Source organism: Eulemur rufifrons, chromosome 1 (assembly GCF_041146395.1).
Source record: "Eulemur rufifrons isolate Redbay chromosome 1, OSU_ERuf_1, whole genome shotgun sequence".
Classification (NCBI taxonomy): domain Eukaryota; kingdom Metazoa; phylum Chordata; class Mammalia; order Primates; family Lemuridae; genus Eulemur; species Eulemur rufifrons.
Window position 1 is genome coordinate 67,567,173 of NC_090983.1, and position 283,101 is coordinate 67,850,273.

Consider the following 283,101-nt stretch of genomic DNA (forward strand, 5'->3'; position numbering starts at 1 on the left):
GTCAAGAATGTGGTGCAACAGGAATTCATTCATGGGTCAGACAGCAAAATTTTACAGCCACTTTGGAAGACAGTTTGGCAGTTTTTTTAAAAAGCTAAATATAAACTTACCATATGAACGACCATTCATGCTTCTAGGTATTTACCTAAATGAGTTGAAAATTTATGTTCATACAAAAACCTGCATATGAGTATTTATAGCAAGCAAGGCTTTTTTGAATTTTGGCAATTCAAAATTTCCAAAAAGTGGAAGCAACTTATCCTTCAATAGGTGAATGGATAAACAAAATGTGATACTTTCATAAAATAGAATATTTTTTAGTGATTAAAAGAAATGAGTTATCAATCTGTAAAATGACATAGAGAACCCTTAAATGTATACTGTTAAGTGATAGAAGATAGTTTGAAAAGGCTACATAGGTATGATTCCATTATATGTCATTCTTGAAAAGGCAAAACTTTGGAAACAGTAAAAAGATCAGGGGTGGCTGGGATTAGAAGGTAAAGGAGAAGAAAGAATAAATAGATGGCACACATAGCATTTCTAAGGCTGTGAAACTATTCTATTCTTTATGATACTTTAATGGTGGCCACATGATATTATGCATTTGTCAAAATTCATAGAATTATACAACACAAAGAGTGAACCATAATGTAAACAATGGACTTTTGTTAATTATAAGGTATCAGTATTGAGTTATCAATTGTAACAAATGTACCACATTAATGTAAGATATCAATAATAGGGGAAGCTGTGTTGGCAAAGATGGGATATGTAGGAACTCTTGGTACTTTCTGTGCTATTTTTCTGTAAACTTAAATCTGCCCAGAAAAATCTCTTAAAAAGTGAAAAGGCAAGCACAACACAAGAGAAGATATTTGCATTTCATCTAGCTGACAAAAGATTAATATTCAAAATAATTAGAAAACCATAACAAATTAATAAGAAAAAGAAACATTTTTTAAAAGGAAAGGAGGAGCGATAAACAGGAAACTCACAGAAAAGAAACCAAAAAGGCCAATGTATGCATTGAATGCAGCTACAGTACTCAAAACAACAATAAAATTGATATGGATCTCTCATTGACCAAAATATAAAAGTTGGACAATTTCAAATGATAGTGAGACTGTAGAGCATGAGAAAGTCTCAGACATTGCTGTTAGGCATGTCGATTGAAGCATTTGCCTTGGCAAGATCTAGCTATTTAGAACTCGTGCATATCACTCAATACAGCAACAGCACTTGCTGGAATAAATCCAAGAGGAACACTCACATGTGCACAAAATGAGACACGTACAAAAATTGTCATAACAACATAGTTGATAATGTTGAAAATAATGGAAATAACTAAAGAAAAGAATAGATAATGAAATATATGTAGTGGAATATTACAAAGTATTTAAATGAGTATCCTTGAACTGTATGCATTAACAGGAATAAATCTCCAAAACAATATTGAATGAAAAAAGCAAAGTTATATGTAGATAATGATATTTGAAAACATGCAAAGTGATTATTGAGGATACATATATATGTACTAACAAAATAAAAACATGGATGGAAATAATAAAAAGCTTGTTCTGAGGAAGTGGTTACCTCTGAGGAGAAAGAGAAAAAGGATTGGAGAAGGTTACACAAGGAGCTTCCAGTACACCTGTAATGTTTTCCTTCTTTAAATAAATCTGAAGCAAATATTGGCAAAATGTCAAGATTTTATTTAAAGCTGGGTGGGGGTACATGACTGTTTGTTCTCTTTGTTGCTATCCTCTTCTGTATATTTGAAGTATTTAACTTTAATTAGTAAAAGAATGAGTAGATAATAAATCAGCTCCATAGTGTTTATCTTAAAGATGAGAAAGAAATAGTGAGTGAAAGATGTTGGTTGAAACAATGAGCTCTTAAGAACTATCCCCATGGTAATATATTGAGTTCGGTGGGCTCTGCTCAAGAGTCAGTGATGAGACTTACTGCTGTCATGAACATACAACAGGGAGAATGATGCCTAAAACCAGCGGCAGTGACAGGGTCAGAAGCCCTCATACTCTTAGCTATCCCAGCAAAGAAAGCTGTCCCAAATCAACAGTTGCAGTGATCTGATGGGAATGGGAGGGTTCTCTCCATTAGGACTCCCCTTGTTCTCAGAAAACACTATCAGCTGAGCTGTCATTACTAACAGAACCCAAACGGAGAGTGAAAGCTTTGTTTCTTTCTTTGCCCACGCCTCCAACACTGATGTAGCTAATTCAATTATTAAATAAATCTGTTGTATTGCACATCTGCACTGTGCTGATATGAAAGCTGATAATGCAGTCTGTAATTACAAGGAGGAGCGTGGATGTTGTGTGATATAAAGTTTATATGCATACAGATTGATTAGAGAAGCAAATAAACACTCAGCAGAATTTAGGATATAGAGATCAGGAATCTTCTTGAGATTTTGGGGTGGGTTTGGTTTTTCTCCAAAGAGGGAACCCATTGATCCCTAAAAGTAAAGGAAGAAATGAGAGAAAACAGAGGCATACATGATATGAGAATCTTCATTTTTTTAAGACTTTTCTTCCTTTCTTCAGTCCAGGGAAACCAAATTCAACCAGAAAGTAACAGCAAGAATAAAAATTAGCAGCAAGAACAGGTTTCTGAATTGGCCAATACAAGGATCATATATTAAAAGTAAGGCCTAGAAATGTAATAAAATGGGCATCTGGAAGACTGAGCTTGAAACTTTGTGCTGACATTAATTACCACTTCTTTGTAATTTAGTCATTTCATCTATAAAATGAAGGTTTGAGGCTAGATCAATGTTTCTCAAATGGGATTCTTAGGCAGTCTACATTGGAATCTTGTAGAGGTACTGATGACAAATACAGATTCCTGGACCACACCACAGACCTACAGGGTTAGTATGCATTGGCCAGGCTAATAAGATATTAAATATATTTTAATTACTTCTTCATGAATTTGTGTATACAGTTTAAGATCCATCAATGAGTACACCAGACCTTACATGCCTCTTCCTATGCCAATCTTTGATGATTAAACATGATTCCATTTGACTATGTCTCTAGATTCTATGACATTTCTCCACATTCTGTAAGAGAACTAACTTGGTTGTTTTCTTAAGTTTTTGAGGAATTTTCTAAAGAAGGCAATGCATGACCTACCCTTTGAATAAAATTGTCCATGTTTTCTAGTACAAAGAGCTTTCTCTAGAAATATCTGTTGATGATACTGATGAAAATAATAGCAAGTAGAATGGATACTGCTTACACTCTGAGCATGATCATTTAATTTCATGCAATAAAACAAAATGGGGATATTTATAAAAGTTATCTAGAAAGGAAGGTAAGATCTTTCATAGGAAATGCCCAGGATTAACTTCCTTAGTTTACTCCCTTCTATATTCATCTGCAATATTTCACTGTGTTGATTTTAGTTCAGTTTCTATAAATTTGCTTTCTCCTCCTTTTCTTTCATCAAATATTTGCTAAATCTTCTAAATGCCAGGAGTTTTTCTTCATACATGGGATACTAAGATTTTAAAAAGACACGGTTGTTTGCTTGGAGAACTCACAGGTTTGGGGGTGAATAGACAATAAACACTAACATAATATTGTGGGGGCTTTAAAACAGTTATGAATAAGGTGATTTAGCATCACAGAAAAGGAAGCAACTTTCCCTCTTTTGGGGACTTCAAGGAAGATTTCACCAAAGAGGCGACACTGGATCTGGGTCTTAGAGGCTGTGTTGCACCAGAGTGGGAAGGAGAGAAAAGAAGGCCAGGAGAAATGTGAAAAAAATTCCGGCAAGAGGGAAAGCCTAACCAAAGGCACAAAGGTTAATAGTAGCTATCATGTGCCTAGGAAATAATACATTATTCTTTGTTTTAGGAAAAAAAGATGGAATATTAGTTTAAAAAATAAATTTAGGCTGAAATTGGGAAGGTCTTGAAGAGCATGCTAAAACTTAAGATAATTTTTAATTCAGCATGATGGCATCAATGAGTAGTGTTAGAAACATGCTTTGATCTGTACTTTGAAAAAATTCTCTAGAACAAATATGAAAAGTAGAGAAAGAGGTAGAAACCAGAAGCTGATAGGCCAGGTAAGAGACTGGTGAAGCAGTATAAGTGGGCACCTGAATTAGTTAAGAAGCAGTAGCAATGGAAAGGGAGGAACAGATCAGAGAGTTCCTTCAGCAGCAGAATTTGAAGGGGTTGTCTGTGATCAGATGGGTGGGAAGGAGGGGAGGGGGCTAGAGGGAATGTCAAAGATGTTTCTGTGGCTTCCGGCTTTGGAGACCGAGCGGGTGGAAATACCATTAACAGAGACAGAGATCAACAAAGGAACAGGAGCTGAGTGTGGTGGATAAGCTTGATTTTTGACATGTGGAGTTTGAAGTGCTTGCACTAATCCAGGCATTTGGAGCTTGTGAGAATGTGGGCTTGGGTTTCTAGATTGGGAAAACATCAGCATAGAGTTAATAGCAAAAAATAACTCCCCATTGGGAAGTTAGAATGAGAGTGCAAGAGATATGAGGAGAGAAACGGGAGGACATGGACATTTAACTCCTATTGCATATGGCAAACATCATGTTAGGTAACCTATGGCATAATGAGACAGGAGAATGTATGCAACTAGTTACCATGATGAAAGAAAGTGCTAAAGTTCTATAAAGGCACAGCATTGCTTAAATTACCAATGCTAAAGATAGTAATTGATTACTTTACAACATTTCTTTCCTCAGACTGGACCATGGCAGATACATAACATGCAGATAAGAGAGGTTTTATAAACAGGCATGGTGATTCATTCCTGTAATTCTAGTACCTTGGGAGGCTGAGGCAGGAGGATCACCTGAAGTCATGAGTTCAAGACCAGCCTGAGCAACATAGAGAGACCCCATTTCTACAAAAAAAAAAAAAAGAAAAATTAGCCAGGCATGGTGGTTTGTGCTTATAGTCCCAGCTACTCAGGAAGCTGAGGAATGAGGGTCCCAGGTATATAAAGTGGATTAATGAAGGGCATCAATATTATTCAATTGACTATTAATAGTAAAAGAAAGAAACAGGTGACAGTTGGGTCATATCAAATATAAAAATAGGTGTGCCATTATTTTCTTGGACCACTGATTAAATCTTAGATAAGTTTTCCACAACCTGAAATTAAGACTTATTCATAAAAATATTGACAGGAAAAAATTACATAAAGAGGAAAATACCCAGAAATAAAAGGAAGTGAATGAGTTATGTTTTAATTTTCTTTTAAATCTCTGTTATTTCATGATTTTACTGCTAAAATTGATAGAGTGCTGAGGAGGGTAGAAAATGAACTTAAGCAATTCATAACAATATATACTTTTTCACCAGATAAAGAATTAACTTAGCAATTCAGAGAATAAGAATCTGCGCTCATTATTTTAATTCATTTGGCATTTTGTAAATGAGTTTTTATTGAGTGCTTACCATATACCAGTCGTTGTTTTAGGTGTGGAAGTACAGATATCAGTGAACAAGGCAGATGAAAATTTCTGCATTTGTAAAGCTTATTGAATAAATAAGTAACTGATTCGTAGCTGAAAATTGATGGGGTGGGGGGAATAACCCTGGGAAGAGGGGTAGGATGTGGTTGGGTGAACAGTGATTGAAACTGTAAAAAGCATGATCAGGAAAGACCTCACTGAGAATGTAAGATTTGAGCCATGACTTCCAGGAGGGTAGAGAGAAAGCCATGTAGACATTGGAAGGAGAAGTGGTTCCAGGAGGTGATTATAACAGATGCAAAGCCAGCATGAGGAACATGATTGCTGTACTAGGAGAACAGACAGGAGCCCTGAGGGTCTGGACAAGACTGTAGTATCCAGGGAGAAGAGAGACAGGGCAGTGGTGAGAGGCAGTGTTGGGACAGATCATGTAAGCTTTGCTGGCCATTATGAGGACTTTGCCTTTTCCCTGGCATCAGATGAAATACCAATAGAGATTTTCAAGCAGAGTTGAAAGAATTCCACACTCTTATGTTGCAATGGAATTATGCAACTGGCATAATTTCTGTGGTTGACTTTCTTATAGAAAATACATTTCTCATGCTAGGTGTGGTGGTGCTCACATGTGGTCGCAGCTATTTGGGAGGCTGAGGCAGGAGGATCACTTGAGACTAGTGTTAATAGTTTGAGGCCAGCCTGGGCAACACAATAAGACCCAGTCTCTAAAAAAAATTTTTTTAAAATATTTTTTTCATTTTTTTGTGTGTATATTTCGAGGTAGGCAGAATTCTTTTTTTTTTTTTTTTTTTTTTTTGAGACAGAGTCTGACTCTGTTGCCCAGGCTAGAGTGAGTGCCATGGCGTCAGCCTAGCTCACAGCAACCTCAAACTCCTGGGCTCAAGCGATCCTCCTGTCTCAGCCTCCCGAGTAGCTGGGACTACAGGCATGCACCACCATGCCCGGCTAGTTTTTTCTATATGTATTTTTAGCTGTCCATATAATTTCTTTCTATTTTTTTAGTAGAGATGGGGTCTCACTCTTGCTCAGGCTGGTCTTGAACTCCTGACCTCAAGCGATCCGCCCACCTCGGCCTCCCAGAGTGCTAGGATTACAGGCGTGAGCCACCGCGCCCGGCCGAGGTAGGCAGAATTCTAAAGATGTCCTCCAATTTTCTCATCCACTGTTTATTCAGTACTAATCCAGGTACTGCTATTAAAGGACTTTTCCGATGGAATTAAGGTCACTAATCAGCTGACTTTAAAGTAAGGAAATTTATAGCTAGGATTATCTGGGTAGGTCCCATGTAACCACATGAGCCCTTAAAAGTAGAATAGGAGGGCAGACACAGGGGGAGATTAGGGAGATTTAAAGCAAGAGAAAGACTTGAACTGCTGGCTTTGACAGTTAAGGAAGGGGGTTACAAAAAAGGAATGCAGGCAACCTCTAGAAGCTGAGAACAATCACAGGTCAGCAACCAGTAAAGAAACAGGGCTTCGGTCTGTGTCTACCAATACAACCACACGGAACTGAATTTTGTGACGCACCTGAATGAGTTTAGAAGCAGATTCATCCCCAGAGCGTTCAGAAAGGAAGGCAAGCTGCCACCATCTTGATTTCAGCCTGTAAAACCTGGGAAAAGAACCAACAGGACCATGCTTTGTCCAGATTGCTGAACTACAAATCTGTGAGATAACAAATGAGTGTTATTTTAAGTCACTAACTTTGTGGCTTAAATAGTAATAGAAAACGAAACATATATGGAACATAAAACATCTAAGTATTATATTTGCCTAACATTTCATTGAGAGCAAAGTCTGGATGTTGTTCTTCTGAGAGAATTCTCCTTATTCTCCTATATCTGACTCTCCTACTTCAGACATGACTCAGTATAAGATGATGAATTAATAAACCAAAGAAGGAATCATGTGTTAAGTGGATAGAGAAATAACAAATGGAAAAAGAAAAATAATTTACTATGGAAATTTTGCTCATTGTATTGTTTTCTAGATAATTTTCACTCAGAAGCCCATAACTCATTTGGAAAATTAAAGTATACCTTTTTTTCCCCATAACTATACATTGAAAAGAGAAAGAACAAAGAGGAAGGTCAAAGATTTGCAAGATTGTAGGTAGAGAAGAAAGACTCTATAGTTCCTCCCCAACATAAGGCCCCAGGTTTGGTCTTATGTATTTGCTGATGTCATATGCACCATAGAATTGAAAGCAGACTTTGTTTGCTGATGAGCTTTTTAGTAATTCCATGTCAACATAGGAGATAATTGGCCACAGGCTCCCAGCCTCCTTGAAATGTGAAATATTCTTATATACCTTAAGTCTGGCAGAGCTCACAGTGCTTGCTCCCGTCCGGATACCTTGAGCAGGATGCCTCTCTTGTTAGGAGATTTTTGTATCATTCATTGTGTGCACAAGTGTAAGCCCAAGTCATTGACGTCAGAACACAGACTCTGTTTTCCTGTAAAGACATCCATGTCATTTTTAAAGCTATCAAAAAAGATAGTGAAAGCTGCCCCCACAAGTTCTGGTCTTTAGTGGAGTTGATGAAACACACTCAGAAATAAATAGCTTCATTCAAACTGGAGCTTAAAAACACCAGATTGATCCACTGGTTTCAAACGGTTTTTCAGTAGCAGCTGACAGTGGCATCCCGCAGAGCTCAAAAGATGGTCTTGTCTTACTGGAAACTGGGCCTTTCAAACACAGCCATCATTCAGAACACTTCAGAAAGCCCCTCTCCTTCTCCCTAGATAGTAGACTCCGTCCCTTTCTCTTCCTCTTGAAAATTTGCCTTCATAATTGATCAACTCAGGAAGAAAGGAGGGGAAATTCAGAGTCCATATAAATTTCTATATATTCCAGACATTTGTTTCTTACATGATAAAGCATATGAAAAATATACATTGATCTCCTTCCTAGATTCCCAAGACTACCAAAGATTATAATCTTAAATCTTTTTAAATATATTTCTCTTTTGTATATTCTGAATTTAATTAGAACTACACTTTCTCAGATGCAGTAAGGGAGATTTTAGAGAATAAATGTCACATTTTGCTGTTCTAAAAGTACTTCAGTTGTCCATGTTTTCCCTCATTCCATTATAATTAATTTAATGAACTTCTGAACACCTACTAACATGTACCAAGCTCAGTACATGGCATTGGGAATATGCATATTAATAGGATGTAGTCTCTACTCATGAAAAGTTCATAATCTACTTAACAAATTTCACGCACACACCCATGCATACCCACCAACTAATGAACAAGATACCAGTTAAGAGTTATTTGTACAATTAAGACTATCCAAGCTCATCTCAGTGTAGGAATGGGGAACTTTCTCAATAAATTATGACCTGACCCTTTCACCCACTCTCAAATGAATTTTTATCATCTATTATTTATCAATTGATCTCTGAGTCTGAACTAAATCAATGTATTTGGTGCTGTCCTCTTAAAGGCAATCATATTTGTTGGAACTCAAATGTAATAAGGGGCTCACCATTGTTATCCTTAAACAATCTTTGTAAATAGTATAAAAATTAGTCACCATTTCTATCAGGGTTGAGACAAGAAATCTAAGCAGGGGAGATTAAAAAGTACTATGGTGTCCCTTAAAGACCAACAACATGTGCCAAAAACATGTTTTATAATGTGCATAAGAGCACCCTATTAAGAATATTTTTTTAAGTTGTAAATTGTTCTAAGGGTGATTCAGAGAAAACATCTTTAAATACAATGATTCTAAATACAATGATGTTAAACCAAACTTAAAACATGCTTGGTTACTTTTATTTGAGAATTTGAGGCCTTTCCTTTTAAAATAGGTGATGAATGAGTGGAAACAGCAGCAGAGATTCAGAGAAGAAAATGGGGATCCCCTCCTTTGACAACCTCACATTAAAAGCAGAGGAAATTCAAATTTTAGTTACCCCCTGAGAATGAGATATCTTCCTTTCCAGAAAATCTTGAAAACCATTAAAGTTCCTCTCTTCCTTGGTGCCAAACTTTCATAAGCATGGTGCTATGTGATTCAGGATTTCGCATAATTATACCTTGTTGTATTTTACCATCACCTAATAAAGTACTTTATTTCAATAAAACAGCAACTAGACCATACATGATTGTTAGGCTCCATATCAATTGTTCCTCATTAATGTTGCAGAAAAACGATTAGCATTTTGAGGCAAACAAGGTGTACTTAGTTAGTGGGACATGACCCTGCTGTCATTAAATTATATCTATGATTAATGATCTCCTCCAGTTTAAAGTTTGAATCATAACAAATAGACTATAAGCAAAAAATAGGGTAGGGATAGAGAAATGTGAGAAGGATGAACCTTAAGACTTGAATCATACATGCCATTGTTCAATATTGAATTCAGCTCATAATGCAATTGACCTCAAGGTTGATGCTCAAATTCCATTGCAGTGGTTTTCAACCCTGGCCACACATAAAACTCATCTGGGGAGCTTTTTAAAAAATCCCAGTGTTTGGGTCCCACCTCAGACTAATTAAATTCTCTGGAGGTGAGACCTGGGTGCTCTGAGGTTTTCAAAGAATAAATGCCCTAATATCCACATTTAAGAAATGAAATTAGAATCATTTAAAAAAAACAGAAAAAGAGGAAACCTATATTTAAACATGTTATAATAACAACTTTTGTTTGGATTTTCTATATTACATTGACACAATAAAAATTGTGTTTTTGTAACATTTTGGTTAGTTCTGAGCTAAATAGAGAATTTTTGTACATTAGTTTCTAGGTATTTATTTTATCACTGGAAGTATCATTTTATTCTTTGAAAGGCAATCCATTATAATGAGAATCACATCTGAGAAAGTCAAAATGTGCAAACCTATAGAGAATGATTTTAGAACTATATGCAAAAAGATTGTTTTGTGGACATGTATGTATATGTAAATTCACACACCTACTATACTGTAGATCTGTTTTAAATAAGTCTGATTTAGGAGCCATCCAACCAGATAACAATAGGTTTGTTATCAGAAACACTAGAAAGACTTAACTATTATAACCTAGTATTACCTAGAATGAGATACTTTGGGGTGCATCAGCAATAAAACATAAAATAGGATTACATTAAGACTTTCACAAGCACTAAGTATTGAAATTATTATGATAAACCCCCAAACCTACTTCAAAGAAAACAATTCTTATATCATTAAACAAAGATTTTCCATATTTGTTGATATAAAATAGCTTATTCTAAATTTTCTGCTCATAAAATTTTGGATAAGTTAATTGAGGTTGGACTTTTCTAAAATATTGGTATCTCTAATACATGTCAGCCAGCCAACTGGGTATTCTATCACTATATCTGTGACATGTTCATATATACAAAATAAATGAGTGTATTTTTTGAAGATTTCATATCTGACACACTTCATAGCTAGTTGGAAGGTGAGAAGGGAAAGGAAAATCTAAGAGGGAAGGAAGGAAGGGAGGGAGGGAGGAAGGGAGGGAAGGAAAGAGAGAGAACCAAATAGAATTTGTTATTCTCTTTTATCCCTAACTATCCAGTGTATTTCTGCTATTCATTCTTGCCGCCTTCTCTTTCATTTATCTCTCTATCCCTCCTCTAACAAATAACCCTAGCAACTCCTAAAGTTTGTGGATTGTCAATGCATTTACTGAACCAGGTTTCACAAAGATGGCAAACTATCATAAATAAATAATTTCTAGTCAAAGTACTGAGTAACCTTCTTAGACTTTGTATAGATCACCCAATTTGAAGACACTTCCTACAATTCTATTAAAGTCATGGGTTGATGTATAGTTATTGAATATATTTACTTCATTATTTGAGTCATTTCACCTTGATAGTTCTATCTGTTAAACTCAGTATGTTGAATCCTTTCAATCCAGACATTAGTATGTCATATGATACTAATTTTTGTGAATCTGGTGAGTTGTGAGATCTTTTTAGTGCTTATATTCAGCCAGTTAGTTCTTTATTTTTTTCTCTGCTAATATGCAGTTATTGTGGTTTTGAACTCTCTTATGAATAAATTACTGGCTTTAATTGAGTCATTTCAGATAAAGAGAAACTGGTACAGATAATTAGATGCTTCCACACATACAAAACATTTCAAATACTTTTAGTGTATCTTAGAAATAGCTAATAATCAGAAGAAAATAGAAAAACACCTTTATTTTCTAATGATAACTATTATTATTTGGGGTCATCATTCCAAAAAAGAAGTAAAGTCTTCATTTAATTTAGTGACACAAAAAAAGTAGTTGATTATATAATTAGTTAATTCATTGCTAACTAATTTTCGTACTGGTGAAGGCATTTAATTGCGAGTTCTCCACACCTTTGGAATATATTAACATTGAAAATCATGGATTAAATTCTTGGGCATATTGAAAAGGTAAATATAATGGTGATATGTGTTATATAAATATGTGCATAAATATGTAGGTAGAAATCAGATTTGGAAATGGCTGGATTGGTATATTATCTTATCAGTTATAAATTTTTTTTTTAGATTCTAAACTTGCTGCCAAATTTTGTGCTTAGTTGGAGAGGGTTTCATATGATTTTTTGTATGTTTATTTATGGTATTTTTTCACTAAAAATGCATCATTACCTTAGCAGCTGCTGCACCACATGGAGCAGCATGTGTGCTTTTTAAAAGAGATCCAGAGCACCTTCCCCCAGAAACCCGGAGCCAATATGCTTCGGGAAGTCTGCAGTACGACTCAGATTTCACCAGCAAGATAATGTACAATTTAGATATTTTCACAGGATTTTATTTCCAATAATAATTTTCTATACCATTTATTCTTTTCTAAGTTTTCTATTTAAGAATATGGTTTCAAAAAAGGAAAAATATATAAAGTTAATGCAGAGTGAAATAATGCTTAAAATACATTCTCTCCTTTGCTTGGGGCCATTTTAGAAGGAGTTTGGGACTGTCTCTAGTTAACAAAAATATGAGAGAGAAAAAATACAAACGAGTAATGGTGTATGTTTCATGAATGAGCTTTTCCCTGGTTTACATATTTGAGAGAGTCTGCATTTTGGTTCTTATTGCATATGTGTGTGTGTGTGGACAGGGGAAGGAGAGGGGAGGAGAGAGAGGGACATGAGTCACTGCAAGTCTACTTAGTCTTCCTCTGCTTAGGCACTTAGCTTCCTGTCCCCATTGACATGCATGTCTTGAAAATCTAACTTCAGTCTCCAGCCTCAACTGTATACATTGAATTTTATGATTCTTCTCTTTGGGCATTTTTCAGATTATCTTTGGATAACACATTTTCAAGGCTATTACTCAGATCTGGCATAGGCAAATAGACAATTGAGCAATGCTAGCAAAGTGATCCATAAATGTAATGCATTGTATATTTTGTGTAAATTATGTTAAGCAATTAGTTTCCTGGATTTTTATGAAATTAAATGTTTTGAATGAAAAGTCTAATTTAAGTTATACAGACTTTATAGGTAAATAAGACTTTATCTCATCAAAACACATTAAGTTCAAGATGTGTAGTGGATTGTTATAAATCCCCCTGCCAAAATAACACTCCAAGTGTTATAATGTGGGAGTATATTTATATGTCTATGGAAAAAAGTAAAGATACAGTTTTGAAGAATGTCATAAGAAAATGACATACACGCCAAGATTCCTGAAACTGTTTTCATGTGATCAAGTATCTATGAAGAAAATCAAATATTTGAATGCATGTAGGTCATTAAATATGAAATGTCTGATTTCAAATCAAAAGTGTAGTTTATTATGTCTCAAATAAGAATCGTACAATTAGTCAAAGTATGTGCCTAAACTATCAACAAGGTTTTGTCATCTTAACAGTAGCTTGCTTATGCCAGCAGCGAAGAAGCCTGGAGAGTAAATGGCGATGATGAAATTGTGAAAGGTATTTCCCACAGCTTGTTGGGAAATGAATATTTTTTCTTGCAAGAAGTGGTACAAAGCCTGAAAGAAGTGTTAGTCAGTTGGTGCAAGGTCTGGTGAATACAGTGGATGACAAAGAGTTTCCAAGTCCAGCCTCTGTAGTTTAAGCAGCATTGTTTATGCAACATATGGTCTCTAGCATTGTCTTGCAAAGGGATTGGCCTATCTCTATTGACCAATCTTGGCTGCTTAATCACAAGCATCCTCATCATTTTGTCCAATTGGTTGCAGTAGACATCCACTGTAATCAATTGACCAGGTTTTATGAAGCTCTAGTGGATAATACCAGCGCTGGACCACCAAACAGACACCATTAGCTTTTTTTGATGAATATTTGCTTTTGGACTGTGTCTCGGCACTTCATCTTTTTTTAATATTTATTTCAAAATATCACAGGGGTACACACATTTTGATTACATAATTTGTTTTTGTACAGTTTGATTCAAAAGACATTTCATTAAAAAAATACTTGCACTTGAATGTTTATAGAAGCACAATTCACAATTGCAAAGATGTGGAAACAACCCAAGTGCCCATTAATACATGAGTGGATTAATAAAATATGGTATATGTATACCATGGAGTACTACTCAGTCGGCACTTTCTCTTTACTGAAACATTGTGCTGAACACTTGCAATTGTCAAAAAGGATCCATTTTTCATCACATGTAACAATATGGTTTGTCTTTATGTCATGACAGCAAAAAAGACAAACTTTGAGACGACTTCTCTACTGATGCTCTTTAATTCATATGGTACCCATCCATCCAGCTTCTTTACCTTGCCCATTTGTTTCAAATGATCCAATATTGTTGGAATAGCAACGTCAAATCTTGCTGCTAATTCACAGATAGGTTGAGATGAATTCACTTCCACTACAGCTTTCAGCTCATCATTATCCACCTTAGTCTCAGGTCGCCCATGTGGCTCATTTTCAAGATTAAAGTCACCAGAACAGAACTTCTCAAACCATCAATGTACTGTGCATTCATTAGCCACATCCTTCCCCAACACTTCATTAATAGTTCAAGCTGTGGGTGTTGCGTTGGTTCCACGACGGAACTCGTATTAGAAAATAACACAAATTTTTGAGTTATCCATGGTTTCACAAAAATTGCTCTAAAAAAATTTGAAAGAAAATCACAAAACAAAACATTGATTTGAAAGACTGAGAATGTACCTTCACAATAAAAATAAAATAAGAAGTGTCAAAGAGAAATGTCAGAAATATCAGCTATCAAACTTAGTACTTAAAATCATACATTTCATACTTAATAACCTAATTATTTGATTTGATGTAACAGGTAAATATTTAATATATGGTGTTCAATATCATATTCATTGATTATAAAACATAAATCTACAGAGATGTGGAAAGTAAGATACATCAGAAAAGGAAGAAATATTTCTAAACTTATAGCCAGACCAGTGGGATCTAATCCTGACTCATAGGATTAGGACAACTTCTATGGGCTAAATCCCACAGTGGTAAAATGTGCATAACGGATGACTTCAGGCTTCTCATGCTCAAGAGTTTTAGGAGCTGAGCAGATGACACAAGTGAATGAAGGGCGGAGTGATAAGCAGTATGACAAATGGCAACTGACACTTGGATCTGGCTATGGACTGAATGTTTGTAGGCCTCCCAAATTCATATTTTGAAGCCCTAATTCCCAATGTGATAGTATTTGAAGATAGGACATTTGGGAGGTATTAATAACTAGGTTTAGATGAGGCCATGAGGGTGGGGCCTCCATAATGGGATTAGTGTCCTTATAGAAAGCTTCCTCTCTCTCTCTTTCTCTCCACCCCCCACCCCATGTGAGAACACAGTGAGAAGGCTGCCCTTCGTTACCTAGAAAGGGAGCCCCCACCAGAACTCAACCATGCTGCTACCCTGATCTCAGACTTTGAGCCTCCAGAACCAAAAAAAAAAACAAAAAAAACAAAAAAAACGAAATTTCTGTTACCTAAGGCACCCAGTCTATGGTACTTTGTCGTAGCAGCCCGAGCTGACTAAAACAGACTCCGTGTCAGGAAGACAGTGTGGATAGGGAATTAGAGAGTGCATGGCTGGTCTGAAGTGGGCCAAAGCTACTCAGCTTCAGCTATTTGTGGCATATGGCAAAGTGAGTTCGAATGTGGCACATTTGATTTTAAAGAAAACCTAGAAAGCCAGATTTAAACTTGAAGCCTTCTAAATTTTATAAGTTGGTCATTGTAAGGGAAATTGCACTTGTATAGGCAACAGACTTCTTAGGCCAAACTGAGATGACTGTCACAGTGTTTTTTCGTGCCCGGCCCCCTGGTTAGCTGGCCTTCCAGGGAGGCGTGAGTCAGCACACTCATGTAGCCAAGGTGTTATCTCCTGTGTGAACCCACGTGATCGCGCTTTCCTGTGACATGCTGCCACTGTTGTTCAGAGCCATATATAAGCGCTCGCCATGTTCTCAGCCATGCTTTTCCCCGCTGCTGTATTCCCCCCCGACAATAAAGAGCATGTCTCACCTGCCCGCTGCCACTCACTCGCCTTTTCTTCCAATTTCTGAAGCCTGCACTGGAGCACATGCTAGCCACAGAGCATCCTCCTCACAGTCATGAATTCCAATTTTGGTTTGTCTTGTTTGTTTGTTTGTTTTTAAATACACATACCTGTGGGACCAATATGACTCCCAGGCTACCTGTACATGTTATTAGTCTTTAGACTGGAGTATCACTAAAACACTCTAAAATTCTATGAATTTATGTCAGTGTGAATTTCAAAGGGCAAAAAACTAATAATTGGGCTGGCTTGGTTTAGTTAAAAAGAACTCTGAGCTCTGGGCTCTGGGCATGGATTTGAGAGCTGCATCAGCCATGTACAAACAAAGTGAGCCAGCCCTGCCACCACCATCTGCACCCCAGCAAGGCCTAGACTCTCTCCCCAAAAGATGGCCTTCTCACCTTTTGTGACAGCACCTCAGTACTAATTAACCCTTTTGTTTCTAAAGCTTACAGCAGTGGCCAGTACGATATGCCAGATCACCACCAGGCCTGACTTTTGTCCCACATGACCCTTCACAAAGCTTGGCAAGTTTGGAACCAGCCAAGCTCAAGTGAGAGTGGGCACTGGAGAAGCTGGAATTGGCCCTTGGTTCCGATGGTGAAGGACAGCAAGGGCCAAATGCTGGATAGGCTGTGCAGGAGGGGTGCCAGAGTGACAGCCAAGTGAGAGCCAAGGACTGGGGACTTGGAAAGACGTTGCAGGCACTGGAGTGGTGGCTGCAGGCCACAGGGTAAGCTGGCTTAACGCTGCTGGATAACCTCTCTGCTCAGCTGTCATCGGGCCAGGATTTGTGTCCTGGCTCTTTACTGCATCTTAGTGGTGCCTCTCAGCTCTCAACAGTTAGAGAGCAAAACCCCCACATCTGCCTCCAGCTCGTCTGAGACACATGAACTTGGGGGAAGATTGTCTTAAGGACATCCCAGCCTACACTGCTCTGGGTGGGCACTTGAACTCTGTCCTTGGACTAAAAAAGATCAGCAGGTTTTTGGATCATGTAGATCACTCAGCTTAGGCCCTCATAGATTGCTTGGACTGAGTTGCACTTTACTATTAAGCCCACTGACTTTATTAAAGTTAACCAGGAGAGTCAGGGACATGACTGAATCCCTGAAAAATCCTTTTGAATGTCATTTTCATTAGATCATTGGGAGTTTCCTTTGTAAATCTCTGGAAAAAATATCTTTTAAAGTTCAGTGAGCTTGTCACTTTTTGCCCAGGCTGTAAGGAAGCTCAAAGCAAAAAAGATGAACTCTGTTATAAAGCTAGGTTACTCCTTGAGTCTGCATATTTGTGTTCTATATTTTCCATTGGCCTTATTTATCTACTCAAATCCCATCTGGAAAGAGGGAGGGAATAAGTAAATCCAATGAATAAGCTAAAATTTTAGCAGAGAGCTCATTTTTCCCCCCAAATGCAAGGAAATTAGGAACTAACCACAATGAAGATACATAGAATCTAAACAAAAATTCATTTGTCAACTTCTATACAGGTATACACAAGACTCCAACTCAGTACAGTAGTCCCCCCTTAGCCACAGGAAATATGTTCCAAGAGCCCGAATGGATGCTTGAAAACACGATATTATTGAATCCTGTATGTACTATATTTTTTCCTTTATATAAATACCAATGGTAAAGTTTAATTTAAAAATTAAGTACAGTAAGAGATTAACAACAACAATAAAATAGAACAATATAAGGTACTATAATAAAAGCTATGTGAAGGCGCTGTCTCTCCCCACCCCCTCGTCTCTCTCTCCACACCTCCTCTTCTCTCTCTCTCTCTCTCTTTCTTTCAAACTATTTGTGGACCACAGTTGACCATGGGTAATTGAAACCACAGAAAGCAAAACCATGGATAATAAGGACTACATGTAGTCCAAGGAGAAAAGAACCCCCTTCCCCCTCTCCACTGCAGTCTTCAAACACAAGTCATCAAGTCACATGTAACTTTCATTGCAGCATTAATATTACCTACATTCACCTATTGTACCTTCTCAGTAGTATTTTGATGTTGTTACAATATCAGTTTCCCATATCCCTCTATCCAAGTCCTGTGCCAAACTCTAGTTTCAATTATATTATCTTTTTAGCAAATTTAAGTTTACCTTCTTTTTAATCTCCTTATTAGACAAACTAAATGGCTTGACCAGAATTTGACTTTTATCCCCAGGTGTCTTGGACTAACACCCAAGAATTGTTAAGTATCTTGTTACAGGAGGAAAAGAAGATAAAGCAGTCTTCTTTGAAAGCATCTATCATGCTACATTGTTTCAAAAGCGAGGAATCAGAAAATTATCCTTAACATTTGCCTGTCACCACTTTCCAAGCCAGTATACCTGGCAGGTTAATTCCTGAGTCTGTGTTTCTTTGTCTGTAAAATGGAGATAATACTACTCTCACTGAGTAGCTGTGAGTTTTAAATGAAATGTTATGTATGAAGTTAATTGTAAAGGCATTATTCAAAGGTGAATTTTCATTTGTTCATTTTCAGGGGATGGAGCTGAGACTGGAGAGAATTGCTGAAGTCTTGGATGTGTGTCCTGACTCTGACTCACTCTGTGTATGACCTTGGTCACTTAACTTCCCTGAACCACAGGCTTCTCACTGGAAAATTAAACTTCCTATCTGCCTTGGCAGATTGTTGGGTATGTATATTAATTGAAAGCACTCTTCAAATGAAAATCATTATTAAATCTTTGGAAGATTTCTATTCAAGAAATCATAATTATTTTTGTTCAAATGATCCATTTTTATCCATTTTCAATGTACAAAGGTGAGTTATAGAATGCTATATTTAAATTAGACGTAAAGATGTATTTTTTATGCACCATGTAAAATACCAGTGTTTTAATTTGTAAAGGATTGGTGTTGGTTCTTCTTTAATTGTTTGGCAGAAGTCAGAAGTGAGGCCATAAGGTTCTGGGCTTTTCTTTAATGACGGAATTTTTATTACTGATTGAATCTTGTCACTTGTTATTATTCTATTCAGACTTTCTATTTCTTCATGATTCAATTTTGGTAGGTTGTGTGTGTCCAGAAGTTTCTCCATTTCTTCTAGGTTTTTCAGTTTGTTGGTGTACAGTTGTTGAAAATAGTCTCTTATGATTCTGTATTTTTCTGTGGTCTCAGTTGTAATGTTTCCTTTTTCATCTCTGATTTTATTTATTTGAGTCTTCTCTCTCTTTTCATAGTCTAGCCAAAGGTTTGTTGATTTTATCTTTTAAAAAAAACAACTCTTTGTTTTATTGATCTTTTGTATTTTTTTAGTCTTCATTTTGTTTATTTTGCCTCTGATCTTTATTATTTCTTTTCTCCTACTAATTTTGGGTTTAGTTTTTGTTTTTCTAATACCTTGAAATGTATTATGATGGTATTTATTTGAGATCTTTCTAATGTTTTGATGTAGGCATTTATTGCTACAAACTTCCCTCTTAGAACTACTTTTGCTGTATCCCATAGATTTTGGTATGTTGTGTTTCCATTTTCCTTTGTCTCAGGAAATATTCTAATTTTCTTTCTAATTACTTCATTGATCAATTCATTGTTCAGAAGTGTATTGTTTAGTTTTCCTATGTCTTTACAGTTTTCAAAGTTTCCTTTGTGTATTTCTAGTTTTATGCCATCTGTCAAAAAAGATAATATAATTTCAATATTTAAAATTTGTTGACACTTATTTCGTGGCCTAACGTATGACCATTTTGACTTTTAATCTTCATACGAGAGATTTTAAAGATTACATCCCACCATTATAATAAAATATTCTTAATTTGACTATAAATTTACCTTTACCAGTTTTATACTTTCATAGGATTTCCTGGTAATAATTAACATCCTTCGGCTTCCAGTTGAAGCATTCTCTTAAGCATTTCTTGTAAAGCTGATGTAGTGGTGATGAATTCCTTCAGCTTTTGCTTGTCTGGAGAAGACTATCCAAGCCAGCCACAGAAAGACTAATATTGCATGTTCTCATTCATAAGTGGATGCTAAAAAATGTGTTCACATGAATGTACAGAATGAAACGATTGATAATGGAGACTCAGAATAGGGAAAGCACGGAAGTGGGGAGGATGACAAAAAAATTCATTAATGGATACAATGTATGCCATTTGGATGATGGACACCCTAAAAGCCCTGACTTAACCAATGTTAACTATACATGTAACAAAATTGCACATGTGCCTCATAATTGTATACAAATATAAAGGAAAGCATTAAAAAAAATACTTTATTTCTCCTTCATTTCTGAAGGATAGCAAGATAGCTTTATTGGGTATGGTTTCCTTGGCTGGCAGTTCTTTTCTTTCAGCACTTTGAATATGTGATCCCATTCTCTCCTGACCTGCAAGGTTTTTGTTGAAAAATCTGCTGATAGTCTAATGGTGATTCACTTATAAGTGACTTGACACTTTTCTCTTGCTGCTTTTATTAATAGAATTCTCTCTTTGTCTTTGACTTTTGACAATTTATTATAATGTGCCTCAAAGAGGACTTCTTTAGACTGAATTTAATTGGGGTCCTTTTCTCTTCATGGATCTGAATCTCTCTGAAGAATTGGAAAACTTTTAACTATTATGTTGTTAAATAAGCTTTCTGTGAAGTCTTCAGCTCCAAGATTTGTTTTGTTTTTATGATATCTACCTCTTTGTTAAATTTCTCATTCAGATCATTAATCGTTTTCCTAATTTTGTTGAATTATCTATCTGTATTCATTTGTACCTCACTGAGTTTCCTTAAGATCATTATTTTGAATTCCTTTTCAGGCAATTTGTGAATTTCCATTGGGAGTGGGGTCAGTCACTGCAGAGTTATTGTGTTTCTTCGTGGGTGTCATATTTTGTCACTTTTTCCTGTTTCTTGTGTCACTGAATTGGTATCTGTGCACCTAGTGGAATGGTCACATCATCCAATTTTATATAGCAGCTTTATACAGAAAGGTTTTCACCTGATGATGTGTCCTATGGTGTTGGTTAGGTAGGCTTGATTGGTTTTGGTTCCAAGTGGGTGCAGTAGCATAGTCTCTGTGCAGTTTCTGTAGCTGTAATCAACGTCAGCTTAGTGACCCAGGTTGCCGGAGTTTGTGCAGCTGCTCAGGCACGGCCTCACTGCTGGGAGCAGAGGTGCCGGGCTGTTCTGTGAGCCTAGGGTACAGTGGGGCTGCTCTTCCACTAGGTTGGGTGCTGCCTTCCTGCTGCACAAGATCACCTACCTGTTCCTTGGGGGGCAGGGTGGCTCATAGGCTCAAACACCTAAATTATGGCTGTTCCACTGGGCCTAGGCTCTGAGTAGCTGGGGTTGGAGCACTGCAGCCACTGCGATAGAGAAATGGAGCAGCTTATAGGCAGTTTTTTCCTAAGTGGTAAAGAGTTGTGGCTGCTTGGCTGGAGAATGGTATATTACTGTGTGGGCACAGTGCAATGGTGGTGGGGCCTTAGGGATAGAGACATGTGGTGGTACCGGCCCCTGGAGCAGGACACACTCTAGCAGTCACTCCAGTCTCAAAATGGCACCCTACAGCAGCAGCTTGGGGTGGGGAGCAAGATGTGGGCTCCTTCTTTAGAGTAATGCAGCCATATGAATTCCTGGCAACTCCCGAGACTGGGCTTAGGACCTGTGAGGACTACAGAGTTCTCCAACAGCAAAGACTGTAGTTTTCTGCAACTTTTTTAATGGGGGTTATTGGGGGTCTCTTGCTTACCTTTTTCCCATAGGGAGAGTCCCTGCTGGTTCCAAGCTGGTTCTGACTGGGGAGACCAGTAGCAAAGGCAGGGTGTTTTGTTTCCTTTTCTACATGCCCTTTCCAAGTCTCCATGAGGATCTCAGCCACTCCCCTGCTATATTCCAGCACTGTCCTGCAAATACTCTAACTGAATGTGGTTGATCATTTGTGGTTTTGGCCCCTTTTTTGTGGGTGGGGGTCCACAGTGTTTGTGTGGGCAAGCATTAGGCACCTCACGCTAGCCATCTTGCTGACATCCTGTTAAAGATATGCTCTTCATAGTTATTAGCCAAATCTGCTCTCCTTAGAATGACATAAGCCCAGTATCACAATGATTTCTGTAGAATACACACATAAATATAATTATTAAAATAATTAATAGTAGCCCTGTCTCTAGAGTTACCACTGAAGTGATAATGATTTAGAATTATAAAGTCCTCATTTTTTCTAAGTCTCTGACAAACCTGTGAATTTTGTGATACTAAGTTGTATAAAAGGTTAATAGTTGCTAACCACTAGCCATCAATCCATCATTCAACCACGTGTCCATGCTCCCCCCAGTTTTGCTCACACAAACACACATTATTCTCTAACCTTTACAGTCAGCATTACCACTATTTTTCACCTTCTTAATAAAAGACTATGGGAAATTACAGGGAAATTCAGAGTATTGGAACACATATATTCAGACCATCTTTAATTGCACCAAATTTTCCCCAAACTCAATGACTTACATATGATTAAACATTTGAACTATGCTTCAAAGCCCTAAGAATTTGTCCCTAAATATTCAAATCCCTTGCACAAACATCAATAATTCAAGTTTATGTGTACATACATATATACACATATGTGCATGTACATATGTGTGTATGCACACACATATACATGTATACGTATATGTATGTATATACACACACATGTGTACATGCATATAAACACACACACTCTCTGTTAAACTCTGAATAGATTACATTTTTGTTTTCTATGTATGATAACTGCCAAAAATTGTTTTTAAAAACAGCAGGAGGGCAAGAAATAGCACACTTGGAGCAATAATTTATCAGGTGGAACTGAGGCCAGAATCTTGGTGTCCAGTCCCTTGATCTTGTTATTTATCACACAGCTTGACCAAAAAAATAGGGACAGAGGAGGGAGGAAATAAAAGGCCCTCCTGTGAGGACAGACAAAACCAGCCATTGATTGAATTGTATCTGATTGTTCACTGTCCAGTGCACCTGTGCCGTTTCCCACCCCTTTCAAAATCTCCTTGGTCCTGAGAATGGAACAGTGCTCATCTTGCAAACAATATCCAAACTGAGATCGGAAGAAAGACAAAAGCTAAATTTATCCTGACGCTTTCTTCATTCCAAGCTCCCACTTTCCTGTGACGCACAATTGTCATTTTCAACGAAGGAGGAGAAAGCTATTTTCAATAATAAAAAATGGATTCCCTTTCCTACCAATATCAGTACAACTGCAACCCACAGAAGTATCACTTATGGAACCACAAGCAGGAAGGCAGATGTCATTGTGTCCTCTCATCTGTGCTTATTTTTCACAGAGCTTTCACAGCAAAGGCAGGAAATAGGAGTGGGGGGAAGAAGGCTCCAGCCTGCTTCGGAATGATTGTATAAAGTATCTCCCAAGAAAGTGTTTTATTTTCATTGAAAAAGAAAAATGATTTTCAACGGATCAGCTCTGATGATTCTTAGATTGAATCAGATTCTTATCAGACAAGATCCAAAAAAATCTCCCAGTTTGGCAAAATCATGTTCAAAAAGTCGTGCCAAAATGCTGCCCTTCCTTTGTTGAAGTGACTTCCGTGGCATTACTGTCATCAAGTTACAATCCTGCATCTAACCAAAGCAAACTAACAAAATCATCAGCCATCTATAAATGGGTTTCTGAAATCATATTAGGAAAAAAATTATATCTGGATATGAGACTACTTGACCCAAATTTGGAGGCCTTGAAACCAGGTAGACAAATAAATGATCATTTTTTAAAGAAATAATTGCTAGGACATCTTAATATCAGCCTCATGTAAAGAAATCAGAAAGTTAAAATTTATAGCTGGACTATCATCGACTGTGTGTAGTAGGAAGAATGTGACTTTTGGTGTCAAATATACTTGTGCAAACTGAGATATTGACATAACTTTCTAAAACTGAGTTTGTTTACCACAATATACTAATATCTATGAGGATTTGGAGGAATATCAAAAGAAATAATAAATATGTTAAAAGCCAGGCATATTATAGGTTTTAAGGAAATGGTTTTCATAATGTGATTACTATTACCAGTGGTCACAATATTACTAATAATATTAGTATATTATTGATTATGTGTAATTACTAATATTATTATTATCATTACTACCATTTTAAGGATTTAATTTAACTGTTTTCAATACAGAACTCCTGCTACAATAGATCTGAATTTTGAGAAAAATAATTTAAGGAATAAAACTAAATATGATGAATAAGAAAGAAGTTTTAAATTGCTGTGCATTGAAGAAGACTAGATTATCCTAACAGACATAATAATTAAAGTGCCAAAGCTTGTAATTTCTCCATGAAAAGGCAAAGTGGGGAGAGAAGAAAATAGTCAATGATGTGTAAAAAGAAAATCTCCACTCTTGGTTACCCCTTATTCAGTCTATTTCATGCAGCCATGCTTGAAGACACAAAAGGCGACCTGGAAGCTGGTGGTAAAATATATTTTTGCTCCTCTGAGAAGCCGTTAACTCAACAGGCTGTGAACATCTTCCCAAGTCCTCAAAGAACAACTGGACACTTCTGATTGTGTTCCTGACATGGGCAAGTGAGAGGACATGCACCTAGGGACCAAGAGTAAAGACAAGCCCAAAGGAAAAAGAGGTCCTTCTGTCTGTCCTGGGAATTCTTCCTGCACCAGTCCTTATTCTCATTTCATTAATCTCACAAAAACAGGCTTTGCGTTTTACTCAATTCAGTTTAAACTGATAATGTAATGGAGTGGGCTTTACCATATTGCTTCTATTTTGCAGATGAAGGATCTTAGATACAGAAATGTTAAGTAACCTGCCTAGGGCGACATACCTAGACTACTAAAGATTTAGGGTTGGAGCCCACGTACACTATGCAGGCATGGGATCACATAGCTGAATTCTTAACCTCAGCCACCTGCCTCGTTTGGGCACAGGTAGTTTTAAGCAGATTTTGAATGTGAGAGGCAGAGCTGCAAACAAGGGCCTATAAACAGATACATTCACAAATGCTTTGCACAAACTGAATGTGAAATGAACACGTGACCCAGAGTGTGAATGAGAGTGCCCACATTGTAGAAGCAACTTCACACTTAAGATCACAAAGCTGTACTATAAATCACAAAGATCAGGTCAAACCATCAGGCCATAATCTTAAAAACAGATAATAGAATCAACTTCAAGGTAAGAATTTCTCACTTTCAGGGTAAGAATTTGTGAAGCTAAACACACACACACATGCACACAAAACCTTGGTTAAACAAAATACCAAGTTATAAGCTTCTTGAGGCCAAAGATCCCAGTAAAACATGTTTTAAGTCTCGGTGTCAGAGAGCTTAAAAGGTATTTTTTAATGAATTAAAAAGCTATAGATGGCTTTGAAGAAAAAAGATTTATTGAAAATATAATTTACACAATTTTTTATATTTCTATGATTCTATGGGAAACTTCCCAACATTTGTCCTAGTTTTACTTAAATGTTGTTTTGTGCTCTTATTAAAATAGAGAGAACTAGCTGGAGTCTCTTGAGGGTAGCTCTTTTACAATTTAAATGATTCTTATTAAACAAACCTGGAGGAGAAAGTCTATTTTATTTTATTATTTTTTAAAAAATAACTGAATTATAGTATTTAATCAGTGACCCATTTTGTCAAGCAAATATTTAAAAGTGTCAAGTGACTCGATAGAACACTATCAATTTATGACAACATTATTTAGGATTTTAGAATAATGTGCCAAATGAAGGCATCGTTTCAAAGATCTTTCTTCATCATATAAAGAATGACAATGATGAGGAAAAAGAATTAATATTGTTTTGGAGTTTGAAATGATTCCTTTTTAAAATGCATTCCTTTGACAAGAACCATGATACGTATCATATGAGCCAGAGACCAAGGTCAAAACAACAGGCTATTGCAAACCACCTGTCAGGAGGATGTCTACAGATGCAGGCATTTCCCTCCACAGTATCCAGTGGCTGGTTGAAAAGGTTAACATCCTTTTAAACAAACTAGTTAACTATCCACCAGAGGGGGGAAAAACCCAGAACTTACTGACAAAATCAATCTAAGGTTCAAAAACCATTGAATGCTGTGTATTAGGAGGAAACTGTATTCGTTATTTTTAAATATTTAGCTGACAGATTGTTTATCTTCAATCACAGATCTGTATCTGCTGTTTAGTGCATGGAACTAAAAATATTCATTTATTTGGCATATTCTTCTGTTGAGATTATTGGCAGAAATTTCAAATTAGGTGGAAATCTTATGTTTGAGGATGCAAAAGTGGGTTGGGTTTTTTGGGGGTTTTGTTTTTTTGTTGTTTTTAAGGGGAATTTTTTTGTTGCTGTTATTTGTTTCTTCATTACAGAAAGTTTATAAAGACACCAGCAAAAGGTAACATAATAATTGAGAAATAGAGGAAACCTAATAATTATCAGATTAATGAATTATTTGGCCTAATGAACCTGTATGTGTGTGTGTGTGTGTATATTTTTTTGTTTGTTTGTTTGTTTTGTTTCCATTTTAAGGAGCAGGTCTAACCCAAGAGCTTTCTTGTCCTTTTCACTACTACTTTTTTTTAACTAGTCCTTTAACTACCTGGCACTTATATGAATTAAGAAAATGAAAATTACAAAAAGGCATTTTTTTAGTGGCTTTCTTATCTTCATAGCAAATTGGAGCCCACATATAAATAATCTGAGAGCTAGTTTTCAAGCCTACTTTCTTCAAGAGAATGACAAATTCTAGCTGTCACTTAAGCAACCATCTAGTTCATAGCAACCAGCTACAGGTAGCTAGCAACCCTGATGGTGAAGGATAGAAATAACACTCTGGTCTATGGCCATACCACCCTGAATGTGCCTGATCTCGGAAACTAAGCAGGGTTGGGCCTGGTTAGTACTTGGATGGGAGAAATAGCACTCTGATAGAGGATACCTTCCCTACCAGGATTTCTTCACACCTCTGAGTTCCAGAGTAATGGCTTCACAGAGCCAAAGACAACTTTTGGGTGGTTCGGCTGCCTGTAGGTTATCTCTAGCAAACCTGGAAGATGTATTTGATATTTTGCTGTCACCTAACATAACCAACTCCCTATATTTCAATCCTTCCCTTGTATCAATCTTGGCACTGATTAGTGTAGTCTTCAAAAGACATAATCCTTAGATATGTGTTAGGTTAAGTGTTTCTCCAACGGCATGGCACTACTCTGTTTACAAAGCACTGGCCCATAAAAATTGCAACTGTCCTCTTCTTGCTCTTCCTTGGGAATTCCTTGTCCCTAACATGGGGGCTATTTATTATGGAAAATCTTGGCTTTCTTAGAAAATATGTATATTGATAATTAGAAAAAGAGAAGACATTGTGAAAAATAGAAATAGTAGTAAGGACCTGACCTAACCATAGTTAAATTGGTTTCCTCACTACAGAACTTCTCAGAGCTTTTAATAACTAATGTGCAAATTTTTTATATGAGGGCGTCTCCAGGGAGGACCTGTTAATAGTGAGTTGATATGCTCACTTACAGTTCTCTGCTTAAAAATTATATCACCCTATTGTGGAATAAAAATAAAATCCTAAGCCCCCTGACCAAATGAATGGGCCCCTCTTGTCCAAGGACACCCCAGAGAAACTTTTAAAAACTAAGTTGCCCACCATGACAACATGAGAGGTCAGTCACACATCAGTACACCCTCTTCCTCACTAACCATCACCAGACTTTTTTCCTAAAGGTTAAACAGAAACCAGCCCTGGAAAACAAAGAACGGAAGACTCCTCGACTGACTTCAACCAACTGCCTGACATGCAGCCAGACCGTCCTCCCCTTTTGCAATTTCGACATGACAGCTGGCTGGTTTACAAAGCATTCCTTCCTGATAAATGACCACTGACCATGGACTAGTTTTGACCAGTTTACAGATGCTGTAGATAAAATATCTCTATGTCCTTTGTTTCAACTTTTGATGAATAGAGCATAATTTTACTGCATTTTAATGTTAAGTCTCTACCCCAAAGTGAACATAGGATGTATGTAACATATATGCTTGCTTATCACACACATGTGTGACCTCTTTCATGAATATTCATAGCTCCTTCTGTAACCTTTTGGGCATAAAACTCCTGCTCCACCCTTCCTCCCTCAAAGTGCCTGCTTTTGTCTCAGCCAGAGGCTCCACTTCCCAGCCTGCAGGTTGTGACCAATCATAAAAAATAAAGTTCTCCTTTCCAGATTTATACATTTTATGATTTTAAGTCATCATCATATACACTTTATATTGTCACAATGATGAAGATGTATACCTTATCCCCTCCCTCCATTGTAATTTTATTTAGGGAACAAGTATTTTCTTTTTAAAATTCAAATACTTTGAGAGGGTAAGGAGATTGATTGGTCACATTTTATACCTTACTGTGATTTAGTTGAAGAAGTTCTAGTTGTGTGAACTTATACTGGTGTGCTACACCAAGCCTGTATTGATTTAGAAGGGAAGGAGAAATGTGGGTTTAGAGTATTGTGCAGTTGGATGGGTGCATTTCTGGGTAGGAGAAACAGCAAGAGGGACTGAGTGCCTGGGGATGTGAGAACTGTGTGTGTGTGGTTTGTTTTTGTTGAGTTGGATTAGGTTGGATTAGAGTCTGTGGGGGAAGTGATAGGAAAGTAAGTATAAACCCTAACTCTGCTTATTTCACAAATAGGTACATTTTCCAAAAATACATCCATCTTTCCCTTGTGCAATAAATATTCCTGCTCTCAAAATTTTAGTTAGTTGAATTCTAGGATCCCTGAATTGAAAGTTTAGATTTGGTTAAATGTGTTAAAGGTGGCTAAGTGGGACCCTACCTTCCATTTTTGGAAGAATTGCTAAGACAAAGGTTTTTCCAAGTTTCAAAACATGAACTTACAGGTAGGTATGCTTTTCCAATATAACTTATTGTAATATGGAGTTTATTTAGGTTTTTTTCCATTCAAAGAGTTGTTTTTCCTAAACTAAATTAAAAAAATCCATCCTCCTAAATGTGGGGATATAATTACTAACCATAGAAACATGTATATTTTGAAGTTTTATATTAGTATTTTTCATCTGGAAAGCTCAAGCTATTGCCAAAGTTCAAAAGACATGCAGCTCCAGAAATATTTAGTACCTTGTCTATAAGAACTTTGAGACAAGATTACATGATAGTACTTAGGATTAAGTATTACAAAAATAAACTGAAAACTTCTTCATAGACAGTTATAATGTTGATAATTGGAACTGGTTCTATTAAGGGGCAGCCTTATTTCCAATCAGAATAAAATATGTGTTTCTTGAAAGGAAACTATGTTAACTAGATTTTCTTATTTTCTGTATTCTTGATGCTCTGGTATCTGGGGCTTCACTGACCAGGGAGAGAATGTCCCCCATTTCCCGACTCCCCCAACCCCCCAACCCCATCCAACCATTCTTAGAGATAGCAGATGATTAGCCTTGGAGCACATCTTTCATTTGCAAACTGACCAATCTAGAGGCCACAAACCCCCACACAGCTTCTATCAGGCTCTTACACTCCAGGCCAGTATTCCTCTACCCTAATTACAACAGGACCAGATACCAGACAGCTCAGGACTTCCCCTACTCCCTGGAACCCATGGAAATTATCCAAATTAGCCAATCCTAAACCTGCTTACCCTGCCTCATCCATTCTTTCCTGCAGAAACCACAATAAACAAAATCTTGCCCATGCTTTTCTCCCACTCCCCGTGCCTCCTGACTGCCCCACGTGGCCCTGCGTGGAGTGCTGCGCCCATTCCCTTTGGGAACTGTGAGTAACAACTATCTTTTCAATAGCAATAGGCTCCTGATTTGCTGGATAACAGTAAAATCTACATTTTAAAATGAAGACTTTTAAATTCATGCCAATGGGTAAACAATGAGGTTGTTTACAATTCAAAATACCTAAAAATAACAGAGGGTGAGGTACATATCTACTGGTGGAGGTCGAATTAGCTCCTTTATTCAAGTACCTCTTGTTGTAATAAAATATTAGGAGGCATGAAAATTTCAATCCTTTGCCAGTTCAGCTATCCACTGTCTGTGAGGTCTGAGCTTTAATGCCCTCATTGGTAAGATAAGAGATTTGAACTAGATAATCTCTAGAAATCCTTCTAGATTTTTGATACAATCTCTTAGCGTTTCTGCTAATGTATTTTTATCAATAAAATCCCTTTAGTTAGTATAACTCCACCAATCTAAAGCATAATGGGAATATTACATTTTCTATTGCCAGCTTTGCCACTAGACTTGAATTCCCTGATGGCAGTTACTGGATTTTTGCTAATTTTTCTGTTCCTGACCTCTGTCATGGTCCAACAGTAGAATCTCAACAATAAGAAACACAATGATTGACTTGAGTCAAAATATAGTGAGCTTCACATTGAGTAGAAATAAATGGACAAGAGAATAAGATTATGAAAAACAAACCTTTTAACTATAGGCTGGAATAAGAAAACTCTCCACTGAGACACTTAATCCAAGCCTTTCCTCCTAATAAATGGTTGAATATTTGTAAAATGAAATATCAGTCATCTGTCACTAGACATATTCTCAACTAGGAGAAGTCAAATGAAAAGCTTTTTAGGAGTTTTTATTTCTGGTTACTTTCAGTTTCTTTTTTTTACAACATGACTGCTTATTGGTTTGCAGTATTATTTTAGAGACGGATTTAAAAATTTTTTCATCCACTAAAAAGAAACAATGGGCATTTTTAATTTTATAGAAAAATGAAAAAAAATATTAATCTGCAGCCATGCCAAAAAGGCAAACAAAAAGAGCAGTTTTTAATTAAATCTAAGGGCTAGAAGTCTTAGTACATTTTTTTTTTTTTTTCATTTCTCTCTTTATTCCTCTCCCAGCCACTGGCTACATGTTGCATTGTAACTGTTCTCCTGATTTACATTTTCTGTCTTCAGAAAGAAGTATATTAAAAGTCACAATAGTATACATTTTAGAAGAAAATTTTAATTACTAATTCATGAGAAGTAATATTCATGCACCAAGTATGTTACATGATCTAAATTAAAATACTAAGTTGAATTTGCTCTGGGCAATTTTAATACCAGGCAATATAGGCAAAGGGAATTATGTGGATGTTTTTGATGTCCTGCCTATAAGAGAGAATTCTGAGTTCCAACAGGTGAGTCCATTTCAGGATCTGAGTTAAGGGGCCCTCTGTAATCCTTATTTTGGGGAGGCCTGTATTCTTGAAATAAGTTCTAAGTAACTGAAGTCAATCTCAGATTGTTCCTAATCCTGGCCACCAAAGATCTGGAGGGTACTTTGAATCTCTGTTTCTTGGAGAAACACTTCCCCAGATTTGTCATCGGGAATTTAGGCACATAAGTTAAAAAGAGACTAGAAAATAAGTTGGTGAATATTGAGCCTGGATTGTGCTACGATTCTTGTTGTGTAATTGCTTCAATATCTGAGTGTTCTGGTGACTAGACTCTATTTTGCAATTTGAATAAGGATGGCAGTTACAGAAATAAGAAGAGATCACTGGCAAGCCCAGCTTTAGAAACACACCATGGGAAAGATGGGGAGGAGGGGGTGGGTGAAATCATACCTAACAGGTACAAGGTACACCATCTGGGTGATGGACACACTTATAACTCTGACTCCAGCAGTACAAAAGCAATCCATGTAACCAAAATATTTGTACCCCTGTAATATTCTGAAATAAAAAAAAAGAAAAGCACCATGAAAATTGGAAATCCTCCGATGAGTATTCCTAATAAGTACAGCTCAAGCAACTTGAACAGAATCAAAACCCAAAGAAAATCTTTAACGATACCATAACTGTTTCTGTATAGGCAAAGGGGATAATTAAGAATTTTATTCAAATGAGTTATATTTAAATAACTGTAAAGTACATACAACAAAAATAAGTGAGAGATCATGTGACAAGAATATCTCTTTAAAAATGAAAGGAAGCAATCTCCCTAATTGCAATCTTGTCATCAATATGATCATTTTCAATTATATCAGATAGTACAAATGCATTATTTTTTACTATTCCCTAACCCACCTAATGCCTTACACAGAATAAGTTCTCAATAAATATGTTTAAATTGATGTGTCCATGATTCTAATTCAATGTAAGAAAATCTGTGTAATGTGATATAACAATAGGCTAAACAAAAAAAAAAAATCATGAAATCTTTTAAAATACAGGCTGTAAAATCCCTCGGAAAATACGATTCCTTATTTTGTTTATATGTAAAAATTGGAGATGGAATGATTTTCTTATAATTCAAAATATCTATCTTGAAGCAAAAATTGTCATCATGTTCAATGGAAAATTCCTAGAAGTATTTCTTTAATCTATATTCTCTTAAACAGAACTGGCCTGGTATAATAAACAAAAATGGGGCCAATTTGTAGTAATAAACATATGTTTCTGGTTCATGCCTTCCTGTAATGCTTTGCCTCACTCCGCATCAGAAGTTCCCATATTTGTCCCATCTGTGAGTGTGGTCTGTTAGCTTTTGGCTTCAGTGCCTACCAAGGTCTCCCTGGCCATTTGGTTACACCTGTGGACCAGCCTCCCCCACTGCTGGGTCTCCTGCAGTTGCACCTGGAAGTCATTGTGAGTAGGCACCAACATTGCCTCTGTGTCTCCATGCTCAATGCTAGTGGCACCATTGCTTTTGGCAGCTTGTAATGATGCCAAACCCACCACCACTCATCAGCACCGGCATCACCATTTCCAAAGCAGGCACTGCTACTACAGCCTTGGGTCACAGAACACTAGTACCATGCTGCACACGAAGTTGCAAGAACCCCTCCCTGCAACTTTTTCAACGCACCATTAAATGATTTATAGCACCCCAACTTGTACAACTGATAGAGCTTTCTATGAGAAAACAATTTTTACCAGTGATAATTCCCCATAGGTTTAATGGGAAATGCAGATAAAAACAAAAATGAAATGCTTTCTTTACCTAATAAAGTAATACTCAATGGAATTGTAAATTGATGTCATTTCTTCTGGAGCTCAAATGTGTTTCAGGAATCACAGCATACGTACCTTTTAAACAAGTAATTTTACTTTTAGGAATTGTTCCTGAAGAAATAATGCAATATGTAGGAAAGGTTGTATAATGAAGATGTTCATCAGACCATTATTTATAACTGGGAAGTGTAAAAGCAAATTAAATGCTCAAAAAATAGGAGAATGATTACATTAATTCTGAGTGAATGGTTACGTCAATACGGCATAACCACTCAATAGAAAGATAAATATAGAAAATGCATATAATAAGCAACTGAAGCAAATAAATAATAGCACATCTCTATTAATGTCCACATGAATATGTAAAAGGCATAGAAAGGAATATATAAAAATTGTATTTGTTATTGTGACAGGATTGTAGGAATACTACAAGTATTTCCCTAGTTTCAGCTTTGTGGAATTGCTGTTTTACTTTCTAAATTATGACTTCAAAATAAGGTGAAGGATAATTTAATAGTGACTTATGATTTTTTTAATTTAAAAAATTATATATCTCACACACTAAGAGTTAGCCTTGGTAGCGTGAAGCTAGTAGATTATGAACAACTGGCAAATTACCAACTGTTATAAAAAGTTTTAATTGCTCCTAACCTAATATCATTAAAGTTCATCTGAGTGTCTTTCAAGCCCCCTGCTAAATTTCTTGGTGTGTCAACCAATCGCATTTCATCCAACAAGATTGGTCAGAGCCCTTGTTCAAGAAGGAGACACACAGATCCTCCTCCATGGCCTTTGTTGGATACCTCTGAATCTCAGCTGGAAGGGAACAGCCCCTATAACTATGAATCACCTTCTAAATTTCTGATGAAAAGTCAGCTTGAAATAATACTGTTGTAAACCATATCACAGAGCTGTTGGAGATATTTAAATCACCCTACTCCTAGGGAAAGAAGGATCACAGAAGAGGGGAGCTATAATATAATGTTTCAAATAACATCAGGACCACGTGAAGAGGTGATTTGTGGCTTCTGCTTCAGAGCAGCTTTAGCAGAGCCCCAGGAACTGGCAACTGAGAGACAGACTGCAGGTTCGTGGGCAGCCTGCAGGTCCATCAGCCACAGCAGTCAGGAGAGATGAATAAGAAAAGCAGTGTCAAGGCCTCAGATCACATTCCTGGGGTACTATGCGATATTCAAACATGCACAGGCCCCAGGGGGCCTACTTGGACAGGGAATCGTTCCCAAGAGCTGACATCTTGTGACAAGGTGAAGATCAGCACGCTGCAGAGTGTGGATAGCTGGGATTAACAATTATTCTGAAGATTAAGGTCATGGGTCACTTCTCTGTTATCTAAGTTTTACTCCTTTCTACAAGGTCCGGCTATTATTTCAGCTTTGTGATTTGAAAAGACCAAGTCACTTGGTCTTTCTGGGAGTCAATTTCCTCACTCTCTAACAGAGGTCTAGGACTAGAAAATTTCTAACATCATGTCCAACTTCAAAATTCTCTGAGTCTCTGATTCAAAAACATCACAAGTGTTCCAGGCCACACTCTTGTGGTCTTCTTCTTCGGCTTTCAAAGCACTTACTACCAGCAACTTGCAAATTACCATGAGGCTGCCTTTTACTGCCATTTGAATGTTTTTATGGGGTCCTTTCTTTCAATTTGATCAGAAACTTGCCCTCAGGGTCACTTCTTCTATTTGTCCTGAGGACATAAAAGTACACGTTAAATACACTCATTTGAGAAAAGAATGAATGGATTATGACATGCTCTTGCTTCTACATGTACTAAATACTTAAAGATGAAGAAAAGAGAAAAAAATCACATAAGAAAAGCTGGCTCTTCCTTTGTCTGACTGGAAAATGTTTCCGGGGTCTCTGAGAGGCAGGTCCTGAAATAGAGATTAGAGGAAAGAAAGCATATTATGTCATACTCTTTGGATTAATACCCTTGGGTGAAAGGAAAGAAATGGGATGGGGAGAGGGAGAAAGATGGGCTGGTGTGCAGTCACTTCAGAGGACTCAGCCCATCTCACAGGAAGACCTAAAACTGGGATGACCCCTTGGAATTTTTCCAAGTGAGGGCGAGGAGCATTTATACCCACCACTCCACTTTCCCATGTAGACCAGTTATTGGATGTGGGCTGCCAGCACCAATGGGGCATGACCTTGGGCAAGGATCTCCAAGGGAAATTCCCAGAGGCTGACTGCTGAGAGACTTCAGTGGGTGGAACTCCCAGCCGTTGGAGGAAGGAGCAAGCTGGTGCTGTGGGAGCAGGAGAGATGAAGGAAGGGCAGTCCAGCATCCCCTGTTCAAAGAGATAGCCTCATCTGTACCTCACTAATGCTTTCTTTGTACAGAACCTAACTATTTACTAAATGCTTTCACACAACCTAACTCTTCAATTCAGACGACAATCCTATGACATGTAAATATTGTTGCCTCTAAATCATTAGCTGATGGACAGTTTTGCCAGCATATGTCAAATGTCCCTGGGAAAGCCCAGAAGTAGTTGAAAGAATTTGAAAGTCCAGGGATGTAGAGGAAGATCTGGAGTCTCACAGTTATCGGCTGGGTGAGCTCATAAGATAAACTCTTGATCCATTATTGTGATCGTTATTACTCTCAGCCTGTTGAGACCTGGAAAAACTGGAGTACAGTAATATTGTGTTCACTGTTTTTAACAGCCAACTCACTTTAGATTGTGATCATATAATGCCATGCACTTTTACATATGAATAGCCATGAAGTTATGTGTTTGTATAACTCCTATTTTTCTGTAATTTAACAGCAGAACTTTTATATTTATCCATTATTATGTACTGAATGTTTGTGTTACCCCAAAATTCATATGTTGAAGTCCTAATTCCCAATGTGGTGATATCTGAAGATATTACTATTAGAGATAATTATGTTTAGATGAGTTTATGAGGGTGGGGCCCCCATGATGGGATTACTGTCCTTAAAAGAAGAGGACGAGACACCAGAGCTCCCTCTCTCTGCCTTGGGAAAATGCAACAAGAAGGTGGCCATCTGCTAGCATGTCGACCCTGGACTTCCCAGCCTCCAGAATTGTGACAAATGTCTGTTGTTTACTCACCCCAACCATGTTATTTTGTCATAGCAGCCCAAGCAGACTAATACATCCCTAAAAAACTATCATTTCTTGGTTTGGGTCTATCATTCTCATCTGATAAGATTATTTTCTTCTTGATTCTGATATCTAAACAATTTCCAACTGTTCCTAGCTGCATTCTAAGCACACCTTTATATGCCCACTTTCAATGTTCTCATCAGAGTTTTTAACGAAAGTTATCAGATTATGAAGATTCCTCTTAGTTTTGCAACAAGCCAGGGTCATATCTGTTTAAGGACTGAATATTAATTCATAACATGTGACTTCAGTGTCTGTATCTTGTCATCTAAAATAGAAGTTTCCAAATTGTTTTTAGCAATAAAACTGTATTGAAATAAAATCTGTTTCAAAATAATGAAATAAAAATAGATGGAAGCAGGGTCACTCTGGATCAAGGTAGGGAGTGTGGTGAGGGTCCCAGGTCCTGCCAGCTTTGACTTCCCTGTAGCAAAAGGAAAGCAAGGAGGGAAGGGAAGGCTCTTGAGAGACCCCTGAGTTGTGAGTAGTCTAAAATGAACATTCATAGCTCTTCAGATTGCACCAAGAAAACCACTGCACAAAAATCTTATAAGACACTTTGTCAAATGTGTTGCTAAAATCAAGGCACTGATTTTCCCAATTTACCCATAAAACACACATATACACACATGCACACACACACACACACACACACACAGTGTGTTTATCATGATTTATCCTTGGTAAGCCCATGTTGATTCAAAATAATTATTGCTGTCTTTTATAAATACTCACAGGACATTTTTTTCCAGATTATATTAAGGAAGAGTGTCAGGTTTGCTGTTCTATAGTTTCCAGAGTCTACATTTTCTGTATTTAAAAAAAAAATAACATCTCCAGTCTCTGACACCTCTTTTCTTCTCCACCTGTAACACCTGTGAGTTCTTTGTGAATTCTGGTGTATAATTAATTTATCCAGGGCAATGGTTCTCAAAAATGACTGCATATTAGAATCCCCACGGGAGATTTTAAAAAATGCCCCTGCCTCGGTCCTCACCTTAGACCAATTAAATCAGAATCTCTGCAAGTATTTTTAAAAGCTTCTCTTGTGATTCTAATATGCAGCCAGGGTTGAGAACCAGTGATCTAGTCCTGGTTTAAATTACTTTTAAATACTTACATGTTCCTTTACCATCCATTCCCTTTCTATAAGCTTCAATTTCTGTTCTTTATTTTCTCATTGAAGATTTTTCTCTATAATTCAGAAGTTAAAAGTAAAACCCGAGTTAAGCAGTTTTACTTCCTTGTTGTTATTTGTTAATCTAACCCTAGCCTAACCCTAAGTTATAGCCTATGCTTTCTGGCTGCTTTGGTTGCAAATATAGTTTCAAACTCTCTTTAAGTTAGTAGAATCTTTCTCAAATCTCTGCTAAGTAAAACAATTCCAACAGATTTTTTTTTAAATCATATGACTTTTATTTATTTATTTGTCTTTTTTTCTTTTTTTTTTAACCTTACCCAGTTGCTTTTGTCATGCTTTTACCTCTGGTTTTGTTGATTCCATACTTAACAAGAGCCTTCTTTTGCTATATTCCAGCAATCATTCAAACAAGTTTCAATGACATCTATGACATTACTTTTCCTTCTTGTGCTACAAATCTAAGTTCACTTTGTGTCTATTCTCTAGCATTGTCATATCAACATCCTACTCCACAAATAAATTATTTTTAAATCTATTTACTTCACTTTGTCTTTAAGAATTGCTGGGTACCACTCACACTATTGGAAGATGCTATAGGATAGTTTGGAATTTATAAAGTGCATTCATGTGTGATTGATTCCCTTTGCGTTTTGTTTTGCAGTAACATCTGCACAATGTTCTCTGCTTTCCCCTAGAACTTCATTTGCAATCCTTTTTTACTTAAGTATACACACCATTCTGAGAAATGCACTATTTTCTCAGGTGCCCATCGGTCTGCAAATTTAAGCTATAGTTCATATAACTTGATAGTTCTTCTTTTTAAAACTATGACCCCCAAATGGAAGAACAAAAGACCAAAAATCTTTTCATGTCCAGCAGTGTAAAAGATTATAAAACCCTTAGAAATCCATCCCTCCCCCATGCTCATTTTGGCTTTCTTATTGACTTCTCTGTGAAGGAGTAGAAGTGAGGTGTGGTTTCTTCCAGAAACATATTTTTAAAAAGCAATGCATTTCCTGCTGAATGCTGCTAAGACACCCACACTATGAAGTTGAATTACCAACCAACACAATGGGCTGCTGGCACTAGCGAGGAGATTTCTCCCGTTAGGAGTTATTGTCTACCATTCTGACTATTGATAGCTTTGGTTTACTGCTTCTTTCTTCAGAAAATCTTTTTTCCCAGAAAGATTTTCTAACTTGGTGCTTAAAATGGTGCCCGAATTTTCTTTTCCTTTGTCACATTTCTACTTATAAACTTTGAAACCCCAGTTTTGAGCCACATTGACATCTTCAAAATTGTTTTTGTGTTGATTTTTTTCCCCTTTTTGTCCCCAAATTCTTCTTCTTCTTGAAAAACCAGAAAGCACAGAATAATTCCCTTGGTGTACATAGCCCTTGGGGCTCCAGAAGCACTTTTGTGGTTTCTCTAGCAAACTGCACCCCACCTCTCTCCTCACCATATGCACACTGTGGCTTAATCTGTTTTCTGCTGCTGTAACACAATACCGCAGACTAGGTAATTTATAAAGAACATAAGTTTATTTAGATCACTGTTCTGGAGGCTGGAAAGTCCAAGAGCATGGTGCTGGCATCTGGTTGGCCCTCTGGTTAGGGCTTTCTAGTTCCAACATCCCACAGCAGAAAGCAGAAAGAAGTGAACTCCAGACAGAAAAATTGAGCCAATTTATCCTTTTATGGGAGCCTACTCTCACAATAACTAACCCACTTCTGTGATAGCAGCACTAATCCATTCATGAGGACAGAACCCCCATGGCCTAATCACCTCTTAAAGTCCCCACTTTTCAACCCTGCTGCATTGAGTATTAAGTTTCAACACATGAACATTTGGGGGACACATTCAAACCACAGCACACTGACTGCCTGCAATCTTTTAGCTGCTGTTTACATTCAACCTTTTTGGGAATTTGCTAACTATACCTGTACACATTCTGTGTCTTAATTTTTAAGAGCTTCTATTCTGAGAGTTAGCAGTTAGCACTAATTAGTGCCTCCAGTATGGAGACAGGAAAACAGCCCAAAGTTCAGGAAGCCACTGGTTCCAGTCTCCACCATTCCCGTTAAACTGAATTACCTTGAGAAAACCATTCCAATATCTATGAGCCTTTGTCTCCAAATCTGCAAAATGGGTAGAGGGGGGATTTGACTTGGCTTCAAGTTTTTTTTTTTTTTTTTTTTTTTTAAATCTGCATTATCCTTCACATGAAATTTCACTGAAAACCTTGGAGTATAAAAGAGAAAATCAGAGGGACTGAAGTTGAAGCAGGGGTGAGACTCATCTGTAGGGTGCTAACCACCTCCTCTCCCCACCATCCCGTTCCACCTACGGTTGCTCAGTGCCATCAAGGAACCTCTTAGGCAGCACACAGAACAGTGTGAAAACAGTCACAGTTCTCAAAATTTAGTGTGTACAGGAGTCACCTAGGAACTTGCTAGAAGAGCAGATAACTATACAATCCCTCTCAAAAAAAAAAAAAATAATAAAAAGCCTAGAAATGTGTCACTTGTCATTTTTAGATTAGGATGAGAGATACAGAATGGTATCATATAATGATCACATCACGAGAAATACTAAACTGTAGGAATTTCGAAGTCTCTTCAACTCCCTTCGGTCATAAATCAGTAAGAAGTCAAAAAAATACAGTGCATATCCTGATTCTGCAGCTTTGTCCCTGTCCCGTGTGATTCTGAACAACTTACTTAACTTTTTCTGTCCTCACTTGTAAAATGAAAATATTTATGATAATGCCCACCTCAAAGGATTATTACCAGGACTGAATGATTTAATTTATGTCAAATACTTAAAACAACGAGTAGAATGTGTTTGAAACTCAACAAATATTAATATTAGTTCTTATTATTCATTAAGCAAAGCAGAATACAAAGTGCACAAACACACTTAAATCCAATATGCCAATGTGTCCCGCACACCTCTTGGCTACTTCCTTTTCTGCTACATGTTCTGCGACCTGCCTCTGCACCACTGGGCACCAGGTTGCATTTTTTTGAGACTTAATTTTCCCGTCTATAAAATGGGACTAATACTATTTGATTCAATCGATCCAAGAGGACTCTTAATAGAGGGGGAAAAAAATGTCTGAATGTTGCTTGCAGACCTTTAGAAGAAAGATGCTTTGCTACACACCAAGGAGAATTATTTTGATATTTAGCATGTTAATATAATTTTCATCAGCATCTCAGAAGGCTAGTTTATTTATGTACACAATTAGTGAAACAGAATGTGGAAAATGGTGGGCAGTGGTAGAACCCAGGCCATTTTCCAGAGTGAAAAAAGGCCCATAACTCACAGGAGATGGACTGAGACGTGAAGGTCACTCACTTATTCACAGGAATAAATTATATTATACCATCAAGTAAGTTTCTTCAGCCAGTCATAAAGAAGAATACGGCTAAGTAATTTACTCGCAAATGATGGTTATAAACCACTCACATGCTAACAAATCAAATTATATCATACAAACCACCTAGTCGTACTCACAGGGCTACCGAACTGAAAGTGGGGGGCAGTCACAGCTACTCTTGTCGGCTTCTCAATTCATACAAACGACCACGCCTGTTCACGACTGAAGATCAACACAGGATGTTTAAATTGCTTTTCGGGCTGAAACCATCCCACTTGGGCTCCCTTCTCAAATATCAAGAATCACACCTCTAAAGCCCAGTGCACAGACGAGGTGTCTGCAAGACCCGTGCAGAGGCCTTGCATATTGGCACTGGGCCTCTGAAGCCCTGCTTAACATGGTCTGTCTGGGAGAGTCAGATTTCAGCAGATGTGAGCATCTTCGGTTTGGGGAGCTGAGGGGAGGGAGCTCCTAACAGGGCATACAACAACAACAACAAAATTAAATAACAATCTTCGTCTGTTTGTGCTGCTCTAACAAAGTACCTGAGACTCTCACATTACTCTTTCAAATGTTTTTAATGAAGTAAAAATACCCGAGTAAGTTATTACTATGAAGAACAGAATTTCATTTCTCACAGTGCTGAGGCTGGGAAGTTTAAGATCAAGGTGCCGGCATTTGGTCTGGTGAGAACCTTCTTGCTGGGTCCTCACACACAGAAGGCAGAGGAGCAAACTAGCCAAATGCTGCCTGAAGCCTCTTTTATCAGCTTAAAATAGGGCTTTAATCCCATCACAAGGAAGGAGACCCCATGGTCTCATCACTTCTTCAAGGCCCCACCTCTCACTATCACCTTGGCGACACCTGAATTTTGAAAGGCACACATTCAAACCACAGCAAGTCATTTGTAAATTAGGGTAAAGTTTCTATGTATCTATTCTCAGATTAAAACCATACAATTCTGGAGCCATAAAAGCCTTAGGGGAAATAATAGCTAAGAATGACTGCAGGCTAACAGCGGACCCGCTACTTGTCTGTCATTTTTATACAGCATCTGTGAGGCAGGAAGTATTGTCCCCATTGCACAGATGAAGGAACTGAAGCTCAAAGAGATTGATTCATTTGTCTGAGATTACACAGCTCAGTAAATGGCAGTGAAGCATTTAACCCAGGTTTATCTGTCTGCAAGGCCTATGCCCATGCTCTTTCTAATAGCCTACTATGCCTCTCCAGGGGATCTGTGATGATAAACACCTTTCTGCTTGTATGCCAAGTCCGACCGGCAGGAGCTCTGGTCTCAGCAGAAAGAGAGCCATGATGGGTTAGAAATACCTACCAAGAGTGGGGGTTTGGAGAATAGGGACCACATGCTAATCGCTTGCCACCCCTGATTTAGCCTGACCTTCTAATGTGATGGTTAAGGAAGCTGAGAACCTGAGGGATGAATTAACTGGCCCAGAGTCCTGTAATATCAAGCAGCACAGTAAAAGTTAGAATCCATGTCTCCTGCCTGAATATAGACCTTCTCCCACCACCCCGGGTCGCTGGTAACAAGGAATGCTGTGATCGTTTGCACACCTCCAACCTTATCAATGTGCCTGGTGCTTACTTCCTTTCTACCAGTTGTCCAAGACATTTAGCAGATTGTCTTTCACCAAAAATAATATGGTAACTTTACAACCCTATTTTTGTTCTAATGTGTTTTATCTTAACTATAGATATATGTTTCCATTGTTAAAAACCCAAATACAGAGGTATAAATGGTAAAAAGTTAGTCCCCTCAGCAATTCCCATTCCTTCCTCCTGCCCAATATAACCACTCTTAACAGTTTGGAGTCTCCTATAAGAACTTTTCTATGCATATGGATGTCCATATATAAATATAGAGTTTTAGGGCTTAATTTAAATGTGGTCATACTACAGAAACTGCATTACAACTTGCATTTTTTAACTTCACAATTATAGCACCTTTCTACTTCATTATGTAGTGTCTTTTAGAGCTCAAAACTGTAACCACCTATTGAGAGAACGTGACATACTTTGCAAAAATTTAAATGCATGTCCTCTGAAGTTGTCTTTATTCAAAAAGAATACACCTGGCGATTTACTCGTGTTTACAAGAATGTTTAGCCTATCTGAGGAAAAAAACATTTGTTTAAGCATCCTTTGTTACTTTAGAGATTCTCAAGCCAAAATCCTAAGAGTAACTTCTGATGTGACCCTCCTGCTCACACCCCTTTCTCTATTCATCATCAACTTCCTTCCATTTTGTCTCTCAAACCAGCTCTTGAATCTTCCTACTCTTCTCCTTCTTCACTGCCACACCCTAGACCAACCTAACGTCACCCCTTGCCTGGACTACCACAGTTCCTTCCAAAAGTCTTCTTGTTTCTTCTGTGGCTGCTTCTAGTATATTCTTCATCCTGAAGCAAATATAGTCTTTTTTAGTAGGATCAACTTACCGTGTTCTTTCAACAATAAGAGATCTTCGTTTCTTTTGAAGTATTTAACAATTTGCAATTTAATTTTCAATCTGATCTTGCCCCTGCCTTTTCCAAACTGAATGTTTTAATTTCTAGAGAAATCAAGACTCAGAAAAACCACACTATATTGTTGCAGGTTCTAAATTCTTCTCTTTTCAGCATTATTTCTGGGTGTTCCATTTTATGGAGAACACTAACTCATGCAACTGACTCTGTAAAATTCGTGATAAGACAGAATTTTTTTGCCTTGAACTTTAAAGAGTATTGTTAATCCTCAAGGATTATCTATTTTATAACGTTTTGCCTAACAGTATGAATTTTAATTCTTCTTATGCATTATAATTGCACCCATTTTCCAAGATGGCTGACAGGGAAGTATATGTATATATATATATAAACATATATAAACACCAATTACTGTTTACACATGTCATTTATTGTTGGTTTTGCTTCTCCAGCATCCATAATCTTTCATTTATTTCTACAAATTGACATGACAAGATGTCGAGCAGCAGGTTGATAATGGCTTTTTTCCAATGGAAAGATTCTGAAAGTTACATTTTCTAGTTTACAACCTGACTCCAGTAACACCTGCTCTCAGACTTGTCCACAGTGTGGCTATTTGACCTCAAAAGGGGCATTGTAGTGATCAATAAATTGAGCTAAGTTGTCACTAAACTAAAAGCAGCAACAGGAAACTAACAACTAGCAACCCATAACTAGCAAGAAACAGTGAGACAACCCTGCATTTAGAGAAAGCAGTTTATTACATCCTGTTGAAATGACTAAAAGTAGAAAACAAATCCATATCCTCCAAACTCATTCATGATGCCTGTATTAATATTAATTTAGATCAGCCTGGAACCCCTTGCAAGTTCCATGATAGGGGCTTTCTTTTGTTTGATCATAAGGTTACTGAAAAGTATTACTAGAGCCAGATATTTTTTACCTCAACAGAAATGACTTAACTACCAAGCAAAAACTATCCTTTAGAACAGAGGTTTTCAATATTTTGCTCTAATATCAGCAAAGGAATTTTGTTTAATTATGCACACCCTAGAATGCTCATAATGTGTATATTCATGATTAATTGACTATGAAAGATACCATTTTTGGCATAAAATAAATATAGATATTTAAAAAATAAAATGTCACATCACTCTTTCAAATGTTTTTAATGAAGTAAAAATACTATAAGAATTTGGGACCCATAGTTATTTGTTTAAAAAATTAACAGTTAGAAATTGTATATAATAACTTTTTGCCCTTGAAATAGTATTTTCATTCCACTTCACCTATAGAATGTTATACTAAAGTATTATGATTTTATGCTAGAAAATCTTACTATCATTCTATCATAATTCTCTGCAATAATATGCATACAATTTTACTTTAAAAAATGTCCTATGATCATAATATTCAGGTTGAAATAATGTTATTTTAGTGCAAATGATAAATATATAAGTTAAAATATTTCTTCTGGTTTCAGTTGTCATTACTTTTATTAATAGTAAACAATTGATCAAAACTTCAAAATATATTATAAATGTTAATAAACATTAATCTAGGAAATAAGATTTTACTGTAAATCTTTCTCTTAATAAATTATTGCTTGCGATGTAAAGGAATTGTCTGTTTGCCCCTCATTTGGTGTCAGTGGGGTTGTACTTACGGCAGTTCACCATTGTAAAATTCCAGCTGGGTGGTAAGCCTTTCTTTTGGAAACTATGAGAGGGGAAAGAGGGAGATGGGCAAAGGCAAAGCAGACCATGGGTAACTGCTCAGGTGGTTTGGGGAGAGAGCATGTTGAATATTAATAACTGAAAATTGATTTCCTTTAAATTATTTATATTTATGTACTCTTTGGAAAGTCTTTGCGTACCCTGGTTTGACGACCACTGCTTTAAAACATTGATAGTCCCTCTCCTCCACAAAGCCTCCTCAGCCAGGCAAAGATGACCAGAATGTGGTGCAAACAGAGTTCATGTTCTTGACTACCTATATCTACTTGAATTAGATTGAACATGCTCTCCAAGAAACATATCTTCTCTTCGTTGCTATGATCCTTCCACATTATTAATACAAGGCCATGTGCCTTGTGGATTTGAAATACTGATTCATTAATAATAATTTCTGAGATATTCTTATTACTTAAAAATTTAGCTTTATAGAAATCTGTACAGTAAAAAAGAAAACCAACAACAAAAACAAAAACAAAAACAAAACAGAATAAGAAAAAATCATTTGGATTTTGACAAGGTAAAAGGAAAAAGAGGTTGATACTTAATATTTTTAAAATTACTTGTCTGCTCTAACTATTGTATGCACATCATATATTCACACACATATGCTGGTTATATCCCAAGTACAGCTCAGCGCTAAGCAAAGTGAAAAAGTCAGAAAATAACAGGGCAGAGATTACAGCAAGGTTACAGCTGGGGGAGGGGGAAAGTAGCTCCTACAGCATAATCGGTTTTAAATTGGAGGTCTTTACTTAAAACCCTCAGGAAATAAAAAGGGTCAAAAAAAAAAAAAAGATAAAATTGCACAGGGGTTATATTACTTAAAAAGACAATCTCATTTCTCTTTCAAAAATTGCTGTATTTTTTGGAAGATGCCTTTGACAATCAATGTCATCACTTAAGGACCATTGCTCAATAAAAGGGTAGTCAAGAACTCTGAGTTTTATGGCATTTAAATGGTTCAGCCAGGTTTGTAGAAAATGGTGCAGTTTTGATCATTTTGATTTAAAGAACTGGAAACTCAGAAATGTAAATTAAGAAATTAAACTAATTCTTAGGTTGGTTTTTTCAATCAGATATACATTTTTTAAAACATTAGTCTGAAGAAACAGATTAAAATTTTATTGATTGCAGCATCCTGAATGAAGTCATGTGATGTGTTAAAAAAAAAAAAAAGACAGTCTACTGTCTACAGTGGTAGGGAACACTTACAACCGTGTAATTGGAGCAAATCTCTCCATATCATTTCATTTTTGCACATTTACTAACAAGAGTCCTCTTAATATTGATAGCATGAGCTGAAAGCATATCTGAACTACAGTTTTCTAATGTCAATCAGAAACTGATGTGTTTTAATATCCTATTATATATGAATTAAGTAGGTATTACCTTAATAGACAAGAACTCTATCTCAGTCAATATGTACCATTCATAGTATTTGTAGTAAAGGCATAGGATTTACAAAAGCTTAGGGATTGCTTCCTTAATAGATATATAAATGGAAATTTGTTTCATAAATATGTTATTTCATGAACCACATGCCTGGTATGTAGTAGCCTCTCAATTTTTTAAATTAATACATTTTTTTCTATAGTCACTAGCTATTTAAGCTATAGCCATCGTGTGTGTGCATTAAAAAGAGTTTATAAAATTCAGTAGACACTAAAGGTAAAGTTTCTTGTGAATTCATACTTAAGGATTTTATAAAATAAAAACAAAAGATTGGCATAAAGGCAGTGAAGTCAGAACAACAACAGCAAAACTATGACTGATGTTGCCCACGCTTTACCCAGTTGCATATGATACTTTGCTCCCCTGGATAGGCAAAATTAAATTGGATGAAAGAGAAATACAAGACCAGAAGAGGAAAAGAGGCTGAGACCAAGTAAAAAGCATAGGAGATGCAGGAAAAATTAGGCAAAAACCACAGATGAAGCACAAAGAGAATGAAAGACCCTGACAGTTATTTTTAGTGAGTATTCAAAGTAGGAAAGGAGTTAAACACATTCAAACTGTTTTCTTCTGTTTCTATGTTACTAAAAGTTTATTGAGAAGGCCTATGAATTATATTGAAATTTTGGTGGTTGCTTATTCTAGGTTGAAATAATAGTTGCCATTCTTAGGGAGCTTACTATGAACCAGGCACTAGAATGGTTATTTTACACACATCATCTCATTTAATCCTCACTACAATCCTAGGAGGTATGTAGCTAGTTGAAATGTCTAAGGCAAGAAAGATTTCAGACTCAGATGTCTTTAAATTCAAAGCTTGTAAACTTCTAAGTTACTAAAACTGCAAGATTAGTGAAATTCAAATACATCTTTGAAATTGAGTTGCAGTTTTCATTTACTAATAATCACCAATTGATTGAATTCAGGTAAAAACTTCTAATTAAACAAATAGTTAAATGTAAATGTAATGAAGGATATTTTGTGACTTTTTCCCCATTCGTTTTTCCTGATGAAGACATTTAGTGAGGATTTTAGCCTTGACAAATGTCATATGAGCATATAAATATCTAAACATATGTCTACATATGTCTTCAAATAAATGTATATTAATATCTTCACATACATTTAGACAAATACATGTAGATAAATGTATGTGGGGATAAACTTACATATAAATATGTATATTTATATATTAAAAAAAGCTTTTTACATCTTTTATATCTGTCTCCAAATCAATAAATAGATTTAATGCAAACCAAATTTTAAAAACAACATAATTTTGAGAGGAAAAAGTCAGAATGATTTAGAATTTTATCTGAATGAATAAACAATGAAAAAGATCATTGCTTTGTTAGACGTTGAAAGGTTATAAAGCTTAAACAATTAAAACACTATGATGAGAGCAATCAATGGAAGAAAATAGTAAGGCAGCAGTCACTGGTATGTATGTAATATATGATAAAGAAGATGCCATAGAGCAATGGAAAGACCTAAGTTATTTGTTAAGCAACACAGGGAAAATAGAATATTTGTGGGAAAAATAAAGTCAATTTAAATGTTGCATTAGTGAAGATATAAAGAAGCTAGAAAATTCAGAAAGTGCCAATGCAACAACTCTGAAATATGCTCAAAAATAAAACCCACCACTTTTTAACTAATCATAAAGTTGATTAAATTTTTTTAATATTTTAGCTGTTCTTGATTATCATATTAATAAGATGATGTACAAGCTTTTGCAGGGGAGTCATAATCCAAAGCAGAGCTATAAAAAATACTTTATAATGTTTTTAAAGCAAATTTTAATCAAACATTATAATTTCTTTTTTCTTTTGTCACTAAATTTCCACTAGTGCACCTAATCTAGTATTCTGTGTAAATCTTGGACTCATTAAACAATGTTGACTGTTACTATAAGAGTTAAGGAATATTATTTTTTAAATGTTATAATTTTTTCACTTGTAGTGTTTAAATATATACATACTTATTTTTTAAATATATATCTCCTGTTGTCCTCATTCCCTCTAATACTTTATTAGAGGGGGAGGCTACATTTCTGTTTTCTTAGAAGTGAGGCTATCCAAGTTTAAAATAGGGATGTTAGTAAACAATGTTGAATGTATAGCTGCCTTTGGCTAAACACTTTACAAGGCACTAGACTTCCGGCTGTGTCCATCATCCCTGCTACAGATACAGACAAAGCAGAAGATAAGAAATGCAAGCCCTGAGTTTGGTCTCATAGTCTTAGCAGATAGGTACAAGCCTTCACAATATCATTAAGAAAAATTTTTTATTACAGTGGGTTCTGTGGAATTTGTTATCCTGTAGAAAAATTGCCATAGAGATATATTTGTCCTTCCCTACTGAAACACAGTTGTTTGAAGTGATTGTAATTGGGAATAGATGTTACCTGGATTTGCTATTTATAGATTAGAGGAAGAGATTGTTTTGCCTAAACCTCCATGCCTCTTCTCTCCCCTGCAGAAACTTTCCTTAATAAGGCTGGTTACTTTAACTGTAGTTTCTGATTATGGAAGACATATATTATAAAAGTTTGTCTCTTTAACTCAAGTTACCATCTTTATAATTTTCCTTTTGCTTATTGGCATGATGGCAATATTTTTAATTATGAAAAATTTCAAACATATGGAAAAGATTATTGCATAATGAACACCCATGTATCCATAATCTAATATATTCTAGATTTAAAAATTATTAATAGTCTGTTTTTCTTGCTGTTGTCATATTCTATACCATTCCTTCTAAACTTGTTAGTGCATTTCCTCACAACTGGGCCTACGTGGCTACCCTGAAAGAGGGTTTCTATTAGAAAGGCAAGATAAGTGCTTGAGTCTTTCCCTTAAATTATCACATTTCAAGAGTAACAAACTCGTGTCAAAAGACATCTCAAACAGTAGCAATAAGGGGATTTTTTTATTGTTTGCTTTTTTAAAGCATCGTTATAGACTTATAGATATTTATATATTAAATTGCAAAAATCAATTACAGTTATTATTCTTTCTGATGCTCGAATTGTTCAACTTTAACCAGTAGTAGCCCACCAATCTCCCTCTGGCTTATCTGTCTATTTCTTATGGGGTAGAAGGCATGATTTGCTGGGAAGAGCTGCAGTCACAAGGAATAGGAAATCGGGCAAGAAGTGAAGGCTTAGAGGTGGAATGATATCAAACATACTCACATTTACCAAACAGATGGCAAGGAGAGAAAGCTGAGATTAAACCAGAAGGGAAATATGCAGCTTTATTTTGACATGCTACTTTCTTTTCTAGATCCTCAGTATGATTTTTAATGGATACCTGTAGTCATTTTGTTCTATTACCCATTAAGGTAAGCTGCCTCGAGCTCACCTTTTTTATTCACATTTCTACCTGGATGAAGGGAGAACTATAAGCACTTTCAAGAGCTTTTTGGTTTCTCAAAGTAAGATGCTTTGCAATGGAAAAAATATTTCAAAATAACGTTAACTATTTCCCAATAAATACTGAAGTATTTTCTGAATTTATTGCCAAGTAAATGCTAATAAAAAATACTAAAATTTTTTGTTTCTCACTAATAATTTTATTTATGTTGGGTTTCAAACCATCTACAAGAATGATTAGCTTTCGATACTTAGGCAGGAGGAAATCAAATTACTTGGGTCAGTTGACCTATCAATTTTAGAAGAGTGGATATTTTCAGTGCAGAGAAATGTAAACCATCTGCACAATCCAATTAAATTATAAGACTAAAAATGAAAACTAAATTCCAGTCATCTGAAAACAAAGTATCAAAATATTCTAAACCTGCAGGGAAATATGAAGTTAAAAATAATATGTAATACTTTTTAAATTTCCTTTGATTATTTGTATATCTTCTTCTATCAAGCATAGGAGATGCTGTTGCTCTAATGATAACCTGTTACAGCAAATAGTAGCAAGTTTCCAATTCATCTGTATGAGACTGGGATAAACTAAATGAGGAAGAAACACTGGCACAGGTGTAAATGAAGGTAGAAGAATTTGGCCCCTTACAGCATGCACCATTGACAGATTATTATTTCCCCAGTGAAGTTTCCAGAGATGTGAATTTGAGCCTTAGAAGAGAAGGCTTGAATTCATTATTAACAGCAATAGTAATTTAAAAAAAAAAGTGTCAACACATTGTATCACCACATTCTGTTCCTAACATTTATAAACAGTCTCTAAACTACAAATAATTTACCCTACATCAAATGAAACTAAACCAAACAAAAACAAAAAATTTATTTATATTTTATTTCTTGCCTTTTAAAATCCTTCCTACTTTTAAATAAGTGTAGGTAAAAGGATTGATTGAACAAGATGTATTAAGATGGATTTATGTATTTAATATGCCCCTTTTGACAAAACAGGATGCAGGAGAATGAGAAAAAGATAAAGGAAAAAAGGGGAGAACCACCTGCCAAAGGTCAAGGAGGGGGGCTGCACTGTATCACTTAATTCAATAAGGCCTCAATCAAGTTCACCACTACTTTTTTATTATAGTATATTGGTGCTTTTCAGAACACTAACAGTGAGAAATAAATGAATATGGCTTCAGATACTTCAGATGAAAGTGGGAGGCCAGGTTTAATTTACTCTTATGAAGTCTTCTTGAATTGTGTCACTTGTAGAATTTGTACTTGACTTTTGGAAACATCAAATGTTCTTGCCACTGAGAACTAATTAAGAAATCTGGCCCTCTGTGACTGAGCTCATTTTGTTCAGGTTGACTGCATGTTCAAGTTTGACTCAAGATGCTCACCTAATGTATACTGTGACCAACTATTTTAGTTGAATTAAGATAATTGCCTAGCTCAATACTATCTTGATACATTCCTCAGCAATGGCATTCAGAGCCCTTAAACGAGACTGCTACCAAATCATCACGCCAGGCTTTTATGAAGCTTGAAGTACAAACGTTAAAGTTTTGCTTAGGAATGAAACCTAAGTAATCCCAGGGTACCACTGGCAAATATAGAGAAGGATGTACCTCTTAACAATTAACAACACGGATGAATCTCACAGACATTAGGTTAAATGAAAGAAGCCAGCCACAAACAGTAGGTACTTATGATTCTACTTTTATGAGGCTCAGGAACAGGCAAATTTAATCTGTAGTGACAGAAGTCAGGACAGTGCCTACCTCTGGGAAGTGGGTATCGACAGAAAAGGGCCATGAGGCAATCTTCCAAGATGAGGGAAATTTTCTGTATCTTGATCTGGAGCAGCTACATGGAGTATTACATGTCTATACAAATACATTGAACAGTAGTACGCTTTGTGATTTCACTGTACGGAAGTTATATCCCAATGAAAACAACCCAAAGAATTCTGGGAAAGTACTCAATTATGCTTAAACTGATTAAAAACCAAAAAACTTCCAGATTTTTCAGCCAAGGGCCCCAAATAGTTTCACTTCAGCACTGCTATTATTTGACTATTTTAAGTGGGTATAAGATCTAGATTCTATATCTAATTTGCCTTTTCTGCTATGCAAGTTCCGCAAGGAATTTAAGCCTAGGGTATCTGAGCAAAGTTAGTGCACTCAAACTCCATTGTCTCATTGTCAGTGTGTTTAGAGTGGAGAAGTAGGGAAGTTGGGTTTTCCATGAGGGCCGTGACCACAAGCTTGGGCCTCAGGAAATTACTCATTAAAAAAATATTTATTGGGTGCTTTCTGAGCACCAGATGCTATTACAGGCCCAGAAGATACACGAGTAGACAAGGAAGAAAAAGGTCTGTGGTATCATAGCTCTTACATTCCAGGATTGGGAAAGAGAAGGAGGTAAGCAATGTAAACATAAATGCACAAAATACTGTCAGCTAGCGGTAAGTGCTGTATGGAGAGGGCCCATCTTAGATGAAGTAATCAGAGAAAGCCTCTGAAGATGTGACATTTGATCTGTGTCCTGGACAATGCAGCAGAGTCAGCCACGCAGAAAGCCAGGTAGACAGAACAGCAAGCCAAAGCCCTGGAGGAGGGAAAAAGCCTGACCTCTCTGGTAAGTACAGAGAAGGTCAGCATGTCTCAACCATAGAGAACTAGCAGAGAAATTGTAGGAGAAAAAATAATAGACGGGCTTGGAGGCCATTTTAAAGAGTATGAATTTGGTTCTAAATACAATGGGAAGTCATTGGAGGATTTTAACAAAAGGGATAGTATACAGATGGAGAGAAGTTGGACTTGACACATATTTGGAAGGAGATTTGATCAGACATCTTTGGATTAAATGGTAGGGAAGAGGGAGAAGGGGACATTAAAACTAACTGCTTGGTTTTAGACTGAAGCAATTGATAGTGGGAGTGTGGTGATGCCATTCACCAAGATTAAGGAGATTTGAGGCATTATTAACAATAAAACATGAATTGATTTTGGACAGGTGAAGTTTGAGCTACCTTTAAAAGCTATTTCACAAATGAACACATTTGACTTCCACAGAGGAAAATGTATAACTTGATGAAGCTCAAAATCATCATGTAGATTGAAAAACAATTTCAGATTTATGCTTGAAAATGATGAGCTAATTGTATTTTCTTTGAATAATGAAGACAGAATTTTGAGAATCAACGCATATATTTCCAACACCATCCTGCTGATTTCTTAAGACAGAAATCACTAAGAGTTTTTGAAAAGAGAATGTACTCATCCATGCCATTGTTCTATCATCTATGGTAAAATATTCCCAACTATTTAGAAGATTGCTAAGGGCAAAGTTCTGGAGTTTTCAAACCCTGAAACTAATGCTGGTGCTATAAAACAGGCATTCTAGGACACTGTTGGTAGAGCTATCTGCCAACTGGCACCATATTTTTAAAGGCCAATTTGATAATATCAATTAGAATGTTAAATATTTAGGCCCTTTGTCAAAGTATTATCATTGGTATTAATTTATTTAAAATATTTTCATTGATATTTATTTTAGCATTGATTTGGAGACAATTCTAATATACACAACTAGAAGATTGGTTAAATAAGTTATGGCTTCTTATACATAATGGAAGAGTCATTAAAAAGAAGAAAGATCTATATGTACTGACATAAAAGTATATATAAAATATGTAAGTAAGTGAAAATTCAAGTTATAGCAAATACAGTATAATCTCATTTTGAATAAAAAATATCTAGAAGAAAAGATCAAACTGTGGTTAGTTTTTTTCCATGATTCAAATATTTCCATGATGTTTAGATTTTTGCAACAATCATATATTACTTTTGTAATAGAAAAAAACATAAAAATATTTTTCAGAGCCATCTGGTACAGAATTCATATAAAGCAGAATATATAAAACTTAGCCTTTCAGTGTTAGGAATGCTGAAAACAAAAAGACACAAGACCCAATAAAATTTTGAGAGAACTGTGGCTTTTGCTAAAAAAAAAAAAAAAAAAAAAAAAAAAAAAAAAGAAGAAGATTTTTGAGCATAAGCTTGAAACTAGATTTAGAAGAGATGTAGACAAAATCTATGCTTAACATTTGAGTGTCTTTCCTTTCTTCTCTTTCTGATATAATTTCCTCTGACCAGACTGTTGTCCTAGTTGAGATATCACAGGAATTATAGTTTTTCTCAAACATTCAATGGGTTTGGAAAAGAGGCTGCTCGGTTTTCTGGTTCTAATTATTTTATACAAGATTTATAAAGATACACCAGGAAAAAGGTTATGCAACTTCACATGAAGGGCTTGCATCATCAAAATTATTTTGAAGAGAAAATGAATCATGGAAATGTCAATTCTCCCAAAGTTAATATATACATTTAGTGCAGTTCCAGTTAGAATCTCAAAAGAGCTTCTTTTAACTAAATTTCTTTTGGAAGGGTAGATGTCCGAGAATATTAGAGTTAAATACGAATAAGTAGAATAGTGGATGAGGACTAGCTTTTCTCAATAATAAAACATACTATAAAGCCATTATATTCAAAAGATTATTTTATTGACTTGAAAATAGAAAAATAGATCACTGGAATTATACAAACTGCAGATAGATTAAAGACTTAAATGGAGGGAGGGGTGGGCGAACACCTACCTAACGGGTACAATGAACACTGTCTGGGTGATGGGCACATTTATAATCCCAACTCAAGCATAACAAAATTGATACATGTAACCACAAACATTTGTACTCCCAAAATATTTTGAAACTTAAAAAAGACTGTAACGTAAAACAACAAAACCTTGAATAAAGTTAGTCGATATGTATTAACTAAGGGTTGGAGAGCTTTGTAACCAAGACAAGAGACCCACAAACTATAGAAGACATATTTGACGACTTCATAAAATTAAATATACTTGCGTTGCAAAAATACCACTAGTAAAGCCAAAAGAATATTTAAATGCATATAAGAGATAATCTATTACAAATTAATTTTTTTAAACTACATAATCCCAATAAAAAATGGGCAAAGGATGTAAATGGGCAATTCAAACTGAAGTAAATCCAAATGGCTAATAAGTATGTGAAAGATGCTTAACTTTCAAGCTGAAGAACCAATAAGCTACCACTTGGCTAATATTAAAAAGTGATAACAAGCACTAATTGGGAAACATATTGTGATAGGCAGCCTCATACATTGTACTAGATATGTCAGGGGTGGATTTAGCAAAAAATAATAAAACAACTGTGCCCATGATAAGAACAGAGTGCATGTTATATCATAAATGCACATGTATATGTGAAAAAGTGATGTGTTAAAAGGATGGTCACCAAAATATTAATTGTGGTTATCTCCAAATAGTGGGATTTCAGGTGAGTTTAGCATTCTTCTTGTATGTTTTGAATTATTTTTTTGTTTTCATGTACATTGCTATATCATCGATTAAAATTTGTGACAAAATAAATTATTATGAAACTCAAAAACTATCCAAATATACTCTTTATTCAACCTTTCTTTTCCTACTTTCATTTCTAATTCAAGTTTGGTCCATTTGGTTTTATTTTATTGGGAATGGGGTGGGGGTAAGGTTAGGGTAGTAGAAATCAGAAAAAGTGCTTGCCAAGGAACAAAGCGTATTGGATACCTCTGAATGAGACTTAGAGAGAATGATATAATACAGTGTTTCTAAAAGTTTCCATTTCATCTCTTCTCATTCCTATTTTAGTAACCTTTGACATTTGGAGAAACAAAAGCCTACAGTCATTTTTGCACTTCTTTCTCCCCAGGGCTTTACACAACAATTGTCAGAGAATATTTTGTACCACTGATAGCAATAATAGCCTCTAACCTGCCTTCCTTTCTACCACTTTGAGTCCAAGACAAGACAACAGAATGCAGGGACAAGTGAGTCTCTTCTTGGCCTTTGTATATTTAAGATTCATCCTCCTTGTTGTATTTTAGATTTATAGCTCCACTCCTCACCCCAGTGTCGTCTGCGGCCTGAAATCTGAACTGACACCGTCTACCCTGCTTAGTTGCTTATAAAGACTAGTTGTCATTAGGCACAACGTGGGCTACAATGTAAGCCTGTGTTACTAATAACAAGTAGGATGTACAGCATTGAGAGACAAGAAATGCCCTTTATTCTCATTTATGTTACCGGAAAAATAGACATACATAGAACCAGTGCCATGTTAAGTATTTTAAGGCAATAAAAGTGTTTTGAATTCCTAGACATCCTACGACTTTCAGCTTTATAAAATGTGCCATCTATTTTCTTTCTTTTCCCTCAAGTCTTTTTGCATCACACATTTAGCCTGGCTCTTTCCCTTGTCTAGAGGCCAGGGAGGGTTCCCAGCATATGCTTATGCAAGAAGAGGGATGTTTGCCTTCTTTCCAACCTTGCCCCCGCACTCTCCTCGTCATGCAAAGCTGAGAAACAGAAAAACTATACAGATCCTCCAGAACCTCCTGTGTACAAATTCCAAAGGAGTTTAGAGCTCTGGAGGGTGTTGGAAGTACACGGAGAACCAAAAAGTGTGCCCCTTCCCTAGAGAAGTGTTCCCAGGGGCAAATCCCCCTGGTCTCCATGGGTTCCCTTCACTGTGTTCAGAATGTGACCCACTGGCCTCTCTCCATTGCTGTATAGAAAAGAAGCCCAGGCATTCAACAGCCACGACTGTGCCCGGAATACTGTTAAACAAGCACCTGGTGATCCAGGAGACAGCTGGAATTTGTCTTAGTTTAGTATACATTTATTTGAGTGCCCACTGCATGCAAGGCTCTTGACTGGGGATAAACAGATGAACAAGCCCAAGTCCGTGACCAGAAAGGGATGGTTTTCTATCAGGATAGTCAGGTAAATGATAAAATAATAGGACATTATAATTACTATAATAGAAGTATAATCAGGGCCAGGTGTGGTGGCTCACACCTATCATCCTAGCACACTGGGAGGGTGAGGCAGGAGTTCAAGACTAGCCCGAGCAACACAGTGAGACCTCATCTCTATAAATTTTTTTTTTTAAATGGAAGTATAATCAAAGTTTGATGAAGTTTAGGGAAGGGGTGACTTAGTTATTCTTCCTGGGACAGGAAGTTAGGGAAAAAGAAGGGGAAAAGAACTTTAGAGACATAGTTTACATTGAGCGTGGGTCTTAAAATAAGGGAATTTAACATAGGAGAGAAACAGAGCTACAAAGGGGCTGCAAAAAACATCACATGCAAAGACAAGAGGCATGAAAGGGCATGGCGTGGCTCCACACTGAGTAGTTCTGTGTCCCTAGGTATAGGGCAAACGTGGGCAGTGCCTGGAATTGTAGACAGGTACCAGGTTGTGAGCAATCTCCTCACCTTATTAAAGAGCTGTCACAGGCTTTTTAAGAAGGAACAGACAGGAGCAGAATTTTAGAAATAAAAGCATGACCTCAGTGGGGGAGACCAAATCAGCATGACAATGGTGGCGGAATGCTGAATTACTGGCAGATGTTGGGGTCAGAGAAAATGGTTTAGGAGACAGCATATTTCCATCAGGTGGAAATGCTGGCAGCCCAAATCAACCCTAGATGAAGATGCTGGAACAAGTGAGGAAAATATTTGTAGGTAGAATTGCTTTAACTTGGCAACCGACTAATTACACAGGGGTAAAAAAAGGGTGGAGTGAGAAAGCAGCTTTTTTCCCTCTATTAGATTGCCAATGTTTGAAAAATGCTATGATGATGTCTTCAGCTTATAAGTTTTTGTTGTATATATTTGGAGACCTGAGGAATTACTATACTGAGTTAGATTGATTTTGATAATTCAATCATTCACTTTTAAATTGATGTAGACAATATTTATGACTTTGGGCATTTTGCATTATAATTGATGGGAATATTTTTGGAAAATCGTACCCGGGTTTGAAAATGGCAAGTCCAATTTCCAAAACTGTAGAATTCCCCAGTAAGATATCACCAAGCAGCAGCATCCATTTCCAGGGCTGCTTGAGATACTGTGTCAAGACTGAGATACCCTATCCAGAAATAAGGCATAACCTTCACCGTGACATGTTAGGGTAAATGCAACAGGGACAGGAACACAACAACAAGAATACTAAAATAAATGTAGAGCTCTAACAAATAAAATTCTTCATGTAAAACAACATATTGAAAGGGGAAAGAACCTATTAACCAAATAAAAACCATGCCTCATCTCTTGATTTCTTTGTACCTTCATAGTCCAAAAGGCATCTAAGTGAGACTATATTTGATATTAAACAATGGCTCTAGAGATTCCTAACAGAAGGACAGCATTAGGTCACAGCCATTATATTTCTGGTAGATTAAGTATGTTTTTTTAGGAAGATGTTTAAATTTTTTATATGGAAGATCACAATAGTCTGCCCCCCTCTTTCATTCTCATCTGATGCCTTTTTACTGTCTATCATTTTCACTGTTGGAGGTTTTTCTTGGATAAATTGGTGTGAGTTGTAATGGGTAATGTGCTAGATAAGTGAAGAATACTTGAGACTAGAATTGTCATGCCTGGGATCAGGCAGGCTCTGGGCCCACTAGCTCGTATTCTCATCTCTCTACAACTGGAAGAACAAAAGAGACAATTCAAACTCCAGACCCCACAGGAACCCAACTGTGCCACTTATCACATTTGCAACCTTGAACTAGTCCCTTAGTCTTTTTGTATCTCGGTCTCTTTACCTTCAAAAAGGGATAGTAATAGTACTCCATTGTAGAGTACTATGTTATGAAGACTAAATGAATTAATTTATGCAATCTGACACATTTGAAGCCACATATAACAGTTGTTGCTGCTGTGACTGTTATTGGCATTGCTGTTTGTTCTGAACTTTCCTCTCTAAAATGCACAATAAGATACATTGCATTTAAACACACGATGGGACTTTATTGAGTTGGAATAATTGAAGAATAATTATTGGCAATTTTTTAAAAATATATCCTCCCCCCACTTTTTAATTCCATCCATTGATGACTGATTTTTGCCTACATACACCTTGGCTTTGCCCTCCTAGGAGACAAAAACTCAACAGACAGAAAAACACTTTAAAAGTGCCCCCAGCCCTTACGCTTTTTTAGTTTCTCTCATTTTCCCTTAACTTCATTATGCAACACTGTAATTATTCCAAATGTTTATACAGAGGAAATATCTTTAAAACACATAAAAGGATATGAGATTTTGGTTTCCGTAACTGAGGGAAAAGTATCCTGCCCCACCTGTTTAAAAAGAATCATCTTTCTATGCTAAAATGAAAATTCTGGCACAAGGGAGAATTGTGCCAGCTATGTTGACACATCACAATGACAGTAGGGAATCCTTTCCTTTGGGTGTAAATTTCACCTTTTTGTTTTACAGTTCTAAAAATCTATGCATCAGCAAAGTACAGTAACAGAAACTTTTTGTAAGTCAAACTTACATTGCTATTGTTTGATATTGCACATGGTATATTTCTTTCACTCGGAGATCCCTGCAGTTTTATGCCAAGGAAATGAAGATGTTTGGAGCCTGCTGAAGAAAATTACAAATACTTGAAATGAAACGGCGGGAGCAAGGCCCTGAGGTCTTGCCAGAGACACAGGCATTCAGAGTTCCAATCCCTGCTTTAGCAACCGCTTGCTGAGTGCCCTTGGGCAAGTCACTTCCCCTCCCTTTGCTGCTCTCCGGGCTGCTAAGGTGAGGCTATTAATGCTCAGCTCTCTCACGGGGGTCCAGCCCATTAAGTAATTAGGAAACAAGAGTCTCTCCCCATGTAATCCTTTAGGAAATGAGAATTTAACCAAATGATTCTTAAATGTGCTGGAAAACAAACAAACAAAAAAAAAAAACCCAAAAATTAGACTGAGAGCTACACAGAGCAAAATTTAGTTGTCAGTATATAAGACTGGTAGAGACTACTTCTTCATTTTACCTAAGTAGGAAAAAAAAAAATTTAAGGACACACATTATTTTCAAATTATTCCACTCTTCTTTCTCTCTGTCTCTCTCACACACACACAGACACACACACACACACACACACACACACACACAAACACACGATACCCTCCTTCATTCATTTTTATTTTAAAGTACTTCACTTCCATGGTCTCAAAATAGGAACCTTCCAAATAAAATCATCAGCCTTAAAACAATGTTTGAAATAATTAGGTTACAAATTCTGGAGCCCTTTAATGTGGTTGCAATTCTATAACTATCTGTGCATTCCATGTATGGCCCTATTAAATGTAGCAGGCGCCAATGTTGCCGGCTGTCAAGAAGCAAAATGAAAAATAGTTTTAATAGCTGCTCTTTGACCTGTTTTATATTTTATGTCAATTATAACAGCACACAACCATGCATAATTATGAAGCATAGATGCATTAAAATGTACACATAATTTGTGTTCTTATGGCAACCATTGCATTAGGCTCTAGAAAACAAACCTATTGTTATAAGTCATTTGCACATTAATATATTAGTATTAAATATCGAAGACAGATTTGTCTATCCGTTTTGAGTCATTGTAAGTAAATATATCTTTTTGGAGGGGTGGACAAAATCTCTACATAAATGCACTGTAGGTGCCATCTGCACCCTATATTATAATACAGAGTTTAGCACCATCGTGCATAGCAACTCCAGCAAAGACAGTGCCATGTGATTGTCATTTGAATGTCATTTTTAAAAAATGATCTGGTATATGGACAGAAGGAGGAATTTTTTTTTTCTGGCACTGCCATGAAAATTCCATCATTTGACTATCCTGTGGTTTTTGGATTTCTTTCTTACAAGCTTACATTTTTCCAAGGATAAAAGGAAAATGATGATTTTAATGCTGGGTAAATGAACAAAAAAGTATGTTTTTTTCATAGCAAAGTTACTAAAATTACCAGGGAAAAATTACTTTAAAATATCCGATAATCATAGCAGTGACTGTGAGAAGCAAGTAACAAACCCAGAAAACGACCTTTCCATGCTACAGACGAAGAAACTAAGGATTTTTCTACTAGATGACAAAACAGAATTACCAATGACAATCAGATAACTCCAATGGTAACTTTCCAGCATTCTCGTGATTTCATGGAAAGTGAGGCTACTGGCGTGGAGGGCACAGAAATGTAATGCCAAGCAAGACACAGAAATCAGATTTCCTAGCTCTGAATTTTTTCATTTAATACCTTGATAGTCATAAATTTGGCAGAAACAAGACTCTGCTGTCCTGTCAACTTTGACCCTGTTTCTCAACCTCCGAGCAATTGTTTTAGCGATCTATCCAATCTTACTTCCCCTCAAAGTTTATGTGTGGAATTTAAAACAATCGAACTCATAGGAGCAGAGAGTAGATGGTGGTTACCAGAGGCTGGTGGGTAGGGGAGATGTTGGTCAAGGGGTGCAAAGTTGCAGTTAGAAGGAATAAATATTTAATGTGATAGATATGTTCATGAGCTTGGTTCAATCATTCCACACTGTATATCATAACATCACTATGTATTCCATAACCATGTGTGATTATAATTTGTCAACAAATTTAAGAATGGGCAAAATAATTGAATAAACATTTCAGCAAAGAAAAAAAATCAAAGTATGAGGTTAAGGGATAGAAGGTGGAGCTGGTAATGAACTGTTTCCATTCACTTTAAGTGATCACATTGTTTTTATTTGAGTGACTGTGAAAAACTAGAAGAATATTAAAAAACATTTCTGAAATTTCATCTAAGGTGTTTCACTTCTCTGTGCTTTGTTTCTTTTGTTAGATGTCAGAAAGTGTAGATGTTAAGAATTTTTATTCCATTTCCACACAACTGGACTTTGAATTCAGGGGCATTTCTAGGATGATTTCAATCTATAGTGACTACTTAATTCATCCATATATTTAGCAGTTTATAGGTGTTACATCCATTGCTAAAGTATCACCCAGATTTTTTTTTAAACTTTAATGTGTTTCAATTCTGAAAAGTTTCTCTAGGATCTTTAAAATACTTTCCTCTAAATGCAGTATTTCTGCCTTCAAATAATCATGTAAAATCTAAAGTGTTTGGAAGAGGACTGGAAATATCTGGCTTTGATGTACTTTTTTTTTTTTTTTTTTAACTTGTGGCCCTATAGAAAGAAAAATTGCTCTGTACTAATATAGCTGGTTCCTATTACCCAGGATTAGCCAGATAAAGAGAATAATCTTCTGAAGAGAAAGGAGTACTCGATAGAGGAAAATAGAAACAAGGGAATAAGTAGACTGATGAAGAAGGAAGAAAATACCTGAGCAATTGAAGAGAAAGACAGAATGAAAAAGATTTCAGTGAATCCCAATATCAAATTTCCAGAAAGAGGTGTCAACCTTTAGACAGTGGGTGTACAAACACATTGGAATCCATGCCTCTGACTCTCAGCACTGGAAAACGTCAGATAGTTCTGGAGTGGTCATGGGGTGCACATGAGACTACCTGGCTGGCTTCACGCCCCACTGTAAGTGTTTTGTGGGACAGAAGTGTGAGTCCTTTAGGCATTGAGAATGGACCGGGGATGAAGGGCTGACCAAGATCACAAACCCAGACCAGACAGCAAGAGGTGCTCCCTCTTGAAAGTGTTGAGGCACACCTAATTTAAAATCACATGCTTTTCAAATGGCAAATGGTAAAAGATCACCCATTTAAAGAAAATGGCAAATGGTTCATTCTTTACAGGGCAAATTACTGAATAATGTCTATAGAATGAAAATAATATATATAGTTAATCCTAGATTATTTATGCATTATTTTTAGCACTATTTCCACAAATCCATTTTTATACATATTTGTTTAACCTGCAAACATTTGACAACTGGATCTTTGATTTACTCACTCTCATCTACTAAGATGGAATTTTCAAGCTTTTTAAAAATTATTATTGATTCATTTTACCCATTTTAATTCTTAACGGAATGGTTTTTCTTTGCCTTTTATTATGTCCGTATGTGTCCTGTGCTGATTTGACAACACAATCCACTGACTTCTAAGGCTGCTTCATTTCTCTACACTTAATTATCCAACCCAACTAAAATTAACTTTTCAAAATAGCATTCTTTCACATGTCAGTTGAAAAACTGACTACAAAGAAACTTCTATACATTTTGGTGGATAATACCTTGGGCCAAACTGTTTAAATTGATGGAAACTCTTTATCACTATATTTAAAAGTCTTAGATTTTTCTCCAATTTGTCTTCTTAACATAACTTCTTTTTCCTTAGTGAAGCATGCAAGTTTTATTCCTATGTCATTATCTCTCTCCTCATTTCCCAAGAAATGAGACAAAGCAACTTGAGTTGAAATACAAAATCCTTGCTTGTCACAAATGCCAATCCAAATATTGCTTTGTTAGTCTCTGCTTGGTTCCCTTTGTAGTCTGAGGAACTTCTTTAATGAGGAAATTTGATCTCAACAATTTATTAATTGATGTACCTATTAAGAAATCACCAACTAGACTTATCCATTCAACACTGACTTATCCATTCATCCATTTAATATTTGCAGGGCTAATAGGCAACATTTACACGTTTGGCGGAAGTTATTATCTCAGGAGCCTGGCTTCCTCTGCATGTTATAAGTCATTCAACATTAATGGCAATGATTTTTAGTTCTATACATGGGGGACCACAGCTGACAATCTGTGTAGAATTAAATTTTGGATTGGGACTGGGACCCCTATCAAATAGCCAGGACTCATCATCAAGGATGCAGCACACAATAGTAATTCTCAGTATTTCAAGCTTGGGGATAGGAGACTGGTGTGGTATTATAATGGGTATCCTAATTTAATTTAAAAAAATAATTGTTTTACAGCACCAGATTAGAGTGAACATAACAATAAGTAAGATTTAGGAAAAAGATAATATTTCATACTTATTAAATATTTTTCAAAAATTACATGAAGCTTCCAGATAATTTTTTTATTTGAAGTAAAAACTTTTGTAAAACTATATGTAATTTGGCCTCCCAATGATTTTAATCTTCATCAAAGAAACAATACATGCATTAGTATATAGATTTTAAGTGTTATAAGCAGTTCTGTATGGATTTTAAGTCTACCTAATGGAAGTCTGGATGTCCATGTAAAGTCTGCAGTTGGATCTGATGGTGTGTTTTTAATGGAATTGCCTTCTTGTCCTAAAGATCTAAAGATTGAAGTTATTCTTTCAGGGAAATCTATCTGGTCCCCAAGTAGAAACATCCTGGAGGTTGCAGAAGTTTTCGTTTTCAAAGATACCACAACCAAAAAGACTTGAGTACCACTAGGTGTCAAAGCTGTTTAGAATCAAAATATTAACACCCTAAAAAGTTATTGAGCTTTATATTAACAAGGCCTTCCATTTAGTTGCCTATCTTGAAGGAAAAAAATAGAGGCGCAAATTGATTTGAGAAACAGCTCTCTGGTTAAGAGCTTCTGTGATTTTCTAAAGATTGAACTTCCCAGGGTTGGTCAAAGAGTAATATGGCCCTGATTAAACAGTCATATGCAGAAAAGGCAAAGAAACCTACACCAAATCTCTCTATTTCTGAACCACAAATGGGTAAAGAAAACAGGGCAGGCCTTGTCGTACACACATGCCAAAAATGAGGTTACTCAAACTATACACAGTGATAAGGACCACTGAATCTAGTATAAGTAAATATTTGTTGTGGGGCCTATTTGGTTCGAATGAAAAGAAGTTATTCATTTCACTTTGGACCCTCTCTTGGATTTGAACAGAAAATCAGACTGATGAAAGCTCAACACTTGGTCCTAGACCAGCAGACTGCTCAGGGAAAAAGCACTAGGTGTTGGAAGGTCAGACCAGATTTGGGCCAATCAGTAGCAGAGAGGTTGATCTTCAAAGGCAACCGGCATTTAGGAGTTGCTGTGACAGGCTATAGGAAGAGATTTCATTCTTCTTTAACTTGGTGGCTGGCCTGCAAGCAACTATGGGAGTCCTTTCCCCCTAATCCATACTGTTCAATTGTCACGAAAGCTTGTAAACAGGAGCCTCCATCAGTTACCTCAGAGTGGTTTGAACAAACTAACATCATAACAAGAGTGTTTATGGAAAAATGCTTAAGCACTGAAGCAGAAAGGGCTTAGCACTGATCAGACCTCTCTTCCACCTTTATTCTTCACTGTTCACATTGAAATGCAAATATCAGCGCAGGGTTTCCACTGGCGTGCCACTCACAAATTGAAAAGCAGTTTTTATCTATGCAAATGTAAGCATGGTAATTGAAGTTAATCAATCAATGCTAGCTTTCACTAAAACCTTGAACATGATTGAATAAAGTAATTATCATTCAGCAGAAAATGATGAAGTTGTAGACAGCATGAACCTTATTAAAGGAGGATTTTGAGTCACAATGGCTTAATTTAGCTAACAGCCCAGCCTTAGCCCAAGCAACATACTACTCTTGCTGCCTAGAATTGTTTTACGATTAAAAAACAACAACAACAATAATAACGGAGAGTGGCGGAAGGAGGAGGTAAGAGTAAAGTAGGGGCTTTTTATTGTTATTTTTATTGTGCTTAGATTAATAAAAAGTACTTTGTCATGCCACAAAAAAAATACCCTAATCAGTAAACAAAGATTGCTATGACATTTTTGATATGCCCAACAGCAACAACAGGCTCTTCAAATTATTCTATTTTTAATACAAATAGATAAAATAAAGTGAGCATCTCAGAAGTCTTAGTAAAATAAACACAAAATTAGAAAAATATTTCCATGTGCAAGAGTAACCTATTGATATTTTGCAAATCAAATGCTAAACTCTTAAAACATGGTGTCAAACATAATTTGTCTTATTTTTTTATTGGTTTACAGGAGTTTCAACAACAAAACATATGCTGCATTGTGAACAGCCTTTCAAATATTTCATTTTTTTCCAGAGTGCCACATATTCAATTACTTGCTTTGATTTATAAAAAACACAGTCCACGAGAAGGCGTTTTAATATTAATTCTAGGCTACTTTTTTCCAGTTACTCTATATTCTTATCTATTTTTACTTATGATTTAAATGTTTTTGACGCTTCAAAAACAAAATTATTTTATTTAAGCCAGAATGTAGTACTATTGAAAAAAAATCATTTCAGGTAGCATAAGGGAAATAATCCATCTCTGGAAAATGTAATCAACAGTTAGTGTGCAACATAATGTAAACTGATTATGGAAGGAGGCTCCATTTAGCTTTTTCCAATGTATTTTTGAAAAACAAGGTTAACTAGCAATATTTAGATTAGAGTAGCCCAGCAGGTTATAGTGACTCTTAAGAACCTACAGTAATTCTATTGGATTCAATTAGATTGAAAAAATTAAAGGTCTGTAATCCTGCTAATATTATTGTACACCCTTAGGGAAGTCACTCCTTCCCCCAACTCCATTTTGGTTGATGCATTTTGCTTTTGGTGTATTTTGAATAACAATTTGTTGGATTAACACTGCATTCCCAACTGGATAGAAAAAGTATCTTTTTTAAAAAAAATATATAGTGCTAGGTATTTTTCTCAAACATACAATGTCTCCATGTATCCAAATTCCTAAAGCTGCAGTAAGTTTATACACCATCATCTATATCATTAATAAATAAGTAGGTGACAAAAAGAAATCCCTAAGTTCAAATAGTATTGATTGGATTATATTAAATAAAAACAGTTTATGGGGGTTTTCTAGTACATGTTTTCTCTGAATATAATTGTCCTGCCTCCTACTATTTAAGTAAAAGCCATGTCCATATTTATTATCTTCTATTCCATTCACAATGCATGCAAGCATCAGGGCTATTGTGGCAAAGTGACATTAGAATGCTATATAAAAATAGTTAAATAGAATCAAAATGTCATTTTTACTTGGACAATAATATACATTAAAAGTACAATATTGACTGTTTACTTTAAATGCCCTAACAGCAGCAAATGAGTCATTTCTGATCTTTTATGCTTATTTCTCACTGCAGAACCAACCTGGGACATAAGTTAATACATCTCACTTTCTTATTTGTACTTAGGTGTGAAACTAGCAGCAGCAGCAAGGAAGACCATTGGATAGGAGTGATACTGACTTTATTTCTGACTCTCCCTTTTCCACAAAAGTCAGGAGTTCACATATTTTGGATTAAAAAGAAAAAAAAAACTCGAAAACAATCATGCAAATCAATTGCTAGTATATTCACAAAAGATCCAAAGTATACAGAATATTTGTTTTATTATCCCTAGGATTCGTATAGAGTATTAAGAGGATCTATATAGCAACAGTAAATAATGTTCCATCATACCACATATACACTTCAGGGAAGCCTGCTTTATGATAAAATGATTTTCAAACTTCTGGGGAAAGAGGATTAAGTGGGAACATTCTAAATAAACAGTTGTGTTTGTGTATGTGTGTGTGCATGTGTGTTTATATATTTTTTTCTAACTAACTTAATTCTATGTTTTGGTCCTCATTTGTCTCAATGCACTGTTTGCAAAACTGTACATACAAGACCTAATAACTGGATAGCTAAGACGCTAAGAAGCTGTGAATTACTACAGCTACTGTTTTCCTAACTGCTGAAAGCACGGAAAGAATACAAAGTTTTGTTAAGGAACAGTTTTTCCCTTGCTACCTTGCAAATCAAAGGAAGCTCTGAAAGCCCAAATGCTTGCAAATTAGGATCTATTTGAAACAAGTCAACACTTTGTATTTTTGTTCCAAGATATGCTGCACTCCCCAGCTTTCCCTGCTGAAGCTTTTCTATTAATTGAGCTCTCAGTCCAATAGTGGGCTCTCTGACTCTAGCCTTCACTTGTCTACCATAGCTGTGATGGTTAAAAGCTTCTCCGGTTTGTCACAGAGTTTAATATGCACCCTACATAATTATGCAGGATTCACTGTGCTATCAAACTGCAATTCAAATTAGTTCAGGATTAAAGGCACAGAACAGTACTGCTTCCTTAATTGCATTGTACTGTGCTGATCACATTCAAATACCCATTACTCATTCCCTCTGTGGAGCAATAAGTCAGGGGGATTAATATTCAGGCAGGTGACAGGGCCAAGCCATTAAAAGGCAGTTATGCAGAAAGCATGGCTGGTTTTATTCACGTTAATGAAATCAGTGAAATGAAACTGTAATAGATTTATCAAAGCTCAGATGGATTTGCTGTAAATCAGTTTGATTCAAGCAATCAAACTGGACAATAGAGATAGTTTTCAGCTCTAGCAATGGATGTCAGAAAGCAGCATGTGAAAAGTGCTGATATTCTTCATGTATGGATTTGATACCCACCTCGTGCACAGGCCTATTCCCAAACCACTGCTGCTAATTTTTTTGTCTTTTGAACTAGGTGCCAGTGGCTGATAAAACATACAGCATATCATCTTAATACAGCACTTACACTGTTTTTATTCCTCATTTTTAAGCCCCCAGAACATCAATTCTTTCCACTTGCTGGCAGAGGAAAAAAGGAAAGTTCGATAGAGCACAAATTAGCATCGCTGTTCCTCTACTGCTCGGAACAGGAATGCAACTTTGGCCAGGGTGACTCTGCACAATTAGCACGAATGTCTCCTACCCCAACACGAGTGCAAAGGGAAAAATGGTCAGATCACAATTTCCAGCAGTGATGTGTGGTGCAGAAGCCCCGAGAAACTGAAGATTTACTTTTGTTCTGGGTCTAATGAAATAATTTGGTATCCATTAGAGGGCAGCATAAGAACAAAAACTAAGCACAGCAAGGGCGGTATCCCCTGCAGATAAGACAAGCACCTTTGCTGAGGTAAACTTTTTCAATGTAGCAATATTTTCCAAGTGCAAAGCAATGAATGGGGAAAGCTAAGTAAAGGAGAAGATGGGAGCAAATCCTGCTGTTAAAGAAAAATGACACCAGGAACAGCATATGCCAATTTGGCTTTAGGGAGTTTTCAGTCCATACGTTAACTCCCTCCACACCTCACCCTTCTTTTTAGAATTAAAGTAGAAATGCTTCTTCTGTGTTGAGCTTAATGATCTCATGAGTATTTTGCAGATGGTGTTTCTGATAGAACTGCAATGAATTGTGAAATAGTGATCAAGTTTTTGTTTTCATAAAAAAGTGCATCATTGTATTGTAGGTTATGCTAAAACTACTCTAATTGGTCTAATTTTTATTTATTAGAAACAAATTGTTCAAGAACTAAAGCCAGTTTTTAATGATCCAAAACAGAAATAAATGTTCTAGTCTATTAGCATCCTATATGGAATAAATCAATATTAAAGCTAATTAACCCTTTTCAAAGGCATTTTGTCCCAGGTTTTTATTTAATGGTTCAGTGCTGCTTCAAGCATAGATCAAGCTGGATAAGCTCCATTTAAAAAATGGCTCGTTTTGAAAACAGTTTAGCAGCTCACTATGACGAATATATTTATCAGGATAAACTTGACTTTTTCATCTGTGTAAATAACTGACCACAGTTCCTTAAAGGATCTGACAATAAAATGGAGATTAAGGGCAATAGCCAAATCTGTCCATTTAGTAACATTATAGTAGCTTATTTCATTCATTCCTTGCTTTTAAAAAATATTTATTTTTAGAAATGTTTTAGATTTTTTAGTTTTGGGTATATTCCTAATGAAGGTCGGGGGAGGGTCCCTGTATAAGTTGTTTCATTCTAGGTCATATGTGAAATGCAAACCTGTGACTTGTCCTTTTTGGAAGAAACCATGATTTTTTAATAGTGTTCAAACACATAGTGCAAAGCACACACCTTTCAGGACATAAATGACTACTTTGACATATGAAACCCAATGAAAATTATATACATTATTTAAGGAATTCGACACTCTCCCCCTTTGCTATACTAGCAAATCACAGAGTGTACTTTAATACCAAGCTATTTTTGACTTATAAAATAGATGATATATTTTGTACATGAATTAATTCTTCACAGTACCAGAGGAATTAATTTGTAATGTTATGAAATTTTGATTAGCCTGCTGTAAAATCAGAATTGTTTACCACAAGTGTCTGGATTCTGACTCTAACAGTCTTTCCAAACAGATAATGAAATGAACTGGGGGGGGGGGGGGCGCAGAGTAATTTATGAAAACATGGTACACCATAATTTTGCCATTTTTCTGCAATAAGGATGGCAAGTGATTCATGGGATAAAATGAAATATTTCTCGCTGTCATTTCAATGGATCTAAGATTTACAGCTTCTTAACTTGGATAGGAGAAGCTCCATACGCATAAAAATGAAATGTAATTCAATTAATGATGGGGATGAACAACAACAACAACAAAATTGAAGCAAAGGTAAGGAAATCTAACAAACAACCAATTAACAGGGAAGGAGTGAGTACTTACTCCAAACCTTTGGAAAAAGGTGGTAGCAGAGCGGGAACCCCTTGCTTAAAAGTGGGCATTATGTTCAGGTTAAAGAACAGTGATATGTTGGCTGAGCTCACTACACTTAAATCACTTAGACAAACAATAAGCCATCTTTTAAAGCAAAATCAGATACACCTAAGTTGGATTTAAAAATAAATAAAAATTTAGACCCAGTTTTATAGTATAAGGCTAAAACAAAAAAAGAAATTCTGTGATTATAAAAACCAGCTTCCAGTTCAAGATTCTCCTTAACCAAAACTATTCTTTTATAAGTTCCAGGGCCAAAAGAAAATATACATATATTATTTTTTTTAATACCTCCCAACTCTTGACACAGTGAAGGAAAGCTAGAAGCAGCCAATGAAAAGAAAAGCGAACCTGGGTTCTACAAGAGCCACTGTACCTGGAAAAAGAGCACAGGGATGTCGTGAGTAAGGCACAGAAGGGTGTACTTGAATGGCTCAGAAGCTAGTGGAACCAGCTGTATGAAGAGCCATGCGCTAATGTCTAAGACGGGTTCTATGAGATTCAATCCTCCTATCTGTTCCAGTAAAACATGATGTATTACCCACGACTATAGGATACATACCTTAACCTCCCTAGTTTCAAGCAACTCTAAGCTGAATACATGAACCGATGGTAGATTCTGCTGAGCAATGCAATTTAATGCCAAACGTAGAGAACAAAGTTGGTCCTGATAATTCTGCTCAAACAGTATTTTGCTTAGATCACATGAATCTGATTATCCTGGACCAGGTCTTTAACAAAATATAAAGATATCTATTGATTTTTGTAAAGGGCCAGAGTACCTTCTGTGCAGGACTCTCTCTGGTAGCACCAAGGCTCACATACACCATATTCTGTGCCTGTATTTCCCAAGTTAGGTAGCTAATTAGACACCTAAAATACTAAGTACATGCAACAAAAGCCTCATCATTTCTGCCTCCTATACAAAATTTTTCATTATGAGTGTGCCACATCAATTTAAAATTTTTGTTGTTTTCTTCTTTCATAAGTCAAATGTCATCAGGTGAAATCTGACAGCAGTGATAATGCAATGCTGACAAAGATGGCAAAATATTGATGTGCTAGTATCATATTTCCCTTTTTTGTTGATGATCATAAATTTTGTACATTTAAAAAACTGGAGGCAGTATTTTGACAAATCTTAAAGTGCTATCAAATTTGATAAGCTAGCTTGATTAAAGACGTTTTAAGCTGCTATGTATTTTTTCCAGGCACTGAACAAACAGTTCATTGTTCCAAATGTAAATGGAAGCCATTGCTTTGGGGTGTTCTATACAATTTCAAAGAACCTTCAGAAGCTCACACATGCCTTTGAGCATGCAGAGCCAGGAGGCAGCACATCTAAACCACAAATGGAGAATATACTCCACATACACGTGTAAATTAAAACCTATAAAATAACATGGGCATTATAAAATTTGTGTTAAAACTGATAACAGCTTTAGTGATTTACTGACAATGAAAATATATAGCATTTTTTTCTGTCAGAGCATTTATCAACACTTGGCAACCCCGCACTAACTTGACATGTAAGATGATCAAAATGGATTATGTAATCTTTCCCATTCATTTCTATTGATTTTAGTTATGATAAAATTCATCAGTGTGCCTGGGAACGCTTAAGCTGAAAGGCTCTGGTTGATAAAAAAATAAAATTAAAAAAAAAGGAAAGGAAAAAAGGAATGCAACTGAGTTGTAATAGGATGAATGTAATTTTAGACTAGGATTGCACAAATACAGAAGTCATGCTCTAAAGGCTGCAGCAACAAATTAACACAAATAACTCCAGCAGTCTCATAAAATTACATCTGTCTATGTAGATATTTCACTTTTGTGTCATTAAAAACATAGTTTGTGAAAATATTTTCAAACTTTTTTTAAACTTCAACAGTAATCAAAGTTATTTGTCTGACTGCGAGTAACATCAAAATGCCAGCAAATGGACCATTTTAATCAGTTTTATTGATTCATGCTTCCAGTTCTTATTCAGTTAAAAACAAGGCACATTAAATACATCCTCTTATTGCTCTATAAATGCATGCAGCTCATTCTGTATATCAAAAGTAATAAATAATGGCGATAAAACACCAAGACAGTTATAAAAATGACAACCCAGCCTCAAACACAGTATTTAACAGTCCAATCTAGAACAATAACCCAACACAAAACATAAAAGTGTCACATATGAAAACATGCAGTGTGTATATCCACTCCAGCACTGGGCTTATATTTGATATTCTTTAAAAACATAGTAGGGCTTTTTTACTCCCTAAAAAAGGTGGACATAATGCAAAACAGTGCAAGTTATGGCATCATTGACTTCAATATTACATTCATATGCCAAAAATCATTACAGATACATAAAGAAGAAAAAAAAAACAAAATCAATGATGACTCTTACAACATATCTGGTAAAAGTCAGAATGAAATTTTTGTTGTACTAAAGACAAAGCTACATATTTTGAAACAGACAAAACAAAGCCAGAAACCAAAGCAGAATAGGGAGCATGCATTTAATAGCAGAAATCCTAAAGCTACACTCAGTATAAATTGATTGAAAGCAAGAATATTGCCAACAGCATGATGGATAGGAGACAGACAACCTTGGCTTAACAAATAATCCAGCATCATCACTATTATGACCATGGTGGGGGCTATTTAAGGTAGCATTCAACTCTCCAGCACAGACGGGGGTTCCTTCACCTGAATCCCCTTAAAGGTTCTTGAAATAAATCACTTGATGATAAAAGGCAATCTCTGCACCACCCACTTCCACCCAATAGAAACAACTAATATCAAGTTTTTATAAAAAGGAAAAAAATTCTTCTGTGCTTGGAATGAGTTTTGAAGTGGCTTATTCCCCTATTTCTCTCCTCCCGCCCCTTTCTTAAATCAAGTAAAGTAGCTGTACAGGTTTAATTAAGAACTTACAAAAAAATTGCTGGGGTGCTTCATTCACAGTAATGCCTTGAAACCAGTTTATTTCCAAATGAGTCTCCGGGATTGGTGAAGGACTGTGTGTTTTAGAATTTAGCAGATTTTAAGCAAAAGCAGATATGCTCAAAAGAAGGAAAGTGTGCTTTTCTTTGTCCTTAAAGGAACTTCACTCATAGCAAAGCGTGCACAAACAAGGCCTGTTTAACAAACACAGATCTGCCCGGGCCAGTCACATTCTAAGCCCGTTCCCTACTGTAACTGAACCAGGGAGGATACAAGTCATCGTTATCTTGATCTAACTAGAAAGAGAGAAAGAGAGAGAGAGCACAAATGTACAATATTGTGGTATATCATCTAGGATGTCTTAAAAGACAGTTCATTTACCTATTGAGTGTCGCCAGGTTCTAAACAGTGAAATTTTTTGTCTTGATAGAAAAACACTAAATTGCAAAGCCACATTTATGTAAAAAAAAAAAAAAAAGCCAGTGTAAAACTTCACACTTTGAAGGAAAAACGTTCACAGTGACACCTGGGAGCATCACTTGCTCTTTTTAGGTTTTCCTTTAGGAAGTGGCAAGTATCTAAACTTCATTTAAAAATAAAATGAGTTAAGATGCAGTCTTTCCCTGTGGTTTCTGTCTGTCTCAGAGGTGGTGGGTGGGGGCCTAGGTGAGTGAACCTCCAGTGTTTATATTGTGACATACAGACCCATAAATCACTTGAATAAGGCATAAAGATATTCTACAATGTTGACATAAATAGAGATAACAGCACAAAAGTGTTTTATGTACCAGTTTAAAAAACTAAGACTTCAAGTCTGTGCAATAAAAACCTGCCGTGAAATAAAGTGTTACATTTCCTATTATGTTTCAGAACCTGATCTTAAAAAACAAAAAAAGTAAGTAGTCAGCTTCATAAGAGGAAGCACAACTAATAAATATTCAGATGACTAGTTAAAATGCCACCTAAATATGGCAAAAGCATCCCAAACTGGCTTTTTAAATTCCACACATTACTTGTTAAATTCAATGCACACTGATTTTTGCTTTTGGGGTGTGGGGGTGGGGCGGAGGGAGTAATTTTTTCATTTTTATTTCTGGTTGACTGAGAATATTTCCATTGAGTACAGGAGGGGAAAGGCTTTAAGCAGCCACAATGACCTTGGATACTGAACTGTCTTATTTTACATATAATTAAAGTTAACTGAAGTCTATTCTATCCTCTTTTACTACATTTGCAAATACCCCCCAAAAAGTGATAGGCCAGGTTTGACAATGCCACAAGCTCTAAAACTTAGGATTTGGCGATTGAAACTTGTGTTGTCCTATATGGATATATAAACACATGTTCTTAACCCTTAAATGTATTATTACTGTAAAGACGGGAGAAATTTGGTCTCATCGCATTACATCCAACTTGCTACTTCAATGCTGGTTTTAAAGTAAGAAAAGCAGGGCTCTTCCTGGCAACAATGACAGTCAAAGAAAACCAGCAGTGACTGAGGAAAAAAATGAACTGCTGAGCTGAAACTATCACTGTAACTTCCAGCAAATGTCAATGCTATCCTTATCTTATACCTGTGATTCTGGAAGCCTTCAGAGTTTCTTTTTGAGACTTGCTCCTGTAACCAGATCTAAACTTTTTCTTCTCTCTCCAGCTTGCCAGTCATGCTCCAGATATAAAATTGTGCAATATTGTTTGGATGAGGAAGACAGACAAGCTGGAGGAAGAAGGGGCTGAGAATTCTCCAGAAACACTGTATCATTTCAATAGGTCATTCTCTTTAAAAAATGCCATCTGTAAGCTTAACGTCCAGAGCTTTGTGCATGTCACAAAATTTCTGTAGCTTCTTTTCTCAATCATTGCCAAAATGTTCTGCCTTTAGAACTGATTTAGAATAAATGAATAATTAAAAAAAAAAAAAGAGCATGTCAAGTCTAACAGGTCACAAAATGGATGTAAAATGTTAAATCAATGTGCACTGAAAATGAGAAAAAAGGATAAAATACACTTTTTAGAAGCTAGATTGAATGACAATACAAATAAAATATCAGCATATAAAGTTGGCAAATATACCAACATCCTAAAGTTTTGGAATGTTTTCCAGTGTTAAAAAAGGCAGCTATTCATATTCACTATCTTAGAGTGGTTTAAGTCATCTCTGGTTGTTACATGGTGATTTGCTGTTCCTACGTTTGTTGGCTGTGGATTTACTGTTCAGACTCACAATCCTCCACAACTACGGTCCACTGGAATCGGAACTCTTCTGTCAAGGTTCTCTTCTGCAGTTTTCATTAGTATAGCAAGCCGGCTTCCAGACACTCTTCCTTTTTGAATAGCACTCATCAGCTTAAAGCGAAAATACACAACAGATTCAGAGGACAGGCCAGCTTATTTCCTTCTTCACAGCATCTTAATGGTTACCATTACAGCAGGCAGAGGTAATTAAATGCTTCAACAAAAACCATCCCGAGTACTACAACTCAAATAAGAAGAGTACAATTTTTAAACATTTCAAAAAGAGGGGAAAGAGCAGGTATTTCACCACTGCTGCAAAAGCCACATCTATCTAGCAAATCAGCCTGCCGCCTTTAAAAGCAAAATCTTAATGCATCATTTTTTGTCCCTTAATGTACTCAGGGCATTTTTTTTTTTTTTTGCAACTTCAAATATTGGCTCTTTAATTCCATGTAAAAATCTTAAAAAGAAATCTCAGGGATTGAACAAAGACAAACCATGACCTATATTTATCCACCCTTTTTTAGTGTTACTGTACTTGACAACTTCAAGTCCCCTAAATCCAAATTCCTTAAAGACTTTTTAAAGTAATTTACATTTAAGTCCTTGAAAACGGACCCAGAGATCTACCTTAAGAATTAAAAGCACTCCACAGCCCAGATTTTAGCTAATTCATTTTTATCCAATGGATAAAATCAGAATTAGTCTTGAAATTACATGCAGTCAGCGGGCAAAGGCCTTTAATCTGGAAGGCACTTTGCAATTATGAGCATGGGGATTTTTTTTCCATTTCAAGTTAATGTGATTTTATCTATTTGCTTTTCTTGATCTCACTTCCTCAATGTTTTTTATTTATTTACTTTAAAAGAACAGATTTAGTCATTCATCAGAAAAAATATATAGGGAAATTCTTAAAATATTTTTAGGATCATAGTTTTTAGGCTGTCGAGATGTATGTCTTAAAAACAGCTCTGAATAAGAGTCAGAGGTATCTGCTAAGGGGCTGGGTCAGAATTTCTTGACCTTATTAAAAGCTGTTTCACAAGCTATCACTTATTAGAGATGGAATCCTACATATAGAAGCCCAAACCTAGAAATAAAGTCATGTAACCAAGCAATATCTATAGTGATCCTTCTATAAATATTATTGAAAACCCATACCTATATTCAAAAAAGATGTTTAATGGGATAAATGTGGGTTCTTAATCTTCAGGAGAAGAAAATATTTTATTAAAAAAACAAAAAAACCAAAACATACACATTACATCTGAGAGATGGTATAACAAAAGGAATGCTGACATCTAAAGACAGAACAATTTGTTTATTGTTTTGTCTCTGATTCAGGAAGACCTTCAAAGTTTATCAGAGCTAACAAAACTCACAAAGCCAGAAATTTTTTTAGCCATAAACGGAATATGATGCACAAACCTCTAAAAATTCAACGTTTTCTTTAAATACTACATGTATCTAGAAACCATATTACAAGAAAAAAATAACATTTGGGTGTGAATATATTTCATGAGAAATACGGTCAGCATTTCTTAAGTTGAAAATTACACTCTGTGTACCTAGTAGAAGCATGAATGGTCTCTTTCATTTTGAATTGGACAAAAATAATCAATTATTTTAAAAATCTACAAGAAAACCTATAGATGGTTTAAATTATTTTCTATGTTTTTAACTCTACTGCATTCAAGAAAATTACTTAAAACCCAAACCACATAACCTATCCAGAAAATTAGATTCTTATTGTTTCTAAAACCCCAGGTCTTTCAACCCTAAATTCTGCTGCTTATTTACAACACATATGAAACGAAACATAAGCCATTTCTTTGAAGAAGTTTTCTAAAATTCTGAGACAAACAATAAAATATTCTCTAGAAAAACTACACACAAAAATGCATTCAATGGTGTTCAATTCCCAAGCATAAATTTTAAATTCAATTTAAAATGTGCATTTAGTTAAACAGTAAGCTAAAGAACTAAACATTCTTTTTTGTAATGCTGGACACAACCTGTGAAAATTTTCTGCATTTAGATTCAACAATGCTCTTATCTGCAGCTCATCTCCAGAGAGACAATTACCATTTCCTTTGCCTTGATCTTGTTTGTTTAACTTGACACAGTGAAGAAAGGGCTGACATTGACCAAAATCCCTAGCATTAATTTATTTCATGTTCAGCATTCATCATTGCCATGGTGCAAGCAAGACCTGGCATTCATTTAAAATACCTGCCCAAGAAGCGCTACAGAAAAAAAACCTGGCTGCTTGGAAACCAATACATTCTTCATATGATCAGAGTCATATGGACAGCTACAAATAATATAGGGATTTATTGAATTTCTTTCTTTTAAGAAACTTTTAAGGAATTATGTGTAGCATCTAGCTTGAAGTTAAAGTAACAAAATTTATTTCCTTCATGGCTACAAAGATTAAAAATTGAATCTTGACTAAGTTGGAATTGAAAATGGAAATATTTAAATTATATGGTCTTGATCCCAGAGTATAGGTTTCCTTCCTTTTGATTTTCTGGTGCTTTATAAAATAAGAATCTAATAATTATATTCTCAAATGAATATGTTCTTAAATGAATACAACTATGATTTTTTAAACTTACTCCATAAAAAAATTACTTTCCATATTAGAAATACTGTGTTGCCTCTTGTGAAGTAGGCACAGAAAAGTCCAGCAGTGTTATTTCATGGCATACTTCTTTAAAAAGCATGCTTCATATTCAACCCTTTAAGCCATAAATAACTTGGCTTTAATGTCAATTAACCAATGTAACAGAACACTTCTTATAAAAAGAAAGAAAAAACCATGCACCAACATATCAACTTTTGCTGGCTTCAAGCTTTCTCTTTTTTCAGAACAAAGTGACAACTGTGTGGACTTAAAAATCCATTCCTGAACATCCATTTATGATCATGACAACCAAAAGATAAAAGCAAATACATTGTTTCCTTTCACTACCACTCACCTGCAAAAATTCATTGAGTTCAACCTGTCCATTTTTGTTCAAATCTACTTCATTCAGAATTTCATGTAGTGTATTTTCATCCATTTGGACATTGATACTCTAAGTAAAAGCACAGAGCAATGAGGTTTGCTTAAAAATTATGCATATCCTTTTACTAATGTTACTAAATTTTCAAAAATGACAACAAAAATATTACTTGTAGAAAGCATTAGATGAGAAAAATATCCAATATCATCTTTATATTAGTCTACTATCAGAGACTGATATTGAACCAAAGAAAATTACCTCTAATACACGCTGAACATCAACAATGGTAATAAAGCCTTTTTGGTCTGCATCAAACTTATGAAATCTCTTCTTGTACCTGGAACACAACATTGAATAATAGAAAAATATACTTACATAGGTGAAGAGAACAAAAAAAGAAAGAAACTTGTAAGAAGTACCTGTCAATGTCTGAAGGCAGTAGGCTAATTTCAGAGCGATCTGTTAACTGTTCTGATCGAGATTTATAGCCCATTTCATAATATAGAAACTTCTTGGCTGTTTCAAGTTCTTCCTAAAACAGAGATACACACAAAGTTCAATGACTTATGGAAAGAATTACTGATTTGTTGTCCTTTTTTTCCTTTTGGTCTTCAAAAGAAGCTGATCCTCACATGGCTGATCAGCACAATTCCCAGTTTACTGAAATACAATTTGCATTCAATAAAATGTACACTCTACCACAATCAAAATCTAGAACATGTCCATCCTGCTAAAACTTTCCTCATGTCTATTTGAAGTTGATCTTTTCTCCTGACCTCTAGCCCCAGGCAACCATTGATCTGCTTCCTGTCACCAGAGTTTTCCTTTCCTGGAATTTCATATAAAAGAATTCGTATAGTATGTAGTCTTGTGTTTGACTGCTTTCACATAGCATGATGATCCTGGGATTCATTCATTTTGCTGCATGTTTTGATATTTTATTTCTTTTTACTCCAAGTATTCCTATACAGACTTGGCCAGCAAAATCTACAGGACCAAATTCTTATAGTTTGGTGACAAAAAAGCAATTAAAGGTGAAGATATCTAGGACTTGAGCAACTACTGTAATGTGACATGAAGTGTGAAGGCAGATCTCATGAGATTAGCTATGTCGAAATTTTGCTACTGGGGTTCTGACAATTAGGAGAAAGTTACAGAGTCGTGGAAGAAATAAGCTATCCTCAATAGTTACTCTTCCTGTTTTCAATGTCACAGTCTCAACTGATGGGAACTATTGTTGCAAAAACTCTTAGTTTTCATCATGTCACTGTCCCATCTAATAACTTCCAAAATGACTCTATTGTAGTGTATATTGTTCACAAATCTCTCTTATCCACCCCCACGCCCCTCTACCACCACACACACTTCTCCCCCGTACATATACTTCTCAACCTTATTGATGTGAGCTGGCCATGTGACCTACTTTGGCCAATGGAATATGAATGGGTATGATACACGCCACCTTTGTGTAAATGTGTTAAAAGACACAAAAAGACAGCACATGTTCTCCCTTACATGTGGGAGCTAAAAAATTTGAACACATGGAGGTAGAAAGTGGAAAAATAGGTAAAAGAGCCTGGGAAGGGTGAGTGGGGAAGAGGGGGAGGAGGAAGAGAAGTGGGCTAAAGGGCGCAGACACACAGTAAGATAGAAGGAATAAATTCAGTGTCTGATAGCAGAGTAGGATGACTATATTTAACAAAAGTGTATTATACTCAGGTGATGAACACCTGAATACCCTAACTAGATCATCATGCATTATACATAGGTAACAAAATTTCTCATGTACCCTATAAATTTGTACAAATAAAAAAGCTTAAAAAAAATTTTTTTTAAGTAACTTTATTGTTTTGCTTAGCCTTTGCCATTCCTATGCCATAAGAAGGTCATGTCTCAGATGAGACCTGAAGCCAACCTGGAATACAAAGAACAGCCACAGCAGCTAACATGCAGGCTTCATGTAATATAAGTGAAAAATAAATGCTTGCTATGATAAACCACTGAGATTTTGAAATTTTGAATACTGTTATACAGTATAACCTAGCAAAAACTGACTAATACACGTCTTAAATTCCCCAGTGTCCCATCAAATGATTTTACTAACTCAACTGTTCCTAAATTCTGTTCTGAACAAGAGTGTCAATGTGAAGTAAAATAAAACAATGGCATGTACATTTGCATGCAATGTGTTTTTATGTGCTTGGTTATGTCAGCGATAAGACCTCTGACTCTATTTCCTGTGGATTATTCTGAGATTAACCTTTTCCTATTTTCCTTCCTCTTAGGAAACAGATAATAAAAATTCTTCCTTAATGTTCTTAAATAGCAAAATAGAAAGTTATCAACACTAACTAATTCTCTCAGCTTAAAAAATAAATTAAAAAGATATGCATGTATGTATATAAAATATATAATACACATAAAACTTGTCTGTGAAGTCTCCATCTCCAAGGGCATTCCTCGCTGACAGAATTCTCTCTTCACAAAAGAAAATCTACCAGTTGTCATAAATAAAATTATTTTCCTTTTCCACCAATTTTGTCCAACCATTTTCAACAAAACTGGTTCAAAATTCATCTCCTTGGAAATGCCATCTCTGCTGCTGCCCTCCAACAACAATCTCTTCCTCAACTTATGTCCCTTCGCTGCCTGTGTAATTTATCCATACTCCATCAAGAAAGGAACCATAGAATTTCAAAGCTGGAAGAGATTTCTCCCTAAATGTAACAATACACTTTCCTAACCCAACATTACTTTTGTAACACTCCAGAAATGGAAGCATGAAGACTCTTGTCTAAATAACTCTAGCAATAGAAAGGTAACTTAATACCAGTGAAGGTAGCCCATAAAGGGATGGCTCCCATTGTTAGAAAGTTTATGTTGAGATTAAATCCACCTCCTTACAATTCATCCAATTTGTTTGGGATGGGCAAAACTTTCCTACAGTAGAACACACATAATGTTTTTTCATTTTTCCGGTATCACAGCTTAACAAGTATTTAAAGATAGTATCATGCGCTTTCCTTTTTAGAGTTTTCTTTTAGTCTAGAACTACTCGTCTGCATAAGACATGATTTTGAATCCCTATACCATGCCAGATAATTTCCTCCAGACCACAACTGGTCTGTCATATAATACAATTATCAGAACAAAACACAATACTTGAACGGAGATCTGGCAAGTACCTAGAAAGGAGTAACTATCAGCTTCATCAATCTAGATATATAATTTCTATTAATGCAGTTTAAGATTGCAATTGGATTTCGGGGCAGCAATGAACCACTGTTAACAGCTATGCATTCACAGTTAACTAAAACCATATTTCTTTTTCACGTATGTTACTGTTAAGCCTTGTCAAATCTATCTTGAATGGATGGAGCTGTTTTTCTACCTAACATAAGGTTTGCCATTTATCTCTATTAAATTATACCTAATGAAATTTCACCCACTATTTCATTTCATCAAACATTCACTCTCCCTCCAGTTTCTTGTTACTGGTACACCAAAGACACATGCCGTCAACATTGCAATCTAATCACTTGAACTAAGGTAGACTAGGTCAAGACCAAGGACAGACTGCTTATGACCTGCTACCAGAGACCTCTTCTGAGCCCAACACTGGTTATTTAACTGGTCACAAATCTACCAATTTTAAAATGACATCACATGGGGCTTCATAAAATGCTTTATGGAATCTGGTACACTATGTCTATAACATTTCCCTGATCTAACAATCTCTTTGCTCTATATAAAAAGAAAATGAGGTATATAAAATGATTTTATGTGAGTGATTCCTTACTAGTGACCACTACTTCTTGCTAGATGCTGATAAAATAAACTTAAAATACTGTAGTCTAGAAAACCACCCAGGATCAATGCCAAACCCATTGGTATCTGGGTTGCAAACTCTATTTTTCTTTTCTCTTCTTTTTGAAATTTGGTACTACATTTGCCTAACGTCTGTCTTCTGGTCCCTTTCCTATTGGCTATATATTTTTAAAGATCAACAGTAGGTAAACAATCCCAGTTGCAAATTCTCTGAGTAGCCTGGGACATAATTTTTCTGGGCTAGCATAAAACTTATTTAGAGTAGCCTATTTGAGTATCTATGCCCTCTTACCAATATTTATATTTTATTATTTTCACACATAAAACCAGAGAGAGAGAGAGAGAGAGAAAGAGAAGGAATAACACATTGATATTAAACTGTAAACTGAATAATTCTCCCTTCACTCCAGCATTCAAGAATGTGATGCTTGTCACCTTAAGCAAAACTCTAGGTTAGGTCTTATTTTTTTAATTTTTAAAAGTTATTTTCAGTGCCCTTAGCATTTTTTCCTCAACACTCTAACAATACCTGATACTATTCACACATATCCATGTTATTCCTGATATATATCTCCTTTCATTGTTAAGCATATGTCTTCCAATTGTTTTAAATTTGGTGTTTATCGGCTTGCTTTGTCCAGAGTCACTCCATTTTTTTCATTTGCTCCCTTTCTTCCTCCCCATTGGAATCAATTTTGAAAAAAACTTTCTTTTTGTGAGATTCTCTAAATCTACTTAAGTGTCTTCTTTTTACAGTCTCTCAATGAAAAATGTATCTTTTGCCTGAACGTTATAAAATTTATCTTACCAAATCCTGCAGGGCAGCATTTCCCAAAATATGTCCTCAGTATTATAGTCCCCTTTGTACCCAGCCCTCCCAAAAAGTGAGAGTTGGGTCTGTCTCCAAATAAGTTCCTTTCTGGAAATTGAAAATACACATAACCATTTTAAAGGTTCCAAATTACCGGCACTAAAGAAAACAGTTTTATTTGTTTAACTCAGAACTCCTACACTCTTTTGACCATGTAGTTGCCTTTTCATGTACATTAATTTCTGCCCTGAAGAATACAATTTGGCAATGTCATTTTCTCTAAATACTCCTACCAACTCCTCTCTCAATCCCCAATCCCCCCCAGACATCGCCTTCCTCCTTCATCAGTTCTTCCAAGTTGGTGGGATTTTTATCTTGAATAAATACCAGTTTCTCTAAATTTTGGGAAATATACATACATTTCAGAGAGATATATATGTGCTGTGAGTCCCTGATTAAATTTCAAGATTCTTGAAACTATGAGCTATTTATTATTCCCCTAAAATATTTGGTACAATGTTCAGTATACAAGTCACTCATTAAGTATTGACCGGTAAAAACAACCACAATTCATCTACAGAGAGTTATTTATCATTTCGTTCCTCTTTCACTTTTGCAGGTTAAATAATCCCAATGCTTTTAACCTTTTCTCAGAAGTCCAACTTTCTAACCTTTTAATTCTTTTTTTTTCCCTCTTCTTTGTTCTCTCTAGACTGTCCACAGCTCTCATTAATACTCCTGTGTCTCAGATACTGAGTAATAACTTTAGGTCTTTTATTTATATTACTTTGTTAAAGAGGAGGGGAGAGTATTTCTGAGCACGTAAATCTGCTCATAAAATTTGAACTGAAGTTGAATCCAGCCTCCCGGGGAGGGCCAAACCCAACAAGTTTACAGAATTTTCATCCTTTTTCCTACCTCCTACAGCCTGAATTCCTAGCACAAAATATGTTCCTGCATATTCTAATCATTCCAACCATAATTTTTAGAAGAACACATTATCCCCGAAACTTCTATATGGTAAAAATGACTGGCAATAGTACAGGAATAAGATTCATTCTTGTGCTGCCTCTGTATAGAGCCTTAGCTGATCAAACTGAAACTCCAGCCTGGAAGAGCTATAAGCCAGTGTGGCCAACGCAGAGGCAGCAGGGCAGGGTGGGGAAGGCTCACGTGCCAGGATCAGAATACCTGGTTTTCAATCCCCGTTCCACAATTTACTGCTTGTATGAATTCTGACAGAGACTTACTCTGTGAGCCTGTTTCCTTTACTATAAGTAACTCTTTTTGAATGGTGACTTCTAATCAGTACACCACAGTACATTACATTACAATTAGTAGTGGAGAATTTTGTAAATATGGGGCCCTCAAAAACTCTCACTCAGACTAAAATCAAGCCTCAAAATCTGCCTTTTCCCCCCACATTTCCCAGGTGCCTCTTTGGGAGTCTACACCAGAATGAGAATGCTTTAAGGACAGGCCACGTGCCCAATTCTTCCCTGCACCTTCAGCACATGACACAGATGCTCAATAACGTTCATTTACTCATGCTACGTGAGAACACAGCAAGAAGACATCCTGTCTATGAACCAGGAAGCAGGCCTCCTCCAGATCCCAAATCTGCTGGCGTCTTGACCTTGGACTTCCCAGCCTCCAGAACTGAGAAATAAACGTTTGCTGTTTAAGCCACCCACTCTATGGTATTTCTGTTATGGCAGTCCAAATGGACTAAGACATACTTTCTTCCTTATCTCATGGGTCATAATTCCCTCTTGAGTCTTGTCACTCCTCCTTCAACTTCACTAGCTATTACTTTCTCTTTTTCCTGGATTCTTCCTTATCTCCTCAATTTCTAAATTTTGGTGTGCTACAGGGGTCAGTCTTGGAACCATTCTCATCACCTAACTACACTATCTACATGATCTCATCCAGTCTGATGGCTTAAATATCAACTCATATATATATTTCCAGCCTAGGCCTCCTCTCCAATTTGAGACTGACATATTTAACGATCTGGATCATGGTTTAATACACTGAAGCACTATTAAGAAAACTGTTAAAGAAAGGACACCAGTTTAGGGGAGGCAAACTATTACAATAATCCATGTGACAGATGTTAGTAGCCTGAATCATGGTGACAGCAGTTGAATGACTGAATTCAAACCATTATTTGAAGACAAATATGGTTAAGATGTGCTGGTGGATTTAGATAGGGTGTGAGAGAATGCATAAAGTATGATACTGATATTTTGGCTTGAGCAGCCAAAGGCTAGAATAGCTATTTATGACATGGGGAAGACTATAGGAGCAGTAGTTTGGGAGTGGTAAAAAAAGATCCAAGAGAGTGTTCCAGAAAGTAAAAAAAGTAGTTCAAGAAGGAACAGGCAATCAACTATGTCAAACATTGCTTGTTAGTCAAGTAAAATGAGGACTGAGCATTGACAAGTATATTGAGCAACATGGAGGTTACTGGCGAGAATGACTAGAGCTCATACAGCAAAGTGGTGGCAGAAGAGCCTAAATGGAATGGGTTCAAGATGGACTAAGGGGAAAGGAACTAATCCCAATGAGTACAAAAAGTATTTTATGAATAAATACACAAAAATGCTTCATATGCCTCTGTATATCACAACAGTTTGAGTTAATTAAAAAATTCTGCTTCTTATGACAAGCCGAAGCCAATGCAAAAATGTATGCGTGGGCATCTGAACATCATTGTCTTTCTTTTTAAAATTTGGATAAAAATATAAAATCTCAAATGACACAAATGATAAGCACTTGGTGGTCAGGCAGTGAAACCACTATGTCTTACCAAAGGCAAATTAGCAGGCGTGTGAATGTCACTGACTATGTTCTAAGAGTGTTTTCAATGAAAAACCGTAAAATGTCCTATCCCACAATCATTGATATCTTTCTTCTTCAGGAATTGTGACCACAAATTTAAGAGCATTTTCTTTAAGAGATTTTCCAAGAATAATTAAATTTTGGTACAAGAATATCTTTCTATTTTCCTAAGGCCTAACAATACTAAACACACACCACACACACACACACACACACACACACACACACGTGCAGACATTGTCAAGAAATCTGAGGTCACTGTTAAAAACTATGCTACCCTCTGCTGTTAATAGATCAAGCCATTCCACGTTTAGTAATGGGAACTGTGGTTTTAAAGACTTCTATACAATACCTGTTTCTTAAAGTCATCCCAATTCAGTTCTCTGCCCATCAGCTCAACAATCCTGGGTAGGGCTTCCTCGGCTGCCTGGACATTGAGAAAGGCCAGGCGCGTGCGGCGTGAAATCATATCCACTGCGGTGCAGGCATACTCCTTAATCCCATATTTCACCTGAGTTCGAATGAAAGAAACATTATTAGTTTAGACCTTTCTTCAAGAAGAGGAAATAAAGTTTCACTGAAAAAAATAAATTCATGCTTCGGAAAGGTGACATTTTTCTTTATCCTCTCTGGTTCTCCAGCAGGCACGAGACAAATAGTGGCATCACACGAGTCTTCCATCTGCCTGTCAAAGGAGGTTTGGCAAATAGGATAAATTGGACAAGAGTTAATGCCTTCTTCCTGAACAGAACCTGACATAAACATGCAAACTGCACCACTTCTCATTAACCATCCACCATAATCACTTACCTCTCTTTGCTTATACGTAACGTGGAGGGTAATTTACATAGCTGAGCAGGCACAGGACAAGTATAAAAAAGTTATGGTCTCATCTCTTAGAGTAATCAGATGACAGAAACCCCAAATTCATCAACAGGTAAATGCTTACTGAACACCAATATTTTAAGGCATTGTGAATTACAAATAAATACAAATCATGGCCTCTGGTTTCATAAAATTTGAAACCTTGACAAGAAATGAGACTTGAAGAAACTGTCACATCAAGGTATGTCATCTGGCAGGACATGGGTGGTACAAACTTAAAGACCTACAAATTCACAAAAGGGACAAACAACTGTGAAGTAACAAGACTTGAAATAGCTCCACGGAGGGGAAAAAATCCATATTTTATATTGTTATTATTACCATTATTAACAACACTTTGGAATTAAGATTAAAATTTTATAAGGGAAAGGAAAGGATCTGCATGGGAAAGACATTTTACTCAAGGTTTTAGCTGATACATGTGCATTAAAACTTAGTTACACAGAATTTTTAAAGAAGATGAAAAATGAACAGATGAAAACTACCCCATGGCAGACAAGAAATTCCCACGTGACCATTCACATACCTCTGCCTCGATATATGGAAATTCTGATACAAGCCGCACTCCAACAATGGGCCACCTCTTGCCCGTCACACTTGCCATTTTGGCCACCTCGAAAGCCTTATCACCATAGGTGGCGGCAAGATGCTGTGCCACCTAGAAAAACAAAACTACATTAGGCAGCTACTTGGAATATCAATACCTCCTAGGTACAAAGCAAAAAAGGTACATGTTTATCTTGCCAGTTTTCTTACAGCCTATAACTAATAGCTCTTGTAGCGTATCAGTAATTTTGATTTGGTGGGAGGAAACCACTTGGGCTTCGAATGCGTAGGCAAGCACTGACTCTACTACACATGTATCACTGTATCGATGACTGATGAAGCTTCAGCTTCATTTTGCTCCAGATATCACTTCTGAAGAACAGCATTCCGTATGCTTAAGATGGAAAGAACTGTGGACGCCTTGTATACTAGGAACAAACCAAATAAACTCCAGGTTTTAACAGAAACCATTCAATAAAATGCACATTGCTTTGGGAGAACTAAAGCAAAGTAAGATCATCCTTTTCTCCTAATTTACTTTCCAGACAGAGACATACCCAGCAAAAAGAAACTCTGAATCACAGAGGCCACATCATGGGGGTCAATTCTGTTATTGGCAACAGCAAGAGATTAAGAGGAAGGTGACGTGGCAACACACACCCACCTCACTTTCAAGTCCATAATCCTGGACAAGCCTAATATAGAGTGTGGGGCTCCAGTCTTTACCCCCTTGAAGGAAAAGCCCAACTGTTCTACTTGGTCCTGCTTTCAAATTGTGAGTCTTGATAGCAGCATTTATGGTATCTTCTGCCATAGATCGATACGTTGTCCACTTCCCACCTACGAAGATGTTGATAGGTAATTGATTAGGTTGACGCTCCTTATTTTTCTTATAATTAATCGCTTACCAACTTATTAACAAAATTCACCTGTTGTTTATAGCAAACGTGGGAAAGCCATGTGTAAAGTTTTATTCAGAATCATAAAAAGAAAATCCTTGTTCATTAGAGTTAAATGAGACTCTCGTGGGACAATTTAAGTCAAGCTCGTATGTAAAGCACCTCCAAATACCCAGGCAGTATCTCATACCTGCTATAGTGATAAGGCCACTCTCACTGATGTCAACAACATGATTTCGGGAGATGGACTGAGTATCTGCAGACTTGGGATCTGTAACAAGGGGCCGGATACCACTCCATGCCGCCAGGACGTCCCCTCTTCTCACTAGTGAGGATCAGCACCAAGGGTTATGAGTATTACTCAAACACATTTCAAGAAAAATATTAAATAATTAATAAGGAAAGAATTCAGTGAAAGGAATACACATGTAAGCACTTAAAAAGGAGAGACTAGCCTTAAATATAAGAACTGAGTGGATAGGTGCAAAGAAAATTCATAAAGAATTATTTTGTTACAAAGATAATCTCTAAACAAAAGTAAAGAGCTTGAAAATCACTGACACTGACACCAAAGAGGAAGCAAAAGAAGCAAATGTTAGCAACCCTGCAGCTAAGGCAACATGGAGGAGTTAAAAGAACAAAAAAAGAAAAAAAAAAGCAAAAGCAAATAAAAACCAAGAGACTTATGAATCGTTAAATTTCCTTCTAGAATATATCTTACTATCTTTTCTCAGGGACAATAAAGAGCCTTATTAATTAAACAAACAAACCCATAACAGGGTATTTTCTCCCCTCATCGGTATCACCGTCTTATTGAGCATTTACAGAAGGCTTACCCCTGTGCAACTTACTGGCCATGCACATCTCATCTCACTTAATCTCACAAAGCTCCCTAGCATTGGTTATTATTATTCCCACCCAACAGGTGAGAAAACAGATTGAAAAAGTTTAACCAATCAAGTTGGGCAAAAAACTTATCCAAGACAAACTTCTTTTTTTTCCTTCACCTTTGAAAAGATAAGGGTTTATAAACTTATGTTTTGTTTTTTTTTTTGGAGACAGAGTCTTGCTTTGTTGCCCAGGCTAGAGTGAGTGGAGTGCCGTGGCATCAGCCTAGCTCACAGCAACCTCAAACTCCTGGGCTTAAGCTGATCCTACTGCCTCAGCCTCCTGAGTAGCTGGGACGACAGGCATGTGCCACCATGCCCGGCTAATTTTTTTTCTATATATATTTTTAATTGGCCAGATCATTTCTTTCTATTTTTAGTAGAGACGGGGTCTCACTCTTGCTCAGGCTGGTCTCGAACTCCTGACCTTGAGCGATCCACCCGCCTCGGCCTCCCAGAGGGCTAGGATTACAGGCGTGAGCCACCGCGCCCAGTCTAAACTTCTTATATATAGCAGAACAGCATCAGAACCTGGTTCTTTCTGATTTTAAAGTCCATATTCTTACCCACCAAATTGTACTGTCTCCCAACTGTTGAAAATTTCCATACTCTGCCTTTTTTTCTTCTCTTATCCCATTATCTTTATAACTGACATAGAAACAGGTATACTGGTTCCTTCCAGTAGGTACAGAAAACTTATGTTATAGTGTGGAAGTTCTTCCAGTATTCAAGATACCATGAAATTATCTTTTACTCTCTGTCAAAATACAATTTCCCATCTATATCCAGAACTGATGAAGTTTAAATTAGAATGAGACAACTACTAAATAGCATTTATTACTGACCTTAAAATGGCTGAGGAGAAAAGATCAGCTGTGTTTCTGGTCTGCCACCAGGGGCAAAGGCAAAACCCAAAGGCAGGGTTTCAGAATCTATCCTTCTTTACCTAGATCCGCTTCAGGGATGGCTTAGTTCTTTTCCCCTCTGCATAAGGGAGCTGACTGCGTGCACCAATCCAACAGCTGCTTAATGATACAGACTATAGGGAAGCGAATGTCTACCTGGTCCTGCTGCACTTACTGCGCTAAATCCATCCCTGGATAATAAAGCCATAACTATAATTTTGCTTCAACTGTGACCTGGGGTCACATGTAACCTCCTTCTCCATCATACTTCCAGCCATTAGCCATATTGATAAAAAATTGACTTTATATAATCTTGAAAACTTCAATACAATGGGAAAACTAAACCTCTACATGCAAAACGATGGACATGGACCCTTACATTACACCATATACAAAAATTAACTCAAAATGGATCAAAGACCTAAAAAGAGCTAAAACTATAAAATTCTTAGAAGGAACCATATGAGAAAAGCTTTATGATATTGAATTTGGTTTAATTTCTTGGATACGACATCAAATGCACAAGCAACAAAAGAAAAAAAATAGATAAAGTGGACTTCATCAATAGTAAAAACTTTTGTGCATCAAAAGACACTACTAACAGAATGAAAAGGCATCCCATGGAATGGAGAAAATATTGGCAGATCATATATCCAGAATATATAAGTAACTCCCAAAACTCAATAACAAAAAGTAAACAACCCAAATTAAAAATTAGACAAAGGACATGAATAGACATTTCTCCAAAGAAGATATAAAAATGTACAACAAGGACATAAAGATCCTAAACACCACTAATTATTAGAGAAACACAAATGAAAACCACAATGAGATGGCACTTCACACCCATTACAACAACAACTGTCAAATAAAAACAAAACAAAACAGAAAATAAGTATTGGTGAGGACGTGGAGAAATTGAAACCCTTGTGCATTGCTGGTGAAAGGTAAAATGGTGCAGCTAGTATGAAAAATGTATGGCGGTTCCTCAAAAAAAATTAAACATTTAGAATTACCATATGATCTAGCAATTACACTTCTGGGTCTATACCCAAAAGAACTGAAAGCAAAGAAAATTTATACACTCTTGTTCATAGCAATATTCACAATAGTCAAAAGGTAGAAGCAAACCAAGTATCCATCAACAGATTAATAAACAAAATGTAGTATATACACACAATAAAGTATTATTCAGCCTTAAAGAGGAAGGAAATTCTGACACATGCAACAATATGGATGAATCTTAAAGACATTATGCTAAATAAATAAGCTAGTCACAAAAGGACAAATATGGTATAATTCCATTTATAAGAGTTACTTATATTCATAAGTAAGTGCTCATATTCATAGATGCAGAAAGTAGAATGGTGGCTGTCAGGGATTAAGGGGGATGAAGAGTTAGTGTTTAATGGGTACAGAATTTCAGTTGAGGAAGATAAATAAAAAGCTTTGGAGAGGGAAGGTGGTGATAGTTGCATAACAATGTGAATGGACTTAATGCCACAGAACTGTACACTTAAAAATGGTAAATTTTATGTTACATATATTTAACCACTATAAAAAACCAAGATATTACATAAAAGGATAAATTGAGACAACTCAAGTCTCAAATTATGAAAGGGTTAAGGAAATATTTTACATATAATACACAAGTATCAGGACTTATATGAGCCCACACTATGCCCATGCCTCAGCTCAAATTAACAAATCCCATGCAGGGAGCACAGTTTTGGGAGCATAGGGAAGGCTGGATTTCGGCTCCCACTCACCCCTTGGTCACGTGCCCTTATATGCTAAACATCCTGTATGGCTATACACAGCAACACCTGAAAAGTATTTAGATATTCTTTGTGTAAAAAGTCACAAAGACTCCTTGAAATATTTGGAAGAGCTCTGAAAAGAAAAAAAACAAAACACACATACACAAACACCATACCAAGTACAGAAAAACGATCCTAAAAACAAGTTATATTAGATGACAATAATCCCTCTCTTGATCTAAAATGAATAATAGATTTCTGATAAAGATAAATACAACTAAAGTAAATCTGGCATATTTTTATATAGCTCGTTAAGGGCTATACTGTTAACACGACTATAATACTAGAATCTGAAAGAATAGGTATCCATAAACTTCTATGGGAGTGTTTAATCAAATCCATATCTAAAACATTGTAACTGAAACAAAGGAAGAAAACATGATTAACTGATGAGGAAAGCCTAAGCTTTTCTGTCTTGTTAATTGGATTCTATCTGGGATCTCAATGCTGCGATTCCATTCCCAGATCTGCCACTCTGATGCGTGCATTCTCTTAAATAGGTTTAATCCTGATGGCTTCCGAGGAATGGGGGTTAATTCCTGCTTTACATTATTCTACATGTCTTGTAAAACTTCAACACAAATAGAGCAGAATGTTTTAATCTTTACCAAAAACCAAACTAGGAAATTACTGCTATTTTCCATTAGAGTTCACATCGGTCTCTGAGATAAAAATAAAACTTAGCCAACCCACTTACAACGTCATTGTGGTCACCACACAGTCCCTTGAGTATCTGTGAAATTCCTTAAGTAGCCACACTGATCAGGAATTTGCTTTCAACTCTTGAAGCTCTCTGACTAATTTTAAAATTATTTGATGGAAAATTAGACTTTCAAGAGTAAATTTGAGGCATCTGCAAATAATCTGCAGCAAATGCTTTACCTTTTCTGTTGTAACAGGCAGAAAAACACATCTATGAAATTGTATTGGCTAAAACAAAAAGACCAAACTAAAACATTCAAGTTTTTCACTCATAGAGGAACATTAAATAAAACATTGCGTACATTAATACCATTTTTAATCCTTACTTCTGGGATTGATATTGAAAAGAAAAGAAAAGCGGGGGGAGGGAAGGAAGGAAGGAAGGAGAAGAAAGAAAGAAAGGAAAGAAAGAAAGAAAGAAAGGAAGGAAGGAAGGAAGGAAGGAAGGAAGGAGGGAGGGAGGGAGGGAGGGAGGGAGGGAGGGGGAGGGAAGGGGAAGGCAGGCAGGCACTCCTTGAAACATTCATAATGTATTTTATTTTCCTTGACATCTTATCTCAGCACTCAGCTTTTTAGCGTAAGAATTGTATCAGATGAATGTTGGGATTAAACTTATTTAAAAGGATACATTTAAGGATAACCAAATTCCTTATTTGAAATATGGATTAATCTTTATGGCTGGCAGGAGTTTTATATTATTACCAAAAGGATGTTGAATCTGGTTATCTACCTATCAGTTCTCTCCCAATCTTGAGATTTAATGATTTTTATGGATTATTCAAAACGCTAATTTGCTGCGGAAGTAATTTGCCTCACCCCTCAAATTCAGTAATGACTGCTCAGGACCTTAGGTATAATCTACATCTATGGGGCATAGCAGAGCTAAACATGTGAGACATTAATTCGAACCTCTTGAATAAAAAACAGCAATTAACTGAACTAACAGGTTTCTCTCCGTATCACCTATTTACCCACAGTGGAAAGCTTGCACACTGTTAAACAAACCCTAATTAAAGTTTTCTTAAGAAAGAGATTCAAAATAGTATATGGGTAGTCTGAATAAAGAAGTAATAAGATATCTTTTAAGTCTGCCTTGTGCTGTTGTAGCCACGTTATAACCACAGGGGAAACAACCTTAGGATGAAATCAACTTGGAGGGTGGTCGAGTGAAGATAAGTAAGGGTCATGTACCATAGACATTGCTAAGTCAGTAAATTAATCACCTCTTGAGGCTTCTTATATCTGGAGTTCTTGTTTTACAAGATAATCAATTCCTTTATTTCATTTAACAACAACAACAAAAAAAACACCCAAATTCAATAACTCTATTAAATTGAGTATTTCCTTCTCTAAATGTGTATTTAAATACCTCTAGATTCTGAAGAGCAGCACTGTCCCACAGACTTTTCTGCAGTGATGCAAATGTTCCATAAGTCCACTGCACAGTTTGCTAGCCATTGGCGGCATGCAACTATTAAGCATTTGAAACGTGGTTCACACAACTGAGGAACTGAATTTCAAATTTCAGTTAATTTTAACTAATTGAAGTTTAAATAGCTACAAGTGACTAATGACTATCATACAACAGAGGGAAGCTCTAGAATAAAAAGCCTCCAAGTGGTAGATCTCAGACTTCTCCTATCACCATGGCCACCTCACCCACATCTCTATGGAGCATCCTTTCATTGAAATTTGATTATACTTCCTTTGCTCATGAGAATAAATTCTGCTGTAGTAGCCCCCAAACACTTTACTGTCATCCACGCTCCATATTTATCATTTCAACTTATCCTCCCCTCTTACTAATCTCATGACTTCAAAGAAATAAAACATATTTTTAGTTAAGTACTTCTACCCTTCTTACCCTGAAACTGGTTCTATCACATAGATTGAGGCCAAGAGTAAGTAGTGAACATTACCCACTTTAACTCTCCATGGTATAACATGTGAAGAAAATAACATAACCCAGGGTTTCTATGCTCCAGAGCTCAAAGATTCACCTGGATTTTTTCTGGTTCTCACACTGCCAGAATAGCTAAACAAAATTTCATTACTATTTCATTTCTTTCTCACCATGTTGAAAGTCTTCAGCAATGTCAATTCAGATATTTCTCAATACCCTAAATATTATATCAACTAAAGGGTCACATCAGTTATTAAATATTAAGTAGAAAATTAAAGCAATATGTGAACTGTTTATATCAAACTGTAAGAGCTGATATATCTAAAGCAAGAATACTTGGACCTCTGAGCCAATATGCTAAGCTTTATATAGGTTTCTAACGACTGCATATTTGATATTAATAATCGGATATTACCTTCTAAAATAAATGAATGCTTGCTTTAAATATAACAAAATGAAAGGAAACGAAATTACCATTAAAGTTGAGAAAAATCCATCATTAAAGACCACTTATTAGAGTGGCTCACCCAGGTGGTGCCCAGTTGATATTTTTAGGTGCCAATTTCCCAGATGGGGGAAAAAAACCATGGAGAACCTCCAGTGTGTATAAAAGTATTTGGCAATAGTTTCAATAGGTAGTGAGAAAGTAAAAGAGTCCTTCTACCATCATGTTTAAGAATCATTTTTATTACATCCCTGATAAGTAACTTATTCAGGTTTTAGCATATGTGATATATGAAGAGTAAAATATAAATAGCAAAGTTGAATAGACAATTTTCAGAGCTGGTTGAAAAAATAAGTACAATGTGATTGTTTCAAACTATAATATTTTACTCTTACATACTTGGCAAGACAAGTGTTTGTTTTAGAAATTAATAGAAAATGAAGCCCACAGGAAGTGACAATTAAAAGCTAAATACGTGGTTTGCTTCACATTAGTTATTTAGGCCTACATTTTGGGGTGTTCTTTCTCATGTTTGCCACTTTCAAAAAATCAATAAAAAGCATGTGAAAATATCTAAATGAACACAGGGGAAACAGTGTCAGAAATCAATACTTCTCTACCAGCATGTTTAACCTGCTGAAATGAAGTGTTAATCACAGAAATAAGATACCATATTACATTTATAAACTAATGAAACTAGAAAAAGCAAAGCGCGTGACACCATAATTAAACAGCTGGAAGACATCCAAGCCTGTGTAAGTTGATAACCCTGGTACAATCTCTGGCAGTGAAAAGGCAGGTCTGCAGTGAGTTGATATGGCCAGCTCAGTTGTTAATTGAATAAGAGGCAATCTATAAACACTACTAATTGCATATGTGAAAACCTGTGTACAAGTAGAGAAGCTGCCTAGAGAAGCACTTCAGAGAAACTACATGGATAAAGCACTCGGCAAATCTTCTGTCTCTCTCAATCCCGTTAAGTCATAGCTTAGTTTTACCACTGCATCCTTCTGATTAACCTCTACACAGCAGACTTAATGATACATTTTTCAAAAGATCATTTTTCTTCCTAACTCGATACGAACTGCAGAACTATCAATTACCCATTTCAGAAAAGAACAAACAAGTAATCTAGAAAATTCAGCCTGTGAATGGAAGGCTTTCTAAATTGTAAAAGAAGACATGGTCTTATTCCCAACAGGCAAAATGCTTTTTAGAATTGTTCCGACGCATTTTGCAGAAGTGTGGCAGCTGCTGTGAACAGCATGGAGTGTTAAGATTTGACACTTTTTTTTTTTTTTCTTAAGGATATAGCCATTTGGGGAGGCTCAGAAACTGTTGTCGGAATTTTACTTATCCATTTAATAAATCCTTTTAGAACGATTATTTCAACCCTGGTGAATGTAAAACATTATAAAACTATTGCTCTAGGATCTAAATCAAACTTTTTATTTTTCAAATCTGTAGAGAAGACTGGTTGGCCCGAGAGATCAGTCATGAGATATGAAATCTCTTCCAGTTTAACATTTAAATCCAAAGAAGGCTAGTAGAGAGCAAAGGTCATTGTCATTCTAAAGGTGTCTAGCAGTTTCCATGAAATGAATTGATAGACTAATCCACTCCCTAGCGGATATAATATCACATCATGAAACTCAGAACTACCAATCAGAGTACTGCACAGTATTTAGAAGCACAAGTATTAGAGCTAGACTGACTTATACTCAGATTATGGCCCCAAAGCTAACTAGCTATGGACAAGAAGCTTAATGTTGCAGCCTCAGTTTCTTCAACTATACAGTGGGACTTACAAAATAAACCTTGTAAGGTTGTTACAAGTAATCAAAGAGATAATATAGGCAATATGTTTAGCATAAAAAGTATTCAGTCATGGTAGAGTGTTTATAAATGAAGCACATATATATAAATATTAAAATACATTTATCAACAGTATGTAATCAAATGGCTGAATATTGTCTGAAGCTGAGTTTCTCTCTCACATTTTATCACTGTAAAAGAGAATATTGCGTTTCACCAAAATTTCTTGGGAAAAAATATAAATTCGAATGTCCTCAGTTAGATATAGACATACTTCAGCTAACTGACATTCTTTATCAAGACCAATTCCTTAATATGAGGCCTTCAGTCAATGAGAAATATGAATGAAAAGAAACTATAAAGATTCATTCTTAATTATTTTTAAAAGGACAAGTTTGTAAGTAGGAAAGGTGTGGTAGATGGTGTACACACAGAAATAAATAAAGTCTATGAAAGAACTGCTACTTTTGCTTTTACCCTGGATTATTTGCTACCTGGAGGACCCCCCTTAATCTCAAAATGCCCCCAGACCACCAGGAAAAGGCCCTAACTTGCAATGTTTAGATGTTAATGTCAACCACTTTTACAGAACATCAGAATTAACAATAACTCTGTTAGTTTCACCAATATCCTGACTACAAAAAGATGTGTTAATTGAAAAGACCTTTATGGACCAACCAGGTATTACCAAGTTTCCATTTATTTATAGGCAGAATAAAAATGATCCAGTCTCAGTTAAAGCCCAGGGCTCATTTCACTGGGGAGATCCCCACCTACAACATGGGCACAGCGGCCTTCCGGAACCTACACCTGCTTCCAGCACATCCAGCTTCTCAGCATCATAAGTAGATTTCTCATCCTTACTGCATTTGAACTTTAAGATTTTGGAAACTGTCAACATAGAGCTCTCTGCTCTTGAATTAATTCGATATCTTGCTCTAACAATCTAAGCTTCCTAATGTTAAGGCCCAAATATGGGCCTGCTTTAACAAACATTAATTATACCCAAGTAAATACGAAATGAAGCAGGATTCACTAACAATTATAAATACTTTAAAATGCAATCATATCCAGATGTTTAAGCTCCTCCTAGATTGCAATAGGGGAAAAAAAGTATCAAGCTAAAATTGCACTGCAGTTTGAGTATTTAAACATGGATGCTAAACAAAGCATGACTATTTGCCAAATAACTGTGTATGAGCGTGTATGTGTGTGAGCATAAACATTAACCACATGGATTTCAATTATTTGTATTTAATACATTTACACTATTATTATAGATATCCAAAGTGATTCTATTCAGGGTAAAATTATATCCATTACTTTAGATTAGAAGCAGCTAAGACTATACAATATAGATTAATCAATTAAACTAGGAGAGTCACCTGAATTATTTTTTAAAGCAGTTTGTTTTCCTTGTAAATATGTGATCACATGATGAAAAAAATCCTTTAAGAAAGAAGTATTCATAGATGCTAATTAATCTAAACTAAATCCAAACTAAAATAGTACCTGCATGCCCTTCACTGAAGCCAATATTGTAAGAAGATTCCTGATTTAATAGATTAAGATTATTTTTAAAAATTTTAATCTTACCTATTTTAACATGGAAAGATTTTCAAACTGCTACCAGTATCAAAAACCCTGAAAGTGTCTATAACTCATTTAAGTTCAAAACAGTCATGAGTAGCATACCAGTTTGATAACAATCTTGTTGCTAAATATAAATAAAGAATCCTTACCCTCAAGTGAAAATACATCTTAGACTATTACCTATGATATAATGTTGTGATATATAAGCAGTATGACCAACATCCTATGGAAATAAAAAGGACAGGTAGTTTCTGAAGTATAAATATTTTGCCAAGATGAGAAGCTGGGGGGAAAAAGCGTCCCAGAGCAAGGCTTCAACCTAACTAAACAAGGCATGCAGGCTTTTTAAAAGTGCATGACCTGACTTGGAAATGATAAGTAATACAATACAAATAGACAACAGAATGCAGGAAGGCGAGCAGTTGAATATAAATGTGCAAATACAAGTTGTGAAAAGACTTATATTCTATGTGAGAGAGTTTAGTATTTTTCCTAAAGTCAATGAGGAGACATCTAAGGCGTATTTTAGTTCAGGGAAGGGATGATCAGAGCTGTGCTTCAGAAAGCAAGTTCTGATGGAAGGATGAGACTGGGTGGGCATGGAGACCTGAGATGTGGAAAGAGAAAGAACCACGAAAGGTAAGCATGCCATTTCCTGCTTAGGTGACTAGATGGATGGCAGGCTATTCACTGAGGTGAAGAAATACAGAAGTGGGATGTTGGGGAACTTCCAGGGCTAGCCTGGATGGAAAAAAAAACCCAAAAAACTGTATAAGTTATATGGAGAAAATGTTACAACATCCAAGTTAAAATGCCTTGGTAAGAATAAGAAAGAAGTAAACTGTGGCTTTTTCCATTAAAACAGGCATACTTATCCTTTGCTAAACCTACCAGTCAACGCTCTACTTTACATGTAGTAACAGACCATTGAGAATATATAGCTCCAGCCTCTTGTTTCTTTGCTTACTTATTTCCTATGGATATCCTGTATCTGTAAACCACACCTCCCCAAGCTGTAGAAATTAAACAGTGATATAAACATGTCATCCTCTTCTAGAAATGCATGAGTATTCAGAGCTCGAGTGTGGTACTCTGATCTTGCCATTAGAAATGATCAGAAAAGGACTGCATGGGTTTCAAGTGCATGTGGAAAGTAGAGGAGAAAAGGCAGTTTCTTTTACACTGTGTTAGAGTTTCGCCATCATAAAACTTCTAGAGGTAACGATAGCAAGTAATAGTTATGATAGACCACATGTGAAAATGAGTCAGACTGGAGACAGGGCAGTTAACCAGCGAGCACTGGAAGGATTTGAGAGATATGAAAGAGGAAGGACAAACTTAAAGGAATGCTTCAGTTACCTTCAACATCACAACTCAGGTAATTACGCACTTCATTCAAAATGAAGTTGATATCTTCTTCGGAAGGAATGGGATGGTGTGTAATATCAGTTGGGGTATCAGTAGTGCCAGCGATAGTCATCTTTTGCCAGGGTAAGAAGAAAATAACTCGCCCATCACTGGTCGCTGGGTCAAGAAGTCCCATGCTCTCTGGGCTAAGGTAAAAAGAAGGGTTATTAATTTCTGAAATTAGCAGACGTTTAATGTTAACCTGTATTCTAAAAGCTATTTTATGCACCAACTCTCAAACAAGCAAAAAAGAAAGACATGAACTAGTACTTTTACCTCCCCTACCCTAATCCAGAAATTCCTAAAAGAAAAAAAAATGGGAGTAACACAAAGGAATGGAGTAAATGTGATAATAATAATGATAATATTCCACAGTAGAACTACTCCTCCACAACTCAACAATGCAAGTGTAATTAAGAAAGTGGACTTCAACTTCTAATTGTTTTGGTTTTCATGCTCCTTAGATGATTCACAACAGATAATGGCAGCAAGATAAATGCCTATAATTTCTTTTATAATGGTCAATTAAGGATAGTTCTTTGACCTTTTTGCAAGTCTATGAAAAGTATTTTCCTGAGACATTTGACATTTGACACTGTTTCAGTAGAAGGTCTCAGAAGTACCTGAGAAAGTGAAGGGCCTAACTTTCTAGAAACTAAAATGTAATCAAAAAGTTTTTTACTCCTTTGTACCTAGATGAACTTGTGCCACTTCACCAAATATGAGATTTCTTACTTTATTTCAAGGTTACAGAGATCTCAAGAAGTGCATCCAGAAGAAAAGGGCTCAGTTTTCTACTACTACCTAAATAACAATGTCCTAGGAAAAGGTCAAAAGGGAGAGAACACCTTAGCAATGAAAATCTTTTAAATAGACAGAAGACACTAGTGGACTTATGCTATTAAATCAAGGTTCAAGACTACCTCTTCTGACAGATTACATAAAATCTTCTAAAATATTAGTCAAGAAATTATACTGACACATATTGAATATTCTAAAATCAAATTATAAAACCCATTTGAAAGAACAGCCAGCTGTAAATAAACATTAAAAAAAATCATCAGATTTTGTTTTTAAATCCCTGGAAACTATTGTTTTAATGCATTCATTAGCCATTCAAAGAAATTTAGAGATATTGTTAAAGGGAGGAGGGAAAGCTGAAAGTGTTCTTTTCTTTTCTTTTCTTTTAACTTAGGGGCTTCAAGTGTTTTTGGTTACATGGATAAATTTGAAAGTGTCGTATTTAAATAGAACACTACAGACTTCCAGATAGTTACTGCAACACGACTAGATTCTCATATCAAGCCAGTGTAAAAGGTATTTTCTAAAACATTTTTAGCTTCTATTAATACAATTTCTTAAGTAGGAAATAATTCTATTTGGTTTCAACAAATTTCAAGAAATCTCTCTTACACACACATGTAAAAGGGTATATCAGTCAACTTTTTATGTTTATCATCATTCCCTTAAAAATTTCTTTAAAAAAAGATTTATCCAAATGTATAAGAATGAGAAGCTCACAACTATTTAAAAGCAAATCAAAAATAACTTTTTAGGCTGGGCATGGTGGGTCACACCTGTAATCCTAGCACTTTGGAAGGCCAAGGTGGGAGGCCAGGAGTTTGAAACCAGCCTGGGCAACATAGCGAGACTCCATCTCTACAAAAAATTTTAAAAAATAATATTTTTTTAAATTTCAGAATATTATGGGGGTATACACGTTTTGGCTACATAATTTGCTTTTGTACAGTTTAAGTCAAAGTTATAACTGCCCTTCACCCAGATAGTGTGCATTGTACCGTTAGGTGTGAATTTACCCATCCCCTCCTCCCCACTCCCACCTACTTGACTTCCGTTGTATTTTATTTCCATAGTGCACATAAGTGTTGATCAACTAGTTCCAATGTAGTATTGAGTACATGTGGTGTTTATTTTTCCAGAATGGTCTCCAGTTCCATCCAAGCTGTTATAAAAGATACTAGATCACCATTTTTTATGGCTCAGTAGTACGCCATGGTACACATATACCACATTTTATTAATCTACTCATGGATTGATGGGCACTTGGGTTGTTTCCACATCTTTGCAATTGTGAATTGTCCTGCTATAAACATTCAAGTCCAAGTGTCTTTTTTATAAAATGTCATTTTTTCTCTTGGGTAAATATCTAGTAGTGGGATTGCTGGATCAAATGGTAGGTACTCTTTAAGTTCTTTGAGTATCTCCATACTACTTTCCATAGAGGTTGTACTAGTTTATAGTTCCACCAACAGTGTGTAAGTGTTCCTTTCACTCTGCTTCCATGCCAGCATCTGTTGTTTTGGGACTTTTTGATAAAAGCTATTCTCACTGGAGTTCGGTGATATCTTATTGTGGTTTTGATTTGCATTTCCCTGATGATTAAAGATGTTGAGCATTTTTCATGTGTTTGTTAGCCATTAGTCTATCATTTTAAAAGTTTCTGTTCATGTCTTTTGTCTACTTTTTAATGGGGTTGTTTGATTTTTTTCTTTGCTGATTTGCTTGAGTTCTTTGTAGATTCTGATTATCAGCCGATTATCGGATGTATAGCATGCAAATATTTTCTCTCAATCTGTAGGTTGTTAATTTACTCTATTGATTGTGTCCTTGGCTGTGCAGAAACTTTTTAATTTGATCAGGTCCCATTTATTTTTGTTGTTGCTGTGATTGCTTTTGGGGTCTCCTTCATAAATTCTTTCCCGGCCGGGCGCGGTGGCTCACGCCTGTAATCCTAGCACTCTGGGAGGCCGAGGTGGGTGGATCGCTCAAGGTCAGGAGTTCGAGACCAGCCTGAGCAAGAGCGAGACCCCCATCTCTACTAAAAAATAGAAAGAAATTATCTGGCCAACTAAAATATATATAGAAAAAATTAGCCGGGCATAGTGGCGCATGCCTGTAGTCCCAGCTACTCGGGAGGCTGAGGCAGTAGGATCGCTTAAGCCCAGGAGTTTGAGGTTGCTGTGAGCTAGGCTGACGCCACGGCACTCACTCTAGCCAGGGCAACAAAGCGACACTCTGTCTCCAAAAAAAAACAAAAAAAAAAAACAAAAAAAAAAAAATAAATTCTTTCCCTAGGCCATTATCTATAAGAGTTTTTCCAATATTTTCTTCCAGAATTCTTATAGTTTCATGCCTTAGGGTTTAGAAACACAGCCTGTCAGACCATCCTGGCAGAAGAGTAGAGGGCTGGACTGAGGAGGGCGGAGAACAATTGCTTGGATGTGGACCAGGGGGAGAGACAGCAGAGGAGTCCGGGGACCCCACTGAGAGGAGCTGCGAAGCTGAGACAGAGGATAGAGAAGAGAGATCGGCGGCACAGACAAAATCCAGGGCTTAATAATAACAATTTTTTTTAAGAAAAGAAATCTACCATCAGCTTAGCTAATGCATCTCCTTTATTTAGATCACAAGGTACACTAGTCTAACTCTGTTAGGAACCCTTGGCCCCATGAGATGCCTGTTATGTCCATACGGCCTCTGCAGAAAGGAATCACTGTTCACAGCCTACCCGAGAGACATGGGGAGAGAGTGGGCCGCAGTTCTTCTACTTAGCAAATCCAAAAAGCACCACAGAAGTGTGTCAACCATTTAGACCTTCAGCTAAGAGTCTCACCTTCACTCAGGGTTACTTAAAGGGAATAATTTCACTTTCACTCTAAAACACTGAAAACTACAAATATCCAGCATTTTTGATCTCTAAATAGGACATTTTTTTCTTTGTGTCATAAAACCCTCTAAGAATCTTAAAAGAACTAGCTAATCACATGTTTTGTAAGCACTTTTTTTCCGTGTCCTGGGTTGATATGCCCTTAGGTTAAATCAGTTCCTTTGGGATTGGAAATTAACTCATTCAGAGTTCGAGCATTCAATTTGATAAACAGTACTATATTGAAACAAAAGGATAAATTCCAGATTCTAACACTTGTGGAAAGAGTTATATGCTGATGAATTTTATATATGACCATCCCGTGATCTAGATATCATATGATGTGTCCAAAATAATAAACCAGATAAATGTAAGCATAAAACTATAATATTCAGCAACCTAGATAGGAAATGGTGTTAGAAAAGCACAACGACTGAATCCTTTAAAAACTTTCCATGCCATTAAGCAGTTTAAAAGGTGAAGGTGATGCTTACCAACACACACGTAACTGGACCCTGTAGAGAATCAACTGCTTAAGTGAAGACATATGTCTCAAACATAAAATTAACAAGCACACAGGGAAGACAAAGCTATTAATGAATGGTATAAAAATTTAAGAATCCACTTGGAAATATCTTTCATCAGTTCTAAATTACCTAACTCATACTCTTCCTTAGGGTAAAGCTTGTTTTCTTATGAAGGATTAATTCTGCAAGGTCACACTAAAGTTTGAGAATGGATATCTACCACGGTTTTAGTATATACAATGCAGCAAGGAATGGGTCTTTTTCCAATATGTGTGATTCATTTGACATCAGGAGGAAAAGCTTGCTGCTAATTTATGTGTGTGTCTAGGATTAAATGTAATGAACATTTTTCTCATGCAGACCACTGCTTTCCTGAAGTGCCCTTAGTTAAACTGAAATCAATTTATTGTTAACTACTTAGCAATCAGTGTTAGAGTTAACAGTATGTATACACATTATAGGGGGGAAAAACTGACCTCTTGCCGTAGTAAAAAGCATCACTATGCTGAAAGGAGATTGTTTTCACATATTTCAGACATTTGGTGTATTATTGCTACTTCTTGGAAGAGCCTTCAGCCACAACTTTGACGGAAATCCAGATTTGTTCTTTATATTAACTAAAGAGTGGCTTTTAAAAATAATTTCTCTGTGTTCAGTTTTCTGGAATTTCCTTCTCTCCCCTCCCCCAAAAAGCTGTTATCATGGTGTCAGATAACTCCACGTGTGGAAGGTTAGTTAGGGTCATAACAAAATTAAGAAATGCCATAAAGATACTTCTGAGAACAGCCCAACAAGATCAGTGCACACATGGCTCTTTACTATTCATTTACTAGCCTACACTCAATAAATCAATGGTTACTGAACTCAACTGAATTTCCAAACCGATCAGTTTCTAACTGAAATGATTGGTCTTAAGTTATCATCAGCCAGTTGGAGGGCAGCCCCAGAAAGTCCAGACCAGCTCTGGTTCATCCCTGCAGACCGATTCAAAACCCTTAAGTTACCACTGCTAAGTGCGATTGACTGATGATACCAGAGAATCATTTCAGTCTGAGACCTCCTGACACCACTCGCCAGAGATACATAGTTACCTTAAAGTCAGTGCTGAAAGAGGAGATAAACCCTTAATCCAGGCCACAATCTAAAGACAAGGGGCTCAGAGTCTGAATGGGAACTAGGCTGCAGACCATTTCCCTCCGACAGGATGTGTAGTGATTACAGTTCACAGTGCTAAAAATGGGGACATTAATTTCTCCCCAAAATAGAATGAGATCGTTTACTGCACCTTAGCCTGAGATAGACCCAGCTGTGACTAACACCTTCATGATTTATGTGGAGGGGGCCTGAAGCTAATGCCAAATTTTTAGAATTAAGAAAGGCATTCTGTTTTCAAAATATTGTATCAAGGTGATATATATGTATATTTATTATAAGACACCGATCTACTCTGTTATTAAGTGTACAAAGCCTAGTACAGAACAATATATAAAACATGACCACTTTCATGCAAAATTTTTAACAGGGTGCAAGTAAAAACATAAAATTTTATGGAAAGATTTGGAAGAAAGGGTTATCGATTACCAGAGAAGAACTGGGGTGGGGGATGGAGGGAGGGAGCAGAGGGAGGCTTTCACTCTTCATGTCTATCTTTCTATTTTCCACAGTGATTGAAATTTCTAGTCATGTACTTGCATGAATTTTATTTACCTATTTTTGTCTACTAGGGTTATCTGGGCAGTAAATTGAATCATGATTTGTTTTCATATTTGAAATTCTCTATATTAAAAAATCTCATAAATGTTATATTAAAATTTTAATATAAATAAAGCAACAATCTCAATCTGGGCAAGTTAATACAAAATACCGGTGAGATTCATCCAAAAAATATCTACTGGGCACTATTATGTGCAGGTACTAAGAGCTGGGGATATAGCAGTCAGTAAAACAGATAAGCAAAGGAACATTGTCAAACTTTACACAAATTAGGTACTATCATGAGATAAGGAATCAGAAGCTGAAAGAAGTAGCTTACTCAGGTCACATCGTTAGCAAGAAGAAAAGTGGTGAATGAACCCAGGAAGTCTTATACCAAGGTATCACCTATCATTTTAACTTACTCTTCCTACTGTCTCCTTGTCTCTGCACTCTGAAAGAGCAGAATGTTTTCCCAATTTAATGATGGAAAAACTAATGTTCACAAAATGACTTTGTCCTAAAGGATGTAATTATTAAGTTACAGAACTGACATAAGGCTTCTAGGGAATAATGTGTCATCTGACATCATGGGATGATAGTTAAGAAAACATAAGGCACAACACACTGAGAATATATGTGCTCAATCTAGTAAAATCTAAACAAATATAAGGATTATGATGATTACATCTGTACTTTGATCTTAGAGATGTTAAAAGCCAACCACACAAAAACTTATAAACTAGCTGGCCTTGGATATTTTTAATCTAACACAAAATTAGTGAACACAAATGTGTCTGGAACTATTAAAAACTTCGCAAGAAACATACGGAACACATATAATTTACTTCTCTCTTTTTCGTTTGAACTAAACTCTGGTTAACGGTTTTTAAAACTCAATTAGGTACCACTGCATAAATTTCTATTACCAAGACTAGAAGAGGCACTTTGGTGTTTCCAGTTCAAAGTAAAAATCCAAAGACTGCCTACTTATCTCATGTAGGTATCCAGAAATGAGAAGGAAACCTTGGACGTTGGTGGATAAGAAATTATCTCTAATATTTTTCTGAGTAAAACTGTATTTGGTACAAATTGGGTACATCTTGGACTCTTCAGGAAGGTTTAGTTATTGGAGAACCAATAATTAATAAGGCAGCATCACCTATAAGGTAGCAGGAGAGCATTCTAGGAGAATACAGATAATACAATATCATAGTTTCTGCACATCTGTTTTATCAGATATTAAAAGCCTTATATATTCTACATGGAAAATTATTAAAATAAGGAAGGAAAAAATTCTCATCCATAATCATATTACCTAGAGATCATCACCATTAATATTTAACATTATTTCCTTTCTTTTTTTTTTATGTGTATATTGCTTAGATCCTACCGGACATAAAATCTCAAGTCCTACATTCTAAACTAACATGGTATCATTAGTATTTTCCGAGGACATTAAAGATATTTATAATTCTTAATGACTGCATAATATTCCCTTGTGTGGCTATGCCTTAATTTATTTATCTATTACCCTAAGGTGAGGAAATGAAGTGGTTTCTAATCTTTCTCAACTACAAATAATGTCATAATGAGTACTGTTGCACATTAATCACTATTTCATATAGAACCGCTAGTTTGTCTACTAGATTTACCACATATTGAAATAAAAACAGTGCACATATTCGGTACTCTTAGCACGGTCATATGGATTTTTTCCCACAGATGTCTTGAAATGTACATTAGGAATAATTATTAATTTTTTAGCTAGAACTACATGTTTCTTTTTTGATTTATGTAGAATTGAAAACATATATGAAAATAGAGAGTTTAATGAACCCACATGTACCCTTACCCAGCTTAAATGATTTTCAATTAATAGATATTCTTATTTCATCTCTACCCCTACCCATTTCTTCATCCCCAATTATCTTTGTTAATTTGCTAGGTTAGAAATTATATATGATTTTTACTTGCTATACTATTTCTTAAAACTTATTTCAAAAGTTGTAAACCCAAGAATACCTGAGTGGCCTACGTTTTTAGATTCTTCATAAGCAACTTTGGATATTTACAAAATTAATTTTTAATTTTTTTATAGATACATGGTCTCACCTTGTTGCTCAGGCTGGAGTGCAGTGGCATGATCATAGCTCACTGCAGCCTCAAACTCCTGGGCTCAAGTGATCCTCCTGCCTCAGACTCCCAACTAGCTGGGACTACAAGTACACAGCACCAGGCCCAGCTAATTTTTCTTATTATAATATTTTCCAGGGATGGGGTCTCACTATGTTGCCCAGGCTGGTCTCAAATTCCTGACCAAAGTGCTGGGATTACAGGTATGGGGCACTACACCTGGCTAAAATTAATTTTTAAGGCCTTAATTAAAAGTATTAGATTATTAAATATGAAATATCCAATTTCCTTAAGTACTAAGTTTGACAATTAATATCTCTGACACTTCATTTGACACTTCTTGTTTTTTCGGTTTTTTTTTTTTTTTTATTGTGAAGGTACATCCTCATTCTTTCAAATGCATGCCTTGGCTTGTGATTATCTTTCAAATTTTTTTTAGAGCAATTTTTGTGAAACCATGGATTAATAAAAAGTTCGTGTTATTTTTTAATATGAGTTCTGTTGCAGAACCAATGCAGCACAGATAGCTTGAAATATCAACAAAGTGTTTGGGAAAGTTGTGGCTAATGAACGCATGGTATGTCGATGGTTTAAGAAGTTCTGTTCTGGTGATTTTAATCTTGAAAATGAGCTACTCAGGTGACCTGAGACCAAGGTGGATAATGATGAACTGAAAGCTGTAGTGGAAGCGAATCCATCTCAACCTATGCATGAATTAGCAGCAAGGTTTGATGTTACTATCCCAACAATATTGGCTTATTTGAAACAAATGGGCAAGGTAAAGATGCTGGATAGATGGGTATCGCATGAATTAAACGAGCTTCAGAAGAGAAATCATCTGGAAGCTTGCCTTTCTTTGCTGTCACGACATAAATGTGAACCATTTCTACACCGTATTGTTACGTGTGACGCAAAATGGATTCTTTTTGACAATTGCAGTCATTCGGCACAATGGTTGGATAAAGATGAAGTGCTGAAACATAGTCCAAAACCGAATATTCATTAAAAAAAGCTAATGGTGTCTGTTTGGTGGTCCAGCGCTGGGATTATCCACTGCAGCTTCAGGAAACCAGGTCAATGGTTGCAGTGGATGAAATGATGAGGATGCTTGCGATTAAGCAGCCAAGATGGGTCAACAGAGACAGGCCAATCCTCTTGCAAGACCACATGTCACAAAAAAACAACCCTGTTCCAAATATAGAAGCTGGACTTGGAAACTCTCTGTCATCAACCGTATTCACCAGACCTTGCACCAACTGACTACCACTTCTTCCGGGCTTTGGACCACTTTTTGCAAGGAAAAATATTCAATTCTAAACAAGCTGTGGAAAACATCTTCCACAATTTCATCACCACTCACTCTCCGGTCTTCTCTGCTGCTGGCATAAGCAAGCTACCACTAAGATGGCAAAACTGTGTCAATAGTTTAGGCACACACTTTGATTAACTGTAGTGCTTCTTGTTTGAGATGTAATAAACTACACTTTTGATTCGAAATCAGGCATTTCATATTTAATGACCTAATATAATTCAAAAATACTAATTCTTACACTCTGAAGGTGACTAAACTAAACAAAGTAGATAAAGAGACAGATCCCAAATCATTAATCCTTAGAAATAAGTATTGTCGTAAGTGGCTAAGAAATTCCCGAGCGTGGTTTGTATTTTGTGTTTTGAAAGGGTTCCTTTGCTTACTTCTGCCCATTTTGAACAGCAAGGCAGCGTCTGTTATTAGCAAAGGCATGCTAGAAGAAGAAATTAAACACAGACGATCTCCCGTGACCCCCTTTCTCGGGCGTTGACCTCCGTGTTGGAAGAAGGTTTACCTGTAATAACCAGGCATCACAATATGGACGCCAGCGCTTGGCTGGCAGATAGCTGCAGCGTTCTTATCATCCATTTTGCGCACAGAGTCTGTGAAGGGTCCCGTGGCATTGATAACACATTTGGCTCTCACATCAAATTCCTGCCCTGTGAAAGAAAGCAGCATCAATCACTCACCCCATTTGTTTCTCTGTTCACAGATGCTGTGGATTATTAATTCACCTATTAACTTAACCCATGGTGAAGTATACTGCATACCACACTAAGTGACATGAGCAGCCAGAGTTACTGAAGAGCCAAACAAAAGGCTCGGATCTGAGTAAATTTACCCAAAACAAGCCTGAATTGAAGAAAGAAAAGCATTCCACTTGTTTATTGTGGTTCCCAGTCCATTTTATTGGGAACATCAAGACACCAATCGTGAAGAAAGTGGAGTGAGTAAATCATCCGCTTTCTTCTTAAAACTTCAATGTGTAAACAGTGTTGCTATGAGATAACATTTCACAGCGCTTTTGTTCGAGAAATCATGTAATGTTGAAGCTGCCTACATGGCCCTACAATCAGGGCAAGAACAAAAGTGTAACCGAAGTTAAAGGCGATTGACTTTAATGACGTGTAAATGCACTGCCGGTGTCACCTAAGAGGTACTTTGAGACTTGGCACATTTACTTAATTTTATTAATAACATGTTTTTGTAAAGAAAACGGAATGCATTCATAGCTGTGGGAATTTTGTGGGCATTTATTATCATTATCATTATTATAATTATAATACAAAGGGGAAAAATTGCCGAGTCCCACAAGGGAAATTTTCATGTTAAACCAGTCATTGTTGACAATAAGGAATATAATTAATATGACTCTGAAATGTGGCTTAAAGGAAAGAGAAGTGACAGAAAAATTATAATTCAGTCATTATATAAGCCAGGCAAGATGCTAAGAAATACCTCCCGCCCAGAGACCTGGCATACCTGTGAGGACATCCTTGCAGCGCGCACCGCTCACGTGGACTTGCCCTGTCTGGGGGTCCTCCTTCTTGAGCAAGCTCACCACCTCCATGTAATTGGCGGTGGCAGCCCCGTACCTGGCAGCAGTCAGAGCAATGGCAAGGTTCATCCGTGCATCGTTGTGCTGTCCTGCAGCAGGGGAAGCATCAGGGGAGGGACAGGAGTCACCTCAAGCCATGGACTGGTGGTACAGAAGTGTGTCACAACAGATATGTCACATCTGTCCCTGTCACCCAGGATATACATGATGGCTGGGCAGCTCGACAGGGTGCAATTTAAAAATACATGGTCATTCTCACTCAGGCATCTACCTGCCACTTCAGTGTGTGCATTTTGTGTAGCACAAAAATGGTGAAAAATATCCCTTTCCTACAGAGCTGACATCAATTATCTGCAAGTAAAGAAATAAGTAATTATTCTTTCAGTGTTGGAACATATGTATATGTCAGACTTCTCCTAATACAGACAAATTGTAAGCATGAAAGTGAAGCGATTCAAAACTTCAGAATATTTGACACCCCAACTGGTGTTGATGAACAATTTTTCTGAGAATGTGCTCTATCTAATATTTAAAATCGAGAGCTTAATCTTCTACGGAGGATCTCTTGCTATTCTGTAAAAGGATTTTTCTTGGTTTAAATTTTGATCGAGGCTCCTTAAAATGTAACATTTTTTTTAATCACACATAAAAGCTAAGAAATTAAGCAGGGCAAAAATTTAATTACAGAACAATTCCTACCTGTATTGTTAAAGATTTATTGCTGAAAAATCCTAGTTAAAGAAAACTAAGGGAGAGGAGAAGGGGGGAAAGATGATTAATCACTTTAAAATACTGGCATCACTAGAGACTTTTTCTATTTATTATTGCCAGTGGAGTTAACGCTGACCAGGAAGAATTACTCTACATTGCAGGGGCCAGGTTCTCTGTGCCCTGAATAATTAATTATCCAGGGCTAGATGTATTGAAGCAGGGTTCAAATTCCCACACATTGGGATCAGTTCTATCAAGATAATACTGATAAAGGGATGAATGCGTAATGGATATTGTTGTTGATTTATGTTGCCAGCATACCAAACATTGAGTATAAATGGTTTATGTAAAGTTTCTTCCTTGTGATTCAGTCTGTGCAGGGCTAGCAGCACTACACAAGTAATCTGTTCCAGCTAAAAGGGCAAAGTTATAAAGAGAGAATCAATGACTGAAGATCCTGCTGCCCCTCCCCACAAACATCTTATTCTAAAACCACTGAACTAATACAATCGGCTAAGAACCTTTCCCCTCAAATTAAATGCTCTATCAAGTGCAGAACATTACATTAAACCTCAGTGTGCAAAATAAGGAGCCATTTTATCCATAAATTAATAGAACGACAGTAGTAGAAGAAAGAAAACAACAACAGGAGCAGTTGAGGTATAAGTGGGAAGACAGTGTAGCAATTCTATCAGTGTCAACTCAGCATGACCCTTTAGTTGCTTTAAATAATCCATAAGTATGTTTAAAGCTAAGTTTAAGAAACCAATTTTTATTAATGTAGGGCTCCTTATTTAAAACTGGAATATGTGTCACAAAGTTAAAACAGTCTAAAGAAACTAAATAAAAATTCCATTGTAGATCATCTCCTTAAACTAAGGAGATACCACAGCACCCACACCACACAATCTGTCTAGTAGATACATGTATATAACAGGACACACCCTACCCAACAGAGGTAAGTATTTGGTAGTACAAAAAATCCAAGTCATGTTTATCCTCACCAAAGGTGTTAAGAAACTCTAACCCATTTGAGTATACCTTGCTTTGCAGACAGGACAAATCTGTGTAATTGAACTATTTTAAATTCTAAATGAAGTCACTGTTCACAGGAACCAGCAGAAATTCCATTTATTAAATGATAGATTCCTTTGGAAAGTGGTATACCTCTTACACAATCGTCTGATTCCAAGGTGACTTTGGAAATACAAAATTTTCTTTTTAAAATATAAAAAAATCTCGTTGGAGCAGTATAGGTATAGTTCATCAAGCTCTGTTGCTTCCATACTAAAAAAAAAATATGTCTCCGTAATTAGCTTCTAAACTCCAATACTACTGAAGGTAAACAAGGCCAACCTTAGTTAAAAATGTGAGTCAGAAACAAGTTCCATTGGTCTTTGTTTTGCCATATCTACCTCCGGCACCCAGCAGCACCTGCCCTGACTCAAGTGTCACTTACTTACAAAGGATTCATGACATGATCCTTGTTGCCACAATTCTTATACTGCCATCAGTCCTACCATCTACAATTGGGAAGTCATTTGCAGCTCCCTGAACATCCCTGTCATTTCCCACCTTCATGCCTTTGCCCACATTTATGCTTCTGGCTGGATATACTGTTCTTGAACTTCTGGAAAACCTCTGTTGATCTCTCATGATCTTGTTCACATAGCTCCCCAAGTCTCCCCTTATCTGCATCCCTCCGAGACAAAATTGTTCACTTCCTCCCTGAGTCAACATTATATCTCCTATGTACCTATTTTATAGTCTTTCTGATACTATAGTCACCCATGCACCCATTCTATTTACAAAAATAAAAACCTTTGAGTCAGGCACTGGGGCAAATGCGGGGAACATAACAATGAGGATACAGGATGATCTCTACTGCGTGCAAATTACATTCCACTGTAATTACTGTGTGATTCCCATGCCTCAAGGGAAGCTGGAAGCCTCATTTGTTCATCTTTTTTTTTTTTTCTCTAGTTAATACCGGGCACAAAATAGGTATCCAGTAAGTGTTGAGTTTAGCCAAACTCCATTCAATGTGCTAAATAAACAGGTAACGAAAGTCTTATCTCTAACTATGGAATGGAATGCTTTCCCTCTTGTTAAAGAAATCTCAGACATTAGTAAATCGGTGGCAAGAAATTTGAGGGGGGCAAAAATGTGCAAAATCTGAATTGAACCCCAAACTAGGCCTTATATTTCTGTTGAATAAGTGGGAAGGAAGCAGAAATAGTTATGAATGATTCCCTCAGGACTTATCCCACAATTGCCCCTTACTTTGCAGGGAAACGCAGGCACAGCTATTATTGGCTCCTAAAAATTGAGGAGCAAGTGATGTAACCTCCCCTAAGCCCTGGGGCTCACACCACTGCCCAGCAAATCCTCTTCTTTCCAGACATTCAGTTTAATCCACTTACCTCCTTGGATGCAGGCGAAACTTCCTCCTCCCCTACCCACACTAAATTTACCCTTTACCCTGAGAAACCCAGATCTCACACTGTATGTTTCCTGGGATATAAGTGATATATTTTCAGTATTCTTAACCAAATTTCCCTAGCCCTCCTTCCTGACATTTTGAAAGGTATCTCTATGCTGCCTATAATTTTAATTCTGGAGAAAAAAGTTTTTGACAACACTGCATGTCATTGGAATGTGATACAATAATCTCTAACCCCCACCCAAGTGATCTGCTTATTAAGTTTAGATTTTCAAATCCGTTTCCTTAGAGCCAGGCAACATTATACTGTTTTTCACTGATTAGTGAATAGCTTTACATTGGCACTTACACAAGGACCCAGACGGGGACTGTGAAAATCTGTTTCCTACTCTGTTCTCTTCTGCACTTGAAATCTTACATATGTGCACATACTGAGCTTACAACTCAATGAAGAGAAGCACATAAGAGGTGGAACTATAACTGTTTTCCCTCGTTTAGAAAAACAAAATATAAAATCTACCCACCAAAAAGAATGAAGGTTGGTGGTGGTAGAGACGATTTTATCTTAATCCTCCAGGGCCTTGGACACAGGACAGTGAGAGATATTTTATGTGAAAAATGCATGACCACACATATTTTAGAATGTAGCCATTTAAAATGCAGGCCTCAAATATAAATATTTTGGAGACATAGCAGTATTGCTCTCCTCAGAGTCAAAGTTTGGCAACTAAGTTAACATGCAAAATAGCTGAAAAAAGAGAAATTATCATTGAATGTGTAAAGGGCATGAAGAATGAGTAAATATGGGAGAAAAAAAAACAGGTAACAAATTACCTGGCATTTTTCTGTTCTTTCAGTTCTAAATTTCTGTGATGCTCTGAAAATCCACATACAATCTTTCCTTTAATACAACATACTTTTAAATGGTCCTTTACTGTATGCAGACCTATCTATGCACATACCAATCTATCTGATATCTAGCTGCCTGTATAGAAAGTCTAATTGTTAGAAAAAAATAGTTCTTAATTAAAATAACCCTTGTCCATAACCCCATCATCAATAGAAATTACCACTTGAAATATTGAGAATATTTTCTTCCATCTGCCTGTGCCCTGAACTTGAGTCTCATGCAATCACGCTGGCTACGTCCAGCAGGTGGGAAACAGAGGCTTGAAAGAAAGCTTTCATCTCATTTCTAACAAAATCCACACAGCATGCTTCATTGTCCCAGACTGACAGCGTCACAGTGACCTCTCTGGCAGCTTCCCCTTCATGGTATGGCAAAGGTTATTCAAAGTTTAACCTACCAAACTCAAGCTGATTTAATATAACCATTAATTTCCCTTTCTGATGGGAGAAGTGCAGGCAGAGGCAGAGCAAGATAGGTGTGTATGCTCATGTGTGTGTCTGTGTGTGTGTGTGTGTGTGTGTAAGAGGATTATTAAATTCTGCTTTAAGTACATATGATGAGTAAACCTAAAAAGGAAAACTCAAAATAACAACATGCTTTTCATGGTAAATTTTGACAATAATGCAACTTCCAAAAGTAAATCATTTATAAAAGTGAGTATTTGTGTGAGCTGTGGCAGGGGTCCAGGAGGCACATGGGGCAGTGTAGGGAGAATGCACCTAGTAAGACACGGTGGAGAATGGCTCTGGGCTTGGAATAATTGGGCTGCAACATTTGGGTGTGCCACCAACCTGACTGGGGGAAATATGAGTGATGCACTGTATTCCTCTAGGCTTCGGTGCCCTAGGAAAGGAGAGGAGCTGGGTACTCTGAAATTATACATTGCATGTAATGGCTAAGCTTTAATAGTCCCCTCCCCCTTTCAAGATTTCACTTCAACCGTTTCCCCATTGCTGGCTTCTCTGACTTTGCCCCACCACGTCTAAAAGAGACTGGGCACGAATAAAGTGCAAAAGATGTGCTTCATGAAGAAAATAAGAGAAAAAAATCATAAATCATACCCTTCTATTAGATCTAAAGTTATATTTAGATTTTGATTTGATGAGCTTTTGTGGACTATGCAGCATCTTGCAAAAATTGCCCCAATCCTTCAGCCCTCCCTGTAGCCATGCCTTTGCCACGAGTCTTCACAGTGTCTTCTCCCACTCTGATTCTAGACTCAGCTATGGTGAAATTGTTTTGGCCAACAGAATGTTAGTACATGTAATAAAAACAGAGGGTCAAGGGCCAGGCAAGGTGGCTCACGCCTGTAATCCTAGCACTCTGGGAGGCCGAGGCGGGTGGATCACTGGAGCTCAGGAGTTCGAGACCAGCCTGAGCAAAAGCGAGACCCTGTCTCTACTAAAAATAGAAAGAAATTATCTGGCCAACTAAAAATATATATAGAAAAAATTAGCCGGGCATGGTGGCTCATGCATGTAGTCCCAGCTACTCGGGAGGCTAAGGCAGGAGGATTGCTTGAGCCCAGGAGTTTGAGGTTGCTGTGAGCTAGGCTGATGCCACGGCACTCACTCTAGCCCGGGCAACAGAGCGAGACTCTGTCTCAAAAAAAAAAAAAAAAAAAACAAAAACAAACCAGAGGGTCAAAAGAGTACCTGTGTGTTTCTGCTTGTGCTCTTGCCCTATGCCAATGACATGAAAAGGACACGCCCAGGCTAGCCTGCTGGTACCAAGAAGAGAATGAGAGGCAAGTGGAGGTCACCCCAGTCATCCCAGCCAAGGCCATCCTATATCACCTGACAGACAACCAACACCTCCACATAGGAGTGCAAGTTTGGTAGGACCAGAGAATTGTCCAGCCAACCCCAGATGAGAAGATAAGAGCCACCTAGAGGACCATTCCAATGCATGCACAATAAAGCCCAAGTATTTTTATGCTACTGAGATCTGTAGCTATTTTATATGAGAAATTATAGCAATAGATAACTTATAACAGGCAATGTAGACAATTTTCATGGTGGCTTGTGTCTATAGTCCCAGCTACTCAAGAGGCAAGAGGATCACTTGAGGTCAGGAGTTCAAGACCATCAAGACCAGCCTGGGCAACACAGTGAGACCCTATCTCTTAAAAAAAAAAAAAAAAGGAAAGAATTGCTATAAATAAAAGATGATTAGTTTGTTCCACAGGGGCTATTTAGTACGTAGGATACCTGAATAAGGGAATTAATAATGATTCCAACAGCCTCAATGCCCATCACCCCTTCACACTTATCCTAAATTTCCAAACTGACCATACTACCCAACCTCAAATAAGACTTTGCTCTTTCACATCTCTGGCTTTTTGCTCATGTTGCCCCTACTCCATGGCACATCTGACCCAATCAGGTACACTTTTCAACTTTTAATCATTTCTTCATCAAACCTTCCCTAACTGCTTTTGGACACAATGGCCTTCCCTTTTCTGTGTTTCCATGTCACTTTGTACACACATCTATTACACCACAAACTATTTTCTAAGTACTTGCATTCAACACCCACTCATTTATTCAGTGCTTTTAATGGCCAAGTATTGTGCCAGGGACTGGGTTTATAATGGACACACAAATAGACATAGTTACAGGTCTAGGGAACATCAGTTCTAATATTAATAATATGTTCCTGCAAGAATGGAGTGCATCTTATTCAATGTTGCTTCTCAGCACCTACCACAGCATTTGCTGCCTAGCAAACATGAATGAATGCACATGACCATAGAACATAATCGCGTTCAGGGACTGGTGAAATAAGGAAATGCACTCAAGGCTTAAAGATTCCAGGTACAGTCCTCAATCTCTTGACCTCCATTCAATGATAGCCATGGTACTGATGGATCCAAGGGACTATTTTCTCTCTACCTAGCAGACAATGGAAACAGAATGTCTTCGACCACAAAATCTTGGGTGAAAACATAAGCAAAGGGAGGAGGCCAGAGATAAAGTTGAGGCAGCAAGGGTTTGATGTATGATTTAGACAGCAATTTACTGTGGGCCAGGCATGGTGCCAGGCACCAGGGAGCTCCTGAGTAGGGAGAATAAGATTTCTTTGGTCTCTGCCCTATGGATCCTCACTCTAATCAAGAAGACAGATAAAATCAAGTACAGTAAATTAATAAGACAATTATGATGGCAATGTTGGCAATCAAGGGGAAAAAGTAGAGGGCAGAGAGAGCAGATCTCCACAGCAGGGGCTATATTTTGGACAGGGAAGTTAGGGAAAGTGGTCAAGATAAGCAAAAAGTAGAGAAAATGCATACAGAAGGCAATTAATTTCTGACAGCAAGACCACCTAAATCAGTGCTAATGTGCAGTGACATCCAAAGCTTACATGAAGCATAAAATACCAGAAATGTGACCGTGGTGTTAGTACAACCCCACTGTGTTAAGAAGTGCCTGCAAAGTGATTTTCCTTTCTTTCATTTATACGTTAAAGTATTCACCTATGTTTTATGTATATTTATCAGGAACTATGCTTAAAAATCTTCCTGGATTGGTGTACATTTTTGCAGGAAATGTCTTCTAGTATAGACAGGTGAAACTCAAAATAAAAGCATAATATTTCAAGTTTATGAATTGGAGTAATTTGCTGTCACCTATCCACACTACAGTTCTCAAGAAGGGACACTTGTTAGCACTGAGCCTGTAATCATTTTTATTATTAAATACAAAGGTACAATTAAATGCAGGCACAGGATGTGACCTGCATCATAATTCTGCCAGGCCTTTCTCTTCACAATATCCTTTTCATTATCCTAGGCCTTTTGTTCCTTCGTGTTTCTTTTGTCTCACCCTAAGTTCTTGAACACGCTATTTACAATCTCAATAATTAGCAATCAGGGTGGATCTGTGGTCTTTGGCCCTGTGTAAACGAAACATTGTGAAGTTCCCTAACGTGACATATTTAAGTACATAAAGTTTCTATACCCTCGGGACTTTCCTTTCTTGAAAAAGTTTTAAGTGAATCTAATGAGGAGTAAGTTTTCTACTTTTCAGACACTTAGGAATGCAGCAGCTAAGGCTGAGCAAAAATGAAACCACATTTAAACTGCAAACAACAGAATGCTTTGGTATTCATTAGCTATTTCTGTACAAAAATACCTAAGTTTACAATGAAGACTCTATACATTGGTTTACAATGAGGATTCACTGTGCCTAACAATTCTCTCTCTAGCATAAGCCAAAAATAGTTATTTTTCATATTTTTAAGAAAGAAAAAGGAAAAGGGAACAATGTGGCAAAAATTATTTGAAATGAAAGTCAGGAAGCAAGAAAGCCTACAGAAACTCCTTTACAGTCCATACAATTACGTGGCCTAAAAACCTGGGTAGGTTTGTGAAATGCACTAAAATCACTGATAAGCCATCTTTGAATGTCTGGCTTCGAGGGTAAAGGTCTCTCTTAATTAAGAGCCAGCAGTCTAGACGGCATGGCATCTTAACCAAGAAAACTATCCTGAGAATGCTTGAGATTAACTCCTTTTGCAAATATTTATTGAACACCTACTGTGTGCCAGGCACTGAACTAAGTATCACTGTGGGGAGAAGAAATTGCAAGAGATCGGATTAGCCCAGCTGTCCCAGGACACAGACACAAGAGCAAGTTCACAGTGTAACTTGGAGAAGTCACATGCTCCCCAAAGGCTTTCCATTTCCTACCACACTTCCTTTCGCCTTCCTCTGCAGTTTTCCTAAAATATTACCAAACACAGTACTCCAGATATATCTTCTTTTCTCTTTTTAATTACAGGAAGATTTACAAAACTTGAGTTACAGGAGTATGTGCTTAAGTTCAAGTCTCATCTCTACCAACTATGAAACTTCTTGCTAGTTGCTTCACCTATTCTCTCAGCCGTGCAAAGGGAATGAACTCGGGATTAACACAGAGTTATTGTGAGGAAGAAGTGAGAGAAGAAATGCATGCTACAACCTAATAGTTCTCAATAAACATTAACTTTTATTATTAAAAGGTTAAAAAAAATTACTAGAAAGCCAAGACTACTTTCTACTTTAATTACAACATATGGTTATTGCCTAAAATACTTAAAAACAACAATAAAAAAAGCCCTGAATGTTTTTCAGTTCTAAATGGTTTTATTGCTCATCGGACTGGCAATAAATGTGTAACAACTGTTAGGCGTGGACCAAATCTGCAGGTGGCAGATACAGGCCAGGGGGGAGGTTCCTAGGGGTGGAGAAGCCAGGGGAGGGACTGTAGGAAAACGCAGCTCACAACCCCAAGGAATAGGAACTTGAAGTTTTGAGGCACAAACACCTGTGGAGCCGTAACTTTGTTGTAAGAACACCTGTCAATCATGTATATCAATCCTCTGGTAACATCCCACGCCTCCTGTAAACCCTCCCCACCCCCACCAGGTCACCTGGGAGTCCCCAACATCTTTCTCCACTCGTGGAGACTGACCTGTTCCTCTCTGGAACGTGTTCTCACTTTGTATAGCTCCCTTCTTTTCTGCAATAAAAGCTGTTTGTATGGAATTTCTTTCTGTTTGTGGTCACTCCATCACATTGGCCCTGCTTGTGAATTTTCCAAGAAAGGAGCCAAAGAACCAGGATGACAGGCCACCAAGAGGCTGGACCTGACACAACTAATCTATAATCTCTGTACTGTTTGCTCTTTTTGTTTCTTTCTCTCTCTAAAGTTTTCACCACTGAAAAACAAGAAACAAGGTTATGTTTTTCTGTATGTCACAAAGGATAGAAAGACAAGAGGATGGTTTTCAATCAAGTAGAAAACTGTTCATATGTATTAAAATATTAGAATTACCAACTCTTAATCCAGAGGACTTCATTTTCTCTTAAAAATTAGGGAGCTTCTGCCAGTTTTTACAAAGGAAATCAACAGGAGCTATAAATTTGGTATCCTAGGAAAAGTCAGAAAACCCAAATTTTAATCCCTTAGAGAGTCACTAACTGGGTATATTTCCATAGCAGATGATTGTCTGGCACTTTGGTTTTGCTTCCTAGCATCTAAACTCCCTTCCGCATCGTATAAGTCTTGCAGTGAGGCAGGCTACCCTCCCACAGGAGAGGAAGAAAGGTCCCCTGGGATACAGGCCTCTAACCTGGCTCTGCCAATCAGATGCTTTCAACACAGACTTCGATCCAGAGCTAGTGACCTGATCCAAAGAACCTTCAATCTGGAGGTGGAGGCAACGGCAGCAGCACCGTCCTGTTTCCAGGGGCAGCAGTGACACAGATGTCAGCAGCAGTGGCAGAGCAAGACAGGATGTGTAGTGATCAGCAATGAGGTCTTTGGTGCACTGGTTCTGGGACAGGATTTTGCCTGTGGCTCCGGTTGCTACAAATCATTTTTGGTCCCTTATTTTTCAAGCTAGGTCTTCCGCCTTCCCAGCATTTCTGCCTGTTGCTCCATGTCCTCTGAAGAAATTCCTTTTCTCCTTAAGCCGGCCAGATTTGTTTTGTTTTGTTTTGTTCTGTTTTTTTTTTTGTGGGCAACTAGAAACTTGGACAAGTCCTGACCCTGTGTCTCAGTTTCCTCAGTGCTTGAGCCACAGGGTAGAATGTGATGATCTCTCAGGTCCCTCTCAGCTCTACCAGTTTTATAAATTGCAATCACAAAATTTCAAATAAACCAACTGAAAACTTGAGAAGCTAATTACATAACAAGTCAAAAGAAGCCCTTGGATGCAACAAAACCACCTTTCATAAAAGGACTGGCAAAAGTGAATCATTTCACTTACACAGAACCATCCTTTCAGTTCTCCCTTCCTCATTTGTGTGTGAGTACATGCACACAACTTTTTACAAAAACGCAGGAATGGCTCAACCTGCCCCAGGGGTGATGCTGAGTGTGAGCTACATAATAAATACATGAAACCATGTGCTAAGGACCAGCTGGGGAATTCTAACTGGAAGCTGCCTTTTGAGAACCTTTATCTGTTTCATGGTAAGTCCTGTTGTATCTTATCAGATTTCTCTCTCTAATCACAGGAAGATTCTACACCTTATCAAATTGTTATCAAATCAGTCTGACCAGAACCCAATGTCCCAATTGTCAGAAAGGAATGTATACTGGGCCATTTACATGAAAAGCAGAGCACGGGGTCTAGAGGCCCAGCCTGCCTGGACTAACACGGGTTCTCAGCACATCCCTTCTCTCATTTGTCTGTTTTCTTCATCTATAAAGTATGGCTCACACCAACTTCTCTTACGATCCTCTAGAGCCATTGAAACGATCAGATTCAAGCACATGCAGAAGCATTTGCAAACTGCAAAGCATTATAAGAATAAAACTATTTCCTTCTACTAAATTTACTTTCCTTCTTGTTTCGTTGTAGGTAAGCCTTTAATTTACTATTCAAATCATAAGCATGCCTCAGTTATCAGAATATCTCTCAGCAACCCAGATTCAGTGTTTATTAGGAAACTTTATCTGGGGCTTGAAACTCTAAAAGAAGAAGAAATAGAAAATCAGAATTTCATTCTCTTTTTAACCATAAAAGCAAAACATTCAGACTCACTACACAAAGATATCTTTAACAGATACTGTTTCAAGGTATAGTAAGAATATCCTATTGGTTCTGCGGGAACTCTATAGTTACTAAGAAAAATCTTGATCTTAATTTGGATATTCAAATAGGTTTGCCCTACTGGATATTTTTTTGAACAGCAGTCTGAGTCATCTGATTTACATGAATGTTTCACTTCTCATAGGAATAAATAAATTAAGGGCAGCAACTTGGTTCTCTCCCCCACCATTATCTCCAACAATGGCTGGCACGTAGGAAGGTGTTAGAACTGTTTGTTGTCTAAAGCAATCAATTTATAATGCAATAGGCTGTGAGTTGGGCTAGTGCCAATCAATTTACCAGAGCCCGATCACCCTAAGAGGAACGAGAAAGCAGCTCTTGTGACCCTTTACAGCCACGGCCATGTGCTGAGGCAGAAGACTGAGGTGCAACTACGGTGGGAATCAGCTTAATTTCAATACTTTCTAACAGCTGGTAGAATATTTGATATCTCCCAGATAAAAAGACACAAAAAGAAAGTTTATACACTATTAGTTATCAATAAAATTATGTCAAATTGCAACCACATACATCCAATACGACAGCCGTATCTTTTAAGCCAACAAATTTGTCAACATGTAAGCATGTAAAACAAAACTTTCCCTCTGTGGGAAGTGGGATGGGAGGACTAACTAGAGATGTAATAATGCCCCCTGTGCTTGAGAAAGACATTTCTAATATTCTAGACAGTTTGATTCAAATCTGCATTCAATAAATATGTCAGAGCTTAAAAATAAAATATTTCAATAAAGAGGCTATAGACTCATTTCTGATAAACTATTACATACATTAAAATTAAATAGTACCATAAAAATAGCTCTTTCACCAAAAAGCTTTCAATGGATGCCAAAAATTTTCCTTTCGTCTCTAAAATGTGGGAAAATGGTAACATGCATTTAAGTCAAATGTTAAAAAACCAAAACCAAAAACAACTACCAATATCCTCATGCTTCTAACCATTTTCTATAATCTAAAAAACAATAAATTTCGATATTATACAATGTCATACCAAATGAAAAATATGTGTATTAGTTTTACTTTCAACTTTTAAATACAAGGCTGGCACAATGGCTATTATGAATGTTTTCACTTTTGTTTTATAATGAAAAATAAAATGAATCAAATACTATGCTTCAGTGCGTGGAGTTTCTTGCCCATATTGCCAGCAATTCTCAAAGTCTTCCTGGTAATAATGCTGGTCAGTGGTTATTATCAAAGCAAGATCCTATTAGTTTCTGAGACAGTCAAGGTGCCCTCGCCCTGTTGTAATTACCGATAACCTTCAACCTGCAGCCTGAGAGCCACACAGTCCCTGAGTCAATCCTGAGTCAATCCTGACCACACCTGGCAGGATATAAGGAATCGCATCCCTCCAGAAACTGTTACCTGCCCATAAACTGTTATCTGCCCTCAAGGAAGCTTTAGACAAGGGAATGAATCCCTGGTGCTCACCAGGCTGCAGTCCCTCCTACCAAATACACCAAACATAATAGCCCCTGTCCCAATATCTGGTTTACACTCTTGAACTACTTGAACCAGAACTCTCTTCTCAGCTTGCTTGGCCAAAGTTCTCACATTCTGCCTAGCCCTTTCCCCAAGGACTGGCTTCTATCTCTCTATTTCAAGGGGTTTCCTTGTACCCTCCATAGACCCCCCTTTTCCCAAAGAATCCTCCAGATAGCATCATGCATTTGAATCCATGGATGAATTCACTAAGAAAACCGCTCCCCTGCTCAGACCAATGCTCAGATCCTCGCACGCTGATGAGGAGTGGGATGAGTCTCAAGATTGCCGAGTCAGCTGAGACACGTGTGGACTGCTAGCCACTCCCTTGGAAGCTTGCTCAGACAGACTAGACCTTGAGCCCTACTTGCTTGTTGGTTCACTTCTCTGTCTCTACCCACTTGTCTTGGAAGAGCCCCGCCCTCAAACATTATTGAAGGGTGTCCACATTTTAAGGACAAGAAACCTTTTAGCAGCCAGATTTAGTGCAGCCACATATAGCTATATAAGTGTGCATTTCTTACCACCTATAGAAAATAAAAAAAGTTACTCATCTACTTTTTACCAATATCATAGTTCAGGATACAAATGCAACGTAAATTTTACTTTATGAGTTTTTAATTCATCTGGTCACAAATAAAACATTTACATGTCAAAAATGTTGAATTCTAATTAAAAACCTAAGCCTAAAAATCAAAGACTCTAACAGGCTTTAACAGTCTATTCACCTTAAGGAGAGGGCAAAATTATAACATATTACTCCATTAAAATACAACTTAAAATAGAGCATATTAGTCTTCTACTTAACACACGTCTCAAAACTTCTGAGGAGCACTGCACAAAGACGCTTTTGTAAAACAACCTCCCAGCACTTTGATGTGACCGTATGTTCATTAAAAGGAAGTATTACTACTTACATACATAAGGTACATAATGAATTCAGTATGTGTCTAGAGTTGGCTAATGCCATTAAAGCACATGCCAAAAGCACAGACTATAAATCAAAATGCGATTTGTCAAAGTAAGATCTTAATATGATACAGGTTAAAAATAAATAAATAAACCACTAATGTCCCGATATGGGATTGGTGAGGAGAGCTAAGACCAAACTGAGCCCAGGTTGCAAATGACATGCCTTTGTTCTATCTATAGCTTTGGCTACTCCTCTCGCTCTTCCACCTGGATAAGTACAAAATTAGCATGCACCAGGCATTCTTCATTTCCCAGAGGGTTTATATCTCTAACACTGCTTTAAAGACTGATATTCTTTCCAAAATGCTGACATAAACCAGTTGGGCAATCACAGATTTTTTAATGCCCACATTACTGAAGTTTTAAAAGATCTAGATTATTCTTAAAACCGAATTTGGAAACACTTGACATTAGTTTATTAATTTACTTCCAAATGAAAGATTTAACAAAAAAACAGGAAGGGCAGACACGCAAATAAAGAGACAAGCCACAAAGACGACTACCAGAAAAATAAGATCTAGATAGTAAGTAGATGCTGGAGTTGTCCAGGAAATGTAACCAAAATACAGATCCTGACTCATGTGTTATACCTTCCCTTTCCTATGTCTTCATCTCTCTCTCCGGCCTAGAATTCCTTCACATCGACATAAAATCTCATCCAAGACTTTCCCATTAATAATCCAAATACGTTTCATGGATCCTGAGTTCTCTGTATCAAATGCTGTTTAAACTCACTGGATGCCCACTGCCTATAGAATTCAAACTAAATTCCTCAGCATGGCACACCTGGTCCTCCACTATCCGGGCCCTTCATGCTATTCCAACACTTCTGCTTACCACCCTAGGCTCCAGCTCCACACAACTGCTTCCTGTGTGCCGTGTGCCTGTGTGCCTTTGGCTGCAATGTTCCCTTCAACATCCTCCCTTGCTGACTTTACCTGGCCATCCTATGCTTTACTAAAATTCAGTGAAGTACTAAAATCAGCTTTGCTAGATTCCCCACACCCACGTTAGGTACATGCCTCTTGCAGAAATTCTCACGTGCAACTGTAACTCATTGGCTGGCTTGTCTGTGTCCCCCATTAGTCAAAGAGTTTTTTGAGGAAAGGAAACATTTTGTGTTATTCTGTGTATCTGCAGTACCTATACCGTCGCCTGGCTTATAGATGTCACTCATATATAATCACTGAATACATATATAAACAAATATAATTGCTGGTCATATAAAAACAACTAAGAATACTATCCTATCTAAAAAAGATAGAAAGCTACATGTTATTTCAACTTGACATGCAAAATGTTGCTTCCGTTACGGTCATTCCAAGACTAATACATTAAAGCCAATCTTGAAGCATAGAATATGAAACTAAACAAAAAAATCTGAGAAAGTATTGATATTCATTTTTAGAGTCTATACAGATGTGGCAATGTCATAACATAAGCCTAGGTCTATAGTGGGCACACTTCAATTCAGAAATATCACATATCAACATTCAGTCAACTTCTTCCCAATAATCATACATCAGGTAATTCAGCAGTGTTTACATGAAATTCATTTTTTTTCCCATGTTGGGACTTTTCACAAATTTCTGGAGGGCAAATTTATCAAAACCAAGCAGGAATGATACGATCCAAGTCTGAGGCCTCGCTGACAGAATCAGATTGGTCAATGGACTAATAGGCTGGATGGTGACAACAGAGGCTGGTGAAGAAGCCCTGCAGTTTTGGGGGCTACAGCTGCAGCAGCAGATACACGAGGCTAAAATTCAAATACTGCTTTCTAGGTGTTCTCCAACATTTCTCCAGAAGAACTCATAGCTCATGAGTTGATGGGGGAGAAAAAGACTGCTCAGCTTTTCATTATGTCACTTTAACAGATGAACCAAACATACATACAGAGACCACCACAGTCCAGGCAAGCGTTCCTCAGGGCTGCAATGGTACAACATTTTCTGGAGCATGCCTGTTTAGCTCTGGACACAAAACTGAAAGCAATGAGGGTGATCACAACCTACTGAACAGGAGAGAAGCCCTCTACGCTCAGTAGCTGCTGCTGCTGCGTTCAGCCCTAGGAAACTTCCCTTCTTGAGAAGAGTGAGGCACAATTTCAAAGTCTGGGGTAACTTAATCCACCAAGGCCAGGCCATTAGGCTTTAGGCCTCACCTGCTGACACAGCTCTTTTAGCAAACAGGGACTCCTTTCTGATGCAAAGTGCAGCAGCTCTTTCTTAGGAAAACTTCTATGGCTGCTGGTTCTAATTTGTGACTCTGCCCAACACTAGACAAAACATGATTTCTATATCAAATACATGTCATAAAGGTAGAAAATAGAAAATTTATTTTTTTCTCAAGCCCTTTACCCAATGGCCTTCTAAGTTCCTGTTAAAGCTTTCTCGGTTATGCTCAGAATTTCCAGCCTGGCTTCATCTGGTTTCTGGGTAGTACTGCTGTTGCCAACAGAACAATTTCAATAAAAGAGCTGCTGGGATCAGCCCCTCCTGCTGTCTCTAAAATTTCAAGTGCAATATTTGTGAAAAAATGGCGAAAAATGCCAGAATTCAAAGGCAATTAACAAGGGTAAATAGTCTGAAATCTATAGCTCAGAAAGTGCATGAGGGAAAAGCGCCTCCTTAAAACCCGACACTGGGGGAGAAGGCGGGAAAAAGGGGGAAAAGCCCAATCACAGACAGCCACCTGCACGTGGGAGGCCCTCAGTTACACCTACATGCAATAAAAGGCTTGTTGAACTGAGATATGTAATCACAAAAATCACAAAAAGGAGACAAGAAGGCAAAATTAAAATTTATGAGGTGAATTAATTCTATTCACATTTGTGGTGGGGTGGGGAGAAGAGAGGACCAAGGTCACATTAAACAGCAAATGTAGCAAATTAAAATAATTAAACTTTAGTGAGCGAGGTGTTTAATTGCATCTAGGTATTTATATTACTTCGAATATTACACTAAATTGTATGCATATTTCATTATGTTTGTGTCAATGTTGCTGCTTAGCTTTTTTAAATAGGGTCATTTGCTACTTTAAAAATGGACATAATTGAGCAGAGAAACGTGTTTCTCTCTCTTTGCTCATACGTAAGAATCGTGACAATACCAATTTTACCCAAAAGTATGATTAAAAAAAAGAAATATACAAGTACAAGATAGAGGGAAAAGATAAAAGTATAGACTAATCTTTACATAATAGACATATTTCTTACAACTAGCTTGTATTATAATCTATTTTTTCAAACACTATTAGAAGAAGCAACTATTAAAAAGACAATTTGGGTTTATTTTATTTCCTTTTGGGAGTGAGAGTAGTGAATCTATCCGATTTGTAAATCCTGACTATATTCAGATTAATTTTTTAATGCTAGTGTATTTACACCTCCTCTTTCCCCAAAATGGATTGGAGGGAGCTGTTGAGGTAGAGTGTTTTGCACACAGAGAATTACCAAGAGGGGGAACTGTCTGGGAGCCTCTTCTCAGTTACCTTTCAGTTCGACTTTGACCTTCTTAAGGGAAAGTAAAACATGAGTCACCAAATCCATTCATTATAGTACTCCTCAGGTTAAAAATTAAGAAAATTCAAGCTCCTGGGAAACAGGAAGTTTCTGGTTTACCCACATGCTTTGGCATTACCTATGCCAAATTCATATAAAGTACAAGTTATTTGATTTTGTTCTTAGTCTGGTCGCTGCTTTCATCTAATTATACTTTTATATTTTCTTCTCAAAGGCTTATTCTTCTGAAAAGATAGCAAATTATATACATTAGTGATATTTTTCCAGTGAATACAAGAATATATATTTGGTTTTGGACAGAAAAGGAGCAATAGTTATATAAGTTGTGTGGGAAGTTAGTTGTGTGTGTGTGTATGTGTTTTTTAATGTGCAAAGCTGAGTTTTTAAAAAAATAGGTGTTGCGTGGTTCATGCCGGCTGTGGGTGGATATAATGATCTACGGAGTATTTTACTAACATAAAGTGTGATATGAGTAAGTATTAATAGTAATAATGAAACTAGTTTGAAAATTCACGTTCTGAAATAGTAATCTTTTTGGCTCCAGAGAATATAATCTACCAAGGTGTTAGTTATATTTTATAAGAACTGTGTACCAAAGACTTTTTTTCACAGTTCTTCTATTACATTTGCAAGGCTTGGTTGTAGAATCAGTAGTTGAAATTAAAGTGTGGGGCTTTTTAATTGAAAGGATATTTTTATGACTGGTATTTCTCGTGAGGCTAGATGCGTAATACCAGGCTGGCTTTCTTTGACATGACAAAAGCTGCTATGTGTCATCTGCAGAACTCCAAAATGAATTTGATTATCATTTTTTTCTCTCTTTCTTCATTTTTCTAAACATGTATCTGAGCAAAGACTTTTGATCCCCTTGAAAGGATGCTAGAAAACATGTTAAGAGTAGGTAGAGCGGCCGGGCGCGGTGGCTCACGCCTGTAATCCTAGCACTCTGGGAGGCCGAGGCGGGTGGATTGCTCAAGGTCAGGAGTTCGAGACCAGCCTGAGCGAGACCCCGTCTCTACTAAAAATAGAAAGACATTATATGGACAACTAAAAATCTATATAGAAAAAATTAGCCGGGCATGGTGGCGCATGCCTGTAGTCCCAGCTACTCGGGAGGCTGAGGCAGTAGGATCACTTAAGCCCAGGAGTCTGAGGTTGCTGTGAGCTAAGCTGACGCCACGGCACTCACTCTAGCCTGGGCAACAAAGTGAGACTCTGTCTCAACAAAAAAAAAAAAAAAAAAAAAAAGAGTAGGTAGAGCAGTGAATACCTGGGGACCCTGCCAACAGATACCTGAAGCATCATATTGATGTATTAATACAATAAGTAGGAAGAAAAAGTAATTCCTGAAGACCATTCCTTAGACCTTCCTGAAGAGCAGTCATTAGAGCCTTTTATTTCCTACTTATTTCCCCGTATTACAATGTCAATTATTTCCTTCTCCCTTTGTTTCCAAATGTGACTTAAAAGATTTTATTTCTGAAGGAGAATTACTCTGACACAAATGCTTTGGATAGTTACTTTAAGCTTTAAAATGCAGCATTTTTAAAGATGGCTTACACTTCTCGGGCATGTGTTTTCCCCAACGTCTCAAAAACAAAAGCAAAAAGTCCCTCAAACTTTTAAATCTTAACTTTAAACTACAATTAATTAGCTTCATCTCTAAATTTTTAAAAATGCACCATTAATAGGAAGCATATCAAAATTTTACCAAGTATATAATTTTGTGTATTAGTATAAGACAGACTCATCTATCTAAAAGACTATAATTAACATGAACAGTTAGTCTGACTAAGCAGATTGGCATTCAATGAAAGCAGATGATATGAACTAGGTTTTAGCAAATTTAAACAAATCAGAGCATATTTCACATAATGATATTAATAGCATTTGAGCCTCAGAGATTAATTTTAAGCTCTCTATACAGATAAAACTAGTGGAAGTGCCATTGTTTTGTGGTGTCCAAAGAAAAGAAATAAGATTCCATTTTCATGAATAAAAAGAAAAATAACTTGGAAAAGTGGTTTATTGATGGCTAAGCCTGTATTAGTGAGTATATTTTGATCTAAGCAGTTAATACGGCTATAAAATTTAATTCTGTGAAACTTGGTTCACAGATACTTTTTAAATTCATCTTTGAAAATTTTGTGGCCTCTTAAATTTACAGAAAGCAGTATCTACTCTATTAGGTTAAAAAAGCAAGGTACCACTATCGTCTAAGAATGATGGGAGAGCAAAAATAAGTGTACATGTAACATATACATGTGCATACACACAATAAAAGGACATAGCAACATTCTAAAAAAAAGGAACGTTACCTTTAGGGGGAAGGAAGGAATACGGTAGAAGAAACAGGGAGAGAAACTAGCTTTGTTTGAATAGTCTTTGTTTTTATTTTTGATTTTGAAATCCTATTGTTTTACATAATTAGAAAACAAAAGCCACAGTTTAAAAAATAAATCCCTAGTGATCTAAAGCAAAATGAAATTGATCTGTCGTATTAAGATGGTGGTCTAACCATATTGATAGGAACTATGTCACGTAGCTTAAAGACAGTAATTTATTTGTGTGTCCCCATTGGCGTATACCTTAAGAATAACAGTAAAACTGAAAAAAAAATTAAACTGTTTTCAGTAATACTATTTTTGGAAGCATGCTTGATGAGATTAAATAAAAATCATGTACTCCTGAATTTAAAGTGGAACTCTGTCTAAGAACTCATCATGTTTTTCTTATTCACAAAAAATTTTTCCTAACTCTTTCTATTGAAAGGCCTAGAAATAATGACCAACCAGTAGCAATGATTCTTTAAAGCAAATAGATTAGGGTCTCCAGTTACCATTTTCCACATGAAGGAGTCAAAGCTTACTGGAGAAATGGCTGCTTTCAGGGCTAGGGTAGGAAAATTTCAAGTGTTGTCATAACAGATAACTCAGAGGTCATCATAGACACTGAAAGCAGATCAAAATGGCTCAGGAGTCAACTTAAGGAAGTGTCCCTGGACCAGAGATGGGGCAATTGTACATCAATAACTAATGGATTGATGCAAATCCATCAAATACATTTAAATTCATGAGTTTATGCTAATAATAAAAAAAAAAGTCTCATTACATTTGGAGAATGCTAAAAAACTAATTCATTATTTTTGAAAACTAGTAAACAACTGGGAAGAATCAAGCATTTATCCAGACGTTCCTATATACAATGTATCTTAAGGTAAGCAAATAGTTGATACAGGAAAACTATAAGTAATTCAATTAATAACTGAAGAAGGAAAAACAATATAAAAAGTACTATTTTGTAATCCCTTAACCTTTAACAAAATGCTATAATTATAATATTGGGCAATGATTATGATGACTGATTTTTTTTTAAAAGAGGCAAAAGACTTGTGATGGAAATACACACCACCACCTATGAAGTATTTTTGAGAAAACAATTTGATCCAGCCTCTTTGCAGCTAGTTACCAAAGATGTCCTGTCTCTTCCCAATAAACTATGCCTCCTTTTTAAGCTTACTTTTGTAATGTCCTATCCCTTAAATCTGTCTGCCTCTGTGATTCACTTTAATTAACAAAATGGGAAAATGACACTTTGTGACTTCCAAGGCTATGTCAAAAGAAGCCTTGCATTTCTGCCTTTGTCTCTTGGTGCACTCATTGGGGTAAGCCAGCCAACACACAAAAAGCCTGACTACCCTGAGAAAAAGTCCAAGCTAGCAATGTGGAGAAGCCATCAGAAAAGAGAGATGCCAGACCAAGCTCCACCCGTGCCAGCCTTGCTAGCCCAGGCACCAAACACGTAAGTAAAAAAGCCTTCAGAAGACTCCAGCCACAGCTGCCATCTCACAACAACCATAAGAGGGGTCTCATGTGAGAACCACCCAGCCGAGCCCATTCATCCTCAGAACTATGAGAAATAATCAATTGTTTTAAGCCGCTGAGTTTGGGTGTTGTTTCTTATGCAGCAACAGATTAATGGAAACAAGTCTAACAACCACTGTACAGGAAATACAGGGGTACAGTTAAATAAAATAAAAAACAAAGGAAACAAAGGAAAGGGCAGTAAATCTATCAGTTCAAAAGGAATGAATCAACTTACATGAACCCTAACTAAGATTCTGTCTGTTTTGTGCGTTGATTTTTTACTCATGAACCTGTTAAAGTTATGAGACCACACAGGACATGTGAACATGGCCAGATATTTGAAACTAAGAAACTATTGTTGAACAATTTAGGTGTGGTTGTATTTAAAAGAGAATCTTTAACTTTAAAGATGCAGACTAAATATTCATGGATGTTCACAGATGAAATGTTTGTTATTGGGAAGGTGTATGGGGAGTATAACAGAGTACAGATGAAGTCTGACCATAAGTTTGTACGTGTATAAATTGTAAGTTCATTTTATTATTCTTATTATTTTTGCATACATTTGGATTTTCCATAATTAAAATGTGTATACTCTGTTGAATTATTTGGCTATCTTTTAAAGTGTGTGAGAGACTTAAAAACCAATGGTTCTATAAGAAGCCATGATGTAATAATCTTAATTTTGTAAAATTCTTTTTTTTGGCCAAAAAAAAAATTAAAACTTTCACATCCCCATGTATCCAAAATACCAATCCAGATATTTAGCTGGTTCCTCTTCCTTCCTATAAAATAGAGATTGTAATATCCCAGCATACATACAGAACTGGTTCAAAGATAATTTATGAAAAAAAAGATTTAGAAAACTATACTCTGCTACACAGATGTAAAACATTGTTGGCAGTAGGGACCATGTGTTTGACAAAATATTTATCATATATGGAGTGAACTCTCTCAAAATCTGCAAGCTCAGAGTTCGATCTTTAATGCATTTGGTCCTAATGCCAGGCACAATGCTTGGCAAATAGTGAAGGCTTCATAAATATTTTTTGGATGAATGAGCAAATTGAGGGGACGAGTGGACAGAGATTTTTGATACAAAGGCTTTTGCCTTTGATCCTGCTTCTTTTTAAAAAGGATCAATTGAGCAAGAGAGTGGGAGAAGCAGAGAGCTTGCTATGAACCCACCAGAGCTATCTGCTCAACTTACATGCATATCCTACTATTGGAGAATTTTTTGCGGTTTTTAAGCTTTTATATACAGAGTACAAATACGGATGACCACTGTCTCAGTAGGCTACACCTGATGAAATCTACTTTTGTGTGCTTTTAATTTTTTAAAAAAACTCATCATAAGAGAATGAAAACCTGGTATTTAATACATGCTGGTCAAGTGAGCAATAAACAACTGCAAAGTTTCCTGGGGGCTACTTGCTCTGTCTCATCATCAGGAAGCTAAAGCATATGTTGGATGTTAGCCTGGGTGGACACAGTGTGTCCTAGTTATTCAAGGTTTCCTTTGAAGCCACAATTTTAAGTTTTGTTTCTTAGGGGTACATGTCAAACTTCATTTAGCATTAGTTGGTATCCAGATACACTGAATAGCAAAAAGGCAGCATTTGGGGGCAAAAAAAAAAAAAACATGACTGCTATATGAGCAATAATGTCAGTTTCATTTATGTAACTCATAGAAAACAAGTGGAGAAATACAACAGGAAAGCTGATAGTAGGATATTGAGATAAAAACCATTCATTTCATTTAAAAGTATAAAATTGCATATAAACAAGGAGAAATATTAAAAAAATATGTTTTAAATCAATGTCTAGGAGGTAGATAATTTTAGAGGAATTCTATTAAAATTGTTGTGCTTTTTAATTCTTAAGCTTCAAAGTTTATACTTAACTGGAGCTTGTTCATATGCACAATATTTTTTTCCTTTTTTCCTAAGAGTGGCAAATTTTTCTGGAAGAATCCTCAAATTTTAAATATATAAGGGGACACTTGTGAAACTAATGCTTCACCTTGGAACATTTTCATGAAAAGTAAAAATTTAGTGGACTGTAAAGTATCCATAAAATTGACTCAAATGAAATAATTAATATTTGAATAATGTTTTAAACTTATAAAGGTATTTTACATTTATGAGTTCATTTCAATCTCAAAACAGACTATGAGTTTAGTGTCATAAGCCCAAATTTATAGATGTGCAACTTGGGGCTCAAACCCCAGCTAAGTCTGTCAACCCAAGTCACGTATACCCATATCACTGATTGTTTTAACTACACTACAATACTTTGGAAAGTAGCTTTCTAGTATGATTATGATGATTACAACTGTGAGATAATTTCCCATGCCATTTTCAATATTATTTTTCTGAGATTCATCTGTGTTGTTCACTTTAGTAACAATTCTTATACTTTAATGCTGTGTTTTCCTCCATTATGTGAACAGACCATAAGTTATTTATTCATTTATCTCTTAATGCAGCAGTCCCCAACCTTTATGGTACATGGGGCCCATTTCACGGAAGACAATTTTTCCGTGGACCAGAGGTGCAGGGGGGAGTCGGGGGGGGGATGGTTTCAGGATGATTCAAGTGCATTACATTTATTGTGCAAACCTCTCTGCTAGTGATACTGTGTATTTGCAGCCTCTCCCCAGCACTAGCATCACCACCTCAGCTCCACCTCAGGTCATCAGGCATTAGATTCTCATAAGGAGTGTGCAACCTAGATCCCTCGCATGCCCAGTTTACAGTAGGGTTCATGCTCCTATAAGAATCCAATGCCACCACTGATCTGACAGGAGGTAGAGCTTATGCAGTGATGCAAGTGATAGGGAAGAGCTGTAAATACAGATGAAGCTTCCTGGCTCACCCTCTGCTCACCTCCTGCTGTGTGGCCTGGCTCCTAACAGGCCACAGACTGGTACAGGGGGTTGGGGACTGCAGTCTTAATGGACATTTGCATTATTTCCCCTTTTGAAATTATACTTAGTGCATCAATGAACTTTTTGTATAGATATTCTGGTGGACACATGCAAGACTTTCTCCACAGCATATACCTAGTAAAGAAATTACTGGGTCAAAAGGTACGCATATGCATGCTCAATTTTACTAGGTGTGTCCAGCTATTCTCCAAAGTGTTTATATTAATTTATATAACATATCATATAATACTTTTACAGAGTTTAAAAACAAAACTAAAGATTATATTTAGAAATATATGTGTATCTGATAAGGTTTTTTAAAAGGACAACTGAGAACCCTAATAATAAAATACACTATAGCAGTTATTTCTAGGGAAGGGGGAAAAGAATGAAATGAGGAGCAGTATCAGCCTCAATATATTGATAATAGTCTAGGTTTTAAGGGCAGATGTGGATTCCAGGGTTTTTATAATTAAACTTTATAACTTACATATGTGTCATATGTTATCTTTTAGATGTATCAATATTTACATAATTTTAAACCTTGGTTGTACAATAACAAAAATTTGAAAAGCGTTAGGACCCTTGGGAATTATTGGAAAATAGAACTTTACATTTTAAAATGAATTTATCATATTTTTAAGATGAAAATTTTTAAAATAAACACAAGTTTTTAATGTATTGTGCCCAATTTTGATAATCTTGAGGTCTCCAAGATAATATATCCTCTTATTCAATGTGTGGTGTATTTGTTTGTTCTTAGCCACCTCAATCAGAGTTCACAGAAATTAGACCTTGGGAAACAAAGGAAGGGATTTGGTAATGTTTACTCTTCCAGAGCAATTTTTCCTCTCATTGAATACATCTATCTTGAAAACATTTAAATTAGCCAATTAGCAAAGAAATAAAATGATGACAAATGATGACTAACCCAATGGCCTAAAAGAGAAAAATTAAATTGAGTATTCCAAAAGTAAAATAAATGTCAGCATATATCCCCAATATGTATACAAGGGCTGTCACCATCTTGTTGTATTAAGAATAGCTGTATATTTTCAGGACAGCATATTTATTTCTAAATTACATACTGTTCTTATATAGTATACACATTTGAACCATATACAAAAAAAAGACATTTACAAGCAATTTAATTTAAAAAATAGGTTCTAAGTCAAAGTTGTAATGTGTTCTTCCCATGCTCCAGTGGATCATCCCATCCACCTCACCAGGCTCACACACTCCACTTGGGAGCTTACCAGTGCAACTTACAAGAAGAACTGCACCAAGAAGCAAGTAGCCCAAACTTGCATAATGGCACTGCTATTTGGTTTGTAAATCTACGCTGTTCAGTTATCTATTCAACCTATTTCTATTACCCTGAAGAAATTAATGTGTCTGTTTGAGTTAAAGTAGATAACATACAATTAGTTTAACTCTGTTTACAATAGCATAAGTGAAGGTTAAAGACACCATCTTTAGATTTTTATTTATGTCCCAGGAACTCAATGGAAAAACAAAAACATAAGACAAAAAAAAAAAAAAATCACCTTTGTGGTATTGGGTAATTGATTTTTTTTAGCTTTCAACGTAGATAAAATCAACATCTTAAAAGACTTGTCTTTAACCCAGGCTTTCTTTTATTAAAGTGTACAATTGCAGGTGCATGCCTAGAGGAGTAATAGCTTGTTCCTAACAAAAGAGTCTAGATTCCACAATGTGCCTTTTGCCAGAGGCATCATTCCCCAAAGCATACAGCTAACTGCATCTCCTGCTGTACCTGTAACAATTTAATTGTATAAGTCAGCCCAGTCAAGCATCTCCAGCTCATGACTGGGAGACATGAAATTCATTGTCATTATTGTCCCTGTCATTTTGGATCATTATATCCTGCTGCAGAATTTTCCTCACTTCAGTGCATTTTTACCTCCAGGAGCCAGGGATTATAGCTGAGGTTGGGGTGGGGGCAGGACCGTGAACTACATTTACCTCAGGGGAACCAGAGATTAAATTGGCTTTGCTCTCTCATGAGCTGAATTCATCTATTTGTATGCCGTGAGTTTTAGGTTGGAATAAAAATGAATATTCTAGTGAAACCTGGGCTTTAATTCCCCTTTGAAACATGGATATAACCAACTTTTATTTACATTCGGAAAGCCAATGTAATTTCTTGCAGGTTGCTATTTTCATATGTGCATAAAGAACACTTACAGGTAGCATCGGATATGAAATAACAGACATCTCTCTCTGTCAGTGTCTTGACTTTCAGAAAGGAAGAAGTTAAAGCTATAATTTTCTTCTCCAGTTTCATTTTATAGAGGCTTAATGGGGGTATTTAATGGTTTTAAATATTTAATGATTTTTAATTATATCTCATCTTCTGTGTACTGGATTGGATGACTGGAGTCCAACTAGAATGGTACCAAAGATCCTCTCTGGGAACTGAGGATTGAAGTTGATAGAGGAGGACAAAATAAATTCCAGAGAATAACTGGCTACCCCTGACCCCAGCAGCTGGTTCACATAATCTCACAGCCTGCCAAGTTCCCCAAGCATATTATGCCTTCAACACTTCCTTCTGACATGGGAGAGTTGGCCAGGGCACCACACCCTCTACCTGGTAACTCCATTATCAGTGGTCATGGCCAGAGTCCCGTGTAAAAGGCTCCACTAGGAGAAGGCAAGGGCTAGTAAGAAAACACTAGGATGTGTCTCCATCAAGAACTGAGTGACTGAATGTTTTCTCTAACAGAATATAAGAAGAAAATATAACTGGAGGAAAAACTTGGTATGTCACCTCCTATCCCAACTTCCATTTCATGGATTTTACTAAGAAATTTGACATTTACTCTATCTGCATTAAAAAAGATGATAGTAATTCCTCCATATGTATGAGTTTGTTTTTCAACAGTTAACAACAAAATATGGTAATGGTTCATACTTACGCCCATGCACAGAACAGCCACTATAATTACTTCATCAAAAAGAATGTAGAATTTATTTTATTATCTTTATTATCTTTATGGACCTTTGTTGGGAAATAGATTTTGGCTTAATCATGTGCAACAGCCATCAGGATTTACTTAGGATGAACTGTGCTTATGAGTAATCAAGAAAAATTTCTTGACCTTTGTACATTTTGTACTTCAGAAGGAACGTCTTACAGCCCTAACATCTCTGTGTGGAAGAGACTTTAAAGGTCTTCTCAGTCCCTGCTCCAAGTTAACAGCTATGTTCACTTGTCTGTCCCACTATATTTTCACAGCATTATGTGTCACTTTTCACCAGTGCTGAAGTAACTATATATTGTATTACTAATAAGGGTTTTTAGTTAGCAAAACTTCTGGTAGCATTAAAAGTTCATTTGATTACTTCTGCCACTTTTTCAACAGAATCAAGATTCTCCCTAGGTGAAAGTTATAAAAATTCTGATTTCTGTTCATTTTAAAATGGTTAATTTTATGCTATGTGCTTATTTCACCTCAATAAGTTATTTTTTAAGTAAAAAAAAAAAAAAAAAAAAAAGTTATTTCAAGTAGCCTGAAGAATGCATCTTGAAATTATTTGGGTTACTGTTATTAAATTCTCATAATGGTTATTTATAAAGAAAAGTAAATAATTTTTTCCTGTTAAGAAAGTTTACCTTATAAATTAAAATGTTTAGACTTGAGTTTGCAATACTAAAAAGTTCACAAGGGTATTCTTTTCCTCTCTGAAATACCTTGGTAGCAGGATGATACTGTACTATCATTGTTCTGGTCAGGGGGTAAGGCATCCCTTCATTTTTTTGAGCATGCATTTACTGTATTTAATTCCTTTACCTACATGCTCCTCTCCAACTTATTTCCATATTGATATTTAATGTGCTCATCACACCCTATTAGGTGAAACAAAAGTTGCCCTATCTATGAATACTCTGTGAAACTGTTTCACATTCTTATTTTGCCTCACCTCAAGTATAACACAATTGGGCCTGTATCATTTCAGAATAAGGTCAAAAAAACAAATCATTTATTTCAAATGAATAGAATATAATTACTTTTACTCCTTTGGTTCAAGACTTAAGATTTTACAACTAATTTCCAAACAGCTCTTTAAAATTTTTTAAATAGTAATTTGTAAATTTTTCAATAATCTTCACTAAACTCATAATTTTGCAAACTATAACAAGCCACAAAGATCAATTCTAGATTAAAGAATTCTTTTTCCTCTTGATTCTAAAAGAATAATGTTTCTTCTGCATTATGTAATATAGGTTTCCTTTGGTTACTCCACGTAGAATCAATAAGAATCTGTAATTCCTAACAATACCAAACCAACGTAAAACAGGATGCCACAAACTCATACATGGCATCCACTAATATTTCTGCTAAGGAGATCTAGATATGTACAAGTTAATAAATAAAATTATTAGTTAGTTTCTAATACATCACACAGTATAGAAAATCAGGAAGGATTTGAGACGGTTTGTGCAGGAGGGATTTGCAATAAGAGGCAAAGGCCACAAACATTCCCCTGTCAGGATGGGCAGGATGCTATTTACAGAATGCCTTCTTACTCCTCCTGGACCAAAAACCTCTTTACTATAATCACCCAATAAACTACAATGGATTAACATTAAGGGTCTGATGCAGAGAAAGCAAATTCACAGTTAAGGTTGTCCTTTAACATGTAGGCTCAATCGAGGGCACCAAAAAAGTAGTTAAGTGGCCCCCCTGTGGTGTTCAGATGCTGGAAGGCACTGCAAACTGTGATTTTTCTAGCTTTTAATATTTGCCTAAGACCCTTAACATTTTTCTAATATTGTTGCTCCTAGGACATTTTGTTGAGTTGGGTCCCCCTTGCCCCCTCTGCACGTACACTTTTTGCATTTATATATAAAAGCCTGACAGACTGCTGAATTGATTAAGAAATGTAACGATGGAAAAAAGGGAAAAAACATTAGGAATAGCCTTGAGGATGTCCCATAATGTGAAGTATAAATACTAAGGTCTCCTGAATAAAAAAGAACTTCTTCTTGATAAGAGTTTAGATGTGTAATACTAAATATAAAAAAATCACATAGTGGGAGTGGAGGGCTCACTGAGATATAGGCTAAGTCATCCTTGGCATCGCAAAATTTCTAAGACTGTGGGAACATGTACAATTATCTGTGTCCAGCTATTTCCTTATAAATGAACATCCTTGGACTATATTCCAATCTCATACACTCTTTAAAACTACTAGTAAAACTTCACAAATGGCTTTGCCTATTTTGTTTTATATTGTTTTGTGTCCATCACACTAAGTCTTTAGTTCCTTCAAATAAAAGTGGACAGAATTATATTGTACACATGTGAAAAAAGAATGAGCACTGAACACATGGCAAATGGAAACTAGATAATGTCACTGTTAGAAAACATCCAACAACAATAAAATAAGGAGTAAAAACTGAGGGCTTGGTTTAGCAGATGCAATGTTCATATACCTTCATCACATAAATTACACAGTCAAGAATTGTGTCCTGTGCAAAATACAAACATGTCAATTCCAGCCCAACGGGCATTTTTCCCTATGTTTATAACCCCTTGAAAATAGAGGTTTCATCTAGAAAATCTAACAGATCCTCAGCTGCTTTCAACATTATAATATATTCATAAGGCAGGTATTCACTAGCAAATACATAACAAATTAAATGGCATGATTATAATGATGAGAAATGGACCAAACAAACCATGAGACACAAAGTAAAAATCAGAGGAGAAAAGGAATATGTAAACCAAATAATATTAAAGGTAAAACATTATGTGGAGTTTCTCAGCCAGTGTAAGAGAAAATGGTGAGTATGTGTGGGCATGTGCATTTGTGTGTTGTGTCAAGTTAACATTCAAAGGATGCAAAACTATCTCATTAAGAATATATTATAAGGGTCGTGAGTGAGAGTAAAGTATCTTGTAAGAAAAAAAGTCACATACCATCATAGTAGACAATTGCTCCTACCAGTCTGTCCTTCTGCAGCATTGGGAAATGCTCAAGGGCTCTTGATTTGCTGAGGACATAACTGCTTTTCAGGCAATTACTTCCTGCAACCAGATCATACAGCTTGATTCCTACCCAGTAGTATGGTAACTGCCACCATCTACAGCATAAATGGGGGGAAAGGTTCTTTAGAAACAGAGTATAACATTATAGAATGTCACCTTAAATTACAAAACGCTTTTCATTTAAGAAAAACAAAGCATACCTAGAAGTGGACTGTAAAAGAAACAGACCTGAATAACGATTTTCTGACACCAACCTAGCTGAAGTCTCTAAGTAAATGAATCAATGAGATTTTAAATGAATCTTCTCTAAGGCAGTGATTCTCAATCAACTTAGCTGCATATTAGAATTCTCTGGGGAACTTTAAATATAAATACTGGGCCAAGCATGGCGACTCATGCCTGTAATCCCAGCATGTTGGGAGGCCAAGGCGGGAGGATCCCACTTGAGGCCAACAGTTTAAAATCAGCCTGGCAACATAGCAAGACTCCCTCTCTACAAAAAATAGAAAAATTACCCAGGTGTGATGACATGTGCCTGTAGTCCTAGCTACTTGGGAAGTTGAGACAGGAGGATCACCGGAGCCCAGGTATTTAAGAATGCAGTGAGCTACGATCAGGCCACTGCACTCCAGCCTGGGTGACAGAGCAAGACTCTGTCTCTACATACATACATACATACATACTGATGCCTGGGCTTCAAATGTCCATAGATTGATTTAACTGGACTAGGCCGGGGGCCCAGATGACTATAATGTGCACCCAAGGTTGAGAATCACTGGTTTAAGAAGTCTAGACAATCTATAACAAAAGATGGACAAAATTATAAAAATCTGTTTCTAAGTCCCCACAACACTCACATGTCTAAAAGAGTTATATAACCCACTTTTTCATATCATCTGTATCCCAACTAAAGGCAACTTCACAAATGGCTCTAATAACATTAGGGAAATTGGGTTGTATAATTTATAATCCAACATCTCCTAACCAAATTTCAGTTTGGGTTAACTCAGATATTTAAAATGACTCAAAATGGTTTGGGTTTCAAGTTGGTACATGGTCGGTTTAGATTTTGCTGCAGGATACATTTTGGCTCTGCATTTTATACTCTGCTAAGGGCACTCTTACATTCCTCAGTACCAATGTAGCTGTTCATCTATATACTCTCAGAAACTGGAATAAGAAACTACCCATTACAAAAACAGAACACAACCTCCTTTGCCTTCAAGATCTGGTCCTTAGAGACGGGTGGGTAGAGAGTAATTTAAGAAAAGTCACACTTTTAAATACAACAATGGGAAATATTTGAAAGGGATTAAAGATTAGGACCAATTAAAACCACATTAAGAAATATATATTGAGGGATTATTTTCCATAAAACTGTCATTCTATTGACCTCAGATAAGCACACAGCATACAGGTGATATCAAAAAGCTTACTTGTAAACTGGAAGCATTATAGGCAATGGAGCTGATAAATGGGGAGCAATTTCTAGCAGGTTGGCACGCTCATGAAGGGCTTCTTTTACCATCCTATACTGAAAGGCAAAACAGAGAAAATTAGTTTGGCAGTAACAGATCATAATATTTTCAAATGGCAAATAGACACCCTGCCAACTGATTGATACACAGAAACCTTCTACCTCTGAGTGAGGATAGCTCCCTCCTAATCAAATTTCTAATAATACATCATGCTGTCAACCTCAAAGATTTTTTAGAAACCTTAACTGTATTTGCATAGGAGAAAAACATGCTGTCAGAGTTCCCAGGTGTAAGATATTTTCCTGACTTGAGTTACAAGATTATTGTAGCCATTTATCTTGCATCCTCTGTATTGTCTCCCTTTCTCAGCTCTCCATAATATTTTCTCTGTGTAAGAGATAACAGATTGTTTAAATTCATGCTAAAAGTTTTCTTCCTGGCTTCACTAAACCATGCAAAGATGATACTTAACAGTTGCACAGTATTTTACAGATTATAAAAAGCCTTTTGTCTTTACTCCTGTAGTCTTCCTTATTCCTCTCTAAAGAACCAGCACTGCTATTATAATTCTAATTTTACAAATAAGAAAACTGAGGCTCATAGATGTTGAGTAAACACAGAACACAAATGCAGAACACAAGTTAGACGGTTTCCAAATCCTATGCTGTTTTCTTTGCATCCATCACAATGCCCAAGAGAAACATAAGAAATAGGGACAGATTCAAAAGTGACTTGTCAAGGGAAAAAAAGGGGACAGATTCAAAACTTGACAATGTCAAGTCGGTGCTGCTGTGTTTTTCATGTACGAAAAGCAGATAGGGAGTTCAGCTGATTTTTTTTACCCCTCTGGGAAATGTCATCTTCCACACTGCCTTGGCAGTTTTCAAATGGTGGCAGACTGGACACAATAAAGTGTGACATAAGAAAAGCATGACTCAGATCATCTTTTCCTTAAGAATATGTCAGGGACAGTATGAGCGTATGATTGCAGTTACAGTCAAAGAGGACCAATTTGGCACTCCCCCTGCGTGACAACACGGCTCCCCTGAAACTGCTTTCAAAGTAGTAATTTGGTGGCCATTGGCAAAAACCCAATCACAATTGTTAAAAGGCAACACATCCAAAAGTGATTTTGTAAATCTGCTACTTTGACATGCCTGTGTAGAAAAAGCCCCTGATCACCCATAAACATAATACTACAGGAAAGAACTGACACACCTCTCCCGAAAGATATTCCAGCAGAATACATGAAATAGGTATTTCCAATAGGGAGAAATGTTAAAAGCCATTAAAAAAAAACATCTGATTTAATTGGGTAGAAAAAAAGCAGAGTCGCAATTTTTGTTTAACAACCAGCATACACAATTACCTGCTCAATATCCAACTTCATGATGGCCTTCTGAAGATATCTCACACCACCATGGATCAATTTAGTGCTTCTGCTGCTGGTCCCTGATGAGAAATCATCTCTTTCTACAAGGGCTGTTTTTAGTCCTGTGTAACCAGAAAACCAAATTAACTTCTTAAATTACACAATTTGTATGTAATTCATTAAAGGCACTTCTCCAGGGTAGAGACAATCACAAGAAAAATTACTCTGAACATGGATAAATTTGTATTCAAAGTGCAGTACACTGTCTATATTATAATGAAGAGATTTTAGGCTCCTCCTGGGGGAAAAGTCAAACCAGACTAGAAGCATATTAACTGTGAATGAATCACAACTAGAGAATATTACAGTACAATCTCATGGCAGTAACATACTCCAGTGCATTTAGAGGGTCAAAGAAGAGCCTGACACCCATCTTTAGCCATGAAGAGTTAACTGAGCATTGTGTTATGAAGCCTTTTAGAACTCAATTTCTTCCCACACTTCACGAATCTAAACATGTTCCAGCCCCTCATCTCTGGTCTATTCTACTACATCATCAACAAATCTAGACTAGACCACCTTCTATGTGCTGACTTCTGAGAAATGTATCTGGGGTGGTGTTATGGTAGGTATAAAATGGAAAAAGAAATCCAAGATATCAAAACAGAAGAAGAAAGAAGAGAGTAACCACTAATATTGAGGAGTTTCCAGTCTAATTTAAAACATTCAAAAAAAAAATTCCAACATGGCAATATTTTAGAATTACAAAGAAATACAAGCCAGTACAAATGAACACAGTTAGAGTACCCATGAATAAAGAAAATATTCTTGATAAGGTGAGGCTGAGCAAAGACAGATCAGTTCCAGAAGTAACCCCTGCCTCATGTATTTGAAAGTTGCTATAGATCTCTTGGGGACAAAACTCATTTTGTTTTGTTTTGTTACAGAGACACCCTGCCTCTTCCAGATTGGAGATGACCAGGAGTATACAAGTGTCACACACTAGTAGAGAGATGAAAGCCAAAACCTCAAAAGACCCAAAGTGGACATCAACACCAAGTCACGAGGAATTTTCATGGCCTGGCATACCATCTCTCTTCTTGGGGGATGAGAGAATGTCATAAAATCCAATTACAGTGAGAAAATGTAACCAGAGCAGTTTGAGTTCACAAAGTTCATATAGGAGAACTTGTGCATGTATTCAATTCAGAGCCATTTATTACATTTAATACCAAAGGGTCGTTTTTATAACTTTTAACAGTTTAACATACCCAAATGTCATCATAAAATCAGGGCAATTCCCTTGACTCAAAAGGACAAAATATTTAGAAACTGTGGAAAGAAAAGTAGAGAACTTTAATTCAAGGGCAAAAACTGTTAATGTCTTAACTAGCTTGCAAAATAACACAAAAATTACAGGTATCATAGACCCAGGTCACTCAAAACCATATATATCAGAAATTTCTGTAAAATTCTCAACTATTAAAACCATAGCAATGCTTAGTAAATTTAGCACTGGATGTATTAAAAACACAGAAAAATATTAGTACTTTTTTAGAAAATTGAGAGCCAAAGTGCTGATATTGGAAATGAATCAGGCACGGACCAGGCTGTGGGAGGCAAGTAAACAAAGCGCAGCAAAGTTTAATAGGGACCACATGTGAAAATAGAGGACTCACCTTACTCCAGGTTAGAAGTTAAATTCAGGACATAAACTCAGAATTGCATATAGCCAAAATTACATTTGCAAATCATAAAAATGTATGGTCTTGGTGAGCTCTATCACCTTTTCTTAGTAAGTTCAACACAGAGTTCTTCTTCCAGCACTAAAATAGACCATCTTTTCTTCAGTTGAAGATCAGATGAGGGAGTTGACTTTCAAGTGGTATTTAAGAGTCAGATTATTTAAAATAGACCTCTCTTTAAGCCCTGGAATCAGTCAAGGCATCAAGATGCCCACATCATGAGAGGCAGAGAAATAAGACTGAGAGGCCAAGCAGCCTCTCCTCCAGCCCACGGCTTCCTCACCTGGGCCTGCCCTAAGGCATCCTACAAACTACAGTAGATAAACTTCCTAGACAGTCTCCAGTAATCCCAACTCCCTAGTGTGTAACACCCTGCCCTTGAGTGTGGGTGGACCTAGCACCTTTCTTCTAATGAGCAGAATATGCACGAATAATAGCATGTCACTTTTGTGATTAGGTTACAAAAGATGGGGGAAGTGCTCTCTCTCTTGCTAGTGCTCTCTTGCCCTCTCCCTGGCTTGCTCAAGCGAAGCAAGCTGTCACGCGTGAGTCCAGGAAGAAAGAGAGGCCCCCTGTCAGCAGGTCACGAGGAACAGAGGCGTCAGTCCAACAACCCAGGAGGAACTAAATCCTGCCAACAACGATGTGAGCTCCTGGGAAGTACTGTAAGCCTATGAGCGACTCAGAGGCAGAGGACCCCACCAAGGCTCACCCAGATGCCCAGCCCACCAAAACTGGGAGATAATAATTGTTGCTGTTTTGAGCTACCAAATTTGGGGGATAGTCTATCGGTGACACATTTCCCTACGTGAAGATTAACTGCAGCCAAGACTATACCAGAGGATGGGGTCTTCAGGAAAGTCTACAGAGGAGTCTGTGTTCAAGACTGGTGGAGGGGAGGAGGGGAATCACACACACTGCCAAAAACAAGCCCAAGGCAGAGAAGTGGCCCAGCGTATTCAGGGGCTGCTTGTCACTCGGGCTGCAGTGCAGGGCACAAGGGGCAAAGTGAAGGACCCTCTGGGAAGAATGGGCAAGGCAGATCACCAGGGGCTTTTGATCCACATTGGGGCATTTGGATCCTGTCCTATGGGCCACTGTTTCTCACAGGAAAGTAATATCTAGATCTCCTCAAAAGGAAAATGCCTCTGAGAACATGCCTATTCCTGGATCAGTTTGAGAAACAAATGCTTCATTAAGGGGAAAACAAAAAGAAAGATTTGTTATCAATAACACACAAACATGAACCTGAGTACTGTACTCAGTAACAAGGCATCTATTCCGGAGAACTAGGGTGTGCTTGTTAATTTTCTTTGATCATCACAAAGGAATACAATTTAATTTTTTCCCAGCAGTTCACAGATAATGTTTTGAGAAACCATTAAGCTGCTTGTCAGGGGAACCATCAAAGTGTTTTAAACTGAGACTAGGCACGACGGCTCACGCCTGTAATCCCGGCACTTTAGGAGGACAAGACAGGAGGATCGCTTGAGTCCCAGAGTTCGAGGTTACAGTGAGCTATGAAGACACCACTGCACTTCAGCCTGGGCAATAGAGCGAGACTCTGTCTTTAAAAAACAGAGAAAAAGAAAAAAGTATTTTAAGTTTTAAACTGAGAAATCAGAATAGTGTTCTAGAAAGATTTCTCTGACCGCAGGGATTGGGGGTGGAGCTGGAGAAGAAGGGCTGGCGGCAGGAGATCATTGAGGGCACTGGCGCCATATAGCACGATCAGGGCAGGGAAGCATCCGGCCTCAGCAGGCAGAAGGTGGCACTGGAGAGTGGCATGAAGAGAGAATTTCATGGGCTGTGTTGTCAGGGTGGATTTTTGTTCTTTCCCAGACTGACACAGTGTGAGGCAGGGAACTACTCTAGGAATTAGCAAGCCATCGCAAGGGGATATTTCAGGATATTTAAGTGAGAGCTAACACTTTAAAGCTCTCAAAACTGCTTTTTCCAGTATTTGGACATTTTCAAAGTTATTCACATGTACATATGTGAGAAACTCTAGTGAATACCAATGGAAGTTAAAATAGGCCTCTCCGTCAAACCAGGCTGTTTTTCCTGTCCCATTATTTCCAGTGTCTAATCATCAAGTTACCCACCAGAATTTCTGCAGAAAAATGATATTGCCCCTTCCAGAGACAAAACTTAAAAAAAATTTAGTCACTAAAGTTATGGCTAAATTGATATATTAAAGCACTGTGTAACCTAAAAGTATTACTAAGAGTTTTGTGAACCACAAAAAAAAAAGATACTCTAAAAAAGGAAAACATTTTAAAATTTTCAAATATGCTGAATGTTCTGAATATCTCATATTTGTTGAATGAGAAAGAGAGAAGTAGAAAGGAGGAAAATAACACAAAATTAAAACATTATTATTTGTTATAACTGCTTCTCATAACTTATTCCTTAACTATTAATAATTAACTAAATGCAATGAAGACACAAAATTTTAAAAAGCCTTTTGATGTTCTTGTATAGTTCTGTTATCCAATCTGTTTCTTTCTATTTTACATCTCAAGAAATCTAAACTATTTTCCTCCCTTCAAGAAATTACTGATCTGAAATTAAGAGCTCAGTTTTCTGATATTTTAAGTATAAGGCAAGGAAGTAGGGAAAAAAACGAGCTGTTTTATCCTCTCAGAGAGAGTGAATAGTATTTTTTATATTTTAGAGACGGGATCTCACCACGTTGCCGAGGCTGGCCTGGAACTCCTAAGCCCAAGAGATCCTCCTGCCTCAGTCTCCCTAATAGCTGGGACTACAGGTATGCACCATTATGCCCAGCTAGTATTTTTAAGTGACATTCAATGCTAACATTTTGTGCTTTTAGGTAAAATAATTAAGTGTGAAGGCCATCAAAAATAATGTACCCAGAATTCAACCAACTACTCATTGCTATGAATTTGAGGGGACCGGGAAAAAGATCTTCCTTCCGAGTAGAAAGAGTGACCTCTTCACATTGCAGGAAGAGAAGGACTGGTTTCCCTATACATTAAAAACTAGTTCAAGATTTTCTGAGGAATACTTTTTTGTTTTCTTGGTTTTATTATTAAAATTACTTTCTATGGAAAGCAATAAGCTCTATTACTATTGAGATGAACCAGAACATTGGGGTGGTATTATTATTATTTAATTTTTGATTTTTAATATTGATTACTTTCAGAAAGTAGTCTCATGAATTTCATGACAGTAATAAAATATTAACATTTGGAATAAAATTACTCTGAAATCGTAGGCAGAATAACAAGATTAGTTATAGTAGAAGAATAAAGTCAACTTGAAATCTACCATCCACTATCTTCATCCCATCTCTTAACACGCTGAAATTTTATCTTCTGGGTGGAGCGAGGGGTATGAACTAAATGCAGCTCTTTACAGCTTTGTCGTTTCTGACCTGAGCAAGACTGTCTAGCTACTTCCAACTAAACCAATTCATGGATCAAGACAGTTGGAAGAATATAAAGAGATAATTAGAATCTAAGGGGAGAAATGGTACGACATTTAACTTTCACAACATGAAACAGAACAGAAGTATATTTTAATACCTTTTACTGATTATCTTATTATGCATGAAAACATGCTCAATATAATAAATGCAGAGAAGCAAAGAGAACAAAATAAAACTCTCCTGTAATCACACCACTCAGAGATAACCATAGTTGACATTTGGGTGTTTAAACGTTCACATTTTCTATGCATGTATATAATCACATATGTACATTTTTACTAAAATAAGATCATGTGTTATATTTTATTCAATTTTTTTCATTTAACACTGTTTATTGTAAACATTTCTCCATGTCAATAAATATTTTTGTATAATTTTATTTTTAATGTGTGGATAGTATTGCATTAAATATTTATAATAATGTATTCAATTTTTTTTTTTAAGAGATGAGGTCTCACTGTGTCACCCAAGCTGGAGGGCAGTGGTACAATCACAGCTCACTGCAGCCTCCAACGCCTGGACCCATGCTATCCTCATGTCTCTGGTTCTGAAGTATCCGAGGCTGAAGGAACAAGCCACCACACTGAACTAATTTTTTTTTTAATTTTTTTAAAGACAAGGGTCTCACCATGTTGCCCAGACTGGCCTTGAACTCCTAACCTGAAGCCATCCTCTCACCTCAGCCTCCAGAGTCACTGGGATTACAGGGATGAGCCACTGTACCTGATTCAATTTCTTATTTTTGAACATTTGGGTTATTTCCTTTTTTCTCTATCACAAATAGTACTGCAAGATTACATTTCCATTTAGACTCTCTGTATCTGTAATTATGTCATTAGAATAAATTTTCAGATATGTCATTATTAAGGTATTTTAAATATTATAGAAAGGTGAGAGTGATCGCTACAAAATAACTATCAGAGGTACCAAGGTAATAACACACAAATCAGAAAGCTAAAGGCACTTTCCACATTAGCACCTTAAACACAGGTATGCTGCATGAAGAAAAAATGATGTAGTGTAAGGAGAAGTGAGTTTATCTTTCTTCAGAAAAGCTTTGGGCACTTAATTTTGGATTTCGGCCATTGCCATTAATAAGAAAAGGAACTAACCCAAAGGCTGAACATTTTATACGAAGGATCAATTTCCTTAAAAACTAACACTCCTGTAAAGCTGCAAAATAATCCTAGCTTGGTAATCCTCACTATCAAGACCCTGTGCTTTGGCCTGGCATCCTCCAACAATGAATGTTAGCATTTTATAAAAACTGTATAATATCGGATTGGTTATTTAATACCCATTTCTATGTTTCTATTAGAAAACAGATAAACTAGTAATAGAGATACTATATTAAGTTAGAGCATATTATTAACATACTTTGTGTTCCTTAAGCACATAGGTGATTATGAAGTCACAAAACTGTATTAAGCTGTAACATTAATTGCAATAATACAATTTCTGGGAATCAGGCAGTTGTTGTTGTTGCTTTCTCTTTTTGTTTTGTTCTTATAAAAATTGTCAATGTTCAAAGGGAGGAAGAATATCCAATAATATAAAAGAGTAAAAAGAGAAAATAATGAAAATAATATATTATTGCCTTTCTAGTTACAAAATCCAGAGGTAACCAATGTTAACTATTAAAACTATCTCATGTATTTTATCAGAAACTTTCTATGCTTATGAAAGTACAAAATTCATGTACTTTTTTGCTTAAAAACAAATAGAATTAACACTTATTCTTCACAATCTGCATTTTTAAATTTGTAACATATCTTAACCATATTCCCCATAAATACTTATATAGCCACCTCTTTTCAATAACTGAATATATTCCAATTTATTGCTAGTATAAATATACTTTAAATAAAATTCTTATCATTATGGCATTGTATAAAGTTGGTAAATTTGGCTTAAAAAAAATCAATATGGCATTGTAAGCTTGTCTTTGAACTCTTCCTCTTCTCTAAACACAGAGAAAATGACACACACACACACATACACACAAAGAGATAGATATATATAGATATATATATATATATATATATTTTTTTTTTTTTTTTTAAGGACATGGTTTTTAAAGGACATGGTTGACTCAAAAATAAGATAAACATTCCATGGACCAGAAATGTAGCAGAAACTCAGAGCACAGTGTTTAGGCCAAAAGCTTTTTGTCTTGGTGGGCTCAGCATCTAGAAATAGGCAAAGGCAACCAAGCTCTCAGTTCCTGAAGGGTAAGAGGAATACAACTATCCATTGCGAGGAAAGGTGAAGAAGCCAGTGGAACATCTGAATGCTGGGACTGAAGAAAGGCTCCACCACTTGCACAAGAAGCTTGACAACCTTCCCTTGACCACTGTCTGGGGCAGGGGACTATCTGCTGGGACATGCCAAGGAAGCAGGAAGATAGACATGATCTGGACACCAACACCAGAGCCAAGGTGCCAGCTGGCTCTGCAGTTGGTCTGCAGGGTCCCCAAGATGAACAAAGGGCAGGAGCCTCCATCTGGTTCTAGGAAAAGTTCCTAATGGGATTTAAGGGTGGTGGCTACTATATCTATAGAGCTGAGGGTATACCAAACTGTTCTAACATGAAGCACACAGAAAGGAGGGAAAAGAAGGGCAAAGCAAAAAGATAGAAGGTGAAAAACACAAAGTAAATGCACATGGAATCAAAATAAACATAAGTGAATTAAATTAATTTATTAAATAATGTCACCTGTTAAGTATTAAAAATAAAAATAAATAAATGGAATCTAGCTACATACTGTTGATCACAGACATCCCAAAACAAAAGGATATAGAAAAGTTGGAAACAACCTGAAACAAGCCCTGTCTGTCTGACATTTTATAAATATTTTCCAAATTTCACATTTTTACTTTATTATATTTTTGTCACAGGTAAATTTTAATTTTTATAAAATCAAATTTAGCAGCATTTTCCTTTATGGCTTTTCTTAGTGTAATGCTTAAAAATACCTCTCCTACTTCATTCTTTTTTTAATTCACAAATACTTTCTTCTAATGGTTTTATGGTGTTTCATTGTTAAATCCTTGATTCACATGAATATGATAAAATATACACACGCACACACATATACATACACAAATATATAAATTGGGGGGAGTGGATACTCCAATATCATTTATTATATAACCAGTAACGACAATTTTGAAATGCTGCCTTTATCATATTCTAAACTTTATTTATATTTATTTCTAGATTCTTACTTTTGTTCCACTCATCTATACCTTTGACAAACTATTTTAATTATAGTAGCTTTACAATACACTTTACTATCTGATAGGTCTCTACCTTCCTATCAGTATTCTTTTTCAAAATTAATCTAGTAAATCTAACACTGCTTCTCAAATCCATTCCCCCAACCCTAACCAAAGGACATCACTATATTAATTAAAATTATGTTAAATTTCCAGATTAATTTTAAGAGGAATTTGCAATCTAGTCTCATTAGCAGTGTCCAGCAAACAGCAAACTTTCATCTGCTGCAGTTCAACCTCTTGAAATGGGATTTTCTCCTACTTTCACAGTGGAGGTAGGGGGGTACCGAGGGGTGTGGACCTGTAATCCTCAGCATGCACTATCTCCAAGACTCTCCCTTTCACGCATTTTTTATGCAATGCACACACCTCACCCCTTTTCTAAATACTTATGGAAAAGAGTGTTATTATTATCCTCCATTTATGCCTGAGAAACTTGAGGTTCTCTGTAAGGTTAAGATACTTGTTGAAGGTCACGGAGCTAGTACGCAATGAAGCCAAGATTTAACCTGAGTTCATTCTAATTCTAAACTGTGATCTTAATCACTATGCTGTACTGCCTTAGACTTAAAGGAAGTATAGTGGAAATTCAAGAACTGTAGCCAGACACTACTTATAAACTACAAGTACGTATACACTTTTAAATAAGAGAACTACAATTAATGTTTTCCTCCAGCAAGAGGCAGTCTTCTTTGGAATTTGAACTGAAGCCATAGGTTAAATTTCATATATCAGATTTGAAACCAAAAATGTACTAGGTGATCCCAGATACATATAGGTAAAATCACATAAAAGAACATAAAGAACTAAAGAAAACACCTTGAAGAACCCTGAGCGAGTGAACACGTTTATCAGATTCTCCTCGTTCCAGCTTCCTTTGGGAGCCAAGTGCCCACAATTGGGCTTGAGGGCTGTGTTTCTGCCCAGGAACTGGACACAAAGGTGTTAAACAGTGAAGTAATTTCTATTGATCCTAAAGACCTGCAGGAGAACGTGAGGAGAATTGTGCATATTATGTTTATAAAATAATATTCCCAAATGAAACAAATGAAATTTGATTCCTGAGAAAATGCAGATGATAAGAATGCAAATAAATGTTCATTGTGAAGACTACAAGACTTTTTCTCCTTCCCTGCAGTCTTTGTTTATCCATTACCAAAATTGCATTTGGGCATAGTATTTTATCAAAAAGCTTGTGCAAACATTTTTATACAAGCCCTTTAACATCTAGTGGTTCCCCCAAAACTTTGAGGTCCTGAAAAATCTAATTATTACTGGTAACTTTAAAAGATCACAGTAATTTATTTTTGTCAAATGTGACTAAAGATTAATGGATACAATCAGGAATAATTTGGTAAAAACATATCAAATGCAGAGAAAGCAAAATTTGTTGTTAAGTGAAGCATCAAATATAATAAAAGAGCAAATTCCATGAATGAACAGCAACAATGCACAATTCATTAACCAAATGCCCATGATTATTTCACACTTCAGAGGGCTACTGATATGATCAGGAATTGTAGTAAAAGGATAAATATAGATTACCTTCAGCATCTCTTTACACATTTTAATTATAAACACTACCCCCGAGGGCTACCAGCATAATATAGGAAATACAACTAAGGTTTGTCTATCCCTTTTATAAATCATAATTTCATACATATATAAAAGACAGTCAATCATTTTAAGACAGCAATCAGTATGCCAAGAGATATTTAAAAAGTACAATGTGGTGTCCTTAATGGCTATTAATACAAAAATTAAAAACCTGAACAATATTCAGGCTCTGGAAACTCTTATCTATTCAAAATCATCATAATCATCATCATCACTATCATCACCGAAAATCATCTGCTAATGGCACTAGCTAATGTCCTGGTCACTACTAAATACTCTTCACTTCCCAAAGAAAAATTTATTTGTTCAACAAATATTAATAAATTGTAAGCTCCTGGAGGTCAAGTCCACATCTTACTAGTCTTTGTATTCTCAGAACTGGTTTAGAACTTGACTCACAAATAGTATTGTTTTAAATAGCAAGGAAAAAATTGAAAACAACCTAAGGAATCATTAATAAGAACATCCTTACAGTGAATTTTTCCATCATATTCATTAAGTAGAAATAAATGAAATGAAATTTTGCCTTTCAAAAATGAATATTATATACATGTATAGATTGATTAAATATACTGTTATTTGAAAGAAACACACTGCAAAAGAGTAACTATAATATGATCTTGTCTATGTTTTTAAAAATATATAAATACAGAAAGTACACAAAAGCAAGCCTAGGTGAGACTTTTCAAATGAAGAAAAGGAATAAAAGGCACTTAATGATTGCCTTATTATTGCACTTGCAGTCCTGCAACTCATCCTAACTATTCCAGGGAAGCCCGGCTTTGTAATTTTCCTTACCTCTCCCTAGCAGCTCTGGGTCTACATTTAAACAATGTCCTCTTTTTTCATAGAATCTTATCTCATTTCTTCTTTTATCATTAATAACCAGTCCATTCTCAATTCTAGATTCTACCCTACTGCCTATCATCTCCACCTCTACTCTCAGCAACACTGGACACACACACATACACACACACACACACACGCACACACACACAAGAGGCTAAGCCAGGGTATGTACCAGATTTCTCTGACTCCAAGATCTACTCTAATACTCACAAGAAAAGAAACAGGTTATTTTATTCAATATATCATACAAAAGAGCATTAGTGCTCCTTCTAAAATTTCTTTCTTTATATGTCATGTTTCTATTTTTAAGGAATTTCTCATCTTGTCTTTCCTAAAGCTAACCAATAATAGTAGACAGGGCGACTAAGACAGAACTACAGGTTAGCAGCAGTCTTTTCTGTTATTTAGTCACGTGAACTGGAGTTTCCCAAACTGCAGTCCATATTTCCCTGGAAGAAATGACTTTAAGAGACAGATGAACAAACAGAATTATTTTAATAGATTATTTCATTTTAATAAATTTTTTCTACCCTTAACTGACATAAATGTCATTTGGGGGTATATTTACTTTACTGTGTATTAGAAAAAATTAACCAGAACATCAAATCAATGAATTTGCAGGAATATAAAGTTTTCTTTTTAAACAAATTCACTGAAGTAAAAACAAATTATATTTAATTTTAAAATCACGCAAGTGTCTATATTTTTAAAATTGCAAAGGTGCTTCACAGAGAGTGGAAAATTAGAGAACACTAACAGAATGTGACTTCACTAGCGTAGAGCGCATACTGTGTATTTATTTATATTGGGGAGGGAAGATGAAACCTTTATCTGTGTTGCATTAATCCACATCAGGACGTACCTCTGGTGACAGCATCTAGTGCACAACCGCATCCTGTTGCTCCTCCTCCAATAACAAGGATATCAAATTCAGACGTGTTTTGCAAAGTCAGTAGCTGAGCTTCTCTGGAAGGAGGCTCCCTATTCACAGGTTCTGAAATGTACTCTGCTGCTTCCACATAGGCGAGGTTCACCTGATAAAAAAGAAAATCATTTTCAGTTGTCTACCTGGAATGTAAATTTAATAAATTTTACAATATACTAAAAGAAGAGATCTTTAATGGATAGAGGGAATACCAGAGCAAGACTATATAGTCCACAGCCCACATGGAGCTATAGAACCAACTACCTTGGGGGGAAAAAAATTCCTTAAAATTCCAGATGTATTTCTTTTCATGAATCATAACTAGCCACAGAACGCCTGGTTTCAGATTCAATACCTCAACTGCCTGTTTTTGTTTCCTATACAGCTAAGCTCAATTATTTCCAAAACTATACAGCAATTCCCAAATACTTTATCTAAGACAATTAATAAGGGAACATAAGGAAATGTTTTACCCAGTAGCAGCAATTCATGCAGATAACATTTTAAAGTCCTGAAGGAGGAGGAAAAAGAACTTTATGTCTTTTTGCAATTTCTTTAAAGTATATGTTCTTCATTCCTCAACTCTTCTGCCAAAAATATATTCTAGAGTTTGGGGACTATAGATTAAATCGGTATAATTAAAAAGAATCTGTTTAACCAGAAGTTACTATCTAGTTTAAATAATCAGCTATGTCCAATGAGAATGATATTTTCCAAAGATTCTAGTCAAAGGCTTCCCTATTAAATATTTTAATATAAAATTACAGATTTTATATACTTAATGTATACTATTTCAGTTTTGAAAACCTTGAATACTATAATTAAAGCCAGGCATAGTCCCCCCAAAAGATAAAGACCTTCCCTATTTCTAGTTCTTTTTTAGAATATAACTTATCATCCTAAATCAGAAATGATACTGGACGTTAAAAAGAAAAGTAATTGCCAGAGGCCAGAAGTTAGAGTCAAAAACCCAGAAAAACAGGTATCTTTTTTTTCCGAAATGCTAATACTAGGTTCATACACTATATTGAACGGTGCTGCCCAGCGCTGCTCTATTAGTAGTCCACGGATATGGGAATTCCATTTTCTTTTCTTTAAATCATAGCATCAGCACAATCCATGTTAGTGGGTTTTTTTCCCATTCTGCCACACAGGAAGCTCTGAACCAGCAGGCCAAACCTGGTTCAAGAAGAGGTGATCTTAGCACTTACCAAGAGATTGTTCTGATCACCCAAGAAAGGCGATTTTTTGTTCATTTAAATAAAATAAACCAAATTATCTCTTGTAGTTGGATTTAATTATTACCAGGCTAACTGGATTTTTATAAAAATAAAGAAACCATAGGGTACACTGAAAAACTCCAGTACAGAAGCAATTTATGCAACCAAAACATTTGTATCCCTGTAATATTTTTACCCCTGTATTAAAAAAAAAAAAAAAAAGAAGAAGATGCCAGGTGTGGTAGCTCACGCCTGTAATCCTAGCACTCTGGGAGGCCGAGGTGGGAGGATGGTTTGAGCCCAGGAGTTTGAGACGAGCCTGAGCAAGAGAAAGACCCCATCTCTACAGAAGATAAAAAAATTAGCTGAGCCTCATGGCACATGCCTGTAGTGCCAGCTACTCAGGAGGCTGAGGCAGGAGGATCGCTTGAGCTCAGGAGTTTGAGGTTGCTGTGAGCTATGATCACACCACTGTGCTCTACCGGGGGCGACAGAGAGAGACTCTGACTCAAGAAGAAAATAAAAAAAGAAAAAAATACATTAAAAAAAAGAAAAGAAAAAACACTGGATTAGGGTCAGACGGTCCCAGGTTAAGTTTTAGCACTTGTTTACCAGCAATGTGACTTTTGACACATTATCTCTCCGGCTTCCTCTTTGAAAAATGGGGATAAAATACCTGTGATGTCTCTATCTTTGCATCTCTGCGTTATCCTCAGTCTAAATGGAGTAATAATATGAAAGTCATTTAGGTGAATGACAAAGTGCCACCAAAGAGGAGTTGTTGTTATTGTTACTATTATTATTAAATAATTTGATTCCTTAGAAGCATATAACAAGGAACTTTCAACACATACTTTACTAAGTATGGCAAAAACAAAAAGTTATAATCAGGTACCATAATCTTTCAAGCTATGCCAATTTTTCAGATGCCAAGCCACAAAAATCTTATTCTTCACATAACTCCTCTTAATTATCTGCTAATAAGCATGTCTGAATTTTTACCTTTAATAAATTTAAGGTAACAAACTAAATAAATGCAACTGCTAGGTGCTATAGAGAACATAACATCCTTCACTTATGGTCTCTGCCTTCTATCATCTAATGAGAAGAAGAAAAATATATATACAATATATGCATATATAATGATTATATAGAAAGAACAAACACCAAACTCGAAGGGAAAACACCAGGCTATGACCATACAGAGGGAGGGAGGGAGAGTCTTTCATTTGAGGGTTTCAATTGTGCCATGACAGATGGGTAGGACTGGGACATGAGACTGGCAAGTGACTAAACTAAACCGCCAGAGTGTTTTCACACATCAGAAGAATTCCTGACATTTTCTGCTTGGTAAGTTTTCTAGATACACTTGAGAAATAAGTTTAAAGACCATGTTATGATATAGTTCATTAGAACTCAGTAATACTAAAAGCCCCCATTCCACTCTAACTGTGAATATTAAACTCTATGGGTTTCTTCTTCAGCAAGTGTGCTGGATCTGACGGACATCACTCACGTGCATGAGGATCTCATTCCATTGCCAACACTGTTTCTCCTATCTTCACCCCCTCCCTCACCCTTCTCTCTGGCAAGCTCTAACCTATTTCCTCTTAACAAACAATAAAAAACACTTCTTACGTATGTTTCTAACAACCACCCTAAAAATTCTTGAAAGACCTGTAAATCCTTGCTTCTACTGCCTTTCCTCCTTATTCACTCCTCAACTCACTCTAATCTGGATTCTCACATACACATCGCTACCACCATCACCACCAAAACTGAATAATGCCCACCACGCTACCAACTAATCCAAAAAGCCTACAACTGATTGGTTCACCTACCTAGGCTTCAGGGGACAGCTCTCTCTCCCCAGCCTCTCTGAATCACTCTCTCTCAGCTTCCTTTCAGTGTCCCTCGACTGTCCAACATTAAACACCAAAGTTTCTCTTGGAGCTATCCTATTCACTTTTTTCAGATCACACTAATAAGTCTCTCTCTCGAGAATCTCATCTACACCATATTGTCAAATATCCTTTATCACAATGACTTCTAATTTTGTTCCCCCATTCCAGAACCCAGATATCAAACTGCCTAACTGCTATCTCCATTTGGATGTCTCACATGTGTCTCAAAATTGATCTGATGACTTTATATGCCCAAACCTTTTTTCTCTGTCAGTGTTCCTCATCTCAATAAGGGTGCCATTATACATGTAGTTCCCGATGCCACGTATTTTGGAAGTATCCTTGACAGCTCCCATTCTCTTCAGTCCCGTATCTGACCAATCCCTGAGTCCTATTGATTCTACCTCCTAAAAAATTCACACATCTAGTCACCTCTTCCTCTTCACTGCCCCTTCTCAAGTCAAGGTATTTCCCTTTCCCCTATACTAATGTGATATCCTACCAAAGGGGTCTTCATACATTTACCCTGCCTCCTTCTAAATCATTCTCCACATTGCAGGTGGAGAAATAATTTTAAAACCCAAATAACGTCATTTCCATGTACAAAACCCTTCAAGAGCTTCCAACTTAATTTATCTGGTTTCTAGGACTCCTCATAGTCCTTTATAATGGCTAAAATTAAAAAAAAAAAAAAGACAATACCAAGTGCTGGCAAGAATGCAACACAATTATAACTCACTTATCATGCTGGTGGAAATGCAAAATGATACAGCTATTTTGAAAAACAGTTTGGGAGTGTCTTACACAGGTAAACATATACCTACCATACAACCCAGCAATCCCCTCCTAGGTAATTACCCAAAAGAAATGAAAACCTGTGTTCACACAGAAACCTGTAGACAAATGTTTACAATGGCTTATTCATAATTGCTCTAAACTGGAAAAAACTCAAATGTCCTTCACCTATTGAATGATTAAATAAACTGTGATACATCTATGCAATGGAATAATAATCAGCAATAAAAAATAACAAACTACTGATATACCCGACAACATGAATGAACAACTGCATTATGGTAAATCAGGTGTTGGCATAAATTATGGTCTTCAGCCCAAATCTGGCTGCCACCTGGTTTTGTAAACAAGTTTTATTGGAACACAGCCACACCCAATAATTCATGTATTGTCCATGACTGTAACAGCAGAGTTGAATAGTTGCAACAGAGACTGTATGGCCTGTAAGCCTAAAATGTTTACTCTCTGGCTCTTTACAGAAAATTCCCTAACCCCCATGCTAAGACAAAGAAGCCAGATTCAGAAGTCTACATATTACATGACTCCAAGGATTGTTTATACCATGTTCCGTAAAAGCAAAACTATAGAATCAAGAAACAGATCAGTGATTGCCAGGATCTGGGGATAAAGGAAAAAGAACTGACTACAAAGGGCATGAGGAAATGTGTGCAGATGATAGGAATGTTCCATAGCTTGAGTGTGGTGGTGATTACATAACTGCATGTACTTGTCAAAACTCATAGAACTATATGTATATTATAAAGGGTGGATTTTACTACATTTCAATTTATACTAGAATTATACCTCAATAAACTTGACTTTAAAAAACAAGCAAATATGTATGAAGCACTTATGTGCCAGACACTTATAAGGGTTTTGCTTTTGTGTACTCATTTAATCCTCACAATGACCATATGGATTAGTGTTGAGCCTAATAGAAATGCCCCCTGTATTTTTGGAGACAAGATTTGATTTCAGAAGTCAAATAAGGCTTTGCCTTAAAGAAAAAATAAATGTGTTAGTTCAAAAGCTGCCTCACCTCAGGAGGGCGTCTCATTGGTTAGTAACAGCTGCATTTCAGAGACAGCTGTAAACTGGGCCTATGGTTCTCACCTGTTTTGAAAGACAAGACAGGCTTCAGCTAGGGCCATAGGTTGCCAGAGCTGACCAACAAAGACCACCAGAGATGAGAGCTGATCAAATAGATATGCTAATGCCCAAGCCAGGCCCAGACGGAACCATGCGGTTAAAGTAATTAACACAAGGCACAGCTCATGTTGACTTCTGAGATCTCTGTCTCCAAGAACACAATCACCGGAGCCAAGATGTCTCTGTTTTTTGCTAAAGTAGTAGCCTTATCATAAAACTTACAAGTCTGCCCTAAGAAGATTTTGTAACTCATTGTTCCCCTAGATAGAGTTAGTTAAAGGATCTGTAGTAGCCTTTTAGAAGACTTTGACCCTAAACCAAACTGCCTGTTAGTATGTAAATCCCATTGCCCTTGGCAACAGGAGCCTATGTATCTACCCTATAAAATACCTGTGTGGAGTTTCAGTCTTTGATATATTTTTGTGGGAGAAATATATCCATCTGGACTCCTCCTTTGTCTATTTTCATAAACCTTTACTTTATAAACTATATCTTTGGCTCTGTGTTTTATTATTATTATTTTATATCTGTTTCCTACTATTTTTTCATCCTTTGTGACGACCCCTGCCTGAGAGACCCGACTGGAAAGAAAAAAACCTCTTTGCGGGGAGCGTAGCTAACTCCCCGCAGATTAGGTATTATTATGGTCTCCAATTTACAAAAGAAGTAACTGAGACATAGAGAAGTTAAGTAATTGCCCCATAATTATACAGCTAGTTCATGGTTGACCTGGAAATTGAACCTACATAGCCTGGCAACAGAGACTAAGTTTTACACTACCAGACCACACTGACTCTACATATAATATGAGAAAAAATAAAGTAATAGACTAAATAGTTATAATAGAATAAGATATAACCAGTTACCAAATGTAGAAAGTTGTTTTGTTTTGTTTTGTTTTGTTTTTTTAAATGGGTAGTTTTTTGTTTAAGAGTGTTGGGGACTTGGTGTGGATTTGTTGTGGAGGTTTTACTGAACAGTTTCTCCAAAAATTTTTTTTAAATATGTAGTACTATTGAGGGTAATTTATTTAATTTCTGACACTACTTTTAAAATAACATTTTATTTTTGTTTATTATTTTCAGAAAAGCTGGGAAGTGTTGCAACTGAGAAGCTAAGCACCACATTTATTTTGGAGGCAGTAAACACAGCCTAAGGTCCTACTTATAATTACAACAGGGGAAAGACTCATTTTGGCTTCATATGGTTTTGAGTTACAAAAACACATGTGCACTCTACCTCTCCTAGAATATGTTGATTAAGGGGAATAAAGAAGAGAAACGCAGCAGGAATAAAACAGTAGTTGTAAGTGATAGCATGCTTTAAGAAAAGAGGCTTTGAGGCTCCAGATCTTTCTAGATCTCCCCTTTCCTCATCCTCATTTTTTCCTAAGGCAGTTTGATTAAGCAGGAGTCTGGTAAATAAGCCACACTGAAAGGCTGAGCCAGAGACCCTGGGAGAAGCCTTGGGATGGCTACATGACCTAAATCACCTCAGAGACCAAACTCCTCATGTGTCCTGAGGAGATCCTTGACTCACCACTGTTAGGTCTGGCAGAGGGTAAACAGGTGGCAAGGGAGTGGCTAAGGGCAGAGAGCAGGAACCAAATTGTACTAGGAGCCAAATTATGACTAGGCACTGTTTCCTGGTGGGAACAAACATACTAAAAAGTTCCTGGTAACCTTTAATAAACTTAGAGCTTATTACCATCTAATTAGCATAACATGGGTGGAGCTTCATGGAGAATTCTAGAAAAAATAAATACACAGGAAGGGAACTATTACATAACTATTCTGTTATGTAACCTGTCATGTGACCTGTTATATAACACCAACCTGTCAATCACCCCCAAAGGCGGGAAATGGCAACTAATCCTGCCAGAGGAGAGGCGGGACAAACTAGTGGGCTTATAAAAGGCGGCATGGGCTCAGCCTCCAGTGTCTTTCTCCACTCCTGGAGACTGACCCAGTCCACTCTCATTGGAACGTATTTTCCCTTTGTGTAAGCTTCCTTTACTTTCATTCTTTCTTTTGTGTAATAAATCGTATTAAGTTGCTCCGTGTTTGTGATCACTCCATCATCAGCTCGACTCAGTACCAGTTCACCGGGAACCAGGGGACCAGGGAACATCCATACATGAACCTAACACCATCACTTACAATCAGTATGTATAGGAGGTCCTCAAGGATTCTAGAGGACAAAATGAAAAGGACAAAGTTCTAGGGCACAAAATGAAAAGAGAAAGAGACATTAAATATTGTTTACAAGTGAATTTAACATAGAGAAGAGGCTCCAAGAGCCACAGGAGGTTATCCAGACCTGAGAATGCTTCCTGGAACTTACAGCTAAATCAAGTGAAGAAAAATTAATAGGCATTAGCTGGGCGACAAAAACCAGGAAAGGAAGTGGGAATAGCGTGTGCTAAGACCGAAAGTCATACTAGCATGTTTTCTCTGTTCTGCATACTATTTTCTTAAAAAGTGAATTACACATCCAATATTTCAAAATTGCAGTATTTCACATAAAAATCAGGATTTCTATCTGACGTTTATGTGCTGAAAATGAGTAGCCGCTCGGCCTTTAGACAGGACTCCCGTGCTCTTGTGAGCCCAGGATTCCCACTCACTGGCGTCACACTTGTGCCTCACCAGTCTGTCCCCTGTAGGCTTATGAGTTGGCCAACCCTGGCCTACAGGCAGGAACAAGTCAGGCACTACCAGATTCAGGATCAGTTCCCTAATTCAGCCATTAATACTGAGAAAAAAGGAGAGCCAAAGACACAAAGCAAACTGCTTTTGCCTAGCATGATTCCAACCACAGCTCCTAAACAAAAAACTTCTAATCTTGGTGGAATTGGGAGAATATCTAATACTTAATATTACTTGATTTTGATTTTTTTATTATATCTAATTATGAGGGGGGGAAGTAAGGGGTTTTTTTAAACTTGTAAACCAATTTTCATTTTCATTTTCATTTTAGAAAGAAAATTCCTCCAGCATTCTGATAGCAAACACACAGCTTTTGTTAAGAGACTCGCATGAGCACCTACATAGAATTAAAAGCCAAGTTTATAATCTTTCAGAGTTTACATCCCAGAAAACATTCACCCTGAACAAGATTCAGAATGAGATCAGTTTTACTATGTCTGTGCATCATTAGACTTGCAAATTAAAAAAAAAAAATCCTAGACATTTGCAACTTAGGGTGAGACCAAAAACAAGATCTAATAATTAGTGTCTATTTCTGAAAGAAGTGCATATTTAAAGACCACAGGCAATTAACAACCAGGTTGTCCTGTAATCATGTACAGTAATAATTGGAGTATAAAGCAGGGTTTCATGCAAATCACCTCAGACTGCAACTATCACTCTCTCCCATATTATGTGATTCAATCAATGGAATCCTTAAATTTAAGGGAAATTGCTTCCTGGTTTTTGTCACTAAAAAAGATTAACCATATTTATATATTCCTCAAAGGCAAATGCAACAAGCATCTCTTCACAGTGAATCATAATATGTTTTAATGACCTTCATTCACCTCCTGAATCACTTTGTGACTCTAACCGCTGATGTTTTTTCTTGTACACCACTTAACATGACAGTACGCAACAATTCTCAGTGTAAACATACTCGGTGAGATTCATGATTACTCTGTAGACAGAGTTGCTAATGGGTGGACTGTCATCTCTACTGGGGTCCAGACAAGAGAAAACAAGAGGAGTCTGTCCTTCTGGGGTGGCTGAAAATAAAGGTCTGATTCACCTTGAGGGAGCCTTTATGTGGCTATGATTCCTTTGAGAATGCACCATAGAAGCTCTTTTAATAGCAATCAGAATATATCCAAATAACCAAATTATCAAACTTTTTTATAGCTAAAAAAGTGGGGGGAACCCCTTGGCTCTGTCTGACTACGCATTCATCAAATAAATTAACATCATAATTGACTACGTGCTCTGAGGTTTGGGGGATATGTTTTAATGGTTTTCAAATAAATATCTTTAAAACATAGAATATGTGTTTGAGGGTATCTAAACTTAATATTGTTTTTCAATTCTAACAGCTTGTTGTGAATTAAAGAACCTGGAGAACAAGCCTGGGGTTGGAGGGAAGTCGAGACAGAACTATTACTTGTCTAGAGGCTGTTAATGGACACACTCTAATAGGCTAGCTCCTTAGGTCTCACTCACAATCACCATAGCAAGGAGAAATCCTCTGACCAGTGAGCCAACCTAGTTTAGTTATCCCTTGGACAAGTAATTAAGAGAATCAGAATTAAATCCCAGGGTTAACCCTAAATTGGGCATCCACAGCTCTGCTAGGTCATTTTTGCCTACATTACGGGTTACTTGAGCCCCTGGATCTGCCAGCCTCTCTGGCACCAGCAATCAGGAACTAGTGATGGTAGTCAGTGACATCAGAAGTCCTAGCCTGTAGCCAGCCACATTGGGCAGTTAAGTTGATACCCAGGGTTCTATGAAACAGCACTTTTCCTTAAAAATCTCCCTAAAGCATACATCTGGAAGTGGATCCAGAACTGAAAGAGAGCTTACTCTTCCCCCATCCCTCTCAGGTGAATAAAATGCTGACCACTAAGCCAAATGACCAATTCCAAGCTTTATAATCCAGATGGCATTGAGCTACACTTTAACCTTATGTTCAAAATAGTTTTTGTTCAAATCTGTGACACATACTCTCAATTTCTCTGTCAATTATTTCATCAAATATAAATACAACTTTCCTAGTTGGTACTCAGTATCATAAAATTAGTTCTAAGAAATTCTTTGTTGAAAAATCACAAATTGCAAAATAAATAAGCTAAATTGGGATCGCCTAACTTCTATTTAAAACATCTATTTCCTTCTTAATTTACAAAACTACCTAGAAGAAGCTTTCCTAGTATAAACATAATTTAACTACTCAGCTGGGAGATGGGGACAGGGGAGAGGAAAGCTAAAGGTCTCTCCTCAAAGCATTTATAGAAAGTTTCCTCAGTCCCACAATATCCCTAAAAAGTTTCTTAAAGAGGCCTTAAAATGAATAAATAGTTGAAAATGAAATGCAAAGTCAAATCAAAATGAATGTCAATGTTGCTCAGTTAGCAACAGCCTAGCAGCTCACCAGCTGTCAACGCTAATCATAGCTCAGTCGTTGACTCACTGAGTGACCTATAGAAGTACAGTTAACCTCACTGATTTTGTATGCCAGCAACAAAACAGCATCACAAACTCCTCGAAGGCCTGATGTGAGTTATAACTCAAAGATATTGCCGTGGCCCCACTTTGGGGGCTAAGTGTTAAATAAAAACCAAAATTATAAGGAAGATGATAGGATGCTCTTCAGAGAACATTTCCAGCTCTGTCTGCATAATTTTAGTACTTTGATGAAACATGCCTCTGAAGAAACAGTTAACCATATAGAGGAGTTAAGAATAGTTTCAACTGGCCTTATCTAAAATACAGAGTATTCAGAATCTTCATCAAGCTTTAGATATCAGACACATTCCCAACAAATTTAGTTATGTTTCTAGGAGAAAAACAGTTCTTCCAGGAATCTATGCACAGGATTCTAAATCAGAGAAGCAAATGAATGAAACAGTCTTTGGCATAGCCCTAACAATAAAACTCTCATCAAAAGAAATACAGCTCATTTGTTAACTAGATAAGAAACTAAATTCAGGACATATATGTGATAGCTGGATGCTTAACAAAATTTTTTCTCTTCTTCCAGGGAACACTGCTGGATTACAATTCCCACCCTCCCATACAGCTGGGTGGAAATGACCAGTGGGGCAGCAAAGCCTTACAGTATAGCAGATCCACTAGAATAAAGAGACCTCTATATAGGCCCCCACTTGCAAGAAATAGGACTCCCGCCTATGCACACTGAACTGTAATGTGAGCAAGAAATAAACCTTCATTGTGATAAGGCACTGAGCTTTGGGGGTTGTTTATCATACCAATTAGCTTACTCCAATTAATATACAAGTATGAGATGTGTTTAGCATTACAACCCAAGATTTATAGCTCGCTGACATTGTATACAGTCCATACGTAATTCTGAATCTTCCCCTCATGGATGAGGTCCCATCAATTACAGAAAAACAAATCCACACAGATGAAGCTGCAAAACGACAGACCATCAAATGCAAGCCCCAGAAAGCCATGGTGCAGAGACGTTTCTACCCTCATGTTTGACATGATGCTGATGTTGATGGCTCTGTAAGCAGGCAGGTAGAACCGAGAAGCCCATTACTCAACGACTAGTTCTTTATCCACCTTCATATATACAACCACTAGTTCTTCCTCACACCTTCAAAAATGGCCATTTTTGTAGATTTTAATGTTGAGGCAGGAACTACAGCATTAGATACCACATGAAGAATGTATTCACAATGTATTTACAATATCCAAGTTGTGGAAACAACCTAAATGTCCATAAGGGATGGATGGATAAAGAAATACACACAATAGAGTATTATTCAGCCTTATAAAAGAAGAAAATCCTGACATTTGTGACAACATGGCTAGACCTGGAGGACATTATGCTACGTGAAATAAGTCAAACACTGTCTGATCTCATTTATACGTGGGAGCTAAAACAGTCAAACTCATAGAGGCAGAGAGTAGAATAGTGGTTACCAGGGGCAGGGATGGGGTAGGCAGGGGGAGAATGAGATGTTGGTCAAGGGGCACAAAGTTTCAGTTATGCTCAAGGAAAGAACTTTTTAGAAATCAATAATAATGATGACTGTTTAGGAACATTTATTTTTATTAGCACTTTTAAGATTTTTTTTTTTTTAAAGAGAATGACTGCTTATAAACCTATGAAAAATGCCTCTGGAGATGGAATATTACGTGGGGAGAACAAGCAAGTCTAGTAACATAAATTGACTCACAAAGTTAAAAGCAATCTAGTAAAAATGAAGCAAATGTGTCATGTGGTAATTTCAGCTATATCAATGCTCAAGAAGATTTATACTGATTTCAAACCCACAGATACTCGTTAGTTTAAGAACCAAGAGAATATTTCTCACTGAGGTTAAATTCTCAAAGATGTTAAGGGTATTCAAAAAATAAACAAGTTGTTATATCCAGTCAAAGATACTGCTGAAAGGTGACACTTAAGTGGAATATTTTTTTTTGTTGTTGGAGCCAGAGTCTCACTCTGTTGCCTAGGCTAGAGGCCATGGCGTCGGCCTAGCTCACAGCAACCTCAAACTCCTGGGCTCAAGTGATCCTCCTGTCTCAGCCTCCTGAGTGGCTGGGACTACACGCGAGCACCACCACGCCCGGCTAATTTTTTCTATTTTTAGTAGAGATCGGGTCTCATGCTTGCTCAGACTGGTCTGAAACCTCTGACCTCAAGCGATCCTCCCACCTCGGCCTCCCAGAGTGCCAGGATTACAGGCATGAGCCACCACACCTGGCCATAAGTGGAATTTTTGTAATTTAAGTTGTTTCTTAACTGATATCATATCCTAGATGCTGTGCTTATAATTTCAATTTCTCTCCAATCAATACTCATTTGAACTTCAAGTTTCTCTACCCTTTACCAGTTTCTCTGTCTAGTCATCAATACAAGCAAAAGTATGCCAACCAAAAGCTCAGCTATTTAAAAGAAATCTGGTGTTATGTCTTTCTTATTATGCATAATGAGGCTAGGTTTATTTCAAATATTCATATCCTGTATCAGGGGAAGGGGAAAGAAGTATAACAGATACTAAAGACCTGCTATGTGTCAGGTACTATAATCACTGACTTGTATAAACTGACAGTATATACAGCATATACTTCATGGTGAAAAAAGCCTATGAGTAAAGTGACATTGTCCTTACTTTATAAAGAAATTGGAAATCTGAAAGCTTTCACAATCCATGCACAAAAACAGGTTCAACAAAACCCAGTCACACTCGAATAACAGACATATTCAGGAAGCTAAGTGTTGTTTCTTTTGGGGGTCTGTTAAAATAAATCGTAAAGTAGATTTTATTCGGACTAGATTTGATCATTCTATGTTTTGTTTCTTCTCCAATCTTATCTTTTGCTACTGACTTAACTTTGGAGTCACTACCAGTCAAAAAGCACTGTTTTATTAGAACTCTTAAAAATAATATATTGTAGAGACTGAAATTACAAGTTAAAACAATATTCTCAAAATCTGTGTGGATTTTAATTATCCATGCTTCACTCTGCCTCTCATTAGGATAAATAATTTTTTCTTTTGGGTTTTGATAATACTAACAATAAAGGTAGTATAGGTTTAAGTGTATTTCAACTCACCTAACACATCACTTCTATCGTTTTTTTCATATTCCCTTAATATGATAAAATGAACTGTAGTATTTTGTAAGCTACTCACAAGTTTAGTGAATTGCTCTCTCTTACAAAGTGAGAGACTTCCTTGCAAAGCATGAAGATCCTGTCATCAGCAACTATTACTACATCACATGCTCTAACATCACTGGCTTTGGGAAAGAAGAATTAAGTTTAATTACATTCCATTTCAAGCTAAAATGATCCATGAAAATTCAGACTTACCCTCCAAAAAAGTTAGAGATTTTTCCCAATATTACCTGTTTTTCAAAAATGTTTCACCATAGAATTCCAATGGATAGCATTGTACTATGTATTAATTTATAAAGAAAACTACATTCATGTAACTTTTTAGGAACATATTAGCCATAGAAATCAAGTCTGCCATAATTCATATAAGCCTAAATAGAAAAAGAAAAGAAACAGTGGGATAGTCAAGGAATTTATTACAACAGTTAAAGAGTTTAAGTCAATAATTGGGTTTGCCCACCTAGCTCACACTCAGATCAGAAAATGAGAAGAGAAAACAGAAGAGTGCCTGAATACCTGTTTTGGAGCCATTCTACAACCTCAGATAAAGCATATACCATTTGCTATTAATCTCAAAGTCTTAACAAGGTATCGCTGAATGCAAGAGTCTCCAGTGACAAGAGCAACTTTCTTGCTAACTACAACCACACTTTATATTCATGTTACCTGGGAAATTTATAATAACACTTTGAAAGCTTCCTATGTTCCAGCAACTCTTCCAGACTTCACTACTCTTTAACAATCCTTTGAAGGAAGTCCCACTGTTATCCCCATTTTACAGATGGCAGAAAATGAGGCCCAGAGAATTTAAGAAAATTGTCCATAATCACTTAAGATACAGAGCTAGCTATTCCCAATAGCCAAGATATGGAATCAATTTAAATGTCTACGCTGGCGTGGTGGCTCACGCCTGTAATCCTAGCACTCTGGGAGGCCAAGGCTGCCTGGGTATCTCTTGACCTCAGCAGTTCAAGACCATCCTGAGCAAGAGCGAGACCCCATCTCTACTAAAAATAAAAAAAATTAGCTAGGTGTGGTGGCACATGCCTGTAGTCCCAGTTACTTGGGAGGCTGAGGCAGAAGGATTGCTTGAGCCCAGGAGTTTGAGGTTGCTGTGAGCTAGGCTGATGCCACAGCACTCTAGCCGGGGCGACAGAGTGAGACTCTGTCTCAAAAATAATAATAATAGTACATAAATAAATAAATAAATGTCTGTCAACAGATGAGTGGCTAAAGAAAATGTGTTTTATATACATAATGGAATACTATTCAGCTATTTAAAAGAATGAAATACTGTCACTCTCAGCAACATGGATGAGCCTGAAGGACATTACGTTAAGTGAAATAAGTCAGAGACAGAAAGATAAATATGCATGTTCTCACTCATGTGGGAGCCAAAGGGGGAAAAAAAAAAAATTAAGCTGGTAGAAGTAGAGAGTAGGATTGTGGGTACTAAAGGCTGGCAAAGGTGGGGGAGCCGCTAGGGGGAGGTTGGTTAATGGACACAAAGTTACAGCTAGATGGGAGGAATAAGTTCTAGCATTTATGACATGAAACTAAAAATAAAAGGGAAAAATAAATAAGTAAATAAGGATAAAGAAACATAAAAAATTAAAGCAAGAAAGAAGTAGAGTGAGGTATTGAATGAAGGCAGTCTGCAAAGACTGTTCCAAAGATCATGCTCTTGGCCTTTCTGTTATGCTGCTTTTGAACAGAACATCAATCAATTCCCTGATTCTAATAAGATCACTCCTCCCACTAAAAAGAGACCTTGGTTTCCATGTGCTGAAGCCTACTCCCTGCCTATTTATGGTATGGGGAAAATAAAGAGAACAGTCTTTCACATCCGGGCTTTGAGAAAGCTCTCAGTGGTTCTCAGGCTGCACGTCAGAGGCAGCTCTGGAGGCCCACCCGCCCTTCAGAGTGGGTAATGGAAGGAACAGACGCAGCAGGTGTTACTCGAGAGAGCCCACCTCAGACCTAAATAGATTTTTGCTATATCAACCACACCACTGGGGTTAAAAAGAAGCCCACGCCATCACATCAATTTTTCCAGTTAGGACCTAGAAGGTACGAAATAAATGTTGAGTTTAAAAAAAAAAGGTTTCAAACAATGCCCTTGGCCTATAATGAAAAGACCAGGGCTGCCCTGGGTTAAATTCTTGTACTCCTGCCCCGTTCTTGCTGCATTCTCCCTGGCCGCCCCCATTCCTCCCATCTTCCTGAGGAACCCTCGCGCAGCCCTGACTCTGAAGGCTCTCCACTTCTGTTCCTCACGAAGGTTTACCTGTTCTGAAAGTACCCCAGGCCCCCTCTCATAACTGAAATTTCCCTCTCCATCTACTCCATTCTCTCACCAGCTTGGAATTAGAAAAACGAGGCTTCCCCCAAAAGTGATACTTCCTTTCACTGGATAAAATGTCCTCCAAGGCCCTTCCAACTAAAAGCTTATCATTAAACCAACCTATACTAAATAGTGAATCACAATCTCCATACCCCTGCAAAGGTGTCTGCTTGCTCTGCCCCTGGAGGGATTTAAGAGAGTGTGAAATGCTTATGTCCCAGTTCTCGGCCTGCAGCATGCAGCTGGTCTGGGAGGAAGAAAAAATCAATATGCCTTGTGGAAACTTAGTCACCAACATACGAGTGAGAAAATAAAGGGAGGTGGAAAACGAAAGGAAGAGGAAGCCATTCTGAGACCACTCTAAAAACCCCTATGTGCGTAACTAAAGAAGGCCTGGAAGACAGATGCCACATGTGGCCACAAATCTCCTTCTCCATGGGTGGACACAAAAGAAATCAGCCAACGTTCCTCTCCTTCCGCAATGGACTGGAAGATTCAGACTACCCTATTCCAAAAGATTAATAATAATAATAATAGCTCTCTCCTTAGACTATGATAACCTTCATGTCTTCTAAATCTGGACCTCTACGTTTCACTTGGCTTAAGGGTAGGCACTATACATCACTGATAAACACAAGTAAGATAAATGTTAACAGCACGCTTGTATGAAGAAAAGTCATACTATGAAGTAAAGCAAGACAAAAGAATCACTGCTGCCACCGCTGACCCCTCCCCTGCCCCCAGAAATGCCAGTTTCCACCAAGGTCTCTATCCCCTCATCTACAGTGGCTTGGATTCAAGCAACTGGGTTAAAGGTAAATAAATCCACATTTTTTTATTACATTGTGTTTTCTGTTTAATTTTTTTTTTAAAAAAAAGAAAAGTAGATATAATCATTTTCCTTGCAAACACAAGCTAATTTAACTGTACGATTGACCTAAAAGGTTTCTGTGAGCTGACCTGGCACCTGAACACTCCTATAGTACTATCTCATCACCAAACGTATTTTAACAATTTACCAACTTTTAGAATCAACCCATTTGTATTGAGAATACAGCTTCTGCCTGTATTTTAGGAAGGACGTTTTGCACTGAGAGTACCAAAAGATCATGAGCCAGGGGACAGGAAGACAGAGAATGTGGCAATGCAGCAAAATGTGCCAGAAGTTAAGGCCAACACACAGCTTTCTAGGACGTCAGTATCTTGGGGTTTCAACACCAACTTATTCTTAACAGAAGGCAGTTTATCAGTTGGAGTCATCTTAGAAAAGTGGAAAAAATGTAAAAACACAGTAGGTAAATATGCCTGCAATGAGCCAATACTTTAAGCATCACTCTGCAGAAAAATGGAGCATACCTAGTCACATTTAAGGCCTCAGCTTGCACAAACAAAAATGTAGCCAATTAATGTGTCTCAAGGGGCAGACCTTTTTTGACTACAGAAGTCAAGAACATTCTCCCCCTAGAATGGCTCTGATTGGCAGATATTTTCTGAGAGAGGACAGCTGAGTTAAGGAAGGCCTGTGGTCACTTTATGTCAATGGCTCAAATAAATTGTTTCCTCTCTCTCATTCTTGCTTGTACTTATTTATTTATTGTTGCCAATCCCTATGGCTACAATCTCACCTGCTACTCCCAAAATATATGCTCATGGTAGTGTCTTAAAGGGATAAGAATCACCATTAAAAAAATGTACACAGTTGGATTTCTTATGCAACTCATTGACTGAATATGCCTCTAGTAATTTTTTTCACCAGAACTTGTCAGGTTAAAATTATAAATGACTTGAAGCTGCTGATATCCATTTCATTTGGCTACGAGGGTGGTCAGGAAATCTAAGTTAGGAAGGATAAAATGACAAAATGTTCCAGGAATCAATAGGCCCTTGATTTTACTGACGAAAATCCAGCCTTATTTCTTAATCTTCTGGTTATTCTATTCTGTAAGGTCAATTATTAGAGAGAAATCAAATACACACAAAAAAATGAAACAATATTATCTAAGCACAAAGTTAAGCTATAAACTCTGAAGGAGAACATGCTTACTGTGGTCAAAAGATATAAACCACGTATAAATTTAGCAACAACTCATCATATTAGATATCGTGACCTTTGGCATTGGCATTTCCCAGTATCATTTCAGATAGCACTGGTAAAGATGGCAGAAGTAATCTAATCCCTTAACGCCCATGTCCCAAAGAGAAGTGCACTTCTGAAATAGCCTCAGCAGAAGCAACATCTTTTCACTCTTACTTTTAAGAAACCAAGGCAATCTTTTAAAATAGTGCACTGTGCACAATCAATGGGCGAGGAAGAGATTCAACAGCAGTCAATAATATCATTGTATGTATTGAAACATCACTATGTACCCCATAAATATGTACAATTATTATGTGTTAATTAAAAAAATAATATCTGCCTTAGAAAACCTTGAGGGTAATGTACTTACAGTTCAGAATGCAAAAGAAAGACTAACACAATCTATTCTATATCATCCATCTTTAGGAGGAAGCACATAAAAATGATCTTGTTTTTTAAAACTATAAGCCAGCACATAGATGCTTCCTAATATATGTTTTGAAGTGGTACCTTTCAGGATATGGGGTTCCAAGCAATATGTATAGCTCTACCATCCTGTAGCACAAAGGAACAGAAACAAATACAAGATAATCCATAGCTTAAAGGTAGCTCATGGATCACCCAGTTACACAGAGCTTACCAAATTCCTTCACCTTCATCTTGGCAAAAAGAACACACTATCAAGCAGGTATCACAAAATGCCCTAATGACATAGGCGAGGGGCAACAAGAGATTGATACTAACTACTGAGATGGTTGCCAGCATTTCAAGCCTGAAAAGAACAAAACCATTCAACAAAATTATTTCCTGGCATCAGTTTGAACTATGGGAAGGCACAGTTGTAGTGCAAAGGAAAAAAATAAAGTGAAAATAAACTGAACATTTTAAATTATTTGGAAACTCCATACAAATCTCATTTTCATGGCTTTCTTCCATTAAAATTTTTACCTCATACAAGGTAATATTACATAAGTAACCAAACCTTTAAGAAATAAAACTAGGATTCGGTTAGGCCTTTTCTTTTCCATTTCCTTTCTCAGCAGCCTGCCTTCTAATAAGACAAACTTTTGGCCCGAACATAGAAGGTATCCAGACATTTCGATGAATTAGACAAGGGAAGTCTAAATGAACAAACCCTGGCACTCATAAATGAAGCAGTCTTTTAAAAACCAAGGAGCCAAAACAGAGGCTAAACAATGCCTCCTGAAAAAGAAATTCACTTTAAAAAAAAAAATGAGATACACACAGTTCTCAAGGATCATTAAGGAACCATTCTAAATTAGCATCTTTCAAATCAAACTGAGAAACTTTAAAAGTAATTTCTCAACAAAATCATTAGTGTACACACACCCCATCTACAGTTCTTTAGCAGATTTAAGTTGCATATTATAATCAATACATGTACTGTTACTCACTTGCTTCTTTCTGTAATGAGCAAATTGAGAGAGTCCTAAAACAGTTGCAAGAGCACCTCCTCCAACAAGAATAGTACCTTTCACTGCCTTCTGAAATGCCATCTCTTAGCCTACAAAGAAAAAAAAGAAAAGTGAAACAAAAAGAAGTCAATTGGGATTTTTATTGCATAACAATCCTAATAATAAAAAGGCACTGTGTAGATTATGAAACCATGTTAAACAAGAAAAGAAAACATAAAATAAGGAAGTTACTAACACACCAACTTATATAGAGCAACTCAAAAGTAATACCCAAAGAAACCTAGACAAGAGAATTGATTATGTAAAAAGTTACTTTCAGATCTGACAGGAATTAAAGAAAGGAAAGCAAATTAAGAGACAACTCAGGACATTTAAACAGTATAAAGTCAAGAGAGCCCTGAAAAGAAATGTCATTGGGTATTTGACAAAACTGCATGCTGTACTTGCAAATTTGTTCAACAGCTAATCCCCTCCACAAGGAGAACTGGTGGAAGTCTTGGGTCACTCAACATAACAATAAACCCCAGGCTGGCTTCAGGTTTTTTGGCAAGTGTTTAATTCAAATTGTGGTACAACTCCCTCACCGAGTTTTTCCCTTCCTAATGAAGTTCTCACTAGAGCCAAAAGCCAACACACTTATATTTCTACACTAAGAGAGTCTACACTTTACAGATAAAAAGTCAAAGTATACCATGCCTTGATGCTTTCACAAACTGACAAACTTAAATTGCTGTAATTCCTTTCATTAGGGGAACTTAAAAAATATATATATTTTTTCTTCTAGCCTGAGTTGCATGACACCACAATTTCAATAGAAAACCCTCCAGATCAAGCACTCTTTTGTGTTCACTGTATGTGTCTAAATAAAGCTCTGCACTGTCTTAGCTCTTGACTTTCTTGCCTCTCACTTGTTTTCCACTACTGGACTGATGGAATTTTTTAAAGTTTTTTATTTATTTATTTATTTTTTTTGAGGACTTAAAATTATTCTTTTACTTTTTCAGAAACCAAAAATATCGCATAAAAAATGAAAATTCCACCCAAAATCCTCGTTTCCACATTTATTCTGTTAAAGATAAAAACATAACACTGTGCAATGCCCTAAGAAAAATTCTTAAAGTTAAGAAATGTGACCCACCTCCGAATTTCCATTCACAAAAGCAGCTGGCACACCCACACCTAACAGGGAAGTCACTACTCTACTTTCTCGTATGGGTGGAGCTCTGCCCTGTCTCAACAACACAATATACAGATATCTACTGATATCTCACAAGTCAAGAATATATTTATTATGAAGGCAATTTAACTTAGGATACTAAAAAACATAGTATCTCAACATAAATTATGATACGGTCAAATGTTTGGGTCCATAATGGATAGACAGTATTATCACACTATCCTAAATTAAAGAATTTCAGTACAGTTGGTAACTATGATTCTACAGAAAATTCATTTCGGAATACTATAAATTATATACTAAAATAAAAGTTGGCATTTCTTAACATTTTATTCTTTGCTCTGATCTCATTCTTTCTGACAAATTCCTAAACTCTAAGATTCATCTTTGTTATTAAGATTCTTACTAGGAAAATATTTCACATGCAAAGGGAGTCTGTTACTGGGGGCCTCTTCTTTACTGTCTCTTTGCTATATCAACCATCCCCTCCTTCCACAAGATATTTGGTATGTGCTGGCTAAGGACCATTCACAGTCAACCCTGACCAAAACCTTATATCCTAGGTTGCTCTGATAGTAAAAATCTCAATTTAGTGGGCACTCATTTGTCATAGCTCACCATCACCATTCAAGGTACTGCTACGAATGTTCACACGGGTGCCTATCACACAACAATGAAAACCCCAGCAGCTGAGAGAGAGCATGTTCTCAAGGCTAACAGGGACCTGACAACTGGGGACAGAGAATAGAGTTCCAGTTCTATTTACCTAAATAGTACACGTGCCTGACCCATATAGACAGCAGCCTGGTGGTCCCTTAGGATGTGAATGGTGGGACTGATAGACTAACTTTAGCTTAGTATCATTGCTTCTGTCATACTGACAATGTCATTGCTGATCTCACAAAGGATACTACATATCAACATGGCCAACTGAGGGATGTTATATATAACACAGTCAATGAAAATGTCTCAGCGTCAGGTATTCATTCAGCCAGTTAAGTTTGCACCTAGCTTTTCCAAGTGTGTGGGTCCGCACGTTCCCTGCCCACCTTATTGTCTTGTTTCAATTTGATTTGTCTGAGACCAAAAATTGCAAAGGGGTATATTTTCACACATTTTCTCAATGAGCCACTAATACTAATGAAAAACTACATTCACATATTATTTTGCAGAGTTAGCAATAATATTGACTATAATCAATAAAGAATTTCCTTTTTCAATAATTTTATAAACTAACCTCTGCTTAAGGGCTCATTATTTCTACTGTGATCAAATCCTTCTGTAAGATCATCTAGCTCATTATAACAAATAAATCACTCTGATGGGTAATTCAAAAACAAAGGCACAGAATCAGTCAGTTTCACCGGGCTCTCCTAAGATTATTATTATTGTTGTTATTGTTATTATGAATGTTATACTGACAAGAGTATTTGCTAGGTAATAGGTACTGTGCTTTCAAGTTTTTACACACATCAGCTCATTTCACACTCTCACAACATCTAATTTCATAAAAGAGGCCCTTGTGGTTCAGAGGAAATAGGAGATTTGCCCCCAAAGTCACTTTCTGGTGAGAAAACCATGACTGCATTTATGCTCTTGACCACTGGGTGGTTCTCCCTTGCCTTTGGTCTCAACTTCTCCCCCAAAGCTATACCATATGTTGCTGTCACTCCAAAAGAAAACCCTATTCTCAAATAATCACCCAAAGTGTCAGGTCCCTTGGCACTTGGGTTTCTCTCCAAGGCAATGACAAAGCTTCTGGCAAAGTATCTACTAGTAATCTTCAGCCAGGTAATGTAAGAATTTTATTTTAATGTTGAAAGAAACATAAAACCATATAAATATAAACTACATGCTGTGGACACCATGTACTCATTTACATACCATTGTAAGGAGAAAAGTTTTCACAGTGATTACGAAGAAGAAAAGATTATTTCTTTGCTTTACTGGGAAATTAGCAATGAAGAGAACCAACGATACGGACAAATCTTTACCTTTTGCAATTAAAAGTTTGAGAAAACCAAAGGGAGAAAAATTATCCAAAAAAATAATAATTTGCTTCGTTATCACAGCTTAACGTTCAGGTTTTATAGCCTATTAATTAAATCACATATACAATGACTCAGGATTGGCTCCTTCATTGGCACAGACCAGTGTTAGTCCTCTAATTCTTACAAGGAGAACACCAGCTCAGCTGGCAAAACCTAAACAAAATGGTTCTCAACTAAATATATCTGTGAGTTTATCAAATGCCCATAAGGAATTTACAGTCTACTTATAGGATTAAACACCAAAGTCTGCCTTGTAACTCTGTTGTATAACCAGTTGTGCCATACTGAGTGTTTACAGATACTCTGGAAGAAAAGAAAGCAAGGTGATGTATCATTATAGGCGAGCAAGAGATTGATTCTGACTAAAACAATTAAAGAAGGCTTCAGAGAAGAGAGAATATTTGAGAAGGATCTTGAAGAAAAAAAGGAATTGGAATGGGGTGAGTAGGGGAAGTTCTGGATGGAGAAAGATTTGAAAGAGAAAGAGGAACATCACCATAACATTCTAGAGGCATACAAGTAGTCATCTGGTTTGGCAAAGAGATAATGTTCAGCTGGAAATGAAGTTTAAAAAAAAGTCCAGGGCAAGAGAAAAGAAGATTCTGTATATGTGAAGTAAGATATTTCTATGTTATTTTGTTGACAATGGGGAGTGGAGGCTATAGATCAAAGCAGCAAGATATTTTGTCCTATGTTGCACAAAGAGGTTTCAAGTAGATTTTTGTATTGCAATTTATGATGAAGATAGAGACCCCTTAGAGGGCAATGACATAGTCTTTATGCCAGAGGATAAGAGCCTGGTTTAAGGCCACACTGGAAAGTGCAAATGCAGAGACTGATACTTTGCCAAAATTTGTAAGGACAGCACTCAATTAGAGATCATGACTGGCCAACCAATTACAGGAGGAAGTGGGAAGAGACTGAACATAAGAGGATTTAGCCTGGGTAGCTGGGGCTTGGCCCCAACATTACGATATTAAGATCTAGAAGGAGAAACAGGTTTATGGAAGAAGAGGAGCTCAGTGTGGAACTAAGAAAATTTGAGATCTTGAAAGAACAATATCTATTTGGAGAAAACGGCAAACAGATGGATATAAGGGTCTAAAACTCACATGACTAATCAGAGCTAAAGGTAAGGATTGGGAAATGTCTGCCCAGAAATGACAGGTGTAACTTCTACACAATAAAATGTACTTACTCCTAGCAAACAAAAACTGGATTTGCCGCTTCTCAAAGTTTGCTGACCCATGTTTCTAGCTGACTGCTGCAACTTATCTGGCTCAACTGAATTCTTCGCTGTCCTTTTAGGACTCCTATCATAGACAAAGTGACTCCAACAATGAGAACCAGCCTTCAGATCCTATTTCATACAGTCCCTGAGTGCTGACCACTCTGCCTCCTCCCATGCAGAGCCAAGGCTACTCTCCCAGCCAACTCATACATACACTGATGACTCAAAATATATGAGGCAGTGGTTTTCCATGCACAGTTATAAGGACGAGGTCGGGTGGCTGGGCTCCTTACACTTCAGATGACTCAAAAGTCACGTCACACTGTCACACCACACGCTTTACACTTGTGAGAGCAAGTAATAACACCTACGTAAAAAGGCAAAAGGTCCCCCCAGCAGCTACCCACAAGCAAATTTATTGCAGAACAAGAGCACATTTCCTGGCCCCTGAAATCTCTAAATAGAGTATGCAAGCTCCTCTCCTCATCTTCTTGTCTTATCTTTTCTCTCTTTACTTATCAAGATGTAAATTTAGCACAACTCAGAATCCATGCAAATAGATTTATGAAGAAGGCCTGGGTCCTTTAATGTTTACAAAAACTCTCCTATCCTTCTAGCTTCTTGTACAGAAATGGCAATTACCTTTCCAATCCCCATGATCTCCATTAATTTAATAAAAAATGGGAACTTCTCAGGGTTTTGGTTCTTCTGCCAGCACAGAAGTAAGTATATTTCTCCCCGTGCCTTACAAGCATGACAAGTTGCAGGGCGGGGGGTGGGGGGGGGGGGCAGGAACAGCTCAGCTCATTTTCAGAAGAGTAATTTCAACTACCAGCCTTGCAGTCTTTCAGACATGTGTTCTCTAGCAAGATATAAAGGCATTCCATGCTCTTTGAATCACCTACACTGAGAAACCAAGTGTACAAGGCATTTCAAACACAAAATGAGATCTAGAGGTAGCCTGTGCTACATCACTAAGCCCTTTACCTAAGCCTATGCAGGCCCAAAGGTAGCAAAACACTCCTTACACTTCAGATGCCCAGCTATCTCCTCCTGATAACTGCATAGAAAACCACTCCCTCATCTCTTTTAAGTCATGTCACACTGTCACACCCATGGAAGGCACAACTTACAGGGCCAGGCCTGACAATCCACTTGCGTACAAATCCAGTGTCTTTAATCAAAGAAATGTGCATGATCTTATAAAAAGGTGCAGGACCTCATCAGAGAAAGTCCTGCCAAACAAGTCTACAATCATGGACCTTGACAGCAAGTCCATAGCAAAATGGAAGAAGAGGGAGTGAATTCAAAAACATCTTCCTGCCTGGTAGCCGTTTTAATTATAAAAGTCAAGATTTCTGGGTGGTTTGAACTAGACACACTTTAGCAAACCAAACCTTTTATTATTCCAATTAATGTGATAATAAATGCTTTGTACAACTCCCTTTAAGGAAGTATCTCATGGATCCTACACACCAAACATCTGCGGATCAAGTGCTTATACCGACAAGTAACAATCAAAGCACACCATGTACTACTCTTTCCCCAAGGTTTACTTTACAGTAGGGATAACGATTAGCACTCTGCCTGCAAACACATCCCCCCCAGCCAAGCAGAGGCACTTATACACACATGCATCTTAAACAGCAGCTTGTGATTCCTACAGAAACACACAGAGAGCCCTCCAGCGTGCTTTTTGAAAGCTGTCAGACATAAATGGACAAAATAGTCAACATCAGAGGCACATCAGCCTGTTCTCTGGCAACAGAGAAGGCCTAGTCCATATACTGAAAATGAATTGTCTTTTTTGTTTTTTCATTGGTTGCTTTAAACATTTTTAAAAAGGATTTAGGCCTAGGTAAGAAATGGACTCAAAGGTTATTCACAAAAGATGACCCTAATGGAAAAAGTGAATGTATCAAGTCCTGAGAAAACGGCAGACACTTTTATCCCTCAGTCACATTCTTCTCTAGCCCTTCCTCTATTATGTCAAAACAAAAAATATAAACACAACAGTAATAACGACAACCTACAGTTGTAAAGATATGCATGGAACAGGATATCAAACGACAAACAAAACGCCTTTTCTGAAAAGTATTCTGCTAACACAGGATAAATGAAAGAAGCAAGTAAAAAATCAGCAGAAACGTTAGAAATATAACGAATCCTCAGATTTGGGATGTACAGAATTCTGGACTGCGCTCGAGGAGGAAGCTAAAGCACTGTACTCATAGGCTGCTGGTACAGCAGCCAAACCCTGGCTTTGTCCCTGACTTGCACACCCTGTCAAAAAGCCAGGCTGCCTCTGGGAAGGGCATGTTCCATTTCTAATCCATTTATTTCCCTAGAAAATCCCTGCCAGAAGGGCCCAACCCAAAAGATTGAAAACAATCTTAACAAAGGGAGAGTATTTTAATAAAGACAAAAGAGAACAAAAATCAGGAAACAAAGAGAAAGTGAAAGAAAAACACTATATGTATATTGATTCACATAGCTTCAAGCCAGAAAGTACTTTGGAAAAGCTTCCTACTGGTCTCCCTGGGGCATCTTTAGGTCAGTTATATCACTTTAGGAGCAAACCCACAGCTATGGATGACTGAGGAAGAGGTTAGCCCAGGACCATTTCTCAGCCTCAAAGGAGGGGAGGAGCCTGGAAGTTTGACAGAAGGAGTTGCAAGAGAAGGGTTGAGCTGCTTTCAGAGGCAGAGTTCAAAAAAGTAAGTAAAAGGTACGGGAAAAAAAAAGGAGCAAAAGAGGTAATTATTTAAAGTGAGCCAGTTAAGTTTCTGTTTATGAAAAATTTCTCTCAAACATTATTAAGTCAACCTTTTTGATGTGCAATTTTTGGTTTTTTTAAATTTAATATACAATATCACAACCACTAGCCAAGCATTTATTTCACAAAGTCCCCTAAAATGAAAATATATGGAAAGGGATGGGGACTTTAGAGAAACATAAGGATACAGGCTTGCACTCTACTAGGGAATTATTAAGACTCAATTTTTTTATAAAATATATGCTGTTTCCAAGGCAATTGCCATATTATGTATTTTATATTTTCTACCATTTCTAAAATGCACACTGGAACTATAGAGCCAAATTTGAGCCTTTTTCCTTATTTTCATGAAGTTCACTATAGAATTACAAATCAATGAAGCCTATCTTAGCTAATAATACATTTATATTCATTAAATGCAAATAATCGCGGCTTAATTCATAATGGAATGGTTTCTATTGTACTTGCTTTCCATAGAATTGCTATACAAATCATAAAGAACTACAGTTCATGCAAATGACTTTGTATAAATTCATTTTAAAATCAAAATTAATATATATCCTCTGTCATCCTACATATATATATTCACAGATTTTTGTTTAAAGCCATACAATCTTATCTTTAATCTTCCATTTAAATATATGTCTGCCTTCTTTGTTTACCACATACGAAATTTAGGGTAACCCTGGGAGGCCTAAAATAAAATGCTCCTTGCAAGTGAAAACTTGGAGCATTCCTTCCAAAAAGTGTCTACTCCTTATAAAAACATAAGTCAGGTTAAGGAACTGAGTGAAACATGCCTAGCATGAAATTAAACAAACTTGCATTTATAGATTATAATTAAGAAATGCCTCAGTTAGCATTAAAAAGACCCTAAAAAAAAACTTTAATTCTGCCTTAAGGAAGAACGAACGTTAGCAAAGCATCACACATACAAAAAAAGTCCATTAGTCAAACAGACCACACTAGTCTTGTGCTTCTTTCAATCTTTTTGCCCTTTTCCAGCCCTATTATTGGGTTAAGAAAACGGATGACATTCCTTTGGCAGCACAAACCCTCTTTTAGATTTTACATGCTGTTACAGAATCTATTTCAGTGATTAAAATAAGAAAAAGCCCTTTACTTTACTAGAGAATAAACTGCCTACCAAACAATAGAGTGTAAAATGTCTGTGTTAACATTGAAATACATCATGCCTCTCATCCATATTGAACTATAACAAAGCTTTATAAAGTAACGGCAATCATGGCTGTTGAATCCCAAAGTGTTTCATAAGAAAACAAAGTTCACTTCACCATATAAATAAATATAATTTAAAAAGGCTTAGATGCTATAAAATACTACAGAATCACTGTGAATCAAATGAAAAGGTTTTTTTTTTTACCTATATGGATAACAATGAACTTTATTTTATGATCAAAAGAAATGCACAAGAAAATCTCAATTAAGTAATATGTTTATTAAAAAAGGTGCTTCAGATAGTTGTTTCTATGTACCTGGATCTTAATCAGAGTTATGTTTTATTCTTTTCAAGTACTTTATATTTTTATGAAATACAGCTCTATGAATTAGGAAATAGATCTACTGAATGTAGGCATTTTTCTTTGAAGACACAAAAAGTCTTAAGGAGCATCAAGATCATTATTCTGAAATCTCTTTTTTTTTTTTGAAATACATATGTAGAAGGTATAAGACTTCAGTACATGTGGAAGGTATTAGGCTTCAAAGGTAATAAACACAAACAAAACTTTTTAAAAAGCTGATTTTTTTTCACTTCAAAATGCCAGTGTCAATTGATTTTCTCAGCTTTTGTTCATCATTTTTATCACTGAATAAGAAAATGTACCAATTCTTTCAAAAATTCCAGTTTCAGTCACATTATATACGTCATTAAAAATGCATGTGGGGAAATATTTGCTGTGGATAGCTTAACAAATTCTGAGCTTACTAAAAAAACTGAGTTTTTATAATTAATTATAGCACAATAATTCCAGTTAATTTAATTTTTTTACATTGTAACAAAAGTTCTAAATTTGAATACAGGTCTATTACAAACAGCACTACACAAATACTTAATGTATAAGCCGTGACTGAGAGTTATAATAGAGACCAAGAAGTATGTTGGGGTGAGGAGACCAATTACTCTGCTTCCGTGAGATTGAGAAGATCCCCAGGAAACAAAACTAGCCACATTTTACATCCTGTAGTCTTTTTTTCTCCTGTGGCCTGTTGAAATTTTCATTTAAAATTCACTGCTCTGCACATCTAATAATCCACATGTACAAAAGGAACTATCATCAAAGAGCCAAATTACAGACACAATGCATATATGCAAAGGAAATCTGAGATGTACTACAGTCAAAATAATCATGTATTATATCATTTAGCTTAGTGATTACACTCCCTAAAAATGTCTGACCCTTAAGGAAATAATCAGACAAAAGGAGAGACAGACAGAAGTAAGTCACGTTGCTAACAAAAACCCCTGTTCAAAAGTATGTGAAAATAATATAACATTTTCTAAATGCTCCATCCCCCCACCCCAAAAAAGTAAAGAAAATATACTGCATTTTCCTTCACCTACGAAAAAGTATTGAGCAAAGTTGTATTTCTATCTGTCATCTTGGCTAAAACAGCCTTGGTCATAAGATCTTACTCTCCCCACTTGAATGAGGAATCCTCTCCAAATCTCTCCTTTTTAGATTTTTCTTTTCTTCTTTAAAAGGGCTGGCACACACCCTAAGTGGAGACCATTCAAAGTGCCATAGTCTAGTCACTGTGCATAAGACACCGTGAACCAACCATAACATAACTAATATCACAGCATGTGACAGTCTAAAATTTGAAGAGCATAAATAAAGATAAAGAGTTCTTATTCAATATTCTCTATAAAGCTGTCATCGATTTAAAAAAAGAAAAAGAACTCTATGTTCTTTCAATTCCCAAAACATCAGATTAAAAAAGAAAATCACCAGGGGGTATTCGGGAAGGAAAGATTAGGGAGGCCTGCCTTGTAATTCTGTCTCTTCCACTAACTTGATTTGTTTTGTTTTGCTTTTTGTTTTAAAGTTTTTTCTTTTTTTTTTTAAGGCTAGTCAAGTGAAGGAGGAGGAGTAGAGAAGGAACAAAGGAATCTGTAACTAGTTGTGACCCATTAGTTGTAAACACCACTGCACTCCCATCGGCCCACTAACTTGCTTTGTGATTTCAGGTAGCTGATCTTCACGCCAACTATAAATGAGGTACCCCTAAAATGCCTAATGCTATTTTAACTTTAAAATTGTATTATTTTATGATTTTTCTTTATTCAGTACGTGTAGGGAAAAAAAACCCTCATGCATTTAAGGTGGCATTCTTTCAATGTCTTATTTATTTAGCACTGTTGGATGATAAAGGCTTGCATTCATTCTTTCATTCAATAATTATTTACTGATCATCCATCTTGGGCCAGGCACTGAGAGCAAACACAAAAATCCCTGCCTTCCAAGAGTTTACATTTGAGTGGAGTTCACAGTTTAAAAAAAAAAAAAAAAAAAAGGTGCTAATCTCTTTTGGATTAAAATAACCACATTTCAAAAATGCAAATCACACTTTGTCTTCTTAAATAAAGAATATTAACCATGAATTCAATTATCGATGATTTAGAGCCATCCATAGGCACAGGCTATGATAGGGTGCTGTCCTCAGGAATAGGAGGGAGAATATTATTAGCCCCTATACTATGTGGCCCCAAGTCACAGACCGCTCCCCTGTGAATTCTTCCTCTATCTGCTTTATAAAGTTTCCCTCTATTCTTCCAAACTATCAGGCTAATGCTGATTTTCCCTGTTGATCTTTGAGCTCTCCAACTCACTTATAATTTGTTACCACTGTGGATAGAAAAATGAGAGCCAACTTAGATGAAACTGTGTTTCAAATACAAATAAACAGCTCTGAAGCAAAAGGAGCTATTATTAGCAGTTTAACATTTGGATTTTCAACATTCTGGCTCTAACTATTCAGAGGCCTTTTTCCCCCTTCCTTCCTGTGTTCTAGGTCCATGGAGCTTACCAGATAACTTCTGGATTTTGCTATACACGCTGTAGATAAAATAAACAACCCATGGCTCTTAGGAAGATTAAGAATTTCGAATCAGATACACACACACACAGTCCAGGCCTTAGAAAAAGAAAATTTTTATTTTAATTCTGCCTCATCTGAACAGACCCACATTATCTTGAAAAAATGTGGCAATGCTAGCTGCGTCTGCTCTAGAAACAATTAGAACATTTTTCTGTGCTTAGATTTAAAGAAAATCTATCTGCCACTCCTTAAAAAACCTTCAAAATTCCTGGTTGGGAACTGGCTTATAAAAAACAAACTTACCTTCACCTGTGAAATAGGAAGAAAAAAGAAACCCAAAAAACAAAAACACACTTACCATTAGCGGGGGATGATAAAAATTTGTACCCTCTTAGAAAATAATCAAAGCAAGAGTGCCCTTAAATACTCGGGAAAATATCACTCAAGGACCTTCCCAAGTAAAGCAGACCGAAGGAGGAGCCTTGGTTCACGCAACACGCGTTCCCTTGGCATTGGCTGAATGCCCGCTAGGTCCCCAGCATTCTTCCAGGGGCTGAGAATTCCTCTGCTCTCACGGATTGAGAGAGACAAAAAAAAAAAAAAAACCAACCATGTAAACAAATCTAAAAATTGAATATTTTGAAAGTGACAAGTGCTATGAAAGAATATGATGGAATAGTAAGTTAGAGAGTAACTAGGGGTAGAAGGACTCTACTTTAGATAAAATCTTCATGGAGGCGATTTGGCAAAAATGTAATTGAGGAGGAAGAGCCACCCACCCACACAGGGATCTGAGCGAAGGGCCTTCCACGCCGAGGGGACAGGTGTGCAAAGACAGGTAGCATGCATAAACATGGCCTCTTCAAGAACTGAACGGCCACTGTGGCTGCAGCAGACTCAATGACGTGGGCAGCGTGTTCCAGACAAGGTCAGAGAGCCAGACAGGTGCCAAGTCACACATGACCTCCTCCTAGCAAAGTCTTGATTCTGACAGGATAGAGGCAAAAAGTCAATGGAGAGTTTTAGTACAATGACACGATGGAATTTATGTTTCAGAAAGAAAGAAATACCCCGGCCGCAGTGCGGAGGATGCCTTTTAGGTTAACAAGAATAAAAGTAGTTGTTTCTTCTCTAGGAAGAACAACATTAGCCACATTCATCATGAGTACACAAAAGTATAAATAAAGGACATAATGTGGAGAGGGGGAAAGAGTTAACAAATGACATGAGAAAACAGGCAAAAATGCCAACCACAATCAAAAACAGGATTCCATGGTAGGAAAACAAATGCTTCAGGGATAATCCTGGATATAAATATGTACTGAACTTATATACTTGAATGACTGCCCCCCCCCCCCTCCATTCAGTTTAGCTCTTAACAAAGAACACAGAGTATCTACTGAAAGGGCCTCTTCAGTGCCAAGAGCAGAAGTCTTTTTTATATTTCTATTCCCCTTGGGCTGGGGTTGTTTGCCGGTGACCTTTCTCCCCCTACAACTCATTATAACTTGAACTGATTTTGGACCCACACTGCAAAAGGACCCTAAGTCACATCCCAAAGGCCAAGGCACACAGAGCATTCCCACCAGCCACAGGCTGGGAAGCTAAGAGCTGTGTGAAACTTACTGACCCAGTTGAGTATAGATTTAATAGGCAAAAGAGACTGCATATGATTAATTAGAGTTATTTATATTTATGGGCTTGAATCTTGAGGATGCCTAGCCTATCCCCATTTTATTTCATAATTTTCCCCCCGTTGGAGACTGAAGAGCAAAAGTCAATTGCCTGAGTGTTGGTATCACACTGGAAACTAAAGGGCCATGCATTTCAATTCCAGCTCAAGAAACGCTCCGGCTGAGCAGACGCAATTCAGCAGACCCCAGTGGGCTAGGATCGCACTGTTGTCAGTCAAATCACATAGCTGATGGAAATCAGCAGAGTCCATTAGCAGTTTATACTCAACAGCCTCTCTTCAACCATAAATGTTGAGATAATTTGGAGATAATGTTTAAGACAAAATTGAGATAATGTTAAGGAAAAAAACTCAAAGTTAATCCAAAAAATTTAGCCAACAGTTTGGCTATGCTCCTACCATGTCACAGTCAGGAGACAAGTGACTAAGTGGCATTTCTAATAGGACTCCTGTCAAAACTCCAGGTCCCAAGATCAATGCAGTGACCTTCAGGCCTGACCTCACCCAGTGCACTTGTGCCTACTCCCTCAGTCATTAGTTTGGCAGCTGCCAGCAACATGGTTTGCTTTTCGGATCTCTGCACAGATCACAGAATGGGGAGTCAGCAACCTGAGATGTCACCACACCCTATGACAACCTCAGCTTGAACAAAGCCACCGGACTTCCCTGGACTTTGGTGTCCTCACATAAAAAATTGAGATGGTCTGTACGTTCCCTTTTGCATGGTGCTGCTGGACCCCATAACCCTGGTCTCTGGCAGTCCTGGGCCCCTGCCATTTTTCCCATCTAAACTGGGGTGGGAGATCACTCACCATGCCAAGCGACTGCCATCAACATCCCCTTACCCCACTCGGACTTGGAAAAGCAACATTTTCATGCCGATAATAATTATAAAAAAGTAAAAGAAGGTCTAGAAATAAATGGACAGCCTTAAATAAGTTAGACAGTCTAGAATTTCTTTATTGCTTAAGAGTTCATTGTTTCTGAGTTAATTGCACTTTGGATGGAGATGGGGAAATAAACAAATAAAAAATTAATTATGAAGAGAACAAAAGTAGATAAAACAGTATCTGTGTGTGTATGTGAATATGTATGTATTTCTGTTGTAAAGCATGTGCATACACACACATATACACAGCAGTGAAGACTAGAAGGATGTATCCAAAATATTAATAATCTCATCTTTGGATGGTAGGATTGTAAGTCATTTTTATTTTCTTCCTTGTGTGCAGCATCTTCTAGATTTCTAACATGAGCATGTATCCTCATTTGTACAGTGGTGAATAAAAAATAAAATGAGCATGTATTATCTTTATAATAAAAAAGTGTGTGTGTTTGTGCACATCAGAGAAAGGAAAAGTGAAAAAAAATTAAGAACTCTAAAGAGCACTGTGCAGATGGATAGCTGACATTTGACTAAATCCCATATCATCTGACCATTACTTGAGTGATTTTCCTGTTACACAACTTTTTTTCATCTTTAATGAACTAGAGTGAAAGACCCTTATAGAAAAAGGAAAAGGATAGTTTGCCTTTACAATTTATTAGGAATCTTGGAACAAGAACTGGAAAATGTCACAAAATTATCTACCTCGTTCTGAAGAACAGTCTCTGCCATAACTGGAATGAATTTGTCTGGAGCCTCGAACACAATAACTATTTAAGTCTGAATTAAACTGCACCGAAACTAGTCCTACATCTTTAGTTATTGGACATTACACCCTCTCAGGGATTTAAAGTTTAACATAACATCGGAAATCCCAAGAACAAATCACACCAGTGATTGCAAAGCTGATCAAACTTCCTGGAACTGGGTAGACCCGAAGTTCAACTCCATAAGCATAGACTGTCTTCAGTCAACAACACACCCAGGAGGCCCCTCCACTGTGCCAGGCCCTAAAGGAAGTCCACAGATAAACAGAGAAAGGACAGACTATCCTAAAATGGGGACCAACATTCTCTCTCTCTCTCCCCACCCTATGACAATTCAGTGCTTGCCTGAAGGAACACAGCTACTTCCCTAGGGACAGACAGCCATGATCCTGCTAGTCGCAGGGTGCTGTCCTTGGCATATTCCTATGACACCACTGACCCATCAGTAGAACATTGACTGCAGAAAGCAGCCAGTGTAGGGGTCTTCAGACACAGAGAGGCCTCGATTAAACTCCAATGTAGCCACTTACTAGCTGTGTGACTATGAGCTTTAGTGTCCTCGTCTGTAAAATCTCATCTATGTCACAAGTTATATTGAGAATTGAGATAATCTAAGTAAGTATAAAAATACATCTGCTATCGACAACTCCCATTGCTAACACACGTGGCATTACTGAGTACCTACAGTGAGCTCTGAACTCTTCACACATCACCCATATTTGCACGTACAACTGGAATAACATAGAAGACCACAGTTGGAGGAGAGAACAAAAGCAGCCAATCTACTCAGGGCCACAACCCTGCTGTGGCCTAACTAGCACTTTTCTCTGACCAACCAAGTGTACTTAAGACTCACAGGGTGGGGAAATAAATCTCATCATTTCCCTGAAAAAACATAGGCAGTCCTCTTCCAGCACTTCTCTAGCATCTTCCCCAAAATAAACATCATCTCAAATAGAATGGATACTGTTATTTTGGAGTTTTCTATCAAAAATAAATTCCTATAAAGCCCAACAATTAATGCAGCTCTAGCTCCAGGTCACCAGCTACCTATTACAGAGGTCAGAGGGAGGCAAGCAGACTTGCACTGCAGGTCGGGCTCTAACCACACAGAGCACAGTGTTTATGCCTCTATCTCTAGTAGTCTGTTGGCAGAAGCAAAATACTCCCTATAAAAAGCCTGATCAAAGGTTTGTGGCCTGAGTTAACCCAAGTCACTGGGACAACTTTGACCCACAAGAGTGGTTTTTCGTCCTCTTTTCAGAACAGTACTTCCCAGTTTTATTTTTAGTTCAGAGACAGTAGGGAGTTGCTTTCCGGCTCTATCACAAACTCTGGACATCATCTACCTTAGAAAAAATGCTAATATAAAGCCAAAAAGCCATTGAAACAGTCAACTCTATGAGTCAGTATTTTTTTTTTTTAAAGAAATCAAGCTATTTCTCAAGAATATGTCCCTCTTGGGATGATACCCTGGTCTCAGGATGTAAAAATATACACTGTGTCTTTGGTTAACCTTATAGCAAGAAGTGGGGACCAAGGGGTTAGTGACCCCATCGCAAGTGCCAAAATGAGTCTTGCCTGTCACTCATGCAGGGCATGCCAACCACAGACAGGAGTCTGCCACGTGCCCCAAACCACCTTTATCCATGCCACACAGTCCACTTCACTGCCAGACTCCTCCACCACCCGCAGCCCATGCGGCCCTCTCCTTCCCATCATTCCCTATCCGTCTGCACTAAAGAGTGACTCATTCCTGCCCCCTCATTTCGCTGTGCCCTTCCCACTCTCATTAGATTCATACTGCTGCTGATTTACATTATCTCGATTCTTTGCCATGTATAATTAATCAGATAGTTTGAACAGGATCAAGGAAACCAATATTTGAAGAGACCTAAAGGAATTGGACTTTTAACCAAGGTTCCAGAAGATTCCACATGCCAATCCTGCAAATTGTAAGTGGACACTGGAAAATGTCCAATTAATTACACTTCAACACACCAGAAAACCACATTTGTTTGATGTCTGTATTTTTGGGGGGGCATATCACTGAAAACGTTAATGATTACAAATTCATCAAACAATGACGGTGGTGAGCAAAATCACTGGATAACTCAAGTAATAAAAGTCACTCAGTAGCTGGGCATGGTGGCACGTGCCTGTAATCCCAGCTACTCGGGAGGCTGAGGCAGGAGTATCTCTCGATCCCAGGAGTTTGGGGTTGCTGTGAGCTAGGCTGACGACACAGCACTCTACCCCAGGTGACAGAACGAGACCCTGTCTCAAAAAAAAAAAAAAATTAAAAAATACAGGATTAAGTCTGCCTCCCATCCTAACTGCATGGACACCAATATTTTTCTGCACTCATCCTCTACTTCATCAGAACATTCTCCTCCACTATTAAAAAAAAAGAAAATATAATTTAGATTTCTCAAAAGAAAAACAATATGTAACACAAATATGCACTGAATTTGCATTTATTCAACAAACACTGACCATGGGTAACTTGTGGTTTCTGCCTTTAAGAAACTAATAGCTTAGAGAAGAGGACCCTGAAACAATACACATAAGGTTTGGACAAGGTGCTAAGGGAGTAACTGCCCCTGAAAGAAAAAGAAGGTAGGAAGTAAGAAACACCAGCAAGGGCAGGTTTGCAGAGAAGGCAGTATTTTACCTTAATGTTGCAGGTTCCCTACGCCCAGCGTGACTATGAGCAAACACATGATGGTATCAGTGAACACAGCATTTTCAAGAACAGAGGGGTGTGGTCTCACTAGAGCACAGGTGGCATGGGTAGGCATGAGAGAGGAGGTGCCGAGACTCACCGGGCAAGCCGGGGTAAATGGCTGGAGATCTTTTCACCTTTCAAAGGAACCTGGACTTTGCCCAGTAGGCAAAGGACTGCCAATGAAGGCCTGTAAGCATATTTTTTTGGCTACATACTGTGTTATGAGGACTGTGCTGCTAGTCCATTTATACATGTTAAATTAATCCTCACAACATTCCTGATAGGATTAGACAGAAGCACATTTGAATTTTAAAAACCATTCGCGGCCAGGCCTTGAGCACAGACACTGGCCCGGCTGGGCAGTGAGCGGGCCAGGGTGGTGAGGTCTCCTCCCGGGGAGCCCTCGATGTGGGTTGGGGCCCCAAAGAGCAGAGCGGAAGCAGCGGCACCGGCCACAGTGGCCGCCTTAGAGGATGAGAGCTTCGCACTGTCCTCTCCGCCTCTGATGCAGATTTTGGTGCTGTGGTTGGCTATTTAGAGGACATCATCATGGATGATGAGTTCCACTTATTACAGAGAAATTTCATGGACAAGTACTATCAGGAATTTGAAGACAAGGAACAGAAAAAAGGCACCTTCACACCTATTTTTAATGGATATTTTTTTTGGTGGAAAAGTCTATGGAAGAACAGCGGCTGGGGCAGATTCCTGGATTTAACATGGTGGCTTGCACGAGGTTACAGCACCATAAGGACGAAGTGCCTGGTGGCCATTCCACAGGCTGCTCACATTTCCAGATCTTCTGGCTTCTAAAGAAAAATGCTCTGGACTACAGAGCAGAAAAAGGCCAGGAACTGGACTTAAGCAGTGGCTTAGTGGTGACTTCCTTGTGCAAGTCATCTTCTATGCCAACTTCCCAGAACAATCTGTGACACTAGGTCCTACCTGCAGCCAAGGGATGGGGTCGTTCTGGATGTCACTGGCCCAAGAGGCCAATAGGCTCAGCTAATGATGACAGAAGAATACATCTTGGAAAGACTGACTCCCTCCTGCATTCACGTAAAGTATTGATGGGTTAAAAACAAAATGACCTTAACTCTCCTGGACCTGGTTCTCCGGAAACAACTTCTTGTATTCATTAAACTTAGTACTCCCTCCTCCTCCAAACAGATCCTTTGCTCAGGCGCTTCTGAGTCAGACTCTTCCGGAACAAGCCCAAGTCAGGCATTCCACCTGGGGGGGGGGTCCTTTTCCCCAGCATATGTGAACCACAGCGCCGACCCCTGGCCTGATTTTTTTTTTAAAGTAAAAATAAGAATCTGTACTGACTTTTCACTGGATATTCTGATTTTATAGGCTGAGCTACAAACTATGTATTTTTCTGTACTGTTGTATTGCTTATTAAATATTTTTGTACCAGGAGAAGAAAAAAAAATTCCCAGGCCAGCATGTGGTGGCTCACACCTGTAATCCTAGCACTTTGGGAGGCCGAGGCAGGAGGATGACTCGAGGCTAGGAGTTTGGGACCCGACTGGCAAAGTAGTGAGACCCCCATCTCTACAAAATATAAAAAAATTAGCCAGATGTGGTGGCGAACACCTGTAGTCCCAGCTGCCCACCAGGGAGGCTGAGGCAGGAGGATCGTCTGAGCCCAGACATTAAAGGTTGCAGTGAGCTATGATGATGCCACTGCACTCAGCCCGGGAGACAAAGGAAGACCCCATCTCTTAAAAAAAAGAAAAAGAATAAAAAATAAGAAAAAACATTTCCTCGTTCCTCATTCCCTGAAGTGTTGGGAGATAAGCTAAAAGGATGTAAGTCTGGGAGCAGGAAAATCAGAAGACTGTTTCCAGGGAAATCAGGAAACTGGACATAAACCCCTGAGTGTCCATACTAAGACAATGACAGTGGCAACAGAGGGACGAGCACAGAGTCCAAAGCCATTCTGGAGGGAAGACTGCCCCCCCCCCAAGCAGCAGCCTTAGCTTCTGCCAAACAGAGGGCCCCTCCCCCAAGGGTTACATCACCATCCTGCCCGAGAAGAGGCCCCAAGAGTACCTCACGCTACTGGCCACCTAAGAGCAGTCCCGCAAGTAGTCCTTTATGCTCCAGCTGGCCATCGGGAGATGACCTGGGCTGCAGACACTCTTGAGAAGGCTTATGCTCACTCTTGGCCACTAAGTCAACAGGAGCTGCCACACAGTCCGCAAACCATTTCCCCCCAGACATCACCAGGACTAACCCCAGCATGCTCCACAATCCTCTTCACCTCAGTCATCACCAGAACCCAATTTGCCCCCTTTCTCACCTTCCCAGACCTCCCTCCTTCCCTCCCATTGTGCCCTCTGGCTTTCAAAACCTGTCTCCAGCAAACCGCATTATATTCTCTTCTCTGAATGTTCCTTTCACCAGTCTAACCCTAAAGCACTGTTCTCCCACTATCCCTTCAAGGAGAGGTTGTTTCTATTCTCACATTTAAGTCTACTTCTAGCCAGAATAAATAAGGATGGCTGTACCAGTTGCTAAAATACCAAAACATCTCTGAACCAGGTGATAACTAACATCTTTCCTGGGACTTCTTATGACGAAGAGATTAAAGAGTTAATGCGTAGCTTCACAAAAGCCCCCCAGCACCCTGCTGCTATGAAGGCCTGCGCCTGTAGGTTCCCATTTCAGCTGAGTAGTTAAATACTTTGAATAACAACCCTGTTCATATCCTCAAAATCCCCCAGCCTGGAGATGGATGAAGTGTCTCTCCAGTTCACCTTCCAATTTCTTCTCTATCCTCTTTCAAAACTCTCACCCATTTTGAAGTTCATGCCATTAGACTTTACTACCCATTAGCTCTTCTTGCTGTCATGTACACATGCTCTGTTGTTTTCCCCTCACCACTGATAACCTCAGCACCTGGCTGTTTCCCTTTCTGCGCTCATCTCTGTCTTCATTCTTGCTGTCTTCTACATCTACACGGAGGCTCCAATTCTTCAACCACCTCATCTCTGATGATCTGTTCTTCAACCCTACCTCAGCCACCCACTCTCATTATCATAACCCCTGACTTGGGCATCATGATTATTTGTGTTAATAGCAACTCTTAAGACTTCAGCTTCAAGCACCCCACAGGTAAACTCCACCTTCTCTATTTCCAGATCATCTGTTCTACTGTGGTACTTCCATTCTGATGTCGTGGCATTATCTGGCCCTCCAATACACTGACCCTATTATTTGTTTCACTCTCAGTCGCTTCTCTTTCTGCCTAGCTTAGGGTAAAGGTCCAGCATTGTAATCTTTCCCTTGCAAGCACTCTTAACTCCTTTGCTCCTCTCTTCCTTCTTCTTTCTTCCCTGGTAAATCCCCAAACTGGTTAAGCCCAGCTATCCACACCTCCACCCAATGAGCTAAAGAAACCGTCTACAGAAAAACGCATAACCACAACTGGCCTCAATTTAGATTCATGGCTTCAAATCTCTAATGGACAATCCACATGGACCAGCAATCCTATTATTATATGTTTCCCCAGGATGTTTCCAAAATAGTCATTTCAAATCTCTCTTCCTAAACCTGCTTCATTCATTCTCACCCCAACATCATCACATTTCACTAGGAAAGTAGAAGCAATCAGGTAAGAGCTCCATCTTCCCACCACCCAAACCATGACCTGTCAGCCTCCGTACTCATTCTCTCTCTGCAGTCCTTTCTTTTACTACAAATAAAACGTCCCTATTTCTAGTAAAGACCAACCCTTCTCTCCATTTGTGCCCTAGATCTCATCTCTTCCTGGCTCTTTCACGAATTTTACTCCTAAAATTATCCATCACTTTCTCTTGCCTTCCTTAGCTTCTTTCCTCTACTTAATCATTCTGTCAGCAAAGAAATTCACTGTATTATCCTCTGGTTCTAACAAACCCTCCCCTGACCAATATCTTCTTCCAAGAATTATTCCACTTCCCTGCCTCCCTTCACAACAAAACTTCTTGGAAGAGTTGTCTGTAAGTACTGTCTCCATTTCCACAGTTCAATCCAATAAGCTTCTGCCCCAGCCTCTGTCCTACAACTATAAGTCAAAGTGTCAAAATCACAAACAGCCTCATTTCACTAAATGCAATCTCTATATTGGCATAGTAGAACCATCTCCTTTTTAAAACATTTTGAACTCTTACTTTCAGAGGTACCATGTTCTCCTGGTTTCCTCCCTTCACTGGTAACTTTTCTTCTATATAACAGCTGTTCTAATGGCTGGCTTCTCTCTATATACATTCTCTATAGGTAACTTCATCCAGTATCAAATACAACCCACATGAAAATAATCCCTAACTCTGTATCCTCAGAATCTCCAAACTCCATTCATCCAATTGTCTGACATTTCCAAAGAAATGTCTAGTAAGCACCTCAAACTTAAAAGCCAAAAGAGAACACTAGAACACTTTCACCAGACTTTTCTTTTTTTTTTTTTTTGAGACAGGGCCTTACTCTGTTGCCTGGGCTAGAATGCAATGATGTCATTGTTACCATAACTCATTGCAACCTCAAACTCCTGGACTCAAATGATCCTCCTGCCTCAGCCATCCAAGTAACTGGGACTATAAGCATGCATCATCATGCCTGGCTAATTTTTCTGTTTTTTGGGGAAACAGTGTATTGCTATGTTGCTCAGGCTGGTCTTGAACTCCGGGGCTCAAGTGATCCTCCTGCCTCGGCCTCCTGAAGTGCTAGGATTACAGGCATGAGCCACTGTACCTGGCCCTAAAACAGAACACCTTCTATCTTCCCTCAAGCCTGCTTCTTTCCTAATGCTCCCCTAATGAATGGCCCACCTGGTCAAGTAAAAAATGTAAGCTTTTTTTTGATTCTTCTTTCCTCCCTCTAGATAGTTAATCTGTCAGTAAGTTCATTCAACTAACTCTATCTCAAAAACATACCCTAAATCTATCTACTTTTCATCTTTAATACAATGGTTGTCCATAGAACTATAATTTCACAGTTGGGCAACTAAAATAGACCCTTAACTGGACTTAACTGGAGTCCTTCTTCTAATCTTTCTTCCCCTACTTCCCAAATTTATGTCTGGTTTTAACATCCAGACCAGTCTTTGACAGCAATATCACCCACAATTGGTTCTTGGCAGCTAAAAAAATATTATATATTACAATTGTTTATGGCCCTCCAAAACTCAACTCTACCCAACAAAATCTTACTTCTTAGTATACAATACTCTCTTGCTAAGGACAAATTAAGTTTTTAATTAATTAATTTTAGTTAAATTTTTCTTCTTGGATGAGTATAATGAAAAAAAAATTGACACTGTTTTACAGCAAAAGAGCATCATGTCCCATACCTGCAATAATCCTCTAACAGCGTCTATCTCCTTGAAAGGAAATCTAAACATCCTACCTTAGGTTATAAAGCCCTACCAGAATCTGGTCCTTGCTATTTTTTAAAGCTTCTCTTGGACACTGTGGTAGGTTGAATAATGGTGCCCAAAAGGTATCCTCAACATAATCCCTAGAACCTGTGAGTGTTATCTGATATCGCAAAAAAAAAAAAAGAAAGAAAGAAAGAAAGAGTTGCAAATGTGATTAAATTAAGGATCTTGAAATAAAAGGATTATTCTGAATTACCAGGGTGGTCCCTAAATGCAATCACTTCATATCCTTATAAGAAGGAGGCAGAGTGAGATTTGGCATATACAGACGAGGAGACAATGTGACCATACACGCAGAGATGGCAGTGATGCAGCCACAAGCCAGGAATACCAGAAGCCACCCTGAGCTAAAAAAGGTAAGGAACAGATTCTCTCCTAGAGCCTCAGAGGGAGTGTGGTCTGCCAACACCTTGATTTTGGCACAAGAAAACTGACTTCAGATTTCTGGATTCCTAAACAATAAGAAAACAAATGTGGTTTTACGCCACCAAGATTGTGATAATTTGTTACAGCAGCCACACGACCCTAATACAGACACCCCTCATGCTCAGCCACTCAGTTCCAGGTTTATTTGCCTTCTGCTGTCAAATTCATCAGGGTTACTATTAGGGTTTTGGCACCAGCTGTCTCCCCTACCTGAAATGCTCTGCTCTTCATCTTTGCCTGTCAAGCTCCTTCTGGTCATTCAGGACTCAGCTCAAATGGCAACTCCTCCGAGAAGCCTTCCCAAACCATTCAAATCCAAAATAATCATATAGCTCCCATCATCTTATGTCTCTTCTTTATTTAATCACTATTGCTCCCCTCTCACTAGAATGTAAGCTCCACAAGAGCAGAAACTGTATCTGTTTTGTATACAATTATAATCTTAATTTGCATAAAACTTCCTGGCATATATTAGGTGATTGACAGACCTAATGAATGAACAGATGATGTGGGTGGTGAAAGAAAAGACGGTGGTGCTCTTCAACGAGAAAAGAAACAGCATGGAGGAGAAGGAGGAAGACATGACAAGTCCTGTCCCAAATGTGGCACATCCAAGTGGAAATGTCTGAGCTCAGAGAAGAGGTCTGGTTGGGGACATTGATTTGGGATTTACTGAATTAGGGGATATTGATAAACATGGTGCAATGAACATCAACATAAAGAAAACAGTGAACTAAGGACACACCCTGGGAATTCCAATATCAAAAGAAAGAACCTTCAGAGAGGTCCATAAGGAGTAGTCCAAGAGAAAACTAAGTGTCATAGTAACCTAATGTAAATCCAGTTTCACAAAGGAGGGAATGACTACAGAATCACAGAAATTTTAAGTAATAAAATCCCATTGATCTGCTAGTCAGGGGGACACCAATAATAGTAACGAGAACAGATTCATCTAAGGGTGAAGCCAGCTTTCCAACAGTTCTGGAGTGAATGCAAGGTGAAGAAGCAGAAAAATAACATATAAAATGTACTCTGAGGAGGTATAGCTTGAAGGAAAGGAGAAAGTGAGCATGTAGCTGGAGGGGTGTACAGGATGAAGGAACAGTTTTCATTATTAGTCTTGTTTATTTTGTGATGGGAGATTCTTGAGCATTCTTGTAAATATTTGAAATGTAGGTGAACATGGAGAAATTTTATACAATAAAGTATCTGAATGGATGGGGGATCCAGAGTATTGGGGAAATCATTAACTTTGGATAACCACTTCTAGTTGGGGGTTAATGAGGGAGTTGATGGATTCAGACATAGGGAAAATATGGAAAGGAGAGCAAAATATTAAGTACGATATCTCTGTTTTCTCAGTGTAATAGGATGTAAGGACACAGTGAAGGGGACAGCCAACTGTTTACCAAAAACCTGTATTCTCTTCTTCCTGGTCTCCCAGCTACACTACATTTGCCAATCTCCCTTGCAGATAAGTGTCACTACACTAGAGACTTCTAGCCAGCAGTGTATGAGTGAAATTGATACATTCATGTCAAGCTAAGCATTTAAAAATTAGCTGGGCTTGGTGGCAGGCACCTGTAGTCCTAGTTACTTGGGAGGCTAAGGCAGGAGGTTTGCCTGAGCCAGGGAGTTTGAGGTTGCAGTGAGTTGTGATCATGCCACTGCACTATAGCCCAGGAGACAGAGAGAGACCCTGTCTGTTAAAAAAAAAAAAAAAAAAGACTTAAGTGTTTAGAAAGTGGATATGCTTCTTCCCTTTCACTTTCCATTAGCTGGATGTAATTGAAAACAAAGCCCTATGGGATGGCTGAATCACCAAATGGAAGAATCCAGAGTGCCTGAATCATCATCCACCAACCGTGTGTTTGAGCTTTTACCTATTTTCAGGTCTTTCTTCTAACAGTTTAGTCTGCCCTAACCACTACCAATCATCTTCTGATAAAGAAATGTACAGGTGAGATTAGAAAAAAAAAAAAAAAAAAAAAAACTCAAAGAAAACGCTGAAGGTTTGGAAAAACCATGGCAAGAAATGGGAAAAAGTGCTATCTAGAAACAAGTAAAAGACCTGCCTCATGGCTAAAGCTGGAAAACGTAAATTTGTATGTACCCCCAATCTGCATGATTGTTTTCATTTTTCCAGTACCAAAGCAGACTGATACCAAGTTGCAGGTTGTTTCTACATACATAAAGACTAAGAAAATTTTAACGAAGTCATGAGGTCCTGGAAGTCAAATCACAAGGAATATTGTTTTAAACAGGCATGCTGAGATATGTGTTCAACTGAGTGGCCACCACTGGTGGAAACTTTTGAACCACAGGGTAAAGTATTAGGAAATGTAAGTCTTAAAAGACCAAGTTCAGTGAGTTGCACGGAGGAATCCAAAGTAGCAAAAATCAGGAAATATATTACCATAAATGGGAGTAGAAGTATCTCTTGATTTTATTATTTCTTTACAGTTTTCAAAGGAATTCCTGCCACACCAGAAAATAACTACATATGTGGCTTTGAGTGAGTCACTTAACTTCTGGGCCTCTGCTCACTGATATGACAGGGCTCACTTGATACATGAAATATTATACACAAAGTGCTCAGCACACTGCCTAGAAAATGGCAGTTGCTCAATAAATACTTATCATTATTATTTATTATTAATATAAAAAAGATAGGGTTGGGTTAAATCTCTAAGCTCCTTTCTATTTTAAAATTCTGTGACTCTAGTAAGTATACCAGCTACTTAACGGTGAGCAGGGATGGGACAAAGCAAACATAATGAAAGAAAAAAGTGAAAATATACTTATTATGATGGATTCTATGACCATAATCCTGGAGGGGGATACGAGGAATGTGGCGTCCTCTGGATGTGAATGCAACACCTGGAGAGGCAGAGAGAAAACCCAGAACTCCAAGAAGTAAGAGGAAAAGTTAAACCAGAGCCCAGAGGTGAACAGAACCCATCAGCCAAGACTGGCTTCCTCTTAGGCAGGACAAGAGTAATAAAACACTTCGTGCTTTTTATGGACTTTAAATTCATGCAGCCCACTTCACAGAGGAGAAAAGTGAAAGTTGCAGAGACTAACCGACACCACGCTTAAGTGACTATGACGTGACTTCAGGGATGCTCAGAAGTAAATACTGCTCCCCAAAGTCTCCTTAGACCTAGCCAACATAAATGGTCCCCAAGGTTTTGTTGCCTTAGAATCCAGAGACCTTTGATAAGGGTGACAGGGTAATTTTTATCAATTATCTTATTATAAATTAATTTTCCAGATTCCTTCTTAAGAGATTGGATTAGGTGGGTAGGTGGGGGAGAAGATGAAATTAGCAAAGAGAAGGGAGCCCTAGGAGGTGCTGAGCCCTCACTGGACATCAAGTGACCTCCTCATTGGGAGATTCTGCACTGATTTGCTGCAGGGATTCCTTTCATAATGTCAGTCCACCTGTAGTAATTTCCTTTCTCTGTCCTAAATATCCTTAAAATATTAAAACTGCTACATGTGTAGGGAGAAAAGAGAGGTCTAAAAAAGATAAAGCTTAAAGTATCCAGCTGAATTGACTAGCTGAAATCCAACTGCCCATGTGTGATCTGCTGTCCAATCAATCACAGCCAACCCATTCTTATCACTTATTTCTTGGATAATTAAGGGATGACCCAATTAAGAGGTAATCATTCAAGCAAAACTATTGACTGGTGTCATCCATGAGGAAGGCACTTGGATTAGGCATGTGAGGGCTATAAAACTATGGAAGATCCAGCCCTTGTTCTGTGTGACCTTCCACGGGGTCATATGCAAGTTTTCAAATAACCACAATGCCTAGGAGTCTACAAGGAACTTGTGAGTGGCATAGAAAGAGTAGTTGAAGGGTTTAGTAAATGTCTAAGACACTTCTGACAGAAGCTATGAAGTAAAACCTCATGAAACTGGCAGCCAGTGGTCAAGGCTCCAAAGATTGGCAGGATTTCAAAACGGTGAAGTAGAAGGAAGAGCCTTAGCATAGGGGCAGCAGTAGGGATAAAACAGATTTAGGGAATTTCCAGTTAGTCCAATTTGGCTGGATCACCGAGAGGATAAGGGCAGAACAAGGGCAGAACCATACTTATCTGGGGCAAGACTGGAGAAGTCCATTAACTCCAAGACAAATATTTGGAACTTTATCCAGTAGAGCACAGTGAGGAAGGGTGGAGCAAAACGTGACATGATCAAAGCAGTTTTGGCATTACCACAATGAAACAAAACATCCTTTCTTTATTCAGTTTAAATAAAAGGAAAATGACTTTTGAAACCTAGTACTCTGAACGGTATTATTTTTATCACTTTTGAAGTATGTTTAGAAGCTTACGATGTTTTCTTGAAATAAAAATGGCATTAGGCCAGATGCAGTGGCTCACACCTGTAATCCTAGCACTCTGGGAGGCTGAGGCAGGAGGCTCGCTTGAGGTCAGGAGTTCGAGACTAGTCTGAGCAAGATCAAGACTCTGTCTCAACTAAAAATAGAAAGAAATTATCTGGCCAACTAAAAGTATATATATAGAAAAAATTAGCTGGGCATGGTGGCGCATGCCTGTAGTCCCATCTACTCGGGAGGCTGAGGCAGAAAGATTGCTTAAGCCCAGGATTTTGAGGTTGCTGTGAGCTGGGCTGATGCCAACGCACTCTACTCAGGGGAACAGAGTGAGACTCTGTCTCAAAAAAAGAAAAAAAAAAAAAAAAAAAAAAAAAGACATGAAATCCTGATCAAAATGTTCCTAATATGTTTACCTTGAACATAAACTTTTGTTCCTCATATATGCATAATTACCTGAAGTTTCTCCCTTGCCTTAGTGGTCACCAGAGGATATAAGGTAAGTAGCACAGCATTTTGCACATGTCACTCATTGTCACCAAGCCAATCTCAGAGGCCATTTCATTTGACAGTAGCAGCTTCTATAATATAAATCTCATTTTCAGAAAATAGTCTCTCTTATAGTTTGTGGGGTTTGGTTTTCCCTCTATAGTAAAACTTTTTATAGAAAGATATATGTATACAATCAATTATGAGATTCCACAAAGGACATATCACTATTTGAAAAATATAAGGCTTAAAAAATCTAAATTAAGCAACCATTGTTCTAAAAGTACCCACACTTTGACAATATCTCACTGATTTAAAAAAAAATACAGTACAGAATTAATTATTTTATTTTGCCTGAATAATTAAAAGATGTCCCCAAATAATGTCTAAAAGTGTTGTTAATATATATGTAAAGAAGAAACGTTCCTCTACTCACAACACTTCTGACACCAAATGTGTGGGGTTTCCACATCAACCAATTCTCTAATTATCTGGGGACATCAAATGAATGTCTTATAATTCAATTCAATTCTAACACTAACTGTCCAAAGCTAGTGCAAACCCCACAGGTTAAGGGCTCAGTCCCACAAAACTGCCCCCCACTTCATATACCAGTTGAAAATAGTGGGTCCCAGACAATCCATACTTCAATTGGATTTGGCTACAAATTGGGGGTTCCGAAACCTCCTCCTCGGATTGGATAATTTGCTATAACAGCTTACAGAACTCAGGAAAACACTTTACTTAACGTTTACCAGTTTATTACAAAAGATATAACAAAGGACACAAATGAACAGCCACAGGAAGAGGTACATAGCGCAAGGTAGGGGAGAATGGGCACAGAGCTTCCATGCCCTCTCTGAGCATGCCACCCTTCCAGCCCCTCTCTGTGTTCCCTAACTGAGAAGCTTTCCAAACTCCATAATTTAGTTTTAATGAAGGCTCCATTACGTACGCATGATCGATTAAATCATTGGCCCCAGGTGATTGACTAAATTTCCAGCCCCTCCCCTCTCCCCAGAGGTCTAGGGTGAGGCTGAAAGTTCCAAGCCTCTAATCACACACATAGTTGGTTCCTCAGGCAACCAGCCCCCATTCCCATCCTGAAGCTAACTAGGGGCCCACCAAGAGTCACCTGTTATCTCATTAGTATACAAAAAGACAGTCATCACTCCAGAGATTCTAAGGGTCTTAGAAGTTCTTGGCTCAGGAACTAGAGATGAATATATTTCTTATTATTATATATCACAATATGTCACAATAAATTTTTAGTGGAGAGGGAGACATCTATTAACTAATTTTTCCCCACTAATTTTGTAAACTAATAGAACCAAAGCTTAACCTAAAAAATCAGAAACCATGTTTTTGCTGCATAAATCAGAAATCTGATTTTAAAAGAACCAACATAAAATTTTCAACTGAAAAATGGGAAACAAAAGCACAAGTATGACGTAGGAAGAAATACACAGCCCAGACGAACTAGTAAGAACCTCTAACAAAAGATGAAATCCTGGAAAACAAGCAAAAAAAAAAAAAAATTTAAAAGAACACATTCATATTCATGTCAAGATACAAATTAAAATTCTGGACAAACTCTGACCCACAATCATTATCTAAACATCCTCAGGTATTCAAACCATCAACATCTTTTGCTTCCTTTTTCTTAAATGTTCCGGAGATCAATCCCTGGTCATATATTACAGGAAGAGGTCTAGTCTAAAGTTGTTAGGGATTTCCTGGCTTGGAGCCACATTGGCCCTTGTCTTTCTCAGTTGGAGTTGAATTTGAATATATCTCTCTCTTACATTTCTTTCACCCATCAGGTCAACAATTCCAAAACAAGGTCATGTAAAACACAGCCTTTGTTAGTTTCTTCTTCCCCTAACACACCACTTCCAAATTTTCTTCTTATCTCAAAGGTGATAAGACATGGTGGAATTATCTAAGTATTTTGATGAGCAATTAAAACCTACTTTATCTTCTTCCTTTAGCTCTATTCAGTTCTTCCCTATCTCCCATAACCATAATCCTGAATTTAGCTAATTGTGGGGAGTCACAGCTCTGATGACTAATAATTTTCCCCTGACAACTGAGATAAAAAATACATTCCATTGTCACAACTGGAAAGACTAACAGGCAGGCCATCTGACATATTTTTAAGCAAGTGTGTTAAAAGTGTCAAGAATAAAGAGTTATAATTTCTAACACCAATTCTGGGCTTTAAACTTTAGAGACAGAGTGAAAAGTATTATTTCGTGCACATATATAATTTTATTGAAGATTTCTCATAATTTTCCACAGAAAGATCATTTTTGAGAGTACATGATTGTGTTGGCTTTTTCATACAATTAAGTACAAAATAGCAAACACTCTTGAAACACAGATGATCTTCTGCTGTAATTTCCAGGAAACTTAAATTCTCTCTGTTACTGAAGTGACATTCCCTTCACCAGGAAGCTGTCTCCAACTGTTAATTCGTTGAGCCTATATTAACCTCTCCCTTCCATTACCACATCAATTATAGCCAACATCCTACCACTGGGTAAACGATTATGTGAGATCTTATATTGGTCTCCATTTGTTTTAAATCTATATGTTTTACCTTGTTAAACTCTAAGTTTCTCAAAAGAGGATAACCATACTTTTTCTTTATCTAGTACTTATTACTATATAATGCTGCACAGGACTACAGAAAACTTCATTTAAGAATCCAAGTGCTACACATAATTTGATTTCTAGTGCTCTTTCTCAAGTGTTGTTTCTGCATTCAGGACAGCCCTGTGAGTCCAGGTATAGACAAGTAGAAAGAATCAACTTTTGGAAAACCTAATCAGAAGCATTGTTGCATTCAAAAATTATAAAGGAGAAATTGGATAATGACCTGGAAATTGCTTCATCTCTCTAATGACCATAGCCACCACTAATTCACCTCTCCCCACCCACCCAATCCCTCCACCCCAACACACACACACACACACACACACACACAGACACACACACCCCAAATTAAAGGCAAAAAGGACTGGATAATTCACGTACAACATGAAAGAGCTGAATGATCAAGAAAACTCTATTCTTTGCCCAAATTTTTCTATTTGAATGTAAGAAGAAAACATATAAGAAAGAAGGAAGCTAATACTTTGAAGTCTACTACCTAGATGGTCAATCATTCACAATTGTACACATGTCATATGTCATTATCCACATTTTACCAGTGAGACAATTGAGGTTTCATGAGTTTAAACAGATTAACTAGGGCCAAAGTCTTTGTTTTTCTCTTCCAGTACACTCAGCTAGTTCAGTCACTTATGGAGAAAACATTTATTGAGCACTTGTTATAAGCTAGTCACCACCCTAGGCATTAGAGATTTGAAAGCGTGTGAGACAAGCCAGGCATGGGGGCTCATGTCTGTAATACCAGTACTTTGGGAGGATGAGGCAGGAGGACCACTTGAGGTCAGGAGTGTGAGACCAGCCTGAGCAATACAGTGAGATTGTCTCTACAAAAAATAAAAAAAATAGCGAGGCATGGCGGTGCACGCCTGTAGTCCTAGCTACCTGGGAGGCTGAGGCAGGAAGATCTCTCTGAGCCTAGGAGTTCAAGTCTGTAGTGAGTTATGACCACATCACTATACACCAGCCTAGGTGACAGAGCAAAACTCTATCTCTTTAAAAAAAAGAAAAGAAAAGGAAGAAGGAGGAGGAGGAGGAGGAGGAAAGAAAGTGTGAGAAATAGACCAAGTCCTACTCTCCTAGAACTTATATTCTAATGGTGAACGGCAGAAAACAAATAAATAACCAAACAGGACAGTTGTTCAAGTTACAATAGATTGCCAAGATGAGTAATGTACAATGATAATGGCATCTTTTCAATATAATTAAATAGTTACAAAAATCAAAAGGGGGGAGTAAGACCCACTGACAATTGGTAACACTGTGGCCTCCTTGTCAATAACTGAACCAAGCCACTGCATCTTTTAATAAATCAGGAGGGAAAAATAAAGCAAAACTCTAAGGCTGCTTAGAATTTCTTCATAAAGTGACTCTGAGCTATCAGAATGGACTGTTACAACAATGTTGATTCTCAAGCCCAAAAAATCCCATCTTTTAATCCACTATTCACAAAAATATTGCGACATTACTTGAAGAGCTGATTTGCAAAAATCAAGGGAGTGTTGTAACTTGACATAAAGCCCCTGTGAGAAATGAGAAACACAGGGGGATTGAAATCCACATCACAAGGTTCCCCAGGCTGCACATGGTATCCCCTGGGCAATGGCACCTAGCTGTCATGGATGGCCAGCAAGAACTGCAGGACTCAGAGACTAGAGTGGTCAGTAGCTACCAAGAAGCGCCTGGCCCCAGCCTGACAGCTGCCAGTATCCTCCACACTCCAAAAAGAAACTTCACATCTCTTAAACTTGGAACATAACGCAAAATACTAAGTTTTGTTTTAAGCAACAAAGAAGACTCAGTGTGACTTACCAACTTCCTTCCCTCAGCTATTCTATACAACTGTAAGTTGACTAAATTTGCTGCTAGCTATTTCTATAGCGGACTCCTACGATATTTATCATGTTTGCTGTGATTCGAATTGCCCATGTCAATAACACTTAGTGAGAATTTGTGTTTGTAAATCACTTTAGAACTCAAGGATGGCTGTTCTGGGAGTTAATATTCCTCTACACAAGGTGGAAGCCAGACTAAAGACCATCTGCTATGAGGTACATACACTTTCATTTACCCAGCTACCTTCCTGCCAAAACACTCTTTGCATATTTTTGCTCGTAAAAGTTACTAAGTGGGGCGTAGAGGCTGTTTTAAGTTCATCAGTGTACACTTTCCACTTCCTCCTAGGATGGTCACACTCCAGCAACTGAGTTTCTCAAAAAAGCCTCAGCCTTCTTCCAAGATCGTTCCCACCCTCCTTTCAGAAGGGAGCAACCGTCCTTCTTATCAGACTAGACAGTTTCCCAAGCTAAAAGTTTGCATAAACTTTCAATGAGATACCAACCTTGCCCGAAAGTCCTGCCACTTTCCTAAGTGGATTACAAATGTATTACACCCTAACCCCCTCAACAATGTAAACAGATAAACCCTAGATCAGAACGAGTCCACCTGTCGGTGGAGAGAAATTCTAAATCTTTCCCCAGTTTCCCGCCACCACCTTACAGCAACACTGGAGTCCCAGAAGACTCGCCCAGGTCAGAAAGGGACCACTCCCTCTAAAAGCCTGGGGACTGGGGAAGGGGTCTCCCAGGAAGTACACACCTGAGATTTATCCTCAAGCGCGAGGGGACAGCAAGCAAGAGCACCTAGTTCCTCCAGCCAGGGCGGAGTCTGCCTCCCCCAGAATCAGAGACTCGGCCCTGGTGCTCGCAGCGAGGCGCGTGGGTATGTCACCGGGGCAGGCTGGGCCGGAGTAACCCGACGCGCCCCGCGACGCCGCGCCCCCGCCTCCTCCGCGACTTCCTCCTCCCCCTCCTGCGCCTCCTCCCTCCTAAGGGCTGACCCTGGCTGCGCGGCGCCACACCCGGCCGGGATCCCTTGGCCCCGGCTCCCCCGGCCCAGCCGGGGAACACGGAAGTGGAGCCGGGAACCCGGGCCGGGGTTGGGGGGAAGCGCTGCGAACCTGCGGGCGACGAGCCAGCGAAATCTCCGCTGCCCAATGAACGTGACTACACGGGGACACGGGGACACGGGTCCCGCCGGGTGGGGCCGCGCCGCTGCGGACGCGATGACCCTCGCCCCAGGCTGCAGTTTCTGCTTTGCGCCTTGGCCGTGCCTGATTCCAGACCCGAAAGCCTTGGTTGGGCTAGGCCGGGGGAAGACGGTGGCGGTGTCCGATTTCCTGTGCCCTCCCCCGCGCGCCCTGGCCATCTGCCTGGGAGAGGGGAGACACTCGGCCGCCTGCACGCTGGCGGGACTGGCTTACCTGAGGACTTCTCGTCGCCCGCCCGGGATCTGGCTTCCCCTACTCCGCGCTTCTTGGCAGGCAGGCTTCCCTGGGCCTAGAAACGCGTCTAGGAGGCGGGCGGACCCCTGGGACCCCGCGATCAGAGCCCAGAGCTCTCGCCCCTGCTCCCCGCGCGCGCCCAGGAGGCACGCTAGGCCTCCTGGCCACCCGCCTGAATGACAGCGCGGGGACCCGCAGGGAAGACCAAGTCCAAGCACCGAGTGCGGGAAGCTGAGCACGGGCTCTTCCAGCCCAGCCTCGTACAGGTGGGGGGAGGCGATGAGCCCCGGCGGCTGAGCAGCAGGCTTCCCACTTGCACCCTCTCAAAACCGACCCTGCCCACTGAGCATGCCCAGCTCACTTGTTGGAACTACAAGGGCTAGGGGAGCCCAAGGGGCCCAAGGATTGCGCAGACGGGCTTCAGATGGACCCCACTTATTTAAGGGACTTCCTCTGAAGACTTCTGGGTGCTGTACTAATAAGATTTCTACCGTGGTATTGGAAAATACCCAGGGGATGGTCGGAAAGGCCTTCCAAAGGAAGGCAGCCAAATAAGTTTGAATAAAAATCGAAGGGGTGTTTTTTAAAAGCAGTTGGCATTTATTTAATATCCTTAAATACCGCCGAATTCCGACAATGGACCCAGAATTATGAGTATACTCATTAGTTCCCAAATTCATAGTAACTTCAGGGAACCAACCACAGTACATCCAGTGGAACAGTGCTTCTCACCCTTGGATACACATTTTAATTGGAGGACGAAGGTAATGATCAATGCCAGATTCCCATCCCCACTGCCAGGGAATCAGTCTGGAGGTGGGGTTTGGAAATTCTTATGTTTTAAAATTGTGGCTCTCAAAGTATAGCTTCAGCATCACCTGAAAACTTGGTAGAAATGCAAATTCTCTACTTCACTCCAGACTACCTGTTTCCTAAACTCTGGGGCTAGGGCTGAGCTACCAGATTTAACCCTTCAAGCGATTCTGATGCACACTAAAGTTTGAGAGCCACTGTTTGAAGGCTCCCCTAAGTGATTCTAAAATGCAGCCCCAGCTTCCAGTCCTTGTAATTGAGGAAAGAAAATTGCCCAGAGCAGTCTGAACTATGTGAATATGCAAAATTTATCCTGCCTTGAGAGACTTGAGTATGGAACTTCAGTCACACCCCACACCCATGTCTGGGCAATTGTATAAAGGCATTTTGTGCTTGATTAGCAACTTTACCCTTGATCTTCTTGTTCCTGGAATTTGTGATACCAAAAACAATGTATAGCCAATCAAAAGCTTATGTTTATTTTGTGTAACTTACTCATGAACAACTTTGAACTGCCTGTACTTTTCCTTTAAAAACCCACTTGTAACTGCTGCTAATTGGATCTTGTATTCAGGACAATTTGAGGAGTTGCAGCCCTCAAACTTGGCTCAAATAAATTCTCTACTTGTATTAAGTTTGCCTCAGGTTCTTTTTGCCCCCCTTTAGGTCATTGACATATCAAGCAATGCTTTTCACAGTTTTTTTTTTTCAAATCCCAAATATTTATTATCTGAAAGTGCAACATTTGTTACCTAGGAAAAGGAATAATCTGGTTGAATGGGGTTCCAGTCCTGGATTTCCTTCCCACTAATTCTTCCAGAACAGTTCAGTGATTGGAAAATAGAAGCCATCTGTTATACTCTGGTGCCTAGCACAGAGCCAGTAACATAACAGATGGTTAAGTGTTTACTGGTTTGAAATGAATGCTTAGGTGAAGGATTTGTTTTAGGACCTGCTATGTCTGCTGTTTATTTTCCCCACAAGTCCTAATCACCTTGCTAGCTAACTGGCCAACAGGGATCCAGTTCTCATCAATGACCCATGACCATCCATCAGACCCTGGGTATGATTTGGATATGAGAGGAGGTAGAGGGTAGGAGGTAGGACGTGGGAGGAGAGAGAGAAAAGTCAAGAGCATTGGATGTGATTTCTCTTGCCAAAGTTGGAGCCCAAAGCAACCAAAGGAAAGCAGAAGGCCGTAGGCACCTGTTGGGATGCAGGAAGGGCACAGAGGAACAAGTTGTTGTATGGGAGGAGGGTAAAGGAGGACAGACCCGGAAGCTAAACTGAGCAGCCTACAAGTTACTCTGAATCTTTTTCAAAACACCCAGCTCTGCTCTACATTTCCCATATTCCCACTTTCCATATACAGGTCTAATCTCAACTATTGCCTTGAATAAAATAAAATAAATAGGAAACTAGGCCAGACACAGTGGCTCATACCTGTAATCCCAGCACTTTGGGAGGCCAAGGCCAAAGCAGGAGGATCACTTGAGGCCAGGAATTTGAGACCCTGTCTGTACAAAAAAATTTTTTAATTAGCTGAGTGTGGTGCCACGTGCCTTAAGTCCCAGCTACTCGGGAGTCTAAGGTGGGAGGATGGCTTGAACCTAGGAATTGGAGGCTGCAGTGAGCTATGACTGCACCACTGTACTCCAGCCTGGGTGACAGAGTGAGACCCTGTCTCTAAAATAAATAATAAAATAAATAGGAAACTGTTGTATAGTAGATATTTTCATTTACTGGATAAAAACATTGCTGGCTTGTAATTAGAGTGTAAGTTATTTAAAGCATATTTTAAAAGTTGTTAACTTTTAAAAATGAAGACTAGATAATTTCAAAATGCAGAGATTTATGATACTTTTGCTTTAAGATTTCACAGAAACTTTTAAAATCAAAAATTATTCCCTATGTGCTCCATCAACATTTTCTAAAGGGAATAAAATATAAAAACCCATTTTTCTTTTTAGCCTAACAAGTAACATTTTAAAACATTTTTTAAGGATACTATTTATGAGTACCTAAAGTAGCTTTCAGCCTCCCTGTCTCTGCCCCTATGTCTTGCTCTTAGTATAGCAAGAATTCCACTGAAAGAGTTTGGTTGCTGGTTGGGTTATCTAACAGGAGCACAATTTCCCATATGCCTAAGCATTTTATTTTTATTATTAAGATAATTTTATGGGGGAGGAGCATAATCATTAATTTAGGAATGGCTCTTCAAAATTAAGTATTATGCTATCATAGGTCTACGAACAATATATTTTTTAAAACCTTCCCTTCTCAACAAATACTTGCTGTTGCTTCTTTTACCTCATGGAGCTAAAAGGGGGAAAATCTAAGTAGTGGTATGGGAAGGGAAGCACTGACCATAACCAAATTGAAAAACATGAAGTAATTATTTCAGCAGAAAGCAAGCTACAGAAGACCAAGACCTCAGGGAAGTTAGAGTCTTGAGTGTTTCTCCTAGTCACCGTAAGTATGACTCAGCATTTGGAATAAAACTATGTTTACTGTCTTCCAGATTGCTGGTGTCAAATAACTTTGGTGCCACCTAACTTTTTTCTCCAGCGCCCAAGAAAACTTCAGGGCAGTCATGGGTTTTCACCCTTGTGTGGCTTCAAATATCGGAAAAGCTTTCTCCTTTTCATTCATTCCTGTCTTACCAAAGCCTAAGTTTGTCCAACATTCATTTATTTTGTTTTTGTACTGTTGTCAGGTGATTTTAGGTTGTCCCCTATATTCTAGTGTAACAAAATGAACGAGAAGTTCTTTCCTTCCCAAGCCTGGAGCGTAGGCTACCTCCTACTGAAACATCTTAAACCCAGCTACGAGGGGGTGAACTCTTCCCACCGTGGGGGAACCTTCCCTGGGTAATTCTACCATGCACTTTGAATGACCATCCACCCATGCCTAGGGCCAGCTATTTCAGTCCCTGCCTATTTCTAGAGAAAAACAAATTTTTCCCATGGCCAAGTAAGTGTTCATTGGTTACCAAAGCTGATAATAAAATTTATGGAATATTAGAATTGAATGGGGCCATAAATTTAACCCCCACACTTCCGTTTTATAAATGATGAACCAAGCCCAGAGGTACTAAGTGACTTACCTAAGATTACAATGTTAGCTAAACATAGAGCCAAGACTAAAATGAGAAACTACTTGGAATAGAGAACACTGTGTGAACTTCAAATCCATCCTCTTATAAGTTCATCTACCATGGCCTGGTTCTCTGGCTTTTCAGAACCTTGGTATCTTCTTCAGTGAGAGATGTTAATAGCAAACATTCACATAGTGTTTACTTTGTGCCAGGCACTAGTCTTAGCAAGGCACATGTAATTTTTTTTTTTTTTAATTGAGACAGAGTCTCTCTCTGTCACCCTGGGTAGAGTGCAGCGGTGTCATCGTAGCTCACTGCAACCTCAAACTCCTGGGTTCACAGTATCCTCTTGCCTCAGCCTCCTGAGTAGCAGGGACTACAGGCACATACCACAATGCCTGGCTAATACTTCTATTTTTAGTAGAGACGGGGTCTTGCTCTTGCTCAGGCTGGTCTCAAACTCCTAAGCCCAAGCGATCCTCCTGCTTCAGCCTCCGAGAGTGCTAGGGTACATGTAATTTTTAATCCTCAAAATAACTCTAAGAATATTTTGGGTTTTTGGTTTTATTTTGTTTCATTTTGACAGATGAGAAAATTGAGGTACAAAACTGTTAAGGAACATGTCCAAGATAATACAACTTGTAAATGGCCAAACTGGATTTGAATGGAATAATACAGGGGTCCCCAACCTATGGTGAGTTGTATAATTATTTCATTATATATTACAACATAATAACAGAAATAAAGTGCATAATAAATGTAATTCACTTAAATCATCCTGAAACCATACCCCCACCCCCACCCCTGGTCAGTGGAAAATTATCTTCCATGAAAACAGTCCCTGGTGCCAAAAACGTTGGGGACTGCTGGAATAATGTATGTAAAATGCCTGGCATGTAGACTGTCAATAAAAGAATCACCTATCAGTACCCTTCCCTGAACCACAGGCATTCTGACTCTTGGTCCAATATCCTGCCAAGACAAGAACAAGAACCTTGTTCTGAGGTTTATATGTTAATATATTTTTTCCATTCTTTAACTTAAGTGCAGTTTAACTAGTTTACGTGAATTAGAAAGTGCTGTATGCACCTATTATAATCTTATCGATTGTTAACAATAGTTGCAAACACTAAGAAGCTAACCCAAAATTAAACAAAGACTGCAAGTTTACTACTTAGAAGTAAAAAACTAATAGAGAGTTTCTAAAAAATTAACAATGCTGTCCAGGAAGAATCTTAAATCCTTGAGTAGGACTGGACCAATCACTTAGGAATTTTAAGATCAGAATAGCTCATTTAGTAGGTCTCCACCTACTTGTTACATGAATTCCTAACAGCAGAGTTATAGACGTCTAAAAATATTCAACAGAAAATCTTCCCACGTCAGTGATTCTCAGACAGGATCAAGAATGAGGTGAAAATATATGGTCCTTGAAAAGATGAAATAAAAATACTAAATATATTTTTAAATGGGTACTTTAAGTTTTATTTCTGCTTTATAAAAACTGGGAAAGTATTCTTAAAATAAATGTCTAAAGCATCGATATAAAGTGGCACCAAGAAACTTACTTAGATTTAGAGGTCTTGAGGGTGAAGAAAATGTGTACTCCTTCCCTAGACAGGCATCCACTCTGTTCCTAGGACAGGGCAGCACTGAAAACAAGCTTTTGCAAACGTTGATGATGGAAACTGAATAATGTTGCCTCTGGAACGTAGCCTCCTATTTAACAACAGCAGGAAGGTGTGGGTAAGTAGAAATGTCCCGAGAAACTCATGCAGAGAACATGAATAAGTATTAAGTTCTGATGTGGGAGCTGAAACAAAATGGAGAATTAGGTTCTTCTTAGTAAAGCTAGTTATCACCCCAGTGAAAGATGATAAACTTTGAGCTGAGCCAAGAGTAAACAGCTTGAGAAACTGGAGATTTGTTCAGTTCCACATTCTGAATACCTGTTATATAACCTGGAAATGGTTTAAATCTCAGCAGTAAATGCTTAAAATAAACTTGACACTGTTTGTAACGTTATAATGTGATTCTTTTTTTTAGAAAAATGAATGAATATGAACAGCAAAAACGAATAATTATAGCAATAGACAGGATTTATGTCTGTACCAGATTGGTTTCAAAGTGAGGATGTTGTATCTTAATTCAGTAGCCTTGAAACGTCTAGGCATTGACCTAATTTCTGCTAAGCCAAGAGGAAGGTGTTTTACACACAGGGAGTACAGGCCAGAGAGTAACAGGTGCTGTTCCCTCCGCAAATACCTCGGCCTCAAAAGCGGAATCTCTTTCATTCCTCCTCTACTAGCAAAATTATCGTCCAAAGCCTAAAAATGAAAGACAGAGAAGCAGAGAATCTTTGTTCTGTTACCCTTGGGTTACAAATTGAAGTTCATTTTTGAAAGAGGTCTTTAGGGGGGCATAAAACAGAAAAAGAAAATGGTTCAATGTAACATCTAGCAAGGAGAAATTTTACAATTTAATGAAAAGTCTATTATTTTAAAATTCTCTAGACTGCATTGTAAATAAATAATCCTGTTCCCTTCCTGCCTAACTCAACCCTGGCTGAGTTTCTGAGAATGACACAACTTAATATATGATAAGAAGGTAGAAACTAGTGTCACAGCATCTAAAATATTTTTTTTCTGGTAAATTTAGTTATCTATTTTTCCTTCAGTTATCAGATGGAAAAGTGTTCAAATATACTTTTATCAAAACATGTACTAAATTTAAGTAATGTGCATTCTAAAAATATCTTTCAATAGTTAAATGTGGAGCAAGTCAATTTTTCTTGAGCATGTGCTCTTCACTATAACTCAGTCCTCTTACGGTTTTGAAAAAGAGCAGAAGTACTGCCCTCACAAAGGGGGCCTTCCCAAAGTGGGTCTCAAAGTACTTGAGGTTGAAATTCTAGTTTTTGCACCATTATGCTCACCTAGATACAATTTTTTTTCCTGCTCTTGTGCTAGGTGAAAAGCAAATTGTGTCCAGGCTAATGAAAGCTAAAGCAAAGACCGAAAAGCTGTACAGCGGTCGGCTGAATAATTGCCTTCAAAAGATATTCACATCCTGATCCTGGGAAGCTGTCAATGTTACCAAAAATGGTGGGGGAGAAGGAATTTGCAGGTGTGAATAAGGATCTTGAGATGGAGAAATTATCCTGAATTATCGATGTAGGCCCTACATGCAACCACATATATCCTTAAAAGAGAAAAGTAATAGAGGGATTGCACTCAAGAGTAGAACACAAAGTGACCAGAGATTGGAGTAATGCAGACACAAGCCAAGAAATGCCAGCAGCCGCCAGAAGCCGGAAGCAACACAGAATGGATTCTCCCTAGAGCCTCCAGAGGGAATGTAGCCTTGCCCACCCCTTGATTTCAGCCCAATGATGTTGATTTTGGACTTCTGTCCTCCAGAACTGTGAGCCACTAACTTTCTGTTGCTTTAACCACTAAGTGTGTGGCAATTTGTTACAGCAGCAATAGGAAACCAATACAGCTTCCTTCATTTATTTCCCTTTGGCACTAATGCCTATCTGTCTTTCCTAAGCTAGATCTTCAGTACATCATTGACATTTATGGGGTGTTTTTCCTTCAGGATGCCAACGCCATTTACAACCATTTTAATGGGTTCAATTTTCTACCCATTTGGATATTCAAGCAATACAGAGCCTTGTAAAATTTGAAAGATGCCTGGACCATTTTTAAATATATTTTTTTTTTGAGATTCCTAATAAGTAAAGAAATGTCAAAACAAGGTTGAAAAAATCATAGCATAATTTTAACGTTTAAAATTAGCCAAGTAATTCTTAGCAAAAGGAATATTTCAGTGACTGTCCCTTTAGCCTCATTTAGAGATAAAAGCAGAATCTTAAATGTGGGGTCTGTGGTAGACAAATTACTGTACCACCCAGATCCTCGTTCAAGTAGAACTTATTTCTCCAGCTGCTGAAACCATCTCCAGCAAGTGGCCTTCAGCAGTTAACTCCTTCAGAATTTCCCTGGACTGCAGAGCTGCCTCATTCAGCATCATTCCTGTGCTAGGCTAGTCCTTACCCTGTGTTTGAATGAGTCAGGGGTATAAAGACTCAGGTAGATGATTGGGAAATAACTCAGGGCATATATGCTCCAGAACTTTCTCAGGGGATGATTGAGGCTTTGTTGTGACTACATCAGAATCTCATTTCTCCCTCTGCCCAACTCTGCTTCTTCCCTCTCCCTTGCAGAAGTACTAACCCTCATAAGTCACCTGCCTGTCATATTCCATCTCAGTATCTGCCTATCTGCATCAGTGTCCTTTGTAAATGTAAGGCCCAGGTAACAAAAACTCTTGACTACCATAGAATTTTAAATTTTTTCTTCCTCCTTGTTCTGATCTCTCTACTGGGATTGTACCTTGCTGCCCAGTTCAAATAAAAAACCATTCCCTAGAGCTGGCAGCCTCTATAGTCTGCCCTACATAAGGCTTCTCTGAACCATGTGTAGTTCAGGAATATGAGTTGCTGAAATCTTCCTCATACCCTACTTCTTTTCAGGTGTTTCTAACTTAGAGTTCCTAACTTCAGTCATTCAGTGGGTATTTGTTGAGCACCTCCTATGTGCCAGGCACTATTTTATTGTTTGAGGGATACAGGAGTACATGATTTTATCACATACCTCAGACTGTAGCACATAATACACTTTAGTCAAAGCTCACATATGCCTCCCTGGCAAGGCAAAATTAGTTCATCACACTATCGTAAAACAAATAAGGAGTGGTGGATAGGGTCTGTGGCAAATTGGACAAAGTATGACACATCCAATAGTGTTGACCCATCCACTACTTTAACCTGGTGTCAAACTTTGCATAACCAGCCAGGACAACCAGATGTTATATACCTCCTTATGGGTCATAATATGAAGTCCACACCATCACCTCTGAATTATTTTTATCCCAAATATTTAACCTGAGTTATTTAAGCCTTTAGGTATGAATTCTAGTTGACAAGTTACTCTTTCTCTTCAATAAGACAGTGTCACAGAAAAAAAGAAAGGTGGGGAGCAGTAGGGGAGAGGCCTGATCTGGAGTTAAAGAGACTTATGAGACATAACCAAATACCATGCACATATTTTAATTGAATCCCAACTTGAAATGGAAGTCAATGTGAATGACATTTCTGAGGCAATGGGGGAATTTGAATATGGATTGAGTAAAGATGACATCAGGAAATTATAATTGTTTTTTTTTCCAGATAATAATATTGCAGTTATGTAGGAAACTGTCTTTATTTTTAGAAATGCATGCCAAAGTATTTGGGGATAAAGTAACATATCCTCATTTAGATGGTTCAGCAAAAATATAAATGTATAGATATAGGTATTTAATCATAATAAATATGGCAAAATATTAACAATTGTTGAATCTAGAGTTAGATAAATAGATATTTACCTTTCTTTCTAATTTATAATAAGCTTTAAAATTTTCATTGTCAAAATTTTTAGCATAAATAAAAGTAGTATCCTCAACAAAACTCTTATTCTTTGCTGTTATAATGGAATTAGGCCTAGTGTTACTAGATATTCTGAATTTTTAAAATAAACAGAAATTCTGGGTTTTTTCATAAGATGATTTTTCAACTTCAAGAAAATATTAGCAGCCAAATTTTTAAAAAGGCCAAAAAAAAAAACCGAAAATCAAAAACTCTGTGCAGCTCTGATATAATGCATTTGGATGCGAAGCTGACCTCTAGGTTTCTATTAATAATTTACCACCTCTAATTTAGGTCCTTTGCATCTTAAACTGTTTGCTTATGCCTTGATTCTCTGACCCTCCAACCCTGATTTTCTTCTTTCTCAGTGATGTCTGCCTAACTTAATCTCTCTCTCTCTCTCTTTCCCTGACTGGCCTCTGCCTCTTTGCCGTGTCATTGAGCATTGAGCAGTTGGAGGATAATGTGGGAAGTAATCAGACCATGGATTTGTGTGGAGTATCAGATGATTTAACAAACTTAGAATTGTTTAATAATTATCATAGGGCACTAAACACTATCCTAATGATCTAAAATAGTTATTAAACTCCCCTGCTTAAGATTATTAAATTGCAACATCTGTCTTCAGGAAGCATTTCCATTGCATGTAATATTTGCAAAACATTTACAACTGCTTTTAGTTATATCTCATACCCTATGATAGATTTATAGTTTTTTTCCTTATTTAATGGCTGAAAACACTAGACGTGGAGTCCTGAAGGTAACTTGAGTCCTTCATGTGAGAAGGTATTAGACCTCAGCAAGCTTCCCGGATGACAGGCTGCTGCTTATCCAACTGCGCCCAGTTCTCTCCAGCCCTTGTTTGCTTTATTAGCTAATTACCAGGCTGCATATTCCACCCAGGTTCCAACTATATTAAGGGCTATTTACTAGCTAAAATCAATACCCTTTTGATTAGCCACCTGGCTTGGCTTTTGGTAACTAAGCATTATTTGGGCTTCACTGCTTCTACTCCATCAGGGAGATAGGAAAGTGCGTTGTTTTGATTTTTTACACTTAGTGGCTACTGCTCTTAGTGGTAGGAGATAAAGGGCAGTGGAGACCAGCTTTGCCATGGCAGAGCTGAGGAACAAATACATAATATTTACTGCACAAGGAATGGGCCGGGGGGGAGGGGGGGGATGAAATAACAAACACTGATTTTAGTATTTTTAAAATTCTTTTTCAATTAGATAAATCTCTTTGGATAATTGTCTGGTGCTCCAGGTACTGTATTAGCCCTAAAAATACAAAATGAGTAAAATACATTCTCCAACTTAGTCAAGTTGGAAAGAACAGCATTCAAATGATAATTACCATAAAAGAGTAAAAACAGCAAAAAGTAGATGTGGAACAGAGTTTTGAGATAGCATGGTAAGGGAATGATTCATTCTTTCTAGAAAGAAAAATGTCATAAAGACCTTTTAGTCAGTAGTGGTGCCAATGGTGGTAAAATCAACCAAAAAGGTCCTTTTTAACAGAGATATTTTATTACTTTGTTTTGGAAACATAAAAATATATAGATAAAAAAGAAAAAAACTTATAATCTCACCACTTGGGTCACAATTAACCACTGTTACTAGCTTGCTATAAACATTTTAAAAGTGTTTTCTATGATATATATGCACAGCTTTTAAAAATAATAAAAACCAAAAAAATGGGCTTTGAATTAGATCTTTGAAAACTAGGTCTTGTTGCTTACAATCTTTATGACTTTGGGCAACCTGCTTAATCTCTCTGGGCATCAGTTTCCTCATCCATAATATATGGGTAATGATACCTGTCTGAGTGGGTTGCTGTAAAGATAAATGAGATGATAGAGGTAACAGTTCTAGAACAATCCCTGGGGCATAGAAAGCACTCAACATATTCATTCATTGAACAAATATTTATTAAGAGCACTCCATTTTAAGAACTTAGAACCACATTAGTGAACTAAGTATGGCATTTATTTTTAACATTATTATTAATATAATGTTTTATGAATCCTTCCTTTTAACAAAATATTGAGAACATATTTCTGTGACAATAAATGTTGATCTATATTGTCTTTTTTACTTGCTGCATAGTATTTTAATGGAAAGATATAACCAAATTTATTCAGCCAGTTGCCTGTTCAAGAACCTACCAAGACAGCTTCCAGTCTGTATTGTAGATAACATTACTTTGAAAATCTTTTTTTTTTTTTTTTTTTGAGACAGAGTCTCACTTTGTTGTCCAGGCTAGAGTGAGTGCCGTGGCGTCAGCCTAGCTCACAGCAACCTCAAACTCCTGGGCTTAAGCAATCCTACTGCCTCAGCCTCCCAAGTAGCTGGGACTACAGGCATGCGCCACCATGCCCGACTAATTTTTTTCTACATATATTTTAGTTGGCCAGATAATTTCTTTCTTTTTTTTTTTTTTTAGTAGAGACGGGAGTCTCGCTCTTGCTCAGGCTGGTCACGAACTCCTGACCTCCAGTGATCCTCCTGCCTTGGCCTCCCAGAGTGCTAGGATTACAGGCGTGAGCCACCGCGCCCCGCCACTTTGAATTTCTTTGTATCCTTGTCAAATTGATTCTTAAGGATACATCCTTTAAGTGGAATTATTGAGTCGATGAACATTTTAAATACTTTTTAACACTTGTTACTAGTTTGTCCAAGGAAAGCTTTCAGGAGGAGGGAATACTAAAGCAGGTGTTGAGGGGAAAGCAGGAAAAAGGCAGGAGGAAAAGTGAGAGGAAAACATCAACAGGAAGGAGTCATTAACTGCAAGTTGTTCCTAGTTCATACTCTAAAGCAAGCCATCTTTTGGGCTAAGTAGGACCCGTAGTCTCAAAAGAACTTTGAAAGTAACATAAGATAAAGGATATAAAGGATAAGGGTTTTTTGCTTTTTCATTCAACTCTGTAGCAGACTCTAAAGAGTTAGAGCACTTGAAATGCTAGCATGCACATTTTCATGATCCACACACCAGATAGACAGAACTTCCAAGTAAGGCAAACCACTATTGCTCTTTTTTTTTTTTTTTTTTTTTCTTTCTGAGACAGAGTCTTGCTCTGTCGCCCTGGGTGGAGTGCAGTGGTGTCACTGTAGCCCACTGCAACCTCAAACTCCCGATTTCAAGGGATCCTCCCGCCTCAGGCTCTGGAGTAGCTGGAACGATAGGAGCGCACCACGAAGCCTGGCTAATTTTTTCAATATTTAGTAGAGACCAGGTTTCGCTCTTGCTCAGGCTGGTCTCGAACTCCTGAGTTCAAGCAATCCTCCCGCCTCAGCCTCTCAGAGTGCTAGGATTACAGGCATGAGCCACTGCACCCAGCCAACCACTATTGCTTCTTAGCCCTCTCTTCCAATTCCTACTCAATTCTCTCTGTCCCCAAGGAAAAGTACAAAACAACACACTACTTAATGCAAAGTAGTTGTCGTTTTTAATTTAATGTATATAAAAATAACCTTAAACCATTGTTTAAAAATACTTTTTCCTACAAGTAAAGGGTACATACATAGATTTTAACTGTGCAAAAACACGCTGGGGTCTAAGAATCTGCATTCTAATGAGCACCCCCAGCTAATTTAAATGTGGGTAGTCTTTAGACTATGCCACGTTGAACAACTTGTTCTAGACCTTTGCTACTCAAAGGGTGGTTCCTGTATAAGTAACAAAAGTGTCACCTGGGTGCCTGTTAGAAATGCAGAATCTCAGACTTTACAGCAGACCCTCTATTTGGAATCTGCAGTTTAACAAGTTTGCTGGATAATTTATCTGTGCACTAAGTTTGGATAAAGCCTATTCTGTAGGTTAACTGTCAGTAAACAATCTGTGAATAGATCCAACATGGGGAAAAATATCTCATGAAAAGTAAAAGTCCCATCCATTTTTTTGGGGGGGGGGGACTAGAATCCACACAGCACTGTATACTGAAAATGTATAGCAAGGAACTTTGTATCTCAAATTCTTTCTAGCATCACTTTAGTAATCGGAGAGAAAAAAATTCCCAGAAGGATAAACCTGTGACATATAAAACTCATTCACTAACATTCCAGGAAAGGTAATGAGGAAAAATGAGATCTAAATGATCTATTAACAGTTCTCTAGTTTTCCCCTTTCGCTTATATATCAATTTCTAACTCTTTTCTAGGGTATAAATAACTTTATGGGAGGTTGCAGCAAGAAACAAACAAACAAAAAAATTTAAACAGCTCCAAGTATAATCAATAGATGTTAAATGAAATAAAAGTAGCTTGGGTTTTATATCTCTTGTCAGATTCTATTGACCAGCCTTTTAAATTGTAAAATTATGCAGGTGAAACTAAAAGCAAATAGGAGAAATCATGGACTTTTATTTAGCACTACTAGTTGATATTTTAAGAGGTGCATAATAGGTAGAAATACATCCTATTGAGATATATATTTCATTGCATTAGTCTCTTAGAGGAAACTGGCTGGAGACCTTATAATCAAATCTGATCATTTGTGAGGATGTCAAATGTTTCACTACATAGTATTTCAGATAGGTATGGTGGGACTTAAATCCAATGGTAAAAATACATGTTGGACCAAGTGAAATTTTTGAATCCTACAGTTTTCTGTACTTAGAGAAAAGTTTCAAAATTTGTTAGACTTTGAAAATGCAATGTAACTTTAGTTGGCTTCATCTTCTAAGTTTTATTTTAAGTAAGGGTGTAGTTGGTTTTGATTAAGAAAAAAAAAAGGATACAGAATTAACTATAGGTCATTTATAAATTTTTGATTGGTAGCCCAAATTTTATGTCTTGAAGCTGATTTCACTATAAAAATACTTAGGTAAAAATTTAAGGAAATAGTAGAAGACCAGTCTCCCTCTCTTGTAAATGCAAATGTAACCACATAATGTCTCTTCAATTTTGTTCTTGTTGATGGAAAGGAGGATAATGATGATAAAAGAAAACAAAAGAGATGAAAAAAAGCAGAAGGGAAAATATGGGGAGGAGAAGAGATCCAGATAAGATCTGTCAGTAAGAAGGCTTTATATTAGTCAAATAAATCTAAAGCCAACAGGAACAGGAGCAACAAGAAAAATAACTGGAATGCTGAATCTTTTCTCCTTAAAACTAGAAAAATGCTATTTCTTCATGAAACTAAGTTTCCTTATCAGCTATAATGCTTTATAGTCCTTTTGGCTGGTTAGGGAGATTGAGTAGAAATCTCTTGGTTGCCAGTGTATGATTCATGGTGTATTATTTCTCAAACTTGTAATATTTGTACATTCCTCTTACTATTTTGGGCCCTTTGTTAGTAATGTAACATTTTTCTTCAAATCAACTCCCTTTTAAAAAAAATCTAATTTCTTCCTAGGAAATAATTTCCAGGAATTATACTTTAATATAAATAAAATAAATTAAAATTTTAAAATGCCTATATGCCACCTAAAAGCATCTCATGAAGCAACATGTTTAGAAAATCCCAACATAATAGATGCTCAACAAAATTTGGTAAATTAAAGAATAAATTTTAATTTATTTTTAGCAGTTTATTTAGGAACTTGAATACACAAGATATAAATAAAAAATCATTGCTGATTCATTAAGACTTTGCCCCAAATCATCAAATCAACCGTAATTTTTTTCTTCTAGCCTGTGTTTAATTGTAATAATCAAAGTCTTAGAGTTTACCTCATGACTGGCATTAATCAAATATTTTGTAACTTTTCAGTGATCCTTTTTTATTGATCACTTACCTTGCAAAGAATGAGTTGAAAAAAAAAAAGTAGAAAGTGGTCCAAAACCAGACTCTTCTGAGCAGAATTGATCAATTCTCCCTTCAATGAACACCTATAATGTGAGGGTATCATGCTAGTTTCTGAAAATGCAAAGATAAAGAAGACTTAACCCTGAACTCAAATTGCTTAAAATCTCATGAGGAAACCAGGAAGTTAAACCAACAAATGCAATTGAGGGTGATAAATGTTATGACAGGTATGTTCCAGTGCCACAGGAATACAAAGGAAACCAGGGTACAATCTGAGATCAAATAAAAAAAAAAAAAAAGGAGTACAAAGGAGTAATTGACCAACAAACAGTGCCTGAGGACAGCCAGGGTGAGGTTTTAGAGGAGTCAGGTAGCAGCTAAGGCCCAGGACCTGGAACCTTAATAGGCACTAAAGAATCATTTTAAAAATACATGAATAAGTGAAGGAATAGAGTCAAATGTTAAACACTTGGATAAACGGGGGAAAAAAAAATCAATCCAGGTTTTACCTGTCTGTCCAGTATGCCAGGTTAATGAGTTTGAACTATAAAATAAAGTGATATAAACTTTAGGAGACTTTGAAATATTGCAATTTGGTTTTAAACCATGAATCCTTACACATTCATTTAAGTACTATTTTTCATTTTCCAATGTGATTTCAAAGGATGAGTTATTTCCACTCTTATATGTAATAAGTTGAGATTATTGGGAAAAGTATAAGATTGGGTGGGAGAAAATCACTGATCCAATGCCAGCTCTGTCAATAACAGGCTATGTTGGTTGAGCCACAGCCTCTCTGGGCCTAAATTATCCTCAGCTTTGAAGTTCTACTTGCAAAATATATTCAGAGTCTAACCACTTCTTACAATGTCACTGCTGCCATCTTGGTTCCACCCTTCAGCATCATTTGCATAAATTATTGAAATAACCTCTTATTTTTTATTTTATTTATTTATTTATTTATTTGAGACAGAGTCTCACTCTGTTGCCCGGGCTAGAGTGCAGTGGCGTCAGCCTAGCTCACAGCGACCTCAAACTCCTAGGTTCAAGCGATCCTACCACCTCAGCCTCCCGAGTAGCTGGGACTACAGGCATGCGCCACCATGCCTGGCAAATTTTTCCTATATATTTTTAGTTGTCCAGCTAAAATTTCTTTCTATTTTTTCAGTAGAGGTGGGGTCTTGCTCTTGCTCAGGCTGGTCTCGAACTCCTGAGCTCAAATGATCCACCCGCCTTGGCCTCCCAGAGGAAATAACCTCTTCATTTGACTCACTGTCCTTTCTTGCACCTATTTGCTGTGTTCTCAACTCAGCAGGCAGAGTACACTTATGAAGTAAAATTGGGCCATTTCTCTGCTCAAAATCTTCCAATGGCTTCCCATATCATTCAGAGCAAAAGCCAAAGTCCTTACCATGGCCAACACCTTCACACCTATCTCCCTAACCTCATCTCCCATCACTTTCCCACTCCTTCATTTCATTTCAACCACAGGACAACCTTGCTGTTTCTTTAAAAAGCACTGTCTACATTTCAGGGACTTTGGATTTTTGCACTTGATATTCTGTCTAGAATACTCTTCCCCCTTTTGCAGGTTTAACTAGGATGTCGCTTCCTCAATGAGGCCTTCTCTTGCCACCATATTTATTTCAATCCCTCACCAACATTTTCTAACCCCCTTATCTGCTTTGTTTTTTCTCCATAGCACTTATCATGATTTAGCATATACATTTTATCTTATTTATTGTATCTATTGTCAATCTCTCCATATTAGAATGTTAGTGCCAAAAGAGCAGGGATTTTTGTCTGTTTTGTTCACTGATGTATCAGCAGTGACTAGAAGACTGCCTGGCACATAAAAGTCCTCAATGCAATATTAAAAATGACTAAAATAGTTAATGAAAAGTAAGGAATTTGAATGAGACTCCCTTCTCATTCTATTCTTCTACAGTTGAATATAGCATGTCATTATATTGTCTAAAAGACAGAGGAAATCAAAGTACATTAATTCATCAGAACATCATTTCTGAATCAAGTTAGATATCATGTAATGCCGTTATGTCCTTATTTAACAACATATATTAAAGGTCTATTTATCCCTTCTGAGACTGTCATTGTTATTTAGAATATACATGGAATTATTAATGGCATCCCCCATTTTTTAAATGTAAATAGCACTGGTATCATAATCATTTAGAAAGCAAGTACTCATTAAAATAATGCTAGCACTAAACATCTTTTGAAAAAAAATTTTAGAATTCATCCACTTTAAATGTAAAAATTTGATTTCTTTTTTAATAAAGTTCACCAGTAATATCATGCTGCTAAAGCCATTGAAATGTCACAGAGCTACCAAGCTAGAAAGCAACAATAGCTTTTCCATCAAGCAGGTAAATATCTAAGCTTTTCAGCATCCAAATATTTCTTAGGATAGAAACACATTTGGATATATCTATAAGAAGCATTACAGACCCTTTCAAATAATAGACCTATTCTTTAAATTTTAATGTGAATGTTTGACCTCACATTGATTCTCTGTCCTGTGCTTCAGCATCAATTATCACAGAACTGGTAGGTTTAGCTTTCAGTTTATATATAAAATTTGGAGAATTAAAAAATATAGGTTGGTAGTCAGTTATATGTTTTTCTACTCAACAACAATACTCTGATTTGAACATGAATTCTGAAAGCAGTCTCACTTAGAACACTAAAATGAGAATAGGCTGATGACATATGTTGTCTATTTGTATTCCAATTTTTATATGTAACAGCAAGAAAAACATCAAGACCCTATCCTTCAGTTATAAGCAAAATCAAACTTTGTCCCCAAGTGATTTGTGCATTTGCATCAACTCTTCTTAATTTAGCATTAAAATTATTTAAGCAGAAGTGAATGAATTTTTGAAGCAAACTAAATCCAATTGAATATTTTCTGCTGATTCATTAATTGTGTTGAGCATATAAATCACTTTATCCATATTCACCACACTCCCGTGGAAGGAGACGCAGGACTTTAGAATTAAAAAAACTGTATTTGAGTCCCAGTTCTGCCTCTTTAAAAGATTACTTTTATTTTTCTAAGCCTCAGTTTCTTCACCAGCAAAATGGGGAAATGCTACCCATCACACAGAGTTGTTACAAAGAAAAATGCCTATAAAAGTACTTTGTGACCAAAAATATACTATAAATATAAAGAGCCATTATGATTATTACTCTCAATATCACCCCTACCAAGATAGCCCCAAAAAGAAGCAGCAAAGATTATGAAATATTGATGGAATAAAGAGTTGTCATTTTTGCAAGCTCAGGGAAAATATATTTTGGCTACTATGTAGGTTCTTCTCTCAGTTTTACAATTAATTGCCCTCATAACATGTTGCTCATCTTAAACTGGTTACAAGCAGTTTTTCCAATGTTGGTTTTCATTTATTATATTCATAGCTAACATTTATTGAACCAAGCTTAGCATGTGCTAGATACTGTGTATTAGCTATGTGTGTATTAGCTATCTGTATATTGGCCCATTTAACTCTCACAACAACCCTGTGAGATAAATACAATTGTATGCACATTTTACCAAGAATAAAACTGAGACAGAGAGGTTAAGTGCCTTCCCCAAGATCACAAAACTAGTAAGAGATGGATATAGGATTTAAACCTCGACAGTCCGACCAGGTCCTATATTCTCAACCATTATACCATGCTGCAAGTTTTTCATACAGTTGTCTGCAGGTACTGTCTATGGCTGACTGAAAAATCCTCCCTCTTTGTGACTCAATACTGTAGTAGAATCTTTGTGTAATTCTCAAATGACTCTGGCAAGCACCTTCACTCAGAATGGTAAATTGAGCCAAGGAAACGACTTAGTGTCTGAGTGAAGTTGGTTTTTCTGGCAGACATATATTCCTAAAGCCTATGAAGGATGCTGTAGGAAGAATTCTTATCAATGATTCAACCATTTTAAATGCTATTTTATATGTATTGGTTCTGTAATATAGGATCTTAGAGTCAGAATATGGCAATTATTTTTGGAATTCCTTACCCTTCTGAAGAACAACTTTAGTTTTAATGACCCTTAAGGTCATAACAGAAGACATCTTATTAGCTTGATGTTTTCCAGCTACATGGTGCTAAAGGAAAATCTGCTAGAAATTTTCATTGCTGCATTGTTTAACGTGTAGAATTTATATGACTAGAAAGTTGTAGAAATCAAGTACAGAGTAAGTCTATTATGGTGCATGGACCAAGGGGCATGGTTATGAGCTCTGGAGTCAGAATTCCAACCCTGTACTTAGCTTTTTGAAAGATTTTAAAGAAGCCGCTTAAGACCTTGTTTTCTTATTTGTTAACTAGAAATTTTCTAGTTTATGGTGATTACTTTGCTGTTAGTTCAAGTTAAAGTCTAATTTCTTATAAACACTGTATGTACAATTATTTCTTTACCATATTCTTTTTCTCCTATAACATAAAATTCATTTTAGAAGTGGGAAAAAATCACATTAAATTGGAAATAATTTGTCTGTGTTAGACATTCAGTGAATTGACCAAAGGGAACATTCCTTTCACTAATGCAATATGCTTTTGGAGTAAATATTGTATATATGTAATAGAAGAAAGGGAAGGAGTGAAGAGGTCTCTAAGTAACTAATAGCAGTATTAACCTTTTAAGCATAAAATCAAGATAAGGTGGTTATTAATCTTCAGGACCAAAACAAAGTCAAATGGTATATAATTTTGCAATGCAGCACTTTGCAGTACATAAATAAAAATTTAAAATAAAGATAAATGTGTTAATTGTTCAACCAAAGTTAAGTCTGGAAGTTTCTAGCAGAATGTCTTATACATTATGCACATCTTCACTGCTAGGATGACTCATATCCTGAATGGAACAGGATCAAGGCATTTAGAAACAACTCAAAAGGCAAATTAGCATGTACTTTATATTAATATTACTATACTAGCATATACTTAGGGAAAACTAACTCTGGGAAAAGTGCTGAGGGGGCACAAAGTTGTATAAAACTTTGCCTTGATCCTACTTTTTAGACCAATGGCATACAATCTGGGCCTTAGGAGCTTTGCTGAACTGAGCCTAGAAAGCATTGGGTTGAAGGAGAAAAATGACCAAAAGAAGAGGTACTAGGAAGGAAGGAAATTGGAGATCATTTGCAAGAGAGTAGGTCAAGAGCAAGTCAGGGGACCACAAGGAAGAGGGACAACAGAATGCACATAAAAAGAGCCAGAATTTTAGAGCAGAGACTCTATGGAGTGCCGACAGGGGCAAGTGGGCTAGTTTGAACATAGGGAAAGTAGATCTTTCTATGATCTACTATTAATATATTATATATGGTCGCAATGGACTAAATGTTTGTGGGCTCCCCCCCCAAATTCATATGTTGAAATCCTAACTCCCAATGTGATGGTATTAGGAGGTGGGGCTTCTAGGAGGTGATTAGGTCTCAAGAGTAAAGCCCTCATGAATGGGATTAGCACCCTTATAAAAAGGACCCCAGAGAGCTCCCTTGCCCTCTTTCTGCCATATGAGGATATAAGATGACAGCAGGCCCTCAGGAGAGCCTGACCGTACTGTCACTCTGATCTCAGAGTTCCAGCCTCCAGAATTGTAACAAAAGTTGTTTATAAACCACCCAGTCCATGGTACTTTGTTATATCAGCTCAAACTGACTAATGCAATAATTTATCATGCATATTCTCTAGTTGTAGGTAAATAAAGATGTTTGAAAGAGAATCACCCTTGGATATGGAGGCTTCACTTGCTGCTTCACAGTATTTAGCATACATGGCACATTCTGAATGCAACCTGGAAACAGCTGTCTGGCCATCCAGCTGATTTTAATAATCTGGAATATATGTAGCAAAAACCATCTCCTAGGCAAGAGGCAGAAGAGCAAGAATCAGCTATAACTTTACCAAAGCTATTAATACACAAAAAGAAAAAAATGTGTCTCTGGGAAGGAGTTAGGGATACTTTCATAATGAGCGAGGCATACTTTAGCTATGCGAAGCCCATCCAAGGGTGAGGAGGGCCTGGCCCATGGACTCTGTTCAATTTCTGTGGCTAGGATATATATCTATTAGGAAGATGGAAACATTAGGTATTTTACATACAGGTGCCATTAAACATTTAAATTTACAATGAATTCCCAAGCTCTAACTTCATGTTCACCAAAATCTATCAGATTAGAGCCTTACTACCCTTATACTTTGACCATAAGAAGAAAAACACACTGGCCAGGTATAGATAATAATGCAGGTCCAGGAGAACAGTATAGTTAGAATTGGAAACCAAATCATTGCCTTTCTTGTTTAATGTGTTTAATGTGCGTCTGACTCAGAAAGATGGTTTTATTCTGGTGTGCCAACAAAAGAAATTTCTGAGCTTGCACAACTGAGAATCAGACCATGAGCTGTGAAAGTCACCAAGGAAGATGTGATACGGCGAATACTCTTGGAAAATGCCTAGCCCGACTTTGACCTTGATACTTGGCTCCATCAGATGTCAAACTAATGACTAGTAAGTACCTCCTGAATTAAAGACAGCCTGGTAATTCAATTATTTTTTAAAGGTAAATTGTATTGTTTATTATTTATTACAAAAGTAAAACATGTGTATATTTTTAAAATATGGATAAACAAAATCCCCAAATTTAAAATTGTCTATAGTGATAATTAATAATTACTGGGACCTTAGTGTGGTCTAAGAACTCTTCCAAGTGCTTAAATATATAAACTCATTTATTTTTCAAAACAACCCAATAAGGTTAGAATTACTATTATCCCTACCTAATAGATGAAAGAACTAAGGCCAAAAGGTTAAGGACCTGCTAAAGCTCTCTCAGCTGGTAAATGGCAGCGTGTGTACTTACCCGCATACCATACTGCCCCACTATTCCTTCTCGTTGAGTCTTTTCCTGTAATTAGATACATTATATCCCTTGTAAAAATGTGATTATACTATATATGCTTTTTGTGTGAGCCTTTCTTTCCCCACACAATAAATCATGAAGCTATTTAGAAAGCAAGATCTAGCTGGGAGGTATGCTCACGGGTAACTAGGGTATCCCTGCTTCTATGCCCTTCAGGTGATGAAACTAAGGGAAAACATTTCTTGGAGGATTTTCTTCTTTTTTTAGAGACAGGTCTCACTAAGTTGTGCAGGCGAACTCCTGGGTTCTAGGGATTCTCCCACCTCAGCCCCCTGAATACCTGGAACTAGAGGCTCAAGCCACTGTGCCCAGTTGGGAAAACTTTTTTTAAAACATAATTTTGTAATGATAACCTCCAGTTCAGATTCAGTAACACAGAGTTCTTCCTCATATTTCCCCAGTCTGTATTTTTTATCTTCCTCTCCAAAGTGAGAAATTTAGTACCACAAACATCAGTATATTACTCATCTACTCTATCCTACAGTATACATGAAATAGTTTCAGAATCAATACACAATACCACTACTAATGACACAACTACCCTGTAAAGTTCAAGAATTCCTTGCAATTTTCCCCCTTAAAAACATATCCACTAAATAGTCAAACTACTGTGTTCAAATGTTACTTGAGTTCACTCTTTTATGAAAAGCTATTTTTAAAAAAGTGGTAGTCAATTATTTTATTATCTATAAGACTTTCTTAAAAAGCTGCACTGTAACTCTTTTAGGGAACTAGTACTTACTAAATTATTTAAATTCTTTTATTAAGCTTCCTTAAATTAAATCTCTGGTAACCAGGATGTTAACTTTAGAGAAGAATTCATTTGTGGAACTCAGTCTTCTCTTCTAGTTATTTATGTTGAATTGTTTCTTGACTTTCTAGTACTATTGTATCTAGCTTTGTGTTGCTTAAATTGCAGGAACTGATTAAGCCAAGAACTAATATTAAGAATGAAGTTAATATTATTAAGAAACAAATAAAACTATAGGCCTGATGCAGTGGCTCACGCCTATAATCCTAGCACTCTGGGAGGCCGAGGCAGGAGGATTGCTTGAGGCCAGGAGTTCGAGGTCAGCCTGAGCAAGAGTGTTTCTATCAAAATGGAAAAATTATCTGGGCATGGTGGGGTGCACCTGTAGTCCCAGCTACTTAAGAGGCTGAGGCAGGAGAATTGCTTGAGCCCAGGAGTTTGAGATTGCAGTGAACTATGACAATACCATTGCACTCTAACTCAGGTGACAGTAAGACTGTGTCTCAAAAAAAAAAAAAAAAAAGAAAGAAAGAAATTAAGACTATAGTATTCTAACTGCTGAGTTTCTTCCTCTTGATAACCTACTGTATTGTTTCCTAGGGCTCCCATTACAAAGTATCAAGCGGCTTAGACAATAGAAATTTATCAACTCAGTTCTGCAGGCCATAGGTCCAAGATCACGGTGTTTTGATAGAGGTGGGGAATCTGTGGCTTTAAGGTCACAGGTAGCCTTCTAGGTCCTTAAGTTTGGCCTTTTGACTGAATCCACATTTTACAGAACAAATCCTTTTCTTAAAAGGGGTGCAGCAGAGAAAGATGAAGCTTTTCTTGCCTTCTCTGGTGCTTAAAAAAGAACAGTCTGGAAATCAGAAGGCTGCAGGTTCCATGAATTTTGGGGGGACACAATTCAACTCATAACAACTGATAAATAAATGAAAATTGACATGTTTTCTATTATAATTTTTGGGTAATTTTGCAATGTTTGAATATGGTTTGCTTAGTGCTATCGTCTAGGATATGAAAAAAAGAGAGATCAATATTGTTTTTAAACATTTCTAGACCTCTGTTGCAGTTTTCTACCAAATAAATTATTATTAGTAAGTACATTGATTATTATTTGTTAATTTACATATTCAAGTCCCAATGTTATCAAATATAAACATAGACTTTACAGCTAATATTGTATTTGAAACTATTGAAAATCAATCAATCAAACAGAACAACTTCATAATAGTTTCTCTGACCACAAGGACAATGTATTAGGAGGACATGAATAGCAGCAAAAAATACAAATAGTATACATTTAAGAGCTGAATTTTGACAGAGACTAGAAATATTGCAAGAGCTCAAAAAGGGGGAATGTAAACAAGGCTTATTAATATACAAATGCTTTAAAAATCAATAAGAAAATGAGAAACGTTCTAGTAAATAAAGTCCATCAAATGGGGAACTGATTAAGTTATGCTCTGACCTTACTGTGGAGTATTCTGCCATTATTATAGCAATAGCAGATCTGCCTGTGTTGAAAGGGAGATATATAGATAGAGAGAGAGAGAGAAAGAGAGAGAGAAAGGGAGGGAGGCTAAACAAATTATGAATGGCTGATAACTTTAGGATCTGAATCTAGGAAATGGGCAAGAGAAGAACATTAGAATGCAAGGAGAATTTTACTTTTGATTTTATACCTTTCTGTGCTGTTTGCATTTTTATGATATGTATGCTTTACTTTTTGTCATTTTTTTCCGTTGGGAGGAACTCATTCATTTGCAGAGTTGAGTTAACCACACTCTTCTGTTCACGACAACTTGTTAATCTTTAGACCACAGACTCTCTGTTATTTTGTTTCCGTATTTATTCACTTTTATCCCCATATCCCTATTTCATTCCCTTTGCCTCCTCATAAGCCATCATTGTAGTGTATTTAACATTCTTGCTTTTGTTTATATGTGATCTTCCAAAACATGTATTGTGTTGTGTGCAAAATTTTAAACTTGGCCGGGCGCGGTGGCTCACCCCTGTAATCCTAGCACTCTGGGAGGCCGAGGTGGGCGGATCGTTTGAGCTCAGGAGTTCGAGACCAGCCTGAGCAAGAGCGAGACCCCACCTCTACTAAAAATAGAAAGAAATTATATGGACAGCTAAAAATATATATAGAAAAAATTAGCCGGGCATGGTGGTGCATGCCTGTAGTCCCAGCTACTCGGGAGGCTGAGACAGGAGGATCGCTTGAGCTCAGGAGTTTGAGGTTGCTGTGAGCTAGGCTGACGCCACGGCACTCACTCTAGCCTGGGCAACAGAGTGAGACCCTGTCTCAAAAAAAAAAAAAAAAAAAAAAAAATTTAAACTTATGTCAATTGTATTGTCATATCTCATTTTATAGCTTACAGTTTTCACTGGGTACCATGTTTTTAAGAGCATCCATGTTGCTCTGTGATATATCTAATCTGCTCCTTCTGTGTGCTGCATATGAGTTCCTGGTGCTAACCATCATGATTTTCCTGTCACTTTCCTGGCGGACAGTGAGGTCACTTCCACAAGTAACACTACTATGCACATCCTAGTACACAGCCCTGTATTGATCTGCATAAGAATTTATTTGCAGTAAACACCCAAACAGAAAGGTTAGGTCATAGTTTATATGTAAACATAATTTTCCCCAAGCTGTGTCAGCTGCTGTCCCAGATGGCTGTCAACATGCCCACCATTAGTGCACAAGGGGCACACGTCCCCATGTCCCTACCCACACTCAGCATTATCCAGCTTTATAATGCTATCTAGTCTAGTAGGTGTAAAGTCATACCTCCTTTTTATAAACTTGAATTTCTTTGGAAATGTTTATAAAATTTAATGAGAAAATATTTTCTTCATCCAAATCTATTCCCTTTCATCTCACTAAAACTTTTTTTTTTTTTTTTTGCAGAACCCACTTGAACAACTGCCTAAATATGCTTCCTGCAGAGAGGTGTGTGCTGGGGTGAGGGGAAGAAACCTGAGGCCATAGACATATCTGTAGGTTCAGGAGGCCCGAGAGGAGGATCCCCATAGGGGCCACATTGGGAATATCCGGGGCCACTGCTGAGAGGCCAATCCTGCTGGGGACCACAAATGAACCAGGCATGCCCACACCTGGCCTTCCCCATGGGCCCCCTTTCTTTAGAAATCTGTTTCTGGGAAGACTGGCCTTGGTGTCTGCCCCAGGCTCCCTCCAGCCAGAGTTGGGGGCGCCTAGATGGGGCTGCTGATGTTTAAGCCTCTGCTCCTCATTCCCTAAGGGACAGGGGTGGTCAGAAAGCAGAGGCTAGCAATCCTGAATCAATCTGTGGCAAGACTAATGGTCAGGAGCAGAAGTTTTGCTCTATAAGCTCTTTACTTTCTGTTGTTTGTGATTTTTTTTTCTGGTTTTACAATATTTTCCTCATAAAAATCTCCTTTTCACTATCTCCATGGCTTCCCGGACGACTGCAGTAGCCCCTCCACCCTACACTGATCAACATCCACCGACACCAACAGAGATGCTCTTTTGTCCCAGGACAGGTCTCCAGCCTTACAACAATCCTGCAAGGGGAGCGATAAATTCTCAATTTGCAGATGAAGACTCTGCACCTTAGAGACCAAGCTACTTGCTTAAGGCACACAGCAGTAACGGACAGAGTCCCCAAAGCAGGGTCTGCCCCTTGCTCTGACTCCTCCATAGGTCCCTGGAGCTACCTCTATGAATCACAAATGTGAGCAAAACACTCCTTGCCTTAAAAACCTGAAAAGGCTCCTCATAGCATACCTTGCCTCACCCAAACTTCACCCAGCAGCAAAGACCCTTCAGAGACAGGCTGCCACCTGCCTTTCTGAACTCCTCCCTTCACCGTGCCCTCTAAGCCAGTGCTTCTCAAACTGCATCTGCATATGAATCACTTGGGGATCTTGTTGAATGCAGGTTCCAATTCAATTAATCTGAGGTGGAGCCTGACTGTCGCATTTCTAACAATCTCCCAGGTGATGCTGCCATGACTTCTTTTAGCACTACATGTTTACAGCCTACTCAAACTTGTGTATTTTCTCTACAACCTCAATCTTATCTTATTGCAAAACAATATAAAAAGTTCACAGATTGTTAGTGCTGAGAAGCATCTTAGTGATCTATACAATACTCTCATTTTACACTCAAGGAAACTGAGACCAAGAGAAAATAAATGACTCGCCTAATATGGAAGGGATCCTAAGGGCAGAACCAGAACTGATGAGCAGCCAAGTGCAGGGTTGAAGAGGCAGAGCTTTGAAGCCAGACAGAAAAAGGAAAATAAAAGATAATTGCAATAGTTGAGTAAGGCTTCCTGGGTGCAGATAAAGCTGCAAATACCCTTTGAAAGATGCACAGAGAAGAAGGGGAAATGAATGTTGTGAAGGGAGAAAGCAACCGAAATAGAGCCATCATCATGGGAATAGGCATGCTGTGTTTTGTGCACCTCAGGGAGCAGCAAGAATGTAGGGCTGCAATATGTAAAATGGGACTGGAACTTGGAAAGTCTGGAGAGTCTGGCTGGGACCAGCCAGATAATTTTTGCAGGGCCCAGTGCAAGATGAAAATGTATGGCCACCTGCTCAAGCATTAAGAATTACAACATGGTCACAGCAGAGGATCAAACAAGTGCAAGGCTCGCGAAAGCTCACGAGTCTATGAAGGTTTAGAAAATGTGGCTGGAATTAGGATCCACTGAGGTTTGGGAGCGAAAGAATAATATAATGAAAGCAATATTTAGAAAAAAAAAGATCTCTTTGGGGAAGAATTTTGTATAATGTATCAAAATTTAAAATATACTCACTCTTTGACTTAGCAATTCCATTTCTAGGAATTTATCCTGCAGATGTTCTGATACATGAGCAAAATGGCATTCATTCAAGGTATTCACTGTAGCATCGCTCCTAGCAAAAGATCAGAAACAGCCTAAATGTCCTCTGGTAAGGAACTGGTTCAGGTAATTATGGTACCTCTGTGCAATGGACTTTCTCACCATCTTCATGCACCTTACAATTATAGTTGGATTCTTCACTTCCATACCTTGATTTTAATCCTTAGGAAACTTGGCCTTGGGGCACTATTTGTGATTGTGAGATAGAAAAAATATTGTTTGAATTCTTAGACCGTAAAGAGCATTTTAAAAAATGTACATGGAGCCATTAAAAAGAAAGAAGTAGCTCTATGTGTACTTAGAAGAAAATTTTCCAAGTTGTATTTTTCCGGGGGCAAAAGAAAAGGCTTTGAGCACAACAAGATGTATAGTATGTACCATTTGTGCTTAAAAACAAATTGCAACATTTGTATCTACATAGAAATATCTGTGGAGGGAAACACAAGAAACTGATGATGATTCAGGTAATTATGGTACTGGTTCAGGTACCAGGAAAGGAAAGCTAGGAACTGGGGTGGAGTGGGATGAAGACATACTTTTCAATGTATACTTTCTCTCTCTCTTTTTTTCTTTTTCTGAGACAGGGTCTTATTCTGTTGCCCCAGCTAGAGTGCAGTGGCGTCACCATAGCTCACTGCAATCCCAAACTCCTGCGCTCAAGTGATACTCCTGCCTCAGCTTCCCAAGTAGCTGGGACTACAGAGGCGTGTGCCACCATGCCCAGCTAATTTTTCCTTTTTGGTAGAGACAGGGTTTCACTCTTGCTCAGGCTAGTCCCGAACTGCTGACCTCAAGCGATATTCCTGCCTTGGCCTCCAAGAGTGCTAGGATTACAGGTGTGAGCCATCAATACATACTCTCTTATGCTTTTTGAATTTTGCATCATATGCATGGGTTACTTATGAAGAAAAATAAATTTTAAAAGATCAAATGATGTGGGAAAAAGAAGAGAGCCTGTGGTAAGGGAGGCAAAAGCCACTTCTGCCAACAGATGGCAGGTGGCCAAGTGGCACAGCTCAAGAGTATTTGAATAAATGCTGCGCCCAGAGATAGGTATCAGGGGAAGGGTAAAGAATTCACACCCATATTTCCTTCACCTGAAGGACTATGCATAGATTTAGAATCAATTCAATTTTTGAACTAACAATAAAGATATGATTGAATTTTCAAAGATGAAAGAAGAAAGAAAGGGAGGAGAAAAGGAGTAGGGAAGGGGAGGAGAAAATTCAACTGGGAGCAGCATGCAGGATGGCAGAGGAAATCTGAAGTTTCCCAGGTAGCTTAGGGAGTGAGCTGAAAATTGTTTGCAATAGGAAAGAGAGAATGGCATGAGGAGGAAGAGCAAGAGTCAATGCCACTTTAAAAGGGGGAAAATCAGATTGGTTGACTAATTGGACATGCTTGAGGATTAGGAATGAGTATAGTGTAAGCAGGATGATTTTTCAGTGACAGGTTTCCAGGAAAAATTGCTGCATTCTCAACATCTGCATGCATCTGAGAATTACACCTGGATTCTTCATTTTCATGCCTTGATTTTAATCCTTAGGAAAGTAGGCCTTAGGGTACTACTTGTGATTTGAAAATGGAATAAGTAATGATTTAATTCCCAGCCAGTAAAGGGCAATCCAAATGACTGGCTCCACCATTTCCCTAGGGCTAGTTTGTAACCTGGGACAGAAATAAGCTGTGTGTATTAAATCAATACAATCGCTCAGAAGTTAAAAAAAAAAAAAAAAGGCATTGCTTTAGTCACTATGTATTATATGAACTATTTCTGTTTCTTAATGGTTTACTTTCTTGAGATGATAAAAACCTGGTCACATTTCCACGGTGAGCCAACACCAGCCTTGAGGGAGTGCACCGAGGTGCTATGATGCAACTTGCAAGCCCCTGCCTGCCTCACTGGAATGTGACAATGACCAGGGTTGCTTAAGAGAGAAAATTTCGTAACATTTCACAGAACTCTTGTGCTTTCTTCCTCTCTGCCAACTTCAGTGGGGCCACTCATCTGACCACGGGACCAGAGCAGACTAGGGGAAGTGTTAATATGTGCCACCCAGAATGCTCCGTGGGCCATCCTGTCATCCTTTCATGCTTGACCACACCAATAAGAAAATCGCTACCTACTACAGCACTTCAATGTGAAACAGGATTACTGCACAGCATATCTATGGAACAGAACAATACCTGAGTTTGTCATATTGTGTTTCTCAGAATTAGCAAAAGAGGGGGGCTCTGCCTGCCTCTACAGATTCCATGACACACCACTGTCCTGCTTCTCTGCCTCCGACTCCCCAGCTTCTGCTGCTCCCTAAAATGGACCTTCCCAAGGGTCTGTCCTCAGCACTCTTCCCTCCGGGTGATTTCCTCCACTTTGACATTTTTATATTTTGCCTCTCAGTTGACTTCCAAGCCCACTTCTGTAGCCTTGATTTCTCCAGGCCTAGATCCAACCCGCCTAGCAGGCATCTCCCTCTGCTTACCTCAAAGTCAGAATTTGCAAAGGTGAACATTTCCCTCCACCCCTTTCCTTCCAGTCTTTTCTCCTGCAGACTTCCCTACACTACACCACGACTCTCCCAGTCACATAAGCTAGATTCCTAGATTTAGTTTTCTTTCTCCTTCTGTCTTGCTGTGAACCTCATGCTAAAGCCCTCACTCTGGTTCAGGACTCATTGCCTCTCCTCTCTCATTCTACCCAACTCCTGAACAGACTTCCCTATTTTTAGTTTCTCTTCTTTCTACTTCTCTGACCCATTGCTGTCACAATATCCTCTCAAACGCTCCGAAACTTCTTTGCTACAGAATCCACTTTATTCCAACAAGCTAGAAATGTGTCCTAAGAACTTTTCTCATGGTTTTTATTGTCTCTTTGTAGTTTTCTCACTGATTTCTCTAAACTTTTCTTAAACTTTAATATTTTCAAGCTTAGATCACATCCTGGGGTAATGAGTTTCCTAAAATTACTATGTTTTGGGTAAAATAATTTCTCATTTGTGTTGTTCAGATTCGAGTAATACAAATATTACTCTAACTTTAAAGGCAAATTATTGTTTAAGGCCACTTTATGGACTCATATAAACACAAAATTCAGAATTGGGTCTAGTCAGGCATGGCTGCTTCTAGGGGCTCCATGTCATATTAGAGATGTGTTTTCTCTCTCTTCTGGACAAGCAAGATGGCCACCAGCAAACCAAGCTATACATTCAATCTGTTTGCTCACCCCAGCAGAAAGATACCCTTTACATGCAGCTCTGGCGAGACAGTTTTGGCAAGGACTGTGATTGTGCCTGCTGTGGTCACATACCCATCTCTAAATTAAGCACAGTGGGAAATATTTGACTAGACCTGTTTCACATACCTGCCACTGTGGCAGAGAAATGGAGATGAAGAGACAAGTTAGCCTCACTCACATCTCAAGGTATTGATTCTGTACAGAATAGGTTTCTTATACCAGAAAGAGTTGAAGTAGACTGCTAGACACCCCCCCCCCCCCCCCCCCGCCACCTTGAATGCTTTTGGCTACCTGTAACAAAATGCCCAATTCAAAAGTGCTTAAACAATAAGTATCTTCAATTAGTTTACCTAACCAAAAGTCTAGGTGAAGAAAATCCCAGGATGGTATAGTGTCTCTTTCTATTTTTCTGCTGGGTCATTCTCAGTCTCCATTTAAGTCTCAGAAAGGTTTGGCAGCTCCAAACATTATACCCTCATACATGGAGAGATTAATGGGCAAAAAAGATCTTCTGTACCCTCTTGCCCAGAAACCCCTGGCTGACTATACTTCCCTCTCATTGGCAGGAACTCAGTGACAAACCTACCTCAGATCAATCTTTAAAAAGGAAAATGGGATAACTGTCTTAGTGCACCACATTTGTCCTTGGGGCTAGGTAGAATCAAATGGATTTTTTTTTAGGAAGAAAAAAATAAAATGGCATTCGAGTAGGCCACTGATAATGTCTGCCACAAGACCACACTTTTTATTCGATTGCTTCCAACTGTTTTAAACTTTTGTTAGTGTTTCTTGTGTTCTGAGTTTCTTTTAGGCTGTTTTTTATTTTGAATCGTAACATTTCAGAAATCTAAAGGATCTTAGATTATTTAGTGCAGGACTTTTCAAAGTTTTTTTATTTAGGACCTGTAACCTAACAAACAAATGCAAATGACTAGGGAGTTTAAATGAGCTGGTAGAATTGAGGGGGCAGGGAAAGAAGGTGAGGCTTCACCAGCCAATGACCTTGAGGTGCCCCTGGAAAGCTAGATCCCCTCAGAATAGAATTTTAAAACTGCACGTCTCCTTTATTCTCTCATTTGAAAGAACAAACTAAGGTTAGAAGAAATAAAATGATTATGACCTTGTTCTTTCACAGGTTACTTGGGATTTGTAGTCTAGATTTCCTGACTCCCTAATCCCCTTCCTATCTTTTATGTCTTTATAATTCTGTAATGTATTTGTCTTCAGATTTTGCTCTTTAGTCATACACTAAAAAGTACTTAAAAATAAATCGTAATGTAGCTGGCCTTCCTTATCTCTTTTCAGTAGCCTTTTATGATCTTTCTCTAACTCTATTCTACTGCTTAATATATAACGTCCTAAGCTACATGCAGTATTTCAGGTGCCAGTACACAGTGATTTATTCTGTTGTAGCCAGAACAGGGCAGTGACTAAGCACCCAGACTTCGAACATAATACTATGTATTCCGATCTTGTCTCTAAGTTTCTTCATTTGTTAAGTTGGGGTAATAATAATATCCACCTTGCTGGGTTAAAGTCCATGTGTAATGTACTTACATACCCTGGCACAGCTATTATTTTCTCATATTTTTTTTCCCAAATTCTCTTTAGCCAGTCAAAAGTCCTGGAAATTGTAGGGAATTTCCCTCCCAGAGGCAAAGAGCCAGTGATGCCTGTGTCCACAGCCTTCTATCTTATATTTATCACCATTTACAGAAATTTGTTTCCTTCACTCTACTTTCTCCCCCTTATATATTTCCATTGTATCATCAGCAATTTCTATGGAAACTAAGGGTGAAGGATTATAGTTGGAAAGGTCCCAAAGTCAAGTCATTCACAAATGATGAAAGGAGCAGTTGAGAGAATTCAGGTCACTTGGTAGAGTCACCAATGTTTCAAAGTTCCTGATGCTCATATATGAGAACTACATGCTCTCACATAGTTCTAATTTACCAATTTCCAAATTATAAATTTGGGTCAGTGTTCAAATTTCTGTTCCCTGTTCCCTCGTCCCAACTCCCAATCCCTAACAAATCTCCATCATGTATTTGTCTGATTAGCTAAAATGATAAAAGAAAAACAAGGAGGGGTTGTCTCTCTAAGTGTCTCAAGAGAGGCTAAGTGACTGTGAAATCTTCTACAGACATAATAAAATCTTCTTTTGCCTTCTTCACCAAGGACTGTTTCATAAGAATCTCCTCATAAAGTTCAACAGAAGTTAGTGTAATGAGAATTTTTGTAATTGTTAATGGTTTTCAAATAATTATTTTTGATAATTCTTTAATTAATAATTCTATTACTTTTTCTAAATTTAAACACAAACACACAATTGCTAACAGAAAGATTGCTTATATCGTGTTTTCTTCTAGTAACAAATAAAAACAAACCCATGTCAAGAGCATTGGTGGTTCAGTGGTAGAATTCTCGCCTGCCACGCGGGAGGCCCGGGTTCGATTCCCGGCCAATGCATTCTCAACGTTTTTTTCACGCCTCTCTCAAGAGCCGGAAAGTTTAATAACGACACCATAACGTTGGCCCTGTGCAAATGAAGAAACTGTAATTAAAGCTAGTTTCTTATTTCTCCTTTACTTCGAGCAATCAGGAGGGCTGTTTCCTCCCCCCCCCCCCCCCGCTTCGCTGATTTTTTTCGGTCTTCTTTTTAGATTGTTCTTGGGCGCCCTAGATGTCAGCAAAAGGTATGTACAGATAGTAAGATAGTGTTCTAAGGTATCAATTGGGGAAAAAAAAAAAAAACCAAAAACCAGATTGCGGCTGTTTGGAGATGCCGGGGATTGAACCCGGGACCTCACACATGCGAAGCGCGCGCTCTACCACTGAGCTACATCCCCCAGCCGAAGGCCCGCTTTCTGGTATAGGTACTCATTCAGTCTATTTATCCCTAGTCAAATTTTTGCACCAAGCGTTTGAAAAGTTTATTCTGGTAGGCGCTTCTGAAATACGTTTCTTCCCTTCCCAGTGCCATCTTAAGCTGCTTCTGTGGTGCATCGGGAGCCCGCGCTGTGAGCCAGCAGCCAAGCGCACAGCCAGCGTTCACTCCCTAACTCTCCTGCCGGGCGCCTGGAGCACGGTGGGGATTGGTCCCTGCGGGGCCAGATGGGCGGGACTTCGCGGCCCAGAGCGCCTGCCCAAGCCGGAGTCGCTCACCGCGCAGGCGCTGGAGATCCCGATCCGCTGTGCGTCTGGCCTCTGCCTTGCGGCGGGCTCGAACTTCCAAACCGACCCCGACCCGGACCGCGAGGCGGGCCCAGCCCTCGGGCAGCACCGCGAGCGTCGTCCCCGGTGCCCCAGCAACGCGATTCCTGGAGCAGAGCGGTGGAGACCTATTCGCACAGGAAAACCCTGTGGATTTACTTGAACACCCTTAATCCCTCCCCCGAAAAAACCCACATCTCAGGAAAACGACGTTTTCACGCCAGCTCCCATAACTGAGTTATGTAGGGGTTATGGCCAGATAACCCCTTGCAGATAAAAATGATTTCGCAATTCGGTCTTCAGTTTCATGGGGCTCAAACTGAAAAGAAAGAAAATGACACCGCCACTCTCTCTGTAGCTTAATCATATATAATAGAAATGATGAAATCAAGGCAGGGGACTTGCTCAACATAGATTTTTCTCTCCGTTTGATATTTACACCTTGGGCCAATCTTACTGATTGATGAGTGATGACAGTAATGTAAGTCACTGAACACCTCCTTTAATGTCCTCTGAACCTTCCCTAACCACTAATCGCACCCCCAGCTCCAAGTTAAAAGACCTATGATGCGTCCTGTTCTCTCGAAAACTGCCTGTCTCCAGTTGGTTGAGTGCTGGGTAGTAGTAAATCGATGAGTTTACTTGCAGTGTAGTGAGGTGAGTGTGTGTGTGTGACCCTTCGGGTGCGGTTTAAGCTGGTACCACCCCAGGCAGGCGAAGGCAGGGTGGTGGAAGACTCAGACACCCAGATGGGAGCAGGAGAGAGGTCTGTGGTCAGGGGAGCTGGGTTGCCGTCACTTCCAGCCAACCTTTAAGGCCGACCCCCAACAGGTAGCACTGCCAGGGCCTAAAATTTCCACTCCCTTCAGTTGTGAAGAGCACCCCTGGTAAATGATCATTTGGTTAGCAGGCCAAAAGCCAGAACAGAAAACAGAAGTTTCAGATTCTGGGTAAACGACAAGCTTCATAATCAACTTCTGGATTAAAAATAAATAAATTATCATACTTGCTTACAGTGATTTTAAACAAACAATGGCTCATAATTGGATGTTGGTTTCAATTAGAACAGGCCAGAGGCTAACCAGTAATAATTCAACTATAATAAAGAATGTCCAAAACAAACAAAACCCGAAAAAACAAACAAACAAAAAAACACCCACTGCATCAGTGGACAATCATCAAAGAGCTCTGCTCCAAGCCTGAACATTTCCTAGTCAACCCCTATATTCCATCCTGCAGCACTGGAACATGCACACCTTCAATTAATTCTAAATCAGGGAACTGGGACAACAGAGCCATTTCTCCAGCCCAAGGTTTTCCCCAGTGCAAACTATAACTATACCCCACTTTGTCATTCTCTTGAGGATCCCCATCCTCATGTTGTGGCTTATTTCTCCAGCACCTGAGGCCTTCCCTTTGGGGGACTTCCTTCTCAGGCAATTCTCAAGTTTTGGAGATAAGCCTAGAGAAGTCCCCTTTTAAATGCTCACTCCTATTCCAAGAGTCCAAGGCATATGTAGGTGCATTTAATAAAGAAAATGAAGCTGATCTTTAAAACAACAGAGGATGTAAAGTTGACTTAGAGCTCTAAAGCCAACAGAAGATGTGAAATTGTTTTACTGGCCTTGTTTAACCAAAAAGAAAGGCTCTTACTCAGTGAGTTTTTTCAGACACTGTGGTTGATGAGAGAGGTGAAACAGGAGGTGCACTTTTGGGTTGAGGGCCTTTTCAGGACAATTTCTTGGATCCATCTCTGCTTAAAGACGTAAAAAGGCTGGCCAAATGTCCAAAATTATGGAATATTTAAAAATCCAGTTCTGTCATCTATGCTTCCCACATCTCTCTTGGTTGGAGACAAATTTCCCCTATTCTCAGTTTCTCTCTTACATCAAACATTGAGTGTGTGTGCACACACACACACATACTCACACACACCCACACCCCATTCACAAAGATTGACCTTAGGCCCCCTTTTGAAGCAGATGGCATGTCTATCTCTGACACTGTTTTCACATTTCTTGCTTCAGCTCTTAAAACTCTTTGTCCAGCAGGTATTGAGCATCCTTCCCTCAGAGCTGGCTGTGAGCTACTATGTTTGTTCTCAGTCTAAACAGTGATTCTTACTCCTGAATGCACATTGGAATCACTGGGGAAGGTGTTGAAAATGCTGATGCTTGCCTGAGTCCAAACTCAGAACAATTAGATCAAGATCTCTAGCGTGGGTCCAGGCATCACTATCTTTTAAACAAATATTTAATTGACAAATAAAGATTCAATATATTCAAAGTATGAAATGTGATGATTTGATATGTGTATACATTGTATAATGCTTACCACAATCAAATTAATTAACACATTCATCACCACCCATGCTGTACATTAGATCTGCAGAACTTATTCATCTTATAACTGAAGTTTTATACTCTTTGACTAACATTTCCCCATTTCCTCCATATCAATATCTTCTTAAACTTTCAGGTGATTCCAAAGTGCAGCTAAGGCTGGGAGTCACTTCTTGAAAGCTATTTGCATGTCAAAAAGGAAAAAATGAAACTGGTGGAGGCAAGTGTTCAAATGCTAAAAACAAGCATTTCTTAATCTTGTATATTCAGTCTCTTCCACCCTATAATCATGTTACATGAATGCATTCCCTGAGTGGGGTGTCCCTGCTGATTTCTTGGCTATGAGAAAAGGCTTGAGAAGAGACTAAGGGATGTGTGGGAGGAGAATAATCTGCACTTGGCAATCTAGAAATGCCCAGTGCTCCTGGCTTCCTGGATAGAAAAAATAAAAATAAAAAACAAAAACTAGATTGCTTTACTGAATACCTAAGGGAATAAGCAGCTTTTTGAAATACATTATTTTGCACCTCAGGGTCATAACTATTAGTAATTCTTCATCACCACAGTTAATTATCATTAATAACAACCTGAGGGCCAAAAAAGCTACTGGTTACATTTAATTCTGAGAAAGTTAATAAACAGTCTTTTCAATAAGTACTCCAAAGTGAAAAATTATACTGATCATAATTTTCATTTAGAATTAGCAGTATTTATTGAAGAGTAAGTTAGATCCTACTTGCAAAGATGCAAATATATAATTTAGATTCTGGTTATAAATAAATGGAAACAGAAGGAGGTACATATTTGCTCTGGTTTGAACATGTCCTCCAAAAGTTCATGTGTTGGGAACTTAATTGCCATTGTAACAGCAGTAAGAAATGGGGCCTTTAAGAGGTGATTAGGTCATGAGGACTCTGTCCTCATGGATGGATTAATGCTATTATCTTGGGACAGGACGTGGGCTACTGATTAAAGGGTAAGTTTGGCCCCCATTTTTCTCTGTGTCTCATTTCCATCTTTCATCTTCTGCCATGGGTTGACCCTTGCCAGGTGCCTGTGCTGTGCTTGGACTTCCTAGTCTCCAGAACTGTGAGTAAAATAAATCTCTTTTCTTTATAGATGACCCAGTCTGTGGTATTCTGTTATGGCAGCAGAAAATAGACTAACACAATATTTAAGATGACATTTAAGAGGAAAGAGATGTTACAAAAAGCCCATACATCTGGAAACTATCAGTGGTCAATTTAAGAAAGGGTGTTTTAAGATGGAAAGGAGAAAAAAATAGCTATCTTTATGCAGTAGGTAAGATTTTTTTCACATTTAGATGATCTGCTCAACTATAGGAGTTTCTGTAGTTGTATAGTACTAGCCCATTCACAAAGTCTGGGAATAGGACACATATTTTCTCATGGTGGTCTCTGACTGAGGTCTTATTTTGGCAACTATGTAGCCCCCTGAGATTAGGTATTGTATTCTATTCTATGGGAATTCCCTAGAGCACTAAGCACTGACTGGTTCTCAGTAGGTATGTGATACATGTTGGTTCACAATTTCATGTGGGAGATTGGTAAAAAGGATGTTTAAGGGTAAATGAGCAGAAGGGATTCTATTGGGATGATGAAGATATTCTAAAACTGGATTGTGATGATGGTTGCACAGTTTAGTAATCTTACTATAAATCACTTAATTGTACAGTTTAAAATAGGTGATTTTATACATAAATTATAACTTACTTATTAAAAAAGGGGAGATGGAATGTGTGTGTGTGTGTGTGTGTGTGTGTGTGGTTTTTTTGTTTTTTTTTTTTGAGACAGAGTCTTTCTCTGTTGCCCTAGCTAAAGTGCAGTAGCATGATCATAGCTCGCTGCAACCTCAAACTCCTGGGCTCAGACAGCCTTCCTGTCTCAGCCTCCTGAGCAGCTGAGACTACAGGCACGTGTCATCACACCTGGCTAATTTTTCTATTTTTAGTAGAGACGGGGTCTTGCTCTTGCTCAGACTAGTCTCCAACTCCAGAGCTCAAGGGATCCTCCCACCTTGGCCTCCCAGAGTGCTAGGATTATAGGTACCAGCCACCATGCCTGGCTGGAATGTGTTAACAATGGAATGGAATTCATGTGACAGTGAGCAGTTACTCAGACAGACTGTGTAACTGATGTGAAAAAGAAAGAAGATGATGAAATACAATGGTTTCCTGTGACTGCAGAAGGAAAGGTGCAAAGAGTCGTTACAGAGGTGGGGAAATACTATTAAGAAGGAGCCATTAACTGTTAACGTGGATAGGGAGTGCTGACTTTATGTAAGGCGCTACACTAAACACCAGGGGACACAAAGACAAACTGCAATACAACGTGACAAATTCTATAACGGAGTTTTGCATGGAATATTAAAGGAAGAAGCAAACACTCAAGAACATTGTAACTGCCCAAGTTCACACAGGTAGAGAAGTTGAAAGCAGAGGTCAAATCAAGGTTATCTTACCCTTAACTCAGTACCCCAAGTGTGAAGAAATGCTTTCTAAGCCTATGCTAAAGATTGCTACTTGTCTCCAATGTCTCTTCTCCCTTTTATGATAATAAATCTCCTGACTTTTAGTTGAACATATGCCCATAAGGAATAATGACGTTTTTTACCCTCTCAAGCAATAGTGTGGCCGAAAAGGCATATCCCCTTCCTTTAAGGACACAGCCTCATTTCCCTTCACATCCTGTTAGCCAGAACTTAGTGTGGTGGCTAAATCTAGCTGCAGAGTGAAGGCTGAAACTTAAAGAGGAAGGCCACATCTGGGCAGGTGGGAGCAGCATGGGCCCTAAACAGCTGTGTAGCCACCATGCCAGCAGTGAGCTGTCTGCATCTGAAGTTTTATGACAGAGAAATAAACTTTCTTAATGTTTAAGTCACTTTATTTGGTATTTCTATGTCCCATAATATACCCTAAATTCTAATTAATAAAAAGAATGATGCTCTCTGGGACGAAAGTAAGCATATAGACATGTGTTGCCCGTGTCACCATGTGACATGGTCAAATGAGAAACAGTCTTGTCAATTTTATAACACCAGGCTGGGCTCTCCAGGTACTACCAATAAGGCTGGGCACAGACAAGCTGATTGGCAGCCAGTGATTTTTTTTTTTCACTAATTCTAGGTAACAAAAGGAGATAGAACTTTCCCCCCTTACTTATCAAAAAAAGGGAAAGGGAGATAAAGGCAATTTCACAGTAATGAAATACTCTTTCTCAGTATTTTCTCTGTTATTTTAACTAGCCTTAGCTGATTAGAGACAAATTAAGAAGAAAAAGATAACCATAGCTTTTCCTTTAGATTCAGAGGTTTAAGTCTCAAACGTTCTACCTCATGCTGCTCCTGTCCAATTCTAAGCTTTTGTTACCATGTACAAACTTCTAAAAAAGTGGGAATCAGGATATAGATGTTAATTGGTATCTAAAACACTCACATTTCTTGTCAGTCTTGACTAAAAACGAGGATGCTGCGATGACATTCCCCTTATCCTCACTAGGAAGACTAAAGCTTTTCTACCGATGTACCTCAAGATAGAAACAACAATAAAAATTCCTCCACACTTAATAGCATTTAGATAAATGTTGTGTGGAACCCCAGAAAAAATTCCATAGCTCTGCAAGTATACATGTAATAAAAATATATATGCTTTAAGAACACTGTACAGCTTTATTAATATAAAACATTTCTAATATTAATTCAGTATATATTGATTGACATAAAAATATATTGGCAATAGGGATTATGAGAGAAGGTATTTAAAATAATTCCTAGTTTTCCAGCTTAAACAATTACATACAGGATGGTGTCATTCAGTCAAACAGCAATGAAACAGAAAACATTGAAAGGAGAGTGAATTTTATAGATGGTCATTAATTATATTTTTATTTGGTTCAATTTGGGGTATATTCATCTCTCCCAAGGGAGATTTTTTAGGTAGATACTTAGATGATGGCTTTGGAGATATAAAGAGAGGTTTGGCATTAAAATATATATATATGAGAGATATTGCTATAGAGAAAATAAAGTCACGGACTTGGATGGGAGAGTTTAGGGAGAAAGCAGAGAATGAGACAAGAAGAGACTGAATGTCTAGCTTTGAGGAACTCTAACATTTAAAGATTGAGAAAGGAAAATGAAAAGATACAAATAGAAACAGGAGGAAAACCAGAAGAATTAAGTTTCAGGGACCCAATGGGAAAAGAATGCTTCCAAAGGGAGGCAACTTTTAAAAGACTGGCACCTGAGAAGTCAGGTAAGATACTCAAGATTTAAAATGTCCATTAGATTTAGGGACATGGAGATCATCAGTTCGCTTTAATAACGGTTATTTTACCGCAAAATCAAATGTTATTGTAATTCTCCTAATGTATGCTACGCAATTCAGTTCTCTCTGGGAAGTTTTCCTCTCTTTCTTCTATTGAAACAGCTATTTCCTGCTCTTTAACTTTTAATACCCACCTTAAAGAAACTATTTCTTTGGAAGCAAATTCACCTGAAAATTAGCAAGATCCAAGAAATCAAAAAAGGACAAGAGAAAGAAATACCTTTAAATTACAAGAGATTTTGCAAGTTGAAAAGTTTCTCTTCATTTTTGGTCCTAAAGAAAGACTACATTTAACCATTTACTTATTCAATGAATGTCTGTGAGCACCTACCATATACTAGGCACTATGCTTGGGATTGGGGATTAAAAAGCGACAAAGTTAGTGCTGTCCTTGCCCTGAATATGCTTAGGGTCAATGGGGCAGGCAGGTAAATATAAAGAAGGTAACAATAGTGTGATAAAGGACGTGGTAGAAGGAGCTGAAAGTTCCATGTGAGCACACAGGAGGAACACTTAATCCAGACCTAGGGAATCAGGGAAAGTTTCTGACGAGACTTACAGTATGAGCAGCAGTTAGCCTAAGGAGGATGAGGAAGAGCATTCTAAACAGAAGGAACAGAACACACAGTGACTCAGAAACCAAGAAGATCTCAAGGGCTTTAAGGAACAAAAATAAATTTTGTGTGTGAAGCGCATGTGTGTGCATGTGTTGTATTGTGGTCTATGAAAATGAGGAGATGAAGCTAGAAAGTAGACATGGTCCAGTTTGCAGAGCCTTGTAAATTATCGTAAGAGTTCACAGAGCTGTGAGAAACATGCCAAGTTCTGTGGTGGGTAACAACATGGATTTTATTTTTAGGAAAATCATTCTGACTATAGTATATAGACCTTATAAAAGGAGGTCTCAACGGGAAGCAAGGACACCACTGGAAGCTTCCTCTTGGGTCTCTTTCCATCCAGCAAAGAGATGATAGACTTGGGTAAGAGATGATCAAACTATGCTGTCTGAAATGGTAGCCACTAGCAACCTATGTCTATTAAAATGTGACTAATCCAAATTGAGGATGTAAAATATCTCAATATTTTTTATAATGACTATGCATTGAAATGACAATTTTTAAAAATATATTTTTATTGTGGTAAAATACACATAACATAAGGTTTATCATCTTATCTACTTTTAAGAGTACAGTTTCGTGATATTAAGTACACTCATACTGTCATACGGCCATTGCCACTATTCAGTTCCAGAACTCTCTTCATCTCATAAACCCGAAACTCTGGTTTTTTTTTTGTTTTTTTTTTTTTTTGGAGACAGAGTCTTGCTCTGTTGCCTGGGCTAGAGTGCTGTGGTGTCAGCTTAGCTCACAGCAACCTCAACTCCTGGGCTTAAGCAATCCTTCTGCCTCAGCCTCCCGAGTAGCTGGGACTACAGGCATATGCCACCATGTCTGGCTAATTTTTTCTATATATTTTTAGTTGTCCAGCTAATTTCTTTCTATTTTTAGTAAAGACAGGGTCTCTCTCTTACTCAGGCTGGTCTTGAACTCCTTCCTGACCTTGAGCAATCCTCCCACCTTGGCCTCCCGGAGTGCTAGGATTACAGGTGTGAGTCACCGCCAGGCCAAAACTCAAACTCTATGCCCATTAAACAATAAGACTCCTGCCTTCCTGCCCTCAGGCCCTGGCGACTACCATTCTACTTTTTGTCTCTATATATTTGACTATTCTAGGTACCTCATATAAGTAGAGTCATACAGTACTTATCTTTTTGTGACTAGCTTATTTCATTTAGCATAATACCTTCAAGGTTCATCCATTTTGTATCCTATAAAGTGATAATATTTTCTATATAAAGGATTAGTAAAATATATTGTCAAAATTAATTCCTTTGTTTCTTTTTACTTTTTCTGTAGCTCCTAGAAAATTAAAAACTTTAGCAATGTGGCTCACATTATATTTTTATTGGACAGCACAGACTTAGGGACTTTTCACTGGAAATGGAGAAAAGTGCATGAATAAAGAGATATTGAGGAGATGGGTTTGGTAGAACTTGTTTATCAATTGTATATACAGGATAAGGAAGAGGAAGGAATAAATGATGACTCCCAAGCTTCTGAGTTGAGCAACTAAATGAAAGGATGGTGGATTGTGGAGAGCCTATGGATAAGAAAGGTTTTTTGTTTTGTTTTTATTTTTTTTCAGTCATTCATTCATTATTTTTAGAGACCGGATCTTGCTCTGTCACCCAGGCTGGAGTGCAATGGTGAGATCCTCGCTCACTGTAGCCTCGGACTTCTGGCCTTAAGTGACCCTCCTGCCTGGGCCTCCCAAAGTGCTGGAATTATAGACGTGAGCCACCACGCCTGGCCTATTTCTTTAAATTAATTAATTAATTTCTAATTGTCATATAATCCTTATATGTATTTATAGGGCATATAGTGATGTTTCAATACATATGATGTGTAGGGATCAGATCAGGGTAATTAGTTGTTTTTATTTTAAGATAGAATAGGGTTCCAGATACTTGAATGAAAATATGAAGGAGTCAGAGAGAGGGAGATAGTAAAGGCATGTGAATTACCTCCCTAAGTACCTCCCTTAAATAGAAAGGAGACACACCTACCTCATTGTAGCAAAAGAAAAGCAGGAACAGATGGGTTCTAGTATGTAGTTCATTTTATAGATTTGGAGATAGTAAATTGAGGACATTCCCATGAAAAAGGCTTCTGTTTTCTTTGCAAAAATGGGAGAGTTTCTCTAAGTTGCCTTAAAGCCAACGTAGTGTGTTTAAAGATTTAAAGAAAGTGGAAACACTCTAAAGGACTGGAAGGATTTCCAGGCAGCCCTGAGACCCAGATGAGGCTTGAGGGAGGACTGCAGAGAGCCACAGATCCCTCCGTCAGCACAGAGGAAGGAGATCACCAGATTGCCTGGTTAGAGATCTGTTAGGCGTCTGTGACAAAAGGACAATGGGGCCAGGAGGTTTGGAAATTGACTTGAGTATGACTAAAGAGATGAACATGAAATCTAAGATTTTCCTGAAAGGAAGTAGAAAGAAGAACAGGTTGACCAGATGCTTGGAGAATTCCTTGAAGTCAATCAGCAAGTGGTGGCCAGTGGGATATTTGAAATAAATATTTCAAAGATGAAGAAGTCCAGGATGATAGCATGTTTCTGGAGTGCATACCTAAAGGGAGTGGAGGTAAAGGTTAATAAAGATGAGAATATCAAAAAAAATTGAGAGGCCTGAGACATTCACAAGGACCTTTAATTCACCTGAGGAGGATGGGCGGAGGTCTGGGTCGAGTTGTCGGTGAGCCAGATGCACGTATCTTCAAGGAATGGGGCAGAGGCTTAGTGACAGGAGGGAGGTAGATTTACAGCATAGTAATTATCCTACAAATGTTAGTTTCCTTTAATAGTTCACATACAAATTAATAAATGATTCTATATTGTAATTTCACATTAGAATAATGTTCCATCCTTCTTTCTACAAACACATAGAGATACAATATGCTGCTCTCTCTTAATGCACATACTCACATATGCTCTTCCCTGCTGACATACATGAATCCAGTTTTTTACGCACAATTGTCACAGAGAATTTGGGGGAAGTGTGTCAAACTGTGCATTTTCTTTTTGTGTTGCAGATAGAAAAAAAAGGATGTGCAGTTTTTTAGCACCATTAACAATAGAACTTCATAAATGTGCTCAAACAATAGCTTCTAAAGGTTAGGGGCAGGCCATGCTGGTACATGCTGAAAAAGCATTTTTAAAGGCAAATTTTTTTACAGTGAAAAAAGTGCTGAACTAGGAGTCAGAAGACCTGGTTTCCAAACCAATTGTTCAATTATCAGTTGGGTGTTTTGAGGCAAAACATTTAACCTTGGTAAATCTCCACCTTCCCATCTATAGAAGATGGATGATTTTTACAGCTCTTACATCTCTACAAGTTCTTTGTGAAGATTCAGGAAGAAAATGTACAAAAAATTCCTTTGCAGCCTGTTAATTATCATCTGAGGGGATTCCTGATCTGGCTTTAGTGAAGAATTTTTGGTCACCATTCCAATTATAATGATAATATTTATGTTCATGATGAGGAATTAGGAATGAGATCAAATTATGATTTCTGAAGGATGGGTTTTTAAAATTGATCCTTCTGAACTTTTTTTTTTTGAGACAGAGTCTCGCTTTGTTGCCCAAGCTAGAGTGGGTGCCGTGGCATCAGCCTAGCTCACAGCAACCTCAAACTCCTGGGCTTAAGCAATCCTTCTGCCTCAGCCTCCCGAGTACCTGGGACTATAGGCATGCGCCACCATGCCCAGCTAATTTTTTCTGTATATATATTTTTAGTTGGCCAGATAATTTCTTTCTATTTTTAGTAGAGATGGGGGTCTCACTCTTGCTCAGGCTGGTCTCGAACTCCTTACCTCAAGCGATCCACCTGCCTTGGCCTCCCAGAGTGCCAGGATTACAGCCGTGAGCCACTGCGCCCGGCCCATTCTGAACTTTTGTGGGGTTTCTTTTGTTGCTTTAGAGGAAGTACCAAAATATATCATCTCTTTTTGATTCCTTTAAAAGTATGGGTCATTTCATCAGAATCACTTGAGAGATTTGTTTAAAATGCAGTTGCCTTTATCCAGCACCTACAGATTCTGCCCTTTCCCCGGAAACTCAAGAATCTGTATTTTAAATATTAGCATCCTAGTTGACTCTACACACACTAAAAATTTTTTATAACAACTTTGTTGAGATGGAATTCACATACCATACAATTCACCCATTTAAAGTGTACAATTCAGTGGTTTTTAGTATGCTCACAGAGTTGTGCTAACATCACTGTAGAATCTGAGATCTATTGATTTAGGTAACAGTTTTGTGGAGGCTGAGGCTGCTCTGTGGTCAGTGTATAAAGAATTCTCTACCCCACCCCCAAGTGTAAAGGTAGATAAAAGACACAATCATTGCATGACACCCTGATCACCTGCTTCCTTAGCACTGGTGGCCTCCTGCTAAACAAATTTATTTCATCTTACAAAATGGTTGGGAGATACTATATAGACAATACAAGTGCTTCATGGCTGGAGGACTATGGGATTTTTCTCTTTCCTGAAAATCCAGCAAGCCTTGGCCTTCTCTTTCTGACCTATGGATCAGAGAGAGTTGGTAATGGGGAAAGAATCATGATTGGTCTAATGTTCCTCAGCTCCTCCTAAGGCCTGTTTTCTAATATAAAGGTCTTTTTCTCTTCTTAGGATTCAGGATCAATGCCACTTGGTAATATCTTTGGACAGAGTGTGCCATTCATTAGCTTATTGACATTTTAGTTTGTTAGCTTCCAGAGCTCCATTGTTGAGTCAGTTACACCTCTGCTTAATTAGAAGGGAAAGACTTTTAAATAAAAACACTTAATTTTCCCATAAATGGTAAGGTATGAGCCAGAAGTAGCCAAGCCTTTAGAAAGAGCCACAACTCTATTTAGGCTGGTGCTTTAGATAAGTACTTTTTGCAAAGTGCTTATTTTATTCTGTGGGAAGAAAAATGTTCTAGAGAGAGCATGTTGTTGGGGAAATTAGATTTTTTTTCCCCTGGTTTTTACAGAGAGAGTTTCTTATTTAGTTTACAGTGTGGTCAATTTCTCAAGCACCATATTCATTTATGAGTATAATACATATGTATTAGAATGTGTGAATGTGTCTGATACACACATATACATACCTCTGGTTCTCCTTTCTCTTTTGTTGGAACTGATATCCAATCTAAGAAAGGTTCATATCAACAATATCTGAGTTTGATTATGAGGGATGGTATAAACAACAACAACAACAATCCCACAAACTCTTATAAATGATTTAGACCAATCCTTCCTTTTTACAGACGAGAAAGCTAAGGCCCAGAGAGATTTGGTTAGCTTGAACTAGAACACACTTCCCTGCTTTCCTTAGGGTAGGTGGTCACACCTTTAGAGAAGGTTATCTTTGATTACAATTAAGTACTTGATTACATATGATTTCAGGGTGTCTCTTTAGTGAGCTATAATGAAGTAAGTTTTAGCCTTTGTTAATAGCCAAGTATTATATTTTCAAGATCATGGTGTTACATGAAAGCAGAGTTATGCTTTAAAATTGGTTCTTTTGCATGACGCTAAAATAAAAGCAGAGTATAAGTTGTGTTTCAAAATTGGCTATTTTCCTCTCAACAAAGATTGTCAATGCAGACAATTGTCAGTAGAGCTCAAACTATCTATGAATGGTTTCTAAATTCCAGAGAGCTCTAATATCGTTCAAACTGCCAGTAATATTGCCACATATAGACCCTATGTTGGTTTAAAGCACATGCCCCCACAACATTACCCTTGTTTATATGTCTTTCAGCAGTCCCTAGTTCCAGGAAATACTTTGTCATCATGCACTTGACAATTTTTGGTTGCCATCAGCCACGTCACAAACTTAACACTCAGCTTTCCCAGTCACTATTTCCAAGGACCCAACTCACCTCTTTCTGTTTGGGTTTCCATGCTGACATTTAGAAAAACAACAGTCACTCGACTCATAAAGCCCTTTCTCTATGTTCTGTACTAATTTTAATATTGACTTTCTCCTAAAAGCTCCAAAATATTTTAAGGATTTTTTTTTCCTTTTTTTGCAAGATTGAGCTTCCAAGCTTGTATTTTTTAAGTGCTTCCAAATTTTTTCTTAACATATGTTGCACGAAGTCTGTCCTATTAACAGAACTCACTCCTCTTCCAAATAGTATAAAAATCCAAAGATTTAGCCTTTCAGAGAGCATTTCTAGGTTGTACAATTAATTTGAGCTTTGTGTTTAGCTCAAATCATTTTGTTTAGATTAGGTTCTCCCATGTCTCTTATCTATAATTATCAAAGATTTTGGATTCAAATCCATTTCTGGAACACCCAATTTAGTGTGTATCTGGGTGGTGACACATTTCTTTGTACTCATGAGGACAGTAAAAGATTTTTTAAAAATGAACACAGCAGTATAACATTTGATTCTAACATTTTTTGAGCAGCTCTCCTTTGCTTCCCCCTCCCACTCAGGAAACTCTATTTAAAATTATAGGATTTTATAAATGTGTATAACAAATTAAGAATTTTCAAGAGGCATTATTGTGTGTCATAGGCACTTTGATGCTGGAATCAGATTGCCTGGGACTAGATCTTAGTTCCATCATTTCCTACCTGTGCAACCTTGAGAAAGTTACTTTTCTCTCTGTGTCTCAGTTTCTAAATAGGAATAACAAAAGGTAAGTGCAGATTGAATGGTAAATGTATACAAATCACTTAGAACAGTGGCTGGTATTTAGAAGTAACACATATTAGCTATTTTTAAACTGCATTAAACAGAATAAAATATATAGGTTAGTTACCAGGCCTATAGATACCGTAGAGTTTGGAAGTTACACGAATTCCTTGGGATACATAGATATGATAATTTTAGAAGGAACTTGAAATAAGTTTGTTATTTTTTACTTATTGTTTAGAATTCTTACTTTATTTTATTATTTATTGACTTGAAGAATTTTACTTCTTGCCTTGAATTTGAACTTGCATCATAAAGAAATAATCTTATAATAGGAAGTATTTAAAGATTCTTCTGTGACTATTATTTGTGATTATATACACGTTTTGATATTTATTTTATGATGGTTTCAGGATTTGGATGATATCATTCCCAGATGATTTTGACTGATCTGAGCCATCACGACTCTGGAGTTCTACCAGACAAAAGTACCAGAGAATGCTAGAGAAGTTTGCTAGGGAACAACATGAGAGAGGGCACGAGTGTTGCTCCTACTTGCCAGGAAGGCAGTTCTTTAACTCTAACCAGATCTCTCACAAACTTCCAGCAAGGCTAGAAGCTGAAACATAAATCCAGAGTGTAATTCATGATGAAGAATTCTTGAGTTACCTTGTTTTGATTAGGTAAAGAAGTTCAGTTCTACTGGCAATGACCCAGCCATCACAATGAAAGTTTCTGCTCACAAGTCCACTTGATAGTTGTTGAAATATTTAAACTACTTACAGGACTTTACCTGCTCATTAAAGGAATGGTCAGAAAACATGATTTAAAAATCCTCTGGAGAATGAAGATTAAATAGTTTTAATTTAAATGGGAATAAACTATAGTGCAACTTGCTATGTAGGTATATATGCCCTGAGGATATAAAGAGAATATTGTTGTCCCTAAAATGTTCAGAGCCTAATTCATCTGCTTATTATGAGACAGTTTTGAGAAAGTTAGCCAAAGCTTTAGCAGAAAAATGCCCAGGAAACCTTCACCAGAGAGTCCTTCTCCACCATGACAAAGCTCTTGCTCATTCTTCTCATCAAACAAGGCACTTTGTGAGAATTTTGATGGGAAATCATTAGGCATCCACCTTTGTCTTAGTCCATTTGTGTTGCTGTAAAATATAACTGAGGCTGGACAATTTATAAAGAAAAGAGGATTATCTGGCCCATGGTTCTGTGGGCTATGCAAGAAGCATGATGCTAGCATCTGGTTGGCTTCTGGTGAGGTCCTCAGGTTCTTCCACTCATGGAAAAGGCAAAGGGGAACCAGCCTGTATAGAGAGCACAGGGCAAGAGAGGAAGCAGGGGACGTGGAGAAGGTGCCAGACTCTTTAAAAACCAGCTCTTGCAGAAACTAATAGAGAGAACACACTTACCTCTCTGCTCCCCAGAGAGGGGATTAATCTATTCATAAGAGATCCACTCCCATGATCCAAACACTTTCCATCAGGTACCATCTTCAAAACTAGGAGTCACATTTCAGCATGAGACTTGGAGGGGACAAACATCCAAACTGCAGCAAACTGACAGTTCTGACTTCTCTTTGTTTCCTAATCTTAAAAAATATATAAAGAGCACCCACTTATCCTCAGCTAATAATGTAAAAAAGACTGCATTGACATGGTTAAATTCCCAAGAACCTCAGTTCTTTAAAGATGAACTAAATGGCTGGTATTATCACTTACAGAAGTGTCTTGAACTTGGTCAAGCTTATGTTGAGAACTAAAGTTTATACTTTTTATTTTTATCCTTTAATTCCATTTTTCCACAAACTTTTTGAGAACCCATTATGTATGACTCCAAATTTCTTATGTTCTGTGCCAAACATAAGTTAGCAATGAATTGTTTGTTATCTTATGTTGTTCTCTAGTACTGTCTTCTAGCTAAATCTCACCTCTCTGAGAAGATTTCAGAACTTGCATTTCTTTTTCTGCTTCAGTGTTTGCACTGTATTGGCTGTTGATTAAACTGTACTAAAGCTTCACAACAGGGATCCTAGCCCTGACCTCAGACTCTCAAGATACTGTCAAATATGCTGTTGACAGTACCATTCCTCAGTTAATCTGCATGGGTGGTGTGGGCAATGGGTCTTCCAAAGGCAAATATTCTGTGTATGTTCAATTGCAACCCATGCCTTCAGAAGGGATGTTCGTGACTAGAGCCAGAGGGTAGGCTGTCTGATCTGGGAGGCCCCGAGGAGCATATAGTGGTGGGAGTTAGGCTGCTGTGACTCCTTTCTTAAATGTAGGCTTAGTATAAATGCACACAACCCACAGTCTGCCCCATCTCAGCTCCTTTCAAATTGATTTTTAGGATTGGCCTTACAAATATAGAAATGAATGATAGCTGATCTTACCTTTAAGGACCTTACAGCCTATAAAAATGATAGCCTGAGACAACAAGGTCAGAAAGAAACAAAACAATACTTGTAATTTGAATAGAGGATTTCTCCAAAATGAAAAAAAAAAAAAATTGAAAAATTAAATAATTAAATCTTCTTAAATAATGTTTTTGCCTATAAAATGACCAAGTCGGATTATAACAATATCCACTCTCTGATATAAAAGCTAGAGCTCTACATATATGTCACTTCCTAAAAAAGGGTAAACACTAGCTAGCCTTTACAGCTTTGATATTTTAAAATGGGAGGGTGAAAGTAGTTATATAGACTTATACAGATTTTAAAGTAAGAATTTTCCAGACAAGTGATTCTGCTTATTACAGACTTTTATTTTATAATCCCAGTGGTTATTAATAATCCACAGAAAATCTGATTTAAAAATTAAAAATAATTTTTTAATTAGAACAGAGAATCAAGCAGGACTGCATCTGATCCAAAGAACTCTAGATTATGACATTATTCCATATTTTACCCTAAGCTCAGAAATGTGTCAATGTATATATCTGCTACAGTAATTTTGCTGTTATCTTTGAACTGTCAATAGCATATAACCCAAATTTGTTAACATTTATGATTTCAAGAACTAAAAGATAAAGAAAACAGTCCTCAGAAGCGTATAAGCAGGTTATATAGAAATGAACAAAAATCAAGCTGGCTTCAAACTTCTGTATAAGACTACATTCCCAAGACAATGCGGAACATCTAAAGGAATTTGAAGAAAAAAAACAACTAAAAGATTTTATAGTTGCACAAGTTGTGTTCCAGGTATGAGGGTAAAAGGAAGACATTCCTAGATACACATTGTCTCAGAAAATAGAATGTCCTGGAGTTACAATCCGGATAACTCAGGGATGATTCAAAATTAGGAATTCAAAAAAAGCAGAAATAGTGATATGAAAGAACTTGCATAGTTTTTCTCATTTAATCTGGACCCCTTTCATTAATCCAGTTGAAAATGTGGTCAGATGAATTCTGCAGCTTTGAAGAAATCTCAATCTGTAATGCTTCCTAATCTGCTCTTTCTTATTTTTTATTTTACTTTTCCAATTAGTTGAACATAAATGTTTATATACAAGTCTTTACCTCTCAATTTATGTAGAACCCCTCTCTGTGTTTAATGACAACCTAAAATAATATCTGTTCTTCTCTGATTTCATCACTTGTTAAAAAATGATAAACAACTTCTGTTTAATGATCACATTTGTTTATCTCTGATCCTTCTGAAAATCTCACTAAAATAAAAATGAAGGAATAAAAAACAAAGTACAAATCCACAAGAAGAAAAATAACATGAGAGGAAATTATAGATGAGAAGTCAATACATTTGTGAAAGGAGGGAAAGCAGATTGATTGGATGAACCCTGGGAAGAAGGATCAGGAATACACCAGGTACCTAAAAAGGTGGGGGTGGTGGCTGGAATTGAAAATGGAAGGATTATTAGAAAGTCTAAAAGTCTGAAAAAGGAGCTGGTAGCCTCCAGCATCCTCTCATCTCACACTACTCAAAGCCTAGCAGCTACCCAAACAGCATGAGCATGCCCTGAGCCTATCCATTTTAGGAACCTATCATATCACCCTCCAAAGCAGATTTCAAGCTTCTTGTTGGATTTCTTTCTATCTCTGGAAAGCGCCAGAGACTCATTTTTCAGATAATTTAAGCCATAAAATATCCACACTTGTGGAAACAACACACATCAGAGAAGGGGAAGTGAGCCCTTGCTGAAAATGGGGAATGTGTGAAATTCTCATAAAATATTGAAACATCTCAGCCCTATTCCCTGATCTGCTCCTAGAAAAGATCATCAGATAGGAAATTTTATTGTGTTTTGGGCAAATAGTAACCCCCTAAAGATGTCCACATCCTAATCCCCCAAACCTGTGAATATGTTATGTTATGTCACAAGGGGAAATTAAGGTTGCAGATGGAATGAAGTTTGCTAATCAGCTGGTTTTAAAATAAGATGATCCTGGATTATCTGAGTGGCTCAATGTAGTCATAGGGTCTTGTAAATGTGGAAGAGGGAGGCAGAGAAGTCAATGTCAAAATAATGAAATGTGAGAAAGACTCAAACAGTCATTGCTGGTTTTGAAAATGGAAGGGGGACCATGAGTGAAGAAATGAGGTCAGCCTCTGGAAACTGGAAAAGCAACAAAATGGATTAACCCATAGACCCTCCCCCAAAATGCAGGCATGCCAACACTTTAATTTCAGCCTAATGAGACCCATTGTTGGACTCCTAAACTACAGAGCTATAAAATAAATTTGTGTTGCTTTAAACCACTAGATTTGTGGTAATTTGTTATAGAAAACCAGTATAAAGAGGCTGGCCAAAATAAAAGGCCAATGAAGCTGGGCACAGTGGCTCATGCCTGTAATCCCAGCAATTTGGGAGGCTGAGGCAAGAGGATTGCTTGAGATCAGGAATTGGACACCAGTGCGGCAACATCGTGAGACCCTGTCTCTAAAAAATGGAAAAAAAAAAAAAGGCCAGTGAATATTGAGATTGCAAATCATCCAGAAAAAATAGTATAAAAGGCAAAAAGACTAGCTACAGGAGAGTAAAAATAGATAATCAAGCATGCCAACACAAGAGGTTCAAAATCAAATCAATAGACTTCCAGACAGAGAGAGGACAAATGGATAAGAGGAAATGACCAAAGAAATAATATAAGGACATGTCCTGTTACTGAAGAACACATTCTCACTGAGTTCTTGGTACAACACACAAAAAGATAGAGACATCAAAACTCATAATGATAACATTTCAGAACACCTGTAATAAAGGTAAAAGCTTCTGGAGGGGAAGCAGAGCTCACATTTCAAGGAAGGATAACTGCAAATTTAGGATTTATAAGTCAGTGAGATAGTTTGATTTTAAAAAATTAATATTAAGATTTTTGGAGGGTAAATAATGTTAGGTATATAGAAAGTAAAGCAAACATAATAACAACAACAAAAATCAGACAATAATTAGCTCAGGAAAACAAAGTTATAGAAGAAAGGAAATGTAATCATGATAAATTATATATTCATTTATAAACAATATTTACATGGACATAGTAATGGAAACAATTTATGTACATTTAATGAAAAATTGTGATACAATAATATTTGGAGGACAAGGGATGGTGGTGGAAGAGTGCTAGATCGTCATCTTTTAGAGCTGGAATGAAAAAAGTAATGTCTAAAATCAATAACAATAAATAGAACTAAAATGGTTAAGAGACATGACAGTAGAGTCTAGAAGACATAGCTAAAATAATTCAAAATGTTTTTCTCTGGGATGATAAACTAAGAGGATCCATTAGGACAGGTCGGACAGAGAACTTGTGTGTTTGGATTTGTCCTTTAAAATTGTTTGCTCTCTTGGTATGTTTGAGTTGCTATAACAAAATGCCAAAGACTGGGTGGCTTAAGGAGAGAAATGTATTTCCCATGGTTCTGGAGATGGGAAGTTCCAAGATCAAGATGCCGGCAGATTTGGTGGCTGGTAAGAGCCTTCCTTCTGGCTCATAGATGGCACCTTCTCACTGTGTCCTCACAGGGCAGAAGGGGCAATAAGCTCTCCAGGGCCTCTTCTGTAAGGGCACTAATTCCATCCATGAGGGTCCACTCTCATGACCCAATCACTTCCCAAAGGCCCCACCCCCTAATAGCATCACCTTGGGGCTTAGGATTTCAACATATAAATTTAGGGGGACAGAAACATTCAGGCCGTAGCATATGCATATAGTACTTTGATAAAAAAATTTTTTTACAAAAAGGGCTACTCTATTTACAAAGTTGTGAGCCATATTGGGAGAATTATTACAGTCCGTTTCCTCCTTTCTATAAAATAGAGCTGCAAACAACAATATTGTGGTCATTTTTATTGCTAAGAAACTTGAATTATGAGTTTCCACATCTTTAAAATTCATATTGATTACCTGAGTCATTTTTTTAATTGGGAAAGACTAATAAACTATCCAGTAGTAGATATTATCTGTCATCTAAGACAAATGAACATTTGTTAATTATGCTTAAAAAACAAGTATAACTTTTCCTCAACTACATAATACAAATATTTGATGTATATTGAAAAATAGAGATTATGGCTCAATGATATTTCTTTTTTCCCTCCTTCTCTCCTCCTTCCCTTCCTTCCTTGCTTCCTGCCTTTCTTCTATCCTTCCTTCTTTTCTTCCTTCTTTCCAATCTTCCTTTCTTTATTGCTTTACATGTCTAAATTTTTCTATTTTAGAAACCTGATTGGGTATTTCTTTCATAATGAAGAAACACATCTATTAGATTAAAACTCAATTTAAAGAAAATATAAGCATACAAAATTTTGTATATAACAATATACATACACCATATAAAGACGAAGATAATACATTACTTTTTAATAATGTTTACCCTCCCTGGTTGGATAATAGAGTTTTCTTCCCCTTCTGATTTTCTCTATTTTTCAAACTTCAGTAACAACATTTTAGTACTTTTAAGTATTAAGTAAAGTTAATAACATTTTTATTAAAGACAATGCTGGTAGCTTCTTTAAATTTAAGCCAAATTCCTTTCTGACAGGCAGTAAGGATATGTGAAGAGGCTGCTGTATGCAGGTAGACAATAGTAAGTACATTTGGGAATAAGGCCAGAAGGGGAATTGTGGTAATTTTCCTACAACTTTGATCTCCTCCTGCCCATATCATGGCAACCTTATGGTTTGGATGGTATTTATAACATCCCTAGTTTCAGAGATGGGTCCTGCTGTGCTAAATTGTTTAGGGTAATCCATTTTCTTTAGCACCAGCATGGGTTCAGGAATAGATTGACCCAGGACTGAGTTAATCAGGGCATGGCATTCCTGGCCATACCTATTGGCTTAGGGGTGGTTCAATCTCCTTAGGGATGGAATTTTGCTCCCAGTTGAAGGAACAGGGTTCTCTCTCACTGTGTGCATACCAGAAGCCACATTGCAAAGCTAGTACAGACGCAAAAACAAGAGCAGAAAGAATACAAAAAAAAATAGAGCCAGAGTCCCGTTTGAATCAGACCTGATGCCCACCACAAAATATAGATGTTTCACTTACTTGGAACAATGCCAGAAGAGTTAAACTTTGCAAACCAAAGTATTTCACCTGATAACATAGAGGACATTTTGAGTGCTGCTTATGCACCAGGCATATTTTACAGGTTATCCCACTTAATCTATGCAAAACCATACTGACATGTTTTTTCCTGTCATTTTAAAGTTAGGAAATTAGTGATAGTGATGTTGGTGAACTATCCAAGGTTGCAAATCTAGCAATGGTTTTGCTAATTACATTACAAAATACCCAAAAACCTTACAATGTTTTACTGTGAATACAACAATTTCATGAAAGGAAGAACATTATAATGAAAAATTTAGATGGCTTTGGTCTGAGAACAAAGGACACTCCTTCTAAAGAAGGAACTGTTGCTCTCAGTACATGGCTGCTTTCCCGTGAAAGCTCCATCACCTGTGGGTGCCAGGCCAGCTGCATCAAAAGTCATATTTTGATTCAACAGGACATGAGTGAGGTCTGGAAATGTATGTTTTTTCCAAAAGAACTCCAGGTGATTCTGACAGGTAGCCAGGGTGGAGAACTCCCATTCTGGAACAGGTCCCTTCTGCCACTCTCTCCGTAAGTTTCTTTTCTTTTCTTTTCTTTTCTCCAATCTGCTCCTATTTGCACTCCAGGCTGTACTCCTCAGCTTGGCAGATCTATGAATCACGTCTCTTCTGGCCCTCAGTTTTGATATCCAAACATTATTTCTCTTTCTCTTGTTGCTTCATGATTATGTTCCATTTTGACTATTGTTTTCTTGTTCAGAACTACACAGGGAAGAAAGGAAGGCTTCTCTCTGAGCCATTCACCACAAAAACTTACAGAGGAAACATAAGCATAACCACTCCCAAAGACCTCACACCTCAAAGTCTTACTCTGGAAGGTGGGGACTAATTCAACCTGATCAAAAATAGTTTATGATTGTGACATGCATCAATAATTTTATCTGAATATGTTATGTTCTTTGGAGGAATAGGATTAGATTGCATTTTGACAATAGATTTAATGACTCTTAATGATGATGATAATGTGACTCATGTCACTGAAGAATTATTTGGGAATTGACACTTTCTGTTTTCTTTTTTACCTCCAGTTTTCAAGATCAGAGACTTACTATGTTAATTTCTAGAACTCAGATACTGTTAGCTTTCCCTCCTTCTCAAATTCTCTCTAACTCTTTCTCTCTACCCTTTTTCCTCCATCCTCTGCACCTTGCCTCTGCTACATTTTCTGGCATCCATCCCTCATTCAGTTAACCTTCCCAAGGTAAGGAGATCTAATTATGTTAGTTTGTCATTACCCAAGAAAGTACATTCCTGTTCTGCAGATTTTGGCTTCAGGCACTGATCCCTTGGCCTGATCAACAATATCAAGGTAGCAGGACTGTTTTCACTCCAAGCACTCAGTTTCTTTTCTCCAGAAGTTTTAGTAGAGGAAGTGTAGTTGGAAAATCTTCTGAGGTTTCATAACTCATTGAATACAATCCAGTTTAGCAAAGAGCTGAAAAATCCCCAGGCAAGGTTTAGCTAGGGAGAGAGAGCGCAACAAGGTATTGGAAGTAATGACTGCTCTCCCCTTTCCTGTTTAACATAGAGAGATGATGATATCGACCTTGAAATATCTAGATTTTCTCAGCCATGTATGGCGGGAAAACCCAGGCAGATATTTATTTGCTCCTTTAACAACAACCTAAGAATGAATGCCTGAAGGTGTGAGAATTTGGCTCTCTGCTTCCACGTTGCCTTTATGGCATGGCCCCTGCTGACCTCTGCAGTTTCTTCTCTTGCTAGTCTACACATACAGAAGGCCCAGCTGTAACTAATTATTTGCAGTTCTCTGATTGCTTCATACATTTGTAGAAGCAGCTCTCTCTGCCTTTTCAACCTTTACAAAGTTTATTACCCAGCCAACTTTTACTTGAATTCAAGATTCAACAGAAGCATGATCTTCTCCATGAAACCTCATGAGTGTGCTTGGTAGCCCAATGTGGCAAATTCTATTCTTTGCCAACACAAAAGCCATTCCTCTTTCCATTCTCTCAAATGGAGCCCTAGTTTGTTCAGAAATCAGGCAAGGATCTCCAGTTCTCAGGAAAGGCAGCTTCAGCAACTGGTCTAGGAACTGTCATGGGACCAATTGGTAGCCAATAACATGTAAGGAGAAGTTTTTTGGGGGGCTTCAAGGAAGAGTTTTCTTTCCTTGTTAAGAGGACATTACACAAAGAGCAACTGACTTATCCACACCACTTCCCGCTGCCTGCATTTGGGCACTTTTTTGTTAGGACAAGTGTGCCAGAACACTTTTGTGGGCCAGCCATCATTTGGCTTTGATAGGAAGGCCAGTGGAATTGCAGAGATGGTGGCCTTGATGCCATTGAGCCACTGAGCCCCAACTGGTAGAAGCACTGGTAGTTGATTTTTTTGTGGGTTGCAACTGAAAGCATTCCTGTTACCTCCTCTGTGTGCATAAATGCAAATACTGAAGTGTCCCTGTCATGTCCTCAGAATGAGTTCTGCCTGAGAGTGAAAACATCTTCACTCTTAAATAGTACCATATTATTGATAACAGGAAAACATCTATAATTGGGTATGTTTGGACACATACTTACTATGCCAATAAATATAAGACAGCTACACTGGCAAAAAGATCTCCTTCTATCATTGAGTCATAGAGTTTAGTACAAACCCATATTGACCAAGCAAATTGTCTTTACAGCATGCCTGCATACAGAAATACAACAAGAACAACTTCTTTCAGCTGAGTAGAAATAAAAATAATTTCTGCTCTAATGATTTTCATAGTCTCCCAATAAGAAGACCAAACCTCACATTATGAGAGCCAAAAATCATCCATCATCAGCTATAAATGTTTCTTGGTCTATATTATTTCTGTCCCAGACACTGGAAGTCTGGACTTCTCCCAGGGAAGAGAACTGTCATCCTGTCACATGATTGCAATTGGCAAGTCTTACCAAGAAAGTTTGGCAGATCCTTAGAACAGGACTAACATATGTTTTATATATGTGTGGGTAGGTGTATATATAGCCATCCATCTACATACATATATGTATACTTATTTATTTATAAGCTCTAGTTAAAGTTAGAAAAATTAATTTAGGTGCATATGGATAAGTCACACAAATTAGCACTAGTTTAAAAGGAATTAGTATAACCCTAAAAGAAATCATTCTGATTTTTTTAAAGTAAAAATGCCAATGCAAATTTTAAAAGTAGAACATCATGTTAATAACTTTTATCTTTAGGTTATTGCTCATTTGTAGCAATGATTCATTCACTCATGCAAGAAGTATTTATTAAACACCAACGACAAAGACATACAAGACACAAAGTCCTTGCCCTTGGGAATCCTATGGTCTAGTAGTAGGGAAAAAAAGAGGAAATCATTCATTCATTCATCCATTCAAAGATTATTATTGAGGATCTTCTATGTCTGTCATGTATGCTGAAAATACAGAAGTGAAAAGGAAGATACTTTCACAGAACTTGGGTAATATCGGGGGAGAAAAACAGTAAACAAACAACAATGTATATACATATAAGGGAGTGATAAACGCAGTGTAGAGACTTCAAATGGAGTAACTACTTTGTTGGCTACTTTTAAATTGGTGGCCAGGGGAGACTTCTCTGAGAAAACATTTAAGCTGAGACCCAGGAGACCACTGGAGGAGAATGTAAGGTGAAGTGAGAGTCTTTTTGCTGCTATTTTTGCTATCATTATTGTTGTTTGAGTTGTTGGTATGTGCGTGTGTGTGTTTAAGAAAGGAATTTCTAGATGTGGTTTATGACACTAGGAGTGATTGAGGAGGGAAGTGATGATTCAGGGGAGAATGAGCAGATAATTGAGAAACCAAGCCCTTGAGAAGGTGAGGGGTCATGAAATTTACAGTGAAACTAGAGGGTGTGCCAGCGACGGCACAGAAACACTTGCTCTATAATAAATTGAGGCAGCAGAAACAGTTATAGAGTGAGGAGGGTAGGTAATTTTAGATTGGAAAGGTGAGGAATTCTTGTTAAACTACTTCTATTTTCTCAGCAATTTATGAGATGTTATAGCCAAGAACACCTGAGGAGAGCATATTGATAGTGATATAGTCATACACAACAGATTAGAAAGTATTAATGAAGTCAAGATTTTGCTTGCTTAGATATACTTGATTTAAAGAGCTATTAGGACAGGAGACAGTAGTCAGAAAATGGCATGCTTGAACTTGAGATATTGAAGGTAATGGACTTATTGATGCTCACAAGGTCAAAATTATGACCATAGATAGGAGTGGGTTGCTGAGGATGGGTAAGAAATAAGATCACTCTATTGTAAGGTGGGGAGAGCTGGAAACTGGAGTGTAAGGTATTAGATGTATTATTTGCATGGGTATTAGTGTCAGTAAGAAGTGAGTCAATAAGAATAATAAAAAGGCAATAAGCCAGATGCTAAAGTTGTCGAAGAATGAAGGTAACTGAGTTCTCTAGATGACAATATCCAAAAGGGGCAGTAGGTAACAAAGTCTGACGGCACAAACTTCAACAGAGATGGCGGTTTGAAGAATGAAGGAAGAGAGGAGGTTTGGAAATGGCCCTGGAGAATGAGGAAAACACTCACCCCAGACCTGGGTCTGCAGTTAGGTAGGATGAAAAAGAAGAACAGCCTCCACTGCCTATGACTACCACAGAGGTGATTTTCAACACAGCATAACCAGGTTTTTCCTAGAGCAAGAAAGCAAAGGGAACTTTCAGAGATGAAGTTGAAGATGCAGACAGATTTGCTGATCATGGACCGCCAGCTCTAGATGGCAGAGTGGAAGGATTTGGAATGGCAGGAGAAGTGAAACAGCAGGTCCACTGAGTGGATGTACGCAATAGGAAAAGAATGAATATCTAGGCTAGTGGTCAGCAAACTTTTTGATAAAAGGACAGAGACTAAACATTTTAAGTTTTTCAGGCCAGATGGCCTCTGTTGCAAGTACACAACTCTACCTTTTTAGAGTGAAAGCAGCCAAATACAATACAATATGTAAAGGAATGAATATGGCATCAGTCAAATAAATTTTTATTTATAAAATGGGCAGTGGGCTGGATTTGACCAGTGGGTAATAAACAGAGTCAATAATAAAGAGAACCTGGACTTCTGATGATGACTGGGGTAAGAAGTAGAATCTTGGGTCAAAGTGGGAGTGTTTGATACCTTCCTGCAGAAGGAGGACTGACAGTTTAGGATGGAAGATGTGAAGACACCAAGCATCTGCTGCTCCCAGGTGTGGTAGCCAGGAAAGAGAAAAGACCTCGATGTGGAACTGCTGTGACTGCTTGACAAAGAGCAGTCATTTGTTGAGGATATCTGCTTTTCAGTGCCCCTGTGTAATATGGAATGGTAGGCTCTCACCTGGAGGCTTGCGACCATCTCTTTTCCGGGATGATCAGTGTCGTTCACTCCAATGAGTTGATTCCAACTCCGGGAGAAAGGGCAAGGTAGAAACACTTTGAGTTTCTAAGAAAAAAGATATAAGCATCAATAAATTTGGGAATAGGTAAGGTTTTCTTCCTCAGTTCATGTCTATTCCCAAAACCTAATCACTAAGTAGGTTAATTCAGGTTTCTCTAATATTTAAAAATGATTCTACAGCTTCCAATCAAGCAGATTTTTAGATTTTGTTAGACATCAAATTATCTATCTGAGGGCCTGGTGTTTGCATCAGACACACTTAGAGTCACTCACTAGTCACTTACTACGACAGCACCTTGAATTCAATCCGTAGAAATAGTTTAAAAAGAACCATGGATTGAACTCACTGTAAATGCTTAGTGAACTCTGTACTCTGAGATGATCTCTTGGATGCCCATTGTTAATGATTCTTGAACAACAGGTTTTCACCCTCCATTTCTGAAAGATTTTTAACTCTCAGACCACTAATTATACCCTATAGAATTGGGCCAATCATCATAGATGCTGCTGTTATTGTGTTTGATGTTATTAAAACAAATTCTCCAAATGTTTAAATTATTCCCTGTTAATAGACCAATCATCATAGATACTGCTGTTATTTTGTTTAATGTTATTAAAACAAATTCTCCAAATGTTTGAATTATTCCCTGATAATAAGCCAGGTTGCAATTTATAGGGAGATATTAACTCTTTCAGACACTTGGAGTATAACTTTGCACACTTTTCTAGTAATCTGAAAGTACTTAATATACTTCTTGATAGTAAATTATGCCCTGACATACTAATTTATTACTTATAACTCGTGAGGTTTCTGTTATACTGGTGACAAAAGAGATAGGCCTGTCTTTTAAGAAAATGTTTCATTTAACTTTAACTGAAGAAAAGCATAAAAATAACCATTTGAAGTATATTAGTGTACAAATCTTTCTTATTCCTTTACTGAAACTGTTTTTGACTTACAGGAAGTATGTATTGTTATCAAAGATATTTCATGGTGTTTGAATAAAACTCAACACATTCATTTAGTGATTATTATATACAAAGGCTTGTGCTATATACTGTTGAGGAAACAAAGTTGGATAAGGCTTGATGCCTTACCTATCTTTGGTTTACTAAGGTTTACATTTCCTTTACATAGGATACAAGTACTCCCACATATGTAAATATATATGACCTGTATTTGAGACCAATAAAAAAATTCAGAAGGAAAGTTTGAATTACAAATATCTTGCATAAATAATAATAGCAGTTCTTTTTTTTTTATTTCAGCTCATTATGGGGGTACAAAAGTTCAGGTTATACATATTGCCCATGCCTCCCCATCCCCTTGAGTCTGAGCTTCAAGAGTGTCCATTCCCTAGACAGTGCACATCGCACTCATCATGTAGGTATGCACCCATCCCCTCCCCCAACCCCCATCGCCCCCAGTCAGAACTTCAAGCGTGTCCATTCCCCAGGCAGTGCGCATCGCACTCATCAAGTAGGTATACACCCATCCCATCCCCCCAGCCCCCACCTCTGCCCGATACCCAATTGGTGTTATTCCCAAATGTGCACTCAGGGAAACCAGTTTGCTGGTGAGTACATGTGGTGCTTATTTTTCCATTCTTGGGATACTTCACTTAATAGAATGGGTTCCAACTCTCTCCAGGAGAACCAAAGAGATGTCATATTGCCATAATAGCAGTTCTTAATTATCGAACCCTTCATATTACTCAACATTACAGTAATTACATGCATTAATTGATTTATTTCTCCCTACAACCCTATGAGGTGGGTAACATTATCCTATCTTAAAGGTAAAGAAAGCATCACTAACAGCTAGTAAGGTGCAGAGTTGAGTTTCAAAACTAGGTCTGTTTGACTGCAAAGCCTTGGATCTTAATCTCTATCTCATTATGCTTCGGAAACACACATTTTAAGCTGGGTAGAATCAATAAGTAAAAGCCAGTTATTGTAGGATATGGATTTTTGCCACTCTTGACAGACAGAGAGATGTGACATTTCAACTGCTGGCAATAGGTCTTCAAGACTTCTTCTTAAAAATGCAAATCTGTGCTCCTAGAAGGAAAACATATTTAAAAAATAAACATTTTCAGGCTTTTAACATGTGTGTCCTTGCAAAATCTTAAAGGAATGGGCCAAAGAACAGGGATGTTTTGATAGGGTTAAGGAGTAACAGGTATGGAGGAAGGGAGAGACAAACCTGAACAGGAGTAGGTAGGGAGTACTACCTTCAGGAAACAGGCAGTATGAAAGAACTGAGTGTCTGTGGTGAGAGCTCCTAAATGGGGATAAGATGAAAGGACATCTAAAACAAGACTTTATAACTATATAACTTTGCACAAGGCCAATATTGCTTCCTCTAAAAAAAGTTCAACAGTATACCATTAGCAAGTATGATCAAATCAATTTATATGAATTTTAAAAATATAGTAACTGCTCTAAGCAATGACTGAAATGTAATATCTATTGTCAAAGAGCTTATAATTAAGGAAGGATTTTTTCCCTCTTTCACACCTATTTGTTTCATCATTCTGTATATAAATGTTAGATTTTACCCATGACCACCTGCAACATGATTCTGAATTATCATTATGACCCAGAACAGGAATGCCAATATAATCAGTTGCTAATTAGTTCTGTTGCTCCTTTTCATTGTAGTCACATTCTTAAGTTACTATAATACTTATCAATATATGTATGACTCATTAACAAAATTTAACTGTGATTTTAGCTAAATGCTTAGTTTACATCATCCTAATGCTAATAATTATAAGGATGATGATGATGATAATAATAATGAACTTAAGTGGTTTTAGGGTTAGAGATGTGAGACTAAAAATGATATCTTCATGATCTGCGTTTATCCTACATCAATAATTTTGCATCAAATTTGCTCAATTTACAAATCAAAAATAGATTTTTCTGTCAGCAAAGTAAGATCAGTCTTGTATCTGAAAATCAAGCACAGCTTGTACATCATCATTAACCATAAAGACTCTGAAATCAGAACTTAGCTGCCAATTTTGTTGATGATGCATAAGACGAAATCAAGTACAGCTGGCTCTTCTGTCCTATGCTAGCTCTGCAGTACTGACATTAGTGAAAAATCTGTTTGTTTTTTGTTTCAGGAAATTAAATAGCTATGACTAAAATGAAGCAGAGGGAACAGATATATCTGGGTAATAACCAGGTGCCATTTTTATTTTTAAGTTTATTTTTTTTCATGTGGATTCATTTGATTACGGCAACACTACTTGAATTTGACCATTTGCAATGACCTCAAAGAGTATATGTAAAAATTCTTCAAAGTCACCACCTAGAGGAGTCCTTTTGTTGATAAATGGAGACCAAACAACCCAAACCATTTATAATTTAAAATCCAGCATAAGTAAATATAATTTTCTCACTGATTATTTCTTCTAAGAGAGTATCTAGAGGCAAATTTCACATTAATTTTTAGAAATAGATTTATTTGCTGACATGTCAATTGGCCTTTCAGAATGGGCAACTTATATGATGTAGGCCCAAATTTTAAAGGCTTCATTGTACAGAAACAAGCCAATTTCTAAATATTACCTTAACATGGGAAATGAGAGGATTTTCAATAAGGCAACATTCAGTTAGTGGAATAAAACTAAATTCTAAATCCTTAAATTTATTGGAAGTTTAGTGAATCAAGAAGATCCTTATCCTCTGTTCCCAGCAAGCATTAGCTATGCTGTGTCAGTGCAGGGTTAGCGTGAGGACTGTGCCCACACACTCACTGTCACCACTTCAGGAATTTCTGTTAAAGCAATCTTAAGGACGTATTTTTTTCAAAGATACAAAAAGATGAGGAGAAAGAGAGGAGATAAGAGCAACATACTTTTGAAAACTGGAAAATAGGTGGATGAAACCTGACTGCCTTTACAGACCCCAGAGAGCGGAAACTAAGCTGGTGATGGGGAAAGCTGAGAAACATCTTCAGTAATACAACAGAATCCTCCAAAGTTTCAAGAAACGGTATCACTAGATGATCCTGGAACTGAAAGTGAAGGAGGAATGGTGAGTGCTAAAATAGGAAGGATTCAGTGAAAACTGACTGAGAAGCACTCCTCTCCTCAGTTTCCCTCCCAACTTCATGTCAGTGGGGCACTGACTCTTCCCACTTGGTCTTAAGTCAGTAGTTTTATTTTCTTGAGAAATGCACAATTGTGCTCATGGACTGAGGGTGGCTGGGCACATTTGAAGCCTGAATATTCTGTTGAAAACATCCCTTCATCCCTCTTTCCACATTCAACTCTCAGGACATTGGCAGCCTTCTCCAAGGAAGGAGAGAGGTGGACTTTTCCCCAGTAACCTGACCAGCCCAACAGGAAAGACATCAAAATGCTGTGAACAAGGATGCCCAACAGCCTCCCAGATTATCTTGTTGTAAAACTCTAGGTTATACATGTAGAGCTCCCAATCAGCTTTTTAGTCTCTCATTCTTAAGCAAGAACAAATATCTAACATGGAAAATAGAGACTGAAGTAAACAATCAAATGCAACTTGAGGAGATGGATACCATGCAGAGAGAAACAATTTAAAAATATATATGCATGCACATATATTCATATTCATATACATATACATACAGGCTATCATTTGTATCTTCAAAGATTTAAAAAAAGATGTTGTTGCCTTGAAAAAAAAAATGGAACACTCAGAGAACAAGAAAACTCTTGAAAAATAAAAAATATATAATAGTATATATAAAAAAGATAAGTCAATGTTCATGGCACCATTACCTACAATAGCCCAAACGTAGAAGCAACCCAAGTATCCACCAACAAATGAATGGATAAACAAAATGTACAGTGTCTTTCAGTATCCATCGGGGATTTGGTCCAGGACCTTCCGTAGATCCACAATTCATGGATGCTCAAGTCCCTTATATAAACTGGCTTAGCATTTGCATATAACCTATGCACATCCTTCTGAATGATGGGAGAGTTGTTCAATAGGTACAGAGTTTCAGTTTGGGAAGATGAAAAACTTCTGGAGATGGATGATGGTGATGGTTGCACACAATGTGAGTGTACTTAATACCACTGAATTGTATGCTCAAAATTGGTTAAAATGGTAAATTTTATGTTATGTATATTTTGCTACATTACAAATAAATAAATTAAAAATCTTAAAATATATAAGAATGTAAGTTGGAAAATAAAGCTGAGGAATTTTCTTGGAAAATAGAGCAAAAACCAAAATAAGATGAGTAGAGAAGAAATGGGAAAATTAGAGAACTATTCTAAGAGGTCCAACATTTTTTTTAAAAAAGGAGTTTCAGAAAGAGAAAAAAGGAAAGCATACAGAAGGAAATCACTAGTGAAGTAATTTAAGAAAATTCCCCAAAACTGTAGTTTCCAAATTGAAAGACTCCAGCTCTCAATATAATGGACGAAAATAAAATCACATCAATGCATATCACTGGAATTTTTTAGAACCTTGAGGACAAAAAAAAAATCATGAAAGCTTTCAGAGAAGAAAAAATTGGGCAGAAATCACATGGCATTGAATGTAATGGTAAGACTGGAGTGATGCCTATAAATTTCTGAATAAAAATTATTTCTCACCTAGACCTCTATTAGTAGCCAAACCATCAATCAGATAGAAGGGAAGAATAAAGAGATTTTCCGAAATGCAAGATCTCAAAAAATTTCCTTCCCACTCTTGCTTGCTGTGGGGCTATTGGGAGATATATTCTGAGAGAGAAATGCATGCGGAAGGGTGGAAGGGAGACAAAGAGATAGAGAGAAGATTAGGAGAAAGAATTATAAGGACCAGAGGAAACAGGCATCCAACACAAGAGAAAGCGGAAGGGGGCTCCTAGGAGGAGGATGGGATTACAGGGCGGCTGCTGTTCACCAGGCAAACAGGGCAAACTCTGGAGAGTGGATCTTGTTGGAAAATGCTTGACTGAGGACAGTGCAGGGCTATTTATCTATAGCCTCACTTCCCTCCACACAGAACAGATGTGCACAGAGAAAATTGGTGGAATTTATATGATCACTTTAAATGATGATGATGTATGAGACAATACCAGTATGTTCCTGTCTTAAGTGGATACACTGAATCCTTTGAGCCAGTACCTTCTGATTTTTGTAGAATACACTGCAGAGGAAAATTCAAATCTGTGCAAATAAACTAAATTCTCTTATATGAACTTTCATGTGTGTACACATGCATGTGTGTGTTTGTGCATGTGTAAAATCTCTGAAGAGATGTATGAGAAGTGGTATCCTTTGCTCCCGGGGAAAGAGACGTGTAGTTGGACAAAGGGGTTGTGAGGAAGGCTTACTTTTCAAAATTTATCCTTTTGTTTCTCTTGAATTTTTAAAAATTACACTTCAGAAAGAAATAAATTACATTCCTTAAAGAATACACATAGCTTTAACCAAGAAATTTCACTTCTAAGAGTTTATTCTAAGGAAATACCTACCCATAAGCAAAGTGATATAGGTGCAGGGATATCTTTGTCCTAGCAAAATATTGGAAAAAACTTACATGTCCATCTACTTGGTACCGATAAAATAAATTATGTACATTCTTTCAGCAGAATAGTATGCAAGCAGAAAAAATGTAAAAGCTCTTTATGTGCTTATACTAATCTATCACCAGATAAGTTGTTAAGAGAAAAGAGAGAAGATACATACTCAAAGACATATGTGCTTGTATATACATAGACTATCTCTGTGAGAAAATACAAACACTTTGTAACATTGATTTAGCATGGAAAGAATTTAATAACAAGGGAACAAAGATATGATAGAAATTGTTCTCTATATACAATTTTGTACCGTTTGAATTTTGAGCATTTCAATATGTTGTCTTTGAAAAGCAAACTGAATTACAATTTTAAAAATGTGGGGCGTTTTTAAATAGCCTAGATCAGCGGTCTCCAACCTTTTTGGCACCAGGGACCAGTTTCATGGAAGACAATTTTTCCACAGATGGTGGTGGGTGAGGGGGAGGCAGAGCTCAGGTGGTGATGCTAGCAATGGGGAGAGCTGTAAATACACCTCCTGCTGTATGCCCCATCCCCCCACTTCCTAAGTTTCATGGAAGACAATTTTTCCACAGGGTGGGGGTGGGGGCAGCAGAGCTCTGCAACCTGGTCCCTGCGGACCCAATACTGGTCTGCAGCCCTGGGGTTGGGGACCACAGGCCTACGTTAATAATATTTTCATCTCAATTCTTTCTTTTCCTTCTATTGCAAAGCCAGTATGAGGATCTTTCATCTAATAATAACACTCTGGTCGTAGTTCTGCAATGCTTAAGAAATAAAATCTGTTACTCCTGCTGGGATCAGAACAGTTGTCAGCATATGTGGGCAGCAGTGGGTGAAGAGCTTTTGAATGTAAGGCATATAAACTAAATACCAAAGTTGAATGTATTATAAAGTCATTGTTGATATAGGAGAAATCTTACATCAATGATATTTATGAAGACATCTGTCATGTACTTCTCTGTGATACAGATGAGGACAAGACTCTATAGACTAGCTTTGTGCTATCTATTCAATTAAGATAGACCAGAGATATGAAAAGAGAGGGGTCATAGGAATTCCAGACTGGATTTCAGAGCTATGCCTGGGTCCTTTTGCAATGTCTTGGTGTACTGGGATGAATAAAGGGGGATATTTTCAGGTTCTTCCTTTCTTTTCTATGTATTTATAACCTTATCCATTATGCATGTTAGACACTGGGCATGAACTTAACTTCATACAAGAGCTTTGAAAATGCTATAAATAACTAATCTTTAGGAAATTAAGTGGACTGTGTGTGCAGTGAAACCCCTGATATAACATGAGGATGATATGGTACAGAGATTAAGGAGTCCTGCCCAAGAATTCCACAACTAATGTGTCAGAACAAATCCATTCGTATCCAAAATCTGTGTTCACAGACCTTATCATGCTCTCTGTCAAATGCCATATTACCATCTCTCCCCATCCGGATTCATCTAGGACCAGAAACATTTGATGGAATTATGCAATCACTAAAGACACGTATCCTACAAACTTTATTGATCACTATATGAACGTTTACTTTCCTAAACAAAATCGACAGCTTTTCAAGGACATCATTGCTTTTACTGTGGTGCCATCTGTCTCAATACTGAAAACTTGGGTAGTCTTTAAATGGGTAAATCTTTAAATGGAATCCTCTTAGCATGACAAATGACTTTAATGGCACTTCTTAACTGAACAGAATAACACATTTTTAATGGTTCTACAAATGGCCCAATCCACTAGCTTTGAATAGCTCTGAATGAAAGGAGTAGCTTTCAGTAGAAATCCAGAGTACAATAACCAGGCAGAAAGGTTTTACTGGTGCTATTGGCAGACCACTGGGGAGGAGCCTGATCCCAGGCCCTTTACAAAGACAACCATGGAGAAAGTATGGAGCAGGACCACACCAGGGCAAGAGTGACTGGAGATGGGAGGCAACATAGGCGGCTGTTGCCAAAGTCCAGGTAAGAAATGATGAATATTAAAGTAAGAGGGAAGAAACAGCCACATTGTTTAATTTTTAATTTTTATTTTTTTGTGGAGGAGGGTGGTGTTTAAAGGCAGAATTGACAGGATGCTCTGATTCCTTTGGGAAGGAAGGTTGTTTTGTTTTGTTTTCCTCACGTCTGCTATTGAGTTATCTGCTTACCCATAGCTCATTCAGGGTCCATGTTCTCCTCCATGCTCCTCTGCAGGCCTCCGTTCATTTCCCTGCTACTTGCCAGAATTCTCCTGGATGTTGGGACCACAACACTGGCCTTGGGAAAGTGCAATGTGAAGAAGGTTACACTTCCCTATGTCAATAAAAACTCTTTGTTAAATAGAACTTTACCAATAGTTCAAAGGAAGAGAGCAACAAAAAACTGAAAAATTTCACAGGTATCCCCATAAAAGCACACCCTCATTCCCAGTCTTGATTCCTGGTCCCAAAGTTCACCGTTATGTACTCTCCTCTTAGAATGCATCTTTCCTCATCCCTCTGCAGTACATATCTTTACAACCTTATTCCTTACTCATGGCAGAACATCTCATGAAGGGTCCATTCCCCTTTCCCCACCAGTGCAGCCCACAGGATATTATCTTTGGCAACACCTTTCCCAAAGTCTAAGTCAGGCAGTCTAGAGTAATACCCCAGAAGGACTCCCACAGCATAGCCCTGCACAGTTTTCCTTCCAATTCTTGTCCATCAGTAGCAGATTTGTCACTTTATTCTTTTTGATCATCTATTGGACTCTCCACATACATATATCCCAAGGGCAGATGATTATTATTAAAAACAATTCACATTAAAGAAAAGAAATATTTCTCCAAACATAATATAATCTGTATTGGGTCTATTCTAAATAGATAAAACTAAATACATTTTTATTCAGAGTTATTGTTGATTCCCACTTTGTTCCTCCTTCTGCTTCTAAGCATGCCCAGATTCCTTCAGGTCTACAAGAAAAAGGATCCATTACAGTAACCTTTTCAAGTGACAGCAACTCCCTTCCTGCACAAAGATGCTGAAATCATGGGATTATTCAAGAGTATAGATAGGAATGTGTGTGTGGTTGTATAAAGTGGGTGGAGAATCATTTTTCCAGTTATGTTTAGCTTGGCTCTTTAAGGTATCTAAATTTATTTACTATTTGAGCTATTTGTTTTGGTTCTTGGCTGTAATAAAATACTATGTACTCATAAATATTGTATAGATTTAGGGAGCAATCAGACATACATAAGAAATAAAATGAATGGAATAGAAAGAAGGTCTTCAATTTAAAACAGAGAAGAAAGATTGGCAAATTTAAACAATAAGAATTCTTATACTTTGTAATATATTATTATCCTTATGCAAGCAAAAAATATAGAATGTTATCATATGATGAGTTCTGATGAAATTAAAACTTTCATTCTCTTAGAATTCTTAATTTTGCTATTGCTGCTATTATGATACATATTTTAATTCACAAGGATTAGATGAACTCTCAGCTCCCAACTATAAAAATATGTGAATCTCTCTGCTTTCTCATTCATTCATTTAATGTATCCAGTTATTTATTTCCACTATTCATAGAGAAGTATTGATAGCTTAATGGCCAGGCCCTTAAAATGAATTGGAGAAAATTCCTGCCCTCACGGAGGTCAGTCTAATAGTAGGAGAGCTAGAGAAATAAACAAACAAAAAAAATGCATATAGGCCACAATAGAAGGATGTACAGAGTGTGACCTAAGACAGTGATCTACTTTAGAGTATGCAGGTGGGAGGTATAATGAGTAGCAGGACAGTGTCAGTGTCAAGTAAAATTTCACATAGGCCAGGATATTTGAGCTGTCTTTTTTTTTTTTTTTTTTTTTCTTTTTTCAGACAGAGTCTCACTCTGTTGCCTGGGCTAGAGCACTGTGGCATCAACCTAGTTCACAGCAACCTCAGACTCCTGGGCTCAAGCAATCCTCCTGCCTCAGCCTTCCAAGTAGCTGGGACTACAGACACACACCACCATGCCCAGCTAATTTTTTCTATTTTTAGTAGAGATGGGGTCTTACTCTTCTTCAGACTGGTCTTGAACTCCTGAGCTCAAGCGATCCTCTCACCTCAGCCTCCTAGAGTGCTAGGATTACAGGTGTGAGCCACCCACCTGGCCTTGAGCTAAGTCTTAAAGGGTAGACAGAATGGGGAAGTTCATTTCAGCCTAAGGGAATAGCTAGTACAGAGGTGCTAATGCATGAAGCAGCATGGGCAATCTGGGGAACTACTATTAATTGACCAGTACTGGAAGCTGGAAATGGGGCTGCAGCAATGAAAAGGTGGGAGATATACAGGGGACAAAGTCTATTATGTGTCGTATCTCCAGCTTTGACCCTGAATTTTCCATAGTAGTAATAGGAAGGTTTAATATCTCTGTGGTAAGAAGAGTTCCACCCTCCCTGGAAATTTAACCCAAAATGAGCATTTCAGTTTGATTTTGACATGCCACATGTGTGATAATATTAAATCTCCCCTTCCCCTGTCCAGTAGCAGTAAGCATAATAAGTCAATATCATATGTGTATGCGTTAACATCAGTCAACAGGCAAGTTCTGTACTTACTATGCCCCAGCACTAAGGCCTTGAACAGGTAGTGGGGATAAGCATATGAATTAGGGTTTTTTCTAACTCCAATGACTGAAAATTCAACCCAAACTGACTTTAGCTAAAAGAGAACAAGTTTACTCATATGACTTGAGAGGCCAGTGGAAAGTTAGTTCCCGAAACAGCTTGCTTTAAGCTCAAAGGCTTTCAGCACCCAAATTTTCCTTCTCCATCTCTTGGATCCACTTTCTCTGTGTTGGCTCTATTCTCCAGCAGCCTTGTGCCCTGTGGTGGCAGTTTGCATTTTTCCATGTTTAAGCACAGAGAACAAAAAAACAGAGAGATCCTTTTTGAAGGCTCCCACACAAAGTGTTAACAAGTCACTTTGGCTTCCATGGGTGCAGACTGCTCAGTGGAAGGAAGAACTAGTGTAATTTCTGGTGCAGATGAGTGAGGTCTAGGTAGTATTTATGTGATGATTCATCCTCCATGACACACCTGGATGCTAAGACCATGACCTCATGGGACTGCTTTGCCAAGTCTACTCTGGGCCTCTTCTTTCTTGGGCTACTCCTCTTGTCTCAGCTTCCAGTTCCCTGTTTCTCCTCAGGAAACTGATCATTCTCCATTTTTCTCTCCCCTTGTATGTGCCCATGAAGATCCTTTTCCTAGTTTCAGAAAAATCCTTTTCCCTTTGAAGCTTCTTACAGACACTTTGGACTCTTTCCCTTGAGAATTTAGGGTTTCATAAAACAAAGCCAGAAATACTTATAGACTACTTTTGTTTGCCCTTCTTTTTGCCTCTTCCTGGGACAGTGATAGGGGACCTGCCTGTAGGGATGGAGAGGGAGGAGAGGAGCAATAGTAGAAAATACAGGTAGAAGAAAAATACAGATATACTGTAGATTTCAAAATATTATTCCAAGGAATCAAGTACATAATGATGTTTCACATTAGTGATACAGGAAGTTTTTTCTTTTCTTTCTCTCTCTCTCTTTCTGTCTTTTAAGATCCGAGGAGGTGAAGACCATTGGAAAACAAGCTGGTGAATGAGTGGGCCTCACAGAAGATGTGATGTAAATTAAGCCTTGATAGGTATTGTAAGCCACCCCTCTTACTATCATGGAACTTATGTCTCAGTCTCAGCTAAGTATTTGCCCTGTTCTGACTTGTGTAAAGTTAAGTAATGTTTTGTGCTCATAATTTTTAATATTATGCTCATGGAAAATTTATTTTTTAAAATATATTAGCTTTCTGCTTTTCTGAGTATTGAATCCTTTACTGGCACTTCTAAACACACATTAAAAGAAAGAATTTCTAGCAAAAGAAATTCAAGGAGTAATTGGATTTTCCATGTGTACCATCCAATGATACCTCTCCATGGAATGTATAGATTTAGATTCCAACCAGAAAACCAGAAATTGCTCTAAGTATTTAACATGGGGAGAATTTAATGCAAGTAATTTGTTAAACAGGTGACAGAAGAGTTGAGAAACCTGAAAGGGGCCAGTAATTTTCAACAGAATGAAGCCACTATAACTCCTAAGATGGAGGAATAAAGGGAAGAGGCTGTGTTACTGGAGCCCCAGGCCAGAGGTCAGAGGTCATTTGGTAGGGGCTGGAGTGTGGGGGTGGGGTGGAGAATATCCTGGCTTTTCTCACCCTCCAGCTCTCAGCTTTCCTGCTGGTGCTTCCCATTCAAACCCAGCTGGCAGCCAGCTCACATCTTAGAGAGCCTTGGAAATGTAGTCTGCAGATCAGTGCCCCTGTGATATGGACCAGAAGAGGGGAAAGAAGAGCCAGGAATGGATCTGAGGACAAACAGGCCTAGGACCCAAAACCCTCACAAAGGATTTTTAAAAATGCATCGTGTTAACGGGTTTGATGTTGATAATTTATACTTGAACAACAAATTTTTTGCAATGGCTCCCGTCAATGGGATACTTTCCATTGAAAGATTAACCATTAGAATCAGGACAACCTTATCAGAAGGGCTGGTTATGCATGAATGTCCATATTTTGAATTGATGTTGG

General features: G+C 37.5%; 1 protein-coding gene, 3 non-coding genes and 1 pseudogene across 4 annotated transcripts; 2 read left to right on the forward strand and 3 right to left on the reverse strand.

Moving 5' to 3' along the window:
* Positions 1 to 75,093: 75,093 nt before the first annotated feature.
* Positions 75,094 to 209,412, reverse strand: GPD2 (glycerol-3-phosphate dehydrogenase 2). The gene is made up of 17 exons (XM_069472462.1): positions 208,849 to 209,412; positions 174,837 to 174,946; positions 155,528 to 155,699; positions 143,719 to 143,843; positions 142,308 to 142,405; positions 140,803 to 140,966; positions 110,338 to 110,502; positions 109,370 to 109,514; positions 99,474 to 99,667; positions 88,235 to 88,369; positions 87,810 to 87,985; positions 87,126 to 87,257; positions 86,067 to 86,225; positions 78,651 to 78,763; positions 78,490 to 78,568; positions 78,205 to 78,303; positions 75,094 to 75,334 (listed from the first exon to the last, which is right to left on the reverse strand). Exons 2-17 carry the CDS (start codon positions 174,936 to 174,938, stop codon positions 75,209 to 75,211), a joined length of 2,184 nt encoding a protein of 727 aa, XP_069328563.1. The 5' UTR covers positions 174,939 to 174,946; positions 208,849 to 209,412; the 3' UTR covers positions 75,094 to 75,208.
* On the forward strand, positions 192,635 to 193,160 carry LOC138387408 (ADP-ribosylation factor-like protein 2-binding protein pseudogene; annotated as a pseudogene).
* Positions 209,413 to 215,446: 6,034 nt separating the features above from the next.
* LOC138388036 (small nucleolar RNA MBII-202) lies at positions 215,447 to 215,498 on the reverse strand. The gene has a single exon (XR_011234054.1). It is a non-coding gene; the product is annotated as a small nucleolar RNA MBII-202 (small nucleolar RNA).
* A 26,731-nt stretch (positions 215,499 to 242,229) lies between these two features.
* TRNAG-GCC (transfer RNA glycine (anticodon GCC)) lies at positions 242,230 to 242,300 on the forward strand. Its single transcript has one exon. It is a non-coding gene; the product is annotated as a tRNA-Gly (tRNA).
* Positions 242,301 to 242,608: 308 nt separating this feature from the next.
* Positions 242,609 to 242,680, reverse strand: TRNAA-CGC (transfer RNA alanine (anticodon CGC)). The gene has a single exon. It is a non-coding gene; the product is annotated as a tRNA-Ala (tRNA).
* Between the last annotated feature and the right edge of the window lie 40,421 nt (positions 242,681 to 283,101).

What these genes read in the sequence shown, in the direction of transcription:
- GPD2 (XM_069472462.1), bottom strand. Translation starts at nt 174,938, where the DNA reads ATGGCATTTCAGAAGGCAGTGAAAGGTACTATTCTTGTTGGAGGAGGT. An exon ending in AGCAATTGTCTACTATGATG is followed by an intron (nt 110,503 to 140,802) that starts GTATGTGACTTT and finishes CCCCTGCTGCAG; the next exon opens with GACAGCACAACGATGCACGG. An exon ending in CTGCCTTCAGACATTGACAG is followed by an intron (nt 78,569 to 78,650) that starts GTACTTCTTACA and finishes GTTGTGTTCCAG; the next exon opens with GTACAAGAAGAGATTTCATA.